The sequence below is a fragment of the Oryctolagus cuniculus genome, chromosome 1 (genome assembly GCF_964237555.1).
Source record: "Oryctolagus cuniculus chromosome 1, mOryCun1.1, whole genome shotgun sequence".
Classification (NCBI taxonomy): Eukaryota; Metazoa; Chordata; class Mammalia; order Lagomorpha; family Leporidae; genus Oryctolagus; species Oryctolagus cuniculus.
The window spans coordinates 200,369,815-200,578,097 of record NC_091432.1 but is presented as its reverse complement, the minus strand read 5'-3'; the positions used below and the strand labels follow the sequence as shown (position 1 = coordinate 200,578,097).

General features: G+C 49.8%; 2 protein-coding genes across 13 annotated transcripts; one reads left to right on the top strand and one right to left on the bottom strand.

Moving 5' to 3' along the window:
* Positions 1-2,203: 2,203 nt before the first annotated feature.
* Positions 2,204-190,065, bottom strand: FRMPD1 (FERM and PDZ domain containing 1). Of its 12 annotated transcripts, XM_017350594.3 has the most exons (18): positions 190,002-190,065; positions 184,669-185,042; positions 104,960-105,091; positions 50,312-50,416; positions 37,515-37,672; positions 36,588-36,690; positions 33,353-33,398; positions 28,127-28,234; positions 24,460-24,555; positions 18,744-18,869; positions 17,575-17,694; positions 16,716-16,852; positions 15,577-15,703; positions 15,367-15,462; positions 13,834-14,016; positions 12,485-12,632; positions 7,417-8,184; positions 2,204-4,695 (listed from the first exon to the last, which is right to left on the bottom strand). In XM_017350594.3, exons 4-18 carry the CDS (start codon positions 50,410-50,412, stop codon positions 2,327-2,329), a joined length of 4,686 nt encoding a protein of 1,561 aa, XP_017206083.2. In that variant the 5' UTR covers positions 50,413-50,416; positions 104,960-105,091; positions 184,669-185,042; positions 190,002-190,065; the 3' UTR covers positions 2,204-2,326. The 12 variants fall into 12 exon arrangements, with proteins under 12 accessions (XP_017206083.2, XP_051699881.1, XP_051699872.1 ...); XM_051843921.2 differs by lacking the exon at positions 28,127-28,234; XM_051843912.2 differs by lacking the exon at positions 104,960-105,091.
* A 109-nt stretch (positions 190,066-190,174) lies between these two features.
* Positions 190,175-194,262, top strand: TOMM5 (translocase of outer mitochondrial membrane 5). Its single transcript, XM_002707971.5, has 2 exons — positions 190,175-190,414; positions 193,744-194,262. The coding sequence occupies exons 1-2, from the start codon at positions 190,294-190,296 to the stop codon at positions 193,776-193,778; spliced, it is 156 nt and encodes a 51-aa protein (XP_002708017.1). The 5' UTR covers positions 190,175-190,293; the 3' UTR covers positions 193,779-194,262.
* The last annotated feature ends 14,021 nt before the right edge of the window (positions 194,263-208,283 follow it).

Here is a 208,283-nt window from a genome sequence, read left to right as displayed (position 1 = left end):
GAGGTAGCGGCAATGGCGCAAGTAATTGTGTTCCTGCCACCTACATGGGAAGTCTGGAGGAGTCGCTGGCTATTGGCTTCTGCCAGCTCAGTTCCAGCCTATGAGGGCATCTGGGGGAGTGAACCAATGGATGGCAAATCTCTCTGCCTCTCCAACAAACAAATGGTTTTTAAAAGCTTCAAGTCCTGTTTAACATCCTACGGTTTTTATTATCTTGGTGCCCCCTTGTTCCTATGGTTCACTGTCATGAGCTAACTTACACAGATCTATTCAAAGTTCTCTGTGAAGAGAAACAGGCATCGAAGGAGAGAGATCTTTTCCTGCACAATCCTGGCTAACTGGTTACTAGGAAAGCAGCAGCAGGGAGCGGGGACGGGAGAGCTAACTGTTCCTCTCTCCTCCAGTTCCTGCCTGCCTTGGGATTGGAGCGCATTCCTGTTCCTGCTTTTTCTGGATGAAGGGAAGGAACTGGGGAGCCCTGGGGAGTGGAGCCATAGGGGTGGCCCTGAGCTCCCAGCTGGCTGGGGACATGAGAGGGACAAGGGGACCCCTTTAGTGAACTCTAGGAGCCCAGGGGGAGCCCCTACGCCACCTCTGGCCCAGAGAAGCAAGCGGGGAAGGCCCCCAAAGTGGTCTTGAAATGTTTCCCTGGCACCTGACAACAAAATGCAGGGCAAATTTCAGACCAGGACAGGCATTCCATGAAAGCTGAGGGTCAGGACCAACACTCACCAAGCGTTTCCTGGATTGTGTCTTTACTACATGCACAGCCTGTGACGTGGGCATGAGTTAGTGTCCTAGTTTATGCAGGAGAAAGAAGGCACCGAGAGGGTAAGTAGCTTGTCCAAGGTCCACCAGGATTAACTGGGATTAACGGGCTCCAGCGGGATTAGTGAGAAAGGAACGGAATAGATTTCTTTTGCTCTAATATTATCCTTAAAAAGGCAACTCTAATTCTGGGATTTAATATTTTAGTGTATTTAAAACAGAAACAGGGGGCCGGTGCCGTGGCTCAATAGGCTAATCCTCCGCCTTGCGGCGCCGGCACACTGGGTTCTAGTCCCGGTCGGGGCGCCGGATTCTGTCCCGGTTGCCCCTCTTCCAGGCCAGCTCTCTGCTGAGGCCAGGGAGTGCAGTGGAGGATGGCCCAAGTGCTTGGGCCCTGCACCCCATGGGAGACCAGGATAAGTACCTGGCTCCTGCCATTGGATCAGCACGGTGCGCCGGCTGCAGCGCGCCGGCCGCGGCGGCCATTGGAGGGTGAACCAACGGCAAAGGAAGACCTTTCTCTCTGTCTCTCTCTCACTGTCCACTCTGCCTGTTTAAAAAAAAAAAAACAGAAACAGGGTGCAAGATTCAGGGGTGCAATCTGGGAATAAAGTGTGGAACACGCCTGCCTGTGGGATAGAGGCACCTGCTGCCACCTGGTGGCCACCTACGCTTGCTGCAGCGAGGCTCCCAAGACTATCAGGCCTCCTGAACTTGGGAAGGTGGAATCTATCAACTCTCACCTGTGCGCACTGCAAAGGTTATCGTCACATCGGTGTGACGTGAGAAGTCAAGGCTGCTTCTTGGCGACCTTCTCTTTCTTCCCTCATCCCTGGCTCCTTGCTTCCATATCCACTGTGTCCACTCCTTAGATGGTGCACACTTGCCTAGTGGCAATCTGTTCATCTATACTGCAGGAGGCCTGTGGCACTCCGACAGGGGCACGGACTCACCTTGACCTGTATTTATTTATTTTATTTTTATTTTTATTTTTTTTTTTGACAGGCAGAGTGGACAGTGAGAGAGAGAGACAGAGAGAAAGGTCTTCCTTTGCCGTTGGTTCACCCTCCAATGGCCGCCACGGCCGGCGCGCCGATCCGATGGAGGAGCCAGGAGCCAGGTGCTTCTCCTGGTCTCCCATGGGGTGCAGGGCCCAAGCACCTGGGCCATCCTCCACTGCACTCCTTGGCCACAGCAGAGAGCTGGCCTGGAAGAGGGGCAACCGGGACAGAATCCGGCGCCCCGACCGGGACTAGAACCCGGTGTGCTGGCGCCGCTAGGTGGAGGATTAGCCTAGTGAGCCACGGCGCCGGCCTCACCTTGACCTGTAAACCCCAAATCCCAGCACAAGACCTGACCCAGAGGCAGTTACTGAGGGCAGGTTTGTTGAATGAATACCAAGGACTGCTTTTGACTCAGACTCATCACCACTCTATGAGATTCAGGTCAAGTTTATTTGAATACTCTATATAGTAAACATTTGAGGCGAGTGGCAGGGGGCTGGAAGGGCTGTGTCCAGGGTAGGGCAGGGCAGGGGGCCTCCGCGCAGTGGATGGGCTCACAGGGCGGTGGACGCCCGGAACTTCTGGGTCAAACAGAACACGGCGGCCGTGAGGGCCGTGCAGTGGCGGGCCAAGAGCTTCACGCTCAGGTCGTGGTAGCCCCTCTCGCAGGTGAGTCTGGCAGCCTCCACAAACTGGTGATAGGTGTACACCACGTCCCTCAGGTTCCCGGCCGCTTCCCTGTGCCGGCCGGAGCAGCGGCTGCAGTCTGTGAGCTGGAAGCACAGGCCGGCCAGCTGCACCAGGTGCTGGAAGGTGTCGCGCACGGCCCCCTGCATCTCTTCGGGGGACTGGTCCATTCTGATCACGTGCTGACAGCTTGACAGCAGCTTCTGGGAGCCCATGCAGAGGCGGCTCCGGCTTTCGGAAAAGTGCCAGGTGCACTTCTCTGGGGGGTGCTTGTGGCCAACCCCCCAGGAAGCTTCCAAAATGTCTTGCAGCTCCAGCAGGCTCTCCAGGAGCCGGATGAAGCCCTCCGGGGTGCTGGCAGGAGTGGCTCTCAGCTGCCTCAGCGCCCTGGAGCAGTACTCCGGCCAGATGTGGCTTTTCCGGGGCAGGGGCGCGGTGCTGCAGCTGTGGGCCCGGCCAGGCCTCCAGGGCAGAGCCAGGCGGCTTCCTGCGGAAGGTGGTGAGGTGAGGGGGGCTGTGGGGTGTGCTGCCGGGTCCCTGTCTTCTTCCTCCGTCTCGGGCTGCAGGCCACGGAAGCACGTGGCGTAGGAGAACTGACAGCTGCATTGCTCCATCCCGATCCTGGGGCCCACGGTCTCGTTCAAGCCTGCAAACCCCAAAGCCGTGGCCATTCTGAGACTGGTGGGGACTTCGGGATGGCTCTCTGGGGCAAAGCACAGGAAGGAGTTCTCGGCAGCAAGGCAGATGCTGGAACGGTCCTCTGGGCTTTCTGGCAGGGGGCAAGGGTTTGAAACTTCTGGGCGGGGCTCCCCTGGAGGGCGGGGCTCCCCTAGAGGACCTGGCAGTGGCTTTGGTGGGGAAGGGCCAGGATTACAACAGACCTGCTGAGCGGTGTCCCTAGGGGCTGTGTCTTCCCCCCGTGCATGGTTAAGTGGCTCTGCCTTGACCCCCATTGGAGGGAAGGCTGAGGGAATGGTCTGCTCCCCAAGTAAGAAATCAGGCTCCAAATCTAACTCCACCAATAGTTCTTGTTCCTGGGTCTGGCAGGCCTGGCCTGGGGTTCTTCTGCTTTGTTCCAGGGGGTCTCCCGGGGGAGTTGGTAGGGTCTGCTCTGCACCCATCCCAGGAGGCTCCAAGGAGAGGAAGGTCAACACCCCACCAGCCGGAGCCTGCAGCTCGGTGTGTGACACGGAAGCCTCAGCGCCACCCGAATCCCTCCCAGCTTCCTCCCGAGATCCGCTGGCGCCATCTTTGTTTGGAACCCCTCTGTCACTTCCCGAAGACGACTGTCCTTGCTGCCCCTCCTCTGCAGGGATCGGGCTTGTGTCCCCTGCCGAGCTGATTCCCCCTCCATCGCTTCCAGGCCCATCCCTGGCAGGCCGCGACGGCCCTGGGTGCTGGGGGCCCGCTCCTCGCTCGTGATTCGAACAGGAAGAGCCCAGGCCCGTTTCCAGCTGCAGCACTGCCAGCTCGCGTGTGTCTCCTTGAGAGCCGTCTGGCGGTCCTGGGCTGCTGGCGGGGGGCACTCTGTCTGGGTTAGGGGGGCTGCTGTCCCCGGGCTCCTCGCTGAGCTCTTTGGGGGCACTGCTCTGTGGGTCCTGAAGTGGAGGGAAGGTTTGGCATGGTCTGGCCTGTGCAGTGTCTGGGCCAGGAAGCCCCAGGTTAGAACAGCAGGGGGCGCCCGCGGAGGCAGTTACAGGGGCAGCCCCGGAGTTCTCTTTCTGAGCGGGGTCAATCCGGAGGCGAATGGCAGAAATGGAAGACACGCGGGAGTCGATGACGGACTTGGTCTCCATGGTCTCGGGCTCCATCTCCATGATCCTGGACGCGGGGTTCTTGGTCTTGGTCTCCCTGAGCGGCGCCAGCAGCCCCAGGGCCTTGGTCTCCAGGAGGCCAGGCTCCCCCTGCACGTGCTGCAGGGAGGACACGGTGGGCGAGGGGGCCCCCAGGGCGAGGTAAGGCTCCCTGTCATAGTAGCACACGTCGTCCAGGCTCTCCAGGGAGGCCGCCGGCGCGAGGGGGAAGGAGACCTGCGAGGTGTACTCGGTCTGCAGGAGGGACCGCCTTTTCCTCAGGCTTTTGGGGTACTTCTTCAGCCCACCTCTTCTGCTCGCCTCGCTGCCGCCGGGCCCCGGGCCGGGCCCCGGACGTGCGCTGTCTGCCGAGCTGCAGGTGCCGGCCTCACCCTGCGCTCTCGGGCCACTGGGTTCTGCGGCAGCAATGGCGGCTCTGGGCCCTGGGAGTCAAGGGAGAAAGAACATAAATAAACAGACAGACAGGCAGGGACAGAGCTTCGGGCTCAGGACTTGGGCTTGTCTGGGTTCAAACCCCGTCTGGGCCTTGTTACCAGGCAAGAGAAATATCTTTTTAAAATACATACTTTTAAAGTTATTTCTTTATTTAAACATTTATTTAAAAGGCAGAGAGAGAGAGAGAGAGAGAGAGAGAGAGAGAAACATCTTCCATTCACTGATTCACTCATCAAATGGCCACTATTACACCTCCTGGGCCAGGCAGAAACCAGAAGCCTGGAACGCCATCCGGGTCTCCCATGTGTGTGGCAGGGGGCCACGTACTTGGGCCATCTTTTGCCTCCCCAGGCACATCAGCAAGGAGCTAGATTGGAAGTGGAGCAGCTGGAACTCGAACTGGTGCTCCCATACGGGAGGCCGGCTTAACCCCCTGCACCACAACACTGGCCCCTGCCACGTAAAACCTTGATCCCCTCCATTCCCTCACCGGAAGGATGGGGACAATAATTGCGAGAGACATTGTTTTTGTTTTTGGTTGCTCAAGAGATGCTTCATAGTCTTTTGTCACAGTACCCCAACTTCCTTTCAGGGAAGTTACCTCCAACAGGAACTATTAATGAAGCACCTGCCTACCCCAGCCAAGCCGTCAAGTTCATGACCCAGGCACTCAGCTTGGCTCCCTGTGAAAAAACACGGTATCTAGTAAGGACCTTATGTCCTGGTGAGACCCCCATAAAAAGGCCCTGCCTGGGGCCAGTGCTGTGGTGTATTGGGTGAAGCCGCCTCCTGCAGTGCCAGCATCCCATATGGACGCCAGTTCAAGTCCCAGCTGCTCCACTTCCAATCCAGCTCCCTGTTAATGTGCCTGTGAAAGCAGCAGAGGATAGACCAAGTGCTTAGACCCTTGAATGTACATGGGAGGCCGAAAAGAAGCTCCTGTCTCCTGGCTTCGGATCAGCCCAGTACTAGCCTTTGCAGCCATGTGGGGAGTGAACCAGCAGATAGAAGATCTTTCTCTCTCTTGCTCTAACTCTGCCTTTCAAAAAAAAAAAAAAGTGTTTTAAAAATAAAAAGCCCCTGGGGCCAGTGCTGTGGCATAGCAGGTAAAGCCACAGCCTGCAATGCCGGCATCCCATATGGGTGCCAGTTCGAGTTCTGGCTGCTCCACTTCAGATCCAGTTCCCTGCTATGGCCTGGAAAAGCAGTAGAAGATGGCCCAACTGCTTGGGCCCCTGCATCCACATCAGAGACCTGGAAGAAGCTCCTGGCTCCTGGCTTCAGATCGGTGCAGCTCCTGCCATTTTGGCCATTTGGGGAGTGAACCAGCAGATGGAAGACCGACCTCTCTCGCTCTCTCTCTGCCTCTCCTTCTCTCTGTGTAACTCTTTCAAATAAATAAATAAACACATAAATAAATAAATCTTATTTATAAATAAATAAAAAGCCCTGCCTGAGGTCTCTGCTGTGTCCCCCTGCACAATGGCTGGCCCGCGGGCAGGGAGGGCTGTTGGTGGGGTTCTTTGGGGGGAGCAGTGAAGTCCGGCCATGGTTTCTGGCCAATGACTAAATTCATTCCCGTAGCAACAACTGCCGGGCACCGTGTTCTGGGCACACGATGATGAGAGTGCCCGCAGCGGGAGGAGTTCTCAGGAAGGAGAGACATTCGCACCGCGCCACACAAATACACTCAGAGAATCCCAGGTAGTGACTGTATGGTGCCGGAGGCAGGTGTGGCAGGGATGGCCACAAGGTCTTGGTCTGGCCTGGGAAAGTGGGGAGCTGCTCCCCAAGGCAGGGCACGTCCTTGGACAGACGGCTGAGATGGGCAGACGGCTGAGATGGGCAGACGGCTGGGCCTCAGCAGCCGAGGACAAGGCGAGGCGTGTCCGGGGCAGAAGGAGCAGCATGTGTAAAGGCCGGAGGCGGCAAAGAGACTGGCGCTTTGGCAACATGGCAAGGAGGTCTGGTCTGCGTGCCCGGAGTGCAGAGAGGCCTGCCACACAGCGTCCACTGAGGAACTGGCCTTTCTCCCACGAGCGAGAAACCAGTGTTTCCCATTGGGAAACCACTGGAAGGAGGGCAGGAGCAGAAAAGCAGAGAGCAGCGGGAAAGGCCTGTGGCCGTCCTACGGGGCACCCTCAGGGTCCAGGGGCTGCTCTCCAGCACCGCCCCTTCAATCTTAAGCCAGCGTGGGACTGTGTGTGTGCGTGTGTGCGTGCAGTCATCCTGTGCGGACAGACCCTCCGCACGCTTTGTGCAGGAACACACAAGGAACCTGACAGACATGTGGCCAACAGACCTTCTGCCTCCTAAAGTCACAGTCCCTTGGGCCCCAGAAGGCCTTGCAAGGCTGCCTGCAACCTGTCAGCCAGGTTCTTCTTGCTTCAAGGTCAACAGGGACACAGCCACTCCCTCCGCTGGCTCGCCTGTCACACCCTCCTGTCTGTCTTACTCATCCCATAAGGCTCAGTCACCAACTCCGTCTGGGAGGCCTTCCCCAAGCCCTCCTGCCTCTGCCCGCCCACGGGTCTCTGAACCGCCCTGCAGCCCTGGCTGGAAGCCATGATGCTTGTCCACCGGCCCACGGCATCCAGCTCTACCTCCTCAAGAGTGGACAAGGACCCTGTCTCACTCAGGGCTCCTCCTGGGCCGGGGGGGGGGGGGGGGGCGGTCCTCAGGAGCTGGCTGCTGGTCTCAGGCCTCACCTGCCAGGCTGTCCGGGGGTGTGAGCTTGTCGGCTGCGTCATAGTATTCCTCATCCGAGCTGCCGTCCTCAGGGGCCACGGGCGGCGGGGGCGTGGAGCTGGGCTGGGGCTCCGGCCAGGCCTGCTGTCCCCGGGACGCGGTGCTGTCCGAGCTGTCGCTGAGGTGGCTGACCGGGGAGACGCTGGAGCACAGGCTGTAGTAGTCGAACCGGCTGCCCTCATAGAGCCTGGGGTCCAGCCTGGCTGTGCTGAGTTCTGCCCCACAGCCGAAGGCCTCGGGAGCGGGACTCTGGGACAACTCCGCCTTCTGGCACGGAGGGCCGGCTCCCTGGGCCAAGTCCAGCAGACAGAAGAAGCCGCCGGCTCCCAGCCTGCCCCTCTCCTCCCGGCAGGCGGAGCCCAGGCTCTCGGGGAAGGCTGGCGAGCCAAAGTGGAAGAAGGAGGCGCCGCTGGCGGAGCAGGCGTCCAGGTCGTCCTCCTCCAGTGCGTCCATGGACTCGCTCGAGCCGCTGGTCCTGCAGCCCCGGCTCTCCGTGTTGGCGGAGTCGGAGGCCTCGGACTCAGCGCTGTCGGTCGTGCTGCTGGCCCCGCAGGTGCTCGGGCCTCTCCTGGCCGCCTCAGGCACGCCGCTGTTCCCAGGCCGCCGCTCGGCTTTGGTGAGAGGTCTGCAGGAGCCCAGCTGGCCCAGGCAGCTCTCGGAGAGGGGCTCCGGTATGCAGTCTGCTTCCGAGGACTCCTCCGAGTCACTGCAGGCCCTGGACTCGTAGCCTGTAACACAGGGGACACTCGAGGTTACGGACCATCCTTCCAGGGCTGATGGGTGCCTGCGTGGCCTCTCACCCCTCTCCTGCCAGATGAGGAGGTGGGCCCGGGAGGGTGACTGGCACAAGGGCCCGCAAGACTGACCTACACAGGAGCCCAGCGACTCCATGTCCACTTGCTCCACACGTCCTCAGGCCACCTGAGCCACATCTGTCCCAGCCGCCCAGAGACAGGGTGAGCTCCATCCCCACCTCCTGAGCTCTCTCTCCTCATAGAACCATGGAGGGTATTGAACTGGATCTGACTTTGCCACAGGCAGCATGGCTCAGGTTGCCAACCCCCTTCTCGGATCTCAGCCCTGTCCTGTCTGGGTGTCAGGGTCTTGGCGGGGACAGGCAGTCAGGGTGCTGCCTGGGACGCTCGTGTCCCACATCAGAGTGGTTTAAGTCCTGACTCCCTACTTCTGGTCCAGCTTCCTGCTAATGCACACCCAGGTGATGGCTCCAGGGCTTGGTGCCTGCCACCCACATGGGAAACCCAGCAGTGGTCCAGGCTCTGGCTTTGGCCTGGCCCAGCTATGGCTGTTGGAGGCATGTGAGGAATGAACCAGCAGCTAGGAGATCTCTCTCTCTCTCTCTCTCTACCTGTCTCTGTCTCTCACATTTCACATAAAATGAAAATAAATTTTTTAAAATTTTTAAAAGATTTTTTAAAATTTTTAAAAGATTCCTGGTCCTATTCCTGGGGACTTGAGTGAAATCTCAAGGGTGTGAGGCCTAAGAATATGCATTTTTGGGGCCAGCACTGTGGTGTAGCTGGTTAAGCCACTGCCTGCAGTGCCAGCATCCTATATGGGCACCGGTTCGAGTCCCAGCTGCTCCACTTCCAATCCAGCTCTCTGCTACAGCCTGGGAAAGCAGTGGAAGATGGCCCAAGTCCTTGTGCCCCTGCACCCACGTGGGAGACCTAGAAGAAGCTCCTAGCTCCTGGCTTCAGATTGGCACAGCTCCAGCCGTTGCAGCCAACTGGGGAGTGAACCAGCAGATAGAAGACCTCTCTCCTCTCTCTCTCTCTCACTGACTAACTCTGCCTGTCAAAAACAAACAAAACAAACAAACAAACAAACAAAAACTCTCTCTCTGCTCTCCTCTCTCTGTGTAACTCTTTCAAATAAATAAATAAATAAATCATTTAAAAAAAGAATCTGTATTTTTAGCAACTGATGGTGATTGTGAGAGGCTGCTAGCCTGGCACCATTCTGCAGCCTGGCCTCAGGGACCCACAGGCTGTGGGCCTTTATAGGATGGCAAAAAGTCACCTTAGCTGCGGGCGCCCAGGAAGGATTCGTGACAGGAGGGTGGGGGACACTGAGCCGCGTCTTCAAGCTCTTTTCTCAGAAGCCTCCAGGGACCGTTCTAGAACACCCCTATGTCCAATACCTCTGGTGGCTTCCTGAGCTCTCCTGCCAGAGGTAAGGATGCCCCCACGAGGATGAGCTGGACGTCCTCACAGGACGGCCTCTGCACCCCATCCCACTCGCCCCTGTCGGTGTGGTCAGCCCCTCCTGCACGGCAGAGTTGCTGCCAGGCTCCAGCCATACCGACGGTCCTCCCAGAATGTCACCTCTGCCCTTCCACGGGGCCTCAGGTCCCTCTTTCTCCTCCTTGGGGTTGGCACTGTGGTGTAGTAAGCTAAGCCTCCGCCTGCGGCACCAGCATTATATGGGTGCAGGTTTGTGTCCTGGCTTCTCCTCTTCCAACCCAGCTTCTGCTATGGCCTGGGAAAGCACCTGCGTAGGAGACCCAGAGGAAGCTCCTGGCTCCTGGCTTTGGATTGGCCTAGCTCTGGTTATTTCTGCTACCAGGGAGTGAACCAGTGGATGGAAAACTTCTCTCTCTCTGCCTGTAACTCTTCCTCTCAAATACATACCTAATTCTTTTTAGATTTATTTATGGGTCACAGCGCAGGCCCCTATAAATCTTTAAAAAAAAAAAAAAGTAATCTCTCCTCCTCTCCTTGCCTGGTGAACTCGTTATGTTCTTCCAGATCTTTTTCAAACACTTTCCCTCCAGAACACTTTCTCTGACCTTCCTGCTGCCACCTTGTCACAGCCCTGCCCCTGCTCCGTGTCTCCCCGGCCAGAAGTGCAGGCATCATCCCTCATCCGCAAGTACACTGTAAAGACAGAAGGAGTAAATTCTGCAGTCCCTTCCCTTCCTAATTACACTCGGTCCTTACGGTGGCCGCTGCACCCATGGATTCAACCAACCACAGAGCAAAATATTCAGGAGGGAGTGGCACTCTCGTATAGCAGGTAAAGCCCCAGCCTGCGGCACTGGCATCCCTCATGGGCACCGATTCGAGTCCTGGCTGCTCCACTTCTGATCCAGTCCCTGATAATGTGCCTGGGAAAGCAGCAGAAGATGGCCCGAGTCCTTGGGCCCCTGCACCCATGTGGGAGACCTTGAAGAAGCTCCTGGCTTTGAATTGGCCCAGCTCTGGTTGTTGTGGTCATTTGGGGAGTAAACCAGCAGATGGAAGATCTCTCTCTGCCTCTGCCTCTGCCTCTTGGTACCTTTGCCTTTCAAACAAATAAATAAATCTTTAAAAAAATATTCAGGAGATGCAAGTATTTGGCCTAGAGGTGGGTAAGACATGACTTGGGCCACCCATATCCCACACTGGAGTGCTCGAGTTCAAGCCTCAGCTCTGCTCCCTATTCTGGCTTCCTGCGAATGCACTCTCTGGGAGGCAGTAGACGGCTCAAGTAGTTGGGTCCCTCCCACCCAGGAGTTTCCAGCTCCTGGCCATTCCAGGCATTTGGGGAGTGAACCAGCAGATGGGAGCTCTCTCACTCTCTCTCTCCCCCTCTCAAATAAAATAAATAAAATAAATTTAAAAAGTATTCAGGGAGGGGCTGGTGCCGTGGCACAGTAGGTTAATCCTCCTCCTGTGAGGCCAGCATCCCATATGCGCGTCAGTTCTAGTCCCGGCTGCTCCATTTCCAGTCCAGCTCTCTGCTATGGCCTGGGAAAGCAGTAGAAGATGGCCCGAGTCCTTGGGCCCCTGGACCCATGTGGGAGACCAGGAAAAAGCTCCTGACTCCTGGCTTCAGACTGGCGCAGCTCCGGCCATTGCAGCCATCTGGGGAGTGAACCAACGGAAGGAAGACCTTTCTTTCTGTCTCTACCTCTCTCTGTCTGTAACTCTAACTCTCAAATAAAATAAATAAAATCTTTAAAAAAATATTCAGGGAATAACTACATCTGTATAGAATGTGTAGAGACTTCTTTTTCTTGTCATTCTTACCTAAACAATACAGTACAGCAATTGTCTATATTGTATTGACATTGTGTTAGGTAGTATAAGTAATCTAGAAATGATTTAAAATGTATGGCAGGCAATATGCAAATGCTACACTATTTTATATAAGGACTTGAGTGCCTGTGGTTTCTGATGTTCCCACGGACGCCAAGGCATGACCACATTTTCCCTTAATTTTGTCATCATCTGTTCTCCTGAGATGATTGACACCCATCTCACCCATAGAGGAAACACTGCATCACGGTGAGCTACTGAGCTCTTCCCACCTCCAGTCAATGACGTCACACTGGAAGCTTGGAATTGGGAATGGTGGGGGTGCTTATACCATGGCGGTAGGCAGTGTTTCTCCCCTGCAGAGACAGTTGTCAAACACTTACCTGCACCCCTGGAAACACACAGCATTGTGGTGATGAGACAAAAGCCCCACAGAAGCTGGGCGCTGGCCCCAGAGCTGTCTCACTTGGCCCCCACTTCACTCCTCATGTGGCCTGATTTCAAGTGTCTCCTGTCTCCAGCACCCTCTTCTTCTAAATGCAGAAGGTTGAGGATTTCTATTACAGTTCAAGAGAATGCAAGAGTGCACCCAAGAGAAGCCAGCTCACCTACTTTCTGAACTGATAAGTGACATCTCTCTCGCTGAGAAACGAAGATGCATATGGTGGGTCCTAGAGATGGTCTTGGGGAACAACAGGGAATCAGACCTTCCATGGCCTTCCATGGCCTTCCTTGGCCTTCCATGGCCTTCCTTGGCCTTCCTTGGCCTTCCATGGCCTTCCATGGGCTTCCTTGGCTTTAGGAGAATTTCTGCATTTTCTATTTAGGAGAGATCCACTGCTTACTTGGAAATACATCGAGCAGTGGTTCTCACCCGCTTGAGTTGAAGTCTCAGGTCAAGTAGCTCACCACCTCCCTGCAGGCTACTGCTAGTTACAAGGTCGGTGAAACGGACTCATCCTTACTAGGGCAACCCTCCGGGTCTCACCTTCTTCAGCAGACACTCGGTGCCCTTGTTGTTTGTTTCCAGGCCAGAGGAAAATGGAGGTGACTGGGTCAACGAACAGCCTGTAGTACCCAGCGATCAGGCAGGCGAGGTCTTTTGCACTGTTGGATTCCAGCAGCAAAGTCAGAACCTGGGAAGGCAAAGAGAATTCTGCTTACCAAGGGCCCAGAGATGGGCTGAAGCCGCACAACAGGGCCATGTTGGGGCAGAAACATTTCAAGTGTCCAGGCGGGTCACCAGGTACCCCATATTCTCACCTACAAGGCTCTAAGTGGGTGTATGCACACACACAGGTGCATGACCACAGAGATTACATGCACTTGTGTACAATCACCTGAGTGCACATGCATGTACATACACAGTCACAATGCACATGTGTGCACACCTGCACACACAGCTGAGTGAACATGCACACATGCACACACACAATCACAATGCACGCGTGCACACACCTGCACACACAGCTGAGTGAACATGCACGTGCACACACGTTCACAATCACAACGCATGCGTGCACACACCTGCACCCACAGCTGAGTGAACATGCACGTGCATACACACAATCACAATGCACACGTGCACACACCTGCACACACAGCTGAGTGAACGCACATGTGCACACACATACACCATCACAATGCACACGTCTATGTCCACATGCAGATCACCTGAGGATCCTTGAAGACACACACAAGATACACACCAATCATAATGCGTGTGTGTATGCACACACATTTGCACATGCACAGCGGGTTCCTCTCCTCGCATCTGTGCGAGGTCTTCTGCCTCTCTACCTTCTGCCCTGACCCCTCACTCCAACCCCCCCACCCCACCTTGCTCAGTCATACAGTGGGGCCCCTTTGGGACCTGACTTAGAAAAGGAAAAGGAGCAGGAATTGGGGGGGGGGCAGGGAGAGGGTGATAAGAACAAAGTGCCATTCTTGAGCAGGCTGGATTAAATCAAAAGACAGCAGGATGAACGCTAGGCAGCCCCAGAGGCCCTGTACCTTTTACTCGTTCATTTCAGTTTCCACCACTCAAACTCGGGCAGGTGTTCTGGTGCCATGCGTGTGATACAATCCTCTGGTGTGCCCAGCCATCTCTCTGAGCCCAGCAGGACCAGGAAAGCGCATGGTCCAGCTCAGGTCTCTCCCAGGATAATTCACCCTGGGCACCACTTTCCCCTTGATGGGACAGGGTGGACAATTCACCCTCGTAAGCAGATGTTGAGCATTAGACTCCATCATGATTCAAAATGCACAGAAACCACCCCAGGATGATCTCCCACATTCCAGAAGCTGCGTGCTGAGCGCTCCGCTTGTGTTCGTTACCTTGACGTCTTGGAGGTACACTTTGACCATGCTCACTTTCTCAGACTCTTCCATGAGCTCAACGCGGCTGATGTTGGCAAACTCGGCCAACGTGGACATGATGTTGAGCTTGCTGTTGATAATCTGGCTAATGCCGTACTTGGCTCCTACTAAGATGGCAATGTAGGATTCTCTGTCCTGTAACTGCGGGAGGGTGGAAGCGGGGTTAGTCTCCATCCATGAGCTGGTGTAAATACACTGCTCATGGTAAGAAAGCCTACTTCCTCCAACAATTCAATGTGTATTTTGTAAAGAACTAGAAGATGCAAGTCCAAGGGCTCCTCAAACAAAATAAATGTTTAGGAGGGAAATGCTAATTACCCTGACTTATCATTATATACACATATTGTACATTATCACTGTACACACATATTATATAATGACTTGACCATTATACATTATACATATATATTGAGGTGTTACACTGTACTCCATATAATGAAAAATCATTACATAAAAAAAGTTAATAAAAAAAAGGTTCCTCTCCAGTAATTCTTTGATTTCCATTTTGGTCTTCGCTGCCAATCTCTAAGATGACTGCCTACCCCAGGCCCGTGTACAGCGAAATTAGGTAGAAATTTCTCTCCCATAAGCCCCTTTCCAGTAGCGCGCCAAACCACAGGACTGTTCCGTGTTCCGGTGACACAGTCCGGGCTTTCACACCTGTGTGCCTACAGCATGCGTGTGCTCCTCTTGGAATCCCTGCCCTGCCACCCCTGCCTGTGGAAACGCTGCCCCTGCTTTAAACGCTTCCAGCACGCCTCCTGCCCACAGCTCACTGCGCATGTGCAAGGGGATCTGCTCTGGGCTGGACAGCTCCGGGCTGACTGAGTGGGGGGTCTGGGGCCCGGAAACCACACCCCCAGCCCCACCCTGCTGCGAAGCACCTGCTCTAGGCCTGGGCTCCGGAGGGAAGCAGAAGCAAGGACAGGAACAGCACGATGGCTCCTTTGCTGCCCTTCCCCTCCCAGCCCACCACTCAGGTGTCCCCGTGTGAGGGACCGAGCCCAGCTGGGCGGCCGTCTAACCTCCCTACACCTCCTTCCAGATTCCCGATCTTCCCCCTTCACCGCCACACTTCCAGCACCCTCCCTGGGATGCATTTCCACAGTCCTGAAGTCTGGCCAGAGCCAACGCCTGTGCCCTTCCTCAACCCCTTCCCCTCTTCCTGTGCTCCACCGGAAGCCAGCAGCGGCGCCACAGCAGTGGCCAGCTTCCGTCTCATGGCTTTGCTTCGCCCTCCCGGGCAGCCGGCTTCATCCTTCCAGGGTGGAAGCCACAGCTTGCTCAGCGCTGCCTCCTCTAGTACTTTTGTAGGGCTGATCCTGCGCCAGGGCCCGACAAACACTTGCCAATGGCTTACTCTCTATTTTCTCAAACAGTTCTAATACATGGTGGGGTCCCGCAGAATTTCTAGCTAACAGCTACATGAATTGTTTCAGAGGATCCGAGGTCTCCTGCAACAGCAGGATCCCGCAGCTCTCTACTACGTACCATTAAAGTAGCATTAAAGATTTTCCCGCCGTAGGTCTTGAGTTCCCCAAGGATCTGCAGATAATTTAAACGGAGCTGAGCAGCAGAAATAAGTTGCTTAAATAGAAAGAAAAAAGACCCAGTTGAAGTCAGAGTTATGCACTGCCTGAAAGCCAGGCCAAGGCTCACGACAGGTGGCTGGGTGCACGGGGAGAGGCCGTGAGACGCTACCTTCTGTCGGGGCTCCAGCAAGTTCTGGTTCCTCTTCATGTGGAAGCTAATGGCTTTCTTGATGTCCTTGCCTTTCATGTTTCGGAGTAGAGTTGGAGAGATAAAGTTCTCAATTCCCCAGTCTTTCCTGCCAGGAGACATTGGGGACACAGGCCCATTTGGACAGTGTGCTTACCTTTGAGTCAGCACTGAGTGTTTCTGTAGTACAGCAATGCCGAGCTTGTCTCCAGCAAAAGGAATGCATGCACCTGCAGATATAGAGTCTCCCTCCCCACCCCCACCCACTCCACAAAAACCACCACTGCCATTATTCAGAAGCTAGACCCCACTGAGCACTCTGGAGCTCACTTCTGCGGTGTGGTGTGATATCCTGCGAATCAGAGCGGGAATCCGCAATCCTTTTTCCTACAACCCATATGGCACACAAAGATCACACACTCTCATGGGGCAACATATGGCCCCAAGGCCAAGCTTCGGGGTGACGCCAGCCTCAAAACCCACCACGACATTGGTGGACAACATTCTCAGTTCCTACTCCCTACAGCTTCAACTCCGTGCACCTGCAGTAGGGCCCGGGACGCGTTTTAGTTGTAAACTATGATCTTCCATACGACTGTGCCCAGCCAGGGCAGGGTTGAGATTTGGGGAGAGGCTAAGCAAAACTGTTCAGGGTAAGAATCAGGAGGTGATGGAATCCTGGGACTGCCCAGGGGACAGAGAGGGGGAATAACACGACAGGGATGGGTTCACGCACACATGCGCGTGCGCGCTTGCGCACACATACACACTGGTAAGAATTCATTTCCAGAGCATTCCTGCCCTTAGAAAAGCCTAACAACAAAGCTGTCAGCAGATCGCCCACGACATCCTCCCTGGGACTGGGGATTCACAAGGGAATCCTGTGTCTGTCCATCTGGAGTTGGCATCAGCCCCAGAGGGAGCAGCCAGACTCTGACATGGGGGGTTGGGGTGGGTAGAGGGGGAGCCGGGCCGGGTGGGAGACGGTGGGGAGGGAAACAGATGGGGAGGCACTGGCCAGCTGGATAGGAGCTGATATCAGCTTTCTGCAGAGCCGGCCAGCCTGGCCCGGGGCCAGCAAAATCACAAATGCGATGCAGCTGCTTGCCCCCGCCACTCACTCTATGTACTTCAGAGAGATCTTCTGGGGCTGGGCACAGGCGTAGATCCGCTCCTGGATGTGCAGGGCCGCCAGGCGGAGCGCCGAACTGCACTTCATCTCCACCGCGAAGCGCTCCTGGAGCACGTCGCTGCAGCTCTGCAAGAGGTGGGGCGGGGCGGTCGGGAAGCGGAACTGGCTCCTGCCCCCACCCCCCACCCCCACCCCCCGGCCAGGAGCTCGGCTCTGAGACCAGGCTGGCCGTTCTGGGCTGTGTGACCTTGATGGGCTGCACTGGTGTCTCTGATGGCTCAGTGACAAGAGCCCCATCTACTCTGTGCGGTGTCTGTGCCGCTTACATGAGCAGGTGTCAGACCCACAGTGGTCACGTGACATGGGGATGCCTCCCCAGTGACGCTTTCTCATCAGAATGAAAACGACCTCAGTAAATCTCAGCCAAGGAGCCCCAGGGGAGGTGCCAAGGACCCAGGTGTGGGCTCTGTCACTAAGCGGGAGACACAGATAAATCCCGTGACCTTTCCGGAATTCAATTCCATCATTTCTAAAACGAGGCTTTGAGGCACCTATGCCCCTTTTAGCAACACAAGCAGAAACTGCAAAGATCCTAAAAACAGTATTGGGAACCGTGTCCTCCACATTGGAGACTGCCTAGAGGTCATGATTCCGTGGAAAAATCTCCTATCACAGCCACTCTGGAACAGGAAAGCAAATTCTAGGGGATAAGTAGCCCAGCCTGTCTCAGATAAAGAGAGCCCCTAGCAGAGGGCTGCTTTATTGCCTTGAGCTCCTGCTCAAAGGAGCCCACGGTGCCTTCTCTGAGAGCAAGCTCTGGGACCGCAGGGAGCACCACCCCCGGGCACCTGCAGGTAGAGGTATTCAAAGGCCACGGGGTCTTCTTTCAGGAGGTCCAGGGGATCCTTGGGAACAAAACACACCCTGAAGAGGCAGCGGGAGTCACAGGACCCTTCCCTCTCCACCACCTGCGAGGGGAGAGGGAGACAGGATTAGTCTTCTCGCTGCCTTTGTCCTTGCCCGTCTCCCACAAGACTACTTTAGAAAAACAAACAATGAAAGGGCGGCCCCAGAGATTTCGATTTCAGTGCTTCTCAAGACAGCCGTGGGCCTTCGCTCCCAATCTGACTTCCTTTCCCATGGGTATGAAATCTAAGTTTCTGTAGAGGAAACCCCTCCTTCCCGTGCCCCGGGCGCCTTCCCACAGACCCTCCACGTCTCTGTCTGTGCTGGGTGCCTGCTGTTCTCTTTTCCACAACTAAGAGCAGGTGCGTACTGCTCCACACCTGACTTTGGTTATCTTCTTAAATCTTAAGGATTGAACTTGATTTTCTGTCCCAATGTAAATGAAATGGAAGTGATATTTGATTATTATTATTATTGGAAGTGATATCTTTCAGTGGCAAACCTCACGGGGCAGTGACTGGGGTCAGACTCATCTGCCACTCGGAACGCTCCGAGAGGCTTCCACGAAGCTGCTCCCTACTTGTGCTGGTCCCTGGCTTCAAAAGCCCCTTCTTGCTTCCAATTGTCGAAACGCGACTCATTTCTGTAATACTGCGTAGTCGATAAGGAGTTGCTGAGTGGACCTGTGCATGGCTGTGACGTTACTGAAAGGCTGGAGGATGGAGGAGCCCAGATGGCCCTGTCCTGTCCCCGGGGCTCTCTTGGGGGTGAAGTCCCATTGCAAAGGCTTAGACACAGCCCCAAATGCTTCTCCCCACGGCTCAGAGGCAGCAAGTGCAAGAAAGCATCAGAGCTGGCGGTAAAGTCCTGGGGGCTCTCTCGGCTGTGACACCTGTAGACAACTCACCTTACCCCGCTGAGCCTCCGTCTCCCCATCTGCAAAAACGGGGACCTCAAGTCTGCGCCCTGTCTACCCCATGCAGGCAGCTGGGAACCCGCCCTGAAGCCCATCCTGCTGCCCCCAGGCTGAGCGAGCTCTGTGCCTTCTGGGGCAGGAGAAGGTGCACGTGCTGAGCCTGGGCCGGAGGCTGTGGCTGGGGGTCCCCCCTACCTGCTGGATGAGCTCCTCCTCGTGCAGCAGGTGCAGTCGGGAGACGCTGTACTGCTCTTCCAGCACCAGCGCGAAGTACTCGATACTGCGGATGGACAGCTTCTCCCTCACCGTGAGGATGATGTCCTGGCGGGCACAGGAAGGCAGGGGGGCACCTGAGCGGCAGGGGGTGGCTCCCCAGTGCTGCTGGCGTGGGAAAAGCCTGTGCAGACCGGCCCACCGCCACCCAAGGCGGGGCTCCAGCTCCCGACAGTGGGGCCCTGCCTGGCCCAGCACCTGCTGCTCCCCGCTCCTCGGGCGCTAGTGCCACTCATCTGGCCACCCTCCCTCCAGTGACTTAGAAGGTTGGCGCCGTCCACTGCGGGTTTCTGGCTCTCTCGCCGCAGTCTCTGGCTCCATCCTCTCCCTGGAGTCTCCAGGCAGAACTGTACCACCCATCCCTCCCCTGTGGCAGACAAATCTGACATCTCTGAGCCCCAAGGTCGTCCCACATTCACCACAGGGGCCTCTGTCATCGCAAGGCCTTCTTGGCCTCGGGGAACCCACACGTGCTGTTCCCTCTGCCTCACACACTTTTCCCAGGACTCGCCACAAGGCTGTTTCTCCAGCTCCAAGTGTCAGTGTAATTGTCACCTCTTCAGAGAGTGACTCTAAGTGTGACTGTCTCCGGTACTCTCTGTCTAGGGCTGTGTTTATGCCCCTCATCGTTATTTAATGGTAATATCCTCAACAACAGCTATGTTTCCCAGTAAAAGACAGCACACTAAAGCGAGAAGCGCGAGGTCTGGCCCTAGACCACCACTTACTGGCTGTGTGTCTCCTGCATAACTCGCATTCTCTCTCTATGCCTCAGTGTTTTCATCTGTAAAATGGCACTAGTATTAACACTTTTCCCACAGGGTCGTTACGTACATTAAATTAAATAGGCTTTTAAAAGGGTATCTCTCAGATGGGGAGGATTCGGGGTATGCTAGCTTGCTGGTACCTGTTTTCTTGCTCACTCTAACGGAGGGTCATCCCCCTGAGGACGTCACCTTGCCTGTCCTGGCCCTCCGCTACCTCCCTGTGCCCGGCACTTAGTAAATGCTCAGCGAACTTTCCCTTGGCTGCTTATCGATGCCCAGTCAGAACTTTGAACATAGCCAAGTCCCAAACCATTAGCTCTACCTGCATCTCACGACTTCCAATTCCGAATCCTCTCTGCCTGGCTCCGTCGTCTTCCATAACCAGCCGGGGACTAAGCCCTTTAGAGCCTGTCTGCTTCTGTCACTTGGTGTTAATTCAATGTCCACTGCGCGCCAGGCGCTGTACTGGCCGGGCCGGGATGGGAAGCCCGACCCTCGACCCCGTCCTTTCTCCCACTCCGGCTTGAGCACACACGTTCCTCCCCGCTTTGCAGAGTGGTGCCCTCTGGGCCCTCCTGCCACCCACCTGCACTCCACCTTGCATCTAGATCAGGGGTTGGCAAGCCATAGCTCATGGACCGAATCTAGCCCACATGTCTGCTTTTGCAATTAAAGTTCTATGACAACAAAGTCAAGTCCACTGGCCACAATGGCAAAGTCAAGGAACTCCGACAGACACCTGATGTCCTGCAGATATTTACTATCTGGCCCTTTATAAAAAGATTGCTGACTCATGACTGACAGGGACCTGACGAAGCCTTGTAGTGCTCATGCTCTCCCCCACCCAAGGCGCTCAGCGGCTCCCCCCCCCCGCTCTCAGCTCCATCTTCCAGGCCCTCAAGCATCAGGTGCCAACCCCCTCCTCCCACTTTACCCTCCATTGCTTCTCACAACACACCCTGCCCCCAAGCTCCACACACTTGCCAAGCTTGCTCGTTTCGGGGTCTTTGTGGACACCGTTGGCCACGGCCGGATGCTGTCTTCACACACCACTCCTGGCCCTGTCCCCGTCATGCCCACCCAGCTTCCCATGTCTGCCATGTAGGCCACCGCTCTCCAGAGGCCTTGCCACCCAGCTGGAAACTCTCTCCCTGAGCCCACACCCCCTGGCTTCTGCCCCACTGTCATGATCCGAATCACGTTGTGCCTCGTGTCACACTGAGTTTTCCATGTCTCTCTCTCTCTTTAAGATTTATTTATTTGAAAGACACAGTTGGAGAGAGAGAGAGAGAGAGAGAGAGGGAGAGAGAGAGAGATCTTCCATCTGGTAGTTTACTCCCGAAATGGCCACAACAGCTGGGGCTGGGCCAGGCTGAAGTCAGGAGCCAGAAGCCTCCTCTGGGTCTCCCACTTGGGTACAGGGGCCCAAGCACTTGGGCCATCTTCCACTGCTTTCCCAGGCACAGTAGCAGGGAGCTGGATTGGAAGTGGAGCAACTAGGACTTGAACCGGCGCCCATATGGGATACTGGCACTGCAGATGGCAGTTTAATCCACTTTGCCACAGCGCTGCTCTCTCCAGATTTCTTGTCATCCAAGCCCCATCCCAAGATTCTGAACTTCCTAAGAGCGTGACCCTGGGTAGCAAGCTGGTAGGAAGCCTGGTACAAGAAAAAAATCAGTATACACACCCCAGCCAAATGAAACACTATTTTTGTTGATTTAAATTTTGACATGAGAGCTTTTCTTCTCTTTGGTGAGAAGCGGAAAGAAATCACCGATCAAGTAAGAGCAATTTCCCCTTTTATTCACCAAAATGCTGATGGAGTTTGCTTGTATCTGCCACTTGGTCACAAAGAGCTAAAAGACGTGCTTTTAAAACTTGGGCTACTGCAGACACTGAGATTAGCCATTGTTACCCTGGCTAAGCTCTTGCTAATTTCTCCAATGCTCTCATCTTGGGCTTAGTTCCCCTGGGACATGGCTTTGATTCTAAATCCCCTCCCAGTCTTTTTTGACCACCCAAGGGGGGGAACTCACCTTGAATAAATCAACCCATCCATTCCGAGCCACTTTGATCAAAGATGACAGAAGCAGAACTCTTGTCTGATTATTTGAAAACTTCTTATACAGAAGGGATAGAGCAGCAGGCTCTAGTGCAAAGTTCAAAAGCCAGTTAGGAGCCAGCTGAGCTTGGCAAGTTTTGGACTTCCTGAGTGAAGTGGGGTTTAGCACTGGTCACTTCATACGACTATTGGGGCATTAGATGAGGTAGTACAGCAGAAGTGCCTGGGCCAGTGCCTGGCACACAGTAAGCAGAGTCTGCCCCTCAGGGCCGCCATTTTGGGTGGTAGGCAAGAGTTACGAAGCTGCTTGGGATGTCTGCATCTCTTGTCTGAGGGCCTGGGTTTGAGTCCTGCTCTGCTCCAATTCCAGCTTCCTGCTAACCCCACGCCCTGAGAAGCAGCAGGTGATGGCTCCAATAGTGGGTCCCCACCACCTGTTTGTTAGTAAAATGGCGCAGTCTTATCTATGGCACAATCTACACCCTGACACCATCCTATGTGGAAGCCAGGTGGCTATGTGGCCCAACCACAGGTGTCAGCTCCACCCCATCCTAATGGGATTCACTGCTCCTGCTTCCCTGCCCACCCTCCGGCAAGGTTTTAAAAGGACCTGTTCCTGAACACGTGGCTCTCTTTGTCTCCTGACCTCTCTGTCTCTCTGTCTATCTCTGTCTCTCTCTCTTACACTCTCTTCTCCCTCTTTTCCTTCTTCACCCCTTCCCTCTGGTCTGTCGGGTTCCCCCCAGAGAACTCTTTCCCGTACTCTGGTGTTTGGTGTTTTGTGGTGGTCTCACACCACCCCCAAGGGAGACTTGAATTGACTTTCAGCCTCCTGGCTCTGGGCTGGCACAGCACTGGCTGTTATTTGGCAGTGATGGAGTAGATGGGAGATCTCTGTCTCTATTTCTCTGCCTTTCAAATAAATAAAATAAAACAATTACAAAAAAATCCACTTCTCCGCCTGCTCACTACTCTGGCCTTGGGATGTCCTGTGTACAGAGGATTCATGCAGCTTCTCCTGAACCATGCCGAGGTCCCCATGGGGTAGGGCATTTGCAACAGCGCTAGGAATTGCCACAGGAAGGGGCCAGAGGGAACCCTGCGCTGTGCGTGTGTACTGTGCGTGTGCATGCGTGTGTAAATGTACACATGTGCATGCAGGCGTGTGTCTTGGCCACTGTCACAGCAGCACTGGCCCTCCAGAACCTGCTCTCTCCTCAGCATCAGAGGCGCTGGGCCCGAGGTTTTCTCTCACCATTCACCCCCTATTCAGGAATGGCGAGCGCCATCCCTGTAGGTGTGTGGATGCAACCCAAGCACTGACGCCAGGCACTGGAGGCCTCCCATGACCATCCCCCCAGCCCCACTAGGAAACGCTCTGGGCTCCAGACCTGCTGGGTGATCTGCTGTTCCCTGGACGAAGCTTGCTTTGCTAGCTGTTTGCCTCAGCTCGTGTGTACCCCAGCCCCGCTGCTCAGACCCTGCCTGCCCTTGGGGAGAGTTTGGTTGCCATCAAAGCTGAGCTCAGGCCCAGCCTCTTTCCATGCCTGGCCCGGCACGTGGACAGCATGCCACAGAAGGTGTCATTGCCTCGTACACAGAGCACTTCCCTGCCCCTCTCTTTACAGCTTCTATTTCCTTCTGCCCCGGACTCTAGGGAACTCCAAGGCTGTGTCTCCTCCCTCCCTGGCCCACAAGCTCCTCCCCTTTACTGAGCATGGGAGTTCCTCTCAGAGCAGCTCCAATGGGGAGCTCCTTCAGTAGGAGTGGAACAGACTTCAGTGCAGAACGGGATAGCAGGGGTGCTATCCTCATGTCAAAATTTAAATCAACAAAAATAGTGTTTCATTTGGCTGGGGCGTGTATACTGATTTTTTTCTTGTACCAGGCTTCCTACTAGCTTGTTACCCAGGGTCACGCTCTTAGGAAGTTCAGAATCTTGGGATGGGGCTTGGATAACAAGAAATCTGGAGAGAGCAGCACTGTGGCAAAGTGGATTAAACTGCCATCTGCAGTGCCAGTATCCCATATGGGCGCCGGTTTGCTCCACTTCCAATCCAGCTCCCTGCTACTGTGCCTGGGAAAGCAGTGGAAGATGGCCCAAGTGCTTGGGCCCCTGTACCCAAGTGGGAGACCCAGAGGAGGCTTCTGCCTGGATGCCCTGCCTGGGCTTTTATTTGTGCCAGTGTTTTGGCTGATAGATGGGGTCAGACGGGAGGCAGGGGAGCCTGATGGTTAGGAGTGAAGGCGTGGGAGTTTTAACATGACCTTGGGCACTTCACCTCTCTGAGTCCTGCAAGCTGGTGACAAAAATGTAGCTTGGGGGCTACATTGTGGCATGGTAGGTTAAGTCACTGCCTGTGACACTGGTACCCCATATGGACGCCTGATCATGTCCCAGCTGCTCCACTTCCAAGCCAGCTCTTTGCTAATGGCCTGGGAAAGCAGCAGAAGATGATCCAAATGCTTGGGCTCCTGCACCCATGTGGGAGACCTGGAAGAAGTTCCTGGCTCCTGGCTTTGGCCTGGCCCAGCCCTGACTGTTGTGAGCACCTAGAGAGTGAATCAGCAGATGGAAAATCAATCTCTTTCTTTCCTTTTCTCTGTAACTCTTTCAAATAAGTAAAAGAAATCTCCATTAAAAAACCAGCTTGCTGAGAGGTTGCACCATTAGCTGAGATAACAATGCCTGGATTACTGCAGGTGCACAGGCCATGCTGATTGTGAGACCATCAAGGCAGAAGCACTGTGAGATGCCTGGGGGTCCAAGAGCCATCACGTTGTCCTGGGAAAGAGGTTCAAGTACCTTCACGGTTGTGTTGGCCTCAAACTTGAACGCTTTGGTCTGTCCGTTCTCCAGGTACAGCTTAAGCACATTGGGCATGCACAGCAGAGAATTACCCTGGAAAACACAAGAGTGGTGTTGTGTCCCTGTCATACCCTCCTCACGCAGGGTGTGACACATCCTCAGCCACCCATCCCTGCCCGGTGCAGAGAGCAGGTCCTCCCCACATCTCCCTGCTGGTTGCCAGCCTCACGGGATGCAGCTTGATGAGTCAGGTGACTGGCATGAGTGCAGTCTGAGGGCACCTGGGAGCCTCAGACCCTACCTTGGGGTCTTGGGGCGAGATCGGGGGTGGACTGCTGGGACGCTCCTTCAGAGCCCCTCCCCCATTGTATTCCCTGTAGTGAAATGCCACCAAGGGGCAGGGAGATGCCTTCTCCCTCCACTCACCCCAACCATCACCCTGGATTTGAGATCTCCTAGGAGACCCTGCCACTCTTGGACTCCTGTCTGGTGACCCCATGCCAGCCCGAGACTCTCCCCCTTCCCCCTCCCCCCCAGGGCCAGCTCTCATAAAAAGTGGCCTCTGAGTGATGAGCTACAAACATAAAGGGCCCCCGGGGCTGGTGCCCTCCAGACCAGAGATTCTAGAGCCCCTCGGGATTTAATCTGGAACAGCCGCCGGCACCCATCTCTATGAGGAGTGCAGCTATCAAGCCCACCTGGGCGAGAGGGTCACCGCCTTCTTTCAAAGTCACCTTACAGGGGCAGGTGTTCAGTTCAGCAGTGTAGATGCACCCCTCCTCCCCACACTGGAGCACCTAGGTCTGATCCCCAGCTCTGCTCCTGACTCCAGCTTCCTGCTAATGCAGATTACGGGAGGCAGTGGTGATGGCTCAAAAATTGGGTCCCGGCCACCCTCGTGGGAGATTTGGATTGAGTTCCTGGCTCCTGGCTTTGGCCCAGCCCAGCCTCAGCCTTGCAGGCATTTGGGGAGTGAACCAGCAGACAGGAGTACATGTTCTCTCTTTGTGTTTCTGCCTCTCAAAGCAATATTAAAACAAACAAAAGCTTACAGGCTTTTCAGATAAGAATCCTAAATCTTTCTAAATATAAGGGCATTTCTATCTTTTTTTAAGAAAAAATATTTATTATTCATCTGAAGGAGATTGACAGAGAGATCTTCCACCTGCTGGTCCACTCCTCAAATGCCTGCAACAGACAGGGCTGAGCCAGGCTGAAGCCAGGAGTCAGGAGCTCCATCCGAGTCTCCTTGTGGGTGACAAGGATACCTGAACCTTCCTCTGTGGCCTCCCAGGCCCATTAGCAGGAAGCTGAACTGGAAGTGGAGGAGCCAGGATGCGGGTGTCCCAGGCGGCAGCTTAACCAGCTGTGCCGCTGTGCCCGTTCTTCCAAGCAAGATTCACGGTCATCACTCTGCGTAACTGTCTTTTGAAAAAGCCACAGTACTTGCATGGAGGAAAAGGGAATGTGTTCGTATTCCGGTGCCTTTTCCCACTCAGTCAGGATGAGGGACCGCCAACTGCTTGTCCTGCTGTTACCTCACTTCTCGGGCTTTGGGTGTGTGGGTGTTAATTTCTGGATTTCCCAAGTGGTACTTTTTTCCTCCTTGGTTTTTTATTATTTATTATTTAAAAGAGTTACCCAAAATAGCCATAACAATGTCACACAACCACCACCATTCCCTTGTCGCCAAGGTTTTTCATCTATCTATATGTATCTCCATACATACGTGTGTGTGTGTGTATATATATATATAGTCTTAAAGAAAATTGTAATAATAGAACATGCACAATTCTGTGTTTATTGTTTACCTAGTACATATTTCACACCCAATTTTTATGTGTGCTTAATGTTTGAATTTTAATGACTTTAAAATATTCTATCGAGTTGAAATATCAAAAACTATTTAACCATCCCTCTGCCCTAGGCATTTAGCATTTTTTCATCTTTTGGATATTTTAAATATTGGTACTATAGGTATCTTTAAATATATGGATTTTGCATTTAAATTATTTTATATACTAAATTAACAGGACTGCAATCCCTGGGATACTTTCTATTGAAATCATTAAGTTTTGATTTTTCTTGCACTTAAAAAAGTTTAAACCAATTTCCAAAGCTACTGCTTAGTGCCAGAGCATAGTTATTTTCTCAGCAATAAGGACTTATCTTCTAAGCTCATTTACTAAGGACAAATGGTCAATTCCTAATATTCTCCTCTGCGTTTCTTTAACTGTGAGAAAAAGTTAAACATATTTCAAATGTTGTCTTACTATTTCAGATTCTTCTAGAGTGACTGTGCAACCCTGAGGCAGTCTTACATGTTCAAGGGGAAAAGTTTAGCAACCAGCTTTACCACCTTTAAACACTGGCCAGGAGGTAGAGACCCAGTAACCAACTCCCACTGGTCTCGTTGTCTCAGTCTTGTGGGGCTGACGGAGACTCACGGACCCCCTTGGGGCCCAAACCCATAACACTTCCCAGAGACACCTTTTCAGAACCTAGTTCCTCTGAACTCCTGGGCCCCATGAGAGCTCTGAACCAGCTTTGTAGCTTGTCTTTCTCTGGCCTTCTCAGCCTGGACTCCCGTGACCATGGGGTGGTCATGGTCATTTTAACAAACCATCATCCGTGTGGCCTGGCCCACAGCTGTGGTGCCCTTGCTCTCTGCCTGCCCTACTAGCTGGTTCTCACTCCCACTGCTGCTCTCCACTCCTACCACTCCAGTGCAACATTCTTGAAAGCACACGTTGAACACAAACGCAACTTGCTAAAGAGGTTCAATCCCATCTACTTACACAAATGTGGACACAGAGAGACCCTGGGTCTTGCTGACTTACCTCATTTCAAGTCTTTTCTGATTAATTAATGCGTTAGCATTCCCACTGGTCTCTTTCGGAACAAATCCACCTTTCTCAAGTCTAACTGAGGTGTGCTCTGTTAAGTAGCATGACAGGTAGAAAATAAGGGCTGATGGATTTGGACAAGGTCACTTGGATCTTTTGCTAAAATGGCCCTCACCCCCCATTTGCTGGTCTCCATAGCTAGAAGGCCAGATACGGATGAGTTCTGACCTAACAGTTTCAAAATCCAATAATTGTTGAACTCAGAATGGACATAGACTAGGCTCTGGTATGTTCTTCTATGTGATCTCAAAAGCTAATATTGTCAATCTTTCTAGGTCTTTAATTCTTCTTTTGTTAAAGGACCTCCCTTGAGGGGTACTGTGATGACCAGGGATTATGTACACAGAAATTTTAGGTCATGTAACAGAGTTGGAATAGATGATGGTCTCTTAAAAAGCCATCCTTATCACAACCACTGTTATTATTGATACTATTGACATTCATCATTATTATTGATATTACTATTCAGAGGGAATAGTAAGTTTGAACGTTCATAATGAAAAGTCAACTATTGGAGTATGTTGGGCCATACCCAGGTCTTCTCTCCATGTCCCCACATAGAGCCCGGAGCCACCACCGGCATCCCCTGTGCATGGCCTGCAGGTGTCTTACTGACAAGGAACACAAGGCCTCTCACAAACGCATTGCCCTCCCTCTGCATCCTCCCTGCTCTGCGGAATCCCAGGGCTTCGGGGAATTACAGGCCAGAAGGCAGCTCCCAGCTCAAGCGTCACTCAGGCCCCTGACTGCCGGCGCACCTGGCTGTGTCCACTGACGAGCACCTCCTCCGCGAAGTGCACCTTCACGGGGTTGGTCTTCAGCCTGGCTCTCTTCTCCTCGGTCAGGAAGGAGGACTTGGGGACTCCCTGAAAAACAGCAGCACGGCACATTCTACGACAGCGCTTGCAGAAAAGCCATGTGTAGCTTCTCATTTCTTGGAAACAAAAACACAAACTTGACAGCTGTTGCAGAATCCGTTAAAACCCCCAGGAAAAGATGACATCCCGTTAAATATTTCTTTTCATCAAATCCCAGCCCAGACAGTGTCCTCATGCATCCGAGAACAGCTGGCGATTCCATATGGCAGTCAAATGGCTGTGCTGTGATGAAGACAAGAGAGCAGGACTGGGAGTGAGGAGATCAGAACCCAAGTTCTGCTTCCCGACAGTTGTGAGAACCACCTCGACGAAAGAAAACGTGAGTGAGTGAGTGAGTGTGTGTGTGTAATACAAAACAGTACAACTGTGTGGGACTACGGCCAAGTCCTTGCCTCCCTCTGGCCTTCAGCTTCCCCTAGCTCTGATCCCTGTGTTTATCCTTCATCCCTGTTGGCCCTGTCCTCTCTTTCCCCAGAGGTATAGAGACTCGTCTCAGGTTGATAGGAGTATATGGTGAGGCTTGAACTACACTGTATCAGGCCAAATGGTGACACCTGGTGAAGAGCATTTTACATGATCTGGACCAACAGGACGTGATCTTGCAGGATGAATCCTCACACACTATTTCCTGGCCTAGCATCCCATGCTCCCTTGGTCTGGACAGTCCTTTAGGTCAGTATCTACGATGTTTACACATATAAGGGTCCCAGGATGGAGCTCTGGGCCACGTTCTGGGTGGCTGAGGGAGAGGTACTTAACAGCAATCAGAGAAGCTCCTGGAAACAATGCTCACAGACTCGGATATCAACAGACCGACACCACGAAACATAGGAAATGGAAGACGAGCCTGCTATTTTAATGCAAGAAGATACACATGGTCTTATGGGTAACTAGAACATTAATGCAACAAGACTCACATCCCTGATTCGGCATCTCAAAAATGCAATTTACTTTGAAATAAACAAATGAAAATTCAGGAAAAGGAAAAGGGGAATTGGCAATATTCCCAGAGAAGTATACCTGTAGAAGTTACTGATCTTCCGACCAGAAGGATAAAAGGACTAAGGGAAAGAAAAGCTTCCAATCTGAAAATTACTGATGAGACTATCAGACTGCTCAGAATAAATTCAAGTTTCCTACACCGGGTGAATCTGTAGGACCCACAGACATAACACATGTAACAGTTGCCATCATCCACATGGAACAGAGAATGGAAAAAATGTTAGGATGGTCAACTACCAAGTTTCACAGAAAATGAATCTGGGAGATTCAGGAAAACCTATACTGGCAAGCTTGTCATTGATTCTTGGCAAAATCCAAGATAAGAGATGATCAGAGAGCTTTTAGGTACTGATCTGATAACCACCAAGGAGTCACCAAGAACAAGTCTGAGCCAACAATGTTCATTTTTCTTCTGAAGACAGAACTGCAGATCGGTAGGCCAGGGTCCTGTGGATATGGCAGTAGTCTTTCATTCTTGCAAAGCATTTGACTAGGTCTCCTGCAATCCCCCCTGTGGAGAAGGCCAGATGCAGAGCCACTGGGTGGATTCCGAACTCGCTGACCTGCACTCAAAATGATTCTGACTTCTAACTAAGCAACTCACCTCCCTGTGGCCCATTCCTGATGTTAGCAATGCCTTGGATGAGTCAGAGAAGTGAATTTACCAAACGCATGATTGACATGGAATGGCAAGGTTGTCAGCAGATCTCACGCAGCAGAAGCTGGGAGGAAATGTCAAGGAATTTGGAATGTCAAAGAGGGTGCCCAGAGAACCTCACAATCAGGGAAGCTTTAGAAACCAAAGGGCTGGGAAATCGCCAGGAACACGGGGGTGGGGACGGTAGATGGAGGGACTCAGGACTGTCAAGAACTGAAGGAAACAGGGTGAAGTCATCAGTCAGGGCTGCAAGTTCAACCATCACCACCCTAAAGGCTTGAGGAAAGGAGAGATCCAGGGACAGAATGAAGGAGAGCTGCAGAGAGAAACCACGGTTGTCTCTCACCCTGGGGACAGCAGTCCTGGCAGAGCAAGCCCAGAGCTGGGTCATGCTGTTGAAAATCAACTGACCAGGAGCTGGGAAGAGCAGGCTCCCTGCTAAGTGTGGAGGATGACTACCGCTGACAGCTGCACACACAGGCTCCTCAGCTCCACGACTCCCTGACCATGAACTCTCACTGTGCCAGAATGGCGGGCCAACGCAACATGATTTCATGGGGATTCATGTAAAGGGTGGCCCTGAGGATCAAAGACATAAATTGCACAAGCGTGGGACCTGGGCGGGCCCCGGCCTGGAAGCTGTTCATTTGAAAACTAGCTCAGTATTTCCTTGGCCACAAGTCTCAGCCAAGCCTGATCCCATGTGTGTGAGTGGGCCTGCGAGGCTGCAAGGTGTTCACCCTTCCTGGCGTCCCCAGCGCTCTGCACACGCACCCTCCCTTTCCTGTGCCGCGGGTGCTAGATGGCCGTCGTTGGAACCAGGTGCCTTTCCAGGTGTCACCACTGGAGAGAATCACCGTGAGCTTGCACCCAGTGCAGAAGGCTATCAGGGAAGTGAGGATTTAGAGAAAGGCGTCGGCGGGAACAGGTGATTCACCAGGCATTTAGCCTGGAGAAGAGATGGCTGCACTTCCCAGCCGCTGGAGAGCTGGTTCATTCAAGGGAGACTTGCTCTGAGCCAGGACTAGCCAGGAGGAGTCACGGGAAAGAAGGGCCTCTTATTCTTGGAACCACCCAACCATGAAAGTGGCTGTTTTGAGAAAGAATAGGTTCTCTGTCCCAGGAATCCCCAGTGTCCCAGCCCCCTGGGGCTCCTACACTCTGACACCTGCTACCCATGTACCCTGGCATCCAGAACGCACTGCAAGCCACCACCGAAGTCTGCAGGAGCCATCTACTATCTTACTTACAGGGGAGGAGCTCCCCGTTATTCCAGGACTTCTGAGCTCTCCCTGAGTTCTAAGTTAATTCATCAGGCAGCAGCAGAACTCAGATGACCACCATTTCTTTGTACGTGTTTTTACTGAACTAAGAGTTAGCACTTGAAAAGTCATGAAAAGGAGGCCAGCATCGTGAGTTGCATTGAGCCACTGCTTGTGACATCGGCATCCCATATAGGAGTGCTGGTTTGAGTCCTGGTTACTCCACTTCCCATCCAGCTCCCTAACGTGCCTGGGCCCTTGTTACCCACGTGTGAGACCCAGATGGAGTTCCAGGCAATTGGTTTTGGTCTGAACCAATATCAATATGGGACATTGTGGCCATTTGGGGAATGAACCAGCAGACGAAGATTCATTCTCTCTCCCTCTCTGCCTCTCTCTCTTTCAAATAAAAAAATAAATCTTTAAAAAATATGACTTTTCAAAAAGGGCATTAAAAGGAACAAGTTGGAAAACAGTTGTTATACAGCAATATGTATTATCCCTTGAAGAATAAAACTGAACCCTATACATACACAATGTGTATATACATATTTTTATAGATGTGATGTTTGTATGAATCTGAATAAGCCTGAAGGAATAACCAGGCTAGAAACATTAATTATCTTGTGGAATGGGATTTGGGAGAGGAATTAGCAATCTTTTCTTCTTTTATTGTTTCATTGTTTAATTTGTTACTAGAAGCATCTCTTAGTTTTGTTATTAAAAAATCTAATAAATAAAAATTGAAATCCATAAAAAGGAACTAGCTCTTAGATTTACCAGTGTAACAACTTCTCTGTTTTCCAAAACATCACTTATGTCCTAATTTTTATTACTTTATTCTGTCTTACATTTGTCTTCTTAGTCTTATCTTCCAACTTCTTGCACCGAATATTTCCTTTTTAAATATAAAAACTCTTAGGCTATGAATTTTTCTCTGAGTATAACATCAGCTACACATATTAACTTTTAAGAAGTAGAGTCCTAATTTTTAATTATTTCCTAAATAGTTCATAATGGTAGTTTTTCTTTTCCACTTGACTCTATCTTTACTTAGGAAATTGCATTTTTACTTTCGAATGGCTGGATGGTTTTAATTAAATTTTTGATAGTTAATAGGTTCTGTTTTATTATAAATTCGGGAAAAGGGATCTTTATGGTTTTGTACTGGGGGAGAATTTATTGAATTTTCTTGGTGGCCTGGTATATGGTCAATTAGATTATATTATTAAATGCATTATTAACATTTTCTAAGCTCCTAATTTTGTGTTTAGTCTATTCATGGCCAAGGCTAGGAGGTGTGTGTTCGAAACCTCTCACAACAAGAAGCATCGGTCCCTTGTCCTCTTAGACAGACTTCTTCCTGTAAGGATGCAAGGCTCCTTGGCCCATGGTGGCTTAGGATTGCTATTTCCTTCCCGGGCGCATGGCTGCCACACCTTGCCCCTGGTGAACCTCAGGCTCCAACACCTCCTGACAACCCATTAGACAGCCGAGGCAGTTACTGTCATCACCATGGTGTTACGAGAGTGGGAACGGACACAAAGCGACAGCCCTCAGACCTGTCATGGAACTCCTAGCTGGGTGCCCATCTCAGTGTCCTGCTCTCTGCATGCTCAGAATTTTGTCTTCTTCCTGGACCGCAGACCTTGAGGCCTGGCCGCACCTGTTTCTGCCACAGCACCTATGCCCGGAGGTTGGTCCGTATGCACCCCCTGTCCGGAAGCTGTCACTCTCTGCCCTCTGCCCTTCCTGCTTCTTTTCTAAAGGACACCTTCTGGGGGCACAGGGTCTTGGGGCCCAGAAGGGTGAGACTAACATTTAGGACATAGAGATTTACCGGCCCGGCACTGTGGTGCAGTAGGCTAATCCTCTGCCTGCAGCACCGGCATCCTATATGGCACCAGTTCAAGTCCCGGCTGCTTCACTTCCCATCCAGCTCTCTGCTATGGCCTGGGAAAGCATTAGAAGATGGTCCAAGTCCTTGGGCCCCTGCACCCACATGGGAGACTCAGAAGAAGCTCCTGGTTCCTGGCTTCAGATTGGCTCAGCTCCAGCCATTACAGACATTTGGAGAGTGAACCAGCAGATGGAAGACCTCTCTCTCTGTCTCTCCCTCTCACTGTCTGTAACTCTACCTCTCAAATAAATAACTAAATCTTAAAAAAAAAAGGAAAGATTTACCGACGTGCAGCGAACAACCGTGATGCAGAGAGAATCTTCAGCTTCCCTGGGGAAAAATAAAAAGAACACAAAGACATTTAGTCCTCTGTGTGATGTGTGTGCATGCATATCTGTGTGCGTGAGGACCAAAGTGACCTGCAGACTTCTTGTCCAGCTTCTTAGGCTCAGCCAGCCTGAGGGCAGCGGGAAAAGCAGAGACGCACAGGAACCTTGGCTGGCCCACAGCCTGCGCCCTCCACGGGGGCTTCCCAGACCCCTCCTCCCAGACCTAGCCGGGACCAGCCACCACCAGACTGAGCCATCTCACTCGGTGGAGGACTCAGCCAGGGGATACTGGATAGGTTTATGTTCACAAAAGATTTTAAAGAGAAAATGCAGCAATAATCGAGATAGGTTGTCATTTCAGAAAACCAAGGCTAAACATCTCATTCCATGTGGGTGCCAGCTCGAGTCCTGGCTGCTCCACTTCCAATCCAGATTCCTGCTGATGGCCTGGGAAAGCAGCAGAGGACGTCCCAAGCACTTGGGTCCCTGCACCCATGTGGAAGACCTGGAAGAAGCTCCTGGCTCCTGGCTTCAGCCTGGCCCAGTCCCGGCCATTGCAGCCATTTGGGGAGTGAACCAGTGATCTCTCTCTCTCTCTCTCTCCTTCTCCTTTTTCTGTAATTCTGATTTATAAATAAATAAAATAATTTTTTAAAGATTTGTTTTATTTATTTGAAGGACAGAGTTATAGGTAGAGGTAGAGAGAGAGAGAGAGAGAGAGAGAGAGAGAGATTGATTCTATCCATTGGTTCACCCACCAGATAGCTGCAACGGCCAGAGCTAAGCTGATCCAAAGCCAGGCTCTTCTTCCAGATCTCCCAGCTGGGTGCAGGAGCCCAAGCACTTGGGCCATCTTCTACTGCTTTCCCAGGCCATCAGCAGAGAGCTAGATCAGAAGAGGAGCAGCCAGGACACAAACCAGCACCCCTGGCACCCATGTGGGAGACCCAGTTGGAGTTCCTGGTTCCTATCTTCAACCTGGCTCAGCCTGCTGCAGCAATCCAGGGAGTGAACCACTGGATAGAAAATCTCTCCCTCTCTCTGTCTCCTCCTCTCTCTTTATAACTCTGCCTTTCAAATAAATAAATCTTTTTAAAAAATAACATAGGCTCCTTTTAGGCACTGGGAACTCAACCAAAAATAAACAAACAGTCTTGGTCCTCTCACACACACGTGGCCACAGGCACAGGTGCCTGCATGGCTACACGCCCTGCTCAGAGGCCTGCAGGCTTGCCCTTCTGGGAGATGGCAACGCCACTCGCCGTGTTGGGTTGGGGACCCTCATCCGGGCTGCACTTCCCAGAACTTTTCCCAAGGCCCAGTGAGCTGCTCAACACCCCTACCTCTATCCTGTGGCTCCTGCTCATCCTTGAACAGGGTCCCCTTCTCCTTCATCCTTGTGGGCCAAATTCTACCCAGCACTAAACTCAGAGCTGAAACACCTCTGGGTCTGTCTCTGCTCCATCAAACAATGACTTCCTCCCGAGCTGGAGGGAGCCTCAGCTTTCCAGGGCATCTCCCTGCTGCTTCAGCTGCAGTGTCTGCCCACAAGGGCTGAGAGTGGGTTCCTTCTGTGCTACCAGCCTCTGGACATCAGGGGAGCCCCCAGGGAGCCTGGCCTGGCAGAGGTGCTCAGTGAACAGACAGGGGCCAAAGGTACCCTAAACACTCACCTTCTGGTCAACTGCTTAAAATTGTACAACCTGTTGCTTAGTGGTCAGAGTAGGACAGTTATCAGCGCACTGAAAATCTAATATTCACTGGCTAGAAGGAGTCACCTTTTAGAAAAGAGCCCAATTCCTGGGAAAGCAAATTTCACAATTTCCAAAATGGTACTTCTTTCTTTTTAAGTGAAATCCTCATTCCTGGATGCCCCACCCACCCATTCAACTTGGTCTCTGGAACTCTCAAAGCGACACTGGGCTTGGCTGTAGAGATCCTACTGTCCACATTTTGACAGATTCTCTGTAAATATATATATATATTTAAAGATTTGCGGAGCCAGCCTGTGGTGTAGCAAGTAAAGCTGCCACCTGCTATGCTGGCATCCACTTTCGATCCTGCTCCCTGCTAATGCACCTGGCAAGGCAGCAGTGACGGCCCAAGTGCTTGGGCCCCTGCATCCACGTGGGAGATGCAGATGGAGTGCCTGGCTCCTGGCTTCAGCCTGGCCCAGCCCTGGCTATTGCAGCTATTTTGGGAGGGGGTGAATCAGCGGATGGAAGATCTCTCTCTCTCTCTCTCTCTCTCTCTCTCTCTCTCTCTCTCTCGTGTGTGTGTATCCCTGCAGTGATCCGGGGCTTCCTGAAAGCAGAGACTGCATCCTGCATCTCCATCTTCTCTTTCTCTGGTCTTGTGGTTGTTGTCTGTCATTGGGTGTATGCTGCCCATGACAGATCTTCAGAAATGAATGCTAAAGTCGGCTCAGCCAACCACGAAGGGGCGCCAAGCGAGCACCGATGTATCTCCAGGCTAGCTTACACTGAACTCTGCGTCTCCCCTCAGTTTACACTGAAGTCACTGTGCACGCAAACCTGTGTGTGCCTGCAAAGCGTCTCACTAGTCCCCTCCCACCTGCTGACAGTCACCCCTCCACAGGAAAGCCAGGGCCTAACTCCATTTATTGCTCAACAGAGCTCCCACTGTGTGCCTGCCTTGGTCTCTGGGGATCAAGGTGCAGGGTCAAAGGGGAGGCGTTTCCACAAATCACAATGACACCAGGCAGACAGTAGGAGGCGCTCTATCAGTGACACCACACAGGCATCAACCAGGTTCCACCTGCACTAGTATTGAAGAACAGCAAAAGGGTTTCAGAAGAACAAACAGTTGTGGTGTGAATTTAGTTCCATTTTCCTACATGCCACAACAAGCCGGCAGGTCTTAGAGGGCAGGGCCTACGGCTCATGCGCAGTTACACTCCCGGAAGTGCCTCGCACAGTGTGTCTGGCATAGCAGGGGTTTGGTCCAGCACGGCGCTGTGGGCCTTCCGAGTGCTTCCACAAGCAGAGGGAAGAGAGTGATGGCCACAGCCGGCACCCAGAGAGAGGGCTGGGACTCGAACCCCAGGCTCTCCTGTGCCTCTCGGGACCCGGTCCTTCCCGGCGGCGGGGTCAGTGGCGCCTTTCCCGTGTCCCGTCTCTGCGCTAGGATGACCCGTGCGGCTCTGCAGGTGATGGGAGACGGCCAGTACCTGAGGATATCCACGGCTCGCTCACAGGAAAGGTCTTCGGCAGGCTCATTGTTCATTTGGAGGATCTGATCGCCCGGGAAAAGCTTGCCGTGAGCAGAGCCTCCTGTTGGGCAGAAAACAAGCGATGGTGCTCGTGCCAGGGGGGTCCGGACCCCACGAGGCACCACCATGGCGCTCCTGAAGGGCAGCCCGGGCTCGCCCCCTCCCTTCAGCCAGACCTAGGCTCAGGTGCATCATAGTCTTCCTGGTAATGAGCTAGCTATGGACACCTAGCATCCACCAAGGTCAAGGGATGTCAGGAGACTCTTCTGAGAAAGGACACTAGCAGAATCTTCTGATCAACAGAACTGGCCGGCCGGTCTGCTCCAGGCATCGCTGAAGAACTCGGGATGTGTGTGCACACCTGTGTGTGTGTGTGTGTGTGTGTGTGAGCTGAAATTAATATATTTTAAGTAGTCCCAGATCTCATATCAATCCTGAGCTCCAGTGTGAAAACAAACACCCAGCTCCTCTTCTCGGCTCTGCTACAGCCCATATTTCACCAAGGCTCCAGCAGAAACAAATCGATAGCTTCTATTACTGTCTGACCAGAAAGTGTCCCCGCAAGGAGTGTGCAAAGCTCAAGGTTGGGGGGGGGGGCAGCTTAGCCAAACACTTTCACCGCCCCTGAGATTGGCCAGGGAGCTGTGGACGGGAACAGCCAAGGCCCCTGGGAGTCGGGGTTCAGAGCAGTGAGTGAGTGTGGGGGATCCCTCCCTTGCAGCACCACAGCCCAAGACAGAATCAGGTCAGAGAGGCGTGCCTTGGCTAATCCCCTGGGGTGGCGTCTTCTGCAGTTCGAGGCAGCACAGAGAGATGGGAGGAGAGGCATGGTTGTTCTCCCGACTAGAAACCAGGCTCCTGGCTCCCTCCCCAGCCAGCCCCTACCTGCCGTCACGGCCACCACTGTGAGGGGAAGGCTCTCAGAAACGTGAAATCCATAGTCCTGGAGGAGGGCATCTTTGTCTATCCTGACCGTGTGCCTCACGGGGGTGAGGGTCTGCGTTGGGGTCCCAGGGGGCCCGTCTGCAGCAGCGACTTTAGCCCTGGAAGAGAGAAAGGCAGGGCTCCGGTTGGTGGCCACAAACTGGGTCAGCCCCAAGCTGCATGGAGAAAGACAGCAGAGCTGAGCAGACAGCAGCTCTGCCCTGGAGGGGGATGAGACACAACCACTGCAGGTTAACACAGTCCCAGTATGACCAAGCGCTCTGCTCTCCAAGAGCAGGTGCAGGTGCAGTGGGCACTCAGCGCAGGGGGAGAGCAGCTTTAACTGCAGGGCAGAGGTGAGGGCATCAGGGAAGCACTTGCTACCCGGGACAGGAGGCATCTGAGTCGCACCTTGAGAGAAGCCTGGGCTCTGCCTACGCTGCCTGGGGCTTGGCACACAGCAGCCATCCAAGAACCACTGCTGAACAAATCGATGGTGGGCCTGTCTGTGCTGTAGTGGGCTGAGCCTCTGCCTGCAGCACCGGCATCCCATATGGGCACCAGTTCGAGACCCGGCTGCTCCACTTCTGATCCAGCTCTCTGCTATGGCCTGGGGAAGCAGTAGAAGATGGCCCAAGCACTTAGGACCCTGCACTTGTGGGGAAGACCGGGAAGAAGACCCTGGCTTTGGATTGGCACAGTCTGGCTGTTGTGGCCTTTTGAGGAGTGAACCAGCAGATGGAAGACCTTTCCCTCTGTCTTTCCTTTTTTGTCTTTAACCCTACCTTCAAATAAATAGATAAAAATCTTTTTTTAAAAAAAATGATGGAGCGATGGACAGGACCTGCAGCAGGAGGTGTTGCTTGAACAGACTGCACGAGGGGAACACGTGGGGATTTTCCCTGTAACTGTGAGGATTCCAATAGGAAATCCCAGACAGCAAGCACCCCCCACCTCTACTGAACTTTTTTCTTTTCTTTTTTTTTTTTTTAATATTCTTTCTTTATTTGAGAGGTAGAATTATGACAAAGAGAGGGAGAACCAGAGAGAAAGGTCTTCCATCCACTGGTTCACTCCCCAAATGGCCACAACAGCTGGAGCTGGGCTGATCCAACACCAGGAGCCAGGAGCTTCTTTCACATCTCCCATGTGGGTGCAGGGGCCCAAGGACTTGGGCCATCTTCCACTGTTTTCCTAGGCCATTAGCAGAGAACTGGATGGGAAGAAGAGCAGCCGGGACTCGAACCGGCACCCATATGGGATGCTGGTGCCTCACGCAGAGGCTTAGCCCACTATGCCACAGCACCGGCCTCTCCTCTATTGATCATTAAAAATCTGTAGAGGCATGTTCGAGAAGTATCTAAAAGCAGGTGAGCGGAAAGCTGTACTTTTTCCCCTCTCAGAACCACAAAACGAGTCACGAGCTATTTTTTGCGTGTCTGTGGCAAATGCTTTTTTCCCCCTAGAACAGTCAGTGGTTCTCTGCGGGGAAGGGCGAATGGCGGATGGGATGCAGTGTTTATTGTCATTATAAACAGAGCTGCGGAGGAAGAGCCCGGCCTTCAGGGCTCCACGATCAGGGCCCGTCATAGTTCTCATCCATTTACCCCGCACTGTCAGGAACTCCGCCTAATGCGACGTGCGACGCTCAGCTGCAAATCAGCTCTGTCATCTATAATGAGCCCCCATCTCAACAAGGACCAGACACTATGAAAAAGCATCGCTGGGGCCAGCATGCATGGGACAGGTGCAGTACAAAGCCTCGCACACACTATCCTTGGCCCTGGCTGAGAACGGACGACCTGAGCCAGCTCAAGAAGCAGAGAGGATTTCTCCAAGACAGGCCCTGGACAAGGCTGAGGGTCAGCAGAAACCTAACCAGGGTGGGAGAAATGAACAGCTGAGAACACTTCCATGAATACAACCCTCAGCTAGTCCTGACTAAGCGAAAATCTTTAAAGCCATAAAAAGGCCTTTAAAAAAGATTTACTCGTTGATTTGAAAGGGAGAGTTACAGAGAGGCAGAGGGAGAGAGGGAGAGGGAGAGGGAGAGGGAGAGGGAGAGGGAGAGAGAGAGAGAGAGAGAGAGAGAGAGAGAGAGAGAGAGAGAGAGAGAGAGAGAGAGAGGTCTTCCATCCACTGATTCACTCCCCAAATGGCTGCAACGGCCGGAGCTGTGCCAATCTGAAGCCAGGAGCCAGGAGCTTCTTCCGGGTCTCCCACGTGGGTGCAGGGGCTCACTTTCTTCTTCTACTGCTTTCTTAAGCCATGGCAGAGAGCTGGATTGAAAGTGGAGCAGCCAGGACTCGAACTGGTGCCCACATAGGATGCTGGCATGGCAGGTGGTGGCTTTGCCCGCTACGCCACAGTGCCAGCCCCAAAAAGGCCTTTCTTAACCAAAATAATATACATTGAAATCCAAAAACCAACATTTGTGTTCTTTGAAAAAAGCAACAGGGTGATGATGCCTCAACACTACTCCCATTTAATGCAGAAAGGGAAATGCTTACAACAGGTATCAGGGGAGGAAAAGTGATAAAAGGAACAATAGGCATAAAAACATGGAAATGTTGCACATATAATTTTTTTTTAGTGGATGATGACATGTACCTAAAAAATAATGAACAAAGAGAATTTCTAGTACTAAAAAACAATTATTGGAGTTGAAGGCTAAAAACACCAAGCCATTCGTCACCTCATTAAAAACAGATTAGCTGAATGCCCATAAGGTGCCAGGCATTCTTAATGAGCTAACACTGAACATCCAGAAAATGCCAAGAAAGGCGTCAAGTACCCAAATCAGTGGTGTGTACTAATTTAATTTGGGGAGAGAATCATAACCTCGCTGAGATCAGTAAAGGAAGACACAAGTAATTGGGCAAAAGTTATGGTGGGTTCCTCATTGCACAAATACTGAAAAATGGAAATAAGTTACAAATTAAAGCATGAGCGTGCTTCCAAAAGTTGATGAGTTGTGGGCTGAAAAGACAAGTTTAGAGCAGGAGTTGTGCTGCCATTAAGCGGTGCCTGGGACCCTTGCATCCCATTTCCGAGCGCTGGTTCAAGTCCCGGCACCTCTGCTTCCATCCAGCCTCCTGCTACTGCGGCCTGGGCAGCAGAATGTGATGGTTCCAGTGCTTGGGCCCTGCCCCCAAGCTGGGAGACAGGGGTAGACCTTCTGGCTCCTGGCTTCAGCTTGGCCCAGCCCTGGCTGTTGCAGGCATGTAGAGAGTTAAGAAAACCAGATGGACCATCTGTCTCTGTTCTCTGCTCATCGAATAGGTAAAAGTAAATAAATAAAACGTTTTCTTAAAAGGTAAAGTTTTCTTTGGTGCAAAAAATTATGAAGTCCATTCAGGAGCTTTTGATAATACACATTTTCCATGACCCTTTTGAAGCTCTTTCATGTAATGTAAGATATGTACATAAATTTAAATTTTCTAATAGTCGCATGCAAAAAGAAATAAGTAAAATTAATTTTATAAATATGTATATTTTCCTTAACCCAAATACAAAACTCAGGTTCAAGTCCTGGCTGCTCTGCTTCCTCTCCAGATTCCTGCTAATGCACCTGGGAAAGCAGTGGGAAGTGGCCTAAGTGCTTGGGCCCTTGTACCCACATGGGAGACCCGGTGGAGTTCTAGGCTCCTAGCTTTGGCCTGGCCAAGTCTCAGCCATTGCGGCCATTTGGGGAGTGAACCAGTGGATGGAAGATTCTCTCTCTCTCACCTCTTACTTTCTCTCTGTCTCTGTCACTCTGCCTTTCAAATAAAGAAAATAAATCTAAAATATTTTTTTAAAAAAGATTTAGTTTATTTGAAAGGCAGAGTGACAAAGAGAGAGATTGATTTTCCATCTGCTCGTTCACTCCCCAAATGACTGCAATGTCAAGGGCTGGGCCAGGCCAAAGCCAGGAGCCAAGAGCTTCATCTGGGTCTCCCGTGAGGGTGGCAGGAGCCCAAGCACTTGGGCCATCTTCCACTGCTTTCCCAGGCACATTTTAGCCGGGAGCTGGATCAGAAGTGGAACAGCAGGGACGGGAACCGACACTCCTATGGAATGCCGGCATCACAGGCAACGGCTTCCCCCACTTCACCACAATGCCAGCTCTGAAAAGATGCTTTAAAATGTCCGACTCCTCAAGCCTGCCCCCGTGGGCCAGCATCCTTGGACCTCGGGCCCTGGCCAGCGTCCACCCGTTTACTCCCCTTCCCAGGCTTCACTCCGGCCCCATCTCTCCCAACACACCAGGTTCACCTCTGGGCCTCAGCTGCCCACGCGGGGGGGTGTGACATCACATCGAGCTCCAGCTCCAGCGCCACCTCTGGCTTCTCCGACTTCCTGGCTGGGCACAAGTTCCTTCCCGTCAGCTCAGGCCCTCTCAGAGCCCCAAGCACCCACCCTTCCCTGAAGACGCCCTGTTTCCACCGGTCACTCCCCTTCCTGGACAGACATTATGTTCTCTGCAAGCAGGAACCACGCTTTGTCTACCTCTAAGTGTCTCACAGCATCAAGTGAGGATCTCTGCTCGCAGGAAGCACAGGTGCCTACTGTGTGAATAAATGAACAAAATACTGTACCTATGCAGTGTGGCACCACTGATATAGTACCTCTAACACAACTAGCAAAAGGTGAAAATGCACGTAAACGACTGATAAGTAACAATTTGAATATGCGTGGCAGAGTTCAATGTCATTGTCGTCTCCATTTGCTTACTTTAATTCTTAGCTCAGCCCCGTGGCTGTTGGGTCCTGCTCGGGACTCACCTTCTTCATGTCCCAGGGCTCAGTCAATGGTACCACAAGGCCAATGCCAGTGGCTCCAGCCAGACTCTCAAGAATCGTGTTCACTGGGGCCGGCGCTGTGGCATAGTGGGTAAAACTGCCACCTGCTGGGCCGGCATCCCATATGGGTGCCAGTTTGAGTCCCAGCTGCTCCACTTTCGATCCAGCTCTCTGCTGTGGCCTGGGAAAGCAGTAGAAGATGGCCCAAGTCCTTGGGCCCCTGCACCCACATGAGAAACCCAGAAGAAGCTCCTGGCTCCTGGCTCCTGGCTTCAGATCAGCGCAGCTCCAGCCACTGCAGCCAATTGGGGAGTGAACCAGTGGATGGAAGACTTTCTCTCTCACTTTCTCTCTCTCTCTCTCTCTCCCCCCCCCCCCACCTCTCCTTCTCTCTCTGTGTAACTCTGCCTTTCAAATAAATAATTAAATCTTAAAAAAAAAATTGTGGGCCGGCGCCGCGGCTCACTAGGCTAATCCTCCGCCTAGCGGCGCTGGCATACCGGGTTCTAGTCCCAGTCGGGGCGCCAGATTCTGTCCGGGTTGCCCCTCTTCCAGGCCAGCTCTCTGCTGTGGCCAGGGAGTGCAGTGGAGGATGGCCCAGGTGCTTGGGCCCTGCACCTGGCTCCTGCCATCGGATCAGCGCGGTGCACTGGCTGCAGCGTGCCGGCTGCGGCGGCCATTGGAGGGTGAACCAACAGCAAAGGAAGACCTTTCTCTCTGTCTCTCTCTCTCACTGTCCACTCTGCCTGTCAAAAAAAAAAAAAAAATTGTGCTAAACTTTTTCCTGCCCTCGTCCCTCTCATCACATAACTCACAGCAGCAACACGTCTCTACAGACACCACGCCCACAGCCACCGATCTATGTGAGGCCCCCCTTGCCAGTCCTTGCTGAGAGATTGCAGCAAGAGGCCCCTAACCGGTCTCCCACTTGTCATCCTTGTCTGTCCTGAATGACACTTCATCTGGCAGCCAGGCTGAGTCTAGCAACGCAGCCCTAGTCCCACGAACAGCCTCTGCCCATTACTCCAGCCTCCGAAACTAGGACATTAGGTCTTTGTGATGTTCTTGTTCCAGCCAGATAGTCTCCTTTGAGTTCCTAAAGTGCATTGTCTTTGGATAAGCTCTTCCCTCTGCCTGGATAGCTCCCCTGCTGCCACACACACACTCTAGAGCCCACCCCCACCCCCACCGCCCTGGCCCACCTCCTCCATCTTCTGGTGGAGCTATCTCCATCTGCTTGTCGCATCCACAGAATCAAGTGCCCCTTTTGGAAACGCCCCCCTCCCCCTTGTTCCTAACAACCAGCATGGTCTCATGTCCTCTCTACACTGTGGTCAGTGAGGCAAGAACGGCCTATTTCTGGTCGCACGGCTGAACTCAGAGCCAGCCATGGAGCAAGACTTCATAAGCGCTTGGCGAACAAAGGAACAAACAAGCCCGGCCGCAGGGTTTCAGCAGAACCCTTTGGATGACGATGATGCTGACGATGGCGATGATGCTGATGCTTTTCAAACACGTGGGCATCAGCGAGCTGACGTCTCCTGCGTGCAAGGGCGTGTTCCCCAACAGCAGTGCACAAGAGAGGCCCCGCAGGGTGCACTGCAGCCCTGGACAGTGTCAGTGGCTCTGACCCAAAGGCCACGCTCGAGCTTTTGTTTGGAATGGGATTACCTACGTAAACGTCCAAAGTGCAGCCTCTCCGCACAGAGCACATTTAATATTTGACTGCACACGGAAGGAAGCCATGCCTGGGACAAAATTCCCTCCTCTGAAGCATCTGACAAATCTCAAATGAAGCACTGATCCAAAAACACACGCCTGCTGCCTCCGTAATGGTTTCCAGCCATGACTCCGAGGCGAGTTCTGAGCTCTCACACCGAAGCCTGTAAGACTCGCAGCGACACCCACGAAACTGCCAGGGAACTGAATGGACCCGAAGGTCCAACCAGAACATGGGAAATGTGTCGTGAAGATGTGGGCTATTTCCGTATCCTACAGGTCGTCAGTTCACGTTTAGTTGATCAATAACACCGGAAAAAAAGACCAGGTAGGAGTGGGTTCTGCTGCAGAGGCCCTCTGGCTTCGCCTGGGCTCACCAGTGTGTTGGGAAAGACGTTTTGCTTCTGCTCTGTCACAGTGAAGAACTCACCTCCAGGTTCCAGCTGGCTGTGGGGAAACTACTTCCCGTCTATGTTTAAACACTGCATGGTGATCAGACTGAATGATGTGAGAAGCCAAATCTGGCATCAAATGGATTTTGTAATTTAAAGTCTGTTCCAAGAAAGCAGAAATAGAGGCAGTGGTCTATTCTAGAAGGCAGTCTGGCTCATGGTTGTGAGCACGGGGATACGCTTGTGACTGTGACAACCCCCCCAGGGGGACATGTGCATGCCTGTGTGTGCACGTGTATGCATGAGCACACATGTGGATGTGTGTGCCTGTATGTGAATGCCTTGTGTGCACAAATGTGCATTGTACGCCTGTGTGTACTGGTGTGAGTGCCTGCACGTGGGTTTGTTTATGTGCCTTATATATTTGTGTGTAGACATGTACATGTGTGCTCGTTAGTATGAAGATTCCTGGTAAGTTGAAAAAAAAATCTCCTTTTCAAGCCCTGAGGATAAAATCAAACAATTAGATCTTGCTGTGTAAAACGAACATTTCTATGGGCCAGTGTTGTGGGATAGTGGGTGAAGGCACTGCCTGCAATGCCCGTGTTCCATAGGAGTGCTGGTTCGTGTCCAGCTGTTCCACTTCTGATCCACCTCTGGCTAATGGCCTGGGAAAAGCAGCAGAAGATGGTCCAGATACTTGGGCCCCTACACCCATGTGGGAGACCCAGAAGAAGCTCCTGGTTCCTGGCTTTGACCTAGCCCAGTCCTATCCATTGAATTCATTTAGGGAGTGAACCAGCAACAGATGGAAGATCTCTCTCTCGCTCTTGCTCTTGCTCTCTCTCGTGCGCGCGCTCTCTTACTATAAGAGCCCTTAATCTATAAAGTTTGTGGACCTTCTATTACATGCTTTGCACTCTACCAGGGCGGAGGATACTTTATCAAACAAGACAGCCATGCTGCTTGGTCTCATACAGGCTGGGCAGGCTGGGCGGAGACGGTAGAATGGACAGGAGGAAGGAGAGTAACGATGGGAAGGAAGTCAATGTGCGTTATTCCACCATGCGATGAGCGCGTAACTACCCTGGAGGGAACAGTCACAAGCATGAACCCACTGAGCCTTGGCCGGCCAGGAAAGGCCTCTTTTTGAAAAGAAAAAAATTATGTACTTGAGAGAAAGAGAGAGTTTCTACCCACTGGGCCACTCCCCAAATGCCCACAATGACCTCTGGCTGGGGCTGACCGGGAAGCCAGGAACTCAGTCCAGATTTCCCATGCGGTGGCAGAAACCCAGTCACCCAAGCCATTACCACTGTCTCCCAGGGTCTGCAGTGGGAATCACAGGCCAGAGCCACACATCAAACCCAGGTGCTCTGAAATGGGATTGGGCATTTTAGCCAGTGTTAATGGCTAGGCCAAACATCTGCTCTGGGAAAGGCCTCTCAAAAAGGGTGATGCTTAAACTCAACCTGAAGGGTAAGGAGCTGTCATTAAAACTGGAAGAAAAGGCCGGCGCCGTGGCTCAATAGGCTAATCCTCCACCTTGTGGCGCCGGCACACCGGGTTCTAGTCCCGGTCGGGGCGCCGGATTCTGTCCCGGTTGCCCCTCTTCCAGGCCAGCTCTCTGCTATGGCCAGGGAGTGCAGTGGAGGATGGCCCAGGTGCTTGGGCCCTGCACCCCATGGGAGACCAGGAAAAGCACCTGGATCCTGGCTCCTGCCATCGGATCAGCGCGGTGCGCCGGCTGCAGCGGCTGCCATTGGAGGGTGAACCAACGGCAAAGGAAGACCTTTCTCTCTGTCTCTCTCTCACTATCCACTCTGCCTGTCAAAAATAATAATAATAAAAAAAAAAAAACAACAAACTGGAAGAAAAAAAACTTCTGTCCCTGAGACGAGAAAGAGTGTGACTAGGTCCAGGAACTGAAAGGAAGCAAAACACAGGGGAACAGTAAGCAAGGAAGCAAGAGGAACAAGTGAGGCTGGAGGGTCAGGCTGGATCAGACCGGGAAGGGACTTGTAGGCCATGGCACAATGGTGGGTGGGCTACCGAATGGCGTGGCTACTGTGGAGTTGGAGATGGGAGCTGATGGGAGCCACAGGAGCATTTTACATTTTGAAAAGTCCACTATGGCTACAGAGTGGAGAACCAGCCTGGAAAGGCAAATCCTGAGTGACCACAGCAATGCCCACTGGGACACAGCAGTGGATGGATTGGAGACACGGTTGAAGGCCAACTGACAGCAGCTGCCGACAGGGTGGACGTGAGGGACTCGAGCACTCAGGCTGACTCTTGGATCTGCTACTTAAGCAACTGGGTGGTAGGTGGTACCATTCACTCTACTCCTGGGAAATGTACTTATTTACCCCCAAACTCAGTATTTTCAATTCTTGGCCATTTTCAATCAGGACCCCAAGAGCCCAGCTTGTGCCAAGACTGTGGGATTAGAGGTGAGAAACAGTTTAAACAGGGCTACATGTGATTCACTGTAGGAACACATACAGAAATAATATCTTTGGGCAGGTGCTGTGGCTTAGCGGATAAAGCCACTACCTGTGGTGCCGGCACCCAATATGGGCACCAGTTCAAGTCCCAGCTGCTCCACTTCCAATCCAGCTCCCTGCACCTGGGAAAGCAGCGGAAGATGGCCCAAGTGCTTGGGCCCCTGCACCCACATGGGAGACCCAGAAGAAAATCCTGGCTCCTGGCTCCTGGCTTCAGATTGGCCCAGCTCTGGCCATTGCAGCCATCTGAGGAGTAAATCAGTGGATGGAAGATCTCACTCACTCTCTGAAACTCTGTAACTCTGCCTTTCAAATAATGTCTTTCACTGGAACTGGCAGGAACCTTTTAATTGTTTTCTTCTGATTCTCAAGCATATGAAAAACAAAACTCTTTAGGCACATGGAAGGATTTCAATGGCATTAGCCATCAGGGTAATGCAGTTCAAAACCACAATGAGATCTCACACCCACCGTCCCTGCCCCTACGATGGCTACAAGCAAAGATACAGAGAACAGCAAGCATTGACTCTGGAACAGTCACACCCTGCCGGTGGAAATGTACAACAGCGCAGTTACTTGGGGAAAGAGTCTGGCAGCTCCTCAAAAGACCAGAAACAGAATTGCCACACAACCCAGCTAGTCTCCTCCTAATTATACACCCAAGAGAGCTGAACGTGTATGTTCAAACAAAACTTTCATGCAAATATTCATAAAACCACGATTCATAGTAGTCCCAAAGCGGAAACAACTCAGATGCTCATATATTATTTGGGCTTATGTATCAACCCCAATGTTTATGCTATGTCAGCAAATGAAAATGTTATACCCACAAAGGAAATGTCCCATCATGGAATATTATCTGGCAATGAGACGTGATAGGCTGACCCATGCTATAACACAGCCAAGTGCAGAAGCCAGTCAAATACAAACCACATAGAGCACTATTTATGTGACATATCTAGAGTATGCAAACATATAGAAATGGAAAGTGGGTCCATGGTGACCCTGTACTGGAGATGGGGCACTTGGGAGTGACTGCTAATGTACAGGAGTTGCTGTTCATTTAGAGTATCGAAAGTGTTCTAAAATTAGATTGCAGTGACAGGTGCACAATTCTGTATATACAAATATTTATACTAGAGGTCACTGAAGTTTGTGTACTTTTTAATTTTTAAAATATTTATTTATTCTGTTTGAAAGGCAGAGTTACACAGAGAGAGGGAGAAAGAGACAGACATCCTCTGGTTCACTCCCTAAACAGCTGCAACAGCTGGGGCTGGACCAGACCAAAGTCAGGAGGCTGAAACTCCAGCCAGGCCTCCCCCATGGGTGCAGGGGCCCAAGCACTTGGACTGCCTTCTGCTGCCTTCCCAGGTGTATTATCAGGGAGCTGAGTGGGAGAGTGGAGCAGCTGGGACTCAATCAGCACCCATACGCGGATGCTGGCATCACAGGTGGCAGCCTAGCCCACTGTGCCACAACGCTGGCCCCATGTGCACTTTGGGTGAATTTTATAATGTGAGAAATGTATGTCAAAAAAGATGCGGGGGGACTTGCTAGAGGGCCATGTCATCTTCTGTTTACATTCTGTGAGAGAAGCACAGTGTCGGAGGATTCCAAGGTTAAATATGGAGGCCACATCAAGTTAAACAGGTCTCCTCCTGCAGGATTGCTTAGAGCCTTGGCTTTGTAGTCTGTGCACCAGGAGTCGGGGGGTGGGGTAGGAGTGGGATGGAGGCTGCCTTCTTCCCAAACATGTAGCCACAGAAGCTCATTCTGTGGGGCAGCCTCATCCAGGAATGGGCTTTGCAGAACCTGCTTCGGAAAGCAATATACACACTTTCCCACTCATTTCACAAGCACTGCCTGACCACACGCAATGTTCCCGAAACTCAATCGCTCCTGAGCTACAGAGATGACGTCAATACTTTCCCTGATGTCACAGAAGGTGGGTCTAGAAGAAGCAAAAGGAATGTGCTCACATAAGTGGAACACAGCCGGAGGAGCACAATACCAACACAACCAACCAAAAATACTACGGGGCCCAGAGCAGGCACTATGGTGCAACAAGTTAGGCCACCACTTGGACACCCACATCCCGGATGGGAACAGCTAGTTCGAGTCCCAGCTACTCTGCTTCTGATCCAGCTTCCTGCTAAAAGCACCTGAGAAGGCCGCAGGTGATGGCCCATGGACTTGGGTCCCTGGCTTGGAGTTCTTGGCTCCTGGCTTCAGCTTGGTCTAGCCCAACTGTTGTAGGCATTTGGGGAATACACAAGATCTCTCTCTCTCTCTCTTCCTCTCTGTCCTTCTGCCTTTCAAATAAATAAATCTTTAAAAAGAAAATTCTATGGGGCCCTGTGGAAGAGATTAATTCTGACTACAAAGTGGAGAGCAACTCATGGGAGACCCAGAACTTCAGGCCTTCAGTCTTTTTTGGGGGGCTGGGGGGAATCTAGACTCCTAGAGCTGGCAGGAGGGGTTGTGGCAAAGGAGCCCAGGCCCCAGGAGTCCAGATGAAGAGGCGGTGCTTACAGGAGGAGAACAAGGAGTTTGCTTTAGCAGGAACATAACAGGCATGAAGCTAGGTAGTAAGACAAATGGCTGGAAAGGAACACAGCTTGATCATGAAGGGCCTGGAAATGTCAACCCAAAGGATGTTTAATCTCCAAGCTGTAAGAAATGGGCACCCCTCAAAGGAGGGGCTGTGAGTGCTCTTAATTGACATACTCTTGGAGCCTCGGTGGCTTCATCTGTGAAATGGGGTCCATGCTACCACCAGCCTTCTCCCACCCGAGCCTGTGAGGACCAAAGAACTTGGCCACGGGCAGTACAGCCCTGGGTAAAGTCCGCTAGAGAGCAGCGCGACAGCTGTTTCCAGCTCCTTCGGAAGACTGTGTCTCACAGGCACCTGACACGTGATCTCTTGTCTCCGGATGGAGGAGCCAGATGGGAATCTGAGACAGAAACTGGGCTCTTTGCAACAGAACATATTTTGAAGTTCTCTCGTAGCAGGAAATCAGATCTGTATTTGATTTCATCTTATTTCGTGCAGAATGAAGCAGGGACTGGGAGGAAGGCAGAGCTGCTGGAAACAAAGACAGGGAAGGAGCAGAAGCAGCAGCCTGCCCGCCTCTCGCCTCTCGCACCCAGGACGGGGCAGGGCTCCGCGTGTGTGAGCGAGAGCTGAAAGGCGTGTGCACACCAGCGTGTGTTTGCACGTGTGCGCAGTGCTTCTGCAGTCTGTGATTGGGGGTTGAGGGTGTCTGGGGGCGGGGGTATGAACAAAGCCAGCCCGGGCGGCCACCCCTCCTCTACCGTTGGAGATAGCAACCCTGCTGGGCCAGGAGCCTCACCGGGCGGAGCTGTCCCGCGAGCGCCGCAGCCATCTCGCCACCATCTGTTCTAGCCGGTGTGCTCTCCGCGTCTGGAATACGCTGCTTTCCAGCTCTTCCATTTACCTGAAAGGAACAAGAGTGTTTAAAGCAGCCAGCGCACACACGGAGAGCATATTCTGACAACCTAGTGGGATGTGGCCTGTATCTGCCCAGTCTAAGGCGCGCGGAGGTAGTAACTGGGGCTCCTCTCCCTCCTGAAGTCACCCTGAACTGTGAGGGGTCTCCACGCCCACCGCAGAAGCAGCTGCAACAGCTCGGCCCCAAACAGCGCATAGCCTTGTGGCCAGCAGACTGGCTTTGACAGTTCAAGTTTTCTTCAGTTTCATGACTGTGTCCCAGAGTAAGAAATACATCTGACTGTGTGGCACTGGGCCCAACACTCAGCTCCGTACCCCTGGGCAAAGCAGTCCAGTTCTGCCGGCATCAGGAGCTGCACGTGCAGGAACCGCTGCTTCACCACTCCCCGCAGATCCTTCTGGGTCCTGCGGCTTTTGCTCAGTATCTTATACTTAATTTTTGAATAGGTAATTCACTTGTATAATTCAACACCAGCCTATAAAAACAGATGTACAGTGTCTGTGCAGTGCACATAAAATATGTGAAGAGGGTAGAGGTCATATTAAGTGTCCTTACTCCTGGGAGTGGGGAGAGGAGAGAGAGGAGAGAGAGAGAGAGAGAGAGAGAGAGAGAAAGAGATATCACTCCTCTGTCCTTACTTGCCCCCGGTTCCCATGTCCACACAGAAATCACTGCTCTTATCCTCTATTTGTTCTTCCAGAGTTTCTTTATGCCTACACAAGCAAATACAAATATGGATTTTTGCATTTGCTCTTTACATAAAGGGTAGTACACCATAAACTTCATTTGGCACCACACTCTTTTCTCCTTAGGATTTACAACCTGCGTATTTTTTCACAACACTACACAGAATTTCTCATTGTGTGTGTGTGTGTGTGTGTTTTTTTGATAACTACGGAGTATTCCATTGTAAGATTGTACCAAAATTTAAAAAGTACTTCTCTGTCGATAGACACGTGGGTTATTGCCAATTGCTTGCTATTATAAACAATACTGTAATGAGTTATGCCACACATATATCATTTCTGTATGCTTGCAATTATGTATCTGGATAAGTTCCCAAGGATTAAATTGCTAGGTTAAAAGTTTCATGCATCTGTGCTTTGATAGGTATTGTCAGGTTACCAAGAAAGTATGCATGTGCTTGAAAGTGCTGTTCCATAAATCAATGTGTATTGATATTTTTTGATAGTCCATCTCACTTTTAAAAACATTCATCTTAACCCACCAAATTAATTTCTTTTTTTAAAAAAGACTTATTTATGGGGGCCAGCGCTGTGGCTCACTGGGTTAATCCTCCGCCTGCGGCGCTGGCATCCCATATGGGCGCTGGTTCGAGTCCCGGTTGCTCCTCTTCCAGTCCAACTCTCTGCTGTGGCCCAGGAGGGCAGTGGAGGATGGCCCAAGTGCTTGGGCCCCTGCACCCGCATGGGAGACCAGGAGAAGCACCTGGCTCCTGGCTTCAGATCGGTGCAGCGCACCGGCTGTAGCAGCCATTTGCGGGGGTGAACCAACGGAAGGAAGACCTTTCTCTTTGTCTCTCTCTCTTACTGTCTGTAACTCTGCCTGTCTAATAAAAGAAAAAAAAGATTTATTTATTTATTTGAAAGGCAGAGTTACACCAAGGGAGAACGGGGTGGCTGGTTTGATCCTGGCTGCTCCACTTCCAATCCAGCTCCCTGCTGGTGTGCCTGGGAAAGCAGTGGAAGACGGCCCAAGTGCTTAGGCCTCTGCCACCTATGTGGAAGATCCGGAAGAAACTCCTGGCTTCTAGCTTTGGTCTGTACAAACTGGCCATTGCAGCCAGTTGGGGAGTGAACAAGAGAATGGATGATCGCTTGCTCGCTCTCTCTCTCTTCCTGTCTCTCCCTCTCTCTCTTTGTAATTCTGCCTTTCAAGTAAATAAAATCTTTTTAAAAATTTGCAAGAATAATACAGACAGCTCCCACATACCCTTCCTTATTCTCCTTAATGTTAACATCTTATATAATCATTACATTTTGTCAACATTAAGGAATTAACATTGATGCCCCATTATTAACTATAGAGTATATTCAAATGTCACCAGTTTTCCTGCAATGTTTCTTTTTTGTTTCAGAATCCAATCCAGGATACCACAGCACATTTAGCTAGCTTAGTGCAATTTCAATTGTTCAGGAGCATAAAAAAAAGTTTCCAATGGACATCAGTTCTGGCTGGCAAAAACAACATAAGGTAATAATACATTCTTCCTTATGAATGTTCAAGTAAGCATACTGTTAACCCACAGAATCCTGCAGCAATCAGCAGGGTAGGAGTGGGCCGGACTACAAGGAAACAATACTAGCCAGGGTGCGTGGAAATGGAGATACAGGGCAGGTATTTGGCATAGCGGCTAGGCAGCAACTTAGGATACTCACATCCCAAATCCAAGTGCCTGGGTTTGAGTCCCAGCTCCACCCACTCCTGATTCCACTCTGGCTTTCTGCGGACACACGCCCTGTGAGGCAGCGGATGGGGGCTGGGCTACTTGATTCCCTGCGGTCCACATGGGAGAGCTGAAGGGAGGAGCCTGGCCCAGCCAGCCCTTGCTGCTTCTGCAGGCACCTGGGGAGTCAACTAGCAAATGGGAGATCTCTCTCTCTCTCTGTCTGTCTCTCTCTCTCTCTCTCCCTCTCTCTCATCAAATAAAATAACTTTTCTAAAGCATGAAAATAGGAATCCCAAACTAATCACTTTGAAAAATAGAGACTTACATTTTTCTATCAAATGGAAGCCAAATATGAAATAATAGGCAAAAAAGGCTAACATGGACATGGAATGAAACAAAAAAATAAGCTCCATTCAGATGAAGGCATGTGTCCATCTAGCTTTATTCTACAATGAGGACATCAGACCTGCATGATGCCCTCAGTTCCAGGCATCTACTTCCTACAAAAGTAGGAAGTAGAATAATAGAAAGTGGGCATTTAGCAAATAGCGCTTATGATGCCCACATCCTATCCTGGAGTGCCCAGGTTGGATTCCTGGTTCTGGCTCCTGACCCCAGTTTCCTGCTGGTGCAGACCCTGGGAGGCAACAGTGATGGCTCAAGGAAGTCTCACCGCTGTGGGAGATGTGGACTGAGTTCTTGGCTTTTGGATCTGACCATGGCACAGCCCTGGTCATTGAGGTCATCTGCAGAGTAAATCAGAGGACAGAAGATCTCTCTCTTAAATTAAAAGCAAATTAAGTTAAAAATATAAAATTAATAATAGAGAGACCATTTAAACTGGTGAGTTGAAGCGCTCCCCAAATAGTCGCAATAGCCAGCCTGGGCCAGGCCAAAGCTAGAGGAGCCAGGAGCTTCTTCTGGGTCTCCCATGTTGGTGGCAGGTATTTAAATACTTGGAGAAAGCATCTCCTGCTGCTTTCTCAGGCACATTAGCAGGGAGCTGGATCAGAAGTGGAGTAGCGGGGATATGAACCAGTGCCCATATGGGATGCTAACATCACAGGTGACAACCTAGCCTGCTATGCCATACCTGCCCCTGCATATTTTTTTTTATTAAAATCAGATATTACACTTCTCTCATTTGCAATATCATGAACATCATTCCTTACTAACATTTAGGCATTTACATCTTTATTTTAAGAGGCTATATAGGCACTGATGATGCTATGGCGTAGTAGGTTAGGTCTTTGCCTATGGTGCCGGCATCCCATGTTGAGTGCCAGTTTGTGTTCTGGCTGCTCTACTTCTGATGCAGCTCTCTGCTTATGGCCTAGGAGAGCAGTGGAAGGTGGCCCAAGTGCTTAGGACCCTGTGCCATGTGGGAGACCCGGAGGAGACTCCTGGCTCCTGGCTTCAAATCAGCCCAGCTCTGGCTATTGTGGCCATTTGAGGAATGAGCCAGGGGATGAAGGACCTTTCTCTCTGTCTCCCCTTGTCTCTGTGACTTTGTCTCTCAAATAAATAAGTAAAAATATTTAAAAAAAATCAAAGGCTATATAGTATAATTTTCTCTGATCATAATTTATTCAATAAATTTATCATTGGACATCTGTGTGGTGTCCGATGCTTCATTATTATAAAAGCTTTGTGGGGCTGGTGCTGTGGTGCAGTGAGTTAAAGCCCCAGCATGCAGAACTGGCATCCCATATGGGTACCAGTTCAAGTCCCAGCTGCTCCTCTTCTGATCCAGCTCTCTGCTATGGCCTGGGAAAGCAGTAGAAGATGGCCCAGGTCCTTGGGCCCCTGCACCCACATGGGAGACCCAGAAGAAGCTCCTGGCTTCAGATCAGCTCAACTTTGCCATTGCGGTCATTTGGGGAGTGAACCAGCAGAATGCAAGGTCTCTCTCTGTGTAACTCTGTCTTTCAAATAAATAAAATAATTCTTAGAAGAAAAAAAAGCCTTCCAACAAACACCTTCATTCATGACAAATTGCCACTTTGCTGCGATGTTCTTAGGATAAGTTCCTAGGAGTGAAATGATTGGATCTAAGTATACGTTCATTTTCAAGAATTTGGATGCATATGGCTAAACTGCATCCAAGAAAGTACTTCTTACACTCCTGCCAGGACAAACCTTTGTAAACAATGAATATGGAAAATAGCATCAAGCTATTGGCATATACAGTAATATTTAACATATATTTTTAAAATGCAGAAAAATAAACATGACACATACTCCCATCACACTAAGACCATAAAAAACAAGCCTCCTCCTTCAAGCGTCCAGTGCGCCTCTCAGGGGTTAGCACAGGTAAATGCTTGGTGGTATTCATGCCAACTGTGGCCAGAAGTTATGCAGGCCTCTCTTGTATACGGTAAAATATCTCTTCTGTGAAAATAGGATCAGGTTACACCAGTGGTCTGTATTTTGTGTTTTTAAAAATTTATTTGGGAGACAGAGAGAAAGCTCTCATCTGTTGGTTATTCCCCAAAGGCCTGGGACGGCAGGGGCTAGGCCAGCACTGGGCCTCGGCAGGGGCTGAGAACCGCAAACTCAATCCAGGTCTCCCACAAAGGTGACAGGGGCGCAGCCACTTGAGCAAGCACCACTGGCTCCCAGAGTCTGCATCGTTAGGAAGCTTGGGTCAGGGACGGAGCCCAGGCACTCTGACGGGGGTGAAGGCATTCCAACCGGGCAGCTTCACCGCTAGGCCAATGCCTGCCCCCGGTTTTTGCAATTTCTCCCCTGTGAGGGCATCACGGAGGCCTTTCCAGCTCAGAGCTCATTACATTTTAATTTGAAGTTTATTTGGTTACCAGCACATCTCAGCATTTTTCATGAGTACTGGTCTTGTTTTGGTTATTTTCTTGTTTTTCCTTATTTCTCTACGGTATAGTTGGTCCTTTCGTTAATAATTTTTAAGAGCATTCCTTTGCCAGGGACACGCAACCACATCTTATTTCTGTGAGACTTACTCAGGGAGTCAAGGATACAGGCTCAAGTGCTGTCACACACAGGCACTAACTAGAGAGGACAGAGGGCACACGTCTAGCAAAGTCCACAGGATTCTGTTTCCAAACACCAACTGCCTAGGAAGGCCCACTGTTCCACTGAGCCAGCTGATAATCCCAGGATGTGGATACCAGCTTGATCTGTGTTATATCAGAGCATCATGCTTCCAGGAGTCTAAGATGGTAAAGAGATTTTATTCGCCAGATTAATTAATTTATTTGAAAGGCAGAGTTACAGAGAAAGAGGGAGGGACAGAGAGAAAGAGAGATCTTTCATCTGCTGGTTCACTCCCCAAATGGCCAGGATTAAGCCAGGAGCCTGGAACTCCATCTGGGTCTCCCACGTGGGTGGCAGGGGACCAAGCACTTAGACTGCTTTCCCAGGTGCATTAGCATGGAGTGGGATTGGAAGTGGAGCAGCCGGGACTTGAATTGGCGCTCATGTGGGATGCTGGTATGACGGGTCGCTTAATTTACCATACCACAATGCCAGTCCCTGTACAGACTTAAAGCCAACTTCAGGGGCCAGTGTTGTGGTGTAGCAGGTTAAGTTGCTGCTTGCAATGCCAGCATCCATATTGGAGCTCCAGTTCAAGTCCTGGCTGCTCTGTTTCTGATTTAGCTCCTTGCTAATGTGTCTGGGAAAGAAAAAGATGGCCCAAGTGCTTGGGCCCCTGCACCCACGTGAGAAACCCAGATGGAGTTCTAGGCTCCTGGCTTTGGCCTGGCCCAGCCTGGGCCATTGCAGCCATTTGGGGAGTGAATCAGCAAAGGGAAGATCTGTGTGTGTGTGTGTGTGTGTGTGTGTGTGCACGCACCCTCTCTCTGTAACTCTCCCCTTTTGAATAAATAAATTAAAAACAAAATAAATTAAAAACAAAAAAACCAGTGACTTCTACAAAGACTCACTGAAAACCCAAGAGAATGATTAGTAGACAAAAACTATGATCATGGTTTACAAACAGCTCAACGGTCACCATGTCACAGAAATGCATGCCACATGATTCTAGGAGGCAGAGCTGGGATGAATGCGGGAATACCACGGACAGGAGACTCCCATTCAGGCTGAGGCAGGACCCACAGGTGTCCCAAGTTTTCTCAAGAATGAAGCTCTTTGTCATGGAAAGTATTCAAGCAGAGGCTGCATCATTAAACCCCGCCTGGGTGCAGCAGAGGGGACACACCAGTGCAGCGCAGGGACACTTCCACGGGGACATGGACCAGATGGCTTCTGTAGCTCCGTCCACCCCTGCAATCTGGGCTCTCCAGTAGATCAAGGATCAGGGAGCCAGGTAAGATAACATTTGTTGTGCTCTTTTTTTTTTAGAATATTTATTTATTTATTTGAGAGGTAGAGTTTTAGACAGAGGGGGAGAGACAGAAAGAGGTCTTCCACCCACTGGTTCACTCTCCCAGTGGCCAGAGCTGGGCCGATTCAAAGCCAGGAGCCAGGAACTTCTGCGTCTCCCACATGGGTGCAGAGGCCCAAGGACTTGGGCCATCTTCTACTGCTTTCCTAGGCCATAGCAGAATGCTGGATTGGAAGTGCAGCAGCCGGGACTCAAACTGGCACCCATATGGGATGCTGGCACTGCAGGTGGTGGCTTTACCCACTATGCTACAGCACTGGCCCCTGTGCTCTGTCTTGACATTCAAATGTCCACATCACCCAGAAGAGTTGAAAGTCCCAGAGTAACCGCAGCAGTGCAGAGGCAGAATGTTCAACCTCTACGGTGTCTCACGGTCTCACTACAGAGCCGCCAGGGATCCCAGATGTGCCCTGGAAGACTGAAGGCCAGCAAGCTCCTCTCTGCCTCTGGAAGGGCATCAGGCTGCAGTGGTTGCTCACGGGGACTGTCAAGATGCAATCTAGCTAATTGACTTCTATATATAAACATATAAGAACCTAACTAGAAGAATTAATTTGCATTCTATATCTAGGCTGCGGGCAAGCCCATGCCTTCATCCAGGGATCCCCAAAGAACAAACGAGTGGCTACATCAGCCAAGCCATTCAGAGTGCTCCCTGCCTCAGCAAGGTCTGAGCAGGAGGGTGTGATCTGCTAATGGTTTTAATATCAGTCTCTGGACTGCGGGGCTAATGGAAGAAAGTAAGAGCCCAAGATAATCCCCAAACATTCAAATCTTCTCTGCAATATCACTGCCAAGAAATCATGGAGGGTCTAATGGCTCCGCCTTTCCCAGCTGGGCCCGGCTTATTACAAAGTCTGTGGGCTCCTCCACAGCAGCTGGGCCCTCGGCCACTCCCACCACCACCACTCGGGAGAAATCAGTTCCCCCTTCTGCGCAAGCCCCTTCCTGGATCTGCACACAGATCCCAGCCTGAGCGTCCTGGGCTCCTTGAACAGTTGCTCGTCACAGGGGATCATTTGAGATCACCTTCCTCTGGGCACGCCCAGGGTCCCCAGCCCCAACACACTTCCGGTCGGTTGGTAGGTTGTCTGGAACACAGTGAGTATGAAAAGGCAAACCCTCTCAGGGTGGTAGTTGTCTTACAAGCCAATAGACAATGAAGGATAGGACCCTGCACAGGGGACCCGAGAGGTGACAACAAGTGATTTTGGGAAACTAGCACGTGCTATTGGGAAATGAGAGATGACAACAGAGGCAGCAAAAGTCAGAAGAGAAACTGAAGAGCCGAAACACACTTCCACCACGTCGGAGTCTTAAAGAGTGGGCAGCCACCAGAGTGAAGCTGTCAGATCTGGAATTACGTGAAGACGTTCAGCTCACGAATAATACGGGCTGGCAGGGAGAATCAAAACGGGATGCACAATTATAAAGTTCGAGGAATAACGAAAGGCCAATTTCTTGAGCCAAACAATATCAAATAGAAAGAATGCAAACAGCGACTCAGATGCACGCCCAAGGCAGGCTCGACGTTAGCACCCCAAGATCTCACAGTGCACAGATTAAAGAGCCATCCTCACATCTGCTTTTAAGCGGGAAAAGAGAGGGGTCATTTGGAAAAGGAAAAAGTAGGCTCATGTATTTTGCCAGCGAGTTATCAAGGTATCAACTGAAGCTCATTATTTTCTCTTTGGGGAATGTAAAAGGTTTATGAGTGATATTTGGGATTCCATACTGAAAGACCTCCCAAGGGGCTATTCTGTGATTTCTTTTCACTCCACTAGTGAAGGTCTTTTGTTAGCTTAGTTTTTTTTTTTTTTTTTTCCTCTGTCTTTATTTCTTCACTTATTAAACTGTCAGCAACTTGAGCATAGATGGTGCCTTATCCCTATTTCTTTTCTTAGGACGTGTCACATAATAAGACTTGATGGGCCGGCACCACAGCTCACTAGGCTAATCCTCCGCCTGTGGCGCCGGCACCCCGGGTTCTAGTCCCAATCGGGGCGCCGGATTCTGTCCCGGTTGCCCCTCTTCCAGCCCAGCTCTCTGCTGTGGCCTGGGAGTGCAGTGGAGGATGGCCCAAGTGCTTGGGCCCTGCACCCACATGGGAGACCAGGAGAAGCACCTGGCTCCTGGATTCAGATCAGCGCAGCGCACCAGCCGTAGTGGCCATTGGAGGGTGAACCAACGGAAAAAGGAAGACCTTTCTCTCTGTCTCTCTCTCACTGTCCACTCTGCCTGTCAAAAAATTAAAATAAAATAAAAAAAAAGACTTGATGAATGTTTGTTGGGTGAGTAGGTGAATAAACAAAATGAAAATAAAAGCAGAAAAAGCAGAAATACAGAGAAAAATTAAAACAGATTTTCACATAATAAAGACAGAGTGTTTCCGAAAGAAAACTAAAAATAAGGGTCGTCTTCCCTGCCTGTATGGGACTGTCTGTCTGGTTTGGGAGATGAGACATGAAGTTCTTGAGACATTTAAAGTGTATTTGCCAGTGTGAAAAATGCCTTTTATGGAGATTCATTCATTATTGAAATAAAACATCACCTTAAGCTTTCGCTCACTCAAAAAAAAAATTAAAATTAAAAAAAATTAAAAAAGACAGAGTGTTTGATTTTTTAAAAAAGACATCGACAAAAACAATAAACCAAAGGTAAAAGTTAATCTGAACAAAATGAGAAATGAGAAAAAACAGACAAGCATTGAAAAAATATGAGAAGGGACATTTATTAAACAGAAATAATTTAGATATGCAAAGCAAGACGGGTGACTTTGGAGGACGGACTAGGAATGGATCTTTCTAGAATCTGCCAGGTACATCCTTCAGTTCCTCAGGGGCAGACTCGTGGGTAAGAGGTCAGCCTCATAGAGTGGTGTCTCCCAGGGCCAGCATTGGACTCCGTGGTTAAGACTGCTTGGAACACCTACACCCCACTCCGTGGTGCCTGGGTTTGGACCTCAGCTCTGCTCCTGATTCCAGCCTCCTGCTAACGCGCACCCTGGGAGGCAGCAGACGAAGGCTCAAGTCCTTGGGTCCCTGCCTTCCTTGAGGGAGACCTGGATGGAGTTCCTGGCTCCCAGTTTAGATCTGGCCCAGGCTCCGCTGCTGTGGGCATTTGAAGAATGGACCACCAAAGGGAAAGATCTTTCTCTCTGCCTATCAAGTTAATAAAATACATTTACCACCACCCCCCCCAAAAAAAAAAAAAAACTTTTTGAGAAGAACGTTGCTGCCCACGGCTCTCGTTTCAGCCATTTGGTATGGAAGAACAGTGTTACCTATCACGGGATTTTCCTAGACCGGTTCCTTGGACACAGCGCAAGATGCACTTTCACGCAGAGTCCTAAGGGAGAAGAACCTGAGACGCACTTAGGCATGCGCAAACCAGCTCTCGCCCTGCAGCGCTCCACAGCCGCTGGGGCTCAGGGGCTCAGAGGTGGACGCTGCACTTCCCAGGATATGCTGAAGACACAGCCGTCACACAGGACGTCCAACTCGCTATGCACAGTCACTAAAACAAGCACCTGGCACAGGTGACCACGGGTGAGACAGGAGCAAGGTAACAGCCCCCTCTCCCAAGCTGCCCTTGGCCTGGAGATGAGAGGTGTCTGGGCCAGGCAGGAGCCCTGGGCGCTGCTTGGCTCATCCCTTCTAATGTTAGCACAGATCCCCTCTGTCCTCAGCCATCCAAAGGCGCATAAACTGACCCACAAACTGACCTGGAGGCAGTTCAACGCCTTTATTCCCAAAAGCAAAGAACCAGGACTGAAAACATGAAATAAAAACTGGAAGTATATCTAGACCTGTGGAAAAACTTTGGAAAGTCAAATCTATAAAAAAGAAAAATCTATAAAAGTCTATAAAAAAGAAATCTATAAAAAAGAAAAGCTATACAGAACTTGATAGAATGGTGTGTTTATTAAAGAATTATTGCAAACTCCAAAAAATTAACAAACTATATATTTAACAGATAAAATGATACCATGCTACTGAGTTCTCTTAATAATGCAAAAATAAGCTTAAATTTATTTATTTGCTTTTTAAAAAGATTTTATTTATTTATTTGAGAGGTAGAGTTATAGACAGTGAGAGGGAGAGACAGAGAGAAAGGTCCTCCATCCGCTGGTTCACTCCCTAAATGGCTGCAACAGCTGGAGTTGAGCTGATCTGAAGCCAGGAGACAGGAGCCAGGAGCTTCTTCCGGGTCGCCCAAGCACTTGGGTCATCTTCTACTGCTTTCCCAGGCCACAGTAGAGAGCTGGATTGGAAGAGGAGCAGCCGGGACTAGAACTGGTGCCCATATGGGATGCCAGTGCCACAGTGGAGAATTAACCTACTGTGACACAGCGCCGGCCCCCATAAGCTTAAATTTAAAATCTGACAAAGATTAAATAAAAAAGGAACATATAGATCAACCTCACTCTTGAAACACACAAAATTCCAACATGAGAGACCATTCTAAAAATGTCTTAAAGCTAGAGACTGAAATCATAAACTTTGTTACTATTCTCTCTGCTTTTGTGTAGATTTAAAATTCTTCTAAATAAACTTTGTTTAATTAAAAAAATTACTGCCAGCAAAATCCAGCAGCAACATATGAAAAGAATTACACCCCATAATCAAGTTGGATTTATTCTAAGAAAGAAAAACTCAATCTAATCACTAAGGAAGACTGTTAATATAGTTCATCTCATAAGTAGAAAAAATAAAAGGGTAAGGTAAATGATATAATGAGAAGCTGGAATTTTTTTTTTTACGCAAATAGGATTCATTGAACAGTGAGGGAATAAACACATATTCATATGTGAGTGTGGGCCGCCAGAAGAGAAGCCATTGTGAGTGGGCAGGAGGACTGCCCAGGAGAGGGGGGAGAGAGAGAGAGAGAGAACAAGAGCAGGACCTCTGAGTGACGCGTAGAGCGTCTTGTGTTACGTGTAACCCAGTTTCCGTGTTTGATTAAAAACTAACCTGGGCGGGCGCCACGGCTCACTAGGCTAATCCTCCTCTGCCTTGCGGCGCTGGCGCACCGGGTTCTAGTCCCGGTCAGGGTGCCGGATTCTGTCCTGGTTGCCCCTCTTCCAGGCCAGCTCTCTGCTGTGGCCAGGGAGTGCAGTGGAGGATGGCCCAGGTGCTTGGGCCCTGCACCCCATGAGAGACCAGGATAAGTACCTGGCTCCTGCCATCGGATCAGCGGATCAGCGCGGTGCGCCGGCCACAGCCCGCTGGCTGCGGCGGCCATTGGAGGGTGAACCAACAGCAAAAGGAAGACCTTTCTCTCTGTCTCTCTCTCTCTCTCACTGTCCACTCTGCCTGTCCAAAAAAAAAAAAAAAAAAACACCTGAACATGGAAATACCAGATGACACAGTATTAGCAAGAAATATTAGAAATCAATGATGTCTTTAGGAAGAAAAATAGAAGCATTGCACCGGAAAGAGAAAATGAAATTGCAAGATTCATCACGACCTTGGAGCTGCTGAGCGGTAAAATGCAACATAGCTGAGGAATGAGAGGTGAACACGGTACAGGCAGCACTTAGCCCACGGGGGCCTGCGGGTCACACGACTACATATAGAACTCGGTTTCTAAGCATCAGAGAATGAGTGACGGGAGCAAGGCTGCTCCCCGCGGAAGATGGCCACCTTTAGGAACGCTCCAAGGTGCCGGAATGCACGCCACGGGGTCCAGCCTCGTCCTGCATGGCCCTAGAACAATGACCCTTCTCAAGGAAGGCGAATGTGGGCTCCATGTAAAGAACTTTTCTCTGATTCTTCTTCAGTAAATTTTTTTTTTTTTTTTGACAGGCAGAGTTAGACAGTGAGAGAGAGAGACAGAGAGAAAGGCCTTCCTTCCGTTGGTTCACCCCTCAAATGGCCACTACGGCCGCTGTGCTGCGCTGATCCGAAGCCAGGAGCCAGGTGCTTCTCCTGGTCTCCCATGCGGGTGCAGGGACCCAGGCACTTGGGCCATCCTCCACTGCCTTCCTGGGCCACAGCAGGGAGCTGGACTGGAAGAGGAGCAGCCGGGACAGAATCCGGCGCCCTGACAGGGACTAGAACCCGGTGTGCCGGCACTGCAGGCAGAGGATTAGCCTAGGGAGCCGCAGTGCCTGCTTTAGTAAATCTTAAAAACGCAACAAAAGTAGACAGGCTGGTATTATGAACTCCATGTATCCGCTACTCATCTTGAACATTTACCCATTTAGCTCATCTTGGAAAGGATTGTTCATCATCAGAGCTATCCAAACTGCACTGAGGGGAGCCGGCGCTGTGGCGTAGTGGATAAAGCCCCAGCTTGCAGTACCAGCATCCCATATGGGCACTGGTTGGAGTCCCAGCTGCTCCACTTCTGATCCCACTCTCCACTATGGCCTGGGGAAGCAGTAGAAAATGGCCTGAATCCTTGGGCCCCTGTACCCGTGTGGGAGACCTGAGAGAAGCTCCTGGCTCTTGGCTTCGGATCAGTGCAGCTCCGGCCGTTGAGGCCAGTTGGGGAGTGAATCAGTGGATGGAAGACCTCTCTCTCTCTCTCTCTCTCTCTCTGTAACTCCAACTTTCAAATAAATAAACAAACCTTTAAAAAAAAACTGCACTGAGGGGCTAATGCTACAGTATAGCAGGTAAAGCTACCACCTGCGATGGGGTTGTCCCATATGGGAGCAGGTTTGAGTGGCAGATGTTCCACTTCTGATCCAGCTCCCTGCTAATGTGCCTGGGAAAGCAGCAGAAGATGGCCCAAGTTGTTGGGCCCCTGCACCCATGTAGGAGACCTGGAAGAAGCTCCTGGCTCCTGGCTTCAGCTTGGCTAAGCCCCAGCTATTCCAGTCATCTGGGGAATTAACCTGTGGGTGGAAGACCTATCTGTCTTTCTGCACCTCTCTCTGTAATTCTGACTTTCAAATAAATAAATAAATAAATCTTAAAAAACACACACTGGCTGCGCAGCTTGTTTCCCAGCAAGGGGTACAGAAACACAGAGACCCCAGCAGGTCAGGAGGTCAGGGGTACAGGAACACAGAGACCCCAGCAGGTCAGGAGGTCAGGGATAGAGGAACACAGAGACCCCAGCAGGTCAGGTGGTCAGGGGTTGTAGGGGGACAGTCAGGATGGGAGGCGCCAAGATCCCGTGGTTCCCCTTATTTTTTTTTTTTTTTTTTTGGTCATCTTTATATCTCCAACATCTAACATAAAATAGGCATTCAGCAAGTTTCATTGAGTGCTTGTTAAATGAGTACATCCTAAAATGAATGAATGAGAGGTGATATCATGACATAGCAAGTTAAGCCACACCTGCAGTGCTGGCATCCCATATGGGCAACAGTTTGAGTCCCAGATGCTCCACTTCCAATCCAGCTACCTGAGAATGGCCTGGGAAAGCAGTGGAAGATGGCCCAAGTGCTTGGGCCCCTGCACCTCATGGGAGACCTGGAAGAAGCTCCTGGCTCCTGGCTCCTAGTTTTGACCTGGCCCAGCCCCAGCTATTGCAGTCATCTGGGGAGTGAACACAAGGATAGAAGACCTATCTCTCTGTGTCTCCCCGTCTCTCTCCATAACTTTGATTTTCAAATAAATAAAAAAAAATCTTTTACAAAGGAATGAATGAAACACAAAATGAGAGGGTAGATCTTGATCTACATAACAATAATAAACAGAAAAAAAAACAGTAAAATAGAAGCTTTCCCACAACATCTAATCACCAATATACACAAGGTCCAAAGATATAAAGCAACCATGGACACAAAACAAAGGAGTTGGTGTTCTGGACAGGGGGTTAAGTCGCCGCCTGCAGTGCTGGCATCCCATGGGAGCACCAGTTCGAGTCCTGGCTGCTCTGCTTTTTATCCAGCTCCCTGCTAATGCACCTGGGAGGGCAGCAGAAGATGGCCCAAGTGCTTGGGTTCCAGGCTCCTGGCTTCATCCTTGCCCAGCCCTGGCCATTGCATTTAGGGGGTGAACCAGAGGACTGAAGATCTCTCAGCCTCTCTTCTCTCCTCTCGTCTTCTCTTCTCTTCTCTTCTCTTCTCTTCTCTTCTCTTCTCTCTCTCTCTCTCTCTCTCTCTCTCTCTCTCCCCCATTCTCACTCTCTCCCGTTCTCACTCTCACTCTCGCTCTCTCTGGAACTCTGTTTTTCAAATAAACAAAAGAACCAAAAAACAAAACAAGGAACCCAAGTGTTTAGGAAATATCTAGTCACAAAACTAGCATTTTCTCTTAGACTTACATAAATAAAAGGATCCAGCCTCCCTCTTTGGCTCCCAAGACATCTGGCCTGCCTCCTGGGCCACGCCCACCCAGCCTCAACTCATGAGCTTCTCTGCACTCCATCCTCTAATTCTGATTGGTTCTCAGCTCCCTTCTCATTTGGAAAAAAAAAAAAAAAAGGTACTTGTTATTTCTAAACCAGTGGCTCTCAACTGTGGCTGTGCGTTAGAATCATCAGGGGAGCTTTTAAAACTCCCCCATCGAACCCTAGACCAATTCAAAGTGCTGAGGGTGTGAGCCAGGCGCTGGAAGTTTTAAAAGACACCCCCGCCCCCCCGCCCCCGCACTCCCTCTAGGGAGTCTGATGTTCACAGAGTCTGGGCTCACTGCTCCCAACACTCCCCGTGGGTGATCTCATTCACTCCCGCTGCATCGCTGGCTTTGATAGCCGATGGCCTCTTCAGTGTCTTCACCAAAATGTCCCCCAGGCCCTTGAGCCAGTGACATCTGATACAGAACTCGCCACCCCCGCTGCTCAGGTCCTCAAAGCCCTCTTCTGTGGTGGGTCCATTGGCTGAAGGAGACTGCCATTTAATTTTCTAACTGCCCAAAGCAAAATCCAGGGCTCACCTTTGTATCTTGGCTTGTTTCATGCCCCACGTGGATCCAGACGTCGAGTCCTGTCGACTCTGTTCTCAGGTATCTGAACCCCTCACCTCGCCTTTCAGCGCCGCTGTCACGGTTCAAACTTTCACTGCATCTGCAATACTATCAGAATCTCCTAGCCAGGCTGCCTGCTTCTGGCTTGTCCCTCCTCATCAATCAATCCTTCATGACTGCCTGAGAGACAGAATACAGGACACCCTTCTTCTCAAAATCCTCCAGTGTTTCCCCTTCCTCTTTATTTAAAAAATTTTTATGTTAATATTTTCATGTCTATTTGAATGTGGGAGAGAGAGAAAGAAGAAGAGAGGTCTTCTATCCACTGGCTCACTCTCCAAATGCCTGCAACAACCAGGGCTGGGCCAGGCCAAAGCCAGGAGCCAGGAACTTAATTCAAGTCTCCTAGATGGGTGGCAAGGACCCAGGAGCCGTCATCCACTGCCTCCCAGGGTGTGCGTTAACAGGAAGCTGAATCTGGTGCAGTGGAGCTGAGACTCAATCTGGGACCTCGGATATGGGATGTTGGTGTCCCATGCAGCACCTTAACTCCTGTGCCAACCGCTCACTACTACCTTGTCATTTTCAGGACTAAGTATGAATTCCAGAATACTAATAACACAACTGCATGAGCACTGCTACCATTCATAACACTAATATACTAACATTGCTAGCCAATTTACACGTGGTATCTTATTTAATGCTCATAACACTGATTGGCAATCAATATAAAATCAGAAATTGCAAGCGTAAAAGGACTTCATTTGGAGGCTTAGGAATTGCAATTGGGGAGACACAAGTTCAGATAATTTTGTGTCAGTGTTCCAAGGAAGGCAGAAAAGGTGGGAGCTTAAACAGGGACAATGTCACAGAAGATAAAAGAATGTTTAACCAGAATGGCAATGTCCATGCAACAAGAGCCTGATATACTCTTTTTTAAAATTCATTAATTTATTTGAAAGGCAGAGTTACAGAGAGAGAGAGAGAGAGAGAAGTTCTCTATCCGTTGGTTCACTCTCCAGGTGGCCTCAATGGCCAAAGCTGCGCCAATCCGAAGCCAGAAACCAAAAGCTTCTTCTAGGTCTCCCACGTGGGTGCAGCGGCCCAAGCACTTGGGCCCAGGCCCTAGCGGAGAGCTGGATTGGAAGAGGAGCAGCTGGGACTCGAACCAGCGCCCATATGGGATGCTGGCACCGCAGGCAGGCAGCTTTACCTGCCGCCCCGAGTCTGATAATGCACCCGGAGCTCCTAGGCACAAGGTGGGTGGTTTACTGGGTCGCTGCAGCCCCCTGTGGCAATCTGAGCTCACACTGCAGGCAGCAGCTAGAATCCTGCAGAAGTCCTGCTTCCACGATGGCCTCACAACCCCACTCTGAGCAGCTCTCAGTGGCACTTTTTTGTTTCTTTTCACACAAATCTCATTTTCAAAAACGGAAACTGAGGCGTGAATGGTGAATGGTATGCTGGCACTGCAGGTGGAAGCTTACCCCAATGCACTACAGTGCCAGCCCCTAGTAAATAAATATTTTGGGGGGGTTGGCGCTGTGGTGTAGCGAGTAAAGCCGCCACCTGCACTGCCGGCATCCCGTAAGGGCGCCAGTTCTAGTCCCGGCTGTTCCATCTCCAATCCAGCTCTCTACTATGGCCTGGGAAAGCAGTAGAAAATGGCCCAAGTCCTTGGGCCCCTGCACTCACATGGAAGACCCAGAAGAAGCTCCTGGTTCCTGGCTCTGGATCAGTGCAGCTCTGGCTATTGTGGCCATTTGGGGAGTGAACCATCGGATGGAAGATTTCTCTCTCCCTCTACCTCTATGCCATTCAAATAAATATTTTTTAACATTTATTTTATTTATTTGAAAGACAGAGTTATAGAGAGGCAGAAGCAGAGGCAGAGAGAGAGAGAGGTCTTCCATCCACTGGTACAGTCCCCAGAATGGCTGCAATGGCCGGAGCTGTTCCAATCCACTCCAATCCAAAGCCAGGAGCCTGGAGCTTTTTCTGGATTTCCCATGTGGGGGCAGGGTCCCAAGCACTTGGGCCATCTTCTATTGCTTTCCCAGGCCATAGCAGAGAGCTGGATTGGAAGTAGAGCAGCTGGCTCTCGAACTGGTGCCCATATGGGATGCTGGCACTGCAGGCAGCGGCTTTACCCGCTATACCACAGTGCAGGCCCCCAAATAAATAAATCTTTTAAAAATAATTTTTTAAAAAAATCAGATTAGTTTGCCTGTCTCTGAGCTGAAAGCAACCATTCCATCCTGTTGCCTCCCTCCTAGTCTTGGCGTGACCGTCAAAGCTACAGTGACCCTGCCAGCTGTGTGTCGGGCTGGTGCAAAGCTCATTCACATTCCCTACTTTGATACAATGCTTGGAAAACTGTGAAGTCCTGTGACTCGTGTGCCCAAAGAAAGGTCTTTTACTGAAGCAGTGTGAGCCCAGCTGTGGGATCAAATGTGTCTGAGGCAAGAGTTTGAAGCACAGGAAGTTCACCTCCACCATGAAAAGAAAGGCAGTCCTGACACCTGCTACGACACAGCCCAGCCTTGGAAACCTCCTGCTAAGTGGAAGAGGCCAGACACAGAGGCCTCCTCCGGCATGGCTCCACTGCCACAAAATGTCCAGGACAGGCAAATCTAGAGAGAAACCGGAGGAGCAGGTGGCTGCCAGGGGCTGTGAGGAGGAGATCAGAATTGACTGCTAAGAGGTAAGGGGTGTTTTTCTGGGCTGATGAAAACACCCTGGAATTAGACAGTGGTAGGAATGGTACGACCTTATGAATATAAGAGAAATCGCTAATTAGGGCTGAAAAGGGTAGATTTTTATAACACGTGATTGCACTGCAAAGGAAACACTCAGCAAAGTGAAGAGGCAACTGTCAGATGGGAGAAAATATTTGCAAACTGTGAAACTGTTAAGGAGTCATATCCAGAATCTATAAAAAGCTCAAGAAACTCAATAACAACAAGACAAACAATCCAGTTAAGAAATGGGCAAAGGATTTGAACAGGCATTTTTCAAGAGGAAATTCAAATAGCCAACAGACACATGAAAAAGTGCTCAGGATCACTATCCATCAAGGAAATGCAAATCAAAACCACAATAAGGTTTTACCTCACCCAGGTTAGAATGGCTCTCATACAGAAATCAACAAACAACAGATGCTGGTGAGGATACGGGGCGGGGGGGGGGGGAGGGGGGGAGGTACTCTAATCCATTGCTGGTGGGAATGTAAACTTCAAACAACCATTGTGGAAGACAGTACAGAGACCTCAGAAATCTGAATATAGATGTACCATATGACCCAGCCATCCCACTCCTGGGAATTTACCCAAGGGAAATGAAATCAGCATCTGAAAGAGTTATCTGCACCCCCATGTTCACTGCAGTTCAATTCACAACAGCTAAGATATGGACTCAACCCAGACGTCCATCAACTGAAGAGTAGATAAAGAAATTATGGGATATGTACACCATGGAATACTAGTCAGCCATACAAAGAACGAAATCCTGTTTTTTTGCAACAAAATGGATGCAACTGGAAACCATTATACTTAGTGAAATAAGCCAGTCCCAAAAGACAAATATCATATTTTTCCTTGATCTGTGGTAATTAATAGAGTACCAAAAATATAATGTATAGGAATGAGATTGACATTTTGAGACTGGATGATTGTTGACAGCCCTTGTCTCTTCTGTGGAGGAACAGTGGGTTTTTTCTTCTTACTATTTGTTGAACGCTTTACTTAGTGTAAGGTTAACCTTATGAGTATGCAGTAAACTGAAAGTAGACCAACATAAAAATTAAGAGTGGGGATAGGAGAGGAAGGAGGAGGAAGGGTGGGCAGTATCACTACGTTCCTAAATCAGTATATATGAAATACATGAAATTTGTATACCTTAAACAAAATTTTAAAAAAGAAACACCTGCATTATATCTTGATTTTTTTAAAAAAAAGAAAGAAAAAATTTCCTCTGGCACCCAGGTTCACTCTTTTGTTCCCTTTTCCCTGATGGTAACTAGCACCCCGACTCCTAGAACAAGCCTTTTTCTCATCTCCTTCCCCCATGTTTCTCTTTGTAAAACTTTCAAGGCATTAGCAGCGTCTGCAGGGGTGGTCAGAGCCCAGGTTGCTGGGCTCCTTCTGATTCAGTAGGCCTAGAGTGTGGGCCAAGAATCTGCATTTCAAACAGCCCTGAGCAGAGCACTGACCTAGAAATCAGGGGACTTGGATTCCTCCCTGGCCTTGCCCTTAATTAAACCTAGCCTTGCACAGGCAGCCAAACCTCTTAACAGCGAATTTCTCTAACTGCCAGTTCAAAATGGTATTATCTTGTCGCTTCTCTCCTTAAGTCCTCCAGGGCTCCCCAGCCCTAAAACCCAACCTCTTCCCGTTGTCCAATCTAACTCCCTCCACTGCCCCAAAAGACCGCTCTCCTGACAGACTGGGGAGAAGGGAAAGCAAGGTTTCGTCGATAGCACCTTCTTAGATCTCGTGACCATCCTGCACCAGGGAATCCCTAACTCTATTTGGAGGACAAGGAAACGGAGGCTTGGAGGGGTTCAAAAACTTCAAAGTGGGGAATGGGACCCCAAGGCCTCATCCTCTAGCTTTTGAACACCCCCAAAACTGGTTGGAAAAGTGGCTGTAGAACCCCAAAACCCAACACGCAAGAGCCAACTGCTGACACAGTGGTGGAAAAAAAAACAGGTGTTGCAAAGGGCAGAGCAAGGGGTCAGGCCACTGCCGCTCATGTCCCAGTCTCCCCAGGGGAGTAAAGGCAGTGAGGCTTCCAGTTCAAAGCTGGGGCTGGCCAGGGTGGCATCAGCTCAGGCGGGGGCCCACGGTGCTCAAGGCCTTCCTTTGCTTGGTCAGAGAGGGGACTGCATGCTTCCTTTGGGATGGTGATGATCAGGGTCTAACAGTAGACTGGGTTTATCACTTTGCTTAGAAGAGAGCTTTTTGAAGTTCCTGAAAACTATCTCAACTGAAGTCCAACATCAGCTACAGGGGTGATGGCTGCATTTCAGAGCTTGAAATCCAGCCTCGCACCCATGTGTTCTTGCAAAAACTGTCACAATGAAGCCAGCGCTAGATGCTAAGTACCTTAACTATGAGTATACCGTGTCGCCCTCTTAGAGAGGAACTGCAGGCTAAGGAAGAGCTACTGGGACCTGATGAGAGCCTCACCAAAGGCTACCAGGGATGGGGCTCGGCTGTACTCTCAGCAGATACGTATGTCTATTTCTGTGCTTTTCTGTCCCTAAAACAAAAGCCCTGGGTAGCCCCTCCTTGAACCTTTGTTCATGGTCTCCCCACTTTCTGGGATCAACTCAAACCCTTTCTGACCACCCAGCTCGAGTCCTACCACATCCATCGACAGTGTCCTAGCCACTGGCCTACCACGTCCCTCAGGGTCCCCAGTCACAGGGCTGCTGGATAGTGTGTGACTCCTGCATCCAGCCCACAACCGTCCTGTCTACACTCGTGTGCTCATGTGGATTCAGTTCTTGTTAACTTGGAGGAGAAAAGCACTCTGTGTACAATCCCTGTAGGGTCTTCTGGAATGCCTGAGTTCAGTTGGTGTTGGTTATATTAATAATATAATAATATATTAATAATATATATAATAATATATTAATATTATTAAGATAATATATATAATATATTAATAATAATGGCAGGTATGTATGTCTGCAATGCTACGGTAATCTCAGAACAGTAAGTAGCTTTAATTCTTGAACCTTTTAAGTACAAAGAAAAAGTTGTCAGCTAAGATATTCGGGAAACTCCTGCTTACATTTTGAAGGTCAGTCATTTCATGTCGCCCTGGCTCATTACAGGGATCCTAGCTCCATGAGAGATAAAGGTTGCTGCTCCACATCTGCGTGAATTTCTTGAAAGGACTCAGATCGGGGCTGGTGCTGTGGCACAGTGGATTAATGCCCTGGCCTGAAGCACCAGCATCCCATATGGGCACCAGTTCGAGACCCGGCTGCTCCACTTCTGATCCAGCTCTCTGCTATGGCTTGAAAAAGCAGTAGAAGATGGTCTAGGCTGGCGCCACGGTTCACTAGGCTAATCTTCCACCTACCAGCGCCGGCACACCAGGTTCTAGTCCCGGTCGGGGCGCCGGATTCTGTCCCGGTTGCCCCTCTTCCAGGCCAGCTCTCTGCTGTGGCCCGGGAGTGCAGCGGAGGATGGCCCAAGTCCTTGGGCCCTGCACCCGCATGGGAGACAAAGAAAAGCACCTGGCTCCTGGCTTCGGATCAGCGCGGTGCGCCAGCCGCAGCACGCCGGCCGCAGTGGCCACTGGAGGGTAAACCAATGGCAAAAGGAAGACCTTTCTCTCTGTCTCTCTCTCTCTCTCATTGTCCACTCTGCCTGCTAAAAAAAAAAAAAAAAAAAAAAAAAAAAAAAAAAAAAAAGGATGGTCTAAGCCCTTGGGCCCCTGCACCCACATGGGAGACCTGGAAGAAACTCCTGGCTCCTGGCTTCGAATTGGCGCAGCTCCGGCCATTGCAGCCAATTGGGGAGTGAACCATAGGATGGAAGATCTCTCTCTCTCTCTCTCTCTCTCTCTCTCTCTGCCTCTCCTCTCTCTGTGTAACTCTGACTTTCAAATAAATAAATCAATCTTTAAAAAAAAAAAAAAGAACTCAGATCAAGGCGATGCTTTATCAGAAAACAACAGCTCTGAGGAAGGGAGGCAGGGTTATCATAGTACACAACTATTCCTCTAAGGGCAACTGCAGCCAGGATCGCACGTAGGAGCCCCGAAGTTTTCTTGTGCACACACACAGAGATCCCTGTCAAGCCCTTCATTCACTGTCACAGGCCCTGATATGTGATGGTGTCACAAGATGTTTCACCCATGGGCACTACACAGGCAAGGGAGAGCGCGAAGGATTTTCTTTTGTTTCTTGTTTTAGAATAGTGCCACCTGTCACCCTGTGCCTCCTCCGTCATCCCCTACTCCTCTAACGCCACCTCCTCCCTTCCTTTTTCTTTCTTTTTCTCTTCCTTCCCTTTCTCTTCTCTTCCTTCCCTTTTTCTTTTCTACTTTTTTCTCCCTTTTTCTTTCTACATTCCTCCCCCACCTCCACTCTCCCTCTCTCTCTAACTCTCTCAATAGAAAAGCATCCATGGCTCAGAGCTGGTCACACCAAGGAGCTCTGGACACCAGTGCCCTCTGCCCCTGCACCTCACCAGGCGAGAAGCCGGCACAGGAGGTAGCTCGTGGGGAAGCACCCTGGATGGCCAACACCTCCTGGTGGCAGATGACAGTTGACCTCAAACTGCCACTGTGACTGTCAGCGCAGCAGCAGGCAGCCAGAGCCACACCTGTAGCACCTGCAGCCCTCCCCAGAAAAGAACCCACGGGGTGGAGCCTCTGCTTCAGTGCCATCCTGGACAGTAACATTCATGAAACCCCAAGTTTGACTGTGCTGGGTGGGTGTTTCCCTAGAGCCTATGAAAACAGACGACGATTTGAACCAAAAGAAAACCCCATTCATTCACAATCACCAAAAGTCACCTTGAGTGTCACAGGGTACACACACACGCCTTGGGGAACACCAGTGCAGGGCTTCGCCATGTTGTAGGGGTGACCCTTGGCGATAGCTGGTGCAAGTTCTTATCTCCATGAGAGCAAGAACTCAAGGAAGAGACAGAAAGGTGAGCAGAGAGGCCAGAATTATTCTAAGGCAAAGGGAAAGTCCACAGCCAGGGGGCGGTAAGGGCAGCCTCCAGGGATGAGGGCCGCCCTCAACAAATCTGGGGTTGTCCGGCGGCAGAGGGGGTGGTTTTCTGGGGGCAGTGCTTCAGTGAATACTCACATAGGGTGGGGCCTGAGCATCACCCATTCCTTTCCCCCCCCTTTTTTTTTATTTGTATGCATCTCATAAATACAACATCAGGAACATAGTAATTCTTCCCACTCTACCTGCCTTCCCACCCACTCGCCCTTCCTTCTTCCTCCCTCTCCTGTTTAGTCCAAGAAAGGGAAAGAAACAGAAAGAAAGAAAAAAAGAAAGAACGGAGTAAAAAAAAAAAAAAAACAAAACAAAACAAGGGAACGGTTCCTCCACAGTCTAGACAGGGGCTGCTCGCTGTCACTGCTTCTTGAAGGTGATTTCGCTTTTTCCCTTCCTCTTTTCCCTTCCTTCCTCCCTCCCTCTTCTTTCCTTCTAGAAACTTCATTGTCTTTGAGGAAGAACCCAAGGATGATACATCTTTTGTGAGCTCTTAGACACAACTATAATTTATGAGACATAATAATTTCTGTACCCTTTTTGGAAATCTCAGTGTCATGGCGTCAGCTGCATGATGGGAGTAGGTGTGTTGGCCAAGGTAATTTTATTAGGATGACATTATCATCGTGAGAACCCAGTCTGAAGCCACATTGGCTATTTCTAGCCAGCACCAGCTCTAAAGCTGTGTAACCCTGGCAGCTGCAGCCAGCTGGGAAGTGGGTGGGGCCTGGGTAGTGCATGTGAGGCCGAGGTGCACGCTGGGCTGCGGGGAAGGCGCTGGCAATCCTCAGCTACCTCCATGCCTCCATCCGTCACACCCTCAGATTTCACGTCTGCCTAACGGGATTAGAGTCTGTAACAAAGGGCTGAGCCTCTTATCTAGCTCAGGGCAGATGGCCTCAGTGCAGATGCCACGGGTTGGCAGCAGCAACAGCCAGCACGCACGGGGACCCAGGCTGTGCCCTTCTCTTGCAAGTTAGTGACCTGAGGGCATAGGGACCCAGGCTACTCCAGGTAGAAGGCAGGGAGCTGGTCACACGGGGCATCCACTTCATCGGCGGGGCACTGAGCCCTGCAACGGACACAGGAAAGATGGACACCCCCCACGAGGCCTTGCCTCTCTCCAGCCATCTTCCTGGGGTCCCTACTGCAGCCTCAAAGACGGATGGCAAATGATGTCACTGAGTCACTGCGGCTGCTCAGCCCCCTGGATCCCTGGGGCTTGGGGACAGAACTGCACAGGGACACAGGGGAGCTGCCGTCAGGTTCCTGTTCCCCTACAAGCTGGATGGGTGGCCCGAGTCCCGCCCCTTCCCTTGCTGTGTCTCAGTTCTCTTGCGTGTGACCTGAAGGGGAGCGCACAGAGGAGCCGTCAGAGCCACCTTGACAGGAGCCAGGCACTAAAGCCACGACTGGAATAGGGAACTCTGTAGCGATAGAAAGGGTATTAGGGGCGACTGGGGGCAGGCAGAAACGGGGCACGGGGCAGGGAGAGCTGAAGGCCCAAGCACTTCCTTCTCTCATTCTAGAAAACTCCTGCACTTGGCAGCTGCAAAGGCTGCACACAACTGAATATTTGCTAAATTACCAGGGTGAAGTCTTTGAATGAGGGAGCTGTACTGTCGTTAGGTATGTCTTTTTTTTTTTAAAGATTTATTTATTTATTTGAAAGTCAGAGTTACACACAGAGAGAAGGAGAGGCAGAGAGAGAGAGAAAGAGAGAGAGAGAGAGAGAGAGAGAGAGAGAGAGAGACATCTTCCATCTGCTGGTTCACTCCCCGATTGGCTGCAATGGCCGGAGCTGTGCCAATCCGAAGCCAGTAGACAGGAGCTTCTTCCAGGTCTCCTATGTGGGTGCAGGAGCCCAAGGACTTGGGTCATCTTCTACTGTTTTCCCAGGTGCCTTGGCAGGGAGCTGGACTGGAAGTGGAGCAGCCGGGACCTGAACCGGCACCCATATGGGATGCCGGCACTGCAAGCAGTGGCTGTACCCACTACGCCACAGTGCTGGCTTCCGTTAGGTATATCTTAATAAAATGTTTACAAATAAGTGCAAGCAGGCTGGCACCATGGCTCAATAGGCTAATCCTCCGCCTGCGGTGCCGGCCAGGGCGCCGGATTCTGTCCCGGTTGCTCCTCTTCCAGTCCAGCTCTCTGCTGTGGCCTGGGAGTGCAGTGGAGGATGGCCCAAGTGCTTGGGCCCTGCACCCGCATGGGAGACCAGGAGAAGCACCTGCCTCCTGGCTTCAGATCAGTGCGGTGCGCTGGTTGCAGCAGCCATTGTGGGGTGAACCAATGGAAAAGGAAGACCTTTCTCTCTGTCTCTCTCACTGTCCACTCTGCCTGTCAAAAAAAAAAAAAAAAAAAAAAAAAAAAAGACCTCTCTCTCTTTGCCTCTCCTTCTCTCTCTGTGAAACTCTTTCAAATAAATAAATAAATCTTTAGAAGTGAGATGCATTACCTCAAAGCCCTTGCAAAACCCAACTTTCTGATTCTCACGAAACAAACGATAGCTCCCCAACACCCCAAATGCTTCCTGGCCACCAGGCCCCTCGCCGGCCTTGTGGGGCCTGTCTCAGGCTCCATGGTCACATAGCAGGCACTTGGCCTACGGCTGTGGGGAGCAGGAAGATGAAGCAGCTGTGGTGTGTGCCCTCAGGAGTTCTGACCCATCAAGGCAAGGTGGCGAGGGTGGGAGCGCACCCCCAGGGCCTGGGCGCCCCGGGAAGGGGAGGCCCAGCCCCTCCCTGCTGGAGCCATCTGTGCTGGGTCTTAAAAGGCTCAAGGTTAAGGAAGGCCCGAGAAGCCCGTGAGGAGAGTCAAGGGCGCAGGGCTGTTAGGGGTCCTGCTCTGATTGAGGAGCCCCACACAGAACATTCATTTCCTGGGACGGTGACTCCGGCCATGTCTTGGGGACACTTTCACATCATTCATTCCTTCTACAAATATTTGCCAAGTGTCTTCTATGTGCCTGGTACTGTTCTAAGTCCCAGGATGCATGGTGGGCTCAACAGATGAGGCTCACTACCCCCGTGAAGGTGATAATTCTAGTGGAGGTCCCACTAGACAGGAGACCACAAATACAGTACAGAAGATTAATTAAGATGCTAGAAAGGGATCAGGATTGGGGCTGGCGTTGTGGCCCAGTAGGTTAAACCTCTGTCTACAACACAGGTTTGAGTCCTGGCTGCTCTACTTCTGATCCAGCTCTCTGCTGTGGCCTTGGAAAGCAGTAGAGGATGGCCCAAGTCCTTGGGCCCCTGCGCCTGCGTGGGAGACCCAGAAGAAGCTCCTGGTTCCTGGCTTCAGATTGGCGCAGCTCTGGCCATTGAAACCATTTGGGAGTGAACCAGTGGATGGAAGACCTCTCTCTCTGCAGCCTCTCTCAGAAAAAGAGAGAGAGAGAGAGAGAGAGAGAGAGAGAGAGAGAGAGAGGCTGGTGCTGTGGTGCAATGGGTTAACGCCCTGGCCTGAAGTGCCGGCATCTCATATGGGCGCCAGTTCAAGACCCAGCTGCTCCACTTCACATCCAGCTCTCTGCTAAGGCCTGGGAAAGCAGTAGAAGATGGCCCAAGTCCTTGGGCCCCTGCACTCCGCATAGGAGACCTGGAAGAAGCTCCTGTCTACTGGCTTTGGATCGGCGCAGCTCCGGCCATTGCGGCCAACTGGGGAATGAACCAGCAGATGGAAGACCTCTCTCTCTCTCTCTCTCTGCCTCTCCTCTCTCTGTGTAACTCTGACTTTCAAATAAATAAATAAATCTTTAAAGAGAAAGAAAGAAAACTATCAGATTAGCATCACTGCCCGGAAGCTGGAAGTCAGGGTGAGACTCAGGCCCCCAACTGAGACCTCTCCTCCATTTCCCCAGGCATCCATCTCCAGTGAGCCACAAGGCTCTGGCCTTTCGGCCTAATTTTCTGAGTCAGATCCCCAGCCAAGTGCTTAGCTGTGATGCACCTGGACAAATTCTAACATCCACACATTCATCCCAGAAGGGTTCGCTGCATGCCAGGTGCAGGGGCTGCGGGAGCACGTGAACAAGCACAGCTCCCACCCTCGAGGAGCCCGCAGCCCAGGAAGGGAGTCGGAGAGAGGAACAGGCAGTCCCCAACAGGGCAGAGAGACGACGCGACCTGCTAGTGTTGCGGGCAGCGGAGGAAGACGTCTGCACCTTCCCTTATCCCTGTGGCTGGGCGGGGAGGATCTCAGAGGGGGCTGCTTCGTGATCCTCTGCCTCACAGGCTTTGGCAGGGCCCCGCTGGGCCCGAGGGTCTGTCCCTGAGATCGCTCACGTGCAGAGTGCAGGCCTTGATGGGCCCTGGTTCTAGCCCTAGCTCTCACCATCCATGTGTTAACACGGATCCTGGCACAAGTTACCTTAGCCTCCCCGAGCCATACTGTCATCTGTGAAAGGGGCCTAACCTCACCTGCTTCACAGAATATGAGGGGTGCCAGCAGCATACACGGCCCAGAGAAAGACCTCACTAATAGCAGTGGTTCTAAGGCCATTGACAGCTTCCGAAGGTTACCCCTTGTCTATCTTGTTGCTTAACTGTTTCTTCTAGGCCTCTTTTGTGTCTTTAAGGCAACTCCTAAATTGCATTTCTCTCCAATGGCCTTCAGTCTGAACTACTGGGTAACGAATTACTGAATGAATGAATGAATCAATTAATTAACCAGCTAGGAACTGGACTAAGGGGGAGAAAGAGGCACAGACAACTCTCGGGCTTCAAGGCTGGATGGCTGCGGATGGTGGCTCTTTCATTTAGAAAGGAAACCCTGGGAGAAGGGCAGGTTTGAGAGGAAGGAGGAAGAGTCTGGCTGGGAAGAGCTGGATTTGCGGCTCCCGTGGGCTATGCACGGAAACATCTAGCAGAAATAAGACTCGGGCAGGGCAGTGACTGGACTGAAACCCTGGGAGAGACTGCTTGTCAGATTCACCGGGCCCCCGCACCAGAGCAGTGCCCAGGCTCTGCCGCTCCTCCCCAGATGCCCATTCAGGCGCTGGGGGGCGGCACCTGGGCAGGGTCTGTTAAAGGAGCTCCAGGAACTCGTCACCTGCTGGGGCTGAGCACCGAGCAGGGGGAGGAATGATGGCGGCACCATCTTTCAGGGGCTGAAGAACCAAGGAAGCCGAGAAGCAAGCAGGGGAGTGGCCACAGAGGTCTGAGAGCCACCAGAGAAGCCGGGGACAGAAAGGCTCAAACGGACGAGGGAGACAGTTTTCCAGGGCCTCAGTACACCGAACTGAGAACAGCCTCGACCCCACACATGCACACCTGTCAGGGCCTGTCCAGCTCGGGGGTGACGAAACCCTGCGGTCACTAGCACCCCCTTGCCGTCCAGTGTGGGGTCCCTTTTCCTCCCCGTAGACTTGTTAGCTGTTGCAAAGCTTTTTTTTTTTTTTTAAGTCCCCTTGCCGACCATCTAGGTTCTAAACGAAATCTGGGACTGTGGACTCAAAATCTGCATTTGTTTGTTGTTTTCTTATCGAATGATTCATCCGGCATCATTGTATGCCAGCTCATTTTCAAAAGCCTCTGGGTGTGTTTCACACCACAGGCACCGACAACGAATCCCATGGCAACCTCTGAGGGCTCCCAGAGCTGCCCCGACAAAGCTGCTGCTCCCATGGTGGCCGAGACGTGGCTGGTGGAGGAAGGCAGAATTCCAAACTGATCATGCTAAACACACGCACACACATGCAAAACCCAGTAACAACCACACGCAACTGAGACCAGTTTCCAGGGCTGGGCCCCAGCCCTGCTTCCAAGAGCTCTTACACATGCCTGGTAACATCGAGGCACAGTTTCCGGCCCTGAGACCCCCTCTCTGAAAGTCCTCTTCCTTTCCACAGACTTGGTACTGGCCATGAGCTTGTGGGCTCCCATCTCTGGACTTCAAACTCAAGTTCGGAGCACCTGAAGCCACTGCGTGTCAAAGGGTTTGGTCCAAAAATCAATGCAATTTGTTCCACTTGATGTCACGTACCCTCTTTCCACTGGGCCCGGGGCTGAGAGTGGCAGAAGAGGTCAAGGTTCAAGGTGGATGGGCCTGGCCTTTGGAGAGTTGATCGTGTGATAAGGAAGATGAGACATGGAGACAGGTGGAGGGTGGGGTCCACAGACAGGGGGTAGGGAAACAGCCCCTGCCAAAGAGCAGGGCAGCAGGTGCCTGGCTCACCTCTGCACAGGGCCGGGATGTGCCGACGGCTGCCAGACAGCCAAGAACGCCAGCTGCCGCCTGGCAAACAGGACGCTGGGCAAGGGTTCAGGCCGCAGGGCCCCTCCGCCTGTCTTCATTAAGCCCTAATGAAGCATTCTGCCCGGAAGCCTCTTCTCTCCCCTCTAGAACTTCCCGGCTCGGCTGCCAGGAGGCGGCAGCCATCGGGTGCGGCGCCAAGAGCTGTGAACGAGCGCCGTCGACACTCAGGACCCACTGAGAATGGCAGGACTCTCGACCCAGAAAGCCGAAACCCCCCTCAAGCATTCTGCCCTCTGTCCCCAGCCTCGGTAGGGCTCGGCGTCCAGTGTGGGTCACCCACTGGAAAAGGCCGTGGAGACTGTCATGCCGGTAAGGCTTGTCTGCGGAGAGAAGGCAAAGGCTCCCCAGCAAGACACTCACCAAGGCGCTGTCTCTGCGAGCCAAGCACAGCCGACACCAGGGGAGGGGAGAAGGGAGGGACCGCACACTTGAACCCTTAAAAAATGCTAACCAGGAGCCATAGAGCACTCCAGAAAAAGCCCGTGGTTCAACGTAGGGTGTAAACCATAGGCTAAAGCCAGATCTCTGCTCCAGGTGCCACCGTGAAAGAGATGCTGGGCACAGACAGGGAACAGAAAACAAGTTCCATCTGATGGATGCTATGTTTAGGCAGTAAATTCTTTTCATTTTAATTTTAATTCCCGTAATTACAGTCTGTGCGGCAGTGGAACCCTTTAGAGGATCAGCGAGCTGATCTCTGAGAATCAAAGCTCTAGGGATGCAGCAAGGATGTCGGAGGCGTGGCACTGCGGCAGGTGAGCGTCCGCCGGCCTGGGCATCGGCAGGTGCATGCCTCAGCTTGCCCCAGCACTGCCCGCTGGGCGCCTTCAGTAAAGCCCTTCTCCTTCCAAGTATCTCCACTTCTACTGCAGATCTACAAGGACTCTAAGACCCCCACCACCTCCAAATCCATGATTCTGACTGGAGAGAGGTTCCAGAGTTGGACCCTGGTCTCTCATGGGCAGACATGAACTGGACTCCACCGAGGCACACCTGTGGTACCGACATCATGAGCGCCCTGCTCCCCTGGCATCCACCTGAGGGTCTCTGCACCCACAGCCCCTCCCCAGTGCAGCCACTCAGCAGCCGCTGCTAACGGGACTCCTAAACACCTCCAACCCCACAGGCTTCCCACATGCTCCAGGGGCGCGATCCCTTACATGGACCATGGCCAGAGCGGTCTCCTGCCTTCTGTCTTGCTCCCCCTTCCAATCTATTCCATCCAAACACCACAGGCTAATCTTTTCCTAAGATGTAGACTGGACCTTGCCACTCTCCTGCAAAAAACTCTGTCATCCCATAACTTTTAGGATGATTTATTATAAGAGTCTGTAGGATGAACTCTGGAGCCAGATCTCCCGGGCCCATATCCCAGTTCTGCCACTTACTAGAACTGAGACACAGGCAGGCTACATAGCCACTTTGTGCCTCAATTTCCCCACTGATAAAATGCTGATTACAATAACACCGGCCTCACCAGGGAGTTGTGAGAATGAGTGAGTATATAAAACATGTTAACTGCTTAGCACTACGATAAGGACTCCATAAATGACAGATGCTTTTAATATGTATAGGCCTTCAACATCCCACCTGTTAGGTCTCACTGCCTGCCAACCTCTTCGTGTTCTCTCTCACTGTTTTCCACCTGCTAGGTGATTCTAGCCCTACGGAACTTCTTCCTGTTTCGGTCAAGCCACTGAGCCCTTGCTCATGCTCTTTCTTTGCCAGGTATACCCTTCCCACTCCTGGCTTCCCCAGTTGATTTATTTTAACAGCTTTATTGAGATATTATTATCACAGCATACAATTCGCTCATTAATGGGTTAATGATTGTCAGTGTATTCACAGAATTGTACAACCATAGCCACAATTAATTTTGAAGCATTTTCATTACTCCAAAAAGAAACCCATTGACCATCAATCCCCCTATCCCCCCATCACCAGGCATAGCCCCATATCATATCACCAGGCAACCACCAATGGACTCTAACTGACTTCCCATCTCAGTTTATATCCCACTTGTTCGGTTTTCTCTGATCTCCAGCTCTGGGTTGGGTGCTCTCATAGTACTTTCTCACTCTCAGAACGCTACTTGACTATTTCCTGGATATATCTCCCTTGCTAGAATGTAAGTCCATGTGAGCAGGGCCATGGCCATCTGACTCACCATCATTCTTCAGTGCTTCATAGATGCTCGGTAAAAATTGGTTGAATGACCAAAACCATGACTGCTTACTAACCAAAACACAAGCCCTAGGAAGACAGCCCGACTCAAAGAGATCCACACTAACAGTCACTTCCCTGTACTACAAATGCAAGAAATAACACCAAACACGACATCCATGACGTCCAAATCTCCTACCAACTCGTCTCAGCCACCACTGAAATAAGGAAAACTCATAAAATGCGTGTGCACCGGGCATTTTAACGAAGTCAGCTCTCAGTGAAGGGAGATCAGTTCTGGAGGCTGAACAAGAGTCACACTTAGGTGCTCCGGTTTATGTGACCAGGCATTACCAAGACATTACTAAGTAAAATGACTGCAACTACATTTCACGTAAAATAAAATGTTAGAAAGGCAGGCGAGGAAGAAGGGAGGAAGGAAGAAGAGAGAGAAGAAGGAGGGAGGGAGGAAGGAATGGAGGAAGAGGAGAATAAAGGAGTCGGTTCTGGAAGTTTCCTATAAATCCATTCTGCTCCGCAATTTCTACTTCCCTGCGTATTTCCCATTACACAGTTAGAGCTGCATCCCCAGGATAAGAATCTATGCCCTGGATGCTTATTTCAAGACCCAGTGACCATCATAAGAAAAGCAATTACCGCCTAATTAAACATTAAGATAATTTCTTCAATAGATCAACAAAGCGCAGCTTTGTTATAAAATAAAACCAAGCAAAGCCTCCTCCTTCCCCGCTGAGACCCGCTGCATGCACTGACGGCAGACTGACCTTAGGAAAGCATAGCTCTGGTCATGCCTCACTCTTATTTGAAGCTCCTCAATGGCTCCCGCTTGCCGTCAGGATAAAGAACAAACCCTAAGAGGGTATTGGAAAGATCCTTCTCCTCTCGGCACAGACCTCCTTATACAACCTCACTTCCTTCTAGTCACCTTCAAATAACCGCAATCCAAACAAACTACCAAGCACCCCGCCAGGCCTTTATCTTCCTCCCGCCGCTGCCTACAATGTTCTCTACCCATCTCCGAACTCCCCATGACAAAATCCTACCTCCTTCTAAGCCCCACCCAAGTGCCACCTCCTCCATGAGGTCCACACATGCTCTCTACCTTCTCTAGGCTTCCACAACCATTCACTGAAGATCATTTTCATGCGTGTATCACAGGCTGGCTTGTATTCTAGTTATTTCTGAACATGTTCTCTATCTCCTGGTGCGTGATGAATTCAAATGCATTTTGCCCTACACTTAACACGGGCCATGCAAATACAAAGCAGTTGATGTTGAAAGAATAAATGAAAACGGTAGAAAACCTAATACAATACAGTCAGAAGTGGTCTAATTCATCACTGAGCTTACAGCAGCAGCACGCTTAGAAACTTAGGAAATACACCTCAGTGGCTGACACATTTTTTCCCCACGCACAAACTTATTTCTATTGGAATTTCCCATTTACTTTCAGCACTGGCCCCCACACAAGAGTTCTTCCAAAAGTTCATGGTGCAAAAAATTTTGGAATCAATGCCCACGTGTACACACACCTCCTACAAGGTGTGTATGTGTTGCTGCAATGGGACAAAGCAGAGTGGAAAGGGGGGCTATTATCAAAAGCTGGCAGCAGCAACACGGAAACTCCCTCTGCAGTGAGAAAAACTCAAAATCCACAGAAGAGCCAAGGTGAGTCACTGCGCTGGCTGTTAGACCAGGGAGGGGATGGCTTCCGTCAGGTTAGGCATTCCCTCTCCAGTACCTGCAGGGCTGTTAGGACAGATAGCTGGGCCCCACTCCTGGAGTTTCAGAAGGTCTGGGGTGGGGCTCAGGCTTTGCCTTTCTCTCAAGCCCTCAGGGAACACTGGAGGGGACCACACTTCAAGGATCATCGATGTAGAATGTCAAAGAAACCAAGGGATTCAAGTTCAAGGACTTGCTGCTGTTATGTGGCTCAGGCCATTTCTAAAGCTACAAGGTTCGTTTTAATTAAGGCATATGGAAAAGCTAAGCCAGATAGTGACTTTTCCTTTTCATGTATAATTCAGAGACTAAATTTTACGGAACAGACTAAGGAGGTCTAGACAAGAGGCTTATGGGACTTTGGGCTCAAGTCCTGATTTGGAAACAGAGATTTCCCACCTGGGCGTCTCCAAATCTTATATGCTACAACCCCATACCTTTGAAAACTGTTGACAATTTAGTTACAAAAGTACTCAAGTATTGTCCTATCTGTATATAAAATGAAGAAAGCCGATGGAAAGCACAAAACAAATGTGAGAAATAATTACCAGTTAACTTCGAGAAGAACCCACAACAATCCTACCGGGATTATGGAGACAGACAGAACATTTACTCAGACTTCACGAATGATGGGTGCTCATCAACAAATACATCCCAGAAGTGGATTTAAAATACACAGAAAGATCCTGTTTGGGAAAACCCAAACAGCTACCTTTAGAGGACAATGGAGAAAACATCAACTCACCAGTCAAGCGGAACTGAAGAAAGAAGCCAGCGCCTCCCTCCACCCCAAGACTCCACTCCGGGGCCTCCCAGCGCACAGCTATTTTTAAAGATACAAGGCCACATTCTCCAGATCCTGGCCACAAGAGTGTGAATATCAAATGACTTTCCCGTTGCTTGTCCATAAGCCCAACTCAAATGCATCTCTGGGCCATGCTGTCCGTGGCCCAGGCCCCACCACTGACAGGGCCAGGGCCCCCTTCCCTGCTGACCTGGGGCAGCAGCAGCTCAGCCTCCCGACACAAGTCTGGCTCCTCTTCTTTCAGCCCGACAGGCCCACAAGTCCTCCAGGTGCCATTCTCCTCCTCAGCACCTGAGCCACCGGAACCAGTGGAGGGAGGAAACCCTATAGGTCCTTGATTGGCAAACTGGCTTCCTGTGCACGGAGGGTCACACAGAAAATGCTGCCCTAGGTCTCCCAGTGCAGCCACAGGATGGCCCTGGAGCTTGTCCTGCACCTCCTAGCACTTGGTACACTGCTGGCTCTGCCCAGGCGCCTTCAGCCAAAGCGGACAGCCAACAGCATTAGCTCGCTAAACCTCACAGCGGCCGGGGAGGTAGGTCACCCCCAAGTCCATTATCCCCCCTTAACAGATGGGGAAATGACGCCACAGGAAGATTAAATAACCTGGGCCTGCCCCAGGTGCAGCCTGAGCTGGTCTAAACCCCCACGCCAGCTTGGGAACAGAGACTGCTCGGGAGAAAGCCCTGTGCGATCCGAGGCTCCTGTGCAGGGTGGACACTGCACAAGAAAGGGTGAAAACAAAACAAGCACAGAGGTGACCTGAAGGTGACCCTGTCCCCCTAGAGTCTTAGTCCACCAGAGTTACCTGGAAGGTGGTGTGGGAGCTGAGCCCACGGGAGGACAGAATGGGCCGCAGGCAAAGGGTCAAGGAGGCAGCAGGCTCTACCCTCTGCCCCTGAGGGCACTGCACAAACTGGCGATCCCTGACCCAAGACGATGCTCATTTCATTACGCAGCCAATACTTGCATATCTAATGTGTGCAAGACATGGAACCACCCTGCAGTCAAGAAACTTGAGATGGGGGCTGGCGCTGTGGCTCAGTGGGTAAAGCCGCTGCCTGCAGCACCGGCATCCCATGTGGGCACCAGTTCGAGTCCCGGCTGCTCTGCTTCTGATCCAGCTCCCTGCTAATGGCCTGGGAAAGCAGCAGAGGATGGTCCAAGTGCTTGGGCCCCTGCACCCACATGGGAGACCCAAATGAAGCTCCTGGCTCCTGGCTTTGGCCTGACCCAGCCCTGGCCACTGTGGCCATCTGAGGAGTGAACCAGCAAATGGAAATTCTCTCTCTTTCTCTCTCTCTCTCTCCCTCTCTCTCTCTCTCTAACTCTGCCTTTCGAATAAAATAAAGAAGGAAAGAAACTTGATGTCATCAAGCATTGTACATAAACCACCAAATCACTAAAACACAAAGGAAAACGTGGTAAGACCCAGAGCTGAGGGCTCGTTTGACTGCCCGGGGTGGAGGTGGGGGGTTGGCAGTAGGATCACCTGGAGCTGTGGCTACCGTACAATGAGAAGCCATGGGAGGCCTTGTGCAGGAGGTGCCCATGCCCCAGAGCATGGGAGATGAGCTGGGCAGGGCTGGGGAGAAGGGCAGGGAGGGTGTTCTGAGACAGGGCATGCGGAGGGCACCGAGGGAGATGGCACTGGGCCGCTCTGAAGACCGAGGCTTCAGCTCAAGACCCAGTGGGGCTGAGACATCTGGCTAGGATGGCAGGAGAGGCCAGATCACCAGGGGCCTCAGGTGTGGACCCAAGGAGGTCCAGTGTCACTCCCAGCCACGGTGCTCAGCACCGTGCCCTGCTCATGGCATGGCAGGCACGCAGTCAGCGTTAGGGGGCAAAGTACAAGAGGGCAAATTTAATTTGTGGCTAACTCAAAAGAACGATGAAGACACCAAGAATGCTGCCTCCATTTTTTTTTTTTAATCCATCGATACCCAGGCAGGATAACACCTAAGTTGGTGTTAGATGAAATATTCGCTATGCTCTGCCCCGTGTGGAGACCATCAGCTTCTCGCCCAAGAGCACTGTGAAAATGAATGATGAGATGCTTGGAGCTCTTTGGAGATGTGTGGCAAAAGACATCACTGTCGTTAATATTTAAAGAGATCCTACCCAGCTCTGAGCTCTTTTTCTGCAGACTAATATTACGTCTACAGGATAAGGTGATGCCAGGTTGGCCCCTAAATAAACCTTCACACCCTACCCAGGAACGCTCTCCTGAGCCCCGACCTATGCTCCATGGGCTTTGTGATCACAACACACACATAGTTTCCAACTTGGGAATCCAAGGTTGCCAAAGAAGAGCAAAATAGATCTCAAAAGGTGGGCTTCCTTGAGACCCTACGTTTAAGCACGAGAGTGAGAAAGAGAGCAAGCGAGTGAAAAGTGGAGATTCCAATGGGAATCATTTTAGCAAAACCCACATCCTAAGCCAGGTAATATTTTTAGGCCCAACGCAGTGCCCAAGAAAGGAAGAAGTAAGAATAGCTCCCAGGCTTCAATTACAAATGCAGCGGAGAAAATAATTTCAAAAGTTCAAGGGGAAAAAAATCAATCTATTTCCTTCCCCCGATGCTTTCACTTCTATAAATACGCTTGCACAAATGGACCCAAGACCACTCTTCCCTCTGAAGACACGAGCTGTCTGGGATCTGCGAGATGAATGACGTGCCCACTGAAGCACCAACAAGGATGCTCTCCAAACTGCTCTCTTCTTAAATAACCCTCGCTTCCCCCGTCTCGGGCTATAAAAGTCACACATGTGCCTGGCAGGAAATTTTGAAATTTTTCTTTTTTTGGTCAGAAGAAAATAAAAATTATGCATTAAAATCAACCAGTTGCTAATCACCCTTCCAGAATGAAAGCAAGACATTTTCAACCTCACTGAGCACTTACTATATATGCTAGTTTATAACCTGATTTTCTTCTTAGGAAAATACATGGTAAACATTTCCTTTGTCTTTAGTATTCTACAACATTTTTTATCTTCTATCATATCAGTATCACTTTTACTTAACTTCATATATCACATTCCTTTACTGATTGATTGACTGATTTTTTTGAGAGGTAAAGAGATAGAGAAAGATTTGGACAAAGTTCCCATCTGCTGGTTCACTTCCCAAATGCCCACAATAGCCACTGCTAGGCCAGGCCAAAGCCAAGAGCTAGGGGCTCAATTCAGAACCCAATTACTTGAGTCATCAGCATTGCCTTCCAGGGTCGGCATCAGAGGAAGCCAGACTCAGGAGTCAGGATTAGGCCGTGAACCCAGGCACTCCAATGTGAGATTCCAGTGTCTTTTTTTTTTTTTTTTTTTTTTTTTTTTTTTTTTTTTGACAGGCAGAGTGGACAGTGAGGGAGAGACAGAGAGAGAAAGGTCTTCCTTTGCCGCTGGTTCACCCTCCAATGGCCGCCGCTGCAGCCGGCGCACCGCGCTGATCCTGGCAGGAGCCAGGAGCCAGGTGCTTTTCCTGGTCTCCCATGGGGTGCAGGGCCCAAGCACCTGGGCCATCCTCCACTGCACTCCCTGGCCATAGCAGAGAGCTGGCCTGGAAGAGGGGCAACCGGGACAGAATCCGGCACCCCAACCGGGACTAGAACCCGGTGTGCCGGCGCCGCAAGGTGGAGGATTAGCCTATTGAGCCACGGCGCCGGCTCGAGTGTCTTAATACTAGGCCAAACACGTGCCCCAGAAGGAGCATTTTCAAACCTAATGCTGCACATATGGTCCATTTTCAGTGTCTGTATTACAAAATGTTGAGATATACATCTTTGCATAGTATCTCTCTTGCTATTTTCTTCTGATAAGCTCTTTTTAAAAAAATTATTTATTTTATTTGAAAGGCAGAGTTACAGAGAGGCAGAGAAAGAAAGAGAGGTCTTCTATCCAGTGGTTCACTCCACAGACAGCTGCAACAGCTGGAGCTGAGCTGATCCGAAGCCAGGAGCCAGGAGCTTCCTTTGGGTTTCCCATGCAGGTGCAGGGGCCCAAACACGTGGGCCATCTTCCACTGTTTTCTCAGTCCATAACAGAGACCTGGATTGGAAATGGAGCAGCCAGGGGCTTGAACCGGCACCCATATGAGATGCCAGCACCGCAGGCGGTGGCTTTACCTGCTACACCACAGTGCCGGCCCCGGGGATAAGCTCTTAGGAAGGGCACTGTTGGGCAAAAGCCTGTGCGTCAAGTTTTCAGTATGGCCGAAGTGGCCTCCCAAGAGCTTATCCCAATCTCACTTCTCCAAGTCCACAGGAAAGTCCCTTCCCCCTTTTGCTCACTGGCCCTGAACTGAGCAGATTCATAGAGGTTGCTGCCTTTCTTTGGCAGCTCTTTGATTCTTCGAGAGGCAGATTTTGCCCCAGATGTACAGTGTCTGTAATAGTTTTCAGAGTATTTTTGTTGTATACTTCTTTTTATCAGAGAGCCAACATCCTCATCGCAACCCCAGTTGTCCTACTCCCACCCCATCCCACCTCCAGGGCAGTCGGGTGGGCTCCCTGGTGGCCCTGTGGCTTTCACCTTTGCGCATTCTACTCCTCTTCCAGCAAATGTGCCATGGTCACAGCCAGTGAGGCAGACGTAGGACCCGGTAACTACTCATTCATGCCGTCAGTCATTGATTCGACCAAGGTGAGACTGCAGGCTCCGTACTCGGGGAAAGTACAGAGGACAAGACCGTCAGGAGAGGGAAGGGCACGCGGCCCACCCAGCAGAAGCACACTGAAGTTGAGAGACAAGGAGGCATTTTGCTGGCAGGTGAGAAGGTCAAGGAGGCTGGGCAAAGGAAATAGCACGAGCGAAAGCCCAGAGGCATGCTGGAGCTCTGTGCGTGGAAGGAACACTTCCGTTATTCAGACAGGACAGCCAGGGAGTAGCGATGAGACTGAAGGGAGAGCCCCCGGCCAAGCCCCACTCTGAGTGCACCTGCCAGCCTGCTCCCCGCCCCTGCATCGCCACCCTGCCTTGCGACTGCTTCCTGGCCCTGTCCCAGCACAGGCTTCCTTGAGAACCCGCCTCGGCAAGCATCTCTCCAGACCTCTCTGCCCGGGGCAGCCACCCTGGCACGCACAACAATCCCCAGGGAACAGATGACTGCTCGCTCACCCTGGGGTAGAAGTCTCATCAGTCCAGCTGGACAAGAAGCTCTGGCTGGTGATCTATTCTCTTGTACCCCCAGGCTCTCGACACTGGGCTAAACCTATCACTGGCCGTGGAGGCTTACAGAATCTGACCAAATGAAGTCAGGCAGAATAAATACACGAGAGGAGCCGAGCGTGCACCGGTTGTGTGCATCTAACTGCCATCCAGACAGCCGTGAAAGTGGAAACTGTCTGAAAAATTAGCTCCTCAACACAATCATGGCAACAGATAGGTCAATTCTCTTTAGGCGTGGGACTCTCTCTCCCCAGACATCTCTCAGTTGGGCTCACAATAATACTGGGTCACCTGAGCTGAGTATCCCCAGCACACTGGTGCCTAAAGGTGGAATAGTCTAGAATAGTCTAGAGATTTGGATTCTCGTTGTTTCCTTTACAGGAAGGCAGGAGGTGGAGAGAGGAAAAACAGCCCTGAACTCAGGCCATCTCTGCTGGGATTTTCCACACCAATCATTCTAATTCAAAGCGAAAATCCGAATGCCACCAGGGAGGACCTCGTCTCCATCACTCAGGTTTTCATGGGCAACAAACACTTCTAGACAATCCTTCCCTGCAGGCAATGAGCCCACACATTCCTTGAGTGGCAAGGGTCTGGACTCCTTCAGCCCAGGGCTCGCTCCTTGGCATGGCATTCATCGTGCTGATGGGCTCGCTTCTCCCCACACTTAGGGGTGAGCTCTACGAAGCTGAGGACTGCAGCTCCACATCCCTATGGACCCGAGGCCTAGGACATCACTCTGATACACTGGATCATCAGTCTGCATCAGGGAACTAAATGTCGTGGTGGGACTGTAAGGGGCGGTAGAAATCACCCAGTGCACAGGCAGGAAACTGAGGCCCACACAGGGGAAGCAACCTCCAAATTCACACAGAGTTGGCAGCAGTCAGCAGGTGAAAGAGAGAAAGAACATGGGGCTGACGCTGTAGCCCAGAGGGTTAAGCTTCTGCTTGCCACACCATCACCCCGTATGGGCGCTGGTTCGAGTCCCTGCTGCTCCTCTTCCAATCCAGCTCCCTGCTAATGCACCTGGGAAAGCAGTGGAAGATGGCCCAGGCGCTTGAGCCTCCCACACCCACGTGGGAGACCCAGAAGAAACTCCTGGCTCCTGGCTTCAGAAGAACAAAACTGTCCACAATGCTTACGTTTGAGTAACCTGGAGCTGAGGGGTTTTGGGAAGGATGACAGCACTGGAGAAAACCACATTTGGTTCCCGACAGCCTCTTGCACACAGAACAAGTCCTAGCTCTCTTGGCGGTGACAGCCCTGCAGATCCGGCACAAAGGAAAGTAACTCCATTGAATGTGTGCCATGCGCAAGGGGCAACAGGGATCCTTTCCTCCCTGTGTCTTCCTCTCTACATTTAGCATGCAGTTAACTAAGTGAGCAAGCCAGCAAGCAGTGGGGCTCAGGTCACACAGCTCTCAAGCCCACGTGTGACGGTGCCAAAGGCCCAGGTGCTTTGTCCTGCACCTCCCTCCCACTCCAACCCTAGCACTAAGCTCCAGGGTACCGGTGAGAGCCGGCTGGACTGAGCGAGTGAGCTCACAGGTCAGTTGGGCCTTGGGCAAGAGGCTGGAAGCCAGGTCCGAGCACCTCCCCTCCCCTCCATGCTCTGAAAGAGCAAAGAGCAGGCACTACTCCTTCAAAGGCTTGCAAGTGTTTGGCTCACAGGGCAGACCAACTCCAGGGGCAACTCAACTCCAGTGAGACGGAGAAACAGAGGGCTAACACGCTCTCGACTTAGCCAGGACACCACCGGTGCCTGGAGAGGGCGCCATGCAGGAGGCTGGAGCTGCCATCGCGCTCAGTCACCCATTCATTTCACGGGCGGCTCCTCTGCTCTGGAGGGGCCGGCCCCTCTTCTGGGCTCTGGATGGAGCGCGCAGTGGGGCCGGTTACGCAGGAACACCCACGACCATCAGAGAGCGTCATGTTGTAGGGGCAAGGAGGCTCCTTCAGCCTGGAAAAGACACCCCGCTGAAGCAGACTTCGATGTGGCAATATTTCAGGATGGCTAGGCCAGGCAAGCTTGTCCAAAAGGGGCACCGACAGCTCAGCGAAGCCGGAAGTGGAGCTCTCCAGACTGCTCCCTCCCCTGCCCTTAGGCTTGAAGCCGCGCATCAGACCCTCTGCCCGCCAAATGATCCCTAAGGCACATCCCTGTCGAAAGGGACCTGGAGCTGTTCTTCAAGAGCAGCTCCAACTGGCTGATTAGGAAAGGGGCCATCTGGGGCGCACAGAGGGTACCTCTAGGTACACTGCTCTACCTGCCTTTCCTCCTCTTTAGCTCTTATTCATCCATTAGGGCTCAGCTCAAATGCCAGCCCCTCCAGGAAGCCTGCCTGGATCTCCCCCAAGGTGTGCCCAGCGTCTCTGCGTGGGGAAGCTGCAGGCAGGGCAGAGGCTGTCTAACTCATCTGTCTCTGCCCTCCCTTCCCCTGCCCACCTCCTCCTCCTGGGCCCCAGCGCTGCGCAGGCTTCTCTTAGCCAAGTGCACTGAACCGAGCAGTCCAGGAGGCTGCAAGACAGGGATCCTGGAAGCAGCAGCGACGGCACTGAGCAGACAGCCCAGAGCTGCTCAGTGCCTGAACCCTCTGGAGCCACTGCAGAGGCCACCCCTGCCCCACCCGGCTCTGCCCCCAGGTCCCTGGACCCAGCACTCCTGCTTCCCCTCAGCTGCTGTGGTGCCCTGGAGCGGCCACTCAAGCACACGGGTGTGCACAGTGTGCAAGGGAAGCGTGGTTGCACTTGGGCAGCCGGCCTCTGCTGCACGGAAGAGCTTCAGGAGCAGGCCGGAGGCGAGGCGAGGCGACTATACCCCAGGACTCCTCAGGCTGCCAAGAAGCACTGCCTGATTTTCTGCAGAAAGAGATATGTATCTGGGCACTGAGAATATAATTCCCCTCCAGTTTAGTGACTCAATCTTGGACTAAACTAGGAGGGAAACGCAAAGACGGAAATCCTCCAAACCCATTGATAAAAAAAAATAGAACCTGCACTACTTAGCTGGTGCATGCAGGACAGCCTGAGGGTGTGCACCAGAGCAATGTAGGCTGTCCTGGGCAGCCTTATCCGGAGGCCCCGCCCACCGCGTCCGTCAGGGATGGACCCCCAGAACATTGGCTAATGCTGCAGGAAGGGGGAGACCCAGAACTCGCAGAATGAAGACCTTTGGCCAGTGAGCCTGGGGCATTGGGACCCAACACAGTCAGAAGACAGAGTTGGATCGGTGGGGACAGCAGAGAGCCCAGGACATCCGGGGTCCCATCCCAGGAAGCTGTGACTGTGATGCCGTCCGGGGAGAGGGTCTCTGCGCGTTGTCATGACAGGAAGGGTCTTCAGGGGAGCAGCTTTCCCCAGAGGACCCTGGAGGACCCCGCAGGGCTCTGAGGCCCACGGCAAGCGCCCCGACAAGGGTGAGGCAGGGAGAGACCTGGCACCGACAGAGGCAGAAGCAGTGGGATCAAGGAAGCCGAGACTGGACCGAGGCCGCCACAGGCCGGGAAACGCCAGCAGCTACCAGAAGCTGGAGGGGGCAATGAGGGGAACCCTCATGGTGTCTGGCTCTGGCCCCCTGGAGCTGTGACAAAGGACAAGTTTCTGTTGCTTTAACCCAGGGTTGTGATGAACACCCCTGGGGAACCAACAGAGCCCCTTCGAAGCAGTCAGAGCCATGAGGGACCTGAGTCTGGTGGGGGCCGGCTCACCCAGGGCCACCCCGCATCAGCCACCAGTCCAGGGCACTCCTCAGTCTGGCAGATCTGTCCGACAGTCAAGTACATGTGGGTTCCCAGAGGCCCAAGATGCCAGCCCCAGGGGGTCGGGTCAGGCCTGAGGCAGTGCTGACGCGCGCAGAGTCTGCGGTGGCCTTGCTCTCTTCTGGGCTGATCAGACGGCCCCCTCCCAGCTGTGTCCAGTTCTCAGCCCTGCCCTGCTGGGGGACTGGATAATGTGGGGCGTCCACCAGGGAAGTGAGGACTCCTGAGCCTTGCTTCTATGTCTGAACACCCAAGGAATGGGCAGAAGAAATGGATTTCTGCGGGGCTTCAAAAGACAGGCTCCGGGCCAAGGGAGCAGCCACTGCCTGCAGGAAGATTTGGGGCTCAACATGACAAAGAACTTTCTAATCATCACAGCCCGCTGCGTGTGGAATGGGAGCGCCTGGGGGATTGGCAGGTCCAAGCGAGGGGAATTCCTGCACCACACAAAGGCCATGCTTCATCAGCTCTGGGAAGGTCCAGGACTGGCAGCTAAGAGAGCCCATAAAATCCGTGTGAACCTAGGTTTTCAGAATACAGACAAAGCACACTCTCAACTACGAAGTTTACTACGCGGTTTGTCGTGAAGAACAAACTGCTGCAACCACGCCGGGAAAGAACTGGGGAAGAAATAATCAGTTCTTCCCGCTTCTGTTTATAAAACGCCCGCACCTGCAGGGAGGCAGAAGGAGGAAAAGCCTGTAGGTCCAAGTGGCCTCACATTCCAACTGCCCAGCAGCCAAGGGCATGAGCACAGTGACCAGGGGAGCCCTGGACAGCTGGGATGTGCTGTCCTTGTCCAGGGCAACCCAGAGAGACCAGACTCAGCCAATAACAGAATTCTCTTCCTACCAACAAATAAATGGCACCTCCATCTCCGCTGTGGTAATTGCTTTTCCTGGGCATGCATTTAGCACAGTGGCTTAAGTCATCACTTGGAACTCCTGCAGCCCATCTCAGAGTGCCTGGATTTTTGGCCTCCCATCCAGCTTCCTGCTAATGCACATCCCGCGAGGGAGCAGGTGATGGCTCAAGTATTTGGGTCCCTGCCACCCACATGGGAGATCCAGATGGAGTTCCGGGCTCCTGGCTTTAGCCTGGTCCAGCCCTGGCTGTTGGAGGCATTTGGGAAGGGCACCAGTGGATAGGAGATCTCTGTCTTCCTGTCATTCTCCACATCTTTGCCTTTCAAATAAAATGAAGAAAAAAAAGTTAAAAATGTTGGAAAGAAAATAATAGCTTCTCCTTTTGCATCCTGCCAAATTCTGCACTTGGAACAAAGGAAAGAATAAAGTAGTAACTCAGAAGCTTTGCATGTTAGCACCCACAAGTTCGCCTCGGAGCAGGGTTTTGGGGAGGGGTCAGCGGCCCTGGTTTCCACAAGCCCCGGCCCACGTCCTGCACTCCGGCCGCTCAGAGGCCAGGAAGCACCGCATTCCTCGTCGGCCTGCACACCAGTCTTCTCTGAAGCCACAGCTGCAGGGATGCAGCGCCGCTTCACATGGATGGAGCCCTCCCAGTGGATGGAGCCCTCTGCGTGGATGGAGCCCTCCGCACCGCTCCGCGTGGATGGAGCCCTCACGCCGTCCACGTCGATGGAGTCCCCCGCGCCGCTCCGCGTGGATGGGGTCCTCTCTGCCACGTCACCCTGCTGACCTGAACGTCTGGGGACCTCGGATCAGCCCTCGGGACGGGCCAGGAGAACATGCTGTCACACTCCGAGGTGGCCTCTGCGCTTCACCAGCCTGTGATCCTGGCTTCACTCTTTCTCTTCGAAAGAACCCATGCAAAGAGTAGCCAGGGTGGGAAACGGCTGGAAACCTGAGCCACTTCTAATCGCTGGGAACAGTCCCCCAGAAAACACCGTGGCACTTGGGTGACAATAATGGTGGCTGCCCTCACTCACATCCCTGGGGTCAAGCGCCAGCGAGTCAGGCCTCCCATTGTCCTTTGGACACCAAAACCAAAAACGCCACCTGGTAGCACAGAGCTGCAGAAGTTCAGTCGCGTCTATAGTTACCTAGACAAATCCTAGCCTGGTCCCTGTGGCTGCCACGAACGCGTATGGGTCGTGGTCTTGTGTGCGTCTGAGAAGGGAGCAGTTTTATACACCAAATGGCGTTCAGGACAAAGCCACGTCTGGTATTTGAAAGGTTTGCACGTAAGATCTTTCGCTGTGGCAAAGAATGCTTTCATGACGCAATTAGCGTCAAAAGCTCGGAGGTTCACAACGTACAGAAAGCATGCACTTAAAATAGGCCATGCTGACAAGCCGAATTCAGCACGCAGACTCAGCCTTAGGCTCCGTCAACCGTCCCACAGGAAGGACCCTCCACCCGCGGCATCAGGAGCTCACCGAGGACCACGTGCGTGTTTCTGGCTGGGCTCAAACCACTTCAGAGCTCAAGAAAATCACAGGCTCTTGTCGGCAGAGAATGGCACTGGCATTATCCGGCCTGCACAAGGGCCAGGCTCTCTGCAGATGGCTGGGGGTGGAGAGGAGAGGACCGTGGTGCCTGCCCTCCCAGAAGCTGAGTGGACGCCTGCCACACCTGCAAGTGACCACAGGCAGCATCCCTCACCACGTGCACGGGGAGATCAGGGGACGGTGAAGACCCTGGAGTGAGGCCATGGCTAAACCAAGCACCTGCTAGGCAGGGGGCCACAGGGAGGGGGATTCAGAGTGGAGGCTGGGGGAGGGGGCTGAGATGGGACGGAGATGACCCTTCCTGTGTGCCCAGCTGACCATACGCACACCTGCAGCCTTCTAAAGGGCCTCACACTTTAACGTGCAGTGGACAGCCACAGGTATGGCGTTCCGAGACAGAAGGGAAAGATGGGGGCGTGTCTGAGAGAGGATGGGACTGCAGTAAGAAGGGAGGAGAGGAGAGGGCAAGGTCATAGACCACTACCCATCTGGGAGGGGCCGGGGGAGACGGGCATCAGACACCCCACAGCCAGGGCTCAGGGCCAGAGCTGTGCTCGGGGCTGGGACACTCAGCCCCCCCCCCACATCACTGAGGCCCTCTGGGGGTGCTACTCTGCAGGACTTGCAGAGGCAGCGGGGAGGGAGAGGGACAGAGAGGCAAGGAGGAGACAGCAAGGAAGAGGAAGGGATCCTGAATTAGAGGGGCGGCAGCCGAGCGTCCTGTGCCACCCTGAGTGTGGCAGTGCTACAGGGACATACTTTTCCTAAAACTCCTGAAACAGGGTTTTGTTAGCCTGTTCCGCAGTCTCCCCAGTAAGCATGGCTGCCGGCCTGTGCTGTCAGAGAGGCATGGAGCCCTTTCGGGGCCTCAGGCCTGTGGGCTTGCTGCTCCCTCTGCCTGGAACTGCTTCCTCCCCCACCCCAGCCTACTGTAACTTTGATTTGGCACTTCCCACACACACGTGGCATCACTCTAAGCCCTTTGCAGATATCAGCTCCTTTAATCCTCACAACAACCCTGTTATTACCCCAGCTTATAGAGGAGGCAACTGAGGCCCAGAAGGTACGCTAACCCGTGGCAGCACACTGTGTTAGTGGAGGGGCTGGGATGCCCGCCCAGGCGGTGCCCAGGTCCCAGGGTCTGCTCTCTCCCACAGAGAGCTGCCCTTCCCCGAGTGGCACTGCCCTTGGGGAGCTCCAGGCAGAGCTGTCCCCTTGTCTCCTGCAGCTCACTGCCGCTCAGGGGGATGTTCTCCAGCCACCCACAAACGGAGCCCCAGCCCCAGCCACTGCTCTCTCTTTCACAGTACCCTGCGTATTTCCTTCCCTTAGAACAACCAGTGCTGAGCTTATTGATGTATGTACTTGTTTATTAAGTCTCCCAGCTCGAACAGAAACTCCAGGAAGGCAGACACCTTGCCTTTTGTTCCAGTGGGTTCCTGAGGCACCTAGAACCACACTCCGGCACACGGTAGGCATTCCACGAATAACCGCGGGATGACCAAATGAGGGGCAGTGCCATGGCTGCTCCCCGGTGCTAGCCGGGGTCACAGGTAAGGCAAAGTGCTCTTCACCCTCCTGTCCTGTTCTTCTTTGACCGCTGCAAATCCCTAACAGCCCACAGGAAGGCAGAAGGCAGCCAGCGCCCGGTTCCCAGCAGGGACGGACAAAGCCAACATATTTAGAACTGTGTCTGGCAAGTTCTCCCACCTGGGTCCTTGAGCACACAGTGATAAGCTCGTGGGAGGCAGGGATTGAGTCTTCTGATTAACCCTTCGGCAGCCGCCCACCGGCGGGCAGCACTTACAGGGCACCCTCCACAGAACCCAAAGCCCCTGCCCCCGGAGCCAGGAGGCACCCTGAGTCCACATCACATTGTCACAGGGTCTCTGCCCTGGGAGAGGGAGGGTCAAACTCGATGCACAGGGCAAGACAAAAAGCCCTGCGTTTTGCAGCCCGGTGCCTGGCAGCATTTGGTGCCCGGCAACATTTACTGAGCTTGCCCGAGAACACACCGATAAAAGGAACCAACTTTCACCAAACACCCGTTCGCTCTACATCATGTCACCTGATCTTGCGAGTTTGCAACTGTCATCATTTCTCCTTTTACACATAAGCAAAGTGAGGCTCCGGGGCTCAATAGCCCAAAGTCCACAGGGACCAAGCCCAAGTTCTGAGTCCCTCCCACAGCCCTCCCTGCTCTGGAGTCTTCTACCAGACCCCCAGGGTTTTCCCCACTCTGCTCCTTCACCCCCGCCCACTCATCACCACCTGTTGCAATCTTCCTCCTACCTCCCGCTGCCTGGGCTTTGCCAGACTCCCCAGTTGGCGTGTTCTCAGGGGCCCGGATGTCATGTCTGTGACCCTCTCTCTGCTGCTCACCAGAACTTGGCCTCCTTGAGATTAAGGCCCGTAGGCAATTTTCACCCATGCTTCCTCCCAAAGGAGTGGTGAGAAAGTCTTGCGGAACCTCTAGGGAAAGAAGAGGGGAGAGACTGGCTGCATTGGAAGGCACTGAGAGATGGAAGGGTCTGGATAAATTAGCTTCTCGCACAGCGCGCCCCCAGGGAAAGCGCAGACTTGGGCACCACGGCCCTGCCCCGGGCGTGGAGCACACTCTCAGCAGCCCTCGGGTTTCATAAAGCTTGAAACTTAAAACCAGGATGTCTAGGAAGGAAATAAAACCATAAAATCACTTCCATGAGGATCTTTTCATGGTGATGCATTTCACTCACACACCGGGGAGGCACTAATTGCAGCACCAGAGCCACAAGACCCCGGGCCACAGGCAGAGCACACCTGGCGCTCCGTCCACCCGTAACCGCACCAGAATCCACCTGTCCTGCAGGACTGCAGCCCCCTCCCACCTCGACCCACCTGCCCGGGCACCGCTTGCCTCGGGTCATTTTAAGTCGCCTTGATTGGAAAGCATCTCGCCGTCACATCAGACTAGAGACAGTAGATGCTGACCCCTAGAACGGTGAGCTGTCTTTTTTCCAAACAAACAACGATTTTGAGGCTTTTACAAAAATAACCGGCTCAGGAAAAGAAACCTTTCCTGATCTATAGGCCACTTTGAAAACCAATCATTATGCCCTTGAATATTTTATGACGGTCCAAAGCAAGGGAGGAGGGGAGATAGCACTCACCAGTCCCTGCTGTATCTATTTTGGGATTCCCAAAGCAAATTGCAAATGCCTCTTTTATTTTCTCAACACCCATTTGCAGTGCTGGATGGATTCCTGGCCAGAGACTGCCTCCACCAGAACTGGCCCTTTCCACGTAGAGACCCAGAGGCAGGGAGCGTTCAGTGAGCACCACTTTCACCCAATTTCACGGGCGGCAAATCCAGTGGTTGGCGGCAGGGACGGGGGGTTTGCCCAAGGTCACGCAGCTGGAGATGGCAGAGGAGCCACCAGAAGCCTGGTGACTTTCCCCCGATCCCAGAGGCTGACTCCATACCCCTCCCAAAGCCCAGTCAAAGCTGCTGCAGGTTATCGCCACCCCGACCCCCACTGATTCCTGGGGGTCCCCACATTCCTCCCCACCCCCCAAGGAACCTTGGAGCTGAGCTACCCGAGGAGCCCCTGGACTCACAAAGGGGCAACATCGGCCTGGCACTTCAGCTGATCGCCCCTGGGGTACTCCCCCCACTCTCGGCGCCCGGAGGTGGCCGCCGTCGGGCAGGCAGGATTGGTCGTAGATCACCAGAAAGTTGTCGCTGGCCGCGGCCGCACCTGACCCCAGGTCTGCCTCCCAGTTTGCCGCTCCTGCCGCCAACTGCACCATGCAGATCTCAGAAACTTAAGCGACGGATGGATCCCGCGTACAGTTAATCGTTGCGGGTCCCGAGCTAGCCAGCGGACGCGCCCGAGCCGGGAGTGGGGACCCAGGCGCCGGAGGCTGGTGCGGGTCAGCCGGCGCCGGTGGTGCAGGCGGAGCGCACGGTGGAGGGCGGCGCGGAGCCGGCAGCCTGCAGCTCCCCGAGGCGCAGGCCCGGGGCGTGGGGACAGGCGGGCCCCCACGCCCCCCCAAAACTTTGCGGCGCCAGGACCTCGCCCTTACCTGCAGAGGAGGTGCGGCCAGCGCGGCCGCGGACCCGGCGGGGCTGAGGCTCTCGGCGAGGAGCGGCCCCGCCCAGCGGCGGGCACCGGAGCGGGCAAGGCTCGGGCAGCGGCTCGGCTCGGGCTCGGCTCGGGCTCCGCCTCCCGCGCCGCGGCTGCAGCCGAGTGGGGGCGCCGGGTCGGCCGCGCCCGCGCCGTCTGGCGGCGGCAGGTGCTGAGGCTGCAGCTGCGGGACCGCCAGCTGCCGGCGCCGCGACCCTCGCCCGGGGGAGGAGCCCCGCGCGCCCCCGGCTCCCGCGCGGGAGGTCCCGGCCCGCCGCAGTGGGCGGTCCCGCTCCCACCAGGGCCCTGCCTCCGCCTGCCTTACCCGGCTGCCCGCTGAATACCCACGGGGAGACTGAGGCCGGCAGAAGAGAGGGACGCCCCAAGGTCATCGCGTAGGGTGGCGGTCGGGCCAGAAGGTCCCAAGGAACGGCTGCCTTCCCCGCGTCCCCACCCCGGCTCTCAGAACCAGGCCTTTGGGATGCTGGGGGCCTCCGACGACCCCGACTCGCCCCTCCCCCTCCCCTCTCCCGCAGCACCTAGCGCCCAAGGAACAGGGCAGGGGCGGCCGGTAGACCACCTCCCAGCCTGTGCACGCTCCCTTCTGCTGGGACGCCACCTTCTCCCTGCGTTCCTCCAACCACTCCCTGTTGGTCCCCTCCAGGACTCCTCAGACCTAGAAACCCTAAAATGTTGGGGCGCCCCGGGGCTCTGCACTCCGCCATCTCCCCCACTCTCCTGGCTCCAGTCCCAGCACCTCTCTCCATAGTACCCAAATGCCTGTCTCTTTCCAAGAATTCTACTCTGTGCTGAACCGCCTAGGGCCATGCGCTGTGTCAGACCCTGGAGGCACCGCCTGCAAGCGAGGGCAGCTGCTACCTCCTGGAATGGGGCGCTGGTGGACTGTGACAGCAGCACAGCCCAGGTCTGCTGGAGGGGATCCCGCCAAAAGCAAACCTTTACTCCAACCGCGTTGGGAGGAGTGTGGAGAGAGGCTTCCGGGCAGAGCCCCAGGATGACAGAGATCCCTCTGGGGGAGTCAGCAGGGGAATTCCTGGTCTAGGAGTTTGCTCTCTGTTCTCAGGGCGATGGCAGGTTCCCCCAGGGGGAGCTCTCAGTGGGGAAGGGGCACCATCCCGCTGGCATTGTAGATGACACTGGGGATGGAATGGCACACAGATATCCAATGAGGGGGGAGGGAGGGGGGAGCCACATCGCAGCACCTTGAGCTCACCTGGCCTGGATGAAGACAGGTGCTCCAGCGCCTATCTCTTCTATGCCTTTCTTTCCCGAACCCAGGGCCCTTTGCGGAAACTCCTGGGTGACTCTGTCTTTGCAAAGCCTCCTAGGTGTCTGCACCCAGCCCCCTTCTCTCTGTGCCCTAGCCCCCTGCCACCCAGATCCGTGGGCTGAGTAAGCCTTTTGCCTCTCAGGGCCTGCTTCTCTCACCCAGCTCTGCTCTGGCCCTGGTGCATAGAGTTCTGCCCCAGGGTAAGCACCATCAGAGGAAATGGACAAATGCCAAGGATTCTGGAACCCCGGAACCACGGGGTAGGGGGTAAAGTACACTTTAAGCACCAGAGCCTTGTGCCTCTCTGAGCTGTTTCTTACAGCTGCATGTGAATCTACAACTTTCTCCGAGTAAAGTTTGATCTTAAAAGTTGCGCTGCAGAGCCAGATTGGGAACCAAATCGCCATCTCTGCTGCAGATGAACCAGCAAAGGGACGCTTGCCAGAGAGGAAGATACAAGTTCAACCCCCTTGTCTAGCCGCGACAAGTTTTCTCCCGGAGATGCCGTCCTGTGCCCCATGGTTTTCCAGCTGCCCTGTGCCAGAAATGTCGCTTCTTCCTCATCTGCCAGCCCGACAGGGCCCAGGTTCCTCGTGCTCCTCTTGGTCACTTTACTTCCTTCCCTCTCACGGTTCTCCCGGCTGCCTGGCTCCAGCCCAGACCTCTGTGCTCCAAACCCAGCCCCAGAACTGCCCGCCACACCTCTCCAGAACGGCCCTCAAGTGCCCCAGTCTCAACAAAGCCAAAGCCAAACCCACCTCTTTCCCCCTGCAGCACCCCTTCTACGTTGCTTCCCCATCTCAACGGGTGATGGCACCACCTCCCCTGGGCCCTTAAACTAGAAACCAGCAGGACGTTCTAGACTGTTCCTTCTTCCAGGCCCGCAGCCCCTGCTGGGCACCAGGGCTGGCCCCCTTCTCTGCCTGTACACATCTCTTGGACACACTGGGCCTTCCCATCTCTTGCCTGCACTCTATAATGTTCTCTTTCCCACTTCCAAGCCCCCCTCCACAGGCTGCCAGAGATCTTTTCAAAAGTCCCTCTCCTGCTGAAGCCTTCTCCATTGTTCCTTCAGGACCTTGCCAGGGTCTTAACTGCTCAGCATGGTGGAAGCTTGATGCTCTCGGCCATCTGACCTACAACCACAGGGCAGCCCCATCTCTGCTCACCCCGGCCCTGCACACCACATGCCTTAGGTCTCCCAGGGTGCATCACAGAACAAAAGGCACAGGGCAGAGTGCCAAAAACATGTTGTCTTGAGCCAAATCAGTTGGGTTCCAGTCCCAATCCTGCCACTTCGTAACCTGTGCAATTTTAGGAAAGTTCCATAACCTCTCAGTTCTAGGTTTCTTCCTCTGCGAAGGGAGAATAATACAAATACCTCCAGCCTAAGGTGTCCTCCCACTAACAGTCTCAAGAAATGAAGCAGCTTCCACTGCCTGCTAGCCAGCACCGTCAGTGAAGCTCCTCGCCAGTTTGCATGGCGGGGATTACCCGGCTTGTCTCGCAGAGAAAGAAACTGAGGCTCCCAGGTGGAGCTTACCTGCGATGCCGCAGCAGTAAGGCATCCGCACTGGGATGCACACGCGATTGCAACGCCCATGCCCTGAACACTCCTCTGATCTCCCTCCTCGAGGTGTCCTTGGTTCCGACTTTATCCCCAAGCTGCTAGACAAATGCTCCTTCCTTTAAATACAATTCAAAACTCCTTCCTGATCTCCTCCAGGTCTCTCTCAGAGCCCACTTTGTGCCGCTGCCGTCTTTGACTCATACATCCTTCGGATAAAGTACCCAGCCCACCTGTGCCAGAGTTTGTGAATGTGTGTCCCCCCATGACCTCCCTGAGAAAGACAACATCTTCTTTAGTTTTGCCTTCCTAGATTGTCATAAAGGTTTGTTGACCAGGTGAATAAACCAACAAATAAAATACATGTAAAATGCTCCAAGGGCTTTTACCCTAACAGCTATCATTTAAGTAGAAATCACTTCTAATCTCTGCTTGTCACTCTGAAGGCTGATCTGGGGCAAGAGGATGGCACTGAATGATCCAGAATTACTATAGAGTAAGACTGGCATTTCTCACAGTGCTGTCCCCTCTCCGATGTCACTCCTGTTTTTTTAGTGACACAATGTAATACCCCATAATGAGAAGCTATGCTGCATTTGAATAAGATTTCTGGCTAAAACATCTGAGGTTTGAATTTATTTCCCATAAGTACCATTTCAGCTACCAGTTTGCTTCTCGTGACAATGAGGATGCCATTTATCATCTGCTAAGTGTCCATACCTTCCCTTTATCTGTATTAATCTCCTTCACCTTCAAATACTTCTGAGAGCTGACTTAATAGTGCGCTTTCTATACAATTTCTTCTTTAGGAAGCCTAACTCTTCCCAACTTCATGGCTATTGTTCCCAAAATAGAACAGTTTACTGCTTCAAATTTCAGCTTTACCATCGGCAGTGATTGAAGATGTGTTTCTGCTCTTCCTTGGAATGCACAAATTCCATAGGGTTAGAAAAAAAAAAAACCACATAGACACAATGACCCTGTGATTTTGTAGGGAACAGTGTGTTTTTGGATGAGATATTAGAAACATTTTATTTGGCACACCAGAACTAGGTAAATTGGCAATTTCAATGCCTTCATGTTGAATTGATGAGCAGCAGAGTAAATGAAGGCAAGAACACTGGGCTGGGAATGGACGGGGCGGGGGCAGGTGGTTCTACTACCATCCGGCCACCTGCCCAAGTTCTCTCACTCTTGGGTCTCAGTAGAAGGTAGGCACAGGACAGAGTGACCTGGGTGTCTTTCAGATCTAAAATGACATGATTCCCCCAGGGGCCTCCAAGTGCACATCCATTCATGTATTCATTCCTGCAACCATTGTTGAGTGCCTACTGTGGACTTCAGCCTTTGAACGGGTAGCGCTCTTACTGTCAGTCCAGACTGCACAGGGAGTGCAGCGTTTTGGGCATCACACCACAGAAGCTGAAGGCCTGCTTTAATACTCAAAGCCTTGACGTAGATCTCCCAGGAAGACAGTTCATCAAGCCTCTGCTGAGCCAGGACCCCACGGACTGCGGACTGCGGGAGGACCGGGAGGACCGCAGGAGGGCGGCTAGAAAGAGCTCGCTCCGAGATCTCAGCCAGTGCCCAGACTTCCCAACCCTACTTCTGTCCCACCCTTGCTGTGTGGCCTCGGAAAAGTCACACCACAGCCCTGGGCTCCAGTCAGCTCTTCTATAAAGGGAGGGAACAGTACCCAACGATGATGACGACCCAGGTGATTCTTTGAGATTAAGGAAGCTAAAGTGTTATCTGGCCACAAAGAGAGGTCCCGCGGCTGCCTGCAGAGGCACCTGGGCGCTTATCACAAGGATGCTGTTACCTCTCGAGAAGTCAACTGTTGCTCTGCGGACAGAAGAGATGACGTGAAGACAACATGGTCTTGCCCCGAGGGTTCTAGGACTCAGAAGCACGCATTCCTGGCTCGCTTCTTGAAAACAAATTGTCCGGCTCACTGTAAAATATTAAGGACAGGGAGTTGGGCTACAAAGTCCGTTATCTGTGCATTAGTGATGGGAGAGCAGCCCCCAGTACTCTCCAAACCTTGCCTGATGGCGCAGCACAGTCGTTCTCCCAAAGCTGGGGGGAGGGGCAGGAGGCTTGCTTCCTTGGCTCTCATAGAAGCCTTATCTGCTTACATTTCCCTTCTGGTTCCTAATCGTGTTTTCTGCTCCTTGATAAAACCGGTGTTCTAGTCCATTGCTAAAGCAGCGGGCAGTGGACTCCAAGAGTCAGAGACAGAAGGGAATGATGAGATATTTCTGTAGGGTTGGGAGAGATTATCACAATGTGCAAAAAATATGCAAGCTCTTTGTGTCTTGTCAGAGGAAATTTTTCAAATTTATTTTAATTGTTTTGAAAGGCAGGGAAAAAGAAAGAGAGAGAGAGAAGAGTGTGTGTGTGTGTGTGTGCTCAATCTCCTGTCTGCTGATTCACTCCCCACATGCCTGCCACAACCAGGGCTGGCCCAGGCCACAGCCAGGAGATGGGAACTCAAACTGGGTCTCCTACGTGGGTGGCAGGGACCCAGCCATTTGAGCCATTACTTGATGCCTTCCAAGGTGCACATTAGCAGGAAGCTAAAACCGGGGGTGGAGCTGGGACTCAAACCCAGAATGTAGGCATCCCAAGTGGTGTCTGAACCACTGACCCAAATGCCTGTCTCAGGTGAGCTTTTAGCTCATTTCTTGGGTCATAAATCTTTCAGTGTTTGTGGGACAGCTTTAAAAATACAGGACTGGAGGGTCAGCTCTGGGGCATAACGGGTTAAGCCCCTGCCTGCGGCATCCCATATGGGCACCAGTTCCCACCCAGCTCCATGCTAATGTGCCTGGGAAAGCAAAAGAAGATGGCCCAAGTCCCTGGGCTCCTGCACCCACATGGGAGGCCTGGAAGAAACGCATGGCTCCTTGGGGCTGGCACTGTGTGTAGCAGGTAAAGCCACTGCCTTCAGTGCTGGCATCCCATTTGGGCACCGGCTTGAGTCCTGGCTGCTCCACTTCCAATCCAGCTCTTTGCTATGGCCTGGGAAAGCAGTAGAAGATGGCCCAAGTCCTTGGGCCCCTGCACCCACATGGGAGACTTGGAAGAAGCTCCTGGCTCCTGGCTTCAGATTAACACAACTTTGACTGTTGCAGCCATCTGGGGAGTGAACCAGCAGATAGAGGACTGCTCTCTCGTTCTCTCTCTCTCTCTCTCTCTGCCTCTTTGTAACTGTATTTCAAATAAATAAATAAATCTTTAAAAAGAAAAGAAAAGAAACTCGTGGCTCCTGGCTTCAGCCTGGCCCAGCCCTGGCCATTGAAGCCATTTGGGAAATGAACCAGTAGATGGAGGATCTCTCTGTCTTTCCTTCTGTCTCTATGTAACTCTATCTTTCAAATAAATAAATAAATAAATCTTTAAAAAAGAAAAGAAAATATAGGAGTGTGTTTAGCACCTTTTACTCTTTCCATTTTTTCTCTTTTGAAAATTCTCTTTCCCTCTGCTGGGAGGAAGGCAGGCCCCTGAGGCTGTGGCCAGTGTCTACACTGGTCTTGCTAGTTCCCTCGGGTCCAACCTCGACTCTGCACTGAATCCACTGTGTTTTACTTTATAGCACTTTACAGTTTGTAAAGCACCAGGCAAAGCAATCACCTCATTTTACTCTCACCATTTCATTCTCTTGAATTAAACAAGACAAACGCTACGATCTCCAATTTACCAAGAAACTGAGACACGCTCAGGGAATTTCAAAATGACATGTGTGAGGTCGCAGAGCTGGCACGTGGGGTTCAAATCAATTTCAGGTTGATTTGGCTGGCTCTGTTCTTGGTGGGGGAGAGGGACCGGGGAGAAATGATTGCAACAGAATCATGTTTAGGAGAACTTTCCTAGATCATCTTGGGATGAATCTCCAGGGGGTCTCTGAAGACGCATCAGGCACTCAGGTCCTCTCCCACTCAGCTCCCTGCTGGGATGACTCAAGTCGTGAAACACACAGGGAGCTTCAGAAGTTCATGGAAACGGAATTACAAGAGAAGTTTCGTTAGGTAAGAAGTCAGAAATGAGTTTATGTGTGTCTGACAAAGGCCTAAGGAATTGACATCTAGGTCAGCATCCACATCTCGAAGTCATCCCGATAACCTTCCAGGGGCAGCCCAGTATCTGCACTTCAAATGCCCTGCCCCTTCTACCCAATAACCATCCTTCCTCTAACCGGGGCGATACCAGCCAGGCTTCCCCCGTCTGATAACTTCAGGGGGAAAAGTCAGAAAGGAATTTTTCATATTTACATCCAAAAAGTCCTTTGTTCCAGGAGAAGAGGTGGGGAGGCAAGACCCATCCCGTTAAAAACCCCCGGCCTCAACCCGACTGACTGCACACTGGAAGAAGCTCCTGGTTCCTGGCTTCAGTTTGGCGTAGCTCTGGCAGTTGTGGCCATCTAGGGGGTGAAGCAGCAGATGGAAGACCTCTCTTTCTCTCTCTCTCTCTCTCTCTCTCTCTCTCTCTCTCTGCCTCTGCCTCTCTGCTGAGCCACCTGCCTGGCCTGGTCAGGTGTATTCTCTCCACTCAACCATGTAACCTTGCTCTCCCCAGTCTGAGCGACTGGGCGCTCTCTCTCAGGTTCTGTCTGGAAACGTGCCCATCCATTCTTATGGATGTCCCTATCCTAATAAACCTTGCTATGATGCTTTCCCCTGCTCTCTGTCTCACGCCTGAATTCTTTCTTGCGTAAAGACAAGGACCCTTTGCTTCTCTGGTAACAGTTTTATGGTGTAAAAAATTTTGACATGAAATCCATATGAAGGATCCTGAAAGAGCTCACAGAAAATGCATAGCATGAAAAAATATGCATGGATTTAACGAATGTTTGGGCACCAAAATAAACTTATCTTTTAATTCTGTTGTTCTAGGGGCTGGTGCTGTGCCATAGTGGGGTACAGCCACAGCCTGCAGTGCCAGCATCCCATATGGATGCCAATTCTAGTCCTGGCTGCTCCACTTCTGACCCAGCTCTCTGTTATGCCTGGGAAAGCAGTAGAAGATGGCCCAAGTCCTTGGACCCCTCTGCCCACGTGGGAGACCTGGAAGAAGCTCCTGGTTCCTGGCTTCAGTTTGGCGTAGCTCTGGCAGTTGTGGTGGTGAAGCAGCAGATGGAAGACCTCTCTTTCTCTCTCTCTCTCTCTCTCTCTCTCTCTCTCTCTCTGCCTCTGTCTCTCTGTAACTCTGCCTTTCAAATAATACATAAATAAATCTTTAAAAAAAAAAAAGAAAGAAAACTCTAAATGATGGAGAGAGGAGGGGGCCAGCTAGGTCTGCCAGGACTCAAGGGATAATGTGGCAATGAACTCCCTGGGTTCTCCTTTTGCTTCCTCCCATGGGTACTAGAGAAGCCCACAACTAGGAAATACCAATGGGCACAGACCAAAAAACCAAAGCTCTCTGGAGAAGCCTAATCTCTGTGGCCAAAGGGAGGGGAAGGGAAGCCTAGTAGGACAGGGAGCTTTAAGAAAATACCTATCCTATTTCAACCAAACATCCTGGGGGAGGTGGTAAGCCACCCTCCCCTCCCACATTCCTACCCCTTGTTGGCAGAGACTGAGAGGGGAGCTTCCGTAGCCCCAGTCCCGATGTAACAAGGTCCATCTCCCACACCACAACAGGATGGTGCCAGCAGAGATGAGTGGGGAGCTGGGGCCTCCATCCCCACCCAGGGATAACATGGTGCTGCTTCTCCCCTACCAGTACAGTGTCAGCTGAGTCCTGCTAAAATAGAAGATTCAAATAAGATTGAGCTTCTAATAGGTTAACACTGAAAATGTCCAGGGAGGAATTTTAGAAATCACTCATATAAATAGAAGAAGAATCTCACCTTGAATGAGAAAAGGCAGTCAAAGCAGATGCCAAAATGAATATATAAGTGTCAGAATTATCCAGCAAGGTTTTAAACCAATCATCCTAAAAATGCCTCAACTGTAATTATAAATTCTCTGAAACAAATGAAATTCTAGAAAATATCAGCAAGTATTATAAGTAAGATAGATGGACATTTCAGAAACACAAAATGCAATCATTGAAATTATAACCTCACTGGATAGGCTCGATAGCAGAGAGCAGATAACAGAGGACAGAAGCAGTGACTCTGAGGACAGATCAATAGAATTTCTAACCTGGACAGCAGAGGGAAAATACACTAGAAAAACGAGAGCAAATGGAGCTCACATTCACAGCATTTCTGTCTCAGAAGGAGAGGAAAGAGAGAATAGGACTGAAAAGTGTCTTCTAAGAAGTAATTACCAGGCCAGCGCGATGGCTCACTTGGCTAATTCTCTGCCTGCGGCGCTGGCACACCGGGTTCTAGTCCCGGTCAGGGCGCCGGATTCTGTCCCAGTTGCCCCTCTTCCAGGCCAGCTCTCTGCTGTGGCCAGGGAGTGCAGTGGAGGATGGCCCAGGTCCTTGGGCCCTGCACCCACATGGGAATGGGAGACCAGGAGAAGCACCTGGCATCTGGCTCCTGGCTTCGGATCAGCGTGGTGCGCTGGCCACAGCGGCCACTGGGGGGTGAACCAATGGAAAAGGAAGACCTTTCTCTCTGTCTCTCTCTCTCTCTCACTGTTCACTCTGCCAGTCAAAAAAAAAAAAAAAAAAAAAAAAAAAAAAAGAAATAATTGCTGATGCTTCCCTCCAAGTTTGGCAAAAGACACATCCTTCATTCATAATGTTGATCCAATCCTAGATAGGAGAAACTCAAAGAAATCCACACCAAGATATCACAATTACGCTCAAGACAAAGAGCAACATCCTGGAAGCTGAGAGACGTGATTTATAGTGATATACCAATTCAGGCAACAGTGTAATTCTCAATGGAGGCCAGAAGAAAGGGGTCCAGCATTTTTCAAGTACTAAAAGTCAGTGTTATATATGCTGTAGACAGCAAAAGTCAGCCGAAAAAAAAATCCTTTAGGTGTGAAGGTGAGAAACTAAGAATTTGTGGCCAGTAGGCCTACCCTAAAGGGACAACTAGAGGAAATTCTTCAAACAAAAAGGAAAGGAAGAAATCTGAAATATTAGCAATGAAGAAAGAATAACAGAAAAAGTAAAAATATTGTCAAATGTATTAACATTTTCCTCTTGAGTTTTTAAATTTATGTTTGATGGTAAAGCAAATATCATATTATGTCTATTATGTCAGATGCATTCTGAATTTATGTGAAGGTAATACTTATGAAAATCATATTAAAACAGAGAGAAGATAAAGGAAACTAAGTGAAAATAATGTTTTCATATTTCATTCAAAGTGGTAAAGTGTCAGTGCCAATAGACTGTGATAATATGATAATTTCATACTTGACCAACAGCTTTAAAAGCTTACAAAGAGATATACTCAAAAATAAATCCAATCCTTGGGGAAAAATTGGAAGCATTTCCACTGAGATCTGGTACCAGACAGGGATGCCCACTCTCACCACTGCTATTCAATATAGTTCTGGAAGTTTTAGCCAGGGCCATCGGGCAAGAAAAAGAAATTAAAGGGATACAAATTGGAAGGGAAGAAGTCGAACTATTCCTCTTTGCAGACAATATGATTCTTTATTTAGGGGATCCAAAGAACTCTACTAAGAGACTATTGGAACTCATAGAAGAGTTTGGCAAAGTAGCAGGATATAAAATCAATGCACAAAAATCAACAGCCTTTGTATACATAGGCAATGCCACAGCTGAGAAAGAACGTCTAAGATCAATCCCATTCACAATAGCCACAAAAACAATCAAATACCTTGGAATAAACTTAACCAAGGACATTAAAGATCTCTACGATGAGAATTACAAAATCTTAAAGAAAGAAATAGAAGAGAATACCAAAAAAATGGAAAAATCTTCCATGCTCATGGATTGGAAGAATCAACATCATCAAAATGTCCTTTCTCCCAAAAGCAATTTATAGATTCAATGCGATACCAATCAAGATACCAAAGACATTCTTCTCAGATCTAGAAAAAATGATGCTGAAATTCATATGGAGATACAAGAGACCTCGAATAGCTAAAGCAGGCTTGTACAACAAAAACAAAGCCGGAGGCATCACAATACCAGATTTCAGGACATACTACAGGGTAGTTGTAATCAAAACAGCATGGTACTGGTCCAGAAACAAATGGATAGACCAATGGAACAGAATAGAAACACCAGAAATCAACCCAAACATCTACAGCCAACTTATATTTGCTCAAGGATCTAAAACCAATTCCTGGAGCAAGGACATTCTATCCAATAAATGGTGCTGGGAAAACTGGATTTCCATGTGCAGAAGCATGAAGCAAGACCCCTACCTTACACCTTACACAAAAATCCACTCAACATGGATTAAAGACCTAAATCTACAACCCGACACCATCAAATTATTAGAGAACATTGGAGAAACCCTGCAAGATATTGGCACCAGCAAAGACTTCTTGGAAAAAACCCCAGAGGCACAGGCAGTTAAAGCCAAAATTAATTATTGGGATTGCATCAAATTGAGAAGTTTCTGTACTTCAAAAGAAGCAGTCAGGAAAGTGAAGAGGCAACCGACAGAATGGGAAAAAATATTTGCAAACTATGCAACAGATAAAGGATTAATAACAAGAATCTACAAAGAGATCAAGAAACTCCACAACATCAAAACAAACAATGCACTCAAGAGATGGGCCAAGGACCTCAATAGACATTTTTCAAAAGAGGAAATCCAAATGGCCAACAGGCACATGAAAAAATGTTCAAGATCACTAGCAATCAGGGAAATGCAAATCAAAACCACAATGAGGTTTCACCTCACCCCGGTTAGAATGGCTCACATACAGAAATCTACCAACAACAGATGCTGGCGAGGATGTGGGGAAAAAGAGACACTAACCCACTGTTGGTGGGAATGCAAACTGGTTAAGCCACTATGGAAGTCAGTCTGGAGATTCCTCAGAAACCTGAATATAACCCTACCATACAACCCAGCCATCCCACTCCTTGGAATTTACCCAAAGGAAATGAAATTGGCAAACAAAAAAGCTGTCTGCACCTTAATGTTTATTGCAGCTCAACTCACAATAGCTAAGACCTGGAATCAACCCAAATGTCCATCAACAGTAGACTGGATAAAGAAATTATGGGACATGTACTCTATAGAATACTATACAGCAGTAAAAAAAAAAAAACAATGAAATCCGGTCATTTGCAACAAAATGGAGGAATCTGGAAAACATCATGCTGAGTGAAATAAGCTAGTCCCAAAGGGACAAATATCATATGTTCTCCCCGATCAGTGACAACTAACCAAGCACCAAAAAGGAAACCTGTTGAAGTGAAATGGACACTATGAGAAATGATGACTTGATCAGCCTTTGCCCTGACCGTTAATGAAAAACTTAATACTTTATCCCTTTTAGTATTTTTTTGTTTGTTCTACTTAATACCATTGGTTGAATTCTGTAATTAATACACAATTATTCTTAAGTGTTGAAACTTAACTGAAAAGTGATCTCTGTTAAATATGAGTGGGAATAAGAGAGGGAGATTTACAGCTCGGCACATGCTCAATCGGACTTGCCCCAAATGGTAGAGTTAGAAACATACCAGGGGATTCCAATTCAATCCCATCAAGGTGGCATGTACCAATGCCATCTCACTAGTCCCAGTGATCAATTTCTGTTCACAATTGATCATAATGATAGGACTAAGAGTCAAAGGGATCGCATAAACAAGACTAGTGTATGCAAATACTAACTGATAGAACAAAAAAAGGGAGAGAAAGATCCAACATGGGAAGCAGGATACACAGCAGACTCACAGAATGAAAGATATCCTAAACAGCACTCTGGCCTCAGAATCAGCTCTTAAGGCATTCAGATCCAGCTGAAAAGCCCATGAGAGTATTTCAGGCATGGAAAGCCAAGACACTCTGGCAAAAAACAAACAAACAAACAAACAAAAAAAAAACAAAAAAAAAAACCACCTAAATGAAAGATCTCTACGAGTGAGATCCCAGTGGAGAGAACAGGTCATCAAAGAAGGAGGTACCTTTCTCTGAAGGGAGGAGAGAACTTCCACTTTATGACCTTGTCTGAATATGATCAGAGTTGGCAAACTCAAAAGGCTTCCATAGCCTTGGCAACTCATGACAAGAGCCTAGGGTGATTACTGATGCCATAAACAAGAGTGTCAATTTGTTAAGTCAACAACAGGAGTCACTGTGCACTTACTCCTCATGTAGGATCTCTGTCCTTAATGTGCTGTACATTGTGATTTAATGCTATAATGAGTACTCAAACAGTATTTTTCACTTTGTGCTTCTGTGTGGGTACAAACTGTTGAAATCTTTACTTAATGTATACTAAACTGATCTTCTGTATATAAAGATTATTGAAAATGAATCTTGATGTTAATGAAAGGGGAGAGGGAGCAGGAGAGGGGAGGGTTGCAGGTGGGAGGGAAGTTATGGTGGGGGAAGCCATTGTAATCCATAAGCTGTACTTTGGAAATTTATATTCATTAAATAAAAGTAAAATAAATAAATAAATACAATTCTTTACAATATTCAAGTAATCCACAGAAGGAAGGAAAAAGGAAAGAGAAGTGTGGGCAATGGGGAACAAACAGAAAATAAGCAATTCAAATGGCAGGGTTAGGAGCCAGCGCTGTGGCACAGTGGGTTAAGGCCCTGACCTGAAGCGCTGCCATTCCATATGGGCACCAGTTCAAGTCCCAGCTGCTCCTTTTCCCATCCAGCTCTCTGCTATGGCCTGAGATAGCAGTGGAGGATGGCCCAAGTCATTGGGCCCCTGCACCTGCCTGGGAGACCTAGAAGAAGCTCGTGGCTCCTGGCTTTGGATTGGCACAGATCCAGCCATTGCGGCCATCTGGGAAACGAACTAGTGGATGGAAGATTTCTCTCTCTATCTCTACCTCTCTCTGTAACTCTTTCAAATAAATAAAATAAATCTTTAAAAAAAATGGCAGGGTTAAGTCAAAACATTTCAATAATTACACTAACCATAAATGACCTAAATACACCAATCAAAAGACAAAGATTGACAGGATGGATTTTTAAAAACATATTCTGGTGAGATGTTTGAATTCCAAGAATAAAGAATAAATGTCACAAGACTCCAGCCAGTATGAATAGTTTACTTAGAGAAGAAAGAGTCTTCCAGAATTATTTTGTGGACCCCACAAATTATCCTTGTTAAAATATATTGGAACCTAATATTTGTTGGGCACAGTTCTCAGCAGTTTGCTTTATCTCATTTTAATTAAAATAACACTATGAATTATTTATCATTATTCTCATTTTATGTTGAGGAAACTAAGGTTACTTTTCCTAGGGTCTCTCAACTTATAAGCAGCAGAGCTTGGATTCCAACACAGGATATCCAAGAAGGAAATGAATCAGTGAATCAGGAAGCTACCTGAAGAGGAGAGGGAGGCTGGGACAAAGGGAACGGCCTGAGAGGGCTCTGAGGATGAAAAGGAACTTATTGCATGCTAGATATATTTTTTTAACAGGCAGAGTGGACAGTGAGAGAGAGAAAGAGAGAGAGAAAGGTCTTCCTTTTCCATTGGTTCACCCCCCCAATGGCCACTGCGGCTGGCATGCTGCAGCCGGCACACCGCGCTGATCCGAAGCCAGGAGCCAGGTGCTTCTCCTGGTCTCCCATGTGAGTGCAGGGCCCAAGCACTTGGGCCATCCTCCACTGCACTCCTGGGCCACAGCAGAGAGCTGGACTGGAAGAGGAGCAACTGGGACAGAACTGGCGCCCCGACTGGGACTAGAACCCAGGGTGCCGGTGCCGCAGGCAGAGGATTAGCCTAGTGAGCCACGGCACCGGCCAACATGCTAGATATTTTTAATGTACTATGAATTATTGTAAAACCAGCAGGCAGGTATTATGATACCAATCTGGTGGATGAAGAGACGGCAAGGCTGAGTAACTTGCTGAAGATCAGGCAGCTGGTAGGTCAGGTGATGGGGCAGAATTTAGAGATGGTTCTGCCACCATCCCTTGCTCAGTCAACAGGCTAGCACAGCCCCTGGAGCACACTTCCCACGGTGGGTGTCTTTCGTACTCCAATAGTTTAGCTGTAGTGATACAGAAATTAAAACTGTGAAGAAAGAGGGTCTACTCCGTTGTTGTGGTCGAGTTTTGGTAAAGCATCCTTGGAGTCTGAGTGTCTTCATTTGTAAAACCTGAGAGCTATGTTACAAATCAGTGCCCCAAACAATGACTGTCTAACTTTGGTGGAGGGGAGACCAGTAGAACCCTTTCTATGAAACAGAAACCCAATACAGAAGACAGGTATAAGAGAACCAGCCTGAACGAAGGGAACTGAGGGATGCAGGAGCAGCCCTAGCCCAGAGCCCTGCAGTACAACTCTGGGTCTGGAAACAGTGCACGCAGAGGCTCCACGCACAGAGGGAATCCTAGGGGCGTTCTCTCTCATGTTCGGTGGAGGCGAGGGAAAGGGAGAGGTGACCTAGATCTTCCAAACAAGGCTTCATTCATGTTTTGTTACTATGTACTGTGTCCCTCGGCACTGGGTTTCAGCCTGTTCTTTGAATCCAAGGGATGTTCTGGAAGGGTCTGGGCTGTGGAGGCAGACTTGACTGAACCCCAGCCCTAGCCATGGCAGGTTTTGTAACTTTGGGCAGCTAATATAACGTCTCAGTGTTCTCATTGTAACACACAGAGAGCACTGACCTTGCAGGGTGGTCCTGAGGATTACATGAAAGATGAAGGCTCTTCAAAAACTTTGTTGAAATGTGTATTATGAAAAAAATTATGCAAGGATTTCAAAATTTCTTTGCACCAAAATAAATTTATCTCTTTATTCTATTTTTCCTCAAACTCTGTGAAGCTCCCTCGTAATAAAGGTAAAGCACCTAGCACAGGAGCTGGGGTGTTGTAGGAATTCAATAAAGGGCAGCTTCTATTATGCATTTTTTAAAACTGATTCATTCATTTGAAAGGGAGAGAGACCTGTTGGTTCCCTTCCCCAGATACTCACAACAACCAGGGCTCGGTCAGGTTGAACTCAACTCAGGTTTGTCACCTGGGTGCCAGGGACCCAACTACCTGAGCCGTCATCCCCTACTGCCTCCCAGGATGCACGTTAGCAGGAAGTCGGAATTCGAACACGAACCCAGGCACTCTGCTATCAAGCTGTCTGCCTCCCAAGCAGTATGTTAGCCACTGCACCAAACGCCAGCTCCTAGTACGCATTTTTAAAATTTCCAGATCTCAACGTTTTAAGTCAACAATCTGCGGAAGTTGGGTCTTTCTTTATTACGTTCTTTTTTATGCAGGCTGATTGATATTAAGAGAGGATATGGGGCCAGTGTTGTGGCATAGTAGGTTAAGCCCATGATGCTGGCATCTTCTAGTGCTTCACTGGTTTGAGTACCGGCTGCTCTACTTCCCTGCTAATGTGCCTAGGGAGGCAGCAAATGAGGGCCCACGTGCTCGGGCCCTGCTATCCCCCACCCAGATGGGAGATCCGGAGGGAGTTCCAGGCTCCCAGCTTCGGCCTGGCCCAGCCCTGGCCACTGAGGCCATTTGGGATGTGAACCAACATATGGAAGATTTCTTTGTCTCTGTTACTCTGCCTTTCAAATAAACAAAATAAGACTTTAAAAAAATAAGAGATGGTATTTCTTAAAACAGAGTGCTGAAGCGTTTGTAAATATCACATGGTGACTCATAAAAACCCTTGTACTTACTAATGGCATATAAGACATGCTGTAGTCTCACAATCTGGAGCCTGATTAATAGTCATTACACACACTGGTTAGCTTGAAACCGAACAGCAAGCGTTCAGAAGATAAGTCATTGTTAGGACATAACTGCTTTCAAAAATAAAAAGTGCTTTTACAAATGCAAGGATATCCTCAGTTTACACACTTTCTGTCTTAAAATAAGTGACGTCTTGTGCCTAGAAGATCCAAGAGTGTGCTTGACTGGAGGTGAAGGTCATGGCAGATTCCCTACGATGGACCCGGAATTGCTGCCCCTTCCCGTGAAGCCTAATGGGGAGAACATTTCAGAGCACATGGCCCTTCACCGACTGATAGTGATGTGTCCATTAGTGCAACTCTGGAGGGAACTGCAGTCCATGCCCGGGGATCAGAGTGCTTACCTATAGCCCCTGCCACCCTTGTAGCTTGGAGCCCCCTACTCCTTCAGCTCTACCAGGGAGAGGCGTGGCCTGGGTTGTGTCATTGTGGCGTCTGCATTGTACACACCTGAACCATCAGCCCTTAATCACGCCACCTTGGCACATTTCAAAGCCCTTATGTGGGCAGTAAGTACCTCACTGATCCTTGTCTCACTCCTCTGAGCAACCTATTGGTATCCTGTTTTGCAGATGAGGAAAACAGGAGCTCACAATGGCTAAATAAGTCCTTGAGGTCAGAGGGAAGTGGCAGAGCTGTGCTTCTAGCCCAGTACTGTGCCCCACCCCCATGCTGGATGTGTAGAGCCATCTGTTTGGCCTGTTGGAGTTGTAGAAATCGCCCTACATTGCCAGCCTGGATTGTAATACAGCCCAAATTAAGTACATGCAAATTTGCTCATTCATTCAAGTAAAACAGACTGGGAGCCTACGAGTAAGGCATGTGCTAGATGAGGTAGAGTGGTGTCCTGGGAAGGTCAGGGGCTCAGGAGTCACCCAGCCCCTGGGTGAGGGACATCCTGGGCCTAGGGTGAACCAAGCACTAGTTGCTGTGACGGGCAGGTGGGTGGAGGGAGGGGGCACAAGGACAATAACACATGATCCTGGGGACTGGCGTTGTGGCACAGCAGGTAAAGCCCCTGCCTGTGACGCCAGCATCCCACATGGGTACCAGGAAAAGCCCCGGCTGCTCCACTTCCAATCCAGCTCTCTGTAAATGGCCTGGGAAAGCAGCAGAAAATGGCCCACGTGCTTGGGCCCCTGCACCCGTGCGGGAGACCTGAATAAAGCTCCTGGCTTTGGCCTGGCCCAGTCCCAACCATTGCTGTCATTTGGGAGGTGAACCAGTGGGTGGGAGATCTCTCTCTCTCTCTCTCTTGTAACTCTGACTTTCGAATAAATCTTAGGGAAAAAGAAAAAGGCCTTGGCCTGCCCTTCAGAAGGCTCTAATGGAAGATATACCGTCTGATTCCAAACAGCGTCCTGGAAGGAGGAACATACTCTTTATCAGCAGAGGTACAGAAGAGGCCTGGGCCAAACCTTGGGTGGGGTGCCCTGGGGGTGAGAGGATGGCAAATTCAAAGGGTTAGGAGGAGAGATTTTTTCCCTTTTCCAGGGAAACATGGCGATACTCAACACCTACTGCACGTGCTCACAGTCCTAGCTCCGGGTCGCCCTTGCAACCTTAGATCACACTGCGTGCCTTTCTGTGATATCATATCTTTGCAAAGCTGGGTTCTGCAACCTGAAAGCAAGCACTACGCAAGTCCAGCCTGGAACAGGAAATGAGAGTGTCCGATCGGCTTCCTAACTTAAGGAGTTGTGCAGCACCCAACAGGTATCCACACCCTATTAGTAAGCAACTGGGGTTACTTAAAAGGATATAAAAATACAATTTTTTTCAGTGTGCATCATTTTTTCAAGTGATGACTAAATTATTATGTCCTAAACACTAAATTGTAGCAGTTTCATTCCTTAATACACAACACCGCTAGGTATTTATTTTTGTCTGGGGATGCTGTGAAAAACTACTGGGGGTACCAGGGAGGGAGATGAGTGAGGCACCTCTGCCCTTGGGGATTTCATAGGCGGGAGAGGTCACTTTGACTTGCGAGGTCCAGGGCTGCGAAGGTCCAGACAGACTCCAAGGAGGACAAGACTCACATTCGAAGCCGGTGGCTTAGGAAAGTGGGGGTCTGGGACACACTGTAGCAGTCTGGGACAGCTCTGCCCCGACAGCCCCCAGGGCCTTAATAAGCACAGAGCTTGCAGAATTGTTAGCAAGGATGTTCTTTTGTCAACTTTTAGAAGTCAAGGATTTAGAAAACAGCTCCTGCGGGGTCGCAGCAGGGCTCTAAGATCAGATCCTTCTCTACAGTATGATACAAAAACAAGAGATGCTTAATATGAAAATGATTTACTAAAATGGGATCAGTTCCTGAGAGTTTGGGGGCAGTTTTATCATCAGATAGGCGGCAGCCACTTCCCTGGCATGGTCAGAGTGTTCTCTGGGCCACAGAGACGTGGACTACCTGTAACACAAGTCCTTTCGTTAAAAAGCATGAATCAGGGTGAATCAGCATGACTTGCAGCCCAGCAGCGATGCCCACACTTCACCATGGAGCGCCTGGCTTCAATCTCCAGCTCTGGCTCCTGATTCCATCTTTTTGTTAATGCAGATCTGGGGAGGCAGTAGCGATAGGTTAAGTGACTGGGTCCTTGCCACAGAGTTGGGAGGTCTGTATTAAATTCCTGGCTCCGGGGGTCAGTAAAGCCTCCACCTGCAATGCCAGCATCCCATGTGGGCGCTGGTTCAAGTCCCAGCTTCTCAACTTCCCATCCAGCTCCCTGCTAACGTACCTGGGAAAGCAGTAGAGGATAGCTCAAGTGCTTGGGCCCCTGTACCCACATGGGAGACCAGGAAGAAGCTTTTGGCTTGGCCTCGCCCTGTCCTGGCCATTGCAGCTATTTGTGGAGTGAATCAGAGGATGGAAAACCTCTCTCTCTCTCTCTCTGTCTCTCTCTCTCTCTGTTTTGCAAATAAATAAGATAAATATTTAAAAAAAAGTTACTGGCTACTGACTTTGGCCCCAGCCCCACATTATGCATTGCAGGCATTTGGGGAGTGAACCAACACGGAGGAGCTCTCTGTCTCTCTGCCTCTCAAAAACAAAACCAAAAAACCATAAACCATAAAAAGTCCATGGCTGCTGTGTGTCATTCAAATGCTAGCAACCACTGAGCTCTCTTCTCTGCTGGACCCCTTTGTGGCTCACTCTTTTTTGTTTGTTTGTTTTTTTTTTGTTTGTTTGTTTGTTTTTTTTTTGATCAGCAGAGTTAGACAGAGAGAGAGAGACAGAGAAAAAGGTCTTCCTTCCGTTGGTTCACCCCCGAAATGGCCACTACGGCAGGCACGATGCGCCGATCCAAAGCCAGGAGCCAGGTGCTTTTTCCTGGTCTCCCATGCGGGTGCAGGGCCCAAGCACTTGGGCCATCCTCCACTGCCTTCCTGGGCCACAGCAGAGAGCTGGACTGGAAGAGGAGCAACTGGGACAGAACCGGCGCCCCAACCGGGACTAGAACCCGGGGTGCCAGCACCGCAGACGGAGGATTAACCTAGTGGGCCACGGCGCCGGCCTGTGGCTCACTCTTGACTGGGGTGACCATTGTCATCTCAATGCACCTTCACATCCAGCCATGTCCTTTGATCCTCAGGGTAATTCTGAAAAAGCACAGAGGGCAAGTGATATAGCTCCCATTTTACAGATGGGTAAATTGAGGCCAGAAGAGATGAAATGACTTTGCTGAAAACTTCCTGGTCTCTCCACGATTTTAGGAGAGCTTTATGAAGTGCCAGAAAAGTGGACAGAAAGGAGGCCAACGGAATAGTTGTCACTAGGGACTGGGAAGGGGCGACAGAAAGAGGTTAGGAGAGGGGCATTAAGGGACAGCACACAGACCACAGGAAGAAACAGTTCTGGCATTCTAGAGCCTAGTAGGGTAACTATAGTCCATACAGTCCCTGATACATTTCATATATTTAATATGTTTCAAACCAACTAGAAAAGATGACAGTTTCCCCCACATAGAAATGACTGACATTTGAGGAAATAGAAATGCTAATTGCTCTGATTTGATCATTACACATTGTCTGCAGGTCCAGGTCATCAGACTGTACACCATATATATGTACAAATATTATGTCTCAATAAGCAGAGGAAGGAGAGATTTTAGCTGATCAATCCCAACAGTACCAGGCGGCACAACCAATTAAGGAGAGGTCAGCGCAAGGTTAGGGAAGAGACTCCATGGTGGGCTAGACTCTTTTATTCCCTGTGGTAGGAAATTCACCAGGATCTAGCTGTATGGGGAGCTGAAGGGGATCTCTGTCTGTGGCCTGTGCTCCGCTGTCTTCTCCAAAGACAACAGCTACACTGCTTCCTATCCCACACACTCTCCTTACAATGTGACTCTGACACGCCTCCAGCTGGGTGTCGCGTTCTCTGTCTGGCTCTTAGAGCCTGGGTAGACTCCTGACCATGGCAGAGGATGCTACGTGGCTTCCAAGAGCAAGTCATAAAAGGCAGGACGGCTTCTGACTGGTGTCCCGGGGAGGCTCACATCCTGAAGCTAGCCACCATCGTGGGAGGTGAGCAAGCCAGCCCTGGTGGAGAGCCTGTGTGGAGAGGCCACACGTGTGGGCGCCAGCCTTCAGCTCAGCCAAGCTCCCAGCCAGCAGCAAAACGGTGAGTGAAGGCACCTCCAGATCAGCGCTGTGGCGGCAAACCGGCTCTCAGAACAAAGCAAAACAGCCTGATGGGTAGTGTTTGCCAGCTTCCATGGTGTAAATACTCCCACAGTGGCTGATTTCAAGGTTTAAAGCTACCAACAGAACCACACTGAACGGCAGTTTGAATGACATGTGCAGCTGGCTCTACAGCCAGCAGGAGCCGGCTTCCGCTTCCTCCAAATGACATCAAGTCACTGGCAGCCTCAGATCTCGCCGGCTGGAGCCCCGGGTGCCGTGGAGCAGAACCACACCATCCCACTGTGCTCTGTTCAACCCACTGAGCCCCCGTCTGTGAGCAGAATAAAGTGGCTCCTGGATATCACTTTAGGGGAGGGTTAGTCCCCAGTAAGAGTAACGGGCACACCAGTCCACAAGTGGTCAGAGGGCACTAAGAATGTTCTTTGCTTGGTAGATGGGAGCTGCTGGTGTGACCAGGAGGCCAGCAGCTGAGTTTACTGCTCTTAAACTGATCGGAGCCGGCGCCACGGCTCACTAAGGCTGATCCTCCGCCTTCGGCGCCGGCACCCGGGTTCTTGTCCCGGTTGGAGCGCCGGAATCTGTCCCGGTTGCTCCTCTTGCAGTCCAGCTCTCTGCTGTGGCCCAGGAAGGCAGTGGAGGATGGCCCAAGTGCTTGGGTCCCTGCACCCACATGGGAGACCAGGAGAAAGCACCTGGCTCCTGGCTTCAGATCAGCGCAGCGCAGCGGCCGTAGTGGCCATTTGGGGGGTGAACCAACGGAAAAAGGAAGACCTTTCTCTCTCTCTCTCTTTCTAACTCTGCCTGTCAAAAAAAAAAAAAAAAAAAAAAAAAGAATTTTAGATGGTGGTAAGTGCTCTGAAGAAAATAAAATCTTTTGACCCTAGAGCCTGTTTCCTTTACAGCTCTCCAGCACACAGAGACTGGCAAAGAATTTAAGGAGCTCTAGGCCAGCACCTGCTACAGGTTTGGTGCTGCCAGTTCCTCCACGACTAGGGCCCTCCCTGCCTTGCTGGTCCCACAACATCTGCCCTGCCTTTTCCCCTTCATCTCCTGGTCTCCCCACCCCTGCCATTACCACCTGGCAAAGCAGAGAGCTCACGACTTAAGGCTTAGAACTATAGAATTATCTGCAGGGTCTCCTCAGCTAGGGGAGATCATCTGGTTCAATCCAGGACCTGATTTCCAGCAGAGGTGACACCAAGTGTCCTAACAGCATTCAAATTTCCACTTCAGTCTCTTGATGGAGCCAGCTCCATTTTGTTTCCCCAAAACTCCCTAGGATCCCAAGATGGTAGGAAGTTGTTGTATTTATTATTGTTGTTGTGGGTTTTCTTTTTTTGCGTACATTGGTTCAACAAATTCTGATGCTATCAACCAAGAGCCCTACCTAGTTAGTCTACTCTGTGGAATTCCTGATAATTGATCACTTAATCAATTATTAGTTCTGTGAGAATCAAGTCTTCTTTATAATGTGAAAGTCTACTATTCAAATTCAGAACATAAGCTCAAAAGAGTATACGACTATATGAAAGAAGTTTAAACAGATGCTATGACCACTTTAGAAAAATGAGAGTTAGATCCTTACCCTACCCCTATACCTTACACTTTAATTCTAAATAAGACCAAGTATAAGAAAAGCATTAGGAGTTAATATGGAATAATTTAATCTTGGTGTGAGGAATGTCATAAACCTTCATGAAAGATTAATATGATTAAATAAAAATAAATACTCTTCATAGAAAGAAACTCACTATAAACATATTCAGAAATGAATGGAAACTGAGGAAAATATTTGTAATACAGATGACAAAGGGATAACCCCATTATTATAAAGTTTCCAAAAATCAATAATAAAAAGACCAACAACCCACTAGAAAAATGAGCAAAAAATAAAGATAGATATTTTATAGTTAAGCAATTATAAAGGGCCCTATTACCTATAGTATTGCTCAATTCCATCCACAAAAATGCAAATAAAGGCATAACAGCAAAAGCCACAAAGTTCCATAGTGCACTGTGCTGTTGCAAATCTTACGCCTCATTGGTGTGACTGTAAAGTGATGCAATTTGGCAATAACTACAAAACTTTCTAAAACATCATTCATTTTATTTCTTTGAGAGATGGAGATAGAAGGGGAGAGGGAGGAAGAGGGGAAGAGAGGGAGGGAGAGAGGAGGAGGAGGAGGAGTGAGAGCTAGAGAGTTCCCATCCAGCAGATACTTCTCCCATGTCTGAAACAGCTGTGCTGGACCAGGCTAAAGCCAGAAGCTAGGAACCCAGTCCAGGTCTCCCATGTGGGTGGCAGGGACCCAGTTATTTCAGCCATTACCTGCTATCTCCCAGGATCTGCATAAGCAGGGAGCTGAAATCAGGAACAGAGCCAGAACTCAAATCTAGGCACTCTGATATGGAACGCAGACATCCCAAGCTGTGTCCTCACTGCTAGGCCAAACATCCAGCCCAACTGGGAAGTTTTTTACAATGCGTACTGATAGGAAAACATTTTAAACAACCTAAATGTCCACTGTTAAGGGACAAGTAAATTATGGTGCATCCACTTAATGGAATGCCATATTACCAAAGAAAATAAAGTTATCCAGATAGTACTAATTGAGAACAATTATTATGGTAGATTGCTATTTTTAAAAAATAGCCATAGAATCTCAATAATAATGTGCTACCATCTGATTTTTTTAAAAAAGGGAGGAAATAGGTTTTTTTTTAAAGAATACTTAGAGGGGCAGGTGCTTAGCCAAATGGTTAAGATGCCTATACCATGTATCGGAGTGCCTCGGTTCAAACATGGTTCCAGCTCCCGATTCCAGTTTCCTGACCCTAGGAGGCAGCAGTGATGACCCAAGTAACTGAGCTCCTGGCACCCACAAAGGAGACCTGGATTGAGTTCTCAGCACCAGTTCCCAGCTTCAGCCCTTGCCCAGCCCCAGGAGTGACCCAGCAGATGAGAACTCTCTAGCTCTCTTTCTTTTTTCACCTCAGAACTTTCATTTTTTTTCATCTAAAAAATGGAAATAACTCATATTTCAGAATCAGTAAAATAAAGTGAATTGATATATATGAAATGCAAAATACAGTGATTCACATAAAAAATCTGGTTTCTTCTCTAAATCTCAAATTTTTGCATAGAAAGATATGAGGTCTTTCAAAAGTACATGGAAGATTCATATTTTAAGAAAAAACATACATGTAATTCCCTTTCCATTTTTTCGCACCAAGAATTTTTTTTCTTTTTTTAATTTAATGAATGCATTGTTACATAGATACAACTTTAGGAATACAGTGGTTCTTTCCCCCATGTCCCCCACCCCGCTCCCATCCCACCTCCCATCTCCTTCTTCATTATGGATCATTTTTAGTATGACTTCATATACAGAGGACCAACTCTATGCTAATCATAGATTTCAACAATTTGCCCCCACGCCCACACACAGCATATAGAGTACAGTTTGGGGAGAGAATTTGCAGTCGATTCTCATATTGCAATTCAATAGGGACAGAGGTCCTACCTGGAGAGCAGGTGCACAGTGACTACTGTTGTTCCTGTAACAATTCACACTCTTTTTTTATGATGTCAGTGATCATCCGAGGCTCTTGTCGTGAGCTGCCAGGGCTATGGAGGCCTCTTGTGACCACAGACTCCGCCGGTATCTGGACACGGCCATAAGCAAAGAGGATGTTCTCCTTTCCCTTCAGAGAAGGGTGTCTCCTTTGATGACCCTTCCTTTCCTCTGAGGTCTCGCAGAGATCCTCCGTAGAGGATGTTTTTTTGGTCACAGAGTCTTGTCTTTCCATGCCTGAGATGCTCTTGCAGGCCTCTCAGCCTGACCAGGAAGCCTTATGGGTTGATTCTGAGGTCAGAGTGTTATTTACTGCGAAAGTCATCCTAGGAGTCTGCTGTGTGGACTGCTTCCTATGTTGGTCCTTCCTTCCTATTTTAATTTCTAGATCTCTTTCGACCTACCTCTATGCCTGTCAAACAGAGAAATAAGTTTCTTGGGAGCTGGCGCTGTGGCACAGCAGGTTAAGCTGCCACCTGCAACACTGGCATCGCATATAGGTGCCAATTCATGTTCCAGTTATTCTATCTCAGATCCAGCTCCCTGCTAATGACCTAGGAAAATCAGCAGAAGATGGCCCAAGTGTTTGGGTCCTGCCACCCATGTGGGAGACCCAGAAGAAGCTCCTGGCTTCCACCTTGCCCAGCCCTGGCCGTTATGGTCATCTGGAGAGTGAACCAGCAGATAAAATATCTCCCCCCCCCTCCCCCGGTCTACCTCTCTCTTTCAAATAAATAAATAAGTTTCTTAAAAAGAATATATATCAAATGATTGACTTGGGGCAGAAAACTAGGAGGTTGATGGACAGGAATAAAAGCTAGACTTTCCACGTACACCTTTGTACCGTCTGGATGGTGAGCACAGCAGTGGCACTGGTGTAGGCAGGGAGCAGCACCAGCAGCAGCCGCTGAGCTTCCATAGCCACAGCCCGAACCCCCTTCCCACCCCCATCTCTCTGTGTCGCAGAAACCAGTTTCCACAATTTTGCAATTTAGAGGCGAGGCAAGCAAGAAATATCTAACAGGGCTGCAGGCTGTGTCCCCACAGCGGCCTTTAGGTCATTATACTACATTCACCATGGCCGACACTCCGGCTCACGTCACGCACCTGACGCCGTGACACTTCCGGGGTTTCCAAAGGAAGGCAAGGGAATGGGTGGTATTCAGGTCCTGCCCCAAACCTCTGAATGTTCAGCAAGGCTCAGCTCCAGACACCACCCCTATGCCTCCAGATCATGTGAGAGGACTGCCGGAGCCTTGCCGAGGGCAGCTCTCTCTCCTGGGTTCCCCAGCTCGCCGTCTGAGTGTGTACTTTCACTTTGCTGGTAAACAAGGCTTTCTTTTTGTTGACGTTTACCTAGGTCTCCTCCTGGAATTCCTTCCTGTCATCAAGAGAAGAACCTGGACCAAGCGTAGCCAGGGGCCTCCTCACATACTTTAAGTTTTAATATTGAAAAAGATCTTTTTTTTTTTTTTTTTTTTTTTTTTTTTTTGACAGGCAGAGTGGACAGTGAGAGAGAGAGACAGAGAGAGAAAGGTCTTCCTTTGCCGCTGGTTCACCCTCCAATGGCCGCCGCTGCAGCCGGCGCACCGCGCTGATCCTGGCAGGAGCCAGGAGCCAGGTGCTTTTCCTGGTCTCCCATGGGGTGCAGGGCCCAAGCACCTGGGCCATCCTCCACTGCACTCCCTGGCCATAGCAGAGAGCTGGCCTGGAAGAGGGGCAACCGGGACAGAATCCGGCGCCCCAACCGGGACTAGAACCCGGTGTGCCGGCGCCGCAAGGTGGAGGATTAGCCTATTGAGCCACGGCGCCGGCTCTTGAAAAAGATCTTTTAACCCAGCAATTCCACTTCTAGCAATGAATTCTACAGAATGCGCTCCCTTTGTACAAAGATATTCACAAAGCTATGGCATTTTATACGACAGCAAAAGATTGGAGACTAATAGAGGAGGATTTTACAGTATACTCACATAAGCGACTCCACACAGTCGTTGAACTTAGTAAGGGGGCTGGGCATCTAGACTTTCAGTGAAGATGCCTCGTGGCCCACATTGGAATGTCAAGTTCAACCCCTAGATCTGCTCCTGACTCCACTTCCCCACCAACACAGAACTTGGAGGCAGCAGTGATGGCTCAAGTAATTGGATCTCTGCCACCAGTGTGGGAGACCTGGATTGCGATCCTGGTTCCTAGTCCTGCTCCAGCCCAACCCTCCATGGCAGGCATGTGGGGAGTAAACCAGTGGATGAGCTCGCTCTCTCTCTCTCTCTCTCTGCCTCTCAAATAAAAATTTTTTAAAGATTAATTTATTTATTTAAAAGTCAGAGTTACAGAGAAAGAGAGACAGAGATTTTCCATCTGCTGGTTTACTTCCCAGATGGCCACAACAGCCGGGGCTAGGTGACCCAGAAGCTTCTTCCAGGTCTCCCAAGTGGGTATAGGGGCCCAAGCACTTGGGCCATCTTCCACTGCTTTCCCAGGCCATCAGCAGGGGGCTGATCAGAAGTGGAGCAGCTGAGACACGAACCAGCGCCCATACGGGTTGCCGGCATTGCAGACAGCAGCTTTACCCATTATACCACAATGCTGGCCCCTCAAATAAAATTTTTTAAAATAAAAATAAGAAGAATAAGGGAAAGAGGTTGGCAGCACTACATGAAGTGATAGAGAATAATTTTGAAAGGATTTGAATTGAAAAAGACGATTGTACAGGAGTCTTTACAATGTGTTTACGTATGCTTGTGTATCCATATGCTATTTCTGGGAAAACATACTAGAAACACACATGCTGGTCTTGTTTTCCAGGGACAGGGGACTGATGGCTAGGGGACAGACATAGGAGGCAGCTTCCTTTTCACTGTATATCCCTCAGTAGATTTTGAAAATCTTATCACATGCAAATATTAGCTAATCAACAAAAAAATTCTAAACACATATGCTCAAAAATAGAAGAGTGTGGGGCAGGTGTTGCGATGCAGTGGGTTCAACCATCTCCTGGGATGCCCACAGCCCACCCTGGAGCACCAGATCCGCTGCCACCCGTATAGGAGACCTGGATGGAATTTCTGCCTCCTGCCTTCAGCCTGGCCCTGCCCTAGCTGTGCAGGTATTCGGGGAGTAAACCAGCAGATGTAAGTTAAAGCTTGTGGGTTTTTTTTTTTCTTTCTCTCTCTCTCTCCCGTCCTCCTTCCCTCTCTCCATTTCAAACAAGTACATAGGTCTTCTTTTAAATAACAGAAGGCAGTATTGGGCTGAAATTTGCAGGTTCTGCCTGTTGATCCAACTCAACCATTAGGGTCACAGGTAAACCAGGCTCAACCCACCTCCTAGCAGACTCTCTTGAGATAGGTGAAGACGCTAAGCTTCACTTCTCTGACCAAGCTCTCTACCTCTGCTCCCAGGTCTTCACCTCCGGTTCCTCAGATTCCCCTGGCTTCTGGGAAAACCGCCCATCGCCCAGAGCCGAGAGCTCAGCTACCAGTGGCAGGGCTAGCTAGAGGTTCTCCCTTCTTCTGGGAAGTGGCTATCCCGAGCTTTGTCACCTCCTTCCGGCAGCAGAATCTGGATTCCGAGGGGCTGGGAGGAGGGGCAGTGTAGAACACAGGATGCCCGCCGGAAAAGGCGCATTCATGAAGCGTCTCCACTCTGCTAGCGAGGGCCTGTGCTCCTGAGAAGGCCCCTAGGGCAGCTGAACACGTGCTCACCCGCCCTGGAGGTCCTGGCGCCTCTCTCACCGAAGGAGGCGAGGCGAGGTAGCTCGTGGGGGCCTCTGCCACCTGCTGCTCTGCTCCAGACACCGCCAGGAGTTGACCTCCCCTGCTTGAGCTTTCTTCTTCAAACACAATACTTTTTTTTTTTTTTTGACAGGCAGAGTGGACAGTGAGAGAGAGAGAGAGAGGGACAGAGAGAAAGGTCTTCCTTTTGCCGTTGGTTCACACTCCAATGGCCGCCACAGCCAGCACATTGTGCTGATCCAAAACCAGGAGCCAGGTGCTTCTCCTGGTCTCCCATGGGGTGCAGGGCCCAAGCACCTGGGCCATCCTCCACCGCACTCCCTGGCCACAGCAGAGATCTGGCCTGGAAGAGGGGCAACCGGGACAGAATCCGGCACCCCGACCAGGACTAGAACCCGGTGTGCCAGCGCCGCAAGGCGGAGGATTAGCCTATTGAGCCATGGCGCCGGCCCAAACACAATACTTATTATAAAAGTCAGACATGTCCATGGCATGTAGCATGTAAGATACAGAAAGCTTTGGGGAGGGACACCCGCGATCCTACCATATGCCATCATCTCTTTCTGTCCCTACCTATTACAAAATTGAGTGACATCACATATAACTTTTTGAACATTATAAGCTAACACTGTCCCACTGTCCCTTGTTAACTGTTTTTCAAAAGCAGGATTTGTAATCCTTCAAACTGGTCTTCCATAAGAATGTACCATAATATAGTTACCCATGCTCCTATTTTTAGATATTCTAGTCCAATTCTTCCCTAAATAACACTATGGTGAACGTCGTTGTATATAAGCCAACATCTGCCTTCTTGATCATGTTTTAGAGTCAGTTTCTCAATGTGGAATTCCTGGGCTAAAGGGCTGTTGACACAGACTGTTAAACTGTGTGCCAGCAGGGATGAGCCAATTCACTGTGCATTGAGAGATATGCAGTGTCGAACCAGGCATTATCATTAAAAAAATCATTGCCAATTATACAGATACAAAATGTCTCATTGCTTTAAAGTTTTACTTGGATTATTTGATTCCCCATGAAGCTAAGTGCATTTGTACCTGCCTGTTGATACTTGTAATTCATATTTTATGAATTCTTATTATGTGCATGGACAGCAAGAATTTTTGCACCAAAATTAATTGATCTTTTAGTTCCATTTTTCTCATGAACTTTTTAAAGTACTCTTATACTACTGCCGTCAAGAATGATATTAATCAGGTGACATTTTGATAATTAATCTCGTGCTCTTTTAAAAGCATCTTTGGGGCCGGCTCTGTGGCATAGTAGGTAAAGCTGCCACCTGCAGTGCCGCCATCCCATATGGGTGCCGGTTCAAGTCCTAGCTGCTCCACTTCCAATCCAGCTCTCTACTATGGCCTGGAAAAGCAGTAGAAGATGGCCCAAATCCTTGGGCCCCTGCACCCACGTTGGAAACCCGGAAGAAGCTCCTGGCTCCTGACTTTGGACGAGCTCAGGTCCAACTGAAGCAGCCATCTGGGGAGTGAACCAGTGGATGGAAGACCTCTCTCGCTCTGTGTCTCTACCTCTCTCTGTAACTCTTTCAAATAAATAAAAATAAATATTTTAAAATAAAATAAAAGCACCTTTCCCAGCATTAGTTTTTCTCTGGTAACAACACTGAGAAATAAAAGGTGTCTAAGCAGCTACTTGTGCATTTAAAAACGCAGGTTTCAGCCGCCCTCCGTTATCTTCCGTGAGGCTAACTGAGCCCAAGAGGATCTCGGTATGGAATATCAGCATTATAGAAGATGAATCATCATGCTGTGTGTGAAGTGTTCTCTGTAGTAACAGAATGCTGGGCAGTTTTGAAAATGCAAGGTAGGAGCCTTTCTCTTTCATTGTGTCGGGGGGTGCAGGGGCGACCAGCCCAGGGGGTACAGAGGAGCAGAGGCCCAGCGCTGGGCTGGGCGTTGGAATGCCTGCATCCTATTCCTGTCTCAGCCTCTGGAGAAGTGGAACAGGTCCTGGAGAGCTGGAGGACAGACCCCTCCCCCATGGCCGGCCGGCTGAGGTGCTGGAGGCAGAAGGCTCTTAGCCAAGGCTCAAAGTTTCTTTTGCACGGCCCACAATTGTTTTGAGAAGAGAAAAGAAAGGCCTATTGTTCTGCGTGGCCAGTTAGAGCAGATACGGCGCTACAGCACCAGTGAACGCAGCCATGGTCACTTACTCATCCGCAAAGGGGCCCACTCCGGGTATCCCCGAGGTTTATTCCACGCTCTAATGCCCTGTGAGTCACTGATGGGAAAGTTATTTCTGCATCACGGGCATAGACTGAGCCCCAGTCTGGGATAAGAGATTTCACAGCTGGCAACCCCTAGAGGAGCCAGCCTGTGGCCGGCTGGCTGGCTGCAGCCATTCCCCATCACTAGGAAAGCAAGCGAATGCTTCAGCCCGTCTCATGGCCCCTATCAGTGGTGCCATCTGTATAGTGGACGGTAAGCACTTCTCGTTTGCCTACAGACTGCCTTGCAACTTCAAAATGTGGACCCAAAGAGCAAAGGGAACCTGGCTGGCCAACACAGGACTCTCCGCCTGTGGTCTGCAGCTTCCTGGGGGCTGCGGAGAAGTTGGCAACCTTGCTCCGTGAGGACGTGCACTGGGGAAGCACGCCAAGTGACAGCCTTGTAGCGACCACCGCAAAAGCGATTTAATCTGCTGCAGGATGTCTTCCTCTGTTACAGGAAGATTTTATTTCAGTCCGAGGGAGGAAATCAGGCATAAGGGAAGAGGATGGCTATCTCCAACTCCCTGGAGGCCCCTAGGACACAAAACAGATTAGGTTTGTTTTGCGTGGTCTCACAAGACAAAGCTGCAAGGAGTGGAGGGCGGTGGCTGGGAAGCAGATCCAAAACCCAGGGAAGGGAGAACTTGGGCACTAAGGCAGCACCATGTTCCCAGGACCTGGTCTTTGCTGAGGCACATGGAGGTTGTATTTTGCCCCTGGGACCTTAAGCTCAGACACCAAGAGCAGTGCTCAGAAGGCGGGGCTTCTGCCAGGGCAGAGATGTTGGTGCTTGGCTTTAAAACCAACAAGGGCAAAACTAGGCCCACCACATGGAGTGTGGTAGTATCCCCAGCTCCGCCCAAATCTAGGCCCCCCCAAATCCGTAACTCCCCCATTTCCTTTTCTCATGCAACCAATGACCGAATTCTGTCAACTCCACCATTGAACTGTGACTTGCGGCCCTTCCTTCTTTCCCATCACTGCCACTGCCTCCATACAGGTCCCCCATCACCATCGGATGGAGAGCTAGAACAACCCCGGGCTGGCTCCCCGCCGCCCTTCTCACCAGGCTGCTCCCAGACCTTGTAGGAACTCATTCAGCCATTCATTGGTTCACCCGACAGACAGACAGAACCACCTAAGTGTGTCCGGCACTGGGGCTGCAGCGGTAAACAGAGCAGACGCTGCCTGGGTCTCTTGCCGTGCGCGGTCTGCTGTCCACACAGCTCTGCCGGGCATTCCTGATCCCCTGGATGCCCCTGGGATGCACACCATGCTCCAGGCAGACCAAGCCACTCAGCTGTCTTGGGTGGGGCCCACACAACCCCGACTCAGAATCTGCCTCCCTCCCTTTTGTCACACAAGCCTACATCTCGCCCATCTTAGCAGGCCCAGAGTTAGGACCGCATTTCCCGGGAAATCTCCCTTGATTCCCTGTCTCTGCCCCATCTCCTCCTTCCCAGTTCCCAGAGCTCTTTATCACAGCCATCTTCCAGCAAAGTCAGGCCCCACCACCTCTGCCAGCCTGGAAGGGAAACCCCAGCAGCACCCCCGGCCCCGGGGCCTTGCCGTTAGCACGGACTCTGTACTGGAGCTCTGGGAGGACAGCGTCCACAGCAGGTGAGCTGGGCCTGAGCCCCCAGATGCTCCGCTTTGCACACTCCCTGTGTGGTTTATTCTGCTTCCCTCTCCTCCCCTCTGAGCACAGCGCTCCAGAGGCATCCAGTGAAACTCCTCATGGAGGTAAATTTCCATGGGAACAGATGGAGAGAAGGCCTCCTCTAGACGTGATAAAGGGAACTGTGCCCTCCAAGGAAAGGCAGACGGGGGTTCTTCCTGAAGTCCTTACATTGCAATCCCCTTCCCCTGGAGTGCTCTTACCCCATTCCTCTCCGTGTAATTAAAAGCCACTTCCTCCATGAAGTCTTCCCGGGTCCCTTCAGCCTTGGTCACATGTGCACCAGATTACAGTCATCTTGGTACTCATCATTAAGCACAGCAGCTCTCATGCCATCATTCATATTTTAAAATTATTCCCATAGTAGAAGACAAGACAATTAAAGCCTTCCTAACTGCCAAACAGCTTTCATTAGCAATGTAAGCAAGAACGAGGACATCTTGTTTTGCAATGTGTAGGAAGCATATCGGACTTTCAAAAAAAAATTGCTTGTTCTGTTTCTAGCCTAAAATGTATTAAACACCAGAAAGATCTATCGAGTTATTACATTTCACTATATATACCTGCAGACAGAGTTATAAAAATAATAACAAATACCAAATTTATAATAGCTAATGGTTACCATGGGCTAAGCACATTGTTACACTCCATGCACACAATTTTATTTAATTTTTAAAGCAACTCTAAAAGGTAGGTCCTATACACATCCCTCATTTTAAGGAAAAGGAAGATGAGGATCTTTTTAAAAATTTTTTAAATTATTTTTTTATTAAAAATTTTTATTTATTTGAACGTTAGAGTTACAGAAGAGAGAGAGAGAGTTTTCCCTCCACTGGTTCACTCCCCAGAAGGCCACAACAGTGCTATACTGAACCAAAGCCAGGAGCAAGGAGCTTCTTCCGGGTCTCCACATGGGTGCAGGGGCCCAAGGACTTGGGCCATCTTCTACTGTTATCCCAGGCCATAGCAGAGAGCTGGACTGGAAGTGGAGCAGCTGGGACTCAAACCAGCGCCCATATGGGATGCCGGCACTGTAGGCGGTGGCTTTACCCACTAAGCCACAGCACCTGCCCCAGCTGAGGGTCTTAAGTGAGTTGCTCACGGCTTCAGAGAGCATAAGCCACGGTGCAAAGGAGCATGCACTCAGACATCTTAGCATGATAGCCAACCGTGGTCCTGGGCCTCCACCTGGAAGGGCAGAATCTCCAGAGGGCAGCCTGTTGAAACACTACGTGTTTCAACAAGAGCTCCCCTTGGGATCAAGAACTCCCTCTGCGAGCGTGGGCCTCACTGGTCAGGAACAGAGCTGGGAGGGAGTGGACTCAGAGACCTGGATTTCTCCCTTCGCCTGGCAGAAGAAGGAATGGACAGCTTCATTCCGATGTGGTGAACAGTTCAGAAATGGTTGCTGTTTCTAAACTCAAGCTTAGAAGTTGCCCTTAGGAGATGGTATTGTGATGTAGTGGGTAAAACCACTGCCTGCAGTGCCAGCATCCCACATGGGTGCCGGTTCGTGTCTCAGCTGTTCCCTGATAGCGCACCTGGAGAAAGTATCAGAAGATGCCCCGTGTGTTCAGCCCCCTTCCATGCACGTGGGAGACCTTGGAGAAAGCTCCTGGCTTCAGCCTGACCCAGTGCTGGCCATTATGGCTATTGCGGGGGGGGGGGGGGGGGGAGTGAACCAGCAAATGGAAGATCTCTGTCTCTCCATCGCTCTCTGTAACTTTTTAAAAATAAATAAATAAATCTTAAAGAAAAAAGAAGAAATTCTGTTCTTCCTAATGGAAGAGACCTCAGGAATTTTGTGACAGCAACAGAAAACAGATTGAGACAGAAAACTGCCAGCAAGGCGTAGGGTTGCTGCAATAGTGACACCTAACAGTGTGGAAGCAGCTTTGGAGCTGGAGCCCAGGCAGTGTTAGAAGAGTGAGGAGCAGGTGGAAGAGGCCAGCGTGGCCTGGCTGTAAGCAGAGCGTGGCAGGCGATCCTGGTGGGGGCTCCAAAGACAAAGGGGTTGGGGGAAGGGACGCATGGGAATGGAAATCGGAGAAAAAGAACTTGGCTGAGCCAGGCCCTGCCCCAGGGTGTCACAGAAGGCTGCATTTAAAGAAACGACCTAGGAGACTTCTGAACAACAACGCATCCAGGCTGCTGCATGATTATTACCGGCTGCTTTCCATGAGGTTCATGGTGAGATTCGAGGGAAAATGAAACAGGGTGGAAAGATATGGGAAAGCCTTGGCCCGACCAGAGACTCAGTGAAGAAAAAGGATGTAGTAGTGCAGCCCTCACTTGCCAAAGAGACGACCCTGGATATGAGGGAGCCGAAGACTAGTGGGAAGACCAGCAGGAAAGGCCCAACAGTATCTCAGAAAGCTTCAAAGCTGCCCTCTCATGGTTAGCCCAGGAGGCCTGGGAGGGAGCAGTGGTCTCGGGGACCCTAGGGCACACACAGCCTTGCAGCCCCAGGCTGCCTCGGGATTCTGCTCCCCGCCTTCCAAGGAAGTCCCTCACGGCAGCTCCAACTGTGCTTCCAGCAGGCCCAGGTGTGGCCGACCTCGGCAGTGTCCACGTGGTGCTAACGCTGCAGACACACAATGCAAGAGCGAGGGAGTCATGGTGGCTCCCACTGAGAGAGAGGCCTGTGGCAGGAGAGCGACTGCAGAGGTCTCCCATCAATCAGCATGCACGGCAGAACCGCAGGGCTGGGACTGCAGCCCCAGGGACCTTAAGAAAGCAGAGCAGCGCCCAGCGCTGTGGCTTAGGAAGCAAAGCCTATGGCTGCAACACCCTGTGGGCTCCAGTTTGCATCCCAGCTCCTCCACTTCCAGTCCAGCTTGCTGCTCATGGCCTGAGAAAAGCAGCAGAAGACAGCCCAAGTGCTTGGTTGGGCCCCTGCACCCATTCGGGAGACCCAGATGGCTCCTGGCTTTAGCCTGGCCAAGTCCCAGCTGTTAGGCCGCCTGGGGAGTGCGTCAGCAGGTGGACGATCTCTTGCTTGCTCTCTCTCTCTGGCTTTCAAAATAAATAAATTTTTTCTTTAAAAAGAAGCAGAAGAAGATAGTGCCACTAGTGGCCTACAGCACCAACCCAGGAAAGTAGCAGCCACATGAGCCATGACCTCACTATTCCTCATTGATGGAAGAAGGATTTTTATCCTATCTCTGTCCCATCATCATTGTAACTTGGAAATCAATAACTTGTTCTTCATTCTGCAGTCATCCGGTTTCCTTACACAGTCATCCAGATCATTTGAAGCTCAAGAAATATACAATGTTAACGTTGTCCAGAAAAGACAGGCCCTGGACAGCTCCCAGAGGAACAATCTCTAAAAATATCTCAACACGTGTTAGCTCCATCCAGGGCTGTGGTGAGCAGACCCTCACCTGGGCGAGTGACGCGAGCTGACTTGTTCTTCGGAGACGAAAGCCGAGCCCGGCGGGCTCTCTCTGTAACGTTTCCGTTCCGGGTCCCTCAGTTTACCCGCAGCCAACCTAGGGACTGGAAATCTCTGCAGCCTCTGCTCTTCCTCTAGGTAACACGGAGATTTTAGAAGTGTTAGTCAAACTCTTGGGGCCTGTTTCTGTATTTGTAGATCAAGGGGGTTTGACCTGCATGTCAAATGTTTCCTTCTACACATAATAGGTTCTATCTTGTCCGCCTGCCTCGCAAGGAGTTGTGTGATGAGACACGGAAAAGTTTATGGAAACTCAGGTTATCTTCTCATCCCTTCCACCCACAAACTTTTTGCATCCGGGAAAACATTCTGTGAACTCACGGGACGGTCATCAGTGACGTCATTGTCCACTAGCAGGCCCAGTACACAGTGAGCCCCGCTGAAGGGAGTCCCAGAGCCACAGCAGCAGCACGGTGCTGGGGAAGCTCTGCAGGTGCTGTGAGAGGTCAGAGGGCACAGGCCCTCCAGTGCTCTCAGGATAATGCGCACTCTAATCAGGTTTTTCAAGCAGCACAGCCTCGGATGGAGTGGTACAGCAGATAAAGCCGCTGCCTGCGGTGCCGGCATGCCACACGGATGCCGGTTCCTGTCCCAGCTGCTCCACTTCCGATCCAGCTCCCTGCTAATGGACTGGGGAAAGCAGAGAAGATGGCTCAATGCTTGGGCCCCTCACACACACAAGGGCGACCCAGAAGAAGTTTCTAGCTCCCGGCTTCAGCCTGGCCCAGCTCTGGCCGCAGATTGGTTTCTGTGTTGCTCTACTATTGCTTCATTCCTGAAACACTCTAGCCATCTACTCGGCCAATCTTTGTCCAAATCATTCAGAAAACCTCCTCAAAAATCTTTAATGTTTCATGTACTTATTTTTCATTTTGTTTGAAAGTCAGAGAGGTAGAGTGAGAAAGACAGAGATCTGCCAGCTACTGGTTCACTCCCCAAATGCCCTCAACAGCCAGGGGCTGGTCCAGGCTGATGGCGGAAGCCTGGAACTCAATCTAGGTCTCCCAAGTGGGTGGCAGGGACCCAAGTACCTGGGGCATCATGGCTGCCCACCAGCACACGCATTAGCAGGAAGCAGAGTAGCCAGGACTCAACTTAGGCACTTAGATACGGTGTGCAGGTGTCCCAGGTGACAGCTTAAGCCACTGTGCCAAATGCCCACCCTTAGCCTCAAAATTATTTTGATAACAAAGTTCAGATCATTACAGAGTATGCAGTAAAAAGGGATAAGATGCTATTTCTTCTTAAGGCAGATGCATAGCTGGGTTCAATTGTTTGCTTTTCTATTAGCTTTCAACATTAGATTTTCTTCATAACATAAAAATATGTTTAGTGATACAGAATTTTCATTAAGAAAAACATTGCTTATTAGGCTTGCAATTACTATGAAGGCAAAGAGATGAAAATATTTTTATTTTATTTAGGATTCATTCTGTACTTCTTCCATAGTGACAGAGCCCTGGGTGCTGTGCAAGGTTAAAAATTTGCACCTCCTGGCCTATACAGCTAATAAAGGAGGCCATTAAAAAGTTGCAAAGGAATTCCCAAGAAAGCTCTTTAAAGGAACACCTCTCTATACTTCTCCCTACTCCTGCCTGTTGCCTGGAATTTAGATGTGATAGCTGGAGCTCTAGCTACCACATGAGACATGAAGAGACTGGAAGTTAGAAACTCATTCTGAAGACTATGGAACAGAAGTCTGGGTGTATAGGTAGCCATGTATAAATTTTGTAATCTCTAAAGTAGCCACTAAAATGATAGGAAAAGAACCTTAACTAAGAAGTTAGTTCAAGAGGAAAAATGAATAATTTTTAAAAGTTTGTTAGTCCAGAGGCTGGAGCTGCAGCATAGTAGGCTAAGCCTCCACCTGTGTTATCAGCATCCCAGATGGGAGCCAGTTCGAGTCCCGGCTGCTCTTCTTCCAATCCAGCTCTCTGCTATGGCCTGGGAAAGCAGTAGAAGATGGCCCAAGTCCTTGGGCCCCTGCACCCATGTGGAAAACCCAGAGGAATCTCATGGCTCCTGGCTTTGGATTGGTGCAGCTCCAGCCATTACTGCCATTTCGGGGGTGAACCAGAGGATGGAAGACCTCTCTGTCTCTCCCTTTCTCTCTCTGTAACTCTACCTCTCAAATAAATAAATAAATAAATAGATTTATTAAAAAAAAAAAAGTGGGGCCAGCGCTGTGGCATAGCGGGTAAAGTCTCCGCCTGAGTGCCGGCATTCCATATAGGAGCCAGTTCGAGTCCTGGCTGCTCTACTTCCGATCCAGATCTCTGCTATGGCCTGGGAGAGCAATAAAAGATGGTCCAAGTCCTTGGACCCCTGCACCCACATGGGAGACCCAGAAGAATTTCCTGGCTCCTGGCTTCAGATCGGCTCAACTCCAGCTGTTGCAGCAAACTGGGGAGTGAACCAGCAGATGGAAGACCTCTTTCTCTGCCTCTACTTCTCTCTCTGTATAACTCTGACTTTCAAGTAAAATGAATAAATCTTTAAAAAAAAAAAAAAGGTTGAATATTCCAAAGTGAGAGAAGAAAGAAAAGACATAAAACACATGAGACAAAGGGAAGATGAATGGTAAGATGGTGGCTACAAACCTAAGTGAATCCCAAGTCCAAGTGGTGCTGATCTCAGCTGTCTCGGCCACACTTGGCCAAAGTAGGGGCAATCCGGGCCTCAAGAAAGACACTAAGAGACCTGAGATGAAATTCATCCAATGTACTTAAATCCATGGGTTCACAATAGCATTTTAAAACCTAATTTACATTTAGAGGATCCTAGAGAACCAATTCATTATCTTTAAAAAAGAAAAAAGTAGGGGCCGGCACTGTGGTGTAGTGGGTGAAGCCACCACCTGCAGTGCCGGCATCCCATATGGGTGCCGGTTTGTGTCCTGCTACTCCACTTCTGATCCAGCTCCCTGCTAATGGACTGGGAAAGCAGTAGAAGATGGTCCAAGTCCTTGGGCCCCTGCACCCGCATAGGAGACCTGGGAGAAGCTCCTTGTTCCTGACTTTGGATCAGCGCAGCTCTGGATATTGAGACCATTTGGGGAGTCAACCAGCAGATGGAAGACTTCACTCTCTCTGCCTCTCTGTAACTCTACCTTTCAAATAAATAATTAAATCTTTTTTTTTTTTTAGATTTTATTTATTTATTTATTTGAAAGGTAGAGTTACGGAGAAGCAGAGGCAGAGAGAATGAGAGAGAAATCTTCCATCTGGTGGTTCACTCCCCAGATGGCCAAAATAGCCGGAGCTGTACCGATTCAAAGCCAGGAGCCAGGAGTTTCTTCTAGGTCTCCCTCAGGGGTGCAGGAGCCCAAGGACTTGGGCCATCTTCTACTGCTTTCCCAGGCCATAGCAGAGAGCTGGATCAGAAGTGGAGCAGCCAGCACTCAAACCATCGACCATATGGGATGCTGGCACTGCAAGCAGCCCCAATAATTAAATCTTAAAAAATATATTTATCCAATCCACTGTTGGAGTACATTTGAGTTCTTCCAAAATTTTTGCCATTACTGACATTATTATTATTATTAGGCAGAGAGACACAGCTCTTCCACCTGCTGGCTCACCGCCCAAATGTCCTCAGCAGCCAGGGCTGGGCCAGGCTGAAGCCAGGACCCTGGAATTCAACCCAGGTCTCCCACGTGGTTGGCAGGGACCAAGTACTTGAGTCCATCACCTGCTGCCTCCCAAGGTGAGCATTAGCAGGGAGCTGGATCTGAAGGGGAGGACCTGGGACTTGAACTGAGAGCCCACTCTGACATGACATCCCAAGGCGCAACTTGACGCTACACCAAACGAATCCATTACCTTAACAGATGGCAAATGAAGGGGAAGGGGGGCCAGTGTTGTGGCACAGCGGGTTAAGCTGCTGCTTGCAATACTGGAATCCCATATCAAGGTACGAGTTCAAGTCCTGGCTGCTCCACTTCCAATCCAGCTCTCTGCTAATGTACTTGGGAAAGTAACAGAAAATGGCCCAAGTGCTTGGGTCTCTGCCACCCCTGTGTGGGAGATCCAGATGGAGTTCCAGGCTCCTGGCTTCAGCCTGCCCAGCCCTGGCCTTTGCAGCCATTTGGGGAGTGAACCAGTGGATGGATGATCTCTCCCTCTCTCTCTCTCTCTCTAAGTCTGACTTTCAAACAAATCTTGTTTAAAAAAAAAAATGAAGAGGAGGAATCAAGTATTTATCCAAGTTTTCTTACATTAACTATGGCCAGTTGTGGGATGATGACTGTTTAGCAACTGCCTCTTGGTGGTGGGTGTGTGGGGTTAGCCCTGGTTTGCATCATTTGCCCATTTCCATGTTGTAAGTACTTCTATCGTGGCTAATTTCAAGCCACCGATGCAGCAGCAATGAGCATGGGCTTGGGAAGAAATGTGCATGATCAGCTCCTGTGACTGGCGAAGCGAGGCTCAGCACCCCACTGACTGTGTCTCTGAGGAGCAAAAGTACCTCCTTTTCAAACGGATTCCAAGGAATAAAGGGAAAAGAAATGACAGAATCAGCACATCACGCTCCTGCAGCCACAGCGCAGGAAAGGATCTTGAGGCTGAGCGCACACAGCTGCTGGTCTCACACCGGAGACCCCTGACGGAAGAACGCCACGGCCCTTAGGGCTTGCTAACAGGACTGAGCCAAGTCTCAGGAAGCTCTGGGTCTAGCTGTCGACTCGGCAGGAAACTTGGATAAAAGAGAATATGCTGACCTGCACCATGGGTGTGCAGTCAGCAAGCCCAGGCTGGGGGAGGTCCCACAGGTCCTCAAATGGTCTAGATTCTTCAGCAGGAAAACTGCAAGCACACCTAGGATGGCTGAGTTTAAGAGACAGCGACTGGGGATGCAGTCGGGTGATAAAACTGGAAGGAAATGACCGCTTCAGGATCCAAAGTGCACTTACTTTTACAGAAATGAAGCTGAGATGGCAACAGAGCACAGGCAGAGGCTCCCGATCTGGCTGTCAGAGTTTTGTGGAGTTTTTTAGAAAATATTTAATGGATTTTTAAAATGTATTTGAAAGAGAGACAGGCAGAGATCTTCCCGAACAGTGGTTTGCTCCCCAAATGCTTGCAACAGTCAGGGCTGGGCCAAGCTGAAGCTGGGAGCTGGGAACGCCATCCTGCTCTCTTTTGGGCTGCAGGGATCCAAGCACTCGAGCCATAAATGCTGCCTCTGGGGGAGCACATTTACAGGATGCTGGAATCAGAAGGGGAGCTACAGCTTGGGCCCAGGCACTCCTGTGGGATGCAGCGTCCCAAGCAGCACCTTAACCACTGTGCCAAATGCCTGTCTCCAGAATTTTAGTTCTTGATCTGAGCTACAAGAACTTGCTCTATATGACCCTCATAAGAACTCATTAAACTAAATATTATTTTGTATATCAGTGTTTGACTTCACAGGTGAAAGGTTGAAACAAAAACAAGACAAAAAGGGTATGCGGTTGAGTATTTCATTTAACAAAGTTCTAATCAGACAAGACTAATCAGTGTCAGAGTGAAGACAGTAGCTCCCACCACGGTCTCTGGGGCAGGTGCGCAGGAGGAGGCATGAGAGGGCTCCGGCGCAGTATTTTGGGTTTTGTCTGGTTGCTGGTCACATGGGTGAGTTCACTTTGAGAAACACATTAGAGAAAATTCATCTATGACGTGTTAACACCACCAGTGTTTTGGATTTTCTGTTCCACGTAGCTGAACCTAATCCAAAGTCTCCTGCTGCATTCACTGCAGGCTATCCTCTTTCCACGACTTCCAGGCAATGCCACATGCCCCAAGGGTCTCGGTGACCAGGTGACCAAGCACAGCGCTGGGGTTTGGGCTAGTCTCCTCTCCAGCAAGCGGGGCTACTGAGCTGCAAGCCTCCCTCTGCCTCAAAGAGGGATCCAGTCTTTAACCAGCACTCAACGAGCCCCCATTTCTGGAGTTACCCAACCATCCTCAGTGATTCAAAGCCTAGCAAAGAGAGGAGGGCTTAGTGCCAGGACCAGGACTTAAGAGAAGAGCCCCTGGGCAACAACAGAAGCTTGGGAAGGCTGAGCTCCTCTCCCCACCACCACCAGCTGCCTCTTAGCTGACCCCAGTCCTGTTCTGGCCCTGCCCACCTCTGACTTGAGCTGTTCTTTGCTTCTCAGCCCCGTTCCTGCCGGCCACCTCTGCACACTGATGTCACCTGCACACTGATGTCACCTTCCCGAATGCAGCCTCAGGCCCTTGGTTCAGTTCATCCTTCTGCATCCTGAAACTTGTTTTAGGAACCAGAGCCCAAGGTTCTCCCAGGTCAGCCCTTTTTCCTTCAAACCCAGCCTGGATGGAAGAAGACAAGGAATCATTCTTCCCTCCACAAACAACTTCAAGGTCAGACTTCAATCCAGGGCATTAGAATGGGAGTGGAAAGGAGGTAGGAGTGAAGAAGTGTTCTGTGGACTTCCTGGGTAATGAATTATTTTTCTTGTGAAAAATCACTGGATTTATGATGCTAATGGAGCTCTTAATCTAGGATTGCTCGCTGTCTAGTTCCTGCCCAGGGCCTGTTTGCAGCAAAGTATATTTGAAAATGAAAGAAATGCGGAGATTGCTAAATGTTCATGTCTAGGTTCTCTAAGCTCGCCCCTGAATCAGTTCAGGTCATCGGAAGGCTACACTCCACGTCTACGGTATTTTGACACTCCACAGAAATAAATTCACAGAAACACGGTTTAATAAATAAAGAGCTCCTATAAATCATAAGCAGATAACTATCCAATAAAACACGGATAAATAATTCACAATGAGACTGTGGATGAATGAAAAAGCTCGCCCTCGCTCCTATCTCCTTAAAAGCAGGCTGGGCCTGGCCTCACGGGAGCCCCTGATGGGGATGGATGAGGGATGGATGAGGGATGGATGTGCTCTCCCGCTTCCAGGAGCCAGAACAAAGCTCAGTTCCGGACATAGAAACGACGGCTGAGTGCAGGGGAGCCTGAAGTAGAGCAACCTGGGGTCAGTCAAGCTGAGCCCCGTGTCGGGAAGAGAATGAAAGGAAGTGAACGCTGCACACAGCTCTGGGTAACACACACAACCATCCTGACCCAGTCAGGTGTGTCATGGGTGTGCAAGGCTGGTGCAAAACCAATAAATGTCATTTATCATCTCAACAAACTATGAAAGAAAAACCTAAACAGATGCATTAAAGGTATGCAATGACATTTAATACCCATTCATGATTTTTACCAAAAAAAAAAAAAAAAAAAAAAACAACAACAAAAAACCTCAGCAAGCTAAAAATAGAAGAGAAATTTCTCAATTGAATAAAGGTCACCTACAAAAATCCAACTGCTAACACATCATGTTTAGCAGTGAAAGAAAGAATGCTTTCCTCATCAAGATCAAGGACATGAGCAGGTGTGTTCCCACCACCTGGATTCCACATCGTGCTGGAGGTCCCAGCCAGTGAAATAAGGCAGGAAAGGGGACAGAGGGTACAATGGAAACAGCAGACATATTGGAAAAGAAGAATTAAAATCGCCTTTGTAAATGTCATGATTGTCCACCCAGAAGCCTCACAGACTCTACAAGCAAAGCTACTAGCACTAGTAAATGTGTGTTTTAAGTGCAGTCGCTGGGTGCAAAATCACTACTTAAAAATCAGTCTTGGGGCCAGCACTGGCATCCCATATGGACACCAGTTCGAATCCTGGCTGCTCCACTTCTGTTCCAGTTCTCTGCTATGACATGGGAAAGCAATAGAAGATGGCCCAAGTGCTTGGGCCCCTGCACCTGTGTGGGAGACTGAGAAAAAACTCCTGGCTCCTGGTTTTGGATCGGCCCAGCTCCAGCCGTTGCAAGCATTTGAAGAGTGAACCAGCAGATGGAAGACTTTTCTCTCTATCTCTCCTTCTCTCTGACTGTAGTTCTGCCTCTCAAATAAATAATAAATCTTGGCCAGCGCCGTGGCTCACTAGGCTAATCCTCCGCCTTGTGGCACTGGCACACCGGATTCTAGTCCCTGTCGGGGCGCCGGATTCTGTCCCGGTTGCCCCTCTTCCAGGCCAGCTCTCTGCTGAGGCCAGGGAGTGCAGTGGAGGATGGCCCAAGTGCTTGGGCCCTGCACCCCATGGGAGACCAGGAAAAGCACCTGGCTCCTGCCATCGGATCAGCACGGTGCGGCTGCCGCAGCGTGCCAGCCACGGCGGCCATTGGAGGGTGAACCAACGGCAAAAGGAAGACCTTTCTCTTTGTCTCTCTCTCTCACTGTCCACTCTGCCTGTCAAAAAATTAAAAAATAAATAAATAAATAATAAATCTTTTAATAAAATCAGTCTTATTTCTACACATTAAGCCATAAAAAACTGGAAATTCAAATAAAAATAAATACAATGGTGCCAAAAGTATAATACATAGGGTTAAATCTTATAAAGTATGGGCAAGTTCTGATTGCTGACAACCATAAAACACTGATGAAAGAAATGGAGACTTGGGGCCAGCACTGTGGTGTAGTGGGTAAAGCCGCCATCTGCAGTGCTGGCATCCCATATAGGTGCTAGTTCGAGCCCCAGCTACTCCTCTTCTGATCTATCTCTCTGCTATGGCCTGGGAAAGCAATGGAGATAGTCCAAGTCTTTGGGCTCCTGCACCCACAAGGGAGACCCTGAAGAAGCCCCTGGCTCCTGGTTTTGGATTGGCTCAGCTCCAGCTGTTGCAGCAGCTATTTGGGAATTGAACCAGCCGATGGAAGACCTCTCTCTCTACACCTCTCCCCGCCCCCCCGCCCCGCCTCTCTACAACTCTGCCTTTCAAATAAAATAGATAAATCTTTTAGAAAAGAAATGAGATTCAAATAAATGGAAAATTAACCATGTTCATGATTAGAAGATTCCATGTTGTTAAAATGTCAAATCTCTCCAGATATATGGACTCAATGCAATGCCAATCAAGTTGATTCTAAAATGTACATAGAAAGGCAAAGGAATGTGACCATTAAAATAATTTAAAAAAGAAAAAAAGCTGGAGAACTCATGCTAGCAGCTTTCCAGACTTCTTGTAAGATTGAATTAATCAAGAAGCATAGTGTTGGAGAAAGATCAGGTACTTAGATTAATGGAACAGAATAGAGTCACACACACACACACACACACACACACACAGCCAGTTGACTTTCCACAAACATGCAAAGGCGATTCAATGGAGAAAAAAAGTTCTTTCCATCAAATGGTACTAGAACAATTGCAAAAAAAAAAAAGCCATTGCCCAAAAAAAAAAAACCTTAGTCCATACCTTGTACCATATACAAGCACAAAATTAATTAAAAGTACAGCATAGTTCTAAATATAAAACTTGACTATAAAACTGTAAAAGAAAACAGAGAGGACCTTGCAAACTTAGGTTAGGCAAAGAGTTTTTAGACATAGCGCTGAAAGCATAATCCACAAAAGAAAACTTGATCATTGGACTACATTAAAATTAAGAGCATCTGGTCTTTGAAAGACACTGCTAAGAGAATAAAAACACACACATGACTGAGGGAAAATATTTGCAAATTACAAATCTAATAAAGGACTTACATCCAAAATACACAGAGATCCCTTCAAACTCAATAAATAAGAAATCAACCCATTTTTTAATATGGCCAAGTGATTTGAACCTCATCAGAGAAGATATATGGGAAGTGAATAAGCACATGAAAAGAGGCTCAAACCATGAGCTGTAAGAGAACTAGAATTTTAAGCCATTGGGAGGTATCACAACATATCTATTAGAATAACTAAGTTTTTTTAAAAAAAAGAATAAGTACTGGGGGGCCGGCGCTGTGGCATAGCGGGTAAGGCCACTGCCTGCAGTGCTGGCATCCCATATGGGCACCAGTTCAAGTTCCGGCTGCTCCACTTCCCATCCAGCTCTCTGCTATGGCCTGGGAAAGCAATAGAAGATGGCCCAAGTCCTTGGGCCCCTGCACCTGCATTGAAGACCCAGAGGAGGCTCCTGGGTCCTGGCTTTGGATCGGCGCAACTCCGCCCATTGCAGCCAACTGAGGAGTAAACCAGCAGATGGAAGACCTCTCTTTCAATCCCTCTCACTGCCTCTCTTCCTCTCTGTGTTTAACCCTTTTTACAAAAGTGTAAGTACTGGGGTTGGTGTTGTGGTGTAGCCAGTAAAGCCACTGCCTGCAGTGCCGGCATCCCATATAGGCACCAGTTCAAGTCCTGGCTGCTCCACTTCAGATCCAGCTCTCTGCTGTGGCCTGGGAAGGCAGCAGAAGATGGCCCAAGTCCTTGGGCCCCTGCCCACGTGGGAGACCCAGAGGAAGTTCCTGGCTCCTGGCTTCGGATCTGCATAGCTCCGACTGTTGTGGCCAATTGAGGAGTGAACCATCGGATAGAAGACCTCTCTCTCTCTGCCTCTCTCTCTCTCTCTCTGTGCCTCTCCTTCTCTCTCTGTGTAACTCTGACTTTCAAATAAATAAATAAATCTTTAAAAAAAAGGAATAAGTATTGACAAATCACATGCTGGTGAAAATACAGAGTAACTGGAACTCTTACTCTCATTGCTGGTGGGAATGCAAAATGGTACATTCATTTTAGGAAACAGTTTGAAAGTTTCTTTAAAAGTTGAAAATAGGGCTGGATGCTTGGCATGGTGGTTAAGAAACCAGTTGGGATGCCTACATCCAGTGTCAAAGAACCTGGGATCAATTCCTTTGCCCCTGATTCCACCTTCGTGTTGATGTGCACCCTGGGAGGCAGCAAGTTATGGCTCCAGTAGTTGAATCCCTGCCATCCATGTATGAGATGTGGATTGTGTTCCTAGTGCAAGACTTCAGCCCTGGCCCAGCTTCAGATGTTGCAGGCATTTGGGGAGTGAACCAGAGAGGAGATGGAAGCTCTCTGTCTCTCAGATAAATAAAGTTGAAAATATACTTATCATGCCACCCAGCGATTCCACACATAACCCACATTCAAACAAACGCAGGATGTGATGGAAAGGGAACTCTCACACACTGTTGGTGGGAATGTAAATGAGTGCAGCCGCTGTGGAAAATAAGATGGGGATTTCTTTGAAGACCATAAATAGAACTGCTTTATGATCCAGAAGTCTCACTAGTGGATTTATATGCATAAGACATGAAGTCATTGTGTTGAAAAGATGGGTGCTCCACCATGTTTATTGCAGTACTGTTCACAAGAGCCAAGGCAGATATGGAATCAACCAAGGTGTCTATTCTCAGATGAATGGATAAAGACAATGTGGTACATATCCAATAGAATACTATTCAGCCATTAAAAAGAACGAAATCCTGTCATTTGCAGCAAAATAGATAGACCTGGAAGACATTATCTTAAGTGAAATAAGCAAGATACAGAAAGACAAATAGCGCATATCCTCCCTCACATGTAGGAGATTTTTTAAGTTTGGGGTACAGCTCAATATGGACACAGAGTAGTGATTACTAGAGACTAGGGGGCTGGGGTGGAGTGGAGGGAGTTTGGATAATGGGTATCAAATCAGAGTTAGATCAAAAGAAGTTCCTAGTGTTACAGAGGATTAGTGAGACTATACTTCACAATAACCTAATCTATATCTATATGAACATAGAAGAAAGAAACACTAAGGCTTCAATCACAAAGTAATGTCAAAGAAGGGGAAGTGTTAATTACTTGTTTTGATGAGTATGCAATGTATACAGGTGTACTGTAGCCCATAAAAATGTACCATTGTTGTTAACAACAAAAACTAAACAAAGAAAATCTGTATTCATACAAGAATCTGTTCACAGATGTTTGAAGGACTTTATTCATATTTGTCTAAAACTACAAGCAACTCAAATGTCCCCTAATTGGGGGATGGATAAACAATCATCCAAATAATTGAATGTAATTCAGCAATGGAAAGCAAGAAATTCCTGGTAGATGCGAATGTGTTGATGAATTTCAAAACCATTATGCCAAGTGAAAGAAGGCAGGCTCAAAAGCTTCACACGCTAGGACTCCATGCATTCTGACATTCTTACAAAAGCAAAGGAGTAGGGACAGAAAGCAGATCAGTAGGGGACAGGGGAGGGGATGATTGAAACCGGGCAGGAAGGAAATTTGGGGCTGCAGGGGCTGTTCTGTATCCTGGTGGTGGCAGTCACGCAACTGCATGTTCATCAAAACTCAGAATTGTATACAAAAAAGGGTGACGTTTACTGTAGGCAAATTGACCTTAATTGTGAAATGAAAAAAAAAAAATCAACCACTTCCAAAAAGTGGGAGAATGAAGTGGCCAATTGCCAGCTAGTATAAACCTCCACCTGTCTCTCTTGGAGACATAAATGGTTTGTAGAGTGGTTTCTCTTTAGAGGATTCCTAAAGACATTCTGGTCGTTTCTTCAAGGTTAATACAAATTAAAAACAAAGACTGCCCACAAGCAATAGCCAATAGATTATGTTTTCATTTAAAAAACACCAATCAGGTGAGTTGTAATTTCTCCACTATCACACTGTAAATTTTAACAGTTAAAGAACGAGAATGAGTCCAAAGACAAAGGGTCAATGTTTGCAGAATTCTAATGGGATTTTCTACTTAAATGTCCTGGTCAGTCAAATGATTAGCCAAGTGGAGGACAAAAATAAAGATATTTTCATACTTCAAAAATCTCCAAAATTTGACCTTCTGTGCATCCTGTCTTAGGAAGCAACCAGAAGAGCCTCTCAAAAAAAAAAAAAAAAAAATATTGAGAGTTAATCAGAAAGGAAAGAGAGCTGAGTTTCAGAAAACAGAAGGGCCAAAACAGAACAGAGCTGGTGGGAAGCAGAAAGAGCCAGGACAAAAGCCTTGAAGCAAGGTTAGAGAACAGCCGGTCCAGATTTGCACAGGAAGAACAAAGACCAGGAGAAGGAAGTTTGCATGGGAGAAAATGATAATCGGTTTGCTTGAGCTAAAATTTGATAGCTAAAAAACAGTATCAGCTTCCTAAAAAAACTAGAAAGAGAACGACCACACAATTCAGCAATCCCACCACTGGGTATATATCCAAAGGAATTGAAACCGATATGTCAAAGAGACATCAGCAGTCACAGGTTGATTGCAACACTAATCAGAAGAGCCAAGATATGGAATCAGCCTAGATGTCCATTGCTTGATGAACGGACCAAGAAAATGTGGTGTTTGTACACAATGGAATGTTTTCGGGCCCCCCAAAAAGCGAAATTCTGTTGTTTGAACAACAAATCCTGCATGTTCTCATTTACCTGTGGAATCCAGAAAAGTTGATCTCCAAGGAGTAGAGACTGTGTTAGTGGCTATAGGAAGGGCTGAGGGAGGGAGGGACGCAAAGGGGATGGCTAATGAGTAGGGGGTGCAGTAGGATACAGGAGTAACTTCTAATGTTCAACACACTCTAGGATAACTATGGTTGACAACAATCAATTGAATATTTCAAAATAACTTCTTGGATTTTAAATGTTCCCAACACAAAGAAATGATAGATAGCTAAGGTCATAGGTATCCAGGTATCCAATTACCTGGATCTGATGGTTACACATTGGATAGATGTATTGAAACGTCCCTAGTCCATACACATGTACATTTACTGTGTCAACTTACAAAAATAAATAAGAATGCTAAAAATAAAATAGTGGGGACCGGCACTGTGGCAAAGCAGGTAAAGTCGCTGCCTGCAGTGTTGGCCTCCCATATGGGCTCCAGTTCTAGTCCCGGCTGCTCTGCTTCCAATCCAGCTCTCTACTATGGCCCGGGAAAGCAATAGAAGATGGCCCAAGTCTTGGGGCCCCTGTACCTGCTAGGGAGACCTGGAAGAAGCTCCTGACTCCTGGCTCCTGACTTCAGATTGCCTCAGCTCTGGCCATTGCAGCCATTTGGGGAATGAACCAGTGGATGGAAGACCTCTTTCTGTGTGTCTCTACCGCTCTCTGTAACTCTTTCAAATAAATAAATCTTTTAAAAATAAAATAAAATAGTGACAGGTACATGACAGACATTTTACAACATTTAGAGAAACAAAAAATACAGAGAAAATAGAACAAAACAATTGAAGGAAACTAGTCCCAAGAAAAGGTAAGTGTTGTACAAGAGGGAGGAATGAGGGATATCTAGCCAGCAGTGAAGGAAGTTGTCGTTGTCATTACAGTGTAAACACTGGCTACCAACTGAACAAAAAACCCCGCAGTGAAGTCTGGGGAATGATGGAGGTGAAAAGCAGGGAGACAATGTAAAAAAACATTCTGTGGCAGAGCAGTAAAGCTGCTGCCTGCAGTGCTGGAGACCCGGCTGCTCCACTTCCGATCCAGCTCCCTGCTGATGGCCTGGGAACCAGCAGAAAATGGTCCAGGTACCCACATGGGAGACCCAGACGAAGCTCCTGGCTCCTGGCTTCAGCCTGGCCCAACCCTGAACAAAGAGGGGCATTTCCTTTTCCACCTTTTAGAGCCTCTGTCTCCCTTCTATGGCTGCGCGCATTCCGATTGGATGTTCCTTTTTTTTTTTTTTTTTTGACAGGCAGAGTGGACAGTGAGAGGCAGAGAGAAAGGTCTTCCTTTTGCCGTTGGTTCACCCTCCAATGGCCGCCGCGGCCGGCGCGCTGCGGCCCGCGCACCGCGCTGATCTGAAGCCAGGAGCCAGGTGCTTCTCCTGGTCTCCCAAGCACTTGGGCCATCCTCCACTGCACTCCTGGGCCACAGCAGAGAGCTGGCCTGGAAGAGGGGCAACCGGGACAGAATCCGGCGCCCCGACCGGGACTAGAACCCGGTGTGCCGGCGCCGCTAGGCGGAGGATTAGCCTATTGAGCCGCGGCGCCGGCCCCCAGTGGATGTTCTAATGCTACAATGCACTACAGGGACTACAGAGAGTGCTCAGGTCACGCATGCGTACAGTTACAGATAATGTTAACTAGTTTCCCTTTACAGGTCTAGTACTTTTCCCCCCATAGGTAGTGAACTCTACCTTGACCGGCTAACACAGGCTAATAGTGTAGCAGGGAGGTTGATACTGCCACACTCCTTTCCCTGGATAGGTCTGTCTTTCCTGTTTTGGGAAGGCCCCTTGCCACAACACCACCTGCCAGGTGGGCAGATGTCATGGGCGTAGCTAACTACCCCACTCCTAAGGATGGAGTCCGAGAAGAGCAGGTGACCCAGGCTGGGCCCAGCAGGGTTTCCCTGAGACTTTCGCTGGAGCTGTCAGGAAAAAAGCTGTCTTTTTCCTTGGAACTGCTTGCAGCTGCCAGTAGCCATCTTCCCTGCTCTGCAGAGGAGAGCCTGCCGGAGAAGGAAGCCTTCACAGAAGAGTGGAGCGGAGACGAAGAAGAAGAAAAGCATGGCACTTGACGACATCGCTGGAGCTCTTGAATGCAGCCGTGCCTGCTGCCAGTGTATTCCGGGGTACTGCAGTCAGTGCAACAATAAATTCCTTTTTTTGTTGAAAATAATTTGATTTTATTTGACATGAACAGCCCAAAGAGCTCTAAATCACACAGAAAACACCATGAATAGACCCAGTGATTTGTTTACAAGGAAGTTCATCAATGTTCTGAACAGAACATTAGAAAAGTGAATACAGGCTCAACACTAGGATTCTGTTAAATTACGGTATATCCATTAAATGGTACAATCAAATCTGTATTTTAGAAGAATAATTAATGACCTGGGAAAATGTTCCTAACAGTTTATATTAAAAAAGCATGATCAAATACATACATGAAACAATCCCATTATTGTTCCTGCTGTATAGCCGATCCCTGTATACAAAACACTGGATACTGGAACGCTGAGCAACTTTGTTTTCTTATGACCAGCCTCTATATTGTAATGAACACATATTGCTTTCACTGGCAGAAAAAAATTATTAATATTGTGATCCTAATTTTTACTCAAGACTTTGTATAAAGAAATGTCAGTTGTGAAATTATTAATCTGTGTCGTTTGGTAGCCCAGATATCAAGATGCACATTAGAAAATCCTTAGAGTTTAGTGCTAAGAAAATAACTGTCTCTTTTGACAAAAAGGACATGCTTCCCTTTATCAGTTAATCAGAGCTAACTCATCACCCATTTCTTTTGGCCCTGGTTGCCAAGGAAATTAGTTACCTTGAGTGCTAAAAGGCCCTAATTGTTTCTGGGTGATAACAACAAATCCTGCAGCTCCCCTGTATATCCTGCCCACTTCCAAATCTCTGTTTCCCAGTGAACTCTCTCCCCTAAATTCCTGGTCTCTTACACATAATTTGAGATGCCAAACTGCACCACCTGACCACAACCCAGCCCTGTTGCCTCATCTCTCATCACTCACACATGCACCCTCTTTGCAGGCCACGGAGATCTGTGGGTCATTTCCCAAATGCAGCAGGCCCTCTGAGCTGTAGGCATCTTCCTTTGTCAACTTTGTAGGCCAGTTTGTTAAGGTGTGGGATACACACGTGATGAGCATGCCCTAAGCACTTTGGAACATGCTATCCTTTCCACTCAGCCATCTGCTCTTCTCCAATGCCCGGGCAACGTCACCTCCTCTGCCGTCGCACCCAGCAAACCCAGACAGGTTGAGCCCCTCCCTTCCTTTGGAGTTGCCAGTTGCCTCTATGATGGCACTTAGCACTGTAATTATAGCCTGGTAACCGCGGACATTTGGGTCACGTACACTTAAGTAGGAGCTCCTTGAGGTCAGGGTGTATGTTGTGAGGCCTGGCACCTGCTACATCATCTTCCAGAACATTAATCATTGCTCAGAAATGGCCAAGCTGCTCGTCCCCAGCACTGAACAGCGCAGGGGTTACTAGAAGCATGTGAGCTACACAAGGAGCCAACTGGACACCTGCCTGGGTTTGTCAGAGTGCCGGAGCGACAGTGTGCACGGCTCATCACTTTAATCCCGCACACAGGGGTTCTGAGAGGGTTTTAGGCTTCAGAAAGGGGTCTGAGTGAAAACCTGACATAGAATAGCTTCTGAGGAACCACAACAGCACCAAGAATATACCATAGCTCATTGGGTCTAAGGTACTATCAGTTGTTAAGACAGCCCTTGTTTATACTCCTGTGGAACTGTGGTCTTCCTATTTTTTACTTGTTGAACCTTGACGTTGGTGGTACATTAAGCCTGTGATTAATTATTGAAAATTAATTCAATTATTTAAACTTAAATAATTGATTTGATTAAATATTGGGATTATATCTGCAAAAATTAAAAAATTTAATGATTACAGAATTTAATAATAATTTAATAATGATTAAATATTGAAATTATATCTGCAAAAATTATAGAAAAAATGAAGGAAAGAGGGGGATTGAGGGAGGAAGAGAGAGAGGAAGGAAAGTATGCTTATCATCTTAGAACCATACCTATGAAATATGTTCTCTTTATACTAATAATTTTTTTAAAAGATACATCCCAATCTCAGGTTAAAAAAAAAAGTACTTGTTAGAATCAATGAAGCATGTTGAGTGCTGTGGTCTGAATGGCTGTGCCCTCCCAAAATCCGTATGTTGAAACCTAGCCCCCGGCATGATGTTACTAGGATGGGAGGGAGAGGTTTCGGCTGGGCTTAGGTCACAAGCGTGGTGCCCTCACGAGTCGGCTTACTGCCCTTACCAGAGACTGAAGCGAGCAGAGGCCTCTCCTGCCACGGGAGGACACGGCAGCATACCAGCAGCCCACAGAGCAGAAGAGGGCTCTCCCCAGAACCCAACCATGCAGGCACCCTGGTCTCTGGGGAATCCATTTCTATCATTTAAAAGCCACACGGACTGTGGTACCTGCTCTACATACAGAAGTATACATATGTGTAGGTGGTAAAGTATACATATGTGTAGGTGGTCAAATATACATACGTGTAGACAAATACATATGTGTAGACGGTAAAATATACATACATGTAGGTGGTAAAATATACACACGTGTAGATGATTAAATATATATGTGTGTAGACAGTAAATATACACATGTGTAGGTGGTAAAATATACACACGTGTAGATGGTAAAATATACACACGTGTAGATGGTATGCTGCAGCAGCCCAAGCAGACCAGGGCAGTCATTTACTCACTGCATGCAAACAGAGGCAGAGGAGAAAGCAAGGCAAGACAGTAAATACCCTGAACTCTGAAAAACTGTGTAGCATCCACCCTGTCCCCATCCCTGCCCTGAAGATTTTACCATGTTTTTTAAAGCACTAAATCATAAACTAAATATAAAGAGGCCCAACAACGTTCTACTTTTCCATGTGGGGATTACCTGAATGGCCTTTGGAATGCATCAGCTATCAAATGTTTTGGCAGTGGGGGACCTTGCAATGCTGGTGCCCTGGTGTGCATGTAGTGTGCACACCAACTGGAATTGAGGGCCTGACTCAATCTGTTGCATATGGAACAGCCCCCATTCTAGTAGCCTAGAGTGCCAACATCTGCTTCCATTGTCCATATCTGCCTTATCTGTGCTTCAAATACTTCATTGTAGAAATGTATAATAGGGGCCAGCGCTATGTCCCAGCACGTTAAGCCCTGGCCTGCAGCACCAGCAACCCATATGGGTGCCAGTTCAAGTCCTGGCTGCTCCACTTCCCACTTAACTCCTTGCTAATGCACCTGGGAAAGCAACAGAGGATGACCCAAGTCTTTGGGCTCCTGTACCCATGTGGCAGACCCAGAAGAAGCTCCTGGCCCCTGGCTTTGGCCTGGCCCAGCCCTGGCTGATGCAGCCATTTAGGGGATAAACCAGTGGATGGAAGATCTTTCTCCCTCTGTCTCCCCTTCTCTTTGTAACTCTGCTTTATAAATAAATACTTTTTTTAAAAAATGTATAATGACTAGTCCAGTGGGTGCCGTCAGAATTATCCGGAGGTCTTACTAAAACACAGGTTCTAGGTCTCAGCCCAGAGTTTCTGATGTAGCAGAACTTACATTCCTAACTGTCGCTCCCCCATTCGCGGAGGAACGACACTAGACCCTGCGCTGTTCTTTTGTCTGCTCTGCCCTTCCCGGGTTTGCTGCTGGTCCTTCCCGGGTTGGCTGCCGACCCCTCCACCTCCGTGGAGGGGTGGCTCCCCCTGCCACTTTCCCCACTTCCGTGGGGGAGTGGCACACTGCCGGCCAGCCGGCTGGCTCTCTCTGGGGCTGCTCAGATGTTATCTGGATGTTCCTGGTGCATGTTGTCTCTCTCCTCCTTTATAGTCCTCTTCCACCAATCCCAACTCTGCTACCCACACGCCGAGCATGCTGCTCTCCTCCAATCAGGAGCAGTATCAGCTCCTGCAGCTCATCAGTCAAACTGGCGAGAGGCAGCTGTGTAGAAGTTGTTTACTCCTCTCCCAGCGCCATATTGTGGGAGAGCAGATGCATAGAATAAGTCTTAATTCCAGTAACAGGCTAGTCCGAGTTGCTCCCCACACTAACTAGTTCCTAGATGGAGCTGGTGTTGCTGGTTTTAGGACCATGCATTTAAAGCCACTGACCTGATCTAAGCCATTCATTTTATGACAAAGAAACTGTAGCCCCAAGAAGAGTAGGGGCTTGCTGAAGATCACACACAGAGATTCGGGCAAAGCCGGGCCTGGGCCAAAGTCCCTTCTCGTCACGCTATGGGAGTGGCCTCCCTTCAGGAAGCTCCATTAGTCGCCAGCCCAGAGACAAGTGACAAGGATCTGGTAGGCACATTCTACCCACAAATTTTTTTATATTTAATTTTCCATATGGTTGCGAATAATCAAATGAGACTCCTTGAATCATTTGGCTTATTAAGGAAACAAACCCATCCAATCTAGGCTATTATTTGTTTGCTGCTAAACTTGATTGTCTCTCCCCTTCTCTTTTTCTCTGTCCTTTTTCTGAGTCTCCATTCTTCGGAGCAATTTGCACTAAGATTTCCCCAAAGACAAATAATATGTTTACAAGTTCTCTTTTGTCCTGAGTCCAAGTGTGTCCTCCTCATTTTCCGGTAAAACTCCATCCATTATCACAGAAGCAGAGAGGACACAACCTGGGGTGGAGGCTTTGGTGCGCACAGCCCTGCAACAGAGAGCACCATGAAGAGCTTCCTGCGGAAATCCAAGCCCCAGCGGTTAGGGGAGCAGCCACACGTACACAAAGCCTTGCAAGTCTGAAAACTGCTTATCTCATTTAACACAGATTCGTCTTGAGTGTCTCCCATGTACAAAAAGAGCATGCCTCATGAGTAACAAGGACCTGCCAGTGTGGGGTTTTCCTCCATGTCTGAGCCTTATTCTCTTTTATCTGTGTCATGGTAGGTCATGGAGTTAATCCATAGCACCTCCGCCACATCCGATTCCTGGTATGGGAGTAGTTGCCAGTGTCTGCTGAATTGAGCTAGTGTAGGCCTGGTTAGACCCACAGATAACTCTAACGGACCTCCCACTCCTATCACTTGGTAGCCAGAAGAGGCTCGTGTGTTCCCCACCAAAACTGGCAACTTTATCACAGAATTTCATAATCCCAGTGACCCCAAACTAAGCTTGGGAGTAACTCACTTTATTTTTATTTCATTTTTTAAATTATTCTTTGAAAGAGTGACAAAGAGAGGGAAACACAAACTTTCTCTGCTGGCTCACTCCCCCAGTGGCTGCAATAACCAGTGCTGGGCCAGGCAGAAGCCAGGAGCCAGGAACTACAGCCTGGTCTCCCTCACAGGTGTCAGGAACTCAAGTATTTAAGCCAGCATCTGCTGCTTCCCACGTGTGTTAGCAGCGAGCTGGATTGAAAGCAAAGCAGCTGGGACTTGAACCTGCACTCCCATTTGGGATGCCTGCATGGCAGGCAGAGACTTAACTCACTGAGCCACAGCGCTGGCCCCCAGAGTAGCCCACTTTAGGGGAAGGTGTGATGAGATAAAATGGAGTTGTTTAAAATGAAAACCCAGCAATCACTAGAGAGGAAAGGAGGGGACCCTTTCGCTAGACACTATCAGAAGAGCTGTGTTTCAGAGACTGAAGGAGGTAAAGGCCGAAAAAAGCAACAAGGAACTGGAAGCAAAGGCATTTAGAGGCCATGGGGTCAGAGTGGAGATAAAGGAGGGAACTCCTGCAACCTGGAGGCCGGAAGGCAGGGAGAAGGAAAGGGCTGCTTCCATGGGCCCGCGGGAGGGGAGAGGGAGAGCGCCGGGGAAAGGCAGAAGACTCGCGTTCGCAAAGGTGACCTGGAAGTTGGAGGAACTGGCAGTGACTACAAAGGCCCAACTGTGTGAAGTTACATGAAAGGATAAGAAGACACACTTTACAGTCACCTGCAAGCAGTGACTGCACTCGAACCACACAGACCTCAGGGCCCCAGCCCGCAAAGATTCTGATTCAGCAGGTATGAGCTGAGGCCCATAATTTGCATTTTTAAAAAATGCATTTATTTTCATTTAATTTGAAAAGCAGAGACAAATCTTCCATATGCTGGTTCACTCCCCCAGAGGCCTACAGTAGCCAGGGTTGGGCCAGACCATAGCAAAGAGCCCAAAACTCCATCCAGATATCACCACTGCCTCCCAGGGTCCACACTAGCAGGAATCCGGGTCAGAAGCAGGGGAGCTGGACCTGAGTCTGGCACTCTGACATGGGGGGAGTGGCGGCAGCCCAATCAGGGATTTAATCACTGTGCCAAAAGCCCGCCCTTGTAACTTGTATTTTTAACAAGCATCCACGTGATGTGGCTGCTACCGATGTGCTGACAGCATTTTGAGTGGCACTGCTCCCGCAGCCCACCCAGTGGGGAGGGACACTGAGCACAGAGCAGCAAAGCTGTGGCTACAGGAAGATATCCACCCCCTTGCAGGGTGAAAGTCACACACACGCACACACGCACGCCTCGCTTCTCCATGCTCTGCACCTGCAGCTTCTTCCCCTCCTTACGCATGTTCTCCGAGTGCTTCCGCCCTGGAAGCTATTTCATGCAATTATATCAGCTGAGCCCTGAGCCAGGTTCATGGCCAGCTGCTCCGCTAAGCATTTAGAAACTGTCCAGGAGTCAGGAGGGAGAGGCCCTGGGTCGGCTGCTTTTATTCATGCCCAGGGCTGGGACCAGCACATGGGGAGCATTGCTAAGAGGCCAGGGGTCTCCCTCGGCTTGCTGAAGCAAGCCAGGCAGGGCTGCCCTCAGCCGAGTTGGCAGCAGGGAGCCGCCTGCATTTCGCTCAACTAGCTTCCCATCGTCAGGGGTCTGAATTCTAAAGCAAAGTCACCAGTATTGGAGACGGAACCAGCCCGAGAGCTCACGTGGAGCCTGCCCTTGAGAAGCGGGCTAAGAAAAGCAATTACAGTACCAGGGCCGAGTCTTTCCACGCATGGGATTTAGAGATTTCAAACAGCGTTGAAGAGCTTTTCATCTTTCCAACTGCTGCCTCCTCTGAGTCAGTGTGTGCAGCTGTCTGAAGCTGTTAAAGGAAACTAGTAAATTCAGATAAGGAATCCCACGTTCAGGCCTGGGTCGCACTTGGTCAAAGGCGCTAGTGAGGGGAGGGAACTAAGCGCAGTGGTTGAGAAGCTGCCTGGACACCTGCACCCCACACTGTGGTGCCAGGGTTTGAGTGCCTGCTCCGCTTCCAATCCAGCTTCCTGCTAATGTGTAGGGGAGCGGGGGCAGATGATGGCTCAAGTGCTTGGATCCCTGCCTCCTACGTGGGAGACCAGGATGGAGTTCCTGGCTCCTAGACCAGGAAAGATCTTTCTCTATATCTCTGCCTTTCAAATAAAATGAATAAATAGTTTTTAAAAAGTGCATGTAACTAACAAAATCAGGTTTCAAAGGGAAACCCCTCTGTGTGAAATCCCTAGGATTTAGGGAGCCCTGAGACATTAAATATCCCTAAAATATGACAAAATGAAGTGTTCCACGTTGATAATCTTCCATGTGCCCCCCAGTCGTCTCTCCTCCGTTGATATTTCTGCCTGGTTTTTCTCCTGCTCTGCCCTGAAAGGCTCACCCCTATACTGCATCACCCAGTCCCCTTGTCAGGTGAGTTTGACCAATGACAGGAAGGAGAGGAGGGGTGGTTCTTTCCTGCCCCCTATTGGTCCTTCCTAGGCCACAGCACCTGCTGGCTGGCCCCTCCCCCACAACTCCCGCTGTTGGGAGGGGGAACCACTGGTATTGCTATTTCCTCCCTCTGCCTCTTAGGGGTATTCACACCTTCCTACTCTTGTTCCTCCCTGGGTGCAACACCCCGGGGAGTGGTGACTTCACTGGAGTCACTTGAATCAGCTTCGATTCTGCCTCTGCTAGGACCCTGAACCATAGACATGCCTCTCCTGTGTGGCCCGAGTCTGTAAAAACAAATCCGATATCCACAAGAACACAGTGAGCATTGTCGCTCCCCCTCTTCGTGGAGGAACGACACTAAACCCTGCCTAGGCTTCATATCCGAGTCACGGCACCATTATGTCGCTCCCCCTCTTCGCGGAGGAACGACACAGGACCCTGCGCTGTTCTTTTGTCTGCTCGGCCCTTACCGGGTTTGCTACCGACCCTTCCACCTCCGTGGAAGGGCGGTTCCCCCTAGCCACTTTCCCCACTTCCGTAGGGGAGCAGCACACCGCCGGCCGGCTCTCTCGGGGGCTGCACAGGTGTTCCTTCAGATAGATGTTCCCTTTAGATGTTCCTGGTGCATGCCGTCTCTCTCCTCCTTTATAGTCCTCTTCCGCCAATCCCAACTCGGCTGCCCACACGCCGAGTACGCTGCTCTCCTCCAATCAGGAGCAGGATCAGCTCCTGGAGGTCATCACTCAAGTTGGCAAGAGGCAGCTGCGTAGAAGCTGTTTTCTCTTCTCCCAGCGTCATATTGTGGGAGAGCAGATGCATAGAATAAGTCTTAATTCCAGTAACTTAGTCTAGTCCGAGTTGCTCCCAGTTGCTCCCCACAAGCATAAAACTTCCACAGCTGCAAATTCATTGATTTTTTTTCTCTTTTAAAAATTAATGTTTGCTTCCCCAGTGCTTTTTCACCACTATCCTGCCTATGGCCCTGGAGCATCCCTGGCCTGAACTTCCGTGGTGGTCTCCTAAGCAGACTCCCGCCTCCAAAGCCTCCCACCTCCAGTCAACTCTATCCATAGCCCACAAGGGGGGTGGATTTCTGGTGGGCAATTCTGATCCTGCCACTCCTGCAGGGGCTCCCAGGTGCCTGCAGAATAAAGTTCAAATTCCTTAGACCAGCAGACAGGGCTAAGCCCCTGTATCATTAGCCCCACTGTATGTGCAACTCCCCTATGAGCCTCTGCCTTCTCTGTTTCCCCACCCATTGCCAAAATGTATGACCTTGGGTTGGACATCTGCCTGAGTGGTTAAGATGCTGGGAAGAGGGACTACTATTGTGGCTTAGAGAGTAAGGCTGCTGCCTGATGACAGTCGAGTCCCAGCTGCTCCACTTCTGATCCAGCTCCCTGCTAATGCACCTGGGAAAAGAGCAGAGCATGGCCCAAGTCCCTGGGCCCCTGTACCCATGTGGGAGACCAAGATGAAGCTTCCTGGCTCTTAGCTTCAGTCTGGCCCAGCCCTGGCCATTGTGGCCATTTGGGGAGTGAACCAGCAGATAGAAGATCTCTCTCTCTTTCTCTCTCTCTCTCTCTCTGACTCTGCCTTTCAAATAAATAAAATAAGTGTTTTTTAAAAATGCTGGGTAAGATGCCCAGGTCCTATACTGGAGTGCCCGGGTTCTACCTCTAGCTTTAGATCCAATTCCAGCTTCCTGCTAATGCACACCCTGGAAGGAAGCAGGTGATGGCTCAGGTACTTGGGTCCCTGTCACTCATGTGGGAGACCAGATTGAGATCCTAGCTCCCGGCTTCCACTCAGCTCAGCCCTAGTCATCTTGGGCATCTGGGAATTAACCACTGGATGGGAGCTCTCTCCGTCTCTCCACCTCTCAAATAAACAATTTTTAAGAAAAGAAGTACGGTTACCATTTTTGTTCACCCTCCTTCCGTAGCCTAGAAGGCCTTGGCTTTGAAACTCTTCCTGGGCTGCACACGCCAGCTCCTGCCTGAAGCCCTTGCTTCCTTACAGATCCTCCCCCTTTCCTGAACCCTCGCAGGTCTCTCTGCATCTCCTTCTTGCAACACAGCACGCTCACTGAACGTCTCAGCACAGCTACCTGCGTCCACCCTCTCCCACAGCCCGTGCAAAATCCCCAGCCCGAGTGTGTCTGGCTCATGGTGGGTCCCTAACAAGGTGCAGGTGTGCTTCGGGTGAGAGCATGCACAAATGCATCTACTCTCACATCCCTGCAGCACCAAACATAGTGGCTACCGTGTGGTTAGGCTGGAAAATATCTGAAAGATCTACTGAACACGCAGGCTAACACACGCTAAGTGCCATCTGCATATCTGCCCATTGTACACAACCAGCTCTTAATATGAATATGCATTATTTTAACATAAATTAGTTTAACAACAACAACAAAAAAACTCTGTGGCAAAAGTTAGCATCGAACCCAGAAACATCATTTTTTCCTAAAACTGAATGCGCACACGCTGAACAAGGGCCCGATGGAGGTTTCTGAAGGGCAGCTGGATGAGTGCCGCTTTGAGACATCCTACTTCTTTCTCATTTCCTATCAGCCGGTCCCATCCTCTCCCGGCTTCCAATTTTGTTTAATGAGGCTACTGCGATGTATTTATTTTGCAGTGATTGAATTTAGAAAGACATTCATCTAGGCTTCAATTGCTGTAGCAAGCTGAACGGCTGAGCCATAGCAGGAATGACGGCATTAATCCAGGGACAGCTGTTTCTTATCATTACACACACACACACACACACACACACACACAGCTCAGGCCCAGCTTGAGTTTCTGCCTCAGTTGTAATGTGGAAGTGATTGAATCTGAGGCAGAAAATCTTCTGGACAGGTGGCAGCAGACAGACAGAAGAAATGTGCTGTGAGGGAGGCACCTCTGGGTTTTAGAACGAAGTCTGTCTTGTGTGACGGTTGATTCTGACCCTGTGAGATGCTCAAGAAATTCCGGTTACAATGAGCTAATCTGACAAGGACAACAGAGGTGTTTGCATGGGTAACTAACCTTTTAAGAAGAGTGTACAAGACTGGGGCTGCCGTTGTGGCACAGTGGGTTAAGCTGCTGCTTGCAACACTGGCATCGCATATTGGAGAGCTGATCCAGTCCTGGCTGCTCTGCTTCTGTCCCAGCTCCCAGCAGATGATGGCCTAGGTACCTGGGCCCCTGCCTGCCATGTGGGAGAATGAGATGGAGTTCCCGGCTTGCACCTGGCCCAGCACTGGCTGTTATTGGCCTGCATCTGGGGAGTGAACTAGAAGATGAAAGATCTCTCTGTCTCTCTTTCTCTCTCCCCCTCTCTCTCCCACTCTGCCTTTCAAATAAATAGGTAGATAAATAAGTCCTTTGTAAAAGAAACATTGACAAGTCATTGCTTGCAGCCATGAATGCCCAGGATGGGGGCGCTGCCCCGCACTGACGCAGTGCTTGGGGTTTCTAGTGTGCTCTCACAGCCACCTTCTCGGGCACACTTAGCACATGCCCTGTGCTCACGCTGGGGAAGCCTCCTTGGGTATCTGCCTCTTCAGATGCCCAGAGCCCATCATGAAGGCACTACTTCTCTGAACTCAGGCACTTTCACAACTAAGGCAGAAAAGTCCCTGGAAACGAGCCCGTGGAGCCCGTGCTGCACTCACACCTGAGCGGCGACGCGTCCTCAGTGCTCTCCCAGCAGAGCAGCCGGCTGAGGCTTTGAGCAGCTCATGGATGCTGAAAGAGAGTAACAGGAGGTAAGGGGCCTACCAAGTACAGGGTAGCCACTGGCAACCCTCCTCACACGCAGCAGCTAGCAAGGCCCCTTGTCAACACAGAACCAGCACAGTGGCATAGAAGGCTAAGCTTCCACCTGTGGCGCCATCCGGCATCCCATATAGGCACTGGTTCGTGTCCTGGCTGCTCCTCTTCCAATCCAGCTCTTTGTGTGGCCTGGGAAAGCAATGGAAGATGCCCTGAGTCCTTGGGCCCTGCACCCACATGGGAGACCTAGAAGAATCTCCCGGCTCCTGGCTTCGGATCAGCGCAGCTCCAGCCGTTGCAGCCAATTGGGGAGTAAACCAGCAGATGGAAGACCTCTCTCTCTCTCTCTCTCTCTCCCCACCCCGTAACTCTACCTCTCAAATAAATAAATAAAATCTTTTTTTAAAATGGGGGTACTTTCCAAATTTCATGGAAAATGGAATTCATGGATGAGCTTATTTTGATGCCAAAAATTTTGAAATCCATGCATAATTTTTATGTGCATTTTCTGTGAACTTTCTGAAGAGCCTCGTAGAGCTAAGAACTCTAGAACAATCTGCCGCCCACAGCTACATACCCTCCAAAGCTGATCTAATGCTACAAGCATCCAATCATTAAAAGCCCTAAGTTTGTACCACAGTACACCCTGATAGAAGCAATAGTCATTCATTCACTTCTCCACCTGCTCACTACACATTCTGAAATTCAGGAAGCTGAGCAACCAAAACACCTGGACTACAAAGCAAGCTCCCTTGTTCCCCTACCGCCCCTTCAGCTGTACCAAGAGTGCAATAAGAAGACATCTTCCTCTGCCCCTGGATAGCAACTTCAGCATGGCGGGGACTTCGCAGATCACTCCCAAGTAGCTCAAAGGCCTGCTGTGAGTCACAATGACAAACACAGCTTCAATTCAGTCAGTTAAATCCACATCTGTGTCTTAGTGAAAACTTCTTAAAAAAAAAAAAAAGTAGCAGGGGAAGATTTACTTATTTGAAATGCAGTTAGAGAGAGAGAAAGGAAAGACAGAGGGAGAGAACTCATCCCTCTGCTGGTTCTCTCCCTAAATGGCCTCAACAGCTGGAGCTGCGCCGATCCGAAGCTAGGAGCCAGGAACTTCCCCTGGGTCTCCTACGTGGGTGCAGGGGCCCAAGGACTTGGGCCATCCTCTGCAGCCTTCCCAGGAGCATTAGCAGGGATCAGAAATGGAGCAGCCAGGACTCAAACCAGCCCCTTAGTGGGAACTTCTAACCTCATTCTCCCAGCGAGTAGGAAACCAGAGCCTACATCTTCTCCCTCCTTACACTGCTGCCTTCTAAATGAGCTTTGTGGTCCCTGTCTGAGAAGGAGCAAGAGGACAAGAGAGAGGTGACTAGAAAGTGCTGCTTGCTTGGGCCCCTGCACCTGCATGGGAGACCTGGGAGAAGCTCCTGGCTCCTGGCTTCGGATCAACCCAACTCCGGCCATTGCCGCCACCGTTTGTGAGTGAACCAGCGGACAGAAGACCTTTCTCTCTGTATGTGTGTGTGTGTGTATGTGTTTGTAACTCTGCCTTTAAGATAACTGAATAGATCTGAAAAAAAAAATGCTGCCTGTCTGGGCCCCCAGCAAGGTGGCATCCCCCACTTGAGGCCTAGCAGTTATGTAAACCCTGCTTCCTGTCTGGTGGCACTACTTGAGGTCCCCAGAGACCCACCCCCAACCACCCACATTTCACTCAAGGGTCCCTTCACCTGAGCCCAGACACCTGCCTCAGATAGGCGCCCCCACTCTGCAAAGCATCCGCCAGCCTTGCTCTTTTCCTCTAAGTTTCCGGTGTGGGTCAGACAGTCCCTTAGTCCCCAGCTCGAACTCTGGTTCTGTGGAGGTGAGGTGAGGCAGGCTCCCGCACATCCCTTACCCCTGCAGTAAGGAGTGGCACCTTAGCACATCAGCTGCTCCCTCCAAAGAATCCTCTTCCGAGGCCTCCAACCCTCCTGTCTTTGGGCCCTCAGTGTAGGTAAGGGTGCAGGAGCCATGTCACCCCTATCTGCTAACGCCTGCTGAAGTTCCTGCGGGCCGCGTGTCCGATCTGCTGTGATTGCTCCTGCGTCTGGTTCTTGGTGGAAACCTCTCATCCGCAGCCTGATGCACTCAGCCACCGTCGGCCACGCGCGAGGCCTCTCCTGTTCCCTGCCACCCTCTACTCCTTTTCTCTACTCTTCGCCTGCCTGGCACCAAAAATGACAATGAGGAACTGATCATTCTCTCTCGCTCTTCCTTCCTTCCTCCCTCCCTCCCCACAAATTCCTGGCTATTGTTCTAGATACACGTGAGAAAGTGTTTCATCTTTCATACCAAAATAGATAGCAAACAAGCTGAAAAAAATTTTAATTTAAAAGTACAATAAATAATGAAAATACTAGCTGTCAAATGATATTATAAGCTTGGGATTTTTTCCACACAAAGCAAGGGATGCTGCCCCTTGGGAACTGGGCCTATGACAAGCATGTACTCTAAAATGTAAAGAAAGTGCTTTGTTATGTGTTCCTGGTACACAAGGCTTGGGATAGTAGGAAACAAACTGAGGATAAGTATTAGCCATTGGATAATTTCATTATTTCTAAAAATACACAGCATAACTGCATCGTGCCTTCTGTAGCATATAAATACAGGCATATGGTAAGGATACAACAAAAGCAGAAGTTGCAAGGGATACCAAGTGCTTTGTGACTGCTCCACCAGACAACTGGGACATGTCACAGGGCTCGGGAATATGTAACAGCTGTCCCCATCACTAAACCCTTGAATACTTTCCCCAAATAGTTGTCTTTTTTTTTTAAATAAGCTTGATGACTGACAGCTACCATCGACTTAGAGCTTTCTCTATGTCCAGTGCTGAACTGAGTTATTTATGGCACAGGTTCTTCAGTTCTCAGCATAGTCCCATGAGACAGATACACTCTGTTCCCAGTCCACAGACGAGGAAAAGGAGACTCGTATTATTAAGGCCCTTGTCCAAAGCTGTGCGACTCGCAGGCAGGAAAACAGCTAATTATGCTTGGTTCTCAGAAAGGTCGGAGCCACGGCTCCTTCCTCTACCCCACCACGCCCTGCCTGGTGGCACAGAGAGGTAGGCACACCACTCCTGAGGCTGCCTGCTTGTACGGGAGTCGGGGGTAGTGGTGGTGGGGGAACCGGGGAGGGACTCTGGTCTCAGGTAGAAGCCTTTGATTGTTGTGTTTTCGAGCCACCTTTCCCGGAGTGGCCATCTGACTGGTCTTTGTGCTAGACAAGCCTCCCACAGTCACAATGACCCTCTGTTCAGAGCCAGGACGGAGTGCAGCTGTCAGCTGCAGCTAAGGAATGTGTCCGGGCCCCAGTTCCGGGAAGGGGCGTGGCAGGGGCACAGGTGCACTCAGTGGCAGAGTTCACACCTGCAGAGAGCAGTCCATAGCCAGCTGACACCTCCGCCAGGTCGAGCTTATGCCAGGCGGGCAGGGGCCCCACAAACAACCGCACCTCTTCCCATTCAGTTTTTCTGTAGCTCTGCCCCCTTCCCTTATCCCTGCATGAAAGTATCACCCCTTCCTTCTTTTCTTTTTTTTTAAAGCTTTGTTTTTTTTTTATTTGAAAGTCAGAGTTACAGAGAGAGAGAGAGAGGGAGACACAGAAAGATCTTTCAACCACTGGTTCACTCCCCAAGTGGCCGCAACAACCAGGGCTGGGCCAGGCTGAAGCCAGGAGCCAGGAGCTTCTAACAGTTCTCTTACATGGGTGGCAGGGACCCAAATACTTGGGCCATCTTCCGCTGCTTTCCCAGGTGCATTAGCAGGGAGCTGGATCAGAAGTGGTACAGCCGGAACTTGAACAAGCACCCATATGGGATGCTGGCATCACAGGAGGCGGCCTTACCAGCTACACCACAGCACCAGCCCTCTCCTCCTTTCTTCTTGCTTCCCTCACAAATATTTGAAGAACACCTGCTGTGTGCCAGGCACTGGACAAGGATACAGGCTTGGTCCCTGCCCTCAAGGATCTTAAACCCAGAGCAGCCTGTAGTTATACTACTGGGTTGTGCACAGGAGGGACAGATCTCACAGTGGAGGCGTCAGGCAAGGTTTATCTGGCAGGGGAAATGAAGCCTTTCTCAGTCTTTCCTGTTGGGAATAGTTTCGTCCCCAGTGCTGCCTGAATTCCACTCCAGCTTGGCTCTCTCTCATCGAACCTTGGCAGCTTGCATTGTCACTTTGAACTGAGTTTATCTCCTCGGGCCCACTCAGTATGATTCTCTCCACACAAATACTGTGCCAGGCCATGCTGTGCCAGAGGAAAATGACAAAACCAATCCTAGCACAGGTTCCTCGGGAATTCATGGGAGGAGAGCCATGGAACACAGGGAGGCCCAGTGAAGGCAGACACAGGGTACACGCGGCTACACAGGGCACTGCACAGAGCAGCAGTCATGGGAGACTGCAGGGAGGAGGCAGCATTGGAGAGGGTTCCAATGTGAAAGTTCTCCAGTCAGGAACTGAAAGGGAAGACTCACTGTGCTTCAGAACAGATGCAGAGCGGGCAAGAAGATGGGGAAAGAACGAGACACAGGGTTTGAGGGAACCGTGGGAAATCTAAAAGGCAGGCAGAGAGGGCACACGGTGGAAAGGGAGCAACTGGGGAAAACCTGGGGAGGTTAATTTGGCCCAGTTGGGGGAGTGTGGTTAAAATGGAGAAGAGACTTGCCTTCCAAGGTCGGCCGTGAGAAGCCTCTCTGAGAAGCAGTCTTGTGACCACAGCTGCTCTGCCCGGACTGCGGCTGAGGAAGGAGACCGTGAGACCGGGCACGGGGTGACTGCAGCAGTGCGAGTGAAAGGGACAAACCCCGGGGCCAGAGCTGTGGCGCTGCAGGCTAAGCCGCTGCTCACCACGCCAGCATCCCACGCTGGAGCACCAGTGAGTCCTGGCTGCTCTGCTTCCGAGCCCACTCCCTGCTAATATGTGCGAGAAGGCACCAGAAGATGGCCCAGGAGCTTGGGCCCCTCTCATCCACGTGGGAGACCCAGGTGGAGTTCCCGGCTCCTGCCTTCAAACTGGGCCAGGCCTTGCTGTTGCAGCCTGGGGAGTGAACCAGAAAATAAAAGCAAGCTCTCTCACTCTGCCTTTTCTATTTTTTTTTTCTTTTTTGACAGTCAGAGTGGACAGTGAGAGACAGAGAGAGAGACAGAGAGACAGGTCTTCCTTTTCCATTGGTTCACCCCCAATAGCTGCTGTGGCCGGTGCACCGCGCTGATCCGAAGCCAGGAGCCAGGTGCTTCTCCTGGTCTTCCATGCGGGTGCAGGACCCAAGGACTTGGGCCATCCTCCACTGCACTCCCGGGCCATAGGAAAGAGCTGGCCTGGAAGAGGGGCAACCGGGACAGAATCCGGCGCCCTGACCGGGACTAGAACCCAGTGTGCTGGCACTGCAGGCAGAGGATTAGCCTATTGAGCCACGGCGCCGGCCGGGTCTGCCTTTTCTTTAAAATGCATTGGGGGTGGGGGGCAGACCTAGCTGGCAAGAAGCGCCTGTAAGGAGGGAGAAGTGCCACTCTTGACTCAGGGATGGAGTGTCACCCACTGTGTGTCCCTTGTAATAGCCAGTCCCAGCCCCTGCCCAAAGTTCCATGAATGTTCTGCAATTGAACTGGATGAAAGCTTCAAGTTGAGCACATGAGTTTCTGCCTTGCAGGTGTTCTGTCCTTTTTGTTCGAATCCTGTCATCTAAGTCGTCCAATCCCAAGTCACAGAACGTCCCTGCCCTCGGCTGTCATCACCTGGCATGTGTGTGGCATCTCGGAGCTGCCCTTAAATGGCCTGCAGTTGGCTGTGCGGACAGACTGGAGTTTCTTTCTGGAGTCAGCCGCGCAGCCCTACCTACACAGGGCACGCAGAGAGCGGCTGGGACCCACCATAGGGCGACTGTCCAGTGAACCCAGGTCACTTCAGGAGGCTTTCTAGGAAAGGGAGAGGAAAGTACAACAGTGGCAACTACAGGGACCACCCAGAGTGTACCCCTGGAGTCGCCGAAGGGTCTCATGTAAGCCAGCCGAGGCTTGGCCAGGCAGAAGCCAGAAGCCGGAAACTCCATCTGGGTATCCCACATGAGTGGCAGGGGCCCAAGTACTTGGGCCATCTTCCTCTGCCTTCCCAGCCACATTAGCAAGTTGCTGGATCAGAAGTGGAGCAGCCAGGAATTGAACTGGTATGCATGTGGGATGCGGGCATCGCAGGCTGTGGCTTAACCTGCCGCACCCCCATGTCAGCCCCAGTAGGAATGTTTTAAAACGACCCATTTTCAAAGCAATTCATCTCAAAAGATGATTTAGAGTCATGCAGTTAACAAGACTGCGTGTTTCCAGAATCTGATCAAGTGGTCAGGTTGGATTGAGGTCGCAATCTCAGTTTAATCAAAAGATAATAAAAGCTAATTTTACTGAACATTTAGCATGCACCAGACACTTTTCTAAGCACTGTACTTGCATTAGCATCTTTGACCCTCACAATACTCCTACACAGTGAGTGCCATTATGTGAGGGGCCTGGGGAGGCACAGCTTACCCACGTCACACAGTGGGTGGGCATCCCCTGCATCTGAACCAGGCAACTGAAGGCAACACTCCGCTGCCTCCCTGAGATCACAGTGTCTCCTGTTCTCACCACTCTGCCAGCAGAACCGGGGGGCATAAGAGGCCTGAATCAGGACATCTTGTCCTAAGATGTGAAAGTGCTGGGCATCAGCAAGGCACAGTGGGAAACGCTGGAGTTTCATACCCGAGCAGATGTGCCAGAGAAACCCTCTTCCACCAGGTGTTAGTGATCTGGGCAAGTGACACCCTCCAAGGGTTGCAGTTTTTCGTGGGCGCAGGCAAACATGAACTTGTTAGGAGTGAAAGCACATCCCTGGGCCTGGGCCCGGCACAGGGTAGATGCCCAATATCCATTGCCACTCATGACGATCTGGGGAAAGGAAGCAAAGAGTAAGACTGGGCATTGTCTATGCAGCAGGGTAGAGGAAAAGACTCTGTGTTCCTTGCGCTTGGTGACAACACCCCCACACCCCACCCTCCCCCCAGCCCCCACAGCCGGCTCCCTTTCTCCTAGCTCTGGGCGCCCCAGGGGGCCTTGTCGTGTCTTTGTTCGAACAGCTCCTTCCAGCTCTGCCTTCAGAGGTCTGTTCTACTTGCCAGAGATGGAATGGGAGTTACCCACCTCCTGCTCAGCAAGCCCTCTTTCTGAAACACGAGCTCCCAGCCACGGCTTTCCCACTAAACCTAAACCCAGCAGTAGTGTTAGCTGATATTTCTTCTCTGAGATGAGATTAGAAGAAGAATCTCCCTTTTTGCAGCAAAGCAGCAGGAGGTAGCAGGAGGGAGCCTGGGATCTGAGCTTTGTTGCCGCCTCTTATTAGCTGTGAGGCCATGAGCAGTTCCTGCCTCTGCCCCCTTCACTTCCAGAGTTCTTGGGGTGTCGGAATAAAGAACAGGCAGGAGGCCAGAGGAGCACAGCGACGGAGTGGAAGGGGTATGATCGCTGAGGTTTCCTGTCCTTGGTGAAATTCTGACAGTTAAATAAGATTGTTCTAAGCCTTCTGGGGTTCGGGTTACCCTAGAATCCCAAGGCTGGGAAGTGTTGTCAGTTGTAGGGGAAACAGCAAGCAATCCTCAAAGAAGTAGACCGGAGACAGGAGACTGTCCTCGGAGAGTCCAACTGGGACATTAATACATAATGGATTGGCGCTGAGATCTGCTAAGTCACCTTAAAGAAACAGGACGGTCCTTAGAACAGGAACACTTGATGCAATCTGAGTAGAAGTATTAATACAGCTAAAGAAGGGAAGTTCAGAGAGAAGCGAGGTGCATGGGCCATGAGCCCTGAGAATGTGAGAAAATGAGGTCAGACAAGCAAACCTTGGCATTGCTCACCCAACACCATCCCGGGCAGAGGAGCCCTTGTAATTCTGGGGACAAGTGTCTTCCTCCAACATAAGCCTCTGAACATTCTCTTAATGTTTCCCTTTGTTTTTGTTTTTGTTTGACAGGCAGAGTATACAGTGAGAGAGACAGAGAGAAAGGTCTTCCTTTTCTGTTGGTACACCCCTCAATGGCCGCTGCAGCCGGCGCACCATGCTGATCCGAAGCCAGGAGCCAAGTGCTTCTCCTGGTCTCCCATGTGGGTGCAGGGCCCAAGGACCTGGGCCATCCTCCACTGCCTTCCCGGGCCACAGCAGAGAGCTGGCCTGGAACAGGGGCAACCGGGACAGAATCCAGCACCCCAACTGGGACTAGAACCTGGTGTGCCGGTGCCATAGGCGGAGGATTAGCCTTTTGAGCCGTGGCACCAGCTTCCCCCTTGTTTTAATTCAAAACCGTATCAAGCAAATGGATTACAGTTCAGCCTATCACGTGGATCCACCCACAGGAAGCGAACACCCGAGCCAATGGGCTTAAGCATCCTTTGGCAACTGGATTCCTTGTTCTGAGTGAATGAACTGGCACCTGATTATAACACGGCTTCTTGGGTGGCCAGCTGGCGGGGCTAGAACGCTCTGGCCATGGGGCCTGAGCCTTTGGTTCCTCCAGCAATGGTAGTTGTCCTTATAAATTACTAAGTTTACATCCTGGTTATACACAGTAGCCTTGTGGACGTAAACCTTCCTGAGTCCTCACAACTCAGATTTCTGAACCCAAAAAGAAAAGGGCCTGACATGGAAAGCCAAGACACTCCAGCAAAAAAAAACAAACAAACCTAAATGAAAGATCTCTATAAGTGAGATCCCAGTGGAAAGAACAGGTCTTCAAAGAAGGAGGTACCTTTCTCTGAAGGGAGGAGAGAACTTCCACTTTGACTATGACCTTGTCTAAGTAAGATCAGAGTCGGTGAACTCAAAAGGCTTCCATAGCCTTGGCAACTCATGACTGGAGCATAGGGAGATTACTGATGCCATAAACAGGAGTGTCAATTTGTAAAGTCAACAACAAGAGTCACTGTGCACTTACTCCTCATGTAGGATCTCTGTCCTTAATGTGCTGTACATTGAGATTTAATGCTATAACTAGTACTCAAACAGTATTTTTCACTTTGTGTTTCTCTGTGGGTGCAAACTGTTGAAATCTTTACTTAATGTACACTAAACTGATCTTCTGTATATAAAGAAAATTGAAAATGAATCTTGATAAGAATGGAAGGGGAGAGAGAGCGGGAAAGGGGAGGGTTGCGGGTGGGAGGGAAGTCATGGGGGGGGGAGAAGCCAATGTAATCCATAGGCTGTACTTTGGAAATCTATATTCATTAAATAAAAGTTAAAAAAAAAAAAAAAGAAAAGGGCCTGAGCCTGCACCCTCTGAGCTCACTTTAGTAGCACCCCACTGTGAAATCCTTTTGGAAACCATTCTAGCTGGCCTTCTCCCGAGTCTTTTGGTCCTTGTCATTGTCCACGCCATTCCCTTTGAAAAACCACATAAGGAACTGACTGCCTCCCTCCCCTTGCAATGCCTGGATTCCTTTTAAGGCAAAACCTGCCAAAAGGTGGTTAACACCTCCCTCTCCATCCTGCTGTCTGATTGGGACCCAGGCCTGCCTTCCCCAGGTTGTTCCTCATTACCCCGCCCATCAACCCACACACACACATTCTAAATCCCAACTTGATGTCTTGGCTCATGCTGTCCATCTCTGCTCAAAGTGATCTTCCTCTTTCCCTCAGCCCTACCTGCCAAAGTCTGTCTTTGATCCCAGACTCAAGCCAGGTGCCCACTTTCCCGTGATCACTTCCACAACTGCTGTTCCAACTCTAAAGTCACCTGGTACATTTCTGTTCACACATGTTAGAGGGCTGCCAAGAATGAGTTGTCTGGGAATTCCAGACACCTCTGCTCCGAGCATTCTTCTTCTTCTTCTTTTTTTTTTTTTTTTTTTTGGACAGGCAGAGTTAGACAGTGAGACAGAGAGAAAGGTCTTCCCTCCATTGGTTCACCTCCCAAAATGGCTGCCACGGCCGGCACACTGTGCCAATCCGAAGCCAGGAGCCAGGTGCTTCTCCTGGTCTCCCATGCGGGTGCAGGGCCCAAGGGCCTGCACCATTCTCCACTACCTTCCTGGGCCACAGCAGAGAGCTGGACTGGAAGAGGAGCAACTGGGACAGAATCTGGCGCCCCAACCGGGACTATAACCTGAGGATTAGCCTAGTGAGCAGCAGCGCCGGCCCGAGAATTCTTGCTTTGGAGGAAAGTCCTCCTACAAAATCAGACCCATTAATCTTGCATTTATTTATTCTGCATTTAAACAAGATTTACCAGGTGCCTTGCTGTGCAATGAGATGCAACGTTGGATAAGATTGGCTAGCTTCCAGTCTAGTGGGGAAGACAGACACTACAGAAATACACAATACACTACAACTGTATGGAGTCCCATGAAGGGGTACATAGTACATAGCACCTGGAGAGGCTTTCCAGAGAATAGCGCATTTAAATGAAAACTGGAATGGGAGTAGGAGTGAGTCCAGAGAAGAGGAAGAGGGTCTGAAAGAGTAAGAGTGGATTGACTTCCATGGCCAGTGTCCCTGAGCTGTGACAGACTGATGTCTCCAGCCCCTGGCTGGTTAGCCTGTCTTCAGAGAATGCTAGGAACAAGTTTACAAATAATTTCCCTTGACTCTGTTCTCCAGCTCCAGGCGGAACACTCCCTTCACCCTAACAGTTGTCAAAATATGCTTTGATTTGTTACGTTTGTTAGTTACCATCACGTCCCCACAAGCTATTCGATTTTGTTTCATGCTCGCTTTTCTCATTATCACTCTCAAGTGGGTAGCATTGACTTCATGATTCGAGGATTCTCATCATCAATCTCATCCGCAACCTTTGTTTTGTTAACTGCTGCACCCCCAGTGCCATGATGCCTGCCACATAGCAAGGTGCTCCGTACATACTCACTGGAGAGATGGCTGGACGGACGGACGGAGGGGCAGACGGATCTTTTTCTTCTCTCTCACACCAGGAGCTCTCTAAAAGCACAGAACCTGCCTAATTCACATTTCAGTATCTCTAGCTCTTGGGACAATGCCCTGTACATGGTAGATAATCAATCAATAAATTATCTGAAAACAAAAATGTCATTTGGCCTTTGCTAGACTGTCTCTACAGGGTAGGACTCCTTGATTTTTCACAGTTGAATTTCTCCAGTTGTTAATCTCTTTGAGCTAACACCTATCTCCCCACTGCCCCCAGTTCTGCCTCCAGACCCATGCAGGACAACTGCACAGCCTCTGCCCCAAGGCAGCCCTTCTGATACTGGGGACAGTGACCAGGGTCCCCACAGTCACAAACGAGACCCTCTCCAGTATGAACTCAAATACTTCAAATACTTTGAAGTATTCCTAGCATACTTCAGAGGAGGACACACCCCTCGCAGGTTTATGGGGTGCTCTGAACTCCCACAGAGAGCCACTGTGCAAACAGGTTCTCTCTCCCAGTCAGGAACTGACAGCGACAACAATCATTGATGTTTACTTCGCAGTTAATTATGGCTTACTGGTTGATCCACATAACCCCCCTGGGCTATGGGTCAGGGTTTCTAGATCCAGGAGTTGAAGCAGAAGACGAGTGTCTCATGTACTCTGCCCACCTGCTAGGGCCAGATGGGAGGGGAGAATTGCAGCAGAGCTCTCAGTGGCTCAAGAGCCCCTGTCAGGCTGATCCGCCTGCATTCACCATGGGCCTCTCTCCTTGGCTGAATCCCCCCGGGTCTAATCCTGTTAGACTCAGATCTGCAAAATGCTGCAAGTTCTGGGATGAGGGCTAAGGGGAGAAGGGCGTACAGAAGACAGACGGCGAGGGCCTACTCTGAACCGACTCTGCTTTAGGCTCTGTGTACTGAAATATATCAGAAAATGTTCCCAAGGGGCCAGCGTTGTGGTGCAGTGGGTTAAGCTGCTTCTTGAAGCACAAGCATCATCCCATATTAGCATGGGTTTGAGTTCCAGATGTTCCATTTCCAATCCAGCTCCCTGCTAATGCACCTGGGAAAGCAGCAGGAGATGACCCAAGTGCTTGGGTCCCTGAACCCACATGGGAGACCCAAATGGAGTTCCAAGTTCCTGGGAATGAACCTGGGGGTGGAAGCAAGCTCTCCCCACTTCTCCCTGTTGCTCCTCTTCCAGTCTAGACATCCAGTGGGAAAATTCTGACACATGCAACAGCATGGACGAACCTTGAGGACAGAAAGTAAAACAGTGGTAGCCAGGGACTGGGGGGAAGAGAGAATGGGGAGTTATTGTTTCAGGTTTGCAAGATGAAAGAGCTCTGAAGATGGATTGCATAGCAATGTGGGTGTATTCAATGCCGCATACACAGCATACATACAGAATAACCGGAAAGAGCACACGAGAATCCCGCAATACTGTTGCTTCCAGGGAAGGAGACGCACAGGGGTGGAAAGAAAACTTTGCTCAATTGTAAAATGCACTTCATATACAAGTTTAAAATGTTACACAAAATGTTTATGCACAGCTTAAAGAACAAAAATAAAACAACCACCCTTAGGCCCACCTCCTGGACCAAGAAACAGAATATCCCACCCTTTCCCCAGAACTTCTCATGATTCCTTCTGTGATCACATTCTTGGGGGAAGAGTTTTCATGATATACCCTTGCAAATCTGAATTCGTTACAGCATGTTACCTCATTTAAAAATGCAAATTTTGGAGCAGGCAGTTGGTGCAGCAGTTAAGAGACTGCTTGGGCTGTCCCCATCCCATATCAGAGTGCTTGGCTCAAGTCCCATTTCCCTTGTTCCTGCTCCCTGTTAATGAAGACACTGGGGGCTGACAGCCCAAGTACTCGGGTCCCTGCTATCCCCAGGGAAGACCCGGATGGAGTTCTGGGGTCCTGGCTTCAGCCGGGCCCAGCCCTGGCTGTTGCAGTCATTTGGGGAGTGAACAGGAGGGTAGAAGATCTCTGGCAGGCTCTGTTTCTGTCTCTCTGCCTTTCAAATAAAAAATGAAAAATAAATAATTAGCAATACATACAAATCCAAATTTAAAAGCCTCTGTTTTCTGTCATGAGACCCTGACTGACATGGGCGCAGAAGACATCAGTGCACCAAACATTCAAGCTGCAGGTACAAGTCGCAAGCTTGAGCATCTCAAATTGAAAGCAAATAGTTCTCATACCAGCCAGCGCATGCCGTGCAGACAAGGTTCACCGCAACAAAAGCCTAGCTCTGGAATCAGAAAGTGTGGATTTGCATCTTGACTATACCATTTAATACTTCTGTGTAACTCCAAGCAAGCCCTAAGTCTCACTTTCCTCATTCATTCAGTTATTCCACAAATTGAATATCTCTTAAGTGCTAGGTGCCATTCTGGTCACTGGAGAGAAGTAAAGAAAAGAGATGAAAAGTGCAAGGATCCATCTACCGAGGGGAGACAGACAACAAATTAAATACGTAAGAAGGGGCAGGCACTGTGGTGCAACATGCTAAGTCGCTGCTTGGGTGCCTGCGTCTCACTTCAGGTGCCTGGCCCCACTGTTTCTGATCCGGCTTCCTGCTAATGCACATCCTGGGAGGCTACAGATGATGGTTCAAGTGCTCTGGTCCCCGCACCCACATTGGAGACCCAGACGGAGTTCCTGGATCCTGGCTTCAGCCTGGTCCAGCTCCAGCTAACACAGGCGTTTGGGGAGTGAATCAGCAGATGGCAAATCTCTATCATCTATCACTCTGCCTCTCAAATAAATAAAATTAAATCACTTAGAAAACATGTGGGAAGAATCCCTGGCATGTCCAAGGGAGGTGAGTGCCGTGGAGATGACTGAGGCGGGGAAGGATCAAGGGAACTCTCAGTGGAGCCATAAACCAAACAGGTGCAGGGCAGCTGGCCCTGAAAAGCGAGCTCGGAGTCAAGGCCTGAACAGAGGCAGACCCGAACCCGCAGAGTGGCTGGGGGACCGAGGACAAGAATAAGAGGGGAGCCCAGCTGCGGGGGCGGAAGCGGGCGTGGCTCACCCCCACCCCATCCCAGGACCAGCCAGGAGGCCCAGAGAAGCAGGAGATGCGGTCAGAGGAGACACCAGCCCCTGGTGGTGCGCTGTCGCCCGTGCACAGCTTTGATTTTCACTCTGACTCAGATGGGAAGCCGCTGGAGGGTTTTGAACTTGTATTTTAACGAGAGCACTCTGGCTGCCCTGGGGAGAGGAGACTCCAAGCGGGCAGGGGCAGACGGTTACTGCCGTCAGTTCAGGGAGAGAGATGAGGGGGGTGGAACCAGGGTAAAGCAGAGGAGGAGTGAGGCAGGCTCAGATCCTGGATGTGGTTTGAAGTAAGGGTTTGCTGACCACACTGGACTCAGGGTGTGAGAGAAAAGGAGGCATCAAAGAGGACGCCCAGGGCTTTGGCCTCGGCAACTTACAGGCGGCCACTGTCACCGCCTGGGACGAGGAAGACTGAAGTTTGGTGGGAGCAGGGGAATAAAAGGAGGAATTAGGAGCCATGTTTTGAAATTTTACTTTTTAAAATCTTATTTATATTATTTTTTTTTGAGAGGAAGAGGGAGAGAATGAGTGCTCTCACTTGCTGGTTCACTCCCCAAATGCCTACCCAAGCTGGGGCTGGGCTAGACCAAAGCCAAGAGCTGAGAACTTGATCCAGGCCTCCCACGTGAGTGGAAGACGCCAACTACTTGAGCCATCACTGCTGTCCCCTAGGGTGTGCATTAGCAGGAAGCTGGAGTCAGAAGTGGAGCCAGGACCCTAATCCAGGCACTTGCTAGAGGATGTGGGTGTCACAGCAGTGCCCTAACCACTATGCCAAAGGTTCACCCCAAGTTTTGGACATTTAAACTTGAGATGCCCGTTAAACATCCATCCTGAGATGTGGAGCAGACAGTTGTATATTTGGTCAGGAATTCAGGAGCAAGTTTGGGCTGTAGTGATATTCATCTGTAAAACACAGTAACACCTATATAATATTATTTTATAAACATATATTTACTTAAAGACAGAGTGACAGGGAGAGGGGGGAGAGAGAGAGAGAGAGAGAGAGAGAGAGAGAGAGAGATCTTCCATCTGCTGGTTCACTCCCCAAATGTCCACAACAGCTGGGGTGGGAACAGGCCAAAACCAGGCGCTCCATCCAGGTCTCCCATGTGGGTGGCAGGGACCCGAGTATTCAGACATTATCTGGTGCCTTCCTGGGTGCATTAGCAGGGAGCTGGGTAGAAAGTGAAAGAGCTGGGATTTGAACCAGCACTCCAATATGGGATGCAACACTGCAAGCAGTCGCAGTTGAATCTGCTCCACCACAACACCCACCCTATGTTGGGAGGATTAAACAAGACAATGCATGTAAACTCTCCGTGCAGGCAGGGCCAGCATACAAAGTCTCAAATGATGGCAGTGCCTTTGGAATCAGCCCCTCATCCCCACAGGGTAAAACTGTGAAGGGTTTGCATGCTTCTGCAGTAGTCAAAGGTAAGTCATGTGCAGTTTCTTTTTCTTTTTTCCCATTTTATTGGAAAGGCAGGGAGACAGAGACAGACAGACAGAGATCTTCCATCCACTGCTTCATTCCCCAATGCCCAGCAGCTGGCCTGGATGAAGCCAGGAGCCAGGAACTCCAACCAGGTCTCCTATGTGACTGGCAGAAACTCAACTACTTAAGGCATCACCTGCTGCCTCCCAGCGCATGCATTAGCAGAAAAATGGAATTGGAAGCACAGCTGGGACTTGAACCCAGGTATTCTGAAAAGGGATGCAGCACCCCGAATGGCATCTTAAATCACTATGCCAAAGCCTGCCCTAGGTCAAATTTGTTTTTTTTTAATATTTATTTTTATTTATTTAAAAGGCACAGTTACACACACACACACAGACAGAGAGAGAGAGAGAGAGAAATCTTGCATCTGCTACTTCACTCCCCAAATTGCTGCAACAGCCAGGGCTGGGCCAAGATGAAGTCAGGAGCTTCTTCTGGGTCTCCCACACAGGTGCAGGGGTCCAAGCACTTGGGCCATCTTCCGCTGCTTTCCTGGGCACATTAGCAGGGAGCTGGATCAAAGGTGGAGCTGCTGGGACTTGAACCAATGCCCAGATGGGACGCCGGCGCTGCAGGCAGCAGCTTTACCTGCTATGCCACAATGCTGGCCTGTCAAGTTTCTTAAATGACCATGGACTCCGTATTTATTTCAAGCTTTGCAGAGAGTCTGACGTGGAGAATGAGCAATTTATTGGGAGAAACTGAGTAGCAGCGGGGACCCTGTGCCGCACACAGTCCCAGCGGTCTCATGCAGCCTTCGTGACCCAGGAGGCTTCAAAGGAATGAAGCGTGAGAGCGGACTTCCCTGCGCTGACTTCAGTGGCTGCAGACGTGGTCATGGGCCCCATGTCTATCTGGCCCTTTGAAGATCGATTCACAAAGCCCCAAGTCTTCCTGAAATAGCAGTTTCTCAGAGGAACTTCCCTTCCAGAGGCACACCCTCGCTATCTCTTATTAATGTACCCAGTGATCGGCCGGCGCCGCAGCTCACTAGGTAATCCTCCACCTGTGGCACCGGCACCCCGGGGGTTCTAGTCCTGGTTGGGGTGCCGGATTCTGTCCCGGTTGCCCCTCTTCCAGGCCAGCTCCCTGCTATGGCCCGGGAAGGCAGTGGAGGATGGCCCAAGTGCTTGGGCCCTGCACCCGCATGGGAGACCAGGAGGAAGCACCTGACTCCTGGCTTTGGATCGGCGCAGGTGCTGGCGGCCACTTGAGGGGTGAACCAACGGAAAAGGAAGACTTTTCTCTCTCTCTCTCTCTCTCTCTCTCTCTCTCTCTCTCTGTCTTAACTCTGCCTGTCAAAAAAAAAAAGTACCCAGTGGTCTGTAGCTGCTTTATGTCGGGAAAGTGGAAATCTGAGCTGGTGTGGTTTTATGACATGTTTCTAGTTCTTTGAAGCAATGAGCTCCTAACGTCAAAACCAAACAATAGGGGTTTCTCATTATTTCTACATCTCTTTGAGTTTTGACAGTAAATCTCTGACCTCACAATTCTCCGCAGTATCCATGACAGACCTAAGCCTCAATAACTGTCTGTTAACAGCCCTCCTAATCTCCGTCTGTATCCCAAGCTAAGAGGTGTTGAAGGAGTTCACACAGTCAAAAAAAAAAAAAAAAAAAAAAGCCTTGTGTAACAAACCGGCGGCTGAGATGGTGGACAGCCACGGGGTTGTCTGCTGGATGCAGCCGCAGCGGCACAACAGCACGGCATGGGTAGGGGTGCCGATGAGGACAGAGCGGGAAAAGGAACAGGAGCACAGGGAAGGACACTTTGCCTGAAGCCTTGTTTTCTTCCATCTGTAAATGAGGCCACAGAAACTGCACTGATTGCTGCTAATGAGATGTCAGGGCCCAGCGAACTGCACGAAACACCAATTTCATTCCTTCTCCCCAACTCCTTTTTAAAGTTTCTAGCAACTTCTATATTCACTGCTACTGTGCCTCAAGTGGGGCTTCATGTGAAAAAACCACCTTCTCTCTTCCCCTAGGAGCCAGGAGAGAAGGGGCAGGTCCCGATGGACACTCCACCACAGCCTCACCTGGCTGTGAGGCCCTGAATCCTAGGTTCAGGGAGGAGAGCTAAAAGATCAGAGTTGATAACTCCAAATTGAGTCAGTCAGGTGGACGTGTGGCAAGACCTTAACAAATTTGTGCCCATTTTTCTACTTTAAAAGAAACCTCGGGGCTGGCACTGCAGCACAGTAGGCTAATCCTCTGCCTGCCTTGCTAACATCCTAGTTCCGGTGCTGACATTCTAGTCCCAGCTGCCCTTCTTCTAGTCCAGCTCTCTGCTATGGCCTGGGAAAGAGGCAGAAGGTGACCCAAGTTCTTGGGCCCCTGCACCTGCATGGGAGACCAAGAAGAACCCCCTGGCTTTAGCTTGACTTGTCCCTGGCCATTGTAACCTCCTGGAGAGTGAATCAGCAGATAGGAGATCTCTCTCTCTCTCTCTCTCTCTCTCTCTCTCTCTCTCTCTCTTTCTGTAACTCTGACTTTCAAATAAATAAATGCACCTTTAAAAAAAAAAGGCAAGAGGTGCTTATATCCTAACATGCTTTTGATTTTAAAATTTAGAATTCAGGCCAGATGCAGGGGCGGGAAACACAGTGATTTTTGCCCATCAGGAGTACAGCCCTAAAGTTCAACAACCAACCCGAAACACTTCCAAGAGTGAAATAAGGTGATATAAATAATGCCACCAGTACAACAGGGATAAATCAGACCATGCAGGCCAATCAGACACGCCCTTCATCACCAAATAAGTCCCTGGCCCACCAAAATTTCATCAATATGCAAGAGATCCGACCCAAACGAAGGTTCTGTGGTTAACAGAATAAATGCCTCTCTACCGGGATAAAGAGGTCCCAAGGTTTTCTGAATACAACAGCAGGTTTCTTCTCCTTCCTTCCCCCCTTCCCTTATCCAACAGTCTCTCCTGTCATTTCACTTGCAAAGTCTTTTTGCAGATTCTGTCCTGCTGCAAATGTATTCTTGCTCCAGAAAGTTCATCCATGGGACTGAACGTTACACATACCTATCTCCTGAATTCAGTTAGTGGGCAGAGAACTGAATATTTAAAATTTCACCCAGAGTGGCAATAGGAGGTAGGACTAGTCTTGTTTGCCCCTACAAACCAAGACAAAGTCTAAGGCAATTTCCAAAGCCCCATCAGATAGGCAGCCTTTCTCACTAATATCAGGGGACTCTTCTCGGGCACAGAGTATGCCTGATCTGACTCTGCATTTACAGGGCCAGGTATAGGTCTTTGCACGTGCTGTGCAGTAACCAGGCTACTTCCTCACCTCCCTCAGCTCTGAAATCCTGCGTGTCCATGGTTTTCCTTCTCCTTTCACTGCAGTCAGGGAGGAATCCATCCATGATGTCCCCGATCAATAGCTGGACTGGGCTTCTGCCGCCCACCCTTGGGAACTGGTTAGCACTCTTCTTCTCCTGAGCACTGTGCTGAGACAAGCAAAGCCTCCCACTGACCCTAGTAATAGGTTAAGTGTGGGGAGCAAACCGGACTAGACTGTTACTGGAATTAAGACTTATTCTATGCATCTGCTCTCCCACAATATGGCGCTGGGAGAGAAGTAAACAGCTTCCGCACAGCTGCCTCCAGTTCAACCAATTAACTGTAGGACTTGCTCCTGATTGGAGAGCAGCGTACTCGGCGTGTGGGCAGCCGAGTTGGGATTGGCGGAGGAGGACTATAAAGGAGGAGAGAGACGGCATGCACCAGGAACATCTAAGGGGAACATCTGAAGGAACACCTGTGCAGCCCCCCAGAGAGCCGGCCGGCGGTGTGCCGCTCCCCTGCGGAAGTGGGGAATGCGGCCAGGGGGAACTGCCCTTCCACGGAGGTGGAAGGGATAGTAGCCAACCCGGGAAGAACCAGCAGCAAACCCGGGGAGGGCCGAGCAGACGAAAGAACAGCGCAGAGTCCTGTGTTGCTCCTCCACGAAGAGGGGGAGCGACATAATGGTGCCGTGACTCGGATATGAAGCCTAGGCAGGGTTCAGTGTCGCTCCTCCACGAAGACGGGGAGCGACAGTTAAGGACACAATCTGCTGGGTTCAGTTCAGGAGCACCCAACAATGCCTGTTGCCTTCCCACCCCAGGCTGGGGCTGGAGCCAAAGTAGGGTAGTAGACAATCTTGACAGGTCATCTACGCACCAAGGCATGGCGATTAATAGCAACTACTCTTGCTGAATGGCCTCTGTTTGTATCCCTGCTCCCTGGGTGAATATTTAACTTCTCTATAATTGAGTTTTCCATTTATAAATGGAGATAATAGAACCTGCCTCACAGGGTTGATGTGCGAATTACACTCAGTGATGTGGAACCACACTTGGTACGGAGTGAATGCAGTACTGTTCATTGGTACTGTTTCTGTGTCAGCTCCTCTTCCCGGGGAGCCTCCCACTGGACCACTACCTTTCGTTCTTCCTGGTTCAGGCTGGTTCTCCCTCGTCAAGGAGGGTCTTTCCTTGGCTTCTCACCTCCTTGGTCCTGGCTCTCTAAGATGACATTCTCTGCACTGACATTTTGCTGGTGTCTTTGTCCACTAAGACTCAAATCTAAAACCTTGAAGAGGTTAAGCAATTATCCACCTTCCCTAAACCCAAGTGAATCATTACATAACTATTTTTCTTGGTCAACACAGAAGAAGGACCAGATGTGAAAGGAGTGTCTCGGAGCCCAGCATCCCTGTTCCCGAGCGCATCTGGCACCTACACATGTCCAGTTCTTTCAGTGTTGTGTGACTCTGGGGAACAATGGTGGCAGCTTCCACACACTTCTCAGAAAGCCCAATACTAGTGAACAGCAAACCAAAAAATCTATATATCGTTCCAAGATCTTTAACAATTATAATCCTATTTTCTACTTTATTCACCCTAAATTCCCCCCCACATAGAATTTATTTATTCAGTTAAGTAAACAAATATTTTGTGTTTCCCAAGGAAATTGTCAAAGCCATTACCATTCAGTTAAAACAGGGGAACTTCAAAATAAAGTTTTTTTTTTTTCACTTAGGCTAAGCCAATTTTGAATTTCTAAATTGGATAGCTCATAGCTTCAAACTCCAAATAACCTTAACCCACACACTCATCAACTCCATTCAAAAGTACTGCACTGCCTTTCTTTATCTTCCGGTAATTCACCAACATGATGTACACAAGGGGAAAGAGGTGAGGCACCGGCACACGCTCTCCAGGCCCTCTAGAGAACACGGAGTTGTTCCTCTGGCCACATACATGTGAGTCTACAAGAAAGGTGATACTGTACACATCAAGGGAGTGGTTCGATTCAGAAAGGAATGCCCCCTAAATGTTACCGCAGCAAAGCTGGAGGAGTCTGCAGTGCTACCCAGCACGCTCTTGACATTGCTGTAAACAAACAAGTTAACAGCAAGCTTCTTGCAAAGAGAATTAATGTGCATATTGAGCATATTGGGCGCTCTGAGAGTTGAGATAGCTTCCTGAAACGTGTGAAGGAACATGATCAGAAAAAGAAGGAAGCCAAGAAAAAAGGTACCGGGGTTCAAGTAAAGCGCCAGCCTGCTCCACCCAGAGAAGTCCTCTTTGTCAGAACCATGGAAAGGAGCCCGAGCTGCAGGAGCCCATTCCCCAGGAACTCATGGCATAATAAGTTTAAAAAAAAAAAGAAGGAGGAGAAGAAAAGACCTCTGGATTGTAAAAATAATCCTTACTTGAGCAGAAGTGTGATGTCCTATCCCGCAAAGAGACATGTAAAGCAAATTTAAAAACAAAAACACTGCATTGCTCTGTTGCCTGCCCCAGCAAAGTGCCAGAGAGTACTCTTTGCATTACCACCAACACTTACATTCTTGATAATTTTAGTGCAAACACATAAAACTATCAGCCAATAAACATAACTGTCCCTAAATGTAGTCACTTAATTTATCATTGTTCTGCCACCCCTACCCCCCACACTCCAATCCTTGGAAATTCTTCTTCCAACAGATTCACATTAGATCCTTAAGGCCCAATACTGAGCCATTGTGCCCAAGATGTCTACTTCCAGGATGACTTAAACAAATCCCTGTCACAGCTTGGTTTCTTCTTGCTGAAAACTTTGCTGACCATGATGGAAGCAATGGATTAGTTACCACCTGCTCCAAATGCACGCTTACCTGCTTCCTTCTCCTGGTGCCCACACTCTTCACACTCATCACAGAATCCCACAGCATCAATCCTGGAATGGACTTCACAGCCCAGATGATCCAAGCTCTCACTTTACAAACATGGACTCTGGAATCTACAAAGAAGTAGACACTTGGCCAAGGTCACACAGCTCGTTAATGCAAGAGCTGGAACTAGAATTGCCAAGCCGGAGGTTCATCTTCCTGTGATGTCATTCGTCCTCCAACCGGTTCTTTTGCTCTCTGCCCCAGCTGGCTTTCATGAACTGAACACACTGGCGTCCACACCCTCCTGCAAGTGCCAGCAGCCTTCGAAGCTCACCTGGTGTGAACCAGCCCAGCTCAGCTGGCCTGGGGCTCTTTACCTGCAAAGGAACAAGTGTCATGTGACTCTCGGAAACACAAACAGCGTGTAGGGGTGCACACAATGTTCAAGTCTAGCTGTCACGGCAGGACGGCCAAGTCTGTCATGCTGAGAAGCGAGCAGAGCCTACAAGTCACCGACAACATCTGTGAGTTTTCAGTTCTTGCTTTCCTGTAATTTCAGCTTTGGGATTGCCCCCCAAAATCAGCTTGCTTAACAACAAACATTCCCATTTGCTAGGCACTGTGCTAGTGTCAGGGTTACAAAAATGAAAAGATACATTCCTGTCCTGTTTGTGGAAAAGGAAAAGACACAGAGACGATGGCAAGATACTATGCCAGCTTCCTTGACACTTGGAAAGGAATAGATATAGGTCTTCTAGACATGCACAAACAGTAGATAAGCTAGCATACAAGGAATTGTGGAGACTGTGTAAACATAATCTTTTTATTTAGAATAGTTTAAGATTTGCAGTACAGTTTCAAGAGTAGTACAGATAGTCCCATATACCATCCCCCAGTGATGGAATTAAGGAACTATAAAAATATGCAGAATTTTTATATGAATTTCTTTTGGGGACACTTTCATTTCAGCTTAAGAAATAAAGCAAGAGATTTTTAAATTCTAAGCACTAGCAGATAGGAAATCCATTTGTTCATTCGCTCAAGGAGCACTTGATGAGTTTTGACCATGTATAAGTTAAATACCTGTCCTCAGTTGCCTGGGGGATTAAAGAATGAGCAATGACAGGCTCCTTCTACTTGAGATGTTTACAGTCTACTTGGAAAGTGATCAAATACACGTGGATCACCCTGACAACAAAGTCCTAAAAATTAGACCAGAAAACAGCAAAGACAAATGCTGGGGAAGTTAAGGCTATCAAAATTCTACTCCTCCATTCAGATTCAAAACACCCTGCTCCCTGCAGAGGTCTAGCTGCACAGTGATTTCTGGGAGTAAGTTATCCTGTATACTAGGTGAGCACCCTTACTGAGAGGCCCAGTGTCCTTTCTTCCCCTGATTTTTGCTTCATGCAGCTTGAGTTCTCAGTGGATTTCACAGTCAAGTTTACTTTGGGAATACCAGGCCGTGATCCTCCCATGAAAGAATGAGGAAGGAGAGGTATGGAGCTGGATAATAACACAATCCAGATTAACTACTGGTGATGGGTGTGGAAATGTAGAAAGAAGGGCTTCCCTCAGCTGTTGATGAGTGCAGCCACCCTTTGTCCTGTCCCTCCCAAACAGGGGTTGAACAACACCCCATTCTTCCCATTCTTCCCTCTGAGCGGAGGACTGTCCATGAGACTATTCATGGGTAATGTATCACTATGGTTTGGATATCACTTTGGATGTTAAATGTCCCCAAGACCCTTATGTTACACGCTTAGTCCCCAGCATGGTGCTAGTGGGAGGTGGTGGAACTTCAAAGAGGTGAAGCCACTGGGAGCTCCTTAGGTCACTGGGTGCCCTTGGAAGGTAATTCCCACTAGAGAAGGCTGTTGTGAAAGCCTAAGTTGGTTCCAACTTCTCTCTCTGCTTCCCAACTCGCCATGTGATCTTTCCTCTATCTGGGCTCCCCCATTGCCATCCATTGCCTTCACAGAGCCCAAACCTATGGGGTCATTTGTCTTTATTTATTTATTTATTTATTTTTTGACAAGTAGAGTTATAGACAGTGAGAGAGAGAGAGACAGAAAGATCTTCCTTCCGTTGGTTCACTCCCCAAATGGCCACCACAGCTGGCGCTGCGCCGATCCGAAGCCAGGAGCTTCCTCCTGGTCTCCCATGCGGGTGCAGGGCCCAAGCACATCCTCCACTGCCTTCCCGGGCCACAGCAGAGAGCTGGCCTGGAAGAGGAGCAGCCGAGACTAGAACGGCGCCCTTATGGGGTGCCGGTGCCGCAGGTGGAGGATTAACCAAGTGAGGCACCGCGCCGGCCTGGGGTCATCTGATCTTTGAGTTGGACCTCCGAAACTGCAACTCAACAAACTTTTTATCTTTATAAAGTTAGCTGCCTCAGGTATTTCTTTGTATTAATGAAAATTTGACTAATGCATGCATCAAAAGCAGGGGGGGCGGGGCGCGGGATTTGGCCAGTTGAGATGCCCATATCCCAAATCAGAGAGCCTGTATTCCATGCTTTCCTCTAGTTCCTGACTCGAGTTTCCTGCTAACACAGATCTTGGGAGGCACAGGAGATGGCTCAGGTATTTGGGTTCCTGCCTGGATTGAGTTCCTGGCTCCGGCCCCTCCCACTGCTGTGGTTGTGGGCGTTTAGGAAGTGAACCAGCAGGTGGACGTGTGTTTCTCTCCCCTCTCCCTCATCAAATAAATAAGCAATTTTTTAAATTGGAAGGTATGATAGGGAACAATATTAAACCCAAAGAACCACCCTGGTCCAACCTAGTTCTGCTTCTAAGCAGCTTCCCACGGGCCTCACTTTCCTCGTCCATCAGAAGTGTACAAACTGCTCAGTACCCAGTCTACAGCTCCCCAGAAAAGAGAAAACATGAGGTTTCTGTGATTTTATGTTGGATTTATTCTCCACTCATGAGTCATCAGTCAATTTCTCACTTTGCAAACACAAATTCCTCCCCAGTGATGGAAATTAAAGCACTTAATATCTTATTGGTGGATTGTACACTCTGAATGCTTGTATGCAGGGCTGTCTGGGAAGTTGAGGCAAAGGAAATGGCTCCTAAGTCCCTCCTGGGATCTAAATGGAAAACAAGACAGGCTATGACATCAGCTGCTATTTCCTCTGTGAGGAGACTAAATAATATAAATATCAATATTAAATTATGTCTACACACTCTTTATTACAGCAAATCCTTTGCTCTTAGCCTTTTAGGTTAGGTAGGAAGAACACAAAAGATGAACACAGAATTAGAGCATTTTAAAGTTTCTTTAAAGCATTAAAAGTGTCTTTAAATATTAGAATCAACCACTTTCATCATTCCAAGGAGGAAAAAAATGAGTGAAATAAAATGAAAAAAAAAAAAAAAAGAGGTGAAATAGCTTGATCCAATGCTGCCTTCCTGTGGTATGTTCTGTCAATCTGTCTCATTTAAACTCACTGGACTTGGACAAGACCACCACCTACACGACAATAACAAATAAACAAATAGGCACTTTTTTAAAAGCCAAAGAAAGGAACCTGACCTCTTTCATTTAGTTTTTCCATCGCAACTAGAGAAGCCAGGCCAGGGGAAGATAGAATTCACTAGGATGACCGGAATAGCCCATTCTCCTAGACTACATCCAGAACAAATTCCTCACCCGAGACAGAGCTGCCCCCAGTCTGTCCATCACCTGCCCGTCTCTACGTGTGGGCAAGAACTAGATGCTTTAAAGGGCTTGGTGCTACAATAACATTCCCTTAACAGGCCAGCCCGTTACTACCATGCCACCTATCTGTTAAACACGTGCTGCTGGAAGTGATCACTGGAAGAATAAAATTCAAATACCAACAACCTGTTCTTTTCACCAAAAACCATGTTTGGAGCTAATGTTTCCCCTCTGCATTCTCTATGCATCTAGGCATCAAAACATCTCAGTAAACAAACCTGGCACTTCTATCTGTGAACTGTGTATCTAAATTCAGCCAGTATTAGGAGTGCCACTGGAATCACATAGCAAGAGCTCATTCCTTCCCTGTTTGGTTTGCTTCACAATTCAGAGACGAGACGTTTTATTGTTACAGTCCTTCTCCCGTGATAAACACGTATACTGACTCCTGATTTCTGACTACAGTTAATGATATCTTACTATCCCAAAATTCCAGACCAGCAAGTCCTAGATGACACAATTAGGATTCAAAACGCATGGACTGCTGGAACCGGAAAGGACTTTGGAGAGCAGGCACTCACATGCCCTCCCTGTACACAGGGCAATGGGGTTGCGGGGAAACAGACACTTGCTCCCCATCACAGAGCACAGAGCTAGTCAGGTCGGAGGCTTTCTGAACCCTCAGGACAGCCTGGCTAGAGGCCGCCCCTTCGCAGTCAGCCCCTCCCGTCCCAGAGCCACCTCTGCCGTTTCACCACATAAATTACAGATGCGAGAGGTTACTGAAGTTTGAATAAGCGGATGAGTTCCCTTTCTTGCCTCAGTGTCTTCCATTCTGTGAATTAAGAAGCTGGGCGTCCATGTTTACAGTTATCCATTGCCCCCATAGTAAACTGCTGTTCTAATCGATGCAAAACCCAGCGTTACTGCGCAGTCAAGAAGGAACACTCTGGTTTTGAACTCTGTGAGCAATTCAGGCGTCTGGTTCACGTCTAAGAATTCTGTACGGTCGGTTGGCACGCATAGCTTGGGGCAGTGGGAAATCTGGCAGCCTGGAACTCCTGTTCCAACGCCAGCGATGTCCATCCGCGCCAGCACTGAGCGCTGCAGACGAACAGGAGAGCAGTAGGGCCTAGGGGGGAAAAGGATTCAACTTGACCCCGTAATTACCGGCATTAGAACCCCGTTCCTTCACATCTCTCGGAAGAGGTTAGGCGGGGCACCTGATTGCTGGCCTCCCCACCTGGAACGTGTTGCTGAGCCTGGAACTTGCTTTATCCACGCGATGTTACTAAACCAATACAACAATGTGTAAGGACCAATGACCTCTAGAAATGAGCAATAAATCTGGCCCCGGGGTCCCACAGGCCCAACAAAGTATGAAATCCTGTTCTACCGTCCACTAGTCGTGTCATGTTCGGCAAGTTTCGCCATCTTCGTCTGTTTGAATTTGTCGTGGAAAATTTCAGACTCAAGATAGAAAACTGTAATAATGACCTAAAGCTATGTACTGATCACCGGCTTGTATACTTTTCAGTATTTTGCTAATATCCTTTCATTTTTCTTTTTCCCTTTTAAGTATTTGAAAACACATTGGGCAAGTTATTTTAAATTATCTCCATGCGTCAATTTTCTAATCTAGGAAATGAAGGCCATAATAAGCGACTCACGTAGTCAACAAATATTAGCTGTTATTAGCTAGGGCGCTAGCACTTCGCAGACGTCCGGTTTGAGAGAATCCGTGCCTGCGACGCTAAGATTGCGGTCGCCCCCTTCAGGCCGTCCTGTTCCAGAGCCGGCTCGGACCGCACGAAACTTGTCCCTCGCGAGCTCCCGTCGCTGCGCGCGGAAACGAAGGGGCGGAGACCGGAAGTAGGCTTGAGCCAAATTCCGGGTGCGAGGCGGCCACTGAGGAGGGGAGAGCGCACCGCTGCCAGCGGCTGGAAGCCGGTGAGGCCGAAGATGTTCCGAATCGAGGGCCTCGCGCCGAAGCTGGACCCGGAGGAGATGAAGCGGAAGATGCGCGAGGATGTGATATCCTCCATACGGAACTTCCTCATCTACGTGGCCCTGCTGCGAGTCAGTGAGTGTCCTCCCGGGCTGTGACAGTGAGCCGAGCGGGGAGCTCGCAGACAGCGCCCACTTAACTCTAGCCTTCCTGGAGCTCTTGGAAGCCCTTCAGGGAGCTGAGCTGAAGCGAGCGATCGCAGGGAGCAAGGGGCGTGCGCGTCGAGATCGGCGGGCGTCTGCGCCATGGAGGGTCCCGGAGTTAGGGACCGGGTCCCCAGGTGCACGTGGCGGCCCGGAGGCGCGAGGTTATTCTTGCCGGCTCACCGCGCCTTGAGAACACCGAATGGCTTCCCAAATTGTCCCCTGGAGCAGGTTGAGGTATCATAGACCCAGATTAGGAAAATAGCTCATCCAAGGTCATTCAACGGTTCAGTTGATGAACTTGACCTAAAATTCAGAGCTGCCGCTCCTTCCTTCGGTACTGACTTTAGAAATCCGAAAAGTTTGCTTCCGTCTTATTTATACAGAGGATGACGTAAATAATTGCTATTTTTTAAAGGAATGCAAGATAAAGGATATGAGTATATAGAATTAGTGAAAATATCTGAGGTTTTATTTGATCTTAGAGTTGGCAAGAAGTTATTTCCCTTCCTTGACAATGGGCGGCAGGGTCTCAGACTTTTTTAAATTTCTTTTGCAATTGAGAACTCGATTTCTCGAGGGGACTAGCAGAATTACAGGCACGCTGAATTATTCTAAGAGCCGAAAGCAGCCTTATGGACCAGTTCCTAATATGATCACCATCTCCCCGTCCCCGGCTCAGTATCCATACCTTTTCCTTGGTCAGTGCTGTGTGCTGTTGACTGATGTGGATGGGCAGGCAGGGGAAGAATGGAGGCCGGGCCAAGGTCATCCTGTAGAAGACTTCGTGAAGCTCAGGTCTCCTTTTCACCTTCTATGATGTTACTCAGCTTCCCCAGGAGAGGGAGCCTTGGGGAGTGGGAACGGAACACCCGAACCATCTGGCTCTTTGAACAACTTCCTGTTCCCAAATGTACATGTCTCCCCCTCTCAACCTTTTTCTCTCCACCTACCTCCCGGTGCAATATTTGCTTCGCCTCAATGATTTTTTTTTTTTTTTAAGATTTATTTCATTTATTTGAAAGAGAGTTACAGAGAGAGAGAAAGGTCTTTCATCCACTGGTTCACTCCCCAAATGGCTACAATGACCAGAGCTGAGCCCATGCAAAGCCAGGAGCCGGGAGCCTCCTCCAGGTCTCCCACGTGGGTGCAGGGGCCCAAGGATTTGGGCCACCTTCTGCTTTCCTAGGTGCCTTGGCAGGGAGCTGGATTGGAAATGGAGCAGATGAGACTCGAACCAGGACCCATATGGGATGCCAGCTCTGCAGGCTGGGGCTTCAACCTGCTGCGCCACAGCCCTGGCCCCACACCTCAGTGATTTTTATGTTAGATGTGAATTGGTTTATTATTACTTAAGTGGAAATATAATTTGTATATTATATGATACACTCATTTAAAATATATACAGTTCTGTGGATTTTTGGCATAAAGTTGTGCAGCCATACCAAAATTTAGGAATATTTTCTTTCCCCCTAAGTGAACACCCTATCTGTTGGCTATCACCCCAGTTGGAGGTCAATATTTTTTATTTAACGTTAACAATATTCTGTAAGTGTTGAGAAATTCTGGCTGTATTTTTGGTGATAGCACTTCTGTTCAGGACAATATCACTTTTTTTTTTTTAAAGATTTATTTATTTATTTGAAAGGAAGAGTTACAGAGAGGGAGATCTCCCACCTACTGGCCCACTCCCAAAATGGCAGCAACGGCCAGAGCTGGACTGATCCGAAGCCAGGAGCTTCCTCCTGATCTCCCGTGTGGGTGCAGGGGACCAAGCACTTGGGCCATCTTGTGCTGCTTCTTCCAGGCTGTAGCAGGGAGCTGGATGGGAAATGGAGCAGCCTGGAATTGCAGGCTGTGGCTTTACCTGCTATGCCACAGTGCCAGCCCTGACAGTATCACTTCTTTGAATCCATATAATACCACTTAGCTTTCTAGACATTTCTATTTATATTTTCCTATTGAACTCTCATAATAACTGAAGTAAGACTTTATCAGATGTGGTTTGAGTATATACATTATAAGTAGCTAATCACAGGACCCAAAGAGGTGTCTAGTTTTGTTTTTTTTTTTTAAATAAGCTTGTCTGGTTTTTTTGTTTTTTTTTGTTTGTTTGTTTGTTTTTTAGATTTATTTGTTTACTTGAAAGTCAGAGTTACACAGAGAGAGAGAGGTCTTCCATCCGCTGGTTCACTCCCCAGCTGGCTGCAATGGCTGGAGCTGCACCGATCCAAAGCCAGGAGCTTCTTCCAGGTCCCCCATGTGGGTGCAGGGGCCTAAGGACTTGGGCCATTTTCCACTGCTTTCCCAGACCATAGCAGAGAGCTGTATCGGAAAAGGAGCAGCCAGGACTAGAACTGGTGCCCATATGGGATGCTGACACTTCAGGCCAGGGCGTTAACCTGCTGCGCCACAGCACCAGCCCCGTGGTGTCTAGTTCTTTATAGTTCTTTAGTTCAGTGTTGATTTCCTCTTCCCACTGCCTTCTTTCAAATGAATTTTTAAAGGTGAAAAATGCCAATTTGTTTCCCATAGAGTTTTATTCCTTTTATAGTCAAAATAAATCACTAAAGCAAAGGGTTGCCATTTGTAAGGGGATTGGACTTAATTGTGGCCCTAAGGCAGTGTTGGGGGGTACCTGGAGAAAAAATTTTGGAAACTGTGAGAATGAACTTGATAATCACAGCCAGTGAAACTGGAGTGGGCAGCTGTGGAAGGCAGTGAGTCCCTTTTACTGGGCTGACAGAGGCTTAGCCATCATTTGGAGGTGCTTTCAGAGTATGTTGTGATAAACAAGGACATAAGCCTCAGCCATTTTTGCTTTCTTGTTACCTCTGCCGCCTTTCATGGGATCAGTTCCATCTCACACCCGCATTGTTCCCCACCCCCAGCATTCTTCCCCAGGTTTGGAAGCGGGTGGGCCACATCTGAAGAACCAGTATGGAGAAGCTCATTTCCACCTACTGTCCCCCAACCCCCACCACTAGCCCACCTAAGGTATAAAAGGGCCCAGCCTGCTGGGGTCAGGGCCCCTGCCATGTGTCTGTGAGCATGATGGCAGTTGGTCAACCTCCGGATTTATTTTCCTCTGAGTAAGTTCAGTCTGACTGTAGGTTCTTATACTGTCCCTCCTATTCTGCACCTCTTTTCCTAATATGTTGAACCTATAAAATTTTTTTACCCAATCTTATAATTCTGTGTTGTGGCCTGGGGACTTAGAGATTTGAAAACTGATTTGGGGTTTGTCTGTTTTTCTTTCAGCTCCTTTTATCTTAAAGAAGTTGGACAGCATATGAAGATTGGGCATCACGCTTGGATGCATGAGATGAGCCTGGTTACGGTTTCTACTCCTTTCTGCAAATGAATAGGCCCAGAAAGGTGTATGAGACTCTGATTGAATGGACATAAAAATTCTACTTGTTAAGAACAAGTTTGGCTCTGGTAACAGACCTTCATAGCTCAAATCTCAATCTACTTAGGAAGTATGAGAGACGTGCAGTCCTAGTGTCCCTTCTGCCGTGACAGACCGTCCCCATGAATGTCGACGTCAGCGTAAAGAATGTCCAGCCCCATTCTCTAGCACGTATGAGTTATAAGGGAATCATGTCTGAAACAGCCCTGTCTTGTCAGTTGTTGCTGCCTACCTGTTTTATTTCTGTCTCAGCGGTATTTGTGCAGAGTCCCTTACAGTTAGTTATATTGTATGAAAGTCACACAGCCACATTGACATTTAAGCACAGGACCAGCAGTCTATATTTTTAATAAATGTATCAATTTTAAGCAATTGAGTTTTTATTTTTCTTATCCTATGATTTGCTGCAAGCCAGTAGCCATTGGTGAAACTCTTTTTGTAATTATTACCAAACTGCCTTAAGTTGAGTTAGTTGCTCTTGTTTTGGACTTGAGAATTTGCTCTTCTAGATAACGTGGCATTATATTTTATTGCCCAGCAGTCTTGGTGAAAGGTGGTATCATTGCTTGATGCCAAGAATATGTAATTCCACCAAAGTTAAAGATGCTAAGATGCTTTTTTTTTTTTTTTTTTTTAAGAAAAGTTTTATTTATTTGAAAGAGTTACAGAGAAGGAGAGGCAGAGAGAGGGAGAGACATCTTCCATCTGCTGGTTTATTCCCCAAATGGCTGCAATGGCTGGGGCTGGGGCTAGGCCAGGCTGAAGACAGGAACCAGGTCTCCCATGTGGGTGCGGGGGCCTAGGCACTTAGGCCATCTTCCACTGCTTTCCTAGGCACATTAGCAGAGAGCTGGATCAGAAGCGGAGCAATTGGGAATCAAACCGGTTCCACATGGGATGCTGGCACCATAGGCAGTGGCTTTACCTGCTATGCCAGAGCGCTGACCCCAAAATACTATATTTTAACTCATATAGGTCTTCAAGTTTGTTGGGGGCAGAAGGTAGTCCTTAACCTTCTTCCCAGAAGAAAGAATATTCACTTTTGCTAATTACACTGGTATTTACTTCTGTGTTTCTGGATAGTATAATAGTATTGCTTCGAGATTTTTCTGTTTTAGAGATGGCCTTCTGACTCTTCAGTGTGTATCAGGACTTGGATTTCTCTTTTCTCCTCTTACCCTCATCACTCACACAGTTCTTGTCATTTCCCTTCCTTCCAATATACAATGCAGTGTGGTTTTGATTGGATTGATAGTATTAGGACGCTAGGTGCTTTGTGGTTTTCTTTTTGTTATTCCTGAACTTCTCTGTGAACTTTACACTACATCTACTAAATGTTCTGCCATTTATTTAACTTGCTCACAGTGTTCACTTTCACTGCAGACTGTTGGCTTTCCCGAGTTAAGTCTTTTCCTAGAGCCTTCTGACCTGTCCCTGTCTGGACTGACAGCCTGCTATGCCTATGTCTTTATATGTGCCAGTAATCTGGTGGGGACTTCCTTCACCATCTTCTTGGGAGTTCCTTTTCCTTTCTTCTCTTCCATGTTGGAGTTAGCTTATCCGTTTTTGTTTTGTTTTGTTTTGTTTTTTAAGATTTATTTTATTTATTTGAAAGATAGAGCTATAGAGAGAGGTAGAGACAGAGAAATTGAGGTCTTCCATCCACTAGTTCACTCCCCAGATGGCCGCAATGGCCGGAGCTGCGCCAATCCAAAGCCAGGAGCTAGGAGCTTCTTCAGGTCTCCCACATGGGTGCTGAGACCCAAGGACTTGTGCCACCTTCTGCTGCTTTTCCAGGCCATAGCAGAGAGCTGGATCAAAAGAGGAGCAGCCGAGACTAGAATCGGTGCCCATATGAGATGCTGGCACTTCGGCCAGGGCTTTAACCCACTGCACCACAGCCCTGTCCCCTATCCTTTTCTTTTTTTCTTTTCTTTTCTTTTCTTTTTTTTTTTTTTTTTTTTTTTTTTTTTCTGAAAAGGTAGAGAGACAGAGATCTCCCATGTCTGCTGGTTCACATGTCTAATTCCTGCAACAGCTAGAGCTTGGGTAGACTAAAGCGAAGAGCTGAGAACTCAGTCTAGATCTTCCATGTGGGTAGCAGGGATCCAACTACTTGAGCTGTCATCTGCCATCTCCTAGGGTGCACATTAGCAGGAATCTAGAGCCAAAAATGGAGCCAGGACTTAAACCCAGGCATTCTAATTTAGGATGTAGGCATTCCAAATGGTGATTTACTGCCTATACTAAAGGTCTGCCCCTACTCTATCTTGCATTTTATGATTGATTTGTTTATTTGAAAGGCAAAGTAACAGAGATATTCCATCTACCAGTTCACTCCACAGATGTCCACAACAGCCAGGGCTAGGCCAGGCCAGAGCCAGGAGCTCCATCTGGGTCTCCTGTGTGGGTGAAGGAACCCAAGTGCTGCCTTGCAGGTCCATTAGCAAGAAGCCGGATTGGAAGCATGGAGTAGCCAGAACTCAAGCCAGACAAGCCAACATGGGAAGCGGTGTCCCAAGTGGGAGTTTAACCCACTGCCACAATGCTCTTGTTTTGATGAAGCCCGGTCTCCAGCAGCATCCTGAGAAAGTCCATAAAAAAACCTTATTTATCTGAAGATGTCTTGTTTTTTCTATCTATATACTCATTTGATAGTTTGCTGATTATAGAGGTCCAGGTTAGAAATCACTTTCCTTTTAATGCGTTATACCATTGCCTCTAGCTTTCAGTGTTGCCGTTAGAAATCTGAAACCATTTTGATTTCTAATCTTTCTGTGGGACCTAAATTTTTTTTCTCCCTGAGAAACAGGGATCTTTTGTCCCTAGTATTATATTTCATGATGACATACTTCGGTGTGTATTTATTTTAATTCTTTGTGCTGGGCACTTACTGAACCTGTTTAAACTTGAAACTGTGTCCTTTAGTTCTCAGAAGTTTTGTAAATTTTTATTAATGGATTCCTCTATTCTCCCTCTTCTCATTGTAGAATTTCTTTTTCTTCTATAGTATATCTTATCTAAAATTGCTCTTCTTTGTTATTGTTTCATGTTAGATGTTTTCTTTGGGTATCTGGCATTCTTGGTTGTCTACTTATATTTGAAAATATGGGAGAGGCTGTCGCTCCCCTCTTCGTGGAGGAACGACACAGGACCCTGCGCTGTTCTTTCGTCTGCTCGGCCCTCCCCGGGTTTGCTGCTGGTTCTTCCCGGGTTGGCTACTATCCCTTCCACCTCCGTGGAAGGGCAGTTCCCCATGGCCGCATTCCCCACTTCCGCAGGGGAGCGGCACACCGCCAGCCGGCTTTCTCGGGGGCTGCACGGGTTCCCTTAGATGTTCCCCATAGATGTTCCTGATGCATGCCGTCTCTCTCCTCCTTTATAGTCCTCCTCCGCCAATCCCAACTCGGCTGCCCACACGCCGAGTACGCTGCTCTCCTCCAATCAGGAGCAAGTCCTACAGTTTATTAGTTGAACTGGAGGCAGCTGTGCAGAAGCTGTTTACTTCTCTCCCAGCGCCATATTGTGGGAGAGCAGATGCATAGAATAAGTCTTAATTCGAGTAACTTAGTCTAGTCCGGATTGCTCCCCACAGATCCCCCTTTCTTTTTATTTTTGGCGTTGATACGCGCCTGTCTTCGGTGTCCCGCGGCACACACTCTGCTCTACTTGCTAGAGTTGCCACAGGCTCTTACAAGTCCTATCAATCAGGCAAACCGAATCCGGGTCCTCTCTTCACCATGCTGTGAGGAGGTTTTTAGGCGCTGATGCGTGCCTGTGTTCGGTGCCCTGCAGCGCATGCTCTGCTCTGCCTGCGGGGGCTTACAAGCCCTATCAGGCAAACCGAATCCAAGCCTTCTCATTGCCATATTGTGGGGAAACTTATTGGTGTTGATTCGTGCCTATCTTCGGTGACCTGCAGCTCATACTCTGGTCGAGCCGCCTGCTGGTGCTTACCGCCTTACTAATCAGGCAGACCGAATCCAAGCCTTCTCATTGCCATATTGTGGGGAGACTATTGATGTTAATAACGTGCCTGTCTTCAGTGACCTGCGGCGCATAAGCTGCTAGCCGCCCAGGTGCTCATCGCCTCACTTAATCAGGCAGACCGAATCCAAACTTTCTGGTTGCCATGTTGAGGGGAGGCCTTTCTATTTCTCTATTTCTCTATCTCCGGGCATTCCTATTCCTCCCATTTTACTTCTGTCTGCCAACATTCCCATTTCTCTCACTCCACTTCCAAACTTCTGTTTCTCTTATCCCTGCGGCTTTCCGGCACCTCGCCCCGCCGGCGGGTTCCCGGCTCTGCGCCGCTTCAGCCCGCGCGCCTCTCTCATCTGCGCAGCTTCCCGGCTTTGCGCGGCTCGGCTTCGCACGCTCCGCGGTCTCCACGCTTAACCCTTTCGCGTCTGAACCATGGCCTACGCCAGCCCCGTTCCCTATCTATTCACGCCCCGTGCTCTCTCTGCACGCGGCGGCTTCCGCGAGTAACACAGCGTAGCTTACATGTCCGCCACTAGCATTCAATCTAAGCTCCCCGGGCTAGCCTGGCAAATTCAACCCAGCGTACGTCTCCGCCCCACGGTTTGGCTTCCCGTCCTTTGCTCCCCGGGCTAATCAGACGGATCCCAATCTGGCTTACGTCTCAGCTTCTGGTTTCAACTTTTCGCCCCCTATTCCCGGGCTAACTTGAGAACCCCAAAGTGGCTTCCGTTTCCGCCTCGGCCTGCCCCCCGCGGCTTCAATTTCCCTAACATTTTTCTCTACCCGGTATGTTTCCCCAAGCTTTCCTCCAACAATACTCCTCCCTCATTTCTCCTGGCCTCTCCCCACAGTCCGCGTCCGAGTCTGTTTGTTCTAGCTTTCACTTTCGCTTTCGACCTTAGAGATTTCTCCCAGCTTCCCCCCGTAGTCCGTATCCGAGTCTATGCCTAGGCTTTCAATAGCTTCTTCCGGCTCCTTTTTCGTCCGGCTTTTCCCTAGGCTGTTTGCTAGTCTCTCCCTCCGATATTTTCCCTAGGCTGTTTGCTAGTTTCTCTCTCCGATATTTTCCCTAGTTCTTCCCGTTTCTTCCCTCCTAAGTTTCATATCCGTCCTAAGTTTCCTATCCGAGTCACGGCACCATTATGTCGCTCCCCTCTTCGTGGAGGAACGACACAGGACCCTGCGCTGTTCTTTCGTCTGCTCGGCCCTCCCCGGGTTTGCTGCTGGTTCTTCCCGGGTTGGCTACTATCCCTTCCACCTCCGTGGAAGGGCAGTTCCCCCTGGCCGCATTCCCCACTTCCGCAGGGGAGCGGCACACCGCCGGCCGGCTTTCTCGGGGGCTGCATGGGTTCCCTTAGATGTTCCCCATAGATGTTCCTGATGCATGCCGTCTCTCTCCTCCTTTATAGTCCTCCTCCGCCAATCCCAACTCGGCTGCCCACACGCCGAGTACGCTGCTCTCCTCCAATCAGGAGCAAGTCCTACAGTTTATTAGTTGAACTGGAGGCAGCTGTGCGGAAGCTGTTTACTTCTCTCCCAGCGCCATATTGTGGGAGAGCAGATGCATAGAATAAGTCTTAATTCGAGTAACTTAGTCTAGTCCGGATTGCTCCCCACAAGAGGCAATGCACCTGGGCTCCATCCAGCAGTGCCTGAATTTGTTATCAGACTCCACTCCTGACTGATTCCAACTTCACAGACCCTGGGAGGCAGCAGTGGTGGGTTGGTAACTGGGGACCTGCCACCCACATGGGAGACCTGAATTGAGTTCTGTTCCTACCTTTGGTTCCAGCCAGGGTACAGGCAGTTAGGGAGTGAACCAGCGCATGGGAGCTTGCCCATGCTGGGGCTGGTGCTTGCGCTTTCTCTCGCTCTCTCGCTCTCTTCCCCACCCTCCTCCTCCATATAAATAAATAGGGGACTAACTCCTGAGTGGGTGGAACTTATTGATGTTGAACTTTTGACTAAGAGTGGTCTGCTGGGCCATTTAATTGAGAAAGCTTTGTGTCAGTATCTTTATGTATTTCCTATTGAGCTGGTCATTCTTTAGAGAAGCAAGACTTTTTCAGTCTCTTAAGTGAAGAATGAAGGCCTTGCCAGTGTTTTGGGAGTCAAGCGAGGGAAGAGCTGTGATGAGGCCCAAGGCAGAGGAGTGTGTGTCTTAGTATCCAGTGTGTGCCTGCTCGCTGAGTGTGTTCTGAGCACATTACTGTTACTCAGCCTGCCTAGTAGCCCACAATCCAGACACCCTGTACTTTATGCATTTCAGAAAATAGGCTTACAGTATGGAAAGGGAGCTAGGGAAGAGTGGCAGAGAGCATCTAATTACTTAAACCTTTAATCCATTCTTATATATATATATATAAGTAAATATATAGACAAAGAGAGCTTCCATCTGCTGTTTTACTTCCCAAATGTGTATAAGAGCTGGGGCTGGGCCAGTCTGAAGCCAGGAAGTCAGTCTGGGTCCCTTGTGTGGATGGCAGGACCCAACTACCTGCTGTCACCTGCTATCTCCTAAGGTGCACATTAACAGAAAACGAATCAAGAGCAGAGCCCAGGCTTGAACCTAGGTACTCTGACGTGGGAAGCCAGTGACTAAATCACTGCCAAACACCTGCCCCGGGTTTTGGTATCTACCTCTTCTCTACTTCCAGAGACACATGAAACCACCAGTAACTGGGCCTTTTGGGATTCTGTGATATAAAATGGGTTGTTTCCTCCCTCACCCCTGCCCTTTTCCTACTGCTGGCTCAGAATTCAGTTTTCTTGAGTTTACTACGATATGTACCACTTTCTCATCTGCTTTCTAGCTTTTTGTAGTTGTTACCTCTTATATTCTTTTAGGCTTATACCTTAAAACAAACAAAATCCTTTACTGTCATTTAGTTGGATCTCAGGAAGGAGTGGAAGTAGATCCCTAGGCTTCATCCACCGTCTTTACCCAGAAAGCCTGCCTTTAACCCTGGTGGTAATTTTATCTACTTCTGACTTAACTGAGGAAGCATGATGCATATCACCATGGTCACGAACCGTGGCGCTCAAGACAGACGGACTTGATTCCGAGTCCAGTGCTCACAAGATGGTGCCTTGCAGCAAGTGCAATCTCCCTGAATCTCGTTTTCTTCAACTGGAGAATCAGGGCAACAGAAACATCTGTCTACTTCAGTGTTGTGAGGATTCAGTGGGAAAATGCAACACAGCAGCTGGCACAAGTACTTGACGTGTGGTAAATGTTTGATATTATTAATGGTTAGTCCTTGGTATAAAGTATTTAGAAGTGATTTGTGCTGGCATTCATAAATGGGTTTCATTTGTATTTTCAGAGGCTCTGAGGCAGCATGCTGGTCTTCTAATTGTTATAGACTTCTTAATTACCAAGTAGTTAAGTTCATTATCTAAAAATAGCTCTATGCAATCAGTATTAATGCCATCTTATAGAAGGAGAGATTGAGACTGAAAATTCCAATGTAGTTAACAGCAGTTGGCTAGGAGTTGGGGGACATTAAAGGTTTTTTTTTTTTTCTACCCATGAGTGCTTTTCTTGGGGGAGATAAATGTGATTGTTACTCTGGATTCCAATTTATGTTCAGGATGAAATAGGCTTAGAAAATGTTAGTTTAACTGCTTTGTTGTTCTCTTTGTGGTCTTTCTGTGAAGTCAGCATTAGAATTAGCACTGTGGTCTGTAGTTGATTTTAGAAGGGGCAAACTTGGGCCTCTGTTTGGAATGAAGAACTGCAGGAACCTGAGCTACATTTTTCTTTGTATCACCCTTTGCTTGAGCTAGGCATGCCTGTAACTGCAAAACCCAGGCACTGGACAGTGTTAGTACAGGAAGGGTGTCAGCTGGACATTGTACTCTGTTTTATTATAACTTGATGCTTCATAAATGCTGCGTATAGGGCAAGTCAAAGAAGCCACTGAAGCAGGGATTGGCAAACTCGGTTAAAGGTCAGGTGGTAAATATTCTAGACTTGCAGGCTCAGTGCCAGATCTGAGGGTATAGTGTGAACAGCCAAAGAAAGAAAAGAATGGGTGTGGCTGCATCCCAATAAACTTTACAGAAATCGATAGCTGGCTGGATTTGGCCTGTGGGGATCCCTTACCATAGGAAAGGGCAACACTTGGTATTTGGCAAAGTGTGAAATGGTCACCAAATCACAACACTCTTGCTACTTTAATGATGAGACGTTTATTCTATTGCAGATTGGGAAAACGATCAGAGTCAGCTTTAAAAAACCCCAAAAATGGGGCCAGTATTGTGGCACAATGAGTTAAGCCATTGCCGATGACACCGGCATCTCATATCAGCATGGGTTCAAGTCTGCTTCCAATCCAGCTTGCTTTGCTCATGTACATGGCAAAGCAGCAGATGATGGCCCAAGTTCCCAGGCCCCTGCCACCCATGTGAGAGACCAGGATGGAGTTCTGGGCTCCTGGCTTTGACCTGGCCATTGTAGCAGTTTGCAGAGTGAACCAGCAGATAGAGGATCTTTCTCTGTCACTCTTTAGATTATAAATTCATTCTTCAGAATTACTGAGTTCCTGCTACAAGCCAGTCATTGCTAAGAGTCAAGGATACAGACACGCATGGGACTATCCTTTTGAGGTCTGTAATCTACCCTAGGATGTTGTGTGAGTGACTGTCACAGACCAAGCCCTGTTGGAGGTTCAGAGAGGGCGTCCCTGAAGAAAGGGCATTGGAAGAGAGCTGAAGGATTAGTTGGGATCTCTAAGAGGGAAGAGATAGAGATGAATCAGGTTGATCAAGGTGGGGAGTTCAGAGTTGTCCGTCCACTTAAAACATTGGACACAAAGTGGGAACTGGATTGGAAGTGAGCAGACCAGCACGGATTCAAATGTTTGGATGTGTAGGGAGGAAAGAAAGGCATCAAGGAAAATTCCCTGATTTCTGGCTTATGTGGGCAGGCTGATGGTGCTATTTACTCAAGGAACGAGTTTCAAGAGAATAGTAAGTGCTACAAAGAAAAATAAAGCAGGGAAGGGGGTGGTGTGGGCTATTGGAAAGCTTTGAATTTTTAAAAATTGCTTAAATAAGAGAAATGTTAGGAAAGCTAAGACGGAGGCATCCTTTTTGAACTCAAAACTGCAGTGACCAAGGTGGACTGGGTCACAGGAAGCACCCTTCACTGGAATCAGGTCATCAGAATCAGAACCCGGTTCTGCTGCGCTGCAGCAGGTATCACGGCTGGGGGAACAAGTATGTCACTGTCTCATCGTCTTTTCCCTGTCACCAAAAAGCCACTTGAATACAGGCAGTGTCTTTTTTTTGTTTCTCTGTCTCACATTGTAATTTACAAAGGGGCTGAATAAGCGACTGCAGAGTTGAAGAGGGAGAAATGCTGACTTGCTGGATAGCCAGGTACAGGTGGTTTTGCCAACATGATTTAGAGAAGGGCTTGGGAAGAGATGCTTACAATTCAGAGGAGTAGGAATTGACCATGTAGAGTGGGGAACTATTCTTTTAGGGGGACAGCATTCCATTCACTGTATCACTCCCCAAATGCCCTCCATAGCCAGGCCTGGGGCCAAACCAAAGTTGGGCACCAGGAGCTCAATTCAGGTCTCCCACGTGGGTAACAAGGACCTATTCAATTGAGCCATCAGGGTTCACATCAGCAGGAAGTTAGAAACAGAGGCAGAGCCAGGAATGAACCCAGACGTTCCAGTATGGGATACAGGCATCCAGTCAGTGCCTTGTCCACTAAGCCAAATGCTCACCTCAATGGGAAGCTCTGCAAGTGTTAAAGCAGGTGTGTTTGAGGAAGAAAAGCCGATGCAACAAGTATGTGAGTGAAAAAGAGCAAGAAACCGTGGATCTTTGAGCAGCTCTTGTTTTTCCCTCCTTTAGACCTATGAAAGATCCCATTCTGACATCTCCTGGGCACAAAATAAAAGTTTTCCCACCTTTGTGCTGTGGACACCACCCAAGAGACCATGAACAGTTGTTCCTCACAGGCTGCTTGTGCACACCCAGCACTACAGATAGGCATGTGTGCTATTTTGGTACAAAATACAAAGAACAAAAATTGCAGCTAAATGGGTAGGATAGACTTGTTATGAGACACAAACACTACAGAATTATGCATTTTGTCTTTTAAACACAGTATCTGATGAGATTTTCAGAGTTAGGGAAAGTGTTCTTCAATTGTTTTCTTCAGGAAAAGCCAGCTGGTTTTAAGTTCAACAACCACTCTACTAAGGCTAAAGATCTACGTGAAACATGTCTAATGGTTTTCATCTTTTTCTCAGTTGCATTAGTAATAGTATTTCCATTTTTCACTGTAGAGGCCAAAAATGCAAACAAAAAAAAATCACATAAATAGATGCACAAAGATGCTGCTGCATAGGAAACTGGATGTTCCACTGGCGGCTGCCTCACCATGCCATCCCTTGACATGTTCATTAATCGGCTTATGTAAAGTACGAACTCCGTGAACACAGAGTGATTTAGAGACATCAACATGTACCTTATAGGTTATTGGAACGTGGAGGTCTGTCTATATTCTCTACATTAGAATATGTGTTCAGGGCCGGCACTGTGGCAGAGCAGGTAAAGTTGCCACCTGCAGTGCCGGCATCCCATATGGGCACCCATTTGAGTCCTGGCTGCCCCACTTCTGATCCAGCTCTCTGCTGTGGCCTGAGAACGCAGTAGAAGATGGCCCAAGTCCTTGGGCCCCTGCACCCATGTGGGAAGACCCGAAGGAAGCTCCTGGCTCCTGGCTTTGGGTCAGTGCAGCTCCAGCAGTTGTGGCCAACTGGGGAGTGAACCAGCGGATGGAAGACCTCTCCTCTCTGTAACTCGGACTTTTTTTTTTTTTTTTTAAAGATGTATTTATTTGAAAGTCAGAGTTACACAGAGAGGTCTTTCATCCACCAGTCCACTCCCCAACTGGCTGCAACAGCCACAGCTGGGCCGATCCAAAGCCAGGGGCCAGGAGCCTCTTCCAGGTATCCTACATGGGTGCAGGGGCACAAAGACTTGGGCCATCTTCTACTGCTTTCCCAGGCCACAGAAGAGAGCTGGATCGGAAGTGGAGCAGACAGGACTTGAATAGGCAACCATATGGGATGCTGGCGCTGCAGGCAGTGGCTTTACCCACTATGCCACAGCACTGGCCCCTTGATCTTCAAACAGATAAATCTTTAATAGAAAAAAAAAAAATAAGAGTTCAAAGGCCTGAGGTACAGCTTCATCTCTGCTATTTATTACGTGATTCTATTCATTTTTTAGTTGCAAACACCAAAATCCAAGCTTGGCAGTTATAAAAAGTATTTTATTGAAAAGGTAATAGGGAGCTCACCAAAACAAAGAGGCCTAGAGAATTAGGCTTGGCTACTAGGCAACTGGGACATCACCCTTTGTCACTGGGTCACTCCAGAGCTAGTGCATTGAGGACACCATCTCTACTGCATATCAGGGGCCATCGCTTTGCAAAGCCACAATCATGGCAGCCAGTGTTGCTCTAAGAACTTGCTTGTACTTGCCTTGCTCACCAAAGAATTAATCCAGACTTCACTACGTCTCTAGCACTCAGTCTGGAGAGTATTTACCATGTAGTAGCACTAGAGTCACACAGAGAAGCAGTGGACATACTTGGAACTAGCACTTTTTTTTTTTTTTTTTAAGATTTTATTTATTTGAAAGTCAGAGTTACACAGAGAGAGAAGTCTTCCATCCGCTGGTTCACTCCCCAATTGGCCGCAATGGCTGGAGGTGTGCCAATCTGAAGCCAGGAGCTTCCTTCCGGGCTCCCATGTGGGTGCAGGGGTCCAAGGACTTGGGCCATCTTCTACTGCTTTCTCAGACCATAACAGAGCTGGATCAGAAGTGGAGCAGTCCTGAGCTTCTCGGAGCTCACTGCTGACTGCTCTTCAGGGACTTCTAAGCCACCAAGCTCCCACGCAGATAAGTTTAGGAACTGAGTTCGGGTCTCTTTTGTCACAAAGACTAAAGAGTGCTTGCAGGTTAGTGAGACTTGTAATCGCTGTCGTAATATTTGCAGATTTTACCTGCTCCTATCCTTGTCCTCAAGATAAGTGTTTTCTCTAAAATACAAACCGACGTGCCTAAGTTAACCTAATTATGGAGAATGACTCAGAATCTAAACATTACTGAAGACTTAAATGTTTATATACATAAATACCATGCTACTTAACCTTAATAAAGTGGAGAAGTGCTGGAAAAAAAAAAAGAAGTGGAGCAGTCAGGTCTCAAAGCAACGCCTATATGGGATGCCGGCACTGCGGGTGGCGGCTTTACCTGCTATGCCACAGCACTGGCCCCAAGGAACTACCACTTCTATAGTGAAAGGTACACTCGGCTTCCCAACAAGGTCATTGATGGAGAATTCCCAGCAATAGAAAGTTCGTATCTTCAGTGTCCAAACAGACGCCACATGTCTGCTGTGGTGACAGTAAGTCACTGCCTAAGTCTGGGTTTTCTGTAATGCAAAGCAAATCAAAGTTCACCCGGCTGAGGAGACTGTACAGGTTCACTTACTCATTTGGCAATAAGAAATTACATAAAGATGCTGCTGCACTTGAAACAATGTGGCAGGGGACAAAGTTGGGCAAATCTGTGCTCTGGACTGGAGAAAAAACAGCAAGAAGCATAGTGGCATGCACAGGAGAGATAAAGGCAGAGTTTGCAAATAATGTTCTTATATTTAAATTAGAAAAAAAGTCAGAGTTCCCAGGTGGCGTGTGATGCGTGCACCAGGAAGGGGGAAGCCAGCATGCCCTGGAAGAAAGCTGCAGTTGCCTGCCTTTGAAGGTCTTAGCTGTTTTATAGAAAAGCCAAAACAAGGATGTTGGCAGGAAATCGGCTTTTGATTGCCTATTGACAGTCTGCCAGTATCCAGACTGCCAGTTTCATACAATGGGACACTTTTCAAAGGATTAAACATGCCATAGCTTGGCCAGTCTTCAATAATAGGATAAATCAATCATGAAGCTCATGATTGTATGAGAGCACTCCTGATCTGACCTGACCTGAGTTAGAGTGGCCTTTACAATGCAGCTATAATGTGTACAGCTTTGTGTCTTCAATTGTTGGCTTTGGGTCTAGGTGGTTTGTTTTTCCATTTGTGAAAGGCCTCACCCTGACCATAGCAAATTCGCCCTATGGTAATAATAGGTGGAGTACAATTCTATAGAGCCATGGACTGACATGGGTCAGCTACTTCAAACCTCAATCTGGTATAATAATTTCTGTACACAGCATTCTTAGTGAGTTGGATTTCTGTTGCCAACTTTTCTCTTCTAAAATCCAACAGTCTGAATCAAAATGTATTTTAGCCACTTAAATGACACACAAGATACCTCAAATGTGAGAGAAGTTCAAAACTGAGTTCCTCTTCTCCCACCACCTCCACATATAGTACCCCTTAAAATAGATCTTACCCATTCCACTGAACAGCACTGCCATGGGCCCAGATGTTAAAGTAGGTTAGGCTGCAAGACTGGGAATCCCCCTAATTTCCCAGATCAAGCCAAGTTTGACTTCATCCCCACCCCCTGCCGCCAAAGACATCTCAAATCCATTTCTCTCCATCTCTGCTCCCATCACTCTGGTCCCAGTCTTCTTCCCTAGTGGCAGGTGCTGTGGTAGTGGGTAATGCCACCCACTGCAGTGCAGGCATCCCATATGGTCACTGGTTTGAGTCTTGCTGCTCCACTTCTGATCCAGCTCTTGCCATGGCCTGGGAAAGCAGTACAAGACTACCCAAGTCCTTGGACCCCTGCACCCATGTGGGAGACCCGGAGGAAGCTCCTGGCTCCTGATCACCCCAGCTCCAGCCCTTGCGACCATTTGGGGAGTGAACCAGAGAATAGAAGACACATCTCTCTCTCTCTCTGTCCCTGCCTCTGTATTTATGCCTTTCAAATAAATGAACAGTTCTTTAAAGGGGGGGGGGGGGGGGAACTGCGCTGTGGCATAGCAGGTAAAGCTGCTGCTTGCAGTGCCGGCATACCATATGGACACTAGTTCGTGTCCCCGCTGCTCCACTTCCAATCCTGCTCTCTGCTATGGCCTGGGAAAGCAGTAGAAGATGGCCCAAGTGCTTGGGCCCCTGCACCTGCGTGGGAGACCCAGAAGAAACTCCTGGCTCCGGATTTGCGCAGCTCCGGCCATTGCGGCCAGTTGGGGAGTGAACCAGTGGATGGAAGACCTCTCTCTCTCTCTCCTTCTCTCTCTGTGTAACTCTTTCAAATAAATAAATAAATCTTAAAAAAAAAAAAAAAAAAAGCTGGCCTCTACTTACTTCTCTGGCCTCACTCACCGGGCTCTGCTCAACTCAAAAGCCCCTGACGATCTGGTCATTTTCCCCTTCCCCAGGGAGCCACCTTCCCAACCCCGCCCCACGGGTCCAAGA

Coding starts and splice junctions, on each gene's coding strand:
- TOMM5 (XM_002707971.5), top strand. CDS start 190,294: ATGTTCCGAATCGAGGGCCTCGCGCCGAAGCTGGACCCGGAGGAGATG. Junction 190,415..193,743: donor CGTGGCCCTGCTGCGAGTCA/GTGAGTGTCCTC, acceptor TTTTTCTTTCAG/CTCCTTTTATCTTAAAGAAG.
- FRMPD1 (XM_017350594.3), bottom strand. CDS start 50,412: ATGGAAGAGCTGGAAAGCAGCGTATTCCAGACGCGGAGAGCACACCGG. Junction 14,017..15,366: donor TCTTTAATGCTACTTTAATG/GTACGTAGTAGA, acceptor ACCCTCCCGCAG/TTACAGGACAGAGAATCCTA. Junction 12,633..13,833: donor TGTACCTCCAAGACGTCAAG/GTAACGAACACA, acceptor TTGCCTTCCCAG/GTTCTGACTTTGCTGCTGGA.